General features: G+C 37.0%; 7 protein-coding genes and 1 long non-coding RNA gene across 22 annotated transcripts; 5 read left to right on the forward strand and 3 right to left on the reverse strand.

Annotated features, from left to right (window-relative positions):
• The first annotated feature begins 18,487 nt into the window (after nucleotides 1-18,487).
• On the forward strand, nucleotides 18,488-49,105 carry rapgef1a (Rap guanine nucleotide exchange factor (GEF) 1a). 3 transcript variants are annotated; one of them, XM_084389119.1, is made up of 25 exons: nucleotides 18,512-18,672; nucleotides 23,007-23,152; nucleotides 23,275-23,453; nucleotides 23,574-23,730; nucleotides 23,888-23,976; nucleotides 24,084-24,236; nucleotides 30,599-30,719; nucleotides 31,159-31,339; nucleotides 31,457-31,840; nucleotides 34,102-34,298; nucleotides 35,839-36,003; nucleotides 39,442-39,534; nucleotides 41,476-41,552; nucleotides 41,721-41,826; nucleotides 42,425-42,500; nucleotides 43,996-44,080; nucleotides 44,161-44,253; nucleotides 44,569-44,754; nucleotides 44,842-44,926; nucleotides 45,004-45,098; nucleotides 46,039-46,117; nucleotides 46,239-46,340; nucleotides 46,421-46,518; nucleotides 46,937-47,065; nucleotides 47,282-49,105. In XM_084389119.1, exons 1-25 carry the CDS (start codon nucleotides 18,645-18,647, stop codon nucleotides 47,430-47,432), a joined length of 3,255 nt encoding a protein of 1,084 aa, XP_084245245.1. In that variant the 5' UTR covers nucleotides 18,512-18,644; the 3' UTR covers nucleotides 47,433-49,105. The 3 variants fall into 3 exon arrangements, with proteins under 3 accessions (XP_084245247.1, XP_084245245.1, XP_084245246.1); XM_084389120.1 differs by lacking the exon at nucleotides 35,839-36,003; XM_084389121.1 differs by lacking the exons at nucleotides 35,839-36,003; nucleotides 39,442-39,534 and having other exon boundaries at nucleotides 18,488-18,672.
• A 412-nt stretch (nucleotides 49,106-49,517) lies between these two features.
• Nucleotides 49,518-58,104, forward strand: anapc7 (anaphase promoting complex subunit 7). Its single transcript, XM_084389596.1, has 11 exons — nucleotides 49,518-49,733; nucleotides 50,305-50,494; nucleotides 51,626-51,745; nucleotides 51,886-51,997; nucleotides 52,090-52,243; nucleotides 52,894-53,036; nucleotides 53,114-53,231; nucleotides 53,819-54,015; nucleotides 55,910-56,134; nucleotides 56,616-56,766; nucleotides 56,842-58,104. Exons 1-11 carry the CDS (start codon nucleotides 49,633-49,635, stop codon nucleotides 57,029-57,031), a joined length of 1,701 nt encoding a protein of 566 aa, XP_084245722.1. The 5' UTR covers nucleotides 49,518-49,632; the 3' UTR covers nucleotides 57,032-58,104.
• A 70-nt stretch (nucleotides 58,105-58,174) lies between these two features.
• On the reverse strand, nucleotides 58,175-84,051 carry atp2a2a (ATPase sarcoplasmic/endoplasmic reticulum Ca2+ transporting 2a). 5 transcript variants are annotated; one of them, XM_084389594.1, is made up of 23 exons: nucleotides 83,804-84,051; nucleotides 83,539-83,689; nucleotides 81,640-81,657; nucleotides 81,472-81,554; nucleotides 79,741-79,845; nucleotides 79,471-79,609; nucleotides 70,008-70,088; nucleotides 69,847-69,932; nucleotides 68,903-69,367; nucleotides 67,494-67,582; nucleotides 67,277-67,379; nucleotides 66,238-66,369; nucleotides 66,038-66,157; nucleotides 65,731-65,949; nucleotides 64,126-64,461; nucleotides 63,229-63,449; nucleotides 62,949-63,151; nucleotides 62,706-62,791; nucleotides 62,026-62,159; nucleotides 61,808-61,925; nucleotides 60,309-60,429; nucleotides 58,774-58,820; nucleotides 58,199-58,338 (listed from the first exon to the last, which is right to left on the reverse strand). In XM_084389594.1, the coding sequence occupies exons 2-22, from the start codon at nucleotides 83,654-83,656 to the stop codon at nucleotides 58,807-58,809; spliced, it is 2,991 nt and encodes a 996-aa protein (XP_084245720.1). In that variant the 5' UTR covers nucleotides 83,657-83,689; nucleotides 83,804-84,051; the 3' UTR covers nucleotides 58,199-58,338; nucleotides 58,774-58,806. The 5 variants fall into 5 exon arrangements, with proteins under 5 accessions (XP_084245719.1, XP_084245720.1, XP_084245721.1 ...); XM_084389595.1 differs by having other exon boundaries at nucleotides 83,539-83,693; nucleotides 83,804-83,993; XM_084389593.1 differs by having other exon boundaries at nucleotides 58,175-58,820.
• Nucleotides 84,052-85,370: 1,319 nt separating this feature from the next.
• On the reverse strand, nucleotides 85,371-104,142 carry ift81 (intraflagellar transport 81 homolog). The gene is made up of 18 exons (XM_084389353.1): nucleotides 103,692-104,142; nucleotides 103,378-103,481; nucleotides 102,689-102,869; nucleotides 101,460-101,549; nucleotides 101,312-101,377; nucleotides 100,319-100,429; nucleotides 100,087-100,171; nucleotides 98,776-98,939; nucleotides 98,154-98,249; nucleotides 96,097-96,243; nucleotides 92,554-92,703; nucleotides 89,445-89,573; nucleotides 89,189-89,278; nucleotides 88,954-89,040; nucleotides 88,011-88,082; nucleotides 87,840-87,925; nucleotides 86,658-86,703; nucleotides 85,371-86,093 (listed from the first exon to the last, which is right to left on the reverse strand). Exons 1-18 carry the CDS (start codon nucleotides 103,833-103,835, stop codon nucleotides 85,911-85,913), a joined length of 2,031 nt encoding a protein of 676 aa, XP_084245479.1. The 5' UTR covers nucleotides 103,836-104,142; the 3' UTR covers nucleotides 85,371-85,910.
• An 820-nt stretch (nucleotides 104,143-104,962) lies between these two features.
• On the forward strand, nucleotides 104,963-136,510 carry fnbp1a (formin binding protein 1a). Of its 4 annotated transcripts, XM_084390081.1 has the most exons (18): nucleotides 104,963-105,268; nucleotides 107,180-107,295; nucleotides 110,287-110,343; nucleotides 111,264-111,411; nucleotides 112,969-113,031; nucleotides 113,626-113,730; nucleotides 115,057-115,071; nucleotides 117,735-117,863; nucleotides 118,317-118,463; nucleotides 122,878-123,057; nucleotides 124,097-124,279; nucleotides 124,537-124,551; nucleotides 124,833-124,942; nucleotides 125,557-125,689; nucleotides 126,821-126,948; nucleotides 128,718-128,860; nucleotides 130,279-130,437; nucleotides 131,821-136,510. In XM_084390081.1, exons 1-18 carry the CDS (start codon nucleotides 105,194-105,196, stop codon nucleotides 131,826-131,828), a joined length of 1,914 nt encoding a protein of 637 aa, XP_084246207.1. In that variant the 5' UTR covers nucleotides 104,963-105,193; the 3' UTR covers nucleotides 131,829-136,510. The 4 variants fall into 4 exon arrangements, with proteins under 4 accessions (XP_084246207.1, XP_084246206.1, XP_084246209.1 ...); XM_084390080.1 differs by having other exon boundaries at nucleotides 130,279-136,510; XM_084390083.1 differs by lacking the exon at nucleotides 124,097-124,279 and having other exon boundaries at nucleotides 130,279-136,510.
• A 7,570-nt stretch (nucleotides 136,511-144,080) lies between these two features.
• On the forward strand, nucleotides 144,081-145,190 carry LOC311278480. Its single transcript, XR_014625442.1, has 3 exons — nucleotides 144,081-144,219; nucleotides 144,610-144,683; nucleotides 144,924-145,190. It is a non-coding gene; the product is annotated as an uncharacterized lncRNA (long non-coding RNA).
• Nucleotides 145,191-145,572: 382 nt separating this feature from the next.
• On the forward strand, nucleotides 145,573-146,823 carry pierce1 (piercer of microtubule wall 1). The gene is made up of 3 exons (XM_084389359.1): nucleotides 145,573-145,852; nucleotides 146,094-146,172; nucleotides 146,254-146,823. Exons 1-3 carry the CDS (start codon nucleotides 145,704-145,706, stop codon nucleotides 146,434-146,436), a joined length of 411 nt encoding a protein of 136 aa, XP_084245485.1. The 5' UTR covers nucleotides 145,573-145,703; the 3' UTR covers nucleotides 146,437-146,823.
• A 24-nt stretch (nucleotides 146,824-146,847) lies between these two features.
• Nucleotides 146,848-231,306, reverse strand: tjp2b (tight junction protein 2b (zona occludens 2)). Of its 6 annotated transcripts, none has more exons than XR_014625441.1 (24): nucleotides 231,146-231,306; nucleotides 178,692-178,745; nucleotides 176,244-176,368; nucleotides 175,525-175,627; nucleotides 174,570-175,191; nucleotides 172,631-172,734; nucleotides 171,617-171,770; nucleotides 166,121-166,232; nucleotides 165,393-165,514; nucleotides 164,775-164,838; nucleotides 161,451-161,601; nucleotides 160,814-160,922; nucleotides 158,233-158,452; nucleotides 157,800-157,981; nucleotides 156,810-156,905; nucleotides 156,231-156,310; nucleotides 155,883-156,093; nucleotides 155,309-155,409; nucleotides 153,201-153,422; nucleotides 152,005-152,121; nucleotides 150,126-150,473; nucleotides 149,017-149,102; nucleotides 148,091-148,169; nucleotides 146,848-147,997 (listed from the first exon to the last, which is right to left on the reverse strand). XR_014625441.1 is itself a non-coding variant. In XM_084389356.1 (24 exons), exons 2-24 carry the CDS (start codon nucleotides 210,481-210,483, stop codon nucleotides 147,826-147,828), a joined length of 3,609 nt encoding a protein of 1,202 aa, XP_084245482.1. In that variant the 5' UTR covers nucleotides 210,484-210,518; nucleotides 210,605-210,696; the 3' UTR covers nucleotides 146,848-147,825. The 6 variants fall into 6 exon arrangements, 5 of the variants coding, with proteins under 5 accessions (XP_084245482.1, XP_084245483.1, XP_084245481.1 ...); XM_084389356.1 differs by lacking the exons at nucleotides 148,091-148,169; nucleotides 231,146-231,306 and adding exons at nucleotides 210,430-210,518; nucleotides 210,605-210,696; XM_084389357.1 differs by lacking the exons at nucleotides 148,091-148,169; nucleotides 231,146-231,306 and adding exons at nucleotides 210,430-210,518; nucleotides 210,619-210,661.
• Between the last annotated feature and the right edge of the window lie 15,143 nt (nucleotides 231,307-246,449).

Here is a 246,449-nt window from a genome sequence, read left to right on the forward strand (position 1 = left end):
GTCCCCAAATTGATGCCTACCATCTGGCCAGGTTTCAAGTCTCTAGGCCTTACGGTTTGGCCTGAACGATCAGTTTTACAAATCCTTACAATTACAATAGGGTTTCAGCATTTCATGCTTGAACCCCTAACTAGTTATTTTCTCCGAAATCTGATCTCATGAAGTAATAGACAAGCCTTTAGCAAGTCTCACAGAAGGACGGGCCATTCCTTTGCCTTTCTAAAACAAAAATAGCACCTCAGTTCTCAAGGCTTTGTTAGACTGTCATCTATGTTACAGCACATTTTTCAGCCTGACCTCCTTGGGTGTTGAATCGTATGTTTGTGTACTGTGCCTTATAATTGCGGCGTGTGTGTGAAGTTTCCCGCGGTGCTGGCCGTTCACCCCTCCACAGCCCGTGGCCTCATTAACTGCTCCTCGTCACCTCGTCCCACACACTCCCTCCTGAACGCCTAATTACCGCCCTCGACCCATGCTAATGATTGATTTCCAGACCAGGTGCCTTGCGTACTCCGTGTCCTTGCCCCAGTGTAAATTTGCCAAGGCTGCAAAAGGGGTTGTGCGGATTTAAGGCATGATTGTTATATTTATTTCAACGTCACTGGATTTTCTCTGGTTTAACAGCGAAAACTGTCCCAAAGCGGTTTATACAGCTGGAGAAAGCGATCTGTTAGCATTAGCATTCCCATTCATCTCAATGGCAGTTGTTCGGCTAGCACATTCAGCCACAGAAGTGCAATATGGATGCTTCCAACAACAACAAAAAATAGTCACAACTGAAACACTTACTGTAATATAATCACAATTTTGCTTGCAAAAATTAATTTTGTATGATTAAACAGCTACTTTTAAACAGGCCTTTAGATATATAGCCTACATTTAAGAGATAAAGGACATGTAACTATTTATGCATTCATGTAAAAAAAAAAAAAAAAACTGTATAAAATAAAATCTGTAATATAAATAATTGATATATAGGCTATGAAAAAATATTATGGAACTTTATCAAAAATGAATAAATACTGATAGATCAAATTATAAAACTAATAATTATACTTTTTTTTTTTTTTTTTTTTTGTAATTACATTTATTAATGTTTTGTTACATGAGGCAAAATAAGTTTGAAACTTCAACCACAATATGACAAACTGAAATGGCATGACTTTTAAAACATTGTTTCTGTTTTCAAATTTGGAAGCTTATTCTTACTCTTAAGAGAGCAAACTAATTAAAAACCTGGGCATCCCCATTTATTAATAAATCTGGTACTGAAGGGTTTGAAGCGTTCACACTGACACCGAATTCACTCCTGTTTTGTGTTCTTCATCAATGGCCTCATTTCTGGCTATGCTTTGTGTGTGCATTTAGTAATTCTTCCTGTTGATTCACACAAGTCTGGCAAAGTGCACGTCTCCTGTTAACAATACCGCGCTGTCGTCTGTTTTCGCAGACTTAACAGGTGGTGCAGATGATCCAAACAGAATTGTCTTATGGTTCATATTTGCCCACCCAAGACAAACGGCCGGTGAATTTCATTGACAGGCGACCGTATCTCTGAGCTGATGAGCACAGGGGTGTCGGGAGGCGGGGAAGGTCTATGTTGGGAGGTTGTCCTGGGAGACAGATGGTGACTAGATCCTCTAGATGCCAAGAATGTTCTGGAAGATCTCCATGCTAACAGTCTCAGGCTTATGTAGGAGGTGCGTACATCGGCACCATGTTCAGGCACAAGCCACATCCACGTTCCATCTGTTCCCTGCTCATCTTATCTGCATTGTGCCGGATGCCTATGGGTTTGCGGTTCATACCTGAAAATTGTAGCTGTAATGTTAAGCATTGTGTGAACACTTGATTCTCTGCACTGAATGGAGCTTTAGCCTTAGCTTCAGTGATGTGCAAAATCACAGCGTTACCATTCATGTTCAAAGTAGCAATGGGAAAATCTCACAATGAATCCACTGTTCTTAATGCATATATATATATGCATATAAGAGCACTGTGTGAGACAGCTTAAACATTATTAACAAGAACAGACACACACAAGCATCTATTCGCACGATTCTCTGGCACCAACTTGTCGCTTTGCGCTGATGTGTCACTGATCTGTGCCGGGAACTAAGATTCACGCTTCGCTCTGAAATTATGGAGCTCACCCTCTTGGCATGTTGAATCACCACCCACTAGAACTGTTAACAAGACCTACTATGCATCAGATGCTCGAAAACTCTAGCACTTATACAGACAGAATTTTTAACAGCTTATCGCAGATGGCGAGAACTTTCTCATGCACTAAAGTTGAACACGCAAGACGCAGAGACCAGGCACAAAGTAGTGCCAGCATTACTCATGGTTTTAGTTAAATGTTATACGTGAAAAAAAAACTAATGGATGTTTGCTTTGCATAATTACAGGACCTGTAGACTAATGAGGATAGAGCTGACCCCTATACGAAACCATTAAAGATTTAGGAATAGTTGAGGTTTTGCAGCATGATATTGTGCAATGTAAAATAAAACTCATAAACCTCATAAATTTGTCATTTCAGATCGTACACAAACGTTTATAGTTTGATTACTAGCCCTTTAAACTTTCACTTCACTTTCATTCAATAGCACGATAGAGACGAGACAGCAAATGATCTGCAAATGATGTCATATAAATTATATTTTATATTATATGTCATAATATAAATATCAGCATTAGCAAAAAGCTCAATTTGGGCCGAGGCTATAACACTGAAATTTGATATTTTCATGTTCTTGCTCAGTAATTCATTGAAACTTTCTCCTAAATGAACTTTTAACTGATATAAAATGAGCAATTTTCCATGAAAACGAGAAAAAATTATTGATGACTCATCCTGCACTCAGAGGCAGTGCAAATGTTTGTCTAATCTTATTTCAATCAAAAGTATTATAAATACTATAAATTATTATAGTTTTAGTTTTTATGTATTGCTTAATATAATTTTTCATATTTACATGTTAAATCATATTTTAAAGAAAATGTATTTGTAGTTACGTGAGACAAAAGAAGTTTAAAAAAAATCAACCACAACAAGATAAACTGTTCTGCATCTTCTGCTTAAAAATGTGGAGGCTTCTTATTGGATCAATAAAGGTAAAAGTCATATTATGTGACAACTCTTTACTTTATGGAGAGCTTAGGAGCTACCAGCTACAGTAAGTTCTGCCTTAAAGGTGCAGTAAGCGATTTCTGAGAAATGTAAACACACTTGTAGCCAATCAGCAGTAGGGGGCGTGTCCATCCATGATGGGGGAGGAGAGAGAGTGAGCAAGAGGGAGATTTGAAGAACGACTGTAGAAAGAGAGATGGCTGAGAGACATTACAAAAGAGAAAAGATCAGAGGAATATCAGGAAAGAGCTTTAAGACACACATTAAAGGTCCCGTTTTTCCTATGTTTTGAAGCTTTGACTGTACAGTGTGCAATATAACATGTGTTCATGTTTCGCGTGTTCATGTTAGCGAACCGGCCGTTCGCTGTATGCTTTGAAAGGGGACTTCTGTTAAATAAAATACGCTTGGCATTGAACTTTGAGCTTTATAATTTTACAGGTATTATTTATGCTCTAACAGCAACATTACACACTAACTAAAGTTTGAAAAATGGGATCACGAAGAACAGGACCTTTAATTTTAGAAAAGCTTTCCCGTGCTGGAGAGACCTCAGCAGGAAGGCTTGAAAATGGACGGTGAGGTTGTGTTGTTTCTGCTCCATATGTGAGTAACATTGGTTGTTTCACAGAACCAAGATGTGCTGTTGTTGTAATGTTACATAGTAACAGGACAGTTGTGTATGTTCAATTTTTGTCCTTCCTTGTCGTTGGTTCATCATCTTCACTTTATTTTTTGTAAAGCATTATTTTGGGGGCGGAGCAATGAAGGGAGGGGTGTGTTTGTTTTATTTCAAATATCAACAGTGTTTCTCAGAAATTGCTTACTGCACCCTTAAGAGCAAACTAATTAAAAAACAGAACTTTCCAGCCACTTAAATACCTTTTTAAATAGGAAATACAACATGGGACCGAAAATTGTGCATTTCGAGCCATTTCAAGGTTTTTAAAAGTGTATGATTCTGTTGGGAGGACGAAGATGTTCACAGATAACATTATCAAAATATTCTTTTGAATATTTGTTTTATTAGATATATTCAAATGAAATGTATTACCATCATACATTTTATGATTTTATGTCATTTAAGTTGCTAAATATTGTTAATATAATATATTGTTGTTTGTTGCTATATCGAGCCATTTCATAGGTTTTTAAAAGTGTATGTTTCTGTTGGGAGGACGGAGCTAAGATGTTCACAGACAATAACATTATCAACTGGCGATTGTGTGACCTGTCATCCCTCTGCAAATTAGAGCTTTCATTTCCAAGCGAATGAAAATATCAGCCTTGTCTTGTTGTTCTTTTGAATATTTGTTTTATTAGATATATTCAAATTAAAGTCCCCAGGCCTATCTATTCAAAAGCAATGCAGCATACTCTCTTGTCCTTCTGCTGAAAATAAATGCCACGTTGTTTGTTGATATGAAAGGATTGTATTATCGAAATAGTATCCATGCAGTGTGTTTGGACTGATTCAAGGGCATAGAGGTTGGCCAGCTTATTGTTAATGTAAATAAATGCAAATATTAAAATGGGGCTTTGTGCCCACGATACGGCATTAGAGCGCTGTTTTATGTCCGTCGGGGGTTAATAATGTGAAATCCATTGATTTCTGGCTTTTAGAGAAGTGTTCACAGATTTTCTGTCTGTGGCGGGATTGTTGTGCTTGTTAATCCATTTGAGTCAGAATGCGGTGTGTCTTGCTAGGTATAGGTCATTGCTAATGGGATGCTAATGAGAGCCTGCTAATCAATTTGTGCTTAATCAGCCAATCAATGTTTGCTGTAGCTGGCAAGCACACAGAGTGCCGAACGGCCGTGAGAAACTGCAAGACTTCTTGCCCTAGGTTTAAACTCGGTTTGTTACTTTCCTTCACACTGATCCCGTTGCTTAAAGGAGGGATTTCAAGTGGTGCTCGTCTAATTTTAACAAAGACAAAGAGACATAAATGGAACAAACATAATAGTATCCTGATGTCTGCAGGTGGGTCTCCCTCACGCAGTCCTAATTAATTTGCTATATTGCATTTAAAAAGATGATACGTCCAAAGATGAAATTTCCATCATTATTTACTCACCCTTATGCCATTCTAAACCTGTTTGACTTTCGTTCTTCTGTGGAGCACAAGAGGAGACATTTTGAGACATTTGTGGTTCCCTTTGACTTCCTTAGTATGGACAAAAAATACAATAGAAGTCAATGGGAACTGAAATGTTTGGTTACTAACATTTTTAAGTGTTCAGCATAAGAAATAAATGCATAAAAGTTTGGAACGACATGACAGGTAAATAATGAGATAATTTTTTTCTTTGAGTGGACTAAACCTTTAAAGCACATGTATTACCATCATAAATTTTATGCTTTTATGCCATTTAAGTTGCTAAATATTGTTAAAATAATATATTGTTGCTTGATAGCATATAATTCACATCAGCTACTTGCTATGATGCTCTTTTGAACTACGTTACATCATCAAACATCATGCTAACCAGTCAAGCATTGACCCATTGGTTTAAGACCCATTTTGGTCTGAATAAAATAGTGGTGTGCAATTTAATTTTTCATGAGGAAGACTTGAAGTTTTAATAGTACTAGTGCGATAAAATAAAGGACAAAGGGTGCACAGTTGGTGTGTTACTGAAGCTTTATCTGAATAGTTTTCATTCTCTTATGGCTGCAGAATTGTGGGATATGTAGTTTTGTTGCACAGGTGTTACCTTATTAACCGGCTAAATGAGAATGCTATTTTCTGACAAGCTTTATTGCTATTCTCCATCAACAGTGCACAAAATGCATTCATAAATTGCATATTCACATTACAAGTCTATTATGATCAATATCTCTTTGCATTTCATAAATACAGTCATTCGTGGCATGACTTGAAGGCAGCATTTAACCTTTGTATGTACAAACTTGTAACTGCATTTTGACCCCCAGGCTGTAGTTTACAATTGATATACCTAATTTTACATTCTCAGAGTTCCTCATCATTCATTTTTCTTTTCTTTTCCTTTTTTTAAACATCAATCTGTACCTCTATTCAACCTCATAAGACATGTTGATCGATTCTAGGTGGAACATTCATCCTTGTTTAAAAACTCTCAGAAAAATGATGTAAGCCACTCCATTTTCCACAGCGCTCTTGAAAGCACATTTCCTTGAAAAGGAAAAGAAGACAAATGCAAGAACCCACACGCACACAAAACAAGAACTAATCCCTGACCTGACAGGCGGGAGAGGGAAAGCTATGAATTAATCTAAAAGAAAGATCACAAATAAAATCAGCCTAGTTGTGACCGTTCACTGGCAGGCAACTGCTTCCCATATGTCTCTCTTCCTTTGAAGAAACGGAATGAAATTGCAGAGCGCTATTGAATGTAATCATACATTTGTTTAAGTGTGTAAGAGAGGCAGTCACATCCCATAACAGACTAATCTATATCCCTTAAACGCCGCCTGGGTGTCAAGAAAATGAGTCAACGGGATCGTTTAGGAATTTGTGCTGAGTCAAGTTTTTTTCCTATATAAAAGAGCCACACTGAAGAGCTGACAGCAATGACCTTCCACCTGTCACCTGTTATGACAAACAGAAACAGTTTGGCTGCATTCGAAATCGCATACTTCCCTACTATATGCGAAAAACCCTATATGCATGCAACTATATGCATACTTCCCTACTTAGGCGAAAAACAGTAAAGAATAATGTCTGAATTCACAGTAATCATAAAAGAGTAAGAACCCGGATGACCTATTCTTTCGGCGAGATTCTGAAGTGTGCATACAGTGGACACTTTACTATCCCATGAGGCCACGGGAGAGGATGAATGGCGGTGACGTGACGTAATTGACGCTGGTAGGTCACATGATAATGACAACATGGTGAATGTAGTATGTCCAGATTAAGCTACATTCATACTACACACTAACTATATAGAACGAACTTATTTCTGAATGTTCTGTAAATATTTAAAATGTCTAGTTTTACAAATGTTTAAAAAAAATAAAAATTCTTGGTTATACATAACGTATCGTTATGTAAACGATATTTGATCCCTAAGCAAAACATGGCTTAGTACTTGGTGCAACCTTTGTTGGCAATCACAGAGGTAAGAAGTTTCTTGTAGTTGGTCACCAGGTTTGCACACATCTCAGGAGGGATTTTGGTCCACTCCTCTTTACAGATACTCTCAAAATCCTTAAGGTTTCTTGGCTGTGGCTTGGTAACTCTAAGTTCCAGCTCCCTCCACAGATTTTCTATAGGATTAAAAGGTCTAGGCTAGGCCACTCAAAGACCTTAATGTGCTTATTTTTGAGCCACTCCTTTGTTGCCTTGGTGGTATGTTTTGGGTCATTGTCATGCTGGAAGACCCACCCACGTCCCATCTTCAGTGTTCTGGCTGAGGGAAGGAGGTTCTCGTCCAAGGTTTTACGGTACATGGCCCCGTCCATCCGCCCCTCAATACGGTTAAGTCATCCTGTACTCTTAGCAGAGAAACAACCCCAGAGCATAATGTTTCCAGCTCTGTGCTTGACTGTAGGGATGGTGTTCTTGGGGTCATAGTCAGCATTTCTCTTCCTCCAAACACGGCGGGTTGAGTTAATGCCAAAGAGCTCAATTTCGGTCTCTTCTGACCACAGCACATTCTTTATTGGCAAACTTCAGACGGTCTTCTACATGTGCCTTCTTGAGTTGGAGGACCTTGCGGGTGCTGCAAGATTTCAATCCATTGCGGCGTAGTGTGTTACCAATGGTTTGCTTGGTGACTGTGGTCCCAACTGCCTTGAGATCATTAACAAGCTCCTCCCGTGTAGTTCTGGGCTGATCCCTCACCTTTTTCATGATCATCCTTACCTTATGAGGCGAGATCTTGCATGGAGCTCCAGACCGAGGGCGATTGATTTTTCATTTTGTATTTCTTCCATTTCCGAATAATCACACCAACAGTTGTCTCCTTCTCACCAAGCTTCTTGTGCAGGTCTACAATCTTGTCCCTGACATCCCCCACTGTATTTGAAGGTTGTGCATGCAAGCTCATTGGCTACTGATACAGCAGGAACCAATCAGCTGTACCCTATAGAGAATGATGTGATTTCAAGCAGATTGATTTAAGGTCCTATTAGCCTGCGCCATTTAGAGTTTCATGACAGAACTTTGTTTTTGTGCTAACTTTTTGAAAACATTATTAAAGACCAGGGGTCTCATTTATAAAACTGTGCGTAGGAACCTTACTAAAAGTGTACGTGCGCCCGAAAGCCAAAAATGGCGTACGCAAAATAATATTCGGATTTATAAAACCGTTCGTACGCCAGAACCTGCGCAGAATTCACTTTATAAATCCCAGTCAGCGGAAGATTGTGCGCACGTGCGCCTCCACCCCGAAATAACCATATATGGAGCTTACAACGCCTAGTTTTACTATGCAGATCCTCATCTGCATATCATTTGCATATGATTATTCATCCACGTGATAACGTTTAACGGTACAAGACACATTACATTAATAAAAATCAAGTAGTTGCCTATCCTTGCCTTGTTTTTGAGCAAATAGTGTAAAATACATTTCAGAGAAAGTTTTTCTCAATCTTTTCCACTGGCCGAATTGTATTTTTAATTGATACTTTTAATGGAAACAGATAGGCCTTGGGCATTATTTGCACGAAACTATTTTCTCAGACAATCTGGTATTATCATGATAAGCAGTTATCTCTGTGGTTAAAACATTAAAACAAAGCATGCCAGAGGAAAAGTGTTCAAAAACACCGCATTAACAACAAATATTTCTATTGACTGAATTTGAATATAAAAATGTTGTAACTTCTCAGTAATGATTTCATGTTTAAGTGCTTAACTCCATTAGTTTAAATCATTATTTTATTTATTTAAACTGTTATTTGCGTCAGTTTCACTAAACGGCCCAACGCGCTCGCTGGCGCGGACATTTAAGAAGGGATGGATATTTGCTTCAAGTGGCAGGCTTGGTGAGTGAAATTATATTTGTATTATCTTTCTGTATGTTAAATTTTCTTTAGATTTTCTGTCTAAAAGTGACCAAAAAGACACTTAACTCCAGCTCACCATCGGTGTCACCAATTCCCTTTGTCTCCAGAATGTGCGTACGCACGGCTCAAAGTTTGCTTAAAGGTGCGCACATTCTCCCGTCAAGTTTGTTTTTTATAGATCACAACCTTTGCGTGGGAACTGGCGTACGTACGTTTCCAGCCCCGTTTTGTGCGTACGCACGCTTTATAAATGAGACCCCAGATAACTTTGAATGAGTGCTTTATTTTCGTTACCAGAAGAACTATGTTGGTTTTTTAACAGATTTATAATGTTGGTAGAACCTTGTTAAAATATTAACTAAAGTTCTGGATACGCTCCCTGTTAGCTGCAGTCATGCATTGATTGAACACAAAAAATAACAATGATTCTCTTACTGTTTGCTGGCACATATCTTCTTGGATATGTTCTTCACACAAAGCCATCAAATGATTTCAGAAGATTTCCAGAGGGTTGTGAAATAGTTTGCTATAATGATGGACTTTACATTATACCTGTCCGTACAGGGCTTCAGCCTGCGACTATAAAAGGGCTCCGAATGCAACAAAAAATAGAAGTACACCACAATAATTTGTGCGCGGCGTGGTTTCAGGACAACAAACCACTGTGCAAGCCGTAATGCCAGATTTTCCAAAAAAAATGACATTTATAAACCGGTTCTTTTTAACGAGTCAGACAAAAAGATTCTGAATCATCAGTGAATCATTCAGAGCTGTTGCTGAGTTCACGACTGAAATGTGTATTATTGTTTGGTTATGAACTAGATATCCGACTGTATCTCAGAACTAGAACTGGAAATCAGATTAAATCTGACTATACTTTAAGTTTTTACGATTTCATTTGTTTACTGACTGCTTATTCATATTAAAACATGTCATTAGAAATGCTTATTCACAATATACTGTGAAATGAATATATTAAAACATGAAAATTTGAAAATAAATACAATTTAAAAAATACAAGTTTTAAAATTTAAATTGTCATAGATAGACATATGATGGTGCCATATGACCAAAAGCACTGCACCATAATCATAATTTTTTAAAGGTGAAAGTCTTTGCAGTATTCTTCCGCACTATGATTACAACATACACCATCATATCCATATTGAATAGTGAGGGGGGGGGGAGTGAAACCAGCCCTGCAGAGATGGCATTCCGATGAGGGGGAGTCATTATAAATTCTTTTTGATAGGAAATGTATTTGAATATCTTTCAAGCTGTCCCACTCACACCCCACACCTTTTATTTTTTCTTCCATGATTTAATCTTAAGTTTGTTGTTGCGGGGTTGATTTTGCAGTGTACAAAGAATTCACGTTAAACAAGCATTTTCCAAAAAGAAAAAGAAAAATTACCTCTTGGCCTCATATACATCGGAATGTAATTATGATCTGAAAGCAGCCGCCCACACCGTCTCCGACTGTGATTTTAAACTTCAGGAGATGAAATGTGGGATTGTGGGTGTTTGGATTGAATCCCTGTCCATGTGTCTATTCTTGTAATTTTTAACTTAGTTTTTTTGTAAAATACAATCAGCTAAACCATGCCATCAATTAACATTAGTTAGCATTTAACACTACGAGTAAATACCTAAAAGTAAATTAAGGTACAGTATTAGCAAAGCTAGCACACACATACGTCAGCTATATTTACATCTAGTCAGCCAAGCTGAAGTTTTTGCATTAACCTCAACTTGAATCAAATCAAATCAACACATAGCCGTATTTTTCAGATTGTGTCTTGTTTAAAGTTTAAATTAACAATTGATGAAAGAATTAAGAAAACGTTTTATCAGTAACAAGACATTTAGTAGACATGGGAGTTAAATTTATTGCCTTTTTATGACAAATATAGATGATTTATTGTTTTTTGATGAACCAATTTTTAATTGACACACAAAAATATGAAATTCATTAGGAATATTTTTAAATGAATACTAATATTATGTATTATTCTTATTTATGCCATTATATTTATTCCAATATGCAAAATACACAAAATATTATATTTTACCCCTGAATACCATTGTTGGGTGATCTTATTTAGAGACACAGAAGGATGCCATTTATTGGTAGAGATATATTAAAGAACCAATAATCAATTGTTTACATAACTGATAACTGGAGTAAAAAAGTAAAGATCAAACTAGTTACTGGTCTATCTAAAAAATTACATGATCAATAAGTCATCAGAATAAGTTAGCCATTTAGAATAGCCATTTTCAACTTGTTTTATTTATTTTTTTATGTCAGTTTAATGCAATTTAAGTTGTAATGACTTAAACATCCAAGTTGATTGTACTTGAAAATTGAAGGCAGCAACTTTTTTTTTTTTTACAGCGGTTCTCCATGTTTGTCTAAGGACTTTTGTTATACTTCCTGTCCCGAGTGCCGTGTTTGTAGTCTTTTGTAGTGTTTCATGTTGATTAGTTCCCTGATTTTTCCTGTGTATATGTATATATTAGTTGGGTAACTAGAAGCACTAGTGGTTACTAAGCACAGGTAAGTGTTATATATATAGTATGTCAGCCAAGTAAACATGTTTGCAATGGCGGGAAGAAAAAATTTGGTGACTATAATAACTATATGTTCTTTTTAGGGGGCTCGTCATCATCAGTATCCAAACAGCTGAAGTAGGACCAGCCTGCATTCTTGCCCTGCGTGCTTCTCTTTAAATGAGCTGCCCTGTGGATCTGTTTCCCTGCCGCCCGTCAAATGCTCTCTGTCTTTTCCCAGAGTTACTAAAGGAGCTGTTCTGCTCTGCCTATCAAATCCTGTTTAATCTCTCTTTAAGAACACAGCCTTTCATCTCTCCAGCCCCTCAAGGGAAATGCTCATTTAGGACCATCACCGTAAGGGTCATTCCTTAAGGTCATAGAAGACGTGCTGCTCGATGCATACAACTCTCGCTAAAATGACAGTATAGGATGGTGTGTGTCCTGATATTAACCAAGGACAAAGAGACATCTGAAGTGTCATTGGTCTGTTCTGATGGGAGGTTAGGTCATTGCAGTGCATCGCCGTGAAATCGGAAAACTGTTATATGCATTTAGATGCGTTTGACAAACATATACTGACATGTAACAGATTTTAAGATGTTTAAGACCTGTGTACTTTAAAATACAGTAAAAATATACAGCATCTCTCTCAAAAAAATGACCAAAGAGTTTCGATATTTTTCCTATTTAAAACTTGACTCTTCTGTAGTTACATCGTGTACTAAGACCGACGGAAAATGTAAAGTTGCGATTTTCTAGGCTGATATGGCTAGGAACTATAGGCTACTCTCATTCCTGCGTAATAAAAAGCTGGGGACTATTTTCAGGCGCTGCGTCATATCATTACGTCTGCTGGACTCATAGTACGGCAGCAAACTTTCTTGATTATTACGCAGGAATGAGAGTATAGTTCCTAGCCATATCAGCCTAGAAAATCGCAACTTTACATTTTCCGTCGGTCTTAGTACACGATGTAACTACAGAAGAGTCAAGTTTTAAATAGGAAAAATATCGAAACTCTTTGGTCATTTTTTTTGAGAGAGATGCTAATGGTCTTGTCCAATTCAATGATCTATGCTAAGCTATGCTAAAAGTGGTACCGCCAGACCCGGAGATCGGCTGAATGGATTCAAAAATGGTAAAACTCAACTGTTTAACTCTGGGGGAGTTGTAAAATGAGTCTATTTCCAAAAAAAGTGGAGTATCCCTTTTTTTAAAAAGCGTATTGGTATTTTAAAAAAAAAAGCTTTTTTTGATATTGCAATAAATATGATGGATAGATGTAGGCATACATTGAGATGCTGTTGAAAACTGATTTTAAGATGTTTAGGACCCCCTTCATGGATAGCTACTGTACTGATGATGTGTCAAAAACGGCTTTAATTAAAATCACTCTGGAATCTCTCCAGCCAAAAGCGTGTTTTTACATTCTCTGCAGGATTTGCGAGAAGGTACCCGAGGGACACCGTAGAAAACGGGGGCAGAGGGAACGGGCTCTTCATTCATTTTCATCACCAATCAGCATGCGCCTCTTAAATAATGCATTGATCTCTGGGCTTGCTGTTAATTCCCCCGTTATCAAGATGTGCAAAGTGAACGTGGCAGCGCTTGATGGATGAGAGGTACAGGCCAGCTGTCTATTTGCTTTGACAGACATATTCCCACTGCAGTGGAAGCTCAGGCAACCTTTGAGTATCAACGTCTTATCTGTCTTTCAAAGTAGAGCAGAGGACAGAGTCTCATTAAACCACAGGCAGTGCTTTTCAAAAACAACTTATAAGTTATTATAGCAGTTCACATAAAAACTCTTTCCTGGCAGATGCAAAGCTATTTCATTCTGAGATACAGCTCAAAAAGAAAAGTACCTTTAGGCACAAAAGGTAGTACATCTTCAATGGTCTGTAACACACCTGTAATCTGCCCACAAATGACCATGAGATGGTATCATGAATATCATAAACTATATCACATATCAAATCCTTGACGTATTTTCTATTGAAATAGGAAGCATTCTTCCTATGTAGTGTGCAAAAAATACTCAGATGACTGAGATTCTGAAGTGTGTAGTGAACACTTTTCTGTCCCATGAGACTAGAACTGAGGAGTGTCAGATTCAAAAATAAAATTATAATATACAGTACACTATGCCGTTCAAAAGTTTGGGGTTGGTAAGATTTTATTTGAAAGATGGTTTTTTTTTATGCTGACCAAGGCTGCATTTATTTAATCAAAAATACTGAAAAAAAGTAGCCTAATGCTGTGAAATATTATTACAATTTAAAATAGCTGTTTTCTATTTGAATTTATTTTTAATGTAATTTATTTGTGTGATGGCAAGGCAGAAATTTCAGCACCCTTTAGAAGGGTGCCTCTGAAGGCCGATTGCATCACCGCGGTGCGACAAAGGCTGTCCAAATTTGAAGTCTCCTTCAAATGCAGCCTCCAAATGCGCCCTTCGTTTCGTGGGCAATAAAGGATACAACAGATGGATCCTTCATGGCCTTGCCTAACCCAGAATTCATTGCGCGCCAGTGACTAGGATTTTTTTTTTAGAGGAATTGCTGGATTACACTTTAAAATGTAAGTATTGGGTTCTACTGACTTAAGGGCTGTGTCCCAATTTAAAGGCTGCATCCTTCGAAGGACTCGGACTTCAAAGGCCACGCCTTCGAATGTTGCGAAGGTCCAACTGAGCGTTGTTAAATGGGACGGTATAGCTAGCCTATGGAGTACTGTTCTTGTTGCTTAGCAACTGAGACAGCGGCCGTTGATGAGTGACAGTAACGCTGGAACTGGACTTTCCAGACTTTTCTTTACAAATAATGTATAAATCTCAATTTAAAAAAAATTGACCCACGTGACTGGTTTTGTGGTCCAGGGTCACAAATATGTTCACCATGGTCCATTTCTGTATATAATAAAGAGTAAACAATATATAATCGCATCTTGGTAAGATATAAATCAACATTTGAACCGTTTTATATATATATATAAATATATATAATTTATAATGTCATATCGGCAAATGACATCAAAGTACCGCAAGAGCGATTAGAGATCAGACGATTCCATTTGCTTTTGAAACGCTCTCACGGTACTTTGATGTCATACACAGATCGGTCTGCGCAGCGCCACTTCAAGTCGAACACAACTATTCTAATATGCTGATTGAAAACAGTTGTGCTGCTTAACGTTTTTGTGGAAACCATTATACAAGGGCTGTGTCCAAAATACCATACTGAGTAGGTACTTATTTTGAATAAGTACATCACGACTGCTAAAAAAGTATGTTCTATAAAGTATGAATGTTGCCCTTATCATGTGACCTACCAGCGTCACCACCATTCACAAATCCTCTCCCGTGGCCTCATGGGATAGTAAAGTGTCTATCATGCACACTTCAGAATCTCACCTGAAGTAGTAGGTCATCCGGGTGGGCTACTTTACTCTTTTATGAGTACTGTGAATTCGTACATTCTTCTTTGTTAGTAGGGAAGTAAGCGATTTCGGATGAAGCCATTTTCTTCCAGGATTCTTTGATAAATACAAAGTTCAAATAAACAGCATTTATTTCAAATAGATTTTTTTTTGTAACAATATAAAAGTCTTTACTGTCTTTTTTGATCAATTTAATGCATCCTTGCTGAATCAAAGTATCAGTTTCTTAAAAAAAATGTAGGCTACTGACCACAAACTTTTGAGAGGTATATTTAATAAATAAATTATGATGATCTGTGATCAGTGCAACTTTTTGAAGGGGTTAAAGTGCTTCTTTTGGCTTAAATTGTAGGGTACTTTAAGAACACCAATTATTTTGCGGTTGTTGTTATGTCACACCAAAGGACATTTGGGTCAGTCGTATGCTTAAAGCTGCAGTCCGTAACTTTTGGCGCTCTAGCGGTTAATAAACAGAACTGCATGCGGCTTGCGGAAGAACATTGTTGCCGGAACTACATTATGTCTATGACGAGTCACGCAGGTACTGTGCTACTCCGCAGTGCTACAACCCAAACCAGTCTTAAATAGTCAGAACATTTAACACTTATTATAGGTGTACCGTAGTGATTCAGGATAAGACAAAAACACGGTTTGGAAAACAGATTCTTGATGTAGGCTACTCGCTTATATCAATTTTGAACACAAAAAAGTAACGGACTGCAGCTTTAAGGTTTATTTGGTCAGCTCTTAGCAATATATTTTCAGAAATGTAAGTTTACTAATCATCAGAAGCCCATTTTTATGATTTTGTTGACTGAGGTAAGGCTATATGTAAACAGTATTAGAGACTCTCTAAATAAGAAGGCTGTCAAGACTTTAAAAGCTTGTGAGCTTTACAAAGCATTCATTTGATATCTTTATACCTTTGCTTTCTTTATACCTGCATGTACCTAATGATATTTGCAAATTGATGACCTCAAAGCTAATATATTTGGGGTAAAACCCACAAAACTTCAATTTGGTTTTCACAGGGTTATATGTAAACTTTTTCTCCCTGTTCATTTTTCAGAAAGGCTACGTAAAAGAAGGCAAACTACAAAAAGATGTAAAAGACAGGTTTAGTGCCTCGTCTGGTTACAGACAGTTATGAATCATTACTTGAATTAGTTTTTTTTTATTAACATATGTAAGGTTACAGGACATCAGGAGACATCAGTCTCCTTGTTGCAAAATGTAGAACTGACATCTCAAACCCTTTGATAATTTTGCATTCAATATTACTTCATGTTCTGTGTACACATGATAGATTAATATGATCCTGATGATGTCATTATTTGAGCTGAGTGACAGAGAGTTCAAATGTGGTTAAGGTGCGTCCTCTGCTGGCTACAGACTGAAGTTACAACATATAAAACTATTCTCCATCAATAGGAAATATAAATCACAAATTAGATATCTTTTTTTTTTTTTTTTTTTTTTTTTTTTTTTTGACATGTTTATTCAATATTAGCAGGATGAGTGTACAATGTGCTTTCCAGAAATACAATAGGTTAACAACAATTCTTTAGGCCATTGTGACATGAATTTTTAAACAATAAACAATAATATCAAATAAATAAGCAAATCCAAAATGAGTAAATATACATTTAGAGAGTAAAAGGATGATAAAATAAAAATTAAAAACATAATACCATCTATAAGTATAAATGTTGGTGACTAACTAGCCACTAAATTAAACAGTCACAACTTCTGTAAAAGCACACAAACAAAAGATATTTCCTGTATATATTACCCTAGATATGTTCAGTAATATAACCCTATAATGAAGACATGTCATTTAGAACAACAACAACAACAAAGAAAAAAAAAGAAAAAGAAAAAAAATTGTTAAAACAAAGGAACCAAGACCATTCTTTATTTATTATTGAGCCCACCTCCAGGAGGAGGGATCTGACAACCCAAAAGCCCTAATTAACACACAAAACCATTTTTCTCACATCTGGAGGCAAGTGATCTATACAAATTAGATATCTTAATATATCAGCTGATTTCTTATACAGCAAATAAATTAAGGCTGAAGTCTCCGTGCATCTCAAAACGTTTCCCTAACAAAAAGTCCCCAAGCAATTAATTTCAGGTCTCCTCTTGAGTTTCAAAAGAGAGCTCAACAATTGTTCAGAATCTGCAATCAAAAGTGAGAGATTAACTAGTTAAATTACCAATTTAATTGGTTAAATTACCAATTAACTGAAGATTTAAATTATCTGATTCTGAGTTATGTTCTCATTCATCTATCACCCTGTAGCCCAAGACTGGTTGCCCACTGCAGCTTAGCAGGGTTGAGCCTGGTCAGTACCTGGATGGGAGACTCCTGGGAAAACTAGGTTGCTAAAGAGGTAGTGAGGCCAGCAGGGTGTTCATGGGTTGCAGGGATGCTCTCCCTTTGGTTTGTGTGGGTCCTAACACCCAGTACAGTGATGGGGACACTATTCTGTCTATACACTATACACTATACAGATGAGATGTTAAACCGAGGTCCTGACTCTTTGTGGTTATTAAAATTTCCAGGATGTCCTTCGAAAAAAAAGTAGGGGTGCAACCCCAAACATCCTGGCCAAATTTGGCCATTATCCTCTGTCCTCCTAATCATCCCTATGGTTGAGGAGATTCCCACCTTCTTTGTAAGGAGCTCTGAGTTCCCATGAAAAGCGCTATAAATGTAACTAATTATTATTATCATTATCATTATCATCATCATCATCATCATCATAGCATAGTATGTCAACAATTGACTCATTAGTGTCTATTTTTACTGTAAAGAAATTTATGAGAAACAAAATAGCATCCAATAGCTCTATTAAGTATCTTGAGCTATGAAAGAGCAAGCTCTGAACAATAAAATTTTCTTCTGGAATTTGATCTTAGCTTGGTTATCATTTGAGGCATTATATTATATTATATTATATTATATTATATTATATTATATTATATTATATTATATTATATTATATTATATTATATTATATTATATAAAAGCACAGCATTGTAATACAATGTAAGCAAAGTGGAAAGTTATATTATATTAATTATATTATAGGCTATTATATTCCTCAGAATTGTAATAATATTATATTAATACATTTCCTCAAAATTAATATAATATAATATAATATAATATAATATAATATAATATAATATAATATAATGTAATATAATATAATATAACTTTTCACTTTTGCCTACAATGCTGCAAGCCCTCAATGTTTTATTCTCTCCATATGGCGGCGACATTACTGCAGAAATCACATACTTCCACTCACCATCATCATCATCTACTGCTGGCCTGTCTGTGTGAGTGTTCGAGTGTGTGTGTGTGGATGGAGGAGGCAGAGCCAAACACACACACAGACCAGGACCACACCGACCGGTCTGTCTCCTTAAGATGCTGGAATAACGGCGAGAAACGAACATCTTTAGATTGTTAACCGTGACCAGCTCACTTACTGTCACCAAAATGTCTGGAAAAATAGACAGTAAGCAAGGTGAGTGTTTACATTTGTTTACATTTATTAATAATGTGTAGATGAACTTCAGTTAGCCGCGTTAGCATTAGCGTCAGACGAGGGTTCAAGGCCACTGACAGGATCAGGGCATCTTATCTTTATCTTATTTTTAATAGCCAAATACGTCATATAAATGACCTGTGTTATATATTTAGGTCAATAAATACATTTCTAAAAGGATATGGTATAAATGTCTCTACGAGTTCGTCTCAGACAGCTGTATTTGGGTGTGGACGGAGCTGCTCAGCGCTGTTGTTTATTTTAGCTAGCAACCAGACTTCTCGTTTTCATATTTCATATTTCTCCTATTTGCTGTTTATTTATAAGGTGTAGTTTGTGTTATGTAGCATCGGTTATCTATGTAGAGTTTGTGTTACAGTTGTTTTTGTGTTGTTGTCTGGCATTTTCTGTCAGTTTTTTTGGTGTGTTGTAATGGTCTGTTGTGCACATAATTGACTAGTCTGTATATTTAAGTAATAAAGAAAAATCTGAACTTTTAACAGACGACATTTCTCATTTATGTTGTATAAAATCTCCTGTAGTTTATACGAGCTTGTGGCAAATGACAGTCTGATAGATAGACAGACAGACAGACAGACAGTTTATAGGCTATATATTCACACAGCTAGATAGAAAGCGATATTCCCTCTGGCTATTAGATTTTATCCTGTTAACTTGAGTATTTTTACTCTTTGTGTGTGTGTGTGTGTGCGTGTGTGTGTGTGTGTGTGTGTGTGTGACTGTTTTGATGAATATGTCTAAGTTACGCAGACAGGTAACAACCACTGTCACTTCCTTTCGCAGAAGTTTTAGAGAAGTTTGAGTCATTTACTATGGCAGTTCAATAATATTCAATAGACATTTTTGAATATCTTGTTATATACATGTGATTCACAATATGCACTGAGATATATTGAAATAAACACATAATTCCATTGCATCAACGCTCTCATATTTTATGCATTTATCTGTGGTTTGCATTATATTTAATGTGTTTGTTTTTTTGTGCATGGGGAATAATTGTAATTTACTCTTATGTGCTGTATCAATTGTCACTTCCTTAATAACTTGGTTTGGAAAGATTTTAATCACTTTATTCATGTTAGGCTTGTTAGATTAGATAGTGGCGCATAAATAAACTGTTCTGTTAAACGTTGTGTTCAGTGACTGAATGTTTTTATGAATAAGGCAATATATGTTATCTAGCCTGTGAGGTTGCCAGCATTGTCACTTCCTTTCTGTGAGGGTTCAGAGAAATTTGAATCACTTGTGGGTAAGTGGCGCTCTTCTTGTCAGAAGTTCAGTTGTTCATGTCTAAATGGCCCACTAATGTACACTCTGGTTTGCGTAGGAGGATGTTGGCCAATGTCTTCTGGTTTCAGACATAGGCCTATCTCTTGAACTGTACTTGTTTTAGCTGACGAGATGTTTGCATTAGGCTATTTTGTTTCAGTAAGAATCAGAAACTGAAAGGGGAAGTTTCTTTGCTCCTTTAAAGTTTATCAGGTCACGCTGACAATATTTTCATCTTCATCTTTCTTCGTTTTTTTATCATTTCAATATAGATTTGTTGTGAATTGCAACTTTGCGCAAATCTGTTTGATTTAGAGTGATGAGTAAGATAAGATAAAACCAAAAAGAACATCCAAAATCAATGCAAAAAATTGCAGTACAAATTGAACCTGTCTAAAAACAGGTTTTACTAGAAAATGTTACTGTAATGAAGCTTTGTGCATTGATATTTCGGTAACACTTTACAATAATCATGTTTACTAACATGAACTAACAGTGAGCAATACATTTGTTACAGTATAAATCTTTGTTAATGTTAGTTAATAAAAATACAGCTGTTCATTGTTTGTTCATGTTAGTTCACAGTACATTAACTAATGTTAACTAACACAACCTTTGATTTTAATAACGTATTAGTAAATGTTGAAATTAATAATAACTAAGATTAATAAATGCTGTTCATTCTTCTCAGTTCATGTTAACTAAGGTAGTTAACTAATGAACTATGTTGTAAAGTGTTACGGATATTTCGAACCCAGCCTCTGTGATTATAGTGGAATCTTCAGGTTAAGATGTGGCCAGAGTTTGAGGACGGTTCTTTCTGCGTAAAAGAAAAAAAGGTTGTGGTCGACTACTTTGTCTGTTTCAGAAGAGGATATGCAGAAAAAGAGGATATGAATTAGTAGATGGCCCTTTTCACTACGTGAGGATGAAGAAGCAGATGGAAAGATCACATCCTCTAAAGGCTTAACCTCATTGGTTTGCTGTGTTGTTATTAGCAGAGCACCGCATTTTCTTAGACAGTCATTCCGTAAGTTGGTTCTCATGTTACTGTGAGATGAGACAGATAAGACTAACATCCTTCTGGGTAATTCCAGTCCTGCACAATTTTAAACACATTAATTATCTTTCAGTTTCCGTATCAGATTATTTTCCTGCTGTTATCTATTTTTGTTTTTGGCTGATAGAGGTCAGATTGCCAGTAACAAATTTAATTGTTAATTTACAATCTTTTTATTTAAGGAAAACAGTCTAACCCAGTTCCACATTTTTGATTGTTTAAGGAATGAGAATGTCCTTTTCGCTCAAGCCAGCTGCATTTGACTAGCAATAGACTAGTTATTAGTACATTGTTGAGATGTAGGCTACTAAACTAAAGCCTGTTGGCTAATTGTTAAAGGGTCAGTTCACCCAAAAATGAAAATTCTGTCTTTAATTACTCACCATCATGTCGTTACAAACCCGTAAGACTTTCGTTAGTCTTTGGAACACAAATTAAGATCTTTTCCTCCATTGACAGCTACGCAACTACCAATTTGATGCTTCAAAAAGTTTATGTAGACATCGTAAAACGAATCCATAAGAATTGAGGGGTTTAGTCCTAATTTTCTGAAGAGACTCGATCGCTTTTTATTATGAAAATTTACCAGATTTATTTTAGGCTTTTATTCACATTTAAACATGAGGTTTGTTCTCGCGTGTCAAGCAGGTTCGGTTGAGCTTCTGTTTATGTTCGCTGATCAATGTTTAAATGTGAATAAAAAACTAAAATAAATCTGTTCATCACATGGCGATCTAATCTCTTCAGAAATTTTGGACTAAACCTGCTCAGTACATATGGATTAGTTTTACGATCTCTTTATGAACTTTTTGAAGTGTCAGTTGTATAGCTGTCGATTGAGGGACAGAAAGCTCTCAGATTTCATCAAAAAAGATCTTCATTTGTGTTCCGTAGATGAACAAAAGTCTGATGGGTTTGGAACGACATGAAGGTGAGTAATTGATGACAAGGTTTTTATTTTTGTGTGAACTATCCCTTTAAAAGTGGCAAACTGTTTGATCCTGACTTTTCAATAGAAAGAAAAGCTTCTATTTTTGAAATGTGGTTGTCTTCTTTATGCCTCCTAAATACTTGGGAGCTAATCTACTCCACTTTCAAAGCTAGTCTCCACATGAGTCGAACATCCTGACTAAACTCCATTAAACTCACTTGTCGGACTCTTTCTGGCTTTGATAAAAAAGAATCTGTGTCGTATGGTTTGAAACTTCACAGAGCGCCCTCGCAAACCCCGAGCGCTTTATTCCTCTAATGTGTGTGAGGATGAATTGCCCCTAAATGGCTTTGTGCCCTGCACAATAGTGTCATCACCAGAATTCGTTCCAGAGAGACGCGCTCCAAGAGAGCGGTAAGACCCACTGTGACAAATTCAGTTTGTAGTCAAAGAGGATTTCACTGTACACAAAACCCAAAAGTCAAAAGTCTCCTCTCGCATGAATTCGCAAGGTACAGAATATGGTTAATGTCTCATAGTGTATTGAACCTGAAAGCTACTAAAACTATAAAAAATAGTTTTTGTTAACTGAAATAAAGCTAAAATAAAATATAAATTGGCAACTAAATAAAATAAGACTAGTTGAAGTACCTAAATTACTAAAACTAAACCTGAAATAAAAATAAATTAAAGCTAATTAGATTTTTTTTTTTACTAATAAAAATGACAAAAGCACATAACAGAATGACTAAAACTTAAGTAAAATTAAAAGGTAAAAGCTAAGTCAAAATATTAATATATTATAATGTAATATTATATAATTATATTCTATAATATTATAACATAATACTATAATAACACTGCTTTTGTCTGGGCGACATCGTGAGCGTGAAATGTCACTTTATATTATGATAAAGGTGTGAAACAATATATATTTATTACATTTTTACAAAAAAAATGGTTTATATTTTAATAACCATGAGGAAATACACTAATTTTCCTCATAATAATGGTTTTGTTTTCCTTCAGAATCCCAGCGTTCCCACTTGACATCCTTTACAATGAAACTAAAGGACAAATTCCATTCTCCCAAAATCAAGAGGACGCCATCAAACAAAAAGTCCAAACCACCACCAGAGCAACCGGTGAAGTCCCCAGAAAAGACTGTGACCAAGGTACGAAGTAAAGTTACTATCGTCATAGTGTCTTTCTGGATGTTCACTATATAAACAAAGCTTTTTTTCTGAAAGCAAATAAGCACATTGATGGTTTTGTCGACATTCTTTTCCACATTTAGAGTCTGAGTCGATTAGAGGAGCATGAGAAAGAAGTGGTTAGCGCCTTGCGGTATTTCAAGACTATCATCGACAAGATGGTGGTGGACAAGAAGGTCTTGGAAATGCTTCCTGGTTCTGCTAGCAAAGTTTTGGAGGCCATCATGAGCTTGGTACAATTTGATGGCAAGATACTGAGCAGGTAAAAATGGTTTAAGCATCTTGAGAGGAATAGTTTATTGTTCAGCTTTTAAAAAAACATGCTTTTTCTACAGTCATACATATTAATATTGATTTTACTTCCCCCTCCATCCGTCTGCAGTTCAAGAGTGTCCTCCTGTCTCAGTCGACTCTATCAAAGTCTTGCAAACCTCATTCGCTGGTCGGACCAAGTGATGCTGGAAGGGGTGAATTTGGAAGATAAAGAAGTAGTTGCAACTGTCACCACTGTGATCAAAGCAGTGCTGGATGGTGTGAAGGTATTAATGCTCAATAGAACTCTGTCAGGGCTTGTTTTGCAGTCTGTTGACATGACCATCTATTCTCCACCCATATTCCAGCTGTATTTAGCCATGGGTTTTGTTCTTAGTTGATAGTATTGTGTGTAAAGATGACTTTGCCTGTGGTTTCCTGTAGGAGCTGGTTAAAGTCGCCATTGAGAAGCAGGAGCACCCCTCCCCTACGACACCCGTCAAAACCCTGCCTCCTGTCACTAGTCCAAAGCGGTAAATGAAGAGCTTTTTGTGAAAGAACATGCCTTATGAAATTCTTTAAAAGTGAGGTGGCTGATGTTGAAATATGTCATTCGTTTTTTACCACTTTATTATGGCAGTGTTCCAGAGGCTCCCATCACTGAGTCGAAGGAAACCGTCTTGAATGAGACCCCTACCCCAGCTGAGGCCACAGAGACCCCAAATGATGTCCCTGATGAGGAGATGGCCCCTCCTAAACCCCCTCTACCTGGACTCAAAGTGCCTGAACATTGGTATGAAAGCTTTGCTTAGTCAAACCTTAATCTTCGTGGCCTGAGAAATGCGTTCAGTTATGTGTCCGGCACTTTCCACAAATATGGTTAATTTTTTTAAGCAATAAAGACACAATTCTTGTGTTTTCAGTTGTGCTGTTAAAAGCATTGAATATGTTATTATTAATAATATCATTATTACCACTGAGATTATATATATATACAGTGGGGAGAACAAGTATTTGATACACTGCAGATTTTGCAGGTTTTCCCACTTACAAAGCATGTAGAAGTCTGTAATTTTTATCATAGGTACTCTTCAACTGTGAGTGACGGAATCTAAAACAAAAATCCAGAAAATCACATTGTATGATTTTTAAGTAATTAATTTGCATTTTATTGCATGACATAAGTATTTGATACATCAGAAAAGCAGAACTTAATATTTGGTACAGAAACCTTTTTTTGCAAATTACAGAGATCATACGTTTCCTGTAGTTCTTGACCAGGTTTGCAGACACTGCAGCAGGGATTTTGGCCCACTCCTCCATACAAACCTTTTCCAGATCCTTCAGGTTTCGGGGCTGTCGCTGGGCAATACGGACTTTCAGCTCCCTCCAAAGATTTTCTACTGGGTTCAGGTCTGGAGACTGGCTAGGCCACTCCAGGACCTTGAAATGCTTCTTACGGAGCCACTCCTTAGCTGCCCTGGCTGTGTGTTTCGGGTCGTTGTCATGCTGGAAGACCCAGCCACGACCCATCTTCAATGCTCTTACTGAGGGAAGGAGGTTGTTGGCCAAAGATCTCCCGATACATGGCCCCATCCATCCTCTCCTCAATACGGTGCAGTCGTCCTGTCACCTTTGCAGAAAAGCATCCCCAAAGAATAATGTTTCCACCTCCATGCTTCACGGTTGGGATGGTGTTCTTGGGGTTGTACTCATCCTTCTTCTTCCTCCAAACACGGCAAGTGGACTTTAGACCAAAAAGCTCTATTTTTGTCCACATGACCTTCTCCCATTCCTCCTCTGGATCATCCAGATGGTCATTGGCAAACTTCAGACGGGCCTGGACGGCGTAGTGTGTTACTAATGGTTTTCTTTGAGACTGTGGTCCCAGCTCTCTTCAGGTCATTGACCAGGTCCTGCCGTGTAGTTCTGGGCTGATCCCTCACCTTCCTCATGATCATTGATGCCCCACGAGGTGAGATCTTGCATGGTGCCCCAGACCGAGGGAGATTGACCGTCATCTTGAACTTCTTCCATTTTCTAATAATTGCGGCAACAGTTGTTGCCTTCTCACCAAGCTGCTTGCCTATTGTCCTGTAGCCCATCCCAGCCTTGTGCAGGTCTACAATTTTATCCCTGATGTCCTTACACAGCTCTCTGGTCTTGGCCATTGTGGAGAGGTTGGAGTCTGTTTGATTGAGTGTGTGGACAGGTGTCTTTTATACAAGTAACAAGTTCAAACAGGTGCAGTTAATACAGGTAATGAGTGGAGAACAGGAGGGCTTCTTAAAGAAAAACTAACAGGTTTGTGAGAGCCGGAATTCTTACTGGTTGGTAGGTGATCAAATACTTATGTCAATAAAAATCATACAATGTGATTTTCTGGATTTTTGTTTTAGATTCAGTTGAACACTCTCACAGTTGAAGTGTACCTATGATAAAAATGACAGACCTCTACATGCTATGTAAGTAGCAAAATCGGCAGTGTATCAAATACTTGTTCTCCTCAATGTATATGTATATATATGGGTCAAAACACAATACGGGTCTCGACTTGTTGGTAAAATGAACAATTAACCAGTATCACAGACAGAACACCAGTACTGTCTGCAAGTTAAACTTTTTTTGTCAAGAATTGTCATATAAATTCTTAAATTAAAAAAAGTTGAACTTGCAGATAGTATGGGTGTTCTGTCTGTGATACTGGTTAATTGTATTCAATCATTGGTTTATCACAACCAATGACATCCAACCAACATTCTGCCCTAAACTAGCTGGCTTCTACTAAACTTACTGAGCAAAATATGAAACCTTGTTACACATTTTGTTTTAAATTTATAATAAAATTATTTTATTTTTTTATGTTTAAAATAGAAATAGAAATTAAATTAAAATGTATTTTTTGTTTTTACATTTAACAAAAATGTTATTTAAAATGTATCATTAGAATATCATAACATCACACATCTCGGTTTTGAACGGAGTTCCCAAATTTTAGGATTGAAAAATTGCAAACCCTGTTGAAAATGAATAGAAAATACAACAGAAAAGGTATTTTCTCTATTGTGTGCTCTATGATAGAGCTAAAGTTTCATGGATTGAAACAAACATTGAAATAAGTGTGATTATATGAAAGCTGGTACTGCACAAGGTGAGCAGCTTATAAGAGGAAATGTGAAATGGGCTGTGTTATCATAACGTGCCATCTTATCTGGATTACATGCTGTAAACATCTAGATACCACAGGTGATGTGGTTTGCAACAGCATGTCGTGTATGTTTTAAGCGCTGGGTTTAGCTACAGATGATTGCACAGGCCCATCACGGTTTGCGGGAAGCTTGAAAGAAAAGGTGTGAAAGAGAGATATAAATAGTGCTATTCTTGAGAATTCAGGTCTTTGTAGGGTGCAGCATTAAAGCCTCGGCTTCCTCTAGCAGAGAGTCATTGACATATGGGCTGTTTTCTGAGAAATGTTCTTAACAGTGTCAGCTCTCCTCTGTCGACTGAAAGAGACAAGAAAGAGAGTGTGCTAGAAGGGATATTCTGATACCAAGTCTAGACAGTAGAGGATTAAGTTGTGCTGCTGGCAATAAAGAGAGTTCGCTTTGTACTCTGAATTATTTGCTGGCATTTCCATCTTTATGGCGGGTTTCCAGCTTTCCAACAAGTCTGTGTCTCCGATAGATGAGCTTTTTGTTGGATATGCCAAGTTTAGCCTACCAACTGGTCTGTTCACTGAGCAGCCTGGTGTTTTTTGTCTATAATTTAAAGTCAGCTTGGTATTTAAAAGGGTTAATTCACACATTCTCATGCCAATGTTCCAAACCTTTATTACCTTCTCTCTGCTGTGGTCCAAAAGCAAATGTTTAGCAGAATGTTCATACTTTTTTCCCCCATAAAATTGTAATTGTTAAAGGGTTAAGCTGCTTTCCGACCAAGTAGTTACAGGAACTTAGTTATAGGAACTGTCCACTTCTAAACAGTTCTATGACCTACTCTCCCCCAAACTCGGTTTTGCTGTTTGCGTTCGCACTGGCCAAGTGGCCATAGGAACTGGTAGGAGGGGTAAGGGAGTGACGCAAGCACGGCGACTTTTATTTTGACGGCGCGACGGACCTTTATTTTGACGACGCTGAGAACGCCAGAGCAAACAATGCTCGCATTCTCTGTGTTCATTAGTTAGCGATCTGTCTAACAGTACTGTTTAACATGTTATTAGATAGAATTGTTATAGAAAGTACACAGTATATGAAAAAAAAGTTATTAGCCTATGCCCTGTGGTTGATGTCCAGTGTTGCTAGCTGAGCAGAAATACATAATCATGAAGTAGGAGCTAAATTAGTTCCTCCAAATGGAGTTCCTAGAACTAAAGTCGTTCCTAGTCGGCGTGTTCACACCGGAGGAACATACGGGTACTTTAGCCAAAAGTTCTAGGAACTGTGAAAAGGTTCCTCCGGTCGGAAAGCGGCTTTAGTTACCTCTTTCAAGCCCCAGAAAGGTAGTAAAGACATTAAAGTAGAGCCGCACAATTCTGGCTAAAATGAAAATCACTTAATAAAGATATAAGAATAAAGATCAAGATTCTGAAAAGCTTTATTATTTTAAAGATCTACAAATCCTGAACATTAGTTACCAAACAAGATAGAAACAAAATAAGACATGATACTCTTGCTTCAGTCCAATTTAAATAAATGCAGTAAATAAAAAGAATGTGATATTTAAATAAATAAAAAATGACAATTAAACATTGACAACATTCAAAAGTATTATGCCAGGCTAGACCTATTAAAGATTCTTAGCAAGAAACACTAGCCTATCAACATTTTTGCTTTGAATAGCGTTCCTTTTATAGACGTTTGTTTCGTCTGGCCGCTGGTACTTTGTGATTGAGCAGTTTTGTTTTTAACCATCTCATACTGTAGTTTAAGATACGTTTTTAATTGAGATAAGTTTTATAATAACTTTGCTTTTCATTTATTAGGCCTACTTAAATCTCACTTGAAGTTTTTCGATAGCTACTACATTAAAAACTACTAGCCTAACTGATAAAGTTCACACATTATTTAAAACAAGTGAACAGTCAGTAATAAAATAAGAACAAATACACAAATTACAAGCAGAGATGAATACTAAATAACAAAGTTTACAAAGTCTAACCGTAGTATTCAGGTACAGAAATGAATAATTAAGCCTAAATGTAAAATAACTATTTGTTCACTGTATAAATTAAATATAGTTTAATCTTTGTTAAAGCTGTATTTTATTGTTTTATTTATATCAATGACACAGAAAACAGTATATATATATAATATTAGGTGTGTGCTGTCACTTTAAGACCGACTGCACAGACCGAAAAAACTGACAAACATCCGTTTCTTTCTCAGCTGTTCACATATGACATAAACGAGAGAATACTTGTCGAGACGGTCATTTAGACCGGTGTTTTGACAATTTTGTGTTTATGTGTCCGTTCAAGGGCAAGGAAACGTGAAAGAGGAATCAATTCGGCATTCGAGCGCTGTCTGACGCACGCCTCTCTCTCTCTCTAAATTGGCAAGACAATACACATCCAAATTATAAACTTTCACTCTTTCACTCTTGTTTAACCATTACTGTGATGATTAAATTAAGCAGTTAATCCGCGAATCACATGCGTGCCGAACCGAATCTAGTGCGATCCGTTCCACCCCTAGAGCGTTATCTCGATGAATATCATTGGCAGAATCGTAGAAATGCAGGATTAAGATCGCGTGGGGGGTTGAATCGAGATCACGATCTTTTAACGATTAATCGTGCAGCTCTACATTAAAGTAATCCATGTGACTCTGGATTACTTTTATGATGTCTTTACTACCTTTCTGGGCCTTGAAAGTGGTAGTTGCATAGGCTGCCAATGGAGGAAAGCTCTCAGATTTCATTTAAAATATCTTCATTTGTGTTCAGAAGATAAATGAAATTCTTACTGGTTTGGAACGAAATGAGGGTGAGTAATTAATGACATAATTTTCATTTATGGCTGAACTTACCCTTTAATGTTAATAAGACAGCAAATAAAATGGCTACTCTCTGCTATAGTTTGTTCACTTGAATAATTAATGGGAAATCTAGATGCAATGTTTACTTCATTGAGAAATACCATGTCATTCATTTAATTTGATAATATTTATATTAATGTTTAATAACAACTTTAATAACTTAAAGAAAATTGTGTTCACTAGCATATTAGTAGCTATCGAATACCACTGTGGTATTGAAATTGGTAGAATTGGTATTGACTACTGGAGTTTTGATATTATGTAGACAAATATTAAATGCTGTAGAAGTTTTGTTCATTGTTAGTTGATTATTTACTAATGTAGATAGCTAATATTAACAAATGAAACCTTATTCTTTCATGACTGCAAGCAACGTCTCTGATGAAGTTGTTCATGCATAGTTCAACAACCTGATTAATAATGAAATTCGCTATTGTGTGTTTTCAGTTTTCGTTGCAGCCCTAATATCCCAGAAGCACAGTTAGCTCACTCAAATGGCATGTAGATGCTTTCATGGCCAACAGTCACTCGGCTCCCAGCCGAGGTGTCTCATCCCTTTACCAGCAGCCCTGTGTTAGTTTACATCAGTCAGACTGTTAAAATAAATGACCATGTTAGGACTACGACAGATCTTCAAGGTGTTTTATAGTTTCCTTTCATAGCGAGAACGTTATTTAATCCCCTTTCAAGCCTCTCGTCTGGTGAAACAATTTAATACTTGAATAAAATCTGTCTGACCTGGCATGTTAAGACTGGTTAATCAGCAGATAATCGCTATTTGTAAATGTCAGCCAGACATGCTCTACATTCACTATGAGTCAGTTCTTCTGCTAGTTGCTCTTCTGTATGACATCACTGTTAGCAGCTGTTTTGGGGCGACAGAGCAACTAACCAGACTGACTGAATGGCTGATTTATAAATTTGTGGTTTGTGGTTCCAGAGCTGGATTCCACTGTTGCTTTGCAAAAATGTTCCTGGTTGCTTGGGATTGGTTGCAGACTTTCTTAGCCCAGAATGTGTCTGTAGGTTTCTTGATTGACAGCTTGTTTGAAACTTTTCAATATGACTATAGTTAATCTGTTTGACACTAGCATTGGTTAAACAAACCCTCCCTTTGCAGTCCACCGGCTCTCCCCCCAAAGAAGCGTCAGTCGGCACCGTCTCCCACGAGGATTGCTGTGGTTGCGCCAATGAGTCGTACCACAAGTGGATCAAGTCTTCCTATTGGTATCTTTCGACAGGTGAGATTTTGGTGTTCCCTTGGTGCTCTAACCTACTTATGAACCTTAAATGAAAGTGTCCCAAATTTGTTCTTTAGTAACCAGAATTAATCTGAAGTTTTGTAATAAAATTTAAAAACATTTTAAAAAAAAACAATTATAATGAAAATATATATTTTTTATTTATTTTTTTCTATTTAATTGTAGTTTTTCACTTTAGTTTTTTTTGTTTTTGAAAAATTTCAAATCTAATAGAAAATCAATGCAATGAAATGAAAGGTCACTTGGTTGTCAGTAATTTGGATGACTTCCTACCCAAAAATTTAAATTTGTCATTTACTTGCCCTAATAATCTGTTTAAATGAATAATATAACTCTGATTAAATGAATGAAAATTCAGTCAGGAATATTTAATGTTTGACTATATCTTGAGGTTAACTATTCTTATTTTCACCTAAAGGAACATGAGGCAGATGCCTTACAAAGGCGTTTTTCAGGAGGTAGTCACTCCTATGGAGGGGAATCGCCACGACTGTCCCCATGTGGCAGCATCGGCATATTGAGCAGGTCAGATGAACAGCTGTCCTCTTTGGAGCAGGACAGTGGTCAGTGCTCTCGTAACACCAGCTGTGAGACTCTAGGTGAGTGTTTAAATCATGATTGGGAAAGCTACTTTGAAACAGTAGCCTGTCAGGCTACACACCTCGAGTGGTTTAAATACACTGATGCAGTTTTATCTTGTCCCCTTGCTTACTTAGACACAGCAGAGAGCTACGACCCTGACTATGACTTCTTGCATCAGGACCTGTCTAGCATTGACCAGATCCCTCCTGCACACACAGGGGGTTGCCTGAGCCCGCTCCCCGAGTCTCACCACGAATCATCCTCCTCCCCTGTTCAGTTTCAGTCGATACCACCCGCTCTCCCGAAGAAGGAACGACGACCCCCTCAGCCTCAGGTGGAACGACTGTACTCTCAATATGACAATGTTCCAGATGAGGAAATGCAAACCCCTCCCTTCCCCCTCTTCGCTTCGATGGTACCCTCGAACCCTGGAGAATTCATGGGAAACTTCGGCCCCGCTGAGAACACACAGATCCCTCAGAGCCCTCCACCCCTGCCGGAGAAGAAGAGTCGGCATAGTGAGTATGAGGAATTCAGATGTGCTGTTGGGGAGGGTAGCAAATCACTGGGTTGTGGAACCGCTCTAACATGTAGCGCAGATGCGTCTGGTATTTTGGTCCTTTACCAATCACATCCCCTTCTCTTTGCTTCCTGACAATTCTCTAGATTGTCCGGTCCAAAACAAAGGCAAAAACAGCTAAAAATGTTCTTAATTGTAGCAAAAAGGTTGCATAAATTGTGAACCTCATTTAAAATATGTATAAACTAATCTGGCACATAAAATATTTAATTTGATTGAGGTGGAAAACAAATTTCTGAAGGTGCTGGATAAGACCAAAAGAAATGTTTTAAAGGAAACCTAAAAATGAACCTTAATTCCCCTCAGTGAAAATATTAATAATAATAATAATAATAAAAAACAGAAACATTTGTCAAAGCGCTTTTTCATATGGAAGCTTGTTTCCGCTACTGAATAAAAAGCGAATTGCATCATTTTTTTACTCAATTGCGAGTTTATATCTCACTATTCTGATTATTTTCTCGCAATTGCTAGTTATAAAGTCAGAATTGTGTGATTTTAAAATTCGCAATTATCTTTTGTAGTATTTTATTCCAAGTAGTATGAAAATTTCAAAGTCAAGATAGATCTTTTGTTCAGTGTTGTGATGTACATCCAAGTGAAGCGGATTATTGTAAAAAAACAAAGTCCTATCTATCAGTTGTTGATTGGATGGAGGCGGATATGAATGCAAGCTGGCAGGTAGTTGTAAGAAGGGGGCGGGGTTTATGGACAAATTGATTGGTGAAGTCTGGCATACATCAGCTAAAAAAGAGATTTTTAGGTAAAGAAACTGAAAAGATGAACCATATGCACAGTTGAATCAATCACATTAAGATTAGTTGCATGGATTTAGAAAATAGCGTGATTTTTCTTTTCATGCCGACTTTAAAACAACATTTTCAAGTACTACGACCAAACAAGTAGTTTAAGCCCTGGCTTTTCTGTTTTTCTTCAAACTAAGCCGTTTTCACAGGTCACTAATTCCTTGTGTAATGTGTGCAATGCATGACGCAGTATGGCAAAGCCAGTTTTTCACTCGTTTTTCTCTGTAAAGCCCCTCAGTGTTGGGTTGGGGTTGGGAAACAGTGATGTCACCTTTAGTTTGAGGTCAGATGGAATAATGCCTTTGTTGAAGAAATCTCTGGCTCAATACAACAGTTCAAGGCCTCACCCAAGCCGGCAGGAAATGAGCTCTTGCTAAAAGACTCTTGTTTGGAGGGGAGGGGTTTTTGGATCATGTCATAATCCACGCATGAACCGCGTGGCTTGACACAAGAGTTTATGTGAGTCCACACAAAGGATTGAATTTTTCTCTTTTAAAATTGATTTAAACTACATCAAAGACTGTTTATGTCCAATTTGTGTTTAAGCCTTTTAGTAACTGTCATATTCCACGTAGGACATGCACCTACTATGTATTTAACAATATTTGCCAAGATGCTTTTGTCCATCTGCATTTTATTTAAACATATTAAATAAATAAAAAGTATAAATAAATATATGTAAAAAAATTTAACTAGTATAGCTTTAGTATAGTAATATTACAATTAATCAAATACTTTAAATAAATAATTTATATAGTTTATTACATACACTACCTTTCAAATGTTTGTGGTCAGTAAGATTTATTAATGTTTTACAACAAGTCTCTTATGCTCAACATGGTTGCATTTATTTAATCAAAAATACAGTAAAAACAGTAATGTTGTGAGATATTAATACAATTTTAAAAAACAGTTTTCTATGTGAATGAATGTGTTTAAAATTTTATTTCATCCTGTAATGGCAAAGCTGAAGTTTCAGCATCATTGCTCCAGTCTTTCAGTGTCACATGATCCTTCAGAAATCATTATAATAGGCTGAGTCTTATTTTAAGACTTCATTTCATTTTGATTAATACATGCATATGCCTACCAGGTTTTATCCAGGTTCATTCTAGTTATCAGAATATTGATAATCATCAGTATTCATTTATATAACGCGTACAATATGGCCATATCCGATTAACTTCAGAATAAACAGAGTAGAATGCTGAACGCACACCATGAATGACTCGTGAAGTAAAGTGTGAAGTGTCACACTCTCTCAGCTTCTCACAATCTCAGAGCCTCTTGGCATCCTAACCCTTGCCCTTTTAATTGCATGTGCTTGCGTTAAGCACCTGCCGGGCCTGCGTGTTAATGTAACCCATGTGCTTTTTGCCCCGTCTACCCGCAGTCCTCAAGTACATGCAGTTTATGGAGGACTATTCCGAGCCGCTGCCTTCCGTTTTCTACCAGACGCCTCAGAGCGAAAGCATTTATGAGCAGCGCAATAGGAAGCGCTTTCAGGAAGTGTATGGCCTCAGCGACTCGTTCAGCAGCAGTGACGAGACCCTCCCTCCACCAGCGCTGCCACCCAAACAGAGACAACTGGTGAGAGCTAGATCACTGCCCACACATGCTGTACACACTTTCTGTCTGTCTCATTCTCACCCTCCCTAGATGTTCATGCAATGTTTTCCTTCCTACTGACAGTCACCGTGGTAGCGGTATTATGTTTCCCAAAGCGTCAGAGTGTTACTTGTATTAAGTTGCTTATGGCACAGTATTCAAGTGTATTCATTCTCTGTTGGTCTAAGTGAAGTTCAAGCGTTGCCTAAGGCGATCAGCGTCATCTATTTCCTCATTGTGTGTTGCGTGAACATGTCTGATGTTTATTCAGCCGAAGCCTGAGAGGAACAACTCAAATGTGGTAACTTCCTTCAAATCTTGCACTGTTCCTGGCTGTGTGTAGCACCTGCATGCTCTTTTTTTTTTTTTTTTTTTTTGCGTTCAAACGTTAGAAACAATCGACTGAAGTTTATTTTTAACAAGGTCCCTGGTCATTTTTGTGACCCATTTCAGAACAGAAACTTGTTTTGTTTTTTGATGGTGTAATGCAGTTTTATAAAGAGGCTGTTTTTGAAGGATGGGACGTTTTTATGTCAAAAATTATCAAATGTGTACAGGACCTACCAGAAGATTTGAAAACTTGAAAGAGGCAGCGAGACACTGTATCTACTTTCACATGTAAAGAGGGAATTTACATAGAAGTCTTGAAGGTACAACAGAAAAAGTTGTTAAATTCAAGGGTTACAGAATGGACATGTTTTGTTGCAAAAATATTTTTTTATCAAGTTTATATGATATTATATTGTACTTGTATTATACGTTTATAAGTGCGCTGCAAGGGAGAAAAAAATAGTTACATGGTTATAAATGTGGTCAAATTTTATATATATATATATATATATATTAGTACATGATTTTCATGGCTTCCAAATTGCCTTTTAAAGTAAGGAAAACAACTGTTTTAATGTTTTGTGCTATTCTTGCTTTTGTTCTCATTCTTGTCTTGCTAACCCATCTACCTCATTTCATTTGACTCGGTTTCCACTGTTTTTTCTCTCATTCCACGTGACTGAGCAGAAGGATTCACCAAGGTGTGTTGCTTAGAGCTTTGAGCTCAGGTATAAAGTAACCTTAAGTGCTAGTAGCTATATTATGCACAAGTTTAGCCATTTATTTGTGCTTTTAGTCTTAGTAATTTCCTGTTTTTGTTCCCACACTCTGATTAGCAAGCACAAGCAGTTACCAGGCAGAAAGTAGAAACCTTTGTCTCTCAATATTTTACACATTCACAAGTCAATTATTTCACATAACGCTGCTCTTTCCTGCTGCACAGTAGACTTTTAGTCTGAGTAGATGAAAATAGCTTCCAGATAGGACTTTAAGGTCTTAGGTCACGTCTAATTTTCACAAACCATGTTTTAAAATGTTTCATTTGGTCACATTTAATATTTCTTGCGTCACATTTCTACTCTTTACTAAGGTCTATTTTTCCATTCAGCTCACATCTGCTCAGAAATCTACACTGTGCATGAATCTCTGGCCTTTTTTCTCTTCCTTCCTCCACTCTTCTCTTCCCTCTTAGGCTTCCTCACACTCTGCGTCTCCTTCCTCCTCCTCTTCCTCCTCTCTGTCATGTCAGCTGCAGCAGTGTGCATCCGGGCCTGGCCCTGGTGAGACAGAAACCGCTCTCAGCCTTTCCGCATCTAACTCCTCTCTGAACCGCCAGGGCTCCCTGCCTGTCACTACGGTGAGTCCCGGCTGCCTTTCGCTGGCCTCTAACATGTTTTCCTTGTCTTTTTGTAACTAATAAAGTCTTTCATATCTTCTTAACCCTAAAACAGGCAACGTGACTCACGAGTCACATAGTTTTTATTGTCTTTTTTGGGGCCTAAGAACGATTTTTTCATCAAATCCTTTTATCATTTATCACAGCCTGGTCTGTCTTGAATATGCTGGTCACATGATTTGCTTCAAGTTTTTTGTGATAAATTAGTCAGCCTGACCTAAATCCAACATGGCTACCGGTGGTGCAGGACATTCAGATTTTGAGGAAAGTAAATATATATTAAACTTACTTTTCTTCTGGAAAAATAATAATAATACTGCTAACATTAATTGTGAACATTGTCTTAAAGTGCTGAAGAAGAAAAAAAATTAATATGTTGTTCATGTTGTTATTTAGCACGTTTTGAAATATATGTGACTCCTGAGTCACGTTGCCTGTTTAGGGTATAAAAAAGGGATTAACTCTAATTTTGACTATCTGTGTATTTTGAGTTTTTAATTCACTATATTACAATTAAATCCTAATCTAATCATGACAAACTATATATCGTTGGAAAGGTCTAAGACTCCTAAATAGATATTCTAGCTCTGTTTTTTGTTACAAATTATGTAGGAACAGTAATAGATGAATTTATGACAAGAGGGCACCTCAAAAAATCTACATCGTAACAGGAGTTATGGCGTTTGTCACAAAAAGTCGACGCACACACTTTTAATAATTGAAACTTTGGTTTTCATGCTAAAAGTTCTTAATAAAACATATAATCTAGTATTTGTCAATAAAAATGATAAAATAATATTATCCTCTAAAAAGCATAACATATATATATATATATATTATACTCTAAAATATAATATTATCTTTTTATCACCTTTTTTATTACATCACATATTTGAGTAGTTATCATAAATTAGGTATCATTTGAAAGCTTACAAACTCAGAATTCATCCTGTGAAAACCGCTTTGAAATTGGACAATGCGTTACCATAGAAACGGTAGTCTAAATTCTTTTCTCTGGCTCCAGCCCTTTTGGGCGTAATCATGTTTCATAATTTGTGATCAAAACCTTTTCTAATCTTGACAAAATATTGTCAGAAAGGTCTGAGTCTCAAGGTTTGATATTTTGTGACAGAAGTGATATTTGGACAGAAATGTATTAATTTGTTACAGCAGAATGCATACAATTAAATTCAATGGAATGTATGTCACCCGGTGGCTATTTCTGGTATTACGCCTAAACAGAATCTCATGGGAACTTCAAGTTTTGTGATATCAACTTCAAATTTGGAACAAAACATGGTTAGATATATGGCTTTGATTTTATATTAATTTTAGAGTAAAACATATTTTGTAAAATAGATATTTTATATAAAAGAATATTAAGTACAGTATATTTGATTTACTGTAAATTTAAACTTCCATAACTTTTTCATACTTTCATTTTTTTAAGTGCTTTCACTTCAGCAATAATCTGCAGAGTGTTTTCTTTAAAACAAGACCAAACTTAGGTCTATACCCAAAAGCATTCTTGAATTACAACCATTTAAGTTTGAATAGTGCATTTTAATGTCCATTCTCAAAAAGGGGGTGACAGTTAAGGGGTTAAAGTACCATTTTTATGGCAAGGCAGGGTCCGATTTCAAAACAGTTTTCACAGGCTGAATCTTGAGTTCGTAAGCTTTCGAATGATATATAATTTGTCAACATTAGATCAGGAGAAGTATAGGGTATAATTGTTTTAAACATGCAATGGCAGTTACAGTTATAGATTTGGTCCTTTTTTTATACCCTAAACAGGCAACGTGACCTGGGAGTCACAACTCATAAAATCCAAAATATATAAAATATTTCAAAAATTCTTTTGGATATGTTTTACTTAAGTCCAGATGATATAATAAATTACATGAAATTATTTTTTGCTTATCATTTTCTACTCTTGCCTGTTTAAGGGTTAATATCAAAGAAACAGCAATGCTTGCAATGCAGCAAAAGACTAGTGTTGATGTTTTTGGTAAGTTTAGGTTTTGGGAACCAATTGTAGAGGTTCAATTCTATTCCTTGCAAGCACTGCAGTTGTGATTCTGTCTTTTTTCAATTCATCTTCACATGCTGAGAAGTAGCACAAACATGCAAACACTGCTGATTTTCTAATTATTGACTCTGTGTAGGCGTGTGTGCCTGCGGCTACAAGAGGAAACATGTTCATAATAGCTTACATGAATCACAGGTGCTGTAGCCTGTAGGCAATGAATAGTTCACAGCCTCAATTAATGGTGGCACTGCCTCGTTAGGGTTCAGTGATTTCCCCCACGCCTCTAGTCTTCAGTGGCGGTGATCTAAAGATCGAAAGAGTCAAAGGCATGTACCACACGGGGGTCCTGCAACTGTGACCTGCGGAAAAGCTGAGGTTAAACACGCATCATCCCGCAGGGACCCGTTGGGTTTCCAGCTGTTAGGTGACTGAGTTGCCTGTTATGATGTTGTCTGCTGAGCTGGATCCTCTACTGAATGACAGGGAACTGTTTTCAATACCTCTTATTGGAGAAGTGACTACTAAACATAGGTGATCTGTTTCAAGGTTGATAGCTGGTTCTTTGTGTACCATTTCTTTGTATTATATATATATATATATATATATATATATATATATATATACATATATATATATAAAATACAAATTCACTAGCCTATATCAAAAACATAATAATGAGTAACTACTGCAATAATGGAATTGAATTAAACGGAATCCAATTGAATTAAACAGAATCAAATTGAATTAAACGGAATCAAATTGAATTAAACGAAAACAAACTAAATAAAACTGTAATCTACACCAAATTGTTAGAGAAAATATTTACTCTAGTGGACTCAACACTGGAAGCCTGCAGTTTGTTGTGGCAGAAACTGGATGGCTCACATCATAATTGATGAAGCTGTCGGCTCAAGAGTCTGACGTCAATACACTATGATAATATAATAGTATAGGCAGCAATGCGGATTATAATGGAAGCAATTGAGTTTTATTGCATGATAAATGTAGCTTGCTTCCAGTTTAGACAGTGTTAGGATTATAAACGATATTATTTGGTGGAAGAATTGTTTATTGTGATGGTTATGAATAAATGTGTTCGTATATTGAACATTTGATGTCTTCAACTTCATATGGTAATATCACTTTAATGCACAGCCTCTTGCCAAGTTTCCAGGCACCTGTCATGCAAGTACCTTGCTTCGCTTCTAAGTGTCCTTTGATTTCAGGCCCACCAAAACAATAGTGGCTCCCTCTGAAAGTTTATTTCAGCTGTTCTTCAGCCTCGTGAGCATCAGCTCCAAACCACACCTTTACTCACCTTGACGCCTGCCAATGCTTGTGCTGTCCTCCCTCTTGTTTTCCTGTAGAGCGAAAGTGCTAATGATGAAGGTGGGGAGGGTGAATACGTCAATCTGTATTCATCCAACCAAGCCAATGGAGATGTGACTCTCTCCAATGGAGTAAGTAACAGCATGTCAGCGGTTGCAGCCGACATGCTGGTTCCGACATGCTGGTTCCTTCGTGCTGCGCTTGTGCTGTTTGTGACTGTAATGCTTGGCTTTGCATCATGCAACTGGTTAATTGTAAATTTTGCTTAACTATTGCTGCCAAGACACGTGTCCAAAAGCAACAGACAAGAAATCTCTTGCATGTTAAGCTGGGTTTGTCTTAACCAGCCATGATTGTCAATATCGCACTGTTCTGGGTGGCCCTGCCTACAGTAAAGTTTAATTGGTTCAAAATTCTGCTCTATATTGCTAGATTTTAAATGTAGAGAATGTCTTTTTGTGACTGTGCAGGATTTAGCATGCCGTATGGACAAAAAAGAAGCAAAAAAAAAAAAAAAGGCCAGTAGATTTTAGATGACTTTGTATACAGACATTGTTGGGAAATTGAGTTACTCTGATAGAAATCAAGAACTGAAAAGAGGAATTGTTGATTTGATGATTGTGTGCTTTTCAAAAATAAAACCTGCAATTTAAGCAGACAAATCATCAGATTCATCCCGAAGTAGGACGTCCAATGTTACAGAAAGCGGAGTTTTACATTACATTACATAAGCATTACATTTCTGCGATATGTAATTTTACATTGGCCTTGAATTATGGCATGACTTAAAAAAAAAACAGAGAATATGTAAACATTTTACATTTTTACACCAAAGCTATTAGCACCACATTTTCAACATCATTTGAAAATGGGAATAAATTAAATGAATTGTGTACAAACACCCCCACCCACCCCCCAAAAATGAAAAAAAAATCATTAATTGGTGAAACAAGAGGTAATTGCAGTGCAATATTTTGGTGTTTGCACATGTGGATATTTCTACAGAATATACATATCTAATATGTAAAAATAAAAAATGTGATGTAAAGTCACAAATACTGTAAGTATATTTTCTTCAGTTATCAGTTATGATTTGTGTTTGATTATAAATTAACAGCTTAGCACAAATGATTTATCTAACCTAATTTATCTAACTATGTTTAATAATCACATCATGCATGCTGTGGGTAGTAAGAAACAAAGCAAAAGCTACTTTGAAAAATATTTATTGTGATGTATGTATATATACAAGTATTAATCTTTTTTTTTTACATTACTGACCCAAAACATGTAAAATGTAAATGTCTGTAATTTTATATATATATATATATATATATAAATATAAATAAGACATGTAAAATGTAAATGTTTTGGGTCAGTAATGTAAAAAAATTTTTATTAATACTTGTGTTCAACAAGGATGCATTAAGTTGATCAAAAATGACAGTAAAGTATTTTACATTGTTTCAGAAAATGTCTATTTCAAATAAATGCTGTTCTTTTAAAATGTATATTCATCAAAGAATCCTGAAAAAAGTATCACAGTTTCCACAAAAATATTAAGAAGCACAACTGCTTTCAACAGTAGTAATAATATAAGAAATGTTTCTTGAGCAGCAAATCCGCATATTAGAATGATCTCTGAAGGATCATGTGACACTGAAGACTGGAGTAATAATGCTGAAAATTCAGCTTTACCATCACAGGAATAAATTACATTTTTAAAAATGTCTTTGAATCTTTTCAAATAGACAACAGTTATTTTACATTGTAATAATATTTTAAAATAAGAGTGTGTTTTTAATGTATTTTTGATCAAATAAATGCAGTCTTGGTGAGCATACGACATTAAAAAACATTCAGTAGTGTATACAGTTATTGAGTGATAGTGACTTCACTATATTGTAATGTGTCATCAATATGCCCCAATCTTGTGTTAAATGTTTTGTGAAATTCAGAACTATCACCTTGTGCTCTTCTCTTTATTTTGCATCTTATTAAGATATCTCGTTTTTCACCCCGTTGTCTGGATGCAGTGATAGGCCTTGAATTATTTTTTCCGTCATTCCCAGGACTCTTCTTGTGGTGCTGAGGACTCACTCCAGGACTCCGAGTCAGAAAACAGTAAAGATCCGGCCGACAGAGAGGGGTAACGTTCATTTGCTTTAAAGGAATGCTTCAGCTCGAAACCTTGTATCCTCTCTTTAGTTGTTCATCTTTTTAAACAATTTCAGACGTTTTTGTCTCGCACCATGAAAATGCAATTGCCTTCCATGTTTTGGACTTTTTGATTACCTATCCATCCTCTCATCCACAGCTGGAAGCAGAAGTGTGTAGACTCAGAGTTGACCTCAGAAGAGGTGGACGAGCTCTCCCTGATAGACCATGAAGAGATCGTGTCTCGCTTAACACTAAAGCAAGAGGTAAAACTTTTGTACAAGGTGTTGCATCTACTGCATGTGTACAGAAATGCCAAGTTTTAGAGGTTTATAACTTGATTTACATTGGTTGTAATGATAGTTGAGTATTAGTGTGCTCTCTGCTGCCCTCTGCCTATGACTCAAAGCCTCTGCAGTGCCGCTGTGGTGAACCCCAGCATTGAAGTGCATGTGAAATACTGTTGTTCACACTGTAAGGTCAGACCTACTGCAGAGAGCATCTCCCCTGAAAGAATACATAAGATAATAAGTTAATAAGCGGACTACTCATACTCATAAGACAGGAAATGTATGACTCTAATGAGCTGGCTTGCTTTATCTTGTTCCAGTTTGTCTTTGAACACAAGGACATGCCTTGAAATGAAACATCCAGACATCTCAACATGTTTCTAAATTGGGGTCAGTTGACCCTAATTATATAGGGCTTCCAGTCCAACTGGTCACTGAGCCACTGACTAGTAGATTTTGAAAATATTATTTTGCACATCCCTCCAAGAAGTTACATTTAGGAGATGATTACATGAAAAGCTCTAACTTTGACCTGCTTGTTGAAAACCACATAATCCTAATCTGTATTTCTCAGAACGATGACGGCCCTGATGTCAGAGCTGGATCAGGCGATATTTTATTAGTTCATGCCACCGAAACAGATCGCAAAGGTAAGAGTAATCCCTTTTAATCTGGGGGAGTCAGTTATTTTGTGTTCAATATGTATTTATACATAACAGCAAATATGTTAAACTAGGGGATTCAAAATGTAGCTTTTTAATTGCTGTTCAAAAGTTTGGGGTCAGTCATTTCTTTTTAAAAAGCTAATGCTTTTATTAAGGTTGAACACTTTAAAATGATCAAACGTAACATTAAAGACTTTTATAATGTTACAAAAGATTTCTATTTTAAGGCGAGACACGGCAGGCAAAAACATCAGTTTTGAGATTTTTGGATATTTGTCTTCAATAACATGTCTTCTTTCAGACTTGTGGTGAAAAAAAAGTCCGAAATACACATTTAGGTCTTTATTTTATTACACTTTGTCTGTTTGCGTCTGTAGATTTCTCATAAATTCAACAAACGTTTGCGTTCTTAATCAACGTGCTGCTCCACGATCTCTGCCGGCACCCTGTCATCAGAAGCACCGTTAGGAAGCTCTCTCTCTTCTGTACAATCCTGTCGGATCCAAATATGGTCATTTCCTTTTTATCAGCAACCAATCGTGAAAGTAAAAGGGCTGAATGCGCAATCTCATTGGCTGATGATAAATCTTTAAAGCCCGTTTTCTCAAAATGACTTTTCTCTCATACTCCAAGTCCGAAATCTCCACGTCAGTAGCACCTATATACACCAAACTTTCCAGTCTTGTACCTAGTTATATTATAAAGACATTTACAGAGGGATTTGTAAATATATTATTCCTAGCCTGATTTATATAACATTTTATTCCAAAAAACATGGCGAAAATAATTTTTTTAAGGCTATTGACAGTATTTTCTGATTTACAGGATAACAAAAGTAGATATCCATAAATCCCTCTGTAATTTTTTTCCCATCTAATATGTGAACACAATGAAAAAAAAATTTTTAACCTGGCTTTATCCAATACTCAGATTTCGTTTTTTTAAATATATGCAAATTAGCGCATATTTAATTAGATATAGCCTAATTTTCATATTTAAACATTAAATTACAGAAAACTTGTAATACATTTTTTTCTCATCGTAATGAAGGTAATCAACTGGGAAAGTTTCATGGTGATATCGGCTAGTTAAAAATTTTACCCTATTCACCTGTAGTGTCTCGCCTTAAATGCAAAATTTTCTTTTAAACTTTCTATTCATCAAAGATTCTTGAAAAAAAAGTATCCCAGTTTCCATCATAATTTTGAGCAGCACAAGCGTTTTCAATTCATAATAAGAACTGTTTCTTGAGCACTAAATCATCATATTAGAATGATTTCTGGAGGATCATGTGACACTGAAAACTGAATTCAGCTTTGCCATCACATGAATAAATTACATTTATTACATTAAAAATATATTCACACTATTACTGTTTTTACTGTAGTGTATTTTTCATATTTATTAACTCTAGTTCACATTCCCAAATCTTGACCTATAATTATGATTAAATAAATGTATCTTATGTTCTCTTTTGTAGATCGAGTTTTATACTGTGAAGCTTTCTTGACCACATACCGAACATTTCTAACCCCGGAGGACCTCATTAAAAAGCTCCGCTATAGATATCCTTTCTGACGGTGGTAAATCTTTAAATCTTTGCATTCCTACCCTTTTTATTCTTACTAACCTTAACTCTGAACACATATACCAGATTTTCTCTCAGCTCTGATATCATCAAACAACGATCTAGTAAAAACACCTTCTTCGTGCTGGTGCGCGTTGTGGACGAGCTTTGGTGAGCTGGAACACAATTATGGGACATCAGATACACACTTTACAAACACAATTGAGGGGCCACATTATATAAATATCTGAAGGCACTGATGCAGTTACTCCACACTATTTACTTGTAGGTCAATGTGATTAAGTTATGTAAACATTTGACAAAAATTCAGCAAACATAAACACACAAATGTTTAAAAAATTGCAAATATATTGTGCCCCACAAGCTAGTAGTAAATACTGTTTCATGTTGCAAGTGACTTACGAAAGGGTTGTTGTTGCTTATGAATCATTATTTGCATAAAGACCCTTTTTTGTGTGTCATCAGTTTGGTGGAGCTGACAGAAGACATCTTGAAGCAGCTCATGGAGCTTGTGTTCAGTCTGTTGTGTAACGGAGAGCTCACCCTGGCCCGGGTTCTGCGCAAGAACATCCTAGATAAAGTCCAACAGAAGAAGTTGCTGCAGTACACTAATTCCCTCAAAACACTGGCTGCGCGAGGTGTGGCTGCCAGGTAATGCTCCCCTAAATCATGTTCTTTCAGTGTTTCTTTGAAAAATCGATAGAGTGAATTTAATCGATTTTGACTATTTATTACCAGGCCCGGCACTCTGCATGACTTCCGTAGTCATGAGATCGCAGACCAGCTGACTCTCCTTGATGCGGAGCTGTTTTATAAGATAGAGGTACAGCTTCTCTAATATCATTCATCACACTTCCTACCGAGAGTTTTCCAACACCGTTTTTTTATGTCTGTCTGCAGATCCCAGAGGTGTTACTTTGGGCAAAGGAACAGAATGAGGAAAAAAGCCCCAATCTGACCCAGTTTACAGAGCACTTCAACAACATGTCATACTGGTATGATGCTTTGATTCTCAAGCTAGCATAAAACCATCCAACGTTTTAAGGCCACGTTCACACAGCAGAAGTATACGATTGAGTCCGGTTATGTTCGCACGCAGTTCAGTTATTTACAGGAGTGACAACCGAAGCAGAGACCTGCTCTGCGCTTCACAAACACGTGTCTATCCTGTGTTACGGGTTTTCACGTGTGGTTTTGGTAACTTACAGCGACAGAGATTTTAGCTGCGTCATCTGAAGGTTTTAGATCCAGACACTGTTCTCCACCAGAGCTGCTCCTGTCAATTTTGTGTTCGAAGTGCGACTCAAATGCTCACAGATAAAAAAACTGCTGTCAATTAGTGAATATCTGATGGATGAACCCGGCTCGATTGAACTCGTCGTGTCAAAAGTGATTAGACTTTTCAGTGTTATGGATGTCTCCATCTTTAAAATTACTTTGGTCATTGTCGCTGTGGTTACTGGAACGAGAGTACGGGCTTGACTCCCGTTGTACATTCATACAGACCGTAGACGTTACTGTAAGTTGCTGTGTGAACGGGACATTTCGAGACTCACACCTGTAAGTACATGTGATTGTCAACTAACAGTTTGTAGCCTAAGAGAAAACTAGTCTTTTGGCTTACAGCGTAAAGTTTGGTCCATATTACAGCTTAATCTGCGAGAACTGCCCATTTAGACACTGTTTACATTATATACGTCTATATTTGTTTGTCTAAAAATGTATTGGTCACCGCAGGACCATTTAAAATAAACTAGTGAAGGCGATAAAATTGGTGAAAAATAAATGGTGACCACTTACCTAAATGTACACGATTTCTTGATTGATTAATATAAGTTTCTACCTAAAATCTTATGTTGATGGAGAGAAAAACATGTATGGATGTTTTAATGAGTATACAGTGCATTATATGTATTTTTATCTCTCTTTTTTAAGGGTTCGGTCCTTAATAATACAGCAGGAGAAAGCCCAGGATCGGGAAAAACTTCTTCTAAAGTTCATCAAAATTATGAAGGTACAAACTAATTTAAATTCTTCCTCTAAACTAAACTAAATTCTTCCAAATTGAAATCAATGATTTATTGGCTTGATTTCTATTACAAAATAACTTGAACCCATGTCCCTTTGTATTCTAGCACTTAAGAAAACTCAATAACTTCAACTCCTACTTGGCAATATTATCAGCGTTGGATTCAGCGCCTATCAGAAGACTGGAATGGCAGAAGCAAACGTCAGAGGTAAATCACATCCATGCATCCCTGCCTCTTTTATTATGGTTTTCAGCCGATCGTCATAGTACCTTATGTTATCTTTACAGGGTTTGGAGGAATATTGCACTTTAATTGACAGTTCCTCCTCCTTCCGGGCGTACAGAGCAGCTTTGGCGGATGTGGAGCCTCCATGCATACCGTATCTGTAAGGACATGTTAAGCATTTAAAGTTGCCATGAAATGGAAGTTGCGATAGTCTTTTCTTTGCTTATTTTGATGTATGCCCATGTAAAATGGCTTCTCAAACAAGAAAAAATGTAGGGCGGAACTTGATTTTGTCCATCAGGAATTCATTGGATGGTCGTGGTTTGCTATTGGTCAGTCTCATGAGAGACAGTAAATATGTCGCTGCAAGAGGGAGAGGAAGTTATTTTGATGAAAGATTATGAGACGCGTGAATTTCTTTTTAAATAATGATGTGCACAGATAAATCATTTATAATAAATACTGCAATATTCCATTAAAACAAGAATTGTTGACTTTAAAGAAACGATACACATTTTTATTGTAATTCAAATGTCATATTTTGTGTATAACTTCCCTATTTTTTTCACAAAATGCAGAGGTCTCATCCTCCAGGACTTAACGTTTGTGCATCTTGGGAATCCAGACCTCATTAATGGAAAGATAAACTTTTCCAAACGCTGGCAGCAGTTCAATATCCTGGACACTATGAGGCGCTTCCAGCAAGTGTGAGTACTTGGACAATATGAAGCATCATTCGCAATCCATTTAACTTCCATAATCAGAGTGAAAACAAAGTAAAAAATCTATTGGATCGTGAACAGCTTGGCTATGACATTATTGGTTCTTGACGTTAACCTACAAAAATAGATGTCTCCTAATTAAGAAAAAACTCTTTTTACACTTTAAACAGTTTGTGTGACTTGTACTTCTCTTTCTTCCAGGCACTATGACCTCAAACACAACGACGACATTGTCTCCTTCTTCAACGACTTCAGTGACCATCTAGCTGAGGAGGCATTGTGGGAGCTTTCTTTGAAGATCAAGCCTCGCAACATCACTCGCCGGAAAACAGAACGAGAGGAAAAGACATAGCTCGCTCGACTAGACGAACAAACTGCTTTTAAAAGACCCTCCCTCCTCCGAAGTTGCAAGACACAGCAATCAGAAGTTACTGTAATGGCAGCTACGAGACTGAAAACGATACTGTATTTCTGTTACAGTTTACATAAACCTTTTTTTTAAATGATTAGATTTTATTTTGTAATTGCACTGCGTCTGAACCTGTGTGTAAATTTGAAATGTGGATCAGTGCCGAGCGCAAAGACGGAAAACGTGACTCTTGATACATGAGATTACGGGGTTTGCGGTCGTAACCTGGGATTTACGGTGATGTTCCGGTACGGTCTCCCCATCTGGATGTTTGCAGTGCAGTCTGGACAAACAACTGCGACTCCAACTGCAAACTAATACCATGATGCCTCAACGGGCACTTTGGATGTTGAAGTTCCTTGAAGACTGATATTTTTTATTTATTTATTTTGTATGTATCAAATGCACATAGAGACTCTTTAGATTTAGGGGGATTGCTGTACGTTTAGCTGCTGGATTGAACAGCTTTAAGCATGTATGATAATAGGTCACGATGAGGACACACAGCCAGAGTTATTAATGGCACTATCAGGATTTTGTTGCTTATTCTGCAAGATTAACAGTATCTGCTTTAAAGCTTTTTTGGACTTTAGTTTCTGAGTTCACTGAACTCACTAAAATTCCTCAAACAGGAGCATGCCAGTTTTAACGTGCATCGAGTTCAAATAACTACATCGACACATTATGTTTATATTAAATTCATACATCTCATTACAGTAATTTGAGGCCTATTTCAAATCAGTTGTCTTCCAATTACAATTAATTGCTAATAATCAGGGAAACTCATTGTTTTGTTTAACCTGCCTGTTATTTATTTGTAAATGTATGTGCGTGGATTAACAATATGCTGTGTATTACAAGATCACTTGCACAGGAAGCCATTATTTGCCAGTGTGGTTGTTGCAAGAAAGATTTTAGGAGTTATGTTACAGCTGTATGTCTGGTACATTTAAATATTTTTCACTTTGCACACCAGTACGGTACAAAATAACCATATTTCTGTAGATCTCCGAGAGCCATCGCCGTGATCAAAGACCTACTATCAAGTGCTTGAAGCTGTTCATGAAGTGGTGTCAATGTGATTTTATTTTATATAATGCAGTTTTCCTTTTGTTTTTTAAAAGGATTTTACATTTTACATTACATTTGCAGAGATATTTACTCTGTTGTTGTGAGATGTGATCAAATGTGCACTTTGAAGTTGATTGTGGGAAACAAAGATTAAAAGCTGTTGGGTAACAGTTTTTAAGTGGACATGCATATGAGCCTGAACCCCTTCAACAACGCTTTCGGGGGGAACCTGTTCTTTGGACTGGAATTGGTTTCAAAGTTCCAAAGACCCCAGACCACAATCACACTGTTTGAACATGATGATGATGATGATGAAGATGATGATGATGATTCAGTTGCATATAAAATACAACTGACATGTACCTATGTACACATAACCCTGTGAAACCTGGTAAAAATAATATACATATCATCAATGTCTTTGTTGTGTGTGTGTGTTTGGGATCCAGTCGTTCTGGTTAGGGGACAGCATAGAATAAAACAAAACAAAAAAGCTGTGACAGTCATTAAAATCTGTGCGTGAATAAAGATAAGTTTGCATTTAAGTGAATTTGTCATATGTAAACAAAATTTCATTAAAAAAAACGCATTAGTGATTTTCAATTGGGTCCATAAAAAGATGTAACAAACAAAAGTTCAAACTATTCTCTAACGTGTAAGTAAGGAGAAATCACTCATCTTTTTTTCTTTTCTTTCTTTATGCAGATTTTTTTTGTTTTGTTTCGTAAATGAATCACAATTCATATTATTTCCTATCATTATTTAGAAAGCAAATACTTTTTCCTTATTTTTAAATCCCCCCAAAAAATGTAAATTAACAGTGTTCAACACCAGTATATCCAGTGTTTAAATCTTTCTCTTTCTGAGAGAAGATCATTGTAAACAACAACATTTGTCAAGTTCGGACTTTTAGTTTGGCGAAAAATGTTCCCCTCCGACTTTTATTTTGAAATCGCATCATTTCCTTCCGTTTAAAAAACTCTTCTCTTCAGAACTGCAGCATCTTCCGCTTTGTTGCTGCGTATCTATTAACTAGAATTTTTCTACCAGATCGAAAGATAACCGATTGAAGATGAATGTGATCGATCATGTGCGGGATATGGCAGCGGCCGGACTGCACTCTAATGTCCGGATCATCAGTAGTTTACTCCTGACCATGAGCACCAACAACCCGTGAGTAGCTTCAGCTTTTAGGATGTAAACAGATCTGGAAGCTGTCTGATGTGAAGTGTGTGTCTGCCCAATAATGCCTTTAAAATGTAACGCTTTATTATATTAGATGCGCAGTATGCAGAAACAAGCTCATACGAAGTAAAAAATTATATTTAAAAAAATTGTTAATGCATTGTTTAACACGGTTAATTGTCGTACTAACGTTAAGTTACTATGTAACACGTTTTCCCAAAATACTTTAGTTACTGCTGTCATTTCAGTAGCTACCATAGTTTTGGGGCAGGTACTATAATAATTAAAAATGGGATCTCCTTTTAATTGTGTAAGAAACCTCAAGAATATTTTTGTCATTTTTTAAATATCTTTTTAATAGATACCACGATGTTATTTTGGCAAGAACCATTTTTATTGTCTTGGTACAATAACCCATGTCTTGTTTAGTCATTTAACACCCAATTCCCCACTGATTAAAATCAAGTTGTCAATGTCTCACTGAAATGCATCATGACAGTGTGTGCCAGTTTTACGAGACGAAGCCAAATCCATAGAAGTGTGTGTTTCTCTCTTTCAGGGAGCTGTTCTCACCATCTCAGAAGTACCAGCTGCTGGTGTATCATGCCGATGCCATCTTCCATGATAAAGAGTACAGGAACGCAGCCTGTAAGTACAACATGGCTTTACAGCAGAAGAAAGTGCTCAGCAAAACATCTAAAGTCCGTCCCTCCAGCACAGGCGGCACGACGTCTGCAGTGCAGGCGCAGGTGAGCTCCATCAAATTTAACACCATATGGAAATTTTGGTGTTTTGAATCACTGAATGGCTTTTCTGAGGTAAATGTAACATAACATTGCGTGACATGGCTGATTGGGCAATTACATGGGACATGATATGGACTTCGATAAGTTGTACCAGAGCCCGTCTACGGAGAGCCTGCCCACTCCCTATTAAGTCCTATTGTACCGAATTTTGGTTGTAGTTCCACCAGAGTTCCACTGGGGGCGATCGCCCATGAGTGCAGAATGAATGGGAGTCTATGGGGCTAGACGGCTAAATGTGTCTCTTTCACCCGATTGCAGTTGAGAAATCTCAGATTCGATAGTAGGTTTTGCAAGTTCAGCATGGGTTATAGGTCGAAAGTTGAATGAACGAGTACTTATGTCCTTTCGATTTCTTACAGGTTGAGTTGTTGTTGCCCATAACACGCTAGAATTCTGCTAATGAACGCTGATTGGTCAGTGAAGGACTGATTACGACCAGAGATACCGCTTGATGGCATCGTGGCATCCGAAGCTCTGGTCGTACGATGTGTATGACGTCATTGACACTTTAAAAGACTTTTTAAAGCAAATAAGTGACTCTAAAAAATTAACTTCTCGCCTTATTAGACATTCTCTGGTTGTACTGTATCTGTCAGCATACCTTCTGATGTTCATTCATTTCGTTCTGTAACAAGTAGTAAAGTGTGTATATTACACTTCCGTTCAAATGCTTGGTTTCAGTAAGATTAAATATTTTTGATAGAAGTCTATTATGCTCACCAAGGCTGCTTTAATTAGATTTTTTTTTAAAATACACAGTAAAACATGATATTGTGAAATATTGTTACATTTTATTATTTGAGTGAGATTTTCAGCATCATTACTCCAGTCCTCAGTGTCACATGATCCTTCAGAAAACATTCTAATATGTGGATATTTGCTGCTGAAGAAACATGATAACGGAAATCGTGATATTATTTTCAAGATTTTTCAATGAAAAGAAAGTTGAAAATAAGTGTATTTGCTGTGGCATTTAGGTGGAAATTATGGTTATCATGGTTTTTGTAATAATGTTTATATCTGTTTAAATGAAGTTGCATTCTAGTTAACCAGCTCTGTGTTGATTACCTGCAGAACTTGCCGTCAGAGATTGAAGTGAAATATAAAATCGCTGAGTGTTACACTATTCTGAAGCTGGATAAAGATGCCATATCGGTGCTGGATGGGATCCCTTCACGCCAGAGAACGCCAAAGGTGTGTTTTCACACTCGGTTATTTACTTTACAATTCTGTGTGTGTGAATCTGACAAGCTCACATTATCATTAACATCTAAAAAAAAAAATGAAATAAAATAAAAGAGCACATTGTTCAACTGTATGTGTTTCAATTACAGATCAACATGATGCTGGCGAATCTTTACAGAAAGGCCGGTCAGGAACGTTCAGCCGTTACGAGCTACAAGGAAGTGTTGAGACAGTGTCCTCTGGCTCTTGATGCCATTATTGGTCAGTAAGAATACAGCATTGTGTCCTTTCTTTGTCTTTCAAGTTCACTGTGAGCCCAACATTAAAGCATCCTCCTGTGTGATCCACTGCAGGGCTTCTGTCTCTGTCGGTGAAGGGGGCAGAGGTCGCTTCCATGACGATGGACGTGATTCAGAGCATCCCCAATCTTGATTGGCTGTCTGTCTGGATTAAAGCACACGCTTTCATACATGGAGGGGACAATCAGAGAGCGATCAACACTATCTGGTGAAGATTTGACACTGTGAATGAAAATAGGCTTTTCATGATTAAATCCACAATTTCAGTAAAGCAGATTTCTTCTACATTTTTTGTAGAATCTCTTTACATAAATGTTTTATATATTTATCATTTTTTTTAAGTATAATAAATAGTTTTGTGTGACTTGTTATTAGCCACCACTGTCATCAATCAGTCAATCATTATATTCACTGTTATTATTGTTTAATATATTTGAGTTGACTTTTATTTTTAAAATGTTAGTTTTCTTTTTAATTTTAGTTTGTATGTATATATATATATATATATATATATATATATATATAATTTAAAAATATATATATTTTTTTTATTATATATATATATATATATATAAAATAGTATTATTATTATTATTATTATTATTATTATTATTTTTTTTTTTTTATTTTTTTTTTTTTTGTAGTTTTAGTTTTATTTCAGTTAGTTGCCAGAGTATAATTTTTTATTTTCATTAAAGTTTAAGATTTCATTTTTATTTCAATTAACCAAGATGATTTTTATTAGTTTTAGTTTATACAATTATTACCGGTATATTATATTATATTATATTGTACAATTTGAGGTATCTTTCCTGTCTTCAGCACAGTTTCTATTGACTTGTACGTCTCTCCTCACAGCTCTTTGGAGAAGAAGTCACTCTTGAGGGATAACGTGGATCTTTTAGTGACCCTGGCGGACGTGTACTTCAGGGCTGGAGACACCAAGAACTCCATCTTGAAGTTTGAGCAGGCGCAGATGCTTGACCCATACCTGATCAAAGGTATGCGGCATTAACCAACAGTTGTATTGCCTGATGATTCTTGCTGGTTTGAATGAAAGTATCATGCTGTTTTGTAGGTATGGATGTATACGGCTATCTTATGGCCAGGGAGGGTCATCTAGAAGATGTGGAGGTTCTCGGAGGACGGCTGTTCAACATATCTGACCAGCATGCAGAGCCCTGGGTCATATCTGGGTGAGTTTGACCTTCTCCTAATAGGGCTTTTAACACTTGAAATACTCATTCTAAACCCTAGATAGGAAGAATCCTGGGTTATCTTGCTTCACATTTCACATTGCTCATAATTTGAGCAATTTAATTCACAATTAATCCTGGGTATTCATAAACTGCCGTTTCACACAGTACATTCCTAAACCCTCGCATATTTGCGGTGTTAGTTTCATTCATTGGACGAACGCAGCATGTGACCCGTTTCCATAACGGTTCTAGAATAGCACATCCTCATATTATGTATTGCTGACATTACAGAGGGTTGAGCTGCGAGCTCATTGGCTACTGATACAGCAGGAACCAATCAGCAGTGCCCTATAGAAGATGATGTGATTACAAGCAGATTGAGTTAAGGACCTATTAGGCTGAACAGCTAGAGTTTCATGACAGAACTTTGAATGTGTGAAACGCTCCTTTACCCAGGGTTAGAAGTGGGGTTCAGAACGACGATAACCCGGGGTTAAGCACAGTGTGAAAAGCCCTAATGTGTCTGAAACTTCTTCAGGTTAAGAAGATGCTCAAAACTTTAAAAAAATTGTTGTTTTCCTCAGATGTCACAGTTTCTACAGCAAGCGCTACTCTCGCGCCCTCTATCTGGGAGCTAAAGCCATCCAGCTGAACAGCAACAGTGTGCAGGCGCTCCTCCTGAAGGGCGTTGCTCTGCGAAACATGGGCCGAGTGCAGGAAGCCATCATACACTTCAGAGAAGCCATGAGACTGGCGCCCTGTCGTCTGGACTGCTACGAAGGCAAGAAACATCTCATGATAATAGGGATGCGTCCGCATGCTCCACTAAGCTGTCCATCAACCTACAAGTCGTTTAGTTGGCTAGCTCATTTTCGTTATGTTTTTCGTGGGGATGAATTAAGAGAAGCTAGTTCTCTGAGAGCATTTTATCATGCTTTAAAGTCAAAACGGAAATGACCCTTTCTGTTCTCTAAATGCGTGTTATTGATCTTGTTGTGAACAAGTCATTTATGCAGTTTTTATATATATATATTTTTTTTTCAATCAAAATGTCCCAACTTGATCCTCCAGTGAAATGAATTCTCTCTGGTGACGTATGCTGGACTTTTCCAATCATTTAGTCCACCTAAACCCCGCCCCCTTCTTTAATCCGCAAAAAAACCTGCCCTACACTTTTTCTTTTTTGATAATCAGTTTCACTCGGCTTCCTTTTCATCGTGACTTTAAAGAGATAGTTTATCTAAAAATAAAATTCTGTTATTAAAGGGGGGGTGAAACACTCAGTTTCAGTCAATCTCATGTTAATCTTGAGTACCTATAGAGTAGTATTGCATCCTTCATATCTCCAAAAAGTCTTTAGTTTTATTATATTTATAAAAGAAAGATAGGCTGTACCGAGTCTTTCCGGAAAAAACCGAGCGGCTGGAGGCGTGCCGTGTGGGCGGAGCTAAAGCTGTGCTTACGCGCCGATAGCTAACAACACAGACATTTGAAGCAGTTTTACTCACCGACTGCGGTTCCAACACACGACCGTGAACCTTTATCGTTGGGACTGCTCCATCCTTAAGCATTAGACGATCTGCAAATCCGGCGTCGAACTGAACTTCCCTAAAGCCGAGCACAGCGCTTTGATGGGCGTACTGCTTTCGCTCTCTCGCTCTGGTCTACGGGTGCGCGCGCGCCCTTCCAGGAGAAGTGCCCTTACGACCCGTATAAGGAAATTCCACCCCATCTGACGTCACACACGCCTATACTCGAAAAAAACTTATTTAGTTACTTAGTATTTTTGGCACAGAAATACTCATCAAACGTACAACTTAATTTGTGAAACTTTGTCCATGTTTAGCATGGGAATCCAACTCTTTAACAGTGTAAAAAACTCAGTATGCATGAAATAGCATTTCACCCCCCCTTTAATTACTCACCCTCATGTCGTTCCAAACCCATCAGACTTTTGTTCATCTTTGGAACACAAATGAAGATATTTTTGATTAAAGGTTGTATCAGTGATTTCAGGCCCAAAAAAAAGAGATCACATTCATCTAATCTTTCCTAACGATCCGCTATCTGCCCGCCCCATAAGCATGCCGAAGCTGAAGAAGAAGCTGGCTCAAAAACCTCACAACACCCTCCCCCTGTCTGTGATTGGTCGGAACACTATTTGTTTTGGTTTTGAGTGGTTGGTGAAACCAATTGTTTTTGTGTGCAGATTTCAGAGGCCTGAAATCACTGATACAACCTTTAAATCTGAGAGCTTTCTGTCCCTCCACTGACAGCTACACAACTGACACTTTGACACTTCAAAAAGTTCATAAAGAGTTCATAAAAAGTTCATAAAAAAATAAAACTAATCCATGTGAATTGAGCGGTTTAGTCCAAATTTTCCGAAGAGACACAATCACTATATACGATGGACAGATTTAATTTAGGCTTTTAATCTTCTGCTGGACAATAAAGTCTTTAACTTATTCACATATAAACATTCATCAACTCGCACATCAGTTGTGGTAAACAGAAGCTCAAGCACGCAGACTTTGATAAAAGATTTCAGATACTTAACCTATTTATTTGCTGAATCTCTGTTAGTTACTCCGTTGTGTTTTTTTATTTAGTCTGTCCTATTTCTGAATGTTGTGTAAAGGTTAGTGTTTGAGTTTTTTTGCCCATGTTTTCAGGTCTGATTGACTGCTACCTTGCGTCTAATGGTATCCGGGAGGCTATGGGAATGGCTAACAATATTTACAAGACGCTGGGAGCGAACGCCCAAACTCTCACCATCCTGGCCACAGTGTGTCTGGAAGATCCCATGACCCAGGAGAAGGCCAAGACTCTGCTGGACAAAGCCCTCGCTCAGCGGCCCGACTATATCAAAGCTGTCGTGAAGAAAGCAGAGCTCCTCAGTATGTCAAAACTATGCTCATAAGAACTTCTTTTATTTTGATTTACTTATTATTATCATTTTCTCTTTATTGATTACTTTTAATTTGTTCTATTTTTTTATTTTTTTATTTTTCTATAATTTTTTTTATTATTTAGGTATTTTTCCATTTCTTCTTAAATAGTTTTTATCTATTATTTTTCTAATTATATTATTCATTATTTTATTAGTATATATATATATATATATATATATATATAAAACATATTAATAATAATTAATAATAATATTAGATAAAAAAAAAATATATATAAAAAAAAAAATATGTATATATATATATATATATATATATATATATATATATATATATATATATATATATATGTGTATGTGTGTGATTATTTAATCTAATATTATTAATTATTATTAATATTAATTATAAATTATTGATAGCTGATATATTGGTGTATTGCTATGTAACACCTACTTCGTTTTCTTTACAGGTCGAGAACAGAAGTACGAGGAAGGAATAGCACTTTTACGAAACACTTTAGCCAATCAGAGCGACTGCGTGCTGCACAGAATGCTGGGAGATTTTCTCGTAGCTGTTAATGACTATCAGGAGGCCATGGACCAGTACAGTATAGCGCTAAGGTAGCGTCGTTTCCCCTCTACTGTACTTAACCTGAAACTTTGTACTGTACTGATCGTTCTATTCCTCCTCCGTAGCCTCGATCCAAACGACCAGAAGTCTCTGGAGGGCATGCAGAAGATGGAGAAGGAGGAAAGTCCCACGGACGCCACGGTGGAGCTGGACGGGGACGATATGGAGGGCAGCGGGGAGGAGGGAGACCTGGAGGGCAGCGACAGCGAGGCGGCGCAGTGGGCCGATCAGGAACAGTGGTTCGGCATGCAGTGACCCTCAACTAAGAGACTCTTAAGAGCACTTCAGACTTCTAAGAAAACATCCACACTTTTGCATTTTGATGTGTTTGAACAGAGAGTTCACTGCTGCCCCCTGGTGGTGAGTCACAGACATTAATCCAGTTTTTTTTTGTCCTCAGTTTTGTCATATCAAGAGATTAATTTTCAGAAAAAAACTGTATTGTCAGTGTATAACTGCTCTCAGATGAGAATACAGCACAACTAAACTAATCAACACCAACATTACGACAAAGGAATGGGTGATCATATTTCAACACACAGTGCTGCTGGCATTTGTCTAAATACACAATATTATTTTCTAACAATTTATTAACATTAAATAAACATCATGCTTCTCTTTCATTGTTTGTACAGGACTAGTCAGCTGCTGCTGGCCCCATTGTATTAATAAATGTGTCAAATCTGTAAATATTTTCCATGCTCTTTCAAGCCTTTTTTGGTTCCAGCACCAGTAAAAGTGATGATTGCTTCTGATGGAAATGCCTCTGGGAATGAACCACAAAAAAAAAAAAAAAAAAAAAAATCCTTTCCCAAGGACGTGTAGATAATCCTGTTTTTTTCTTTTTTTTTCTAATCTGGTGAATGTCATGAAATCATGTCCGAGTCATATTTCAAACCAACATACATTTTTTTTTTTTTTAACTGGTAGAAAATTAAGCCTATACATAATTTGAGACAATTTAAAAATGTCACCCCATTTTTCATTTGTGCAATGTCATTTTACATGGTTTACTGCTCATTTTCAATGTTGATTTCCATTACAATAATGCAGTGATATCTTTAATGATCATTTTATCAGTGCAAAAGTAGTTTTTGGTTTATTTTATGCAGTTCTTTTCCTTTTGCTTTTGTGGTTAATTTTAACACGGACATTTCTTGACAGGTTTTGTGAAATTTACCAGAGCATATAAGTGATGCAATCATAAATTCAATTTCTGTAGCCTTATGTGCAATTTTTTTTTTTTTTCAGTGTTTTTTGTCTTAATGTTTCTATATTGTGTAAATAAGACTATTTTTTAAATGTTTTGAAATTAAAATCATGGCATGAAAAAATGTGATGTGTTCAATTTTAGTAAATAGAATATAACTTTTACTAATACAAAATAAATCAACCGTTGACAGTGCAAAGAAACAGCAGCGCAACCATGTAATATCATTTTATTAACCACAAGTCATTGTGATAATTACAACACTGATTCGGCAGCTCCCGCCCTCCAGTTGTCATGGGAACTGCTGTAAAAGACCGCCTGTCTCTCAATGTCACACGCACACACCGAACACCTGAAATGAGCCTCGGCTTTAAAACATATTGCACATCCCTGCGCAAAGCAACAAGAACAATCATTTTTGGTTATTTTACATATCTCACAAAAGATTTAAGGGAAAAAACAATGCCTTTTACCACTAATGGCATCTTTCTCTCTTTTTTTTTTTCTTCAAATTAAATATTGCAGTGCTATACAAAAGTTTATCATAAGGGGACATGCACCATGAAAACTGCTGTAATGTTACATTTTAAGTGTTTTTTTATTAGTTCACTGGCTTCAGATCTGGGCTATCAGGTCTCAAATAAGCTGTTATTTTACCACTCATAATGTTTGAATTTTTTTCCTAAACTAATGCAAATTTTTAAGTTTTAGCATTTGACATGCAGGCCTAGAAAGATGTGTGGAGCTGCTCAAAACAACACATGCACTAAAGTCAAGAAAACCTCACAGGTTCTGCAAGGAATACAGAGAGCGGATTGGCTCAATCATCCCGAGCTGGAGAGAGAGAGAGAGAGAAAGACGTGAAAATAAGACATTTGATCAAAGAACTGAAGTACAAATCAAAAACACAAAAAGACCGTATACACAGAGATGTCGTCATGCAACTGCAATAGTCGTCAAACGTGATTAACTGCCTCTTCAGAGCCGTTATATGGAGTTCCTGTGAATGTTTTCCAGATAATTGTGTGTATTACATCAGTCAGCAGCACAAACAAACACAAGGTTGTGATGGTGTATCATGAGTATTGCAGAATTATGTGAGCAGTACACACTCTCTTATGCACACAGGACAACACGATTAGTTTTAATACGTCGAATTTAATCATGCATGATGTCTGGTGATCACCTGGAGCAAGACACTTTTACAAGAGAACTGCTTTTTTTTAAAAATGGAAGAAAAAAAACACGACCCCTAGTGAATAAGTTGTGCCATTTACAGTTAAAGAGGTCTTTATCCAGCAACACTAGTTTACTAATATCAGGGGTTTTATCCCAGAATTCATCCTAGATATTATAATACAAAAAAAAAAAAAGAGGATGATTTGTGCCCAGTTCATTTTCTCATATACCTAGTATATACACATATACATTACAGTAAAAATAATTGATCTATAATATTATAATCTCTACACTGTCCCTATAAATACATCCAACACGTGATAAAGTAAACAGCTTCAGATAATGTGTTCAAAAACACTCGCTGTTAAAAAAAAAGAAAGAAGTGTTTTAGAACGAGAGAACTGGTGCATTTGGCTAGTCTTCTATCAAGCAAAAATACAAAATGAAAGCAAGCGACGGAACTGAGGTAGCTGCGATCTACTTAACACAGAGAGGAAATCAGTTTGCTTCAAGCGAGGAGAGGAAACAGAAATGACATAGGTGACGTTACTGTAGAAAACATCTAAATATAACTCAAATGCACATTCGTTCTTTTTGGCCCAGCGGATTCAAAAGGCTATAAAGACATCTCGGAGCTGTGGGCCAAAAATATCCAAAGCAATCTGATAAATATTTCATCTCCCTGTTTCGAACATCCAAAAAAGGCCATAAAGGGACCTGAGAAAATATACACCTTTAATAATAATAATAAAAAACATGAAATGTGCTTAAAAATGGAATGTTAAAAAAAAAAAAGAAAAAAAAAAAAAGAACAAGAACATACTATTTTCTGACAGCAATATGCCATATATGAGGGTAAACATTATATAAAAAATTCAAACAAGGCTTGGATGCATGTGCAAATGTGAACAGGTAAATGTTGGTGGTTAATGTTGCTTTTGTGGTTATTTGGAGTCACGTGTTAGCTTGACGGCAGCTCTGGGATCAGTCAGGAGGACCAGAACAGCTGGGTTATGTTAGTGTCTGTGCCGTACAGCCACGCCACTAGAGGGAGTGTCAGAGCTACAAAGGGCCAGGAGATGCCTTCAGTGCATGCAGAGAGGGACCAGCCTCTCCTGTCGGGCTCCTGGTCCAGGTCTTTACCGGGCTCCAGGTAGTTCCTTGCCACGAATTTGAGCAGCTCGTCCAGGAGGATGACGGGCAATGAGATCTTCAGCACCATCATCCACTGGGTCACGTTCAGAGGGGTGATCTGGAAGATGACCTGTGGAGCAAACAAAAAGCATGGAATCAAACTTTTCACAGGCTTTCACAGACAACAGCCAGTAGAACCCGGATGTAGGGCGGCACAAATAGCTCAAATGAATCAAACTTTTGAACTGCAATGTCATAAACATTTAGCATCTCATATTGCTGCTGCTTAAATATTAAAGCTAAAAGGAACCAAACCCAGACACTGAAACCAGACCAAAAACATTTCCATCATTTTCAATAGGGTCTCGCTCCTCTATTAACTCAGTTCCAAAAAAAGTGATGTTTCCATCCACCTATTTATATGCTTATTTTAGGATATCACATAAAAAAATAAACGTTGTATGGTATTGGAAGCTTCTTTCCGCCACTGAATAAAAATAAATAAAAAAAGTCAGAATTGCGCATTTACTCCTCAAAGTGAAAGTGCAAACATCATTTAAATCACCATATCAGTTAGTTTTTGTAGTATATTTTATAAGAATATACTTTGAATATATATATATATATATATATATATATATAGTGCATTAATAGAGAGAGAGGCGGGACATAGTGAGTCATAGTGAGTCATCCAGCGAATGCCTGCATTGAAAGCGCGAGTACTGCGTTTAACTTCTGAGTTTTAGTGACATTAAACTACTATATATAATGTTGAATATAATGTATAATAATTTTAGTGTCATTGTTACACATTACATGCATTAATAAATTATGCATAATTGCATGCAATTGACCCTAAACCAAACCCTCATCCTAAACCTTCAGTAAGTACATATAGTTAGTTATTTTAGGAGTCAGAATTAATTTAATTAATCTAATTTTATTTTAATAATAATCAAGTAAGATAAAAATAGTTAAAAAAGAAAAAAGTGAGAGTGCAAACTGGGTCTACATTCAGAGATTAAGGGGCTGTTTGCACGACACCGTTTTCAACTAAAAATGCAAAACTTAATGCGTTTTGGGTGCCTGAAAACGCAAACTATTGAAAACGGCTTTCAAAGTGGAAGTTTTTCAAAACGGTCTCCACAAATCTCTGAAGACGATGATATCATGCACATGCGCATTACGTGTTCAGTCTATAGTGTTTCATTGCCATCTAATGGCCTGGCAGAAGAATACTGCGTTTTTAGTCGTTTTCGCTGATCCGTATGAATTGAGTTTTCCATGTACAGACATTGTCAAAACAAACTCCAAGGAAAAACTTCTCCATTTTAAGCATATTGTTGTCATGTAAACGTACCCTAAGTTTGTGTGTAGACTGCTGAAACCAACCATTATGGATCTAATCCTGCTCTGGGCCCCAAGATGATTTTTTGACATATACTCTTGTACACTGGGCACTTATAAATTCAGATTTATGTTAAGATAAATCAGGATGGTTGCTGTACCGGCAGAGGCTCCACATGGAGGATGAGGAAATGCAGAGACATGGAGAGGCAGATGGCTCCCAGCAGCCAGACGTTCTCCCAGGGAGGCATGCGCAGCAGAGACTGGTTCTCTGACAGACTGCAGGAGGGAGGAGGAGGAGGAGGAGACGTTTATTTGGGTTCAAATCTCATTTTTAAAATCAATGTAACGAATGAGTCTGGATGTCATGAGGACTGACCTGTTGAGGGCGTTACACATCTCGATGGTGACCAGCACAGACAGGGCCATGGTCATGGGGTAGGGAGACTCAAACACGTGGCAATCCAGGTCCTGGAAGTCAGGATTATCAGGAGAACATTGCAGGAAATGACTCTGAGAAAAAGAGAGAGTGCAAAAGAGAAAGAGTTAGAACAGACAGACAAAGTAGTGGTGACTAACAAAATAAAACAACAATAATGGTGACAGAAAAAATTATTATTTTATGTAATAATTACATTAAATACCAAACAAATAAATGTAATAATGTATATTAAATATTTTAATTAAATTACACAGGATAATGTGACTGAAGAGTGGAGTAAAGGCTGCTGAAAGTTCAGCTTTGGCATGACAAAAATAAAATACATTTTAAAATATTATTTTAGTTATTTTTTATTGTACTAATATTTCACAATATAAGACTTTTTGATCAAAGAAATGCAGTTTTCTTGAGCATGAGTGGCATCTTCTAAAATAAAAATAAGCTTTCTAGGAGTCAAATAAATTCAGTTGAATGTCAATTCATGAAGACATAAAAAAAAAAAAAAAAAAAGTCTGATAATAATTCGACATCAGTCTAGTTCTGAGCATTCATTTGACATGTTATTGTATCAGATTTAGTTACAGACATCACTTTTAGTTCAAAACAGAGATATATACCAGCTGGTAAAGTGAGATCATTGGACCATCATCAGCAACAACGAACCACCAGCCTGCAGCTCCTACAGTCGCAGCACCCACATAACCTGAGAAACACCAGTTAATACAACAGTTAACAGACCAGCAATAATTGATCCTTTAGTAGATGCCAAGCTAGATATATTTACAGAAGCACTATTCTCTTGAATTGTAAATGATCTTATAGTCCGATCAAAGGATGCACTGGTCATGTTTGTGACTCACAGCCAATGGCCAGGTATCTGAAAAAGAGCCATCCGGAGATGAGGGGCTCCTTGGCGCTGCGGGGGGGCTTGTTCATGATGTCCAGGTCAGGTGGGTTGAAGCCCAGAGCGGTGGCGGGCAGACCGTCAGTCACCAGATTCACCCACAGCAGCTGGACGGGGATCAGGGCCTCAGGGAAACCCAGCGCAGCGGTGAGGAAGATACTGAGGAGGAGTCATTCATATCAGCAACAGATTCAACAAACCTAAAACACCCACTGGCAGATGAAAGACGGACTGACCAGACGACCTCGCCCACGTTGGAGGAGATGAGATAACGGATGAACTGCTTCATGTTGTTGTAGATAGCTCTACCTTCCTCAACGGCGGCCACAATGGTGGCAAAGTTGTCATCAGCGAGGACCATCTCCGAGGCTGACTTGGCCACAGCAGTGCCAGAGCCCATGGCGATGCCAATCTCTGCCTTCTTTAGGGCAGGGGCATCGTTCACGCCATCTCCTGTCTGCAAAGACACAACAGTTCAGTCAACAATCACAGTTGAGCTAAATCCAGAGGTGGACAAAGTACACTTCCTTACTTGGGTGAAAGCACAGATACTACTGGTCAAATATTACTCCGTTACAAGTAAAAGTTGTAAAAAACGATTTTTTGTTATAATAAAATTGATAGGGATTGAATGTGAGATTGAATAAGTGCACTCAACGTCCACAATGGTTTTGGATACCCAAATGGCTGTTCCCTCAAATAGTGCCCGATTTAAAGTTTTTTTTGCTTTTAGTATGAATATGTTAGCCTTACTGTTATCTATAAGCTAATGTCGGGTCTGACATAAATCTGACGTCAACCCGACTTTATTTTCCAACTAAAATCCAATGTCTGTACGTCAATCTTATGTTGGGTTCTGACGTCAACGCAACTTTCATTTCCAACCAAAATGCAACCCCTGACTGACATCACTACAATTCTGTCAAGGTCCTTGAGTACAAAGTAGTAGAGTAAAAAGTATGATATTTGTCTTTCAAATGTAATGAAGTCAAATTAAGTTTTTTTTTTTTTGTAAACTTTTTAAAGTACAGATACTCAAAAAGTGTACTTAAGTGCAGTACTCAAGTAAATGTACTTTGTTACTGTCCACCTCTGGCTAAATCACTATCCATTATCATCATATGGCCACCTACCATGGCAGTGATCTCGTCAAAGCCCTGCAGGAACTCCACAATCTTGGACTTGTGTGAAGGCTCGACACGTGCGAAGCAACGGGCATTGATGACCGCCTCGCGTTGGGCGTGGGGTGAAAGGTCGTCGAATTCGCGGCCTGTGAAAGCCATGCGTTCGACGTCATCATCCTCTGAGAAGATGCCGATGCGTCTGCAGATGGCCACGGCCGTGCCCTTGTTGTCCCCGGTGATCATGATGACCCGGATGCCAGCGTGGCGGCAGAGCTTGATGGAAGCGGCCACTTCTGTACGAGGAGGATCCAGCATGCCCACACAGCCCACGAAGGTCAGATCAGACTGGCAGATGGAGAGGACAGGCAAGTTTAGAAAAACTTAGGATAAACTGTTAAAACCTCATCAAATTGGGTCTTTTCTGGTTTCCACTTCATTAGCTAGATGGATAGATGCTTTGAGATAGACAGCTAGACATAAAGATGCTTTATTAGACACTGTGGCTAAATAAGTCATTAGAGAGTTAACTAGCTAGATGAATAAACACCATTACAAAGTTACCTAGTTGGATAAATCATTTATTAGATGGGAAGTACAAATATTTATGTTAGTACTATATAAGTTAGTAGTTACTAGCAAGTTAAATACTTTTAGACAGCTAACTAGGTAGATGGATTTTCACTTTATTAAATAGCAAACTAGCTAAATGGACAAATATTTTCATAAGATAAAATATTTAATAAGCAAGCAAGCATGACAATGATATTTCATTAGATAGCTAGATATATTATGAGATAGCTAAATTATGTTATTAATAAACCATTTTGCATCCTAGTTACAGTAGCTTTCTAGACAGCTCAATAGCTAGATGGATTATCACTATTAGATGGCAAACTAGTTAGATGGATAAATATTAGAAAATGTATAACAGCTAGATATGTTACTAGATAGCGAGATGCAAATATACTTTTATTAGATAACTATAGGGTGATTGGAACACGGTTTGCCATTTTTGTCTTTTTTTTGCCATGAAAAAGTGTCCCTATCAACCTGAATTCCCCCCACACATTACTAGATAGCTAGAAAGGTAAATACTTCATTAGATAAATAATGGAAAATGTTTTATTAGACAGTTAACTTGATGGATTAAAACTTAACTAGTTAACTGGCTAGACTGACAAATATTTAATATGATACATAGGAAGCAAGTGAGATGCAGAGATACTTCATAAGAGAGCTAGATGTTACTAGATAGCTAGACAGGTAAATACTTAAATAGCTAACTAGCTAGATGGAAAATGGTTGATTAGAAACCAGCTAGATGAATGATTTATGATGTAGCAAGCTGCCAAGAAGCAAAGATTAGATTTATTAAATAGCTACAGTAGATCCATTTATTAGGTAGCTAGCAAGGTTCAAAGACATTTATATTAGAGAGCTAGATGGTACTAAATAGCTATCTAATAAACTATCAAGCTAATTAGCTAGATGGATAAATGGTTTATAAGATAGTAAACAAGCTAGTGGTACAAAGATACTAGAGAGCCATCTAGATGGATACACACTATGTCAGTATGACACACAGACTAGTAAAGTACACTGTAACTCAGTCACCTCATAATCTCCAAAGCTGGCGGTCTCTGACAGGATCATCTCCTCTTTCTTCAGAGGGGTATCACGGGTGGCCAGCGCCAGGCACCGCAGGGTATCCCGGCCAGTGCCGTACTCTCTGATCACAGACATGATCTTATCCTTGATGCCTTGAGTCATGGGAACCCTGGATCCACCCACACGCACATACGTGCACCTATCGATCACTCCCTCTGGGGCTCCCTGAGGAAGACACTCTAGTTTAACAACGTGATCAAAACATCAGCAGTACAATGACTCAGTATATAACAAACCAGTATCCGGTTTGCACCTTGACAAACATCTTAGAAGAAGAGGATTTGGCCTTGCTAGGGGAACAGTACACAGACATGGACTTCCTGTCTCTGGAGAACTCCAGGGTGAACTCCTTCTTCATCAGCTGCTTGATCACCTACACAGACACACAGCGTTAGCAAATCACAATTAAACAAGTACAGGCATAATTATTTACTCGTAATCAGAAATAGTTACTGAGTTGCAGGCATTGGCTCTGTCGATCTTAGACAGGCTCCTGACGTCAGTGTCAAAAACGTTCATCTTTTCCACTAGGCAGGTCAGAGCTGTCTCCGTGGCCTCTCCAACCTTCTCGAAAACGCCTTTAGCCTGCAAGAATTGCATTTATCAAGGTACATCCTCCATGTGTGGAACTGACCTTCTCCCAAAGCTTTTCATAGTGCCTGTTCTACTGCTGGCAAACATGGTTTGATATACAATCCAATTATCCAAGGAATTATTATATATTATATAAAACGCACACACTGCCATTCAAACGGTTGGGATCGGCAATATATTTTAATGTGTTTAATGTTGAAAACAGCTGTGTACTGTTTTTTTACAGTATGCGTTGATGAATAGAAAGTTTAAAAGATCAGCATTTATTTGAAATAGTAAAGACATTTATAACGTTACAAAATATTCTGTCACTTTTGGTCAATTTAATGTATCCTTGCTGAATAAAACTATTAATTAAAAAAAAAAAAAAAATTCTTACTGACCCCAAACTTTTGAACAGTAGTGTATAATGTGTATAGTGTATAATATAAACGGTCTATTTCAGATAATAATAATAAAAATAAAAAAACTCAACTATTTGAAACATTGATAATAACAAATGTTTCTTAAGCAGCAAATCAGCATATGAGACTGATTTCTGAAGGATCGTGTGACACTGGAGACTGGAGTAATGATGCTGAAAATTCAGCTTTGCATCACAGGAAAAAATTACATTATATAATATATTCAAAAAGAGAACAGTCATTTTGAATTGTAATGTAATGTAAAAATGCTGTATATCAATGATTCTTTCATATATCATACATTTAATTTAATCAGTAATGTACACTTATTTTCCTGGAGTTTTGGAATCAGTTTTTCATAAAATTGTGTATATTGTGATATTTCTGAGAATATCAGTTTCATAAATACTAATTTTCATATTCATTATAAATGTATAATGATATCAGTTTTGCTTATATCTTCCACCTTAAGAAAGGACAATTAGTAAGCCTACCTCATTGAAATCCAGGGAGGAATCATTGCACAAGGCACAGATGGTCGCCAGCTCCACCAACCCATCATACTGGGAGCTCTTCACTATTCGGTTATCAAGGCATCTGAGTAACCAAACAGAATGATGAATAAAATACCTACTAAACAGAAGCTGACAAAAATGTGAAATCATGAGCATCAGTTTGATGTGCATATCAGAGCAGAGACAGAAAACTCACACGTCTCCTTCAGGAGCGTATGTGGAGCCAGAGATGGTGAATTCATTCAGTGAGCACTTCTCCCCCTCTGCCTTGTCCATGATGAACATCTGAAACACAGATACATGTTAGGAACAGTTTTATCATTTATATACCACCTCATGTTATTCCAAACCTGTATATTAACATAGCAATTCACATTTTTGGGTGAACCTTTATGATACTATTTTCAACTGTTAGCTGAATGCATCAGCATGCTGTCCATCCAGAAGGAATTTGTTGAAAAGTAAACATCTGATGAAGAAAACAATTCGGACACTACAGCCATCCATCATCGAGCTCATTCTTGTATTTCTGCAGAGCGAGCAGCTCAGTCCTTTGACAAATCTCTATCGCTGATGTTCTTGAAGTTGCACCAAACACTTCATTTCCAGAGAACGACTGAGGATTTTTAAAAGTCCAAATATACAAAATCAGAATAAAAAGATATCCTGAACGAGTACTGTGGGAGAAATGCAGGAGGACTAAGATGGAGTGCAATTACCATGGGTTTTCAACGATTTGTAATGTGAAGCATTTATAAACCTGTTGCCAACCAAGGAGAAGATTTAAGCGCTTTAGAATGAAACGGCATTATTTCAATGGCAATGTTTTTTGTTGTTTAATATTTTTAGTTAATAATTATTATTATTTATCTTGATATATAAATCACCATTATTTTTGCCCAAATTGAACAGCCCCAAATAAAAGCACAGTAATGGAGCTCTTTAAAAAAAATTAAAAAAATTAAAGCACAAAAAAATGAGCTATTAAGATTGTTTTACATCTCTAAGATCTAACTGCAAAAACAATCTTATCACCTATTATACTTATTTAAAGGCCCCATTTAAACCTTGACTTTTAGTCCATGTTTATGTCTAGTAATTTTTTGCAGATATATGCAACAAATTTACAATCTTTTTTTTTTTCCAGGACAACAGACATAAGGCTGGTTCACACAACACGTTTTTGCTGTTAAAAACACGAGAACGCAGGTCAGTGTCATGAAAAAAAGCAAAATCTAGAGATGCGTTTTTTAAAAGTTGAACTTCTTTTAACTTGAGTGCCGCATTTTTAGAAAGCCGTGTCATGCACGAGACGTGAGCGCAACGGTTAAAGATGTTCGTCTAGCAGCGTTTACATTGCGCTACTCTTCCATTGTTTTTCAGTGGAATGGAAAACGCGTTCTGTGTGAACGGCCCCTTAGGGTTGTATACACATTAAACAAGTAGCCAATCATGTAAACTGAAGGCTACTGGCCATCTGCCACAACTTCCTGTTTTAAATATGTCACCAGCACTCCTCAAGCTCAAAACTAGTCAAGCCATTTCATGGAGTTATTACTTTTGTACAAAGCCTAGGATGACTAAACTGCTAAAGGATGAGCTCACCCTGCAGACAGACATCTGGTTGGTGGTGAGGGTGCCAGTCTTGTCAGAGCAGATGACGGAGGTGCAACCCAGCGTCTCCACGGAGGGCAGAGAGCGGACGATGGCGTTCTTCTTGGCCATCCGGCGGGTGCCGAGAGCCAGGCAGGTGGTGATGACAGCAGGAAGACCTTCAGGGATGGCAGCCACAGCCAGAGCGACAGCGATCTTGAAGTAGTAAACGGCGCCACGGATCCAGGAGCCGCCATGGACGGGGTCGTTGAAGTGGCCAATGTTGATGATCCACACGGCGATGCAGATCAGGGTGATGACCTTGGAGAGCTGCTCGCCAAACTCATCCAGCTTCTGCTGCAAGGGGGTCCTCTCCTGCTCGGTGGCGGCCATTTCATCACGGATTTTACCGATCTCGGTGTTTACGCCTGTGGCCACCACCACACCCACGGCTCTGCCGGCAGCAATGTTGGTCCCCTGGAATGCACACATTTAAAATGAACAGGAAGATATATTTCGTTTGGAACAAAAAGAATGAAGAACGTACTAAAGCTGAGTCTGGTTTCTCTATTTCTGCTGATGGAGTTTGGTTCCTTGCCGCTGACGCCTTTGAGCTTGCTTAGTTTGGGACACTTAATATTCTGCAATATTATTGACTTGAATGCACTGACACTATTGGACGACATCACATTTTTCTCCAGAGCTGCTTTATAGATGAATTGAACACATTCCAAAATTGATTAACTTTATTGAACCAAACTGAATCCACAAAGAACTGATTTCAAATGAATAATGACTGTTTACTATTGTCTTTTTAGAGCTGCTTTACAGCAGAATTGAATTCTGTCTTTCCTGTTTATCACTGTAAAGCTTGGAAACAAGCTGTATTGTATAAAGCACTTTAAATAAAGGTGACTTGACTAGACTAAAGATCAGCTGAAGTCCAATTTTCTTACCGAGAACAACATGTTCTTCTTGTCCTGATTGACGGCACGGGGATCCGGCACAGGGTCGGTGTGCTTAATGACAGAGACAGACTCACCTGTGAGAGAAATAAGAGTAAAACCCACAGCCAAAATAGATGATACACCAACAAATGATCAAAACACTTGGTTACCTGTCAGGATAGACTGGTCCACTCTGAGTGTGGTGGACTTAATACCAGAGAGACGGATATCGGCAGGTACCTTGTCACCCACTAGATCAAAAAAAAAAAAAAAAAAAAATTAAATCATCAGAAAAAAGACAAATTCACAGTTAAAATTGCTATTAAATGGATAGGTGATAAAATAAAAACACTTTCTCTCTCTTCCTTACATAAAAATATAGAACTATTTTTAACCACATGACTGTCATTTTAAGGACAAAAACAGTTGAAACGTTTTTCAAAATACTGTATCTTGTTTTGTCTTTTACAGAGGACAACGTCTTACAGGTTTGGAACAACATGAAGGTGAGTAAATGACGACAATTTTCATTTTTGGGTGAAAACTAAATAAGAACATACATTATAGGTTAGCAATCATAAACCTCTTTGCAACTAATTTAACGGTCCTTAAGAGTAAAATATGTAAAGTTTTGCATTATGAAGGTACTGCAGACAGTTCCAACTTCCACTATAAAAATAGTTTACAAATCAACAGTGTTTCTTCTATGGTCAAACTAAGCATCTAAGCTTTGTGCATTGTATTTTTTTCAGATGTAGTATCCTAACTGCATGTTTTATCCACACATTGCATCATTGCAAGTGTCAGAACACAGTGTTCAGAAAGCATAACATTAAATGTTTTCGGAAATATCCTGACTAATTAAAAAAATCTTGGCAAGATGAACAAATCAGATCATGATCTTTAATCAAATCCACTAGTCCCTTGTGCACAATCATGAAATAACTTAAAAGGACTTAAAAAGGGAACCAAAGAAAGAGCGAGAGCGTGCTCAGCCATCGAGAACAAAACAGACATGCAAGCTCATCTGCGCCCTTGAGGGTGAGAGAAGAAAATAGCATGGCGAGGAACAATGCTCCACGCCAAAAATGGGAAAACTATTCAGATACGTTCGCCGATGCGCTGATCAGGTTTAAACATGACAGCAGCTGCCCCTGCGCTCAATAGGAAGAGTAAAGAGGGTTAATAACCCCCAAGCTGTCAATCAACTGTAACAACCTCAATGTATTCATAACTTATAACGATGGTGTTGAAGAGCAGCTTTGAGGAGCATGTTTGTGATATGCTTCCTTAGGCCACACTTGGAAGAATAAATACTTCAAATGTTTCTTTACTGATCTGCTCATGTTAAACATTAACATGTCTATCAGAGAAAGCCTGGGGAATTTACCCAGCCATTATGCGCAGCGTGGCAGCATTAAAAAAAATGACAGGGCATGACAACAATGGATGCTGCGTGGCCTTGGCACTGATCAGCACACATGTGCGTGCAATAGGATCTCGTCGCTGTGGATTAACGGACTGTCCTTTTGCCACGATCTGTGAGGCGCTACACCGGCAAGGTCGTACACACGGGGCAGTGACGGCTTTTCTCAGAAAGACTTAATGGAGCTCAATTGCAACTTCAGCCACCTAAATCGAGAACGAATGTACACAATGAAGTCCAGTTCCCAGAAGGTCACCCAGCATTGTTCACTAGTAACAAGAGAACAAACTCAGCCAACATTTCTAGTAAGAATGAGGTTTTGATCATTGAAGAATTGATCATGAGGCTGTCTGATGGACAAACCATGATTTGGAGGTGAAGTGCAGATGATGTTACAGATAACTGTTCAAATGTTGGTGTAATGCAACCAGGGTTGGGTAAAAGTCCAAATTTAATAATTGGCTGCTTTACAACTCACAAGTGTGAATTTGAATTGGCCATACAGCATAAATTGAATTAGAATTGCAATGAAAGAAAGAGGAATATACTGAATTGCAATTCAAAGAAATTATGAATCATGAAAAGCACATTTTGACCTCCAAAATTGACAAACATGGACAGACAGAGCAGAGGATCTGTATACACTGTGATCAACAACAAATAGAGGACGAGAAACACTTTCTACTCATCTGTACTAAATATATCAATGTAAGAGAAACTTTTCTGCCCAGATTTGAAACATTGATTCCATCATTCATTGAACTTAGTGATACTGTGAAAACGCCCTTCATACTTGAAGATGATAGCATAAGCTGCACTAGCTGCAAAATATGTGATAGCCATTCTCAATGTCAGAGACGGTTAACTCCCTAGAGACCCACTAAGATGGATTGTATTTATTTACTATGCTACATATGACATGATTTATACATGTGTTTCGTTTGTTTGTTTTATTATTTATATATAATATGTTAATGCTTTGGCAACATTGTGGTACACAGTCAAGGCTAATAAAGCTCATTTGAAATTGAAAAATTTTAATTTCAACAGTTAATGCATTCTAAGAAATAAAGTTAATTTATTGAATATAAATAAAATAAATTACATAAAAGCATTTGTATTCACTGCAGAATTAATAGCATTGCTGCGAGATCTAGTGAGCATAATTCAGCGCATAATTCTGTTATAAACCATATCAGATCAAACAGTGCTGATGTGGAAACCAGGAGAAACATTATACCATGAACAAGTTATAGAAGGCTTTTCCATCCACAAATCACAAACATTCACCATGGATGTAATGTAGTAACGCTAACCGTAACCATGATGGTATTGTGGCAGGAATAGTAAAAAAAATAAAAATAATAATGATTAATTTCAGGTTTCGTACAACCTTTTGAGAATGAAATTTAAGCACTTTAAGGACTTTGAAATGCTTCACACACCTTTTTCCAGCACTTCAAAGCTCTAAATGTTTTTTTAATGTGATGACCAAAAACATTATTTGTTCATCCTTCAAAGACGTTCCCATTTGTAAAACTAAAAGTTTCAAGATGAAGGAAGACTAACACTTGGTGGCAAACAAACACCTAAAAACAAAATAAAAGACATGACATTATCACTATAACCAGTAGATGGCAGCAGAGGAGCACTTATTGGCTTATTAGCTATTTCCACTCCCTAATATTTTTTCACGGTTTGTTTTTGAATGTATATTTAGACATTATGAAATCAACTCAACCTTTATTTATAAAGCACTTTCAACCACAATGTGGAGCCAAAGTGTTGTCAAAGTGTTGTACAAAAAACAAAAAAATGCACCATATAAACACAAGCAACAGATAAGAAGACATTTTTCAAATGCTAAAGGAAACAAATGAGGTGTTAGCACACTGTGAAATACACTAAGTGTAGGGGATGCAGAGAAAACGTATTCCAGTGCCTTGGAGCGGCTACAGAAAAGGCAAAGAGGAACAGAGGAACCATAAGATGTAGCTGATAATTTGATCTTAGAGACCTATTAAGATTGATGCCGAATGATTCAATTAGAAACATACTCTGGTTATAGGCCATGCAAATCTTTGAAAACATATAGGGAGCACTTTGTAATGAATTCTGAATCATATTGGAAATTTTTCAACAAGAAATCAATGTCAAAGTTTGGCACTTTTTGTACTGAACTATGAAGTAGGAAGTGTCACAAAATCTCATGAAAAACAAACAAAACAAAAAATTTCAAATTGCAACTGAATTACACAGAAAGCAAGTAAAGAGCGCTCCTTTTATAATCACTGAAGCTGTAGGTCAGTTCAGTATGATCCTATAAAAGTGCTACCAAATCAGGTGCTGGTGCCACCATTAGTAGAACTTAGGCAACGTTCACACTCTCAAATAGATTACGTGTATCTAATTGGAATCTGATTTTAAATTATTGACATCCAGAATGCAACTGTTCAGATCCAGAGTGTGCCCATGGCACGCCGCCCTTTCGTTTTCTGGAACATCTGCATTGGTTTCTCTGGCAATGTTGTTGTGTTGGTAGGTAGGCACATGCCAAAACAACAACCACCACTGCAACATGGAGGGGGTTGCAATACAGATGTTGTCTTATTTACAACATGATAATATGTAGCCGCTGCGCTGCACTACTGCGTCTTCTGAGGCAGCAGCAGAAACTGAGGCTGGAATGAGTGGCTTTATTTCACGCTGTCGTCTCCGCTTGTTTCAAAACATGTCTGTTATATTGTCATTTTCTGCTCATCTGGCACTTTGCTACCCTGGTAATCCAGAGTTCTCACGAGAGAAGTTGAAATTGCTCAGTGAGTTACTCTGGTGTCGAGTAATGATGCTCATTAAATATGCCCCTCTATCTGAGCCGCACCAATCACATCGGGTTATCTGGTTGCTACGATGAAAGATTTAGACTATCTAAAAGAGGAACAGAAGACAGCGCTCGAATCGTTCCTTTGCAAGAAGGGCGTTTTTGCTGTTTTGCCGACCGGATACGGCAAGAGTGTCTAATCTACCAGTTAGCTCCGCTGGTAGCTAAGTGATAACTTGTTGTGATTGGTCGTAGTGTTATCCAATCGTGTGCAGTGAGATTTTCAAATGCATGCTTGGTGCCGCCCCTCGAGCTGGCTGATTTTCATTAGTCGACACCAGACCATTAATCTTTTAGATTTAGGTCTGGATTTCCAGGCTAGCACTTTGCAACAACACAACCTTGTTTCTACAGCAACTGTCAGCATGTTTTCTATAACAACCTGTGACGTTTACATTTTACGTGGTGTGGGAAAGTCACAAAAACCACACGAAATCTGATCAGAGCAGTCCAACTGAAACAGATTTCCAGAAATCCAACCGAATTTCATGAATTTCTTTGCATTTCACACTTCAATCGGATATGCACAAAAACTGGATTTGGACTGGCAGTCTGAACGTGGCCTTTTGGCACTGGTGCTGCTGCTCAAATGTTATCTGGACATACATCATTTATTACGTAATTTAAATTCATAAGACAATTACATAAACAAATAAATAAAATCTATAGGTGGCAATCTATCCAAGGTCCATACATTTTCAAAAACTAAAAACAACAACTTTCAAACAAGCATTTGTAAAATCAAGTTGACAAAAGCATTAAACAAATCTAATTTATTTTAATTCAAATCACAATTCTCCATCTTGTTTGCAACTTCAAATGACATTGTTCAAATTTAAACCGAATATAAAAGGCACTCAATTCATGCTTCACAATGAATGAAGTGGATTCGATAGAGATGCACATAATGGAGCTTCAGAATTTCTTTCTTAAAAGGTCCATACTTCAAATTACATGGGAACTTTTCAAAGATGCTTAATTGTGCTGTGACTAATGCAGACTCGCACCACAAGGTGAGAATGAAGTGTCTATTCAATTGCGCTGTAGCTGAGAGCTGACTCATGACTTAAGAGAGGCCCGATGGCGCTATTCACAAGTGTGTCAACACTGTCCAGAACATAGCAGCATTTATCAGTATGCATATACAAAAAGCCCCTGCGATGAGCTATTTCAGGCGTATCTGCCTGGCCTCCAGGTAGAAGCGTGACCTCCGAACCCCTGAGCTGTTGGAGTTATCTATCCGCCCACTGTACGCACACAGCCTCCTCATCGGCCCTCGAGGAGCACGGATTGCCCAGAACAAACCCAGCAAAAGGGCCCTACACAACACCCACACAAGGACTCATATTCAGCTCAATATTGAACTAGTAATGGAGCATTCAAGATCAAGAAATAACACAACGCAAAGGAAGATGGAGTATATGCGTGCAATCCAGCTGCCATATCATAAAGCACTTTAGTATCTTAAAATACCTTCAGCATGCATCAATCAGCAGGGTAAAATAGCTCACACCTAACCCTCCGCGGGAGGAGGTCGGGGGACGGAAAGCAGTACAGTTTTGTTTAAAGGTTTTTGCTTCCATCGGTCCCCCAGCAACACAGCGCCGTCTCTGCTTTCATTCCTCCGCTCGTTGTAGCAACGCAGGACACAGGGGTCAAACAAATATGCCTGCATTTTATTTGCCATGTCATCACAGAATAGCGCGAGCCGTGGGGGGTCTTGAGGTTGTCGAGTCAAGCTCAAAAACAAATTACTTGTGTTAGAAAAGCTGAATTCTGCGAAAAAGAAGTCAATCATACATGCACTTTTTTTTTTTTGTGGGATAATCAGTTAATCCATTTTTTTTTTATAATACTCACTTTTCAGAAAAAAAAGAAAAAAAAAGGTTAATTTTCTATAGGTAGATTTTGTTTTCTGAAATGGACACCCCACAGTATGTTCTTGTATGATGACAGCTCCCAATCACATTCACAACAATAGTATTGACGGGTAAATTAACTTAGTTTTATAATAACAAAACTTGCTTAACACAGACAGCACAAAACAAAGATAATACATTTCCAAAAATGTAAATAAATATCGGACACTTAACCATGTATCGGTCATAAAAAGGCATTATCTTCCCATCTCTAATCTACAAATCACTGGTTTTGATTGGCCACTCAGTGAAGTGTGATGTGAATTATTGGACACCTGTTCCAACCCCAACATTGATAAATGGCTAGTATCTCCTTTACTCTCATTCATATTAACTCAGCCATTTGTGGATTCTTGCTGACAGCCTGGGGGCATCAAACACCTGCCGGGCCCCTGCCGCGGTGATGGCCGATGGTTACCAGGTCCGGCAGAATGTTGCATGCCACCCCGCCTGGGTGCTTGAATTCCCAGAGCACAGACTATGCTGATGGGTAAGGGTAAGGCCAATGTGAAAGCATTTGCATTAAGGGGAAAAGGGGTGGTACATCATGGGCACTTCCCTACAAGGTCATCTCTCTGAGTGAACAATAGGAACAGCTGTTAGACCTGGACACCTTCCACTTGACAATTGACGGTTGCAACATACAGACTTCGAAAAGGTTCACTGGTTTTTAAGTATTGTTTATGCCTCAGACAATGACAATCAACAAATGCATAAAAGGTCTTTCGGGACAAGTGGACCAATCTAAAACATAGTTGGCTAGACAAGATCTTTCTGTTTGATGTTGTTGCCGCCTGACTAGTCCATTTTTTCCAGCGTTAATGCATTTCCAACTAAAGTTTAGACAGGATAGAGATAGATATAGAGTATATAATTATATATATAAAGCCTCTAAGTGCCATCTGAAGTTTTCTTCTAGAATGATCATTTTTATCAAGCACTTAAATGGCATTGAAAATGACCTATTAATTGTCATTTAAGTGAAATTACTGAATTTAAATATATGAGCTTGATAAAAATGATCATTCTAGAAGAAAACTTCAGATGGCACTTAGAGGCTTTTGCATCTGAACTCTTCATATGAGCACACACACACGCGCAAATTCATGCATTCCCTGGGAACTGAACCCATGAGCTTGGCGTTGTTAGTACCATGCTCTATTGGTAAAGCTACAAGCTGCATGGATAGGTAAATGAGTAAACAAACAGTTAAATAATAATAAATAAATAAAAAATGTAAAAAAATAAATAAAAAAGTCCTGCCCATGAGGACAGTGCATGAACATGGACAGTAGTGGAATATTGAAAATGTATAAATATATAACAAAGCCAAAAATAGCCAACTTAAGACCAGTAGCATATAGATGGCCCCAAAGTAAAAAAAACAAAAAAACATTGCATTTAAACTGCTCATATACTGTACAAAGAATTATCCTTACATAAGGCTTTACTCAAGATTACACCTGCAGTTGTCTTATATACCAAAGCACCTTGGCTTAGAATATCAAAGAGCATTGAGAGGTAGCCTATGCTAATTAAAGCATCAGATGTGCACAGAGGACTGCGAGGTGGCCCACATGCTGAGCTCGGCCCTGCACAGAACTGATAGGCTGTCAGGGTGCCGCTGGCTTCATTTGTAATTCTGTTCACGCCTAAACTGGTTACAGTCCCAGAGTCCTCTGCAGCGGGTGTACTGAGCCGAGGCACGGACTGCGATATGCTCACAACCCACAGCAGGAGCAGAGACAGAGATTCAGAGAGAGAGAGAGACCACAGGAAAACATTTTAAACGATCAGCGCAGATGCCATCACAGAGCAGATTCAGCCAAAAAGCTCCAGGTGACCCTCTCTTTCTAAATTAATCACATCGAAACAGTTGGTCGGTCAAATCTGTTATCACGTCCCTATCTGCAAAATGTTCAGACAGTGAAATTGTGGATTTTGAGTAATTACGAAATAAATGCATTCGTGGAAAATGTACCCACGTTTGGGCCTAATCACTGACCCCTAAAACAGCACCATTCCAAAATGACCTCTCTCCAAGGTGACTTTGCAGTCTGTCTGAATCATATCTGACGTCACAGGCTGCAATTCTGTGAGACGCTGCAGAAGGGGTGGGCGCAGGGCTCAGGGCCGGCACCTGTCATCTGCACCATTGTCGCTGTGAGTTATAATTAAACCATTCCATAATCTGAACAGCCTATCAGTGCTAAATATAACATCTACCACTTTACACACACCAAAAAAAAAAAAAAAAAAAAAAACAGCACCAGTTCTACTGCAAAGGAGTTAAAGGTTAAAACATTACCACAATCCACTTTCATTTTGGTTGCTTTTTCATCTCTAAAGTCTTCAAGAAATAGTAATTATGCAAGAAACCAGGGGCTTCGTCTACAAAACACAATACTAACTGATCCTACATTAGATTTATAAAAGCAGAAACTGAGGCTGCATAATCAAATGAAACAAAACCAGAACACGATATGATGCAAAGTGTGATGATCACACAGCAAAGGCAGTGATTTAATTAAACCTGAAATGAGAAGCGATTCTAAACCATCTGTTGTCAACAAAAGAGTAGATTTAAAGTCGCCCTGCAGTCTTCCACCAAAACAAATTTAACAGCCATAAATATCAGTACAACTGTAAAATTATTATACATTTTTTTTACAGTGAAATATTACAATAGTCATTTCTGTAGTAATTTTGATATTTTAATGTAATATTGATATATAAAATCACAAAATGTATATAAATCACAAATGCTGCAGCGGCTGCAGCCCTACAAACAAGCAAAAATGTACAAAGTATGCTAAATAAAAAGCTGATTATTTTGTAATATGTCACATTTTGTGAGCAATGAGGAGCGAGAATTATGATCAGATACGTTTTCAATGAATAGACCTATAATTTACTGATTTAAAATGATTTGCGTTTTATAAAGCAGGATCATTCTCTACATATATTTATTTATTAATTATTAATGAGTTATTAAAGAAAATAAATTTTACATTATTTGTTTGCAAGAGCTAAAATTTGAGAAACATTATCAGGCATCTCCAAAAAGAAGGCGCAAAAATATGAAAAGCAAACCAAAAGAGCCAACGCTGGCTGTGTCCAACAGATATAGATGTGCTTCTGGGCAGAGCATGAGCGCTGACGAACATGTGATGAGGACTGACGCACACAGTCCATTGAGAATCAACAGGTGCAACCAAAAATACCTATACTCATACAATGGAGCTGTACGGGGTCCATTCAGGGACAGAAGAGTTGAAAGGCTGTTCCTTACTATCTCACATAACAACCCACAAATGCAGTGACCTTGCTATTAACTGGATTCAGAGAAATAACTGAGGCTGGACTGATCACATCGTATTTATCATGATATAAAATGCAATGCTTACCAGCGATCTCCACAATGTCTCCAGGCACAATTTCTTTGGCTTTGATCCTCTGTACACTCTTCCTGTCCTGACGGTACACCTTGCCCATCTCTGGCTCATACTCCTTAAGGGCTTCAATGGCATTTTCTGCATTACGCTCCTGAGATGGACAGAATCAAATGTATAAAAAAAAGTCACTTTTATTCACTGGGAAATTTTGCAGTAGAGTTTGGGATGGGACTTTCAGACATTATTGTTGCAATTGTTCAAAATTCATGATACTTTACTGACCTGCCAAACACCCACGATGGCGTTAGCTATAAGAATCAGTAAGATTACAAAAGGCTCCACAAAGGCAGTGATAGTTTCCTCTCCCTCCTCAAACCAGGCTAATACCTGCAGGAAAAAAAAAAAACACAAAGTCATGTCACAACACATCCCGTTCGATCTAATCAAGTATTTCACATTCAAAACACCCTCTGGACATTTCAAGACCAGTAGATCAAGATTCTAGACGAGACATGCCAGTGACATTTGCCTTCTCATAATGGATTCAACACAACCCGTTTACAAATGAGATTGTGTTTGGATTGCATTAACTGCATGATTTTAAACGAGTTTAAACGAGAGAAAGAAAAAACTAAATGTGCCGATGAAGCCAATCACAGCTGTATGTTTTAATGACTAGAAATTAAACTCCCACAGCTCACTCCAGCAACGACATCTTGTATTTCCCTCATTTAGATACATTATAACATATGAACTCCTAAAATAAGAAGCTGCACCATCTATTTACTTTCACGTCATTAAGCACAAGCACTTTTATAACAACTTAAGAGTTTAACAGTTTTGTTTTGCACGGAAGCACTGACGTTTTGCACCTTTAAAAATAGATTTGCATGATCTGCTGCTTCATATAAAAAGTCCTTAGATGCACAGCATGGAGGTCAAATGCAGAGATTGAAGCCTTCCAATCAACATCTTGGTGGTTTTCTCAAGAGACAGTGGAGTTACTGGTCTGTCTGTGGTAATGAGAGGCCTGCAACTGAAGGTCAGAGGCCTAATTTGGCCTGCAGAGATGCCCTCTTACACAGCCAACTACGAGACAGCTGTCAAACCACAGACTCCAACACCTCAGTATCACTCCGCTGGGCAGTGCTGGCATACCTCTCTACTTCCAGCCGACCAGCCAGCTTCATCTCATCCGCTATGTGAAAGCATTCTAACTAATGCTTTTGGGCAGTCAAACTGATCTAATGATCAACCCTATCCTTACTTTCCTGGTTTATATTATTAATCAAAATACAGTATATTAAAAGTAGTAGTAATTTATAGGAGATGCATATTTACTGTATACAGAAACAAGTCAATTTAAATAGTAATATTTCATAGTATTACAGTTTTTACTGTATTTTTGATTAAATAAATGCAGCCATGGTGAGATTAAGAGACTACTTTCAGAAAAAGTATCTTTAATAATATGTATAGTAAATTTGCAGGAATTAATTTAAATCTTTAATTTAATAACCCTTTTAAGTCTCCAAGCAAACAGCCACATGTCTTTTCATTTGGTTGTAAACCCTTGGCTAATTCAAGAGGTCCTTACACCTCAGCTGTAAAACTGCAGTGCACTAAGATGTCTTGTTTGGCAGCTAGTGACAGACACTCAATCTCATTGAATGCTGTTGTCACCATTCCTAAGGAGTTCCGCTTCCTCAGCTGTTAGCTCTTCTGATCTGCGAGTAACCCAAGACAAGGCGTGCAAGACTCAGGGAGCTAACAAGACATCTTTACTTTCACAGCACTTCCGGATACCAGTCGGTGTTTATCTCAGCGCATGTACAGTAACGCTGTGGTTTGTTTCTAATGTAAAACAATCAACACCTGACGTGAAACTGTGTGCTGAATCACATTGAGAAATGGCTGTAATTACACTACTGAAACTCAAAGATTGTTTCGCTCAAAGAATAGTGTACAATAATAATCACCGCAGGCAGAACTCTGCCAGAACATGTTACTTACAAAAGATATACAAGCTGCCAGTAGAAGAATCCGCACAAGTAAATCTTCAAACTGCTCGATGACAAGCTCCCATATAGATTTTCCTGTCAAACATCAAAATCAAATGTATCAGAATAACATGAGTAAAACAATGATAACATCATGTTACAGTTGAAAAATGAATATTACCTTCCTCAGCAGGTAACTCTGTGGGGTTAATTGAAGGATATGAAAAAAAACAAAGTATAATGTTACATAAACACACAGTGAATAGTACATTCCCAAACAGAAATTGATTTGACATTGACTATAACACACTTGTCCTGTGACCTTATAAGAACCTATTAAAACTCAAAGATTACATTTATCTTCTTTACTTTAAAATGTTGATCAATGTTACACCCAAGTTTAATATTTGAGAGGTGAGATTTTTATATATATATATATATATATATATATATATATATATATATATATATATATATATATATATATATATATATATATATATATATAAATATATAAGTAAATATCTTCATATCACAAACACCTTGCACTCTAAGAAGAGAATGAGTGAATATCTGGCTCATCTTTGAGCACAAGCTGTGATACACACACACACACACACATACATACATACATACATACATACACACAAGCTGTTCTGAGCCGGCTGCTAACAGAAATATTTTCATCTATGTTTTCATAAAAACGTGATTCTGTTAAATTGATGAAAGAGGAAGAATGGAGAGCGGTCGCTTTGATTTTACAGAAACATAATAAAGCCGGATAGATTTAAACATCTTTCAGCTTATTTCTGCTGGAAGGGCCTGTGTGTGCCTGTCTTCCAACCTTGTCAAAGTCTAGGGGAAATGTGCATGGCAAGCTGTTTTAACATTTTTTCCCTTAAAACTTAGGGTACGTCGTTTACACCACAACGATGTACTGAAGCAAAGAAGTTTTTCCATGCACAGATGACAACATTGCCAAAACGACCCCCGTTCACATGCATTACATCACTGTTTTCACAAATGTGCATTTTTGTAGTTTCCACAGACAATAATAGTACTGTTTTTAAAAACTTGCACTTTGAAACCTGTTTTCAAAAGTTTGTATTGTCAGACCCCCCAAAACACCGTTGTCATGTAAATGAATGGTTAAAACACATAAAAAGTTTTCCGTTTTTTAGTTGTCTACTTGTAAACAACAAAAACATGAATTTGTGAAAACGGTGACATCATGCACATGCATTTTACATGTTCAGTCTATAGGCCTGTAGTGTTTCTCTACAAAGTGATATCACCAACTACTGGCCTGGCATGCGTTATACAGCATTAGTCTGTATGCGAAACCTTTCAAGAACACGAAAGAAAAACGTTTCCATTTTTAGTACTCCGTTGTCACATAAAAGTACCCCAAGTAGTATCCATTTATTGCCATAAGCACTTATTAATCACTTGTTAAATAATTCCATAATGACTAGTATTTTTCAGTTTCACTAATAGCTATTCCAATAGTGACTAATATCCATTCAATTAGTCACTATTATTTCTTCATGTCCTATTTATCATTATGGCAGTTAAGACAAGTAACTATTCCATTGCTTCTTTGTAATTATTTAAGAAAAAAAAACATTTTTCTTAGATTGTAGTACCTATTCTATTACTTGTATAATTTCTATTGTTATATTCAATTGCTATTTCTTTTTCTTTTTTGTAATAAGTAATGAATAGTCAGAATGACTACTAATAAATATCTTACAAGTAAAATAAAAAATGCTGCACTGTGATACATTAATTTAGTTCTAGGAAAACAAAGTAAAATAGCGAAAGTCACTAAACAATAAGTACTAGTACCTAGTTGATAGTGAAATGTAAAAATATACTAGTCACTACAGACGTAGCATAAAACAGATTCTTTTTTTTTTAAATGAATGTTACACCAGCTTGCCATAAAGCGTGTTTGATGACGTCAGTTGTTTCGAACGCTCCTGCCGGCTGATTGCAACAAATGTAACAATTTCATGTCAACTTCAAAGCGTCTGTGTGGCGTAGCTGGCTGTGAAGGACACAAAAGTATCAGACGTACCGTTGAGACCCCATTTTTCTTTCTGCTTTTTCACCTGGTCTAAAGTCAGTCCCGTGCTCTCGTTGACGCTGAAATAACTATAAACTTCTTCCACACTCTTCGTGTGAGCGTTCTCCATCGTTAGACTGGAATAGAATCCCGCTCAAGAAATCTGCCTTGGTCAAAAAAAAAATAGATACGAATATGCCTATGAGTGACACATACACTGACATCCAATGGGACACAATGAAGAACATATGTGGAAAGTTGAGACGGGCAAATGCACCTTCCAATAGTCTTATCCAACAGAGTTCTTCTATCTTCTTCTTGTTGTTTCCCAAATAACTGGGAGTCAGTGGAAGCCAAAAGGAAAGATCCTTGCTTAGTACATCACATTCATCCCCCGTCCAAGCCTCTGCCTGCCTGGAAATATGACGGACGACCCCTTTTCACGTCCTTCTCTCCCGTTGAGTGGTGATGGAAGCGGCGTTTACTCGTTTTATCGCAGGAGACTCACTACTGCCTCTCTGCCGCATGTGGAGGACGCTGATTGGACAGCAAGTGTCCAAAGGAGCCCATCAACATCCAATCAATCGACTTTGGCTGGGGCGGCACTGACGTAAATTGAGCAGACGTTTGTTTATTGGTATAACAGACTGTCACTCAACGCAGCTGATATAACTTTTGCCCAGCCCCTCCAATGCAGGTGAATCCACCACAGGTAAACGGTGTTCTTGGAAAGCTGTCTGCACGTGTATATATTTTTGTACCCAATAGTATTTTATTATTTTTTTCGTATGTTGAGTGCGTATATGTAATTCAATTTCTTTGTCTGTATAAAGTACATAACATTTTTTTTTTTTTTTAACATTCATACAAAAAATAAATCTCTGTGATGTTTTCAATGTCTGAATCTCGGAAAGTCATTGAAAGTTATTTATTGGTGAAAAATAATTTTTATCATAAATTTAATCTAAGTTTTATTATAATCTTTTAGTATTATTTATTTTAAATAAACATGAAAACAATATGTGTGTGTGTATATATATATATATATATATATATATATATATTATATATAAATATATATAGCCTATATATATATATATATTTGAAACATTAATACTTTGATTTTAAGCCACGTTTGTTCAGTTCAGTAAATGTATTCAACTAAAATAATTTTAATAATTTAATAAATAAGTATAAAAATTAAATCTGTACAAGTATTACAGATTACTTTTTATCAACTTATATACCCATTTGGAATGTAAAACTAATAGTACTTTTCTATTTTACTCTAATTGCTGGTAAAAGAAAATCAAACTGTGATTATGATGTGGGCCTTTTGAATGAGACTGACTCAGTATTAAATCATTTCAAGCTGCCAGATGTTCATTATACTGTGCAGACACACGGATATGCAACAGTACGTGAGGATGCAAAGCTTACACCTACTCAGGGTGACCTATGCATATTATTAATATAAGAATAAATGAATGAATTACCACTCTGGAGATCTGTATATATGTATAGAAATATATATGTATATATGTATATTTGTATAGAAATGATCAGTTCATATATGCTTATGGTTATGTGTTCTTTGGGGATAATAATTATTGTCCAAACAATGACATAACAGATGGATGAATGCACCAGACAGAAAAAGAAAGAGAGAAAGAAAGTTTTACTAGAGGTTCTAAAAAGAATCAGCAGAATGGCATCTGCAGAATACAGGATCTGATTCTGAACTGCTGAAGATTCTAAATTAGAATGCTTAAAAATATAAATACAACAACTGCATAACTGTATAAATTGTTAATTTACAATATGTTCTATGATACAATATGTTTAGATAATTGTTTTATTTCAAATTTTCAAACAAAGATAGAAGTGAACTAGCCTTTTCCATACAGGGATTTTCCATTCCACTTTTTTTTTTTTTTTACTAAGTGTATGATGATGGGACAAATGAGTGTTTACTACTTTAGCACTACCATGACAGAGCAACATTCGGAGATCTAACTGAATTCCTAAATTGGACAGCTCTTCTGGCCAAGGTCATGGCTGTTGTTTCCCAAAATAGCTTGGAGCACAGGCGCATCCAAAGTGTAGCACTTTGTTAGGCGTTATCTGCGGACACATAGACTGGAGCTCTGTTCTTAAAGACGTGTCAAAACCGAGACTAGGGACTTGTTGGAAGTTAGTGTGTCAGCTTTGAACACTCTTATTCAGACAACTCTCGGAGATTTCTTTTACTTTAGAATGCACATATGCGTATTAATATACAGTTTTATCATAAATAATATACACACAATTGTATATATATTGTTATTATTATTATTATTCATATATTAATGACCAGAAAGACAACTTTTACATGGGAAATGGCATCACAGAACTAGCATATCCTTGCCAACATCCTGGATGACGTGCCCAATAGGCGCCTGGCTCTGAGCCTTGAGGTAGCACTGCTTCTTGCACTCCAACAGCGTCTCCAGGTCCTTCCACATCTTCATCTGTCTCATATTGGGCTCCTGGTTCTCTCGCACCTGCTTCACCTGCTGACGCAGAACCTGAGAGAACCACAGAGACACAATGTTCAGCGGCTTTGAAAAACACGTCTAGTGCTGCATGTTCTGATGCTAATTGGAGATAAAAACAATCATTTACATATGTTCAAAGCACGGTTGACCCCACGATACCTTATCCGAATTTCAAATTCTTGCTGAGCCATTCAATTTATTGTACCCATGTGCCGGAAGTCAAATCTGGTGTAATTCATGGATTCAGAAAGCTTGTAAAGTAGCAGCAGTAAACAGTTAAAGGGCAGGACGGGCAGTTATGGGAGAGTTTGGCATACCGTCGTCTCTCCTTCCACCGTGCTGAGAGGGTGGTCCACTGGTTAGACATGAGGGCAATGATTACACAAGCTTTGTTCTAACACTGGCATGATGTGGCGTGACACTGATCGCATGCTCCACGCGGTTTAGCCGAAATATGTCAGAGGCCAGGCCCCCCCACTCTTCGCTAACACCAAGTTGAGCCCGACAGATGAGATAAAGACAAGTGAACGACCTGGCGGAACCAAGTTATGAGTCAGAGAGGTTCGACAGATGGTCAAAGACGGTCTTCCTCACCTTGCCCAAGGACTCCTGCTCAGCTGTGTTCGAGATGTACTTCTCTCTGCAAGGGAAGGATAGACAATGATTCCTTAAAGGAATAGTTGTTTTAGTTCAGTTAACAAACTCCGTCTTCATGTTCTCACATGTTCTCTTATAGTGTTCAAGATATACTTGCTGTATTTTCCAGAATACACATTTGGATTTGTGCCGAATGAGAGAAGTATGTGAGGTTTATTTGTATAGTGCATTTCCCACACCCCAGTAGTTTCAGTTTTGCTTTAACTGAAATTAGTTTAGGCATTTACAATAAATGATGTTTATAATAAATGCCACTAGAATTTATGTTTGTTTTATACTTATTTTTTCATTCCTGTTCTGCTCTGAATTAAATTGAAAGGATTTGTTGTAGAGTATAATGGTTGTAAACGTTTCGTTTTATTTACCAGACACAACTGTTTTTTGTTTTTCTCTCAACAATGCAATTTTGACCCAGTGCGATTTATTGTCAGGTGCTACTTATTTTCTGTAAAATACAGTAAGTCTTCCAAAACCTTAAGTCATTTTGACCACTTTTACAATATTTTTGGGGGTCTTTTTATGTTTTGGGGCTTGACTGATCCTGCTCTCAAATAAATTCTACACAATTTATTATTATTGTTCTACACAAAAAAAGAAAATCATACAGGTTTGAAACGACATGAGGGTGAGGAAATTATGAACAACCCTTTTAAATGTCACATTTAGTTACTTTCTATTGAGCAGGTATCCAAATACACTTTCATTGCGCTAATCTTATCTAACAATAAGCAAAATAACATGATTTATGATTACAGCAATTCTCCAATTCCTGAGTCACTCCTGCTTAGGATTGAACCTGCAACCTTTGTGTTGACAGCTGAAATCCTTAACCAAAAGGCTACCGCCCACTTCCACATGTAACAGAAATTGTGCTAAACTTTTCAAATGTGTAGGCTGTATGGATCAAAAATGGGTGAATAGATACTTGAAGCATAGCTGAAACAAAAGCCATTCTGAGCAGTAGGCAGGCAGGCATGCTGAGAGCTGCGAGCTCAAAAGAGTCTCTCAGGGATCATTTGTTTATCAGTTATGAAGCACGAATTCATGTGTTTGTGCATGTCTGTCTTTTCACTGGAGCTTTGAGGTTTCTCTATAGCAGATATATCTTCAGTTTCGTACCTGAGAGCCGTCCTCCGCACCTGTAAGTCCATTGACTGATTGATCTTACTCTGCTCGGCAGCTCTCTGCATTTGACTCTCAATAATCTGTGAAGGAGAGGGCCGAGGGAAGAGTGAGAGAAAACAACAGGGCTGGAAATCTCTGATGTCTAAGAGGAAAATGGGTGTTTACCTCTCTCATGCAGTTAATGTGATGATAACGGCTTTCTTCCTGTGCAGTCTCTTCCCTGAGTGTCCTCACTTCCTGTATAACATCAGGACATTAAATCACTGTCTGCTCTGCTCATCTAATTATATTCCAAAATATTATTTCATAAGACGCTAAAAAACAGACAAGATGAGACCAAGGTTAGGCAAGAATTATATAATAGCTATTTTTGGAATTTGAACCGCATTGGCCACACAGGATGCTGAATATGAATTGGACTGAGAGGAATACTTGCACTTCAAATAAATATAAGATATAAACCTGCTTTGTTGTTTAGCTATCCAAATACAAATACATTAAAAACGATACATTTAAATAAAGTTTAAATATATTTGAAAATATTTTAATATATTTGAAAATATTTTAATATATTTTATAGTTTATAGTGAAATAATATAGTTTATTAATTAAATATACTTTTATCCATCATGCATTTTGGCTCCATTTTGAATATTTTCAATATTAACTGAAAAACAGAATTTTCCACCATGGCCTATTAAATGAAAGTTATTAGTTCTATATAATGAAATATATATATATATATATAATTTCACTGTATTTAATAAAAATAAGTACAATTTTATAGATAATGTATATCAATCTAAAATACACTATAAATAAATGTACATTTAATTATTACTATCACCATAAAATATATATATTTAATTTTTAAAATAATCGAATGTTTCTGGAAAAACTTCAGATCTTGTGTGTATAAAAAAATGTTTATGGGTTATTCATAATGAAAAGTTAAATGCAGAATTAAACATTTAATTCTACTTTCTTGATTTCAAATTATAATTATAATTCTGCAAGTCTCAATTCAGTCTTAGGAGTTTCATTTAAAATATGCTCTCAATTCAGTGTGAATGTTACACAACCCTGGTTGAGCCCCATAATAGAGTACCTGTTCCAGTTTGGATCTGTTGCTCTCCAGTCCTGCAGCACAGGTGTCATACTGACCCTTTTTTTGCTCAAAATCTGGAGCGAGCTCCTGTTTTAACAAGCAAAACAAAAGAGAATATAATTCTGACAGAGCTGATATGCTGATTGGCTCTTTGTAGTTGATAGTGATTCTCAGTATGGGGTGAGAAACAAATGGCTTTGTATCTCCAGTATCTTGCTTGACGCTAAACACTCACCGCATGCTCCTGTCTCAGAGCTCTCAGATCCTTTATCAGTGGAGATAGAGCAGACTTCTTCTGTGCTATCACTGAATTCAGCTTTTTTACCTAAATTAACACAAATCTTCATGAGAGATGATGATCCGAGAGAGAAACTACCAAATGCATTCACATGAAAAAGTCAGTTAAAGAAACATAGTTTTAATGTTTTGTTATGGTATTTAGTGAATTCAGAATGGGGGCGGTTTGATTTCATGTACTTGGCCCGGCTCACCATTTCAGACATGTCGTCCAGCGTTCGCCCCTTCATCTCGTCCAGCTCGCTCTTGATAGCGGAGACTCTCTCCAGCTCTTCCTGAGTATCACTGTAGCCTGAGATCCCCCGCTGAGCCTCCAGTGATTGCTGAGCACGACAACACAAACAAAGCATAAATAGAACAAATGTTTATTCACCTTGTCAGTTTGATTAGATTACTCACTGAAATGTTTCTCAGTTTGAGTATACTATTTGCATAAGGTAACCAATCAGTGGTACTTCATAACATTTTAGCTGCGAGCTGCACAAATCAAGCAAGATCTGAACCATGTTAGCCAACCTTTGTAGCAACAAACTTATAATGAATTCAAAATTGGCCCCATTTACTTACATAATAAATGTCCCAGGGGGTTATGGCTTTGCCTCTTGCTTCAGACTTGACAGACTGGCATTCTGACACTGCAAGCTTGTTATAACCAGTTTTCACTCTTTTATATGCAAATATATGAATGTTTTTAAAAATCTTATAGCCATGAATAAATAAAGGCTTTTTATTTTTTCTAAAGTCTCGAGCGCCCTGGCCTCATTTGATTTTTACAAGGAGTTTATGTCAGTGGTTGCAAATTCATAACTGTGACCACACAGTCTAGTTTACAAAAGCAATCGAGAACCACGGGCCATGGCTCTCTTAGTGATCGCTAGTATGTCTATTCAATTAAAAATTTACATATTACATAATTCAGCCATGTCCATTTGTCATGTATAATACACAAACCAATCCTGATGTAGCACAAGCAGCTCAAATTTCATTGGACAATGTGGAATGTGGAATGGTAATTTCACGGTCTTATTCATAAATCCGTTGAATACTATATAGCCGCTCTCTGTTTTCAGTTTCTTAATAAAGTGAAATAGCTAAAAGAATTGGCTATTGGCTACCTATGATGATATCATTGGTGATTTTATGAAATCTGAAATAACTGTCAATGCCGTTTCATGTTATTCTTGCATCTCTTTCTTTCTTTGTGATAACAAAAGTTGGATGTAATGCAAATTTCGAAGGCTGGTGTGTTTGTGCACGGCTAGTGTCATGGATAAGCACTTTCTGACGGGTTGTGTCTGTACAGACAGTCAGGACTCAAAGCCACAAATTGCAGTGCAAAGCACTTTATTCTCTGGGTACAGAGGGAACTTCACAGGTCAAGTTGAAACTAACGGCCATGGGTTTTATAGGACAGAAATGTGCTGAGCATTACATCCTGGGAAGATTACATGACTAATCAGATTTTGACACTTCAGTCCGACTCAACTCAACTTGCCTTCATCTCCTAAACATGTTACGACTAGTCAGGGAAATTGAAATATGCAAATGTTAGTAGTGGTAAAAAAACAAAACAAAAAGATTAGTGCTGTGATTACAGTTCCAGTTTGGTTCTGTAAATAGTTATAGTGACATAATGCTTTAACAAAATGCACCAATTCAACAATTTATATTTTGTAAAATGTCCATATTATATAACATATCGGACAACAGACATAAACAGATCTCTTGTTACTGTGAAAAATCAATGTGGTAACCAATAAATGTATGTTTATTATGTAAGTTTCAGTATCAAAATATTAAAATTCAAAACGGTGCCAGTGAAAATGCATTTTACGCAGTACCTCTTCGTACTTCCTACTTCAGTTGCTAGGTGCTCACTAGGGTATTGCTAGGATGTTCTGGTTGCAAGGGTCTCGCTAAGGTTTCTGGATGGTTGCAAGGGTGTCGCTAAGGTTTCTGGATGGTTGCTAAGGTGTTGCTAGGTAGCTGTGGATGCTATGGCATTGCTATGCAGTTGTTAGGAGATTCTAACTGGGTGGTTGCCGGGTCGTTGCTAGGGTATTCTGTCTGGTTGCTATGCAATGCAACACAGTTAACGCAACCAAATACAGAAACACGCTGTAAATACTCACAACACAACCAAATTCAGAAACGCCTGCAAATACTCACAACACAACCAAATACAGAAACGCGCTGTAAATACTCACAACTCAAACAAATATAGACACACTTCAAGTGGACCCCAACAAGTGACGAACCTGGCTGTCGATGACCTGAAACATGGGGTTTTTAGTTTATTTTAACATCCTGATCGTAAGATTCCTTAGCCTTTTGGATATTATTAGCCTGCATGATTTGACAGAATACACAATTAACTGTGAAATGTTGCAGCGCATTTCTGTATTTAGTTGCGTTGTGAGTATTTGTAGTGTGTTTCTGTATTTAGTTGCGTTGTGAGTATTTACAGCACATGTGTTGTCCAACTGATGAAGATGCTTTCTTAATTTGCTGGGGAGGGTTCTATTTGTTTTTTCTATTTTTCTATTTGTCTATGTGTTTGCTTCAGCTGTAGCGCATTGGGCTCTCTCAGCCACCATACCGTATTGTTTAAACTTGGCTCATGGTATTTTGATCTTATTTTCAGCATAAAGCTTTCGGATTTATTTCGGTTTATTGTGTGTGAAAGGCCCAGGCCCAGGCTCATGGAACCAACTGCAAAACTGAGGGGGAAAATTCCCCTACTCAAAAAATAACAGCATAGGACGCAGACAGGGAGCAAATGCCGTGATCACAAATAGCCCAAGCTCAGCCTTTCTGAGTCAAATGGGCAAGTCAGAGGCAGGGAGGATTCAGAGGTGTGAAGTCATTTCCAGGAAGGTGCTGTAACTCCAGCATTAATGCAATTTGTATAGACAGGGATGGGTACAGGGAAGGTAGATTATGTACCAGTGCGTATAAAATGCTGAAATGATACACTGATAGACACGAGCTAAAACATTATTGATGAAAGCAGAACAAAGGTGGCCGTTTAGCAGGATTTATCAACATTTAGAGGAATTTCAATCCCTGAATTTGAATTTAATTTGAATTAATGTACCAAAGAGGATGCAGATTCGAATTTTAATGCAAGGAAGTGGATTTAAAAAAAATTGAAATTCAAATAAATACAAATGACAGTAATTTGTAATAAGAAAAGCAAGGTTGGCCTGGCTTGCTTTTTTGTCTGTGTTCAAAAAAGTTTGAACAAAGTATGAGCGTTTATAGGCCTTAAGGAGAGAGAGCAATAGAATGATGTGCACCTACCAGCTGCTGTTGTCCAGCTGTGTGTCGTTCTCTCAGGATCTCTTCTGTCCTCTGTAGAACACCGTACTCTGCCTTCAGCTCAGCAATCTCCTGACGTTTTTTCTTATACGTGCTGCTCTTGCCACGCATCTTGGCCACATATCGCTTAAACTGAAACACAGGCAGAAAAATCAAAACCTTAATCAAGACATGGGAAAAGGACAATAAAAAAGCAAAGAAAAACAACAGTTAAAAAGACTATAATAAAAATAAAAGACAATAAGGAAAAGGGGCAATAAAAAGAGAAAAACAAGAATAAAAAAAAAGGCTGGTAAATAAACAGAAAATATCCAAGAAAAACTACTCAAATAAATAGTCAAATAATATTTTTTCTTTATCAAGATGTGAAGTAAATAAATTTATGATTATAAAATTTATGTGGATATACTTCATGTAAGTTTTCCACAATTTTTAATTTCCCTTTTTCCATCACTAGTTAATTTTAAATGGTCCTGTCGTGTGACGTTTTTAAAAACATAAGCACTCATATGGTTTCTCAATTAATCATAGTTTAATTTTAGGTCACTTAATCTGCATTCATAATTATTATTTAAAAAAACTAAGCCAAATGCAATTTGAAGTAGTTTTACATGAAGTATAGCATGTGTCACAGCAGATAATCCCAAAAAGTAGGTGTATTTCATGTCAACTAGGCCTACGTGTCAACTATTATAAAAAAAACGAAATAAAAAAAAAACAGTAAATGCTTATGAATTATACATTTTGGACATTGAATACTTGTATGTATACAATAACATGGACAGTCAATAAGTAAAAAAAAGGGAAATCCAAATTCACACAAAAGAATCTGCTGTGCAAAGAGAAAATGTGACATTGGATATTTCAGACAGGATCAACACAGATCACAAACACAATGAGCCCTGGTTGAGTGACCATGTCTCACTAATGACTGCAAACAGAGCAAATCTGTCATCTAACATGGGAAAATGGTATTCACACACACACCACCCGAGGTGCATGTGCATGTGTGGGCTAAGGGATGCAATGAGACAAAGTCAGGGGAACATTGTGGCCTTGGCTCAGTCTCTGGTAAGGTGAGAATCTCTAAGAGAAAACAGCTCTGAGGAATGAGGGGGTGTGAAGAAGGGGCAAACCAGGGTGGCACTGGGACATCTCAGTGGATCGCAACAAAAGAAACCTGAGTCCGCAGGCATGCAGCCAGAGGGGATAAAAAACATCTTCATCTGGCAGCTCACTCGCTCAGGCTATTCTTCTGTCTGTACTGCCAATGGCTATAAATGTTGAGAGGCACCAGAGAGCAAACTCAGAAATCACACAATGTGCCGTATGTCACTTGGGGCATGCAGAGATTGTGTGTGAGAGTTTATGCTTTGTGTATTTTGAGACAGCAAGGGCAGACAAGGTTGGGGCAATTTGGGAGGGGAGCAGGAATAATCCTGTGCTGTGTTCTCAAGTTCCATCATCACAAACGATCAAAGCAGTAACACGTGAGCATTTAAATGCATTATTGCAGGTTCAATACAAGTTTACAGTTAACATACTAGCTCAAATGACAGCATTTGTTGTGTAACTGCATGAGAGGGAGTGGAACACGGAAAATGAAGTATATCCAGGCCTTTACAATGGAAGTACATAGGATTTAAAATAAGAAATGTGAAGCTTATTATAATTTCATAAAAGCACTTATATTAATTATTCTGTTTAAACTTGTGTATTATTCGGTTTTTTATTTTAAGGGTCATTTTAGGGTTTAAGGCTGTGGTCACACTAGACTTTGAGCATGCAAAATTTATTTGGACACTGCAAGGTTTGTGATATGATGTCACGTTCTGTTCTGTCTTTTTAATAGCATTCTGTAAATTCAACATAAAACATACTGCATATATATCACATTCATCTATCTGGTTAATTTGGGTCATAGATGGGTCTCCCACTGGTCCAAAAGCCATTATCTTCCATTCTTTTTCCTTGTATTTTGTGCCACAAGTTGACCATACTTGGATTATGTCTATTTCAGCAGCTCAGACTTGCACATCTACAGACACACACTCCCTCTATAGTTTCAGCTATCCATCACTTGGCTGCTACTGTTCACAGTTGGATGAACCATGGACAGAAGTAAGCGTTATCGTGGGGAGGCTGATAAAATCGCAGGAAGTTTAGAATTGGGGGAGGGATGGTGGCTATTTTAGCCAGGGTGCCGCTCTATCTGCTCACCCTGCCAATATATCTCTGCCGAAGGGCAGACAGGGAATGGAACGTCTGCTTGTTAAAAAAAAAAAATCCAGACAGACAGCAAAAAGTGAGGACAGGATAGTTCACAGGTCTCAGAAACAGACACAGGCCTGTTCATCACTGACAGTTGCTATAGGAAATATCCTGGGAAAAACTATTACAGCCCTGGCTCTGAGAGCAGTGTGAGAAAGTTCAGGCCAACTGACGTAACTGTCACCTGCCCTATCAGAGCTGTGCTGCTTAAAGGGGTAATTCACTGTTGGGAAGATGGCTTTTTTTTTTTAAAGAGGCCATATTATGTGAAGGCCAAGTATGGTAACCAATACTCGGAATTTGTCCTCTGCATTTAACCCATCCAAGTTAGTGCACACACATTAGGAGGAGTGAGTAGTGAACACACAAACACACTGCAAACCATGGGACACGCACATCCAGAGCAGTGGGCAGCCATTTTGCTGTGGCACCCAGGGAGCAATTGGGGGTTAGGTGCCTTACTCAAGGGCACCTCAGTTATTTCCTGATGGTATATTGAGAATCGAACCCATTACCTTCGGGTTACCAGTCTGAGTCTCTAACCATTAAGCCACGACTGCCCTTTTACAAAATCTTGATTTTGTTTTTGGGGTCTACTAGAATGTTTTCATGCTTGAATGATCAAAAAACACATTCTTTTTCCCATACTGTACATTGCTGCAGCACCTCTCTTCCCAGTCTGTCATCAATGCTCTAATTAGTTCTTGTCTCTATGAAGCCCCTCCCTCTGAAAAGCACAAGTGTAGTCTGATTGGTCGGCTGGACCAGTGTGTTGTAAATGGTCAGCCACTTTGAGCGTGTTTCGGAAATGTCATACCCCTTACCATAACCATGAGTTTCAACACACTACTAACGCAACTCAACAAGGCCTCGCCCACTTTTTTTGCATATGCCTTAGGCAGGAATTATTAAGAATATTGTGTTTTGTTGTGCAGGAAGAAAACCTGCTTACAGATATAGAGAATAACTCTCTTTGGAGTGACTTTGCACTTTGTAACTCTGCAGAAATATTTCAAGCTCAAACAGCAACATTACACACTAAGTTGAAAATGTAAAAATGCATAATAGGTCCTCTTTAAATCAGTGCTACATGACTAGAGAGAATAAATAAGAGGGCTGTGGCATTCCCCTCTGCCAAAAACCTGGTTAATACAGAAGTTTTAATAGAATAAATACTGTAATATTTCTATATAGAAGCAGATAAACCCTGAAGCACGTGCAGCGGCGTTTCTTTGTGCTGTGTGTGTTCAGTACCTCATCTCCACGGATCAGCTCCGCTCCGCCCCGTTCTCGTGCCTGACTGCTCTTCATGTTCAGTTCTCTTTCCACAGCTGCCAGCTCCTCACGGGCCTCCTGCAACTCCTCCACCTTGGTTTCCTTCTTATGGACTATTATAGCAGCCTAAAAGAACAAATTCATTGCATTTTACAAAAGTTTTTGCTGGTTTATTGTCTCCCACATGAGAATTTTTTTAAATGAAAATTTCAACCTGAATATATATTAAGTTATAATATATTTTAAAAAGTTTATAATGTAAATATATTCATAAAAAGGTTGCAACAAAGAAAGAAAAAAAAAAGTAAGATTCTGCAATATTTCCAGGTCATTAACAAAATAAGCAAATTTGCAATATTGATGCTGATAAACAAATGTAATTTGTGAAAAAAATTATTCAAAAACATAATGCAAATTAGAAGAATTCTCACTAGTAGCATTAGGGGACGTTCACACAGAATGCATTTTTTGCATTCCATTGTGCTGCTTTTACATCGTTTTTAATGTAAACACATGCAAGATAGATAGATAGATGTGTTTGACTGTTGTGCTTGCATTTGTAATGCCGTTCTAAAAATGCAGCGCTCAAATTAAAAAGTTCAACTTTAAAAAAAACATGTCTCTATCCCTTGTTTTTTTTTTATCCACTGCCCTGTTTCATTATGTGTGAATGGCCCCATAGACCTTCAGAAACCATTGTGTGTAGGAAGATCAGTTGCGTCAATTATACAGTCTAGTTGTCATACAAAGGTATTTGACTGACCAATCAGAATCAAGTATTCTGGAGAGCCATGTAATAGGCTATGATAATAGACATCTGGCAATTACATATGAAACAAATGCACACTGTTGTATTAGCAAATCAGAGAACATCAAACATTCTTTCATGTTCAAAGACTCGCAGGACAAAGTGCATCATCTCTCCATTACGGTTATGAAGGCCAGAGCAGAGTCCTGCACGGGTCCTGTTAGGTAAACCTGCACCTGCCCCGCACCAGCAGTACTTAACCGTGGCACACGACCCGTTATTTGACAACAGCACTAATTTAATTTCGTACCCGACCAGACCAGTTTGACATAAAGACCACGATCTGAACCGTACCTGCATTAAATCTACTACATCAGGTAGACAAAAAAGTAACACAAGCTATCAAACCAACATTAAGCATTCTGAGTAGATGCATTTAAGAAAAAATAAACACACTGGTAATAATTAAAAGAAAAAAAAAGATGAGAAAGTCGTGTAAACAATACAAAACTTTTGCTTACATCATGTGAACAATCTGCCTATACATGCTATTTTGAACAAATGTGCATATTTAAATGTTCTCTCCATAAGGATATAGCCAAATATGAGCCTATACGGTCACACAATATCAGGACTATTTTAGAAAATTCACTCTGAAATGAAATGGGGTTGTCTCTCTGCAGTGTATATGTGGCTGTTGATACTCTTAGCAGCATGAAAGATTAAACTTTTATTCAAATTGCGAATAGATTATAAACAGAATGCCAGCAAAGACCCCTCCCTTAATGACTGAAGCTGTCCGAACGCTGACCTCAATGCTGCAAATCACATTGTGATTAGAAACCTTTAGACTGCACAGCGTGAACACAAATAAGCACGGGACCATTTGAAAGCAGCTGCCTATCAGTGGGTAACGAATTGAGTCGAAATAGTCTTGGCTGTTGGACCCGCAGTTCACCCATGCCTATTGATTCCCACACCTCAAATGACCACGTAAATATTATTCCACCCGTTACATCAAACATTAGCAGTTCACCCGCATACGTGCAGGACTCTGGGCCAGAGGTCACATGGTCACCCATACACTGTGTTTCCATTCTGGGCACGTTGGGCTTAAAAGGCTTAAGGGGCAAACACTTAATCACACATTACTCAACCCTGCATGAATAAAGATAGTTTGCAAAACAAAATAAACATGACCCATCAGGTAAATTGTGAAGAACAACACCTGTTTAAACTTTCAAAGTCACATAGGGGAGAAAAGGGAAAAAGAGAGATAACATCTAACCTGCTGTCTGAACAGAGAGAGTTTATCATCCATTGGGTCATTACGCATCATCTTCTTTTCGATCAGATGGTTGATCTCTGCGTTGATTTCTCTGATCTAATGAACAAAAGACTCATTTCATTACTACATACACCACCATTCAAAGGTTTGGAGTTTTCTTTTTTTAAAGAAAAATACTTTTATTCAACAAGGACACAATAAAATTATCAAAAATTGCAGAGACATTTACTACAAAATATTTCTATTGCAAAAAAGTGTTATTTTGAACTTTCTATTCATCAAAGGTGCTGAAAATATTGATGATAATAATAAGAAATGTTTGATTTCTGAAGGATCATGTGACATTGATGACTGGAGTAATGATGCTGAAAATTCATATTTGCCACCACAGCAATAAATTGTATTTTTAAATATATTAAAATAGAACATGATATTAAATTGTAATTATATTTCACAATGTTACTGTTTTTAATGAACATAAGAGAGTTCTTCCAGAAACATTTGAAAAAAATGCCTTAAAAAAAACTAAACTTTGAACATAACGATACTCAACAGTACAGAGCAGTGTTTGTTAAAGTTTGAACTTTAACATTAATATTCACATCCATGCGCACAGGCTGACCTTGTCCTCCAGCTCCCTCAGCTCTGCTTGTCCCATAGCAGGCTCAGACGCCACCTTCTGTAGGTACTGCACCACCTTTCTCATGTTCTCCAACTCTCTGGGCAGCTTCTCAGACACCATGTAGGAGTTGAACTTGATGTCCTCCTCAAGTCTCTTCATGAGGCCTGTGGTTTAGGCAGAGGTGGACAGAGTACACAGCTTCATTACTTGAGTAAAAGTACAGATACCCCTTGCTAAATTTGACTCAAGTACAAGTAAAAGTACTACAGTCAGATGTCTACTTAAGTAAAAGTACTGAAGTACTTGTTTTTAAAAGTACTTGAGTATCAAGAGTACAAGAGTACATTTTCTAAATATTGCATTACTACTGCCACAGTGCTTACATTGGTAAACACAGCAAACACTTGAAGCGAAAACTATCATTAAATTGAAAATAGTCTGGCGAGGTGGGGCCACGGGTTGGCACATTCCCGGGATGGACCTGCTGCGTCTTCATCCATTGTTTCGTCCATGGTTTCGTCTCTTATCTAAATCTGACCATGGAGTTGACTTTGGCGGAAAGCTGAAGGTGATTGCTGATAGGCTGTCCCAATCAGTGGCGCCTGCACAATCCAATCACGTTTGAGAGGGAAACAACAAATTGAGGGTTTCCGAGATGTTTCTTTTTTCCTTTTTTTAAATATTTTTTTAGAAGTAACGGGTACTCACGGTTATGGATAGAAATGTAGTGGAGTAAAGAGTACAATATTTGCCTCTCAAATGTACTTGAGTAAAGTCATGAGTACTCCCCAAAAATGATACTCGAGTAAAGTACAGATCCCTCAAAATTGTACTTAAGTACTGTACTCAAGTAAATGTACTCCGTTACTGTCCGGCTCTGGGTTTAGGATCACATGTGTGTTCTAAAGGGATCTCACTCTGTGTCGCAACGCTTGTCTATTGCAGTGAGAGTGTAATAAGATTCAGTGAATGTCAAAGAAACTGTTGTGGAGTTCTGAAACTTGCAATGTGCGATCACAAGAAATAATCACGAAGTAAAAAACAAATACACTGGGAATAAACGATTGAAAAAGGGTCACAAAACTAGGTACAAATGACACAAGGTTAAAAAAAGTCGGCAAATCGCCATCATTTATGCATAGTATATACTTTATAAATAGGAAGTCAGCTTTGTTTAAAATAATCCTATTTATATGTGTGTGCGCGCTGGGGATCGAACCCATGACCATTGCATTTTGTCAGCACTAGCTCTAACAACAAGAACACTCTTGAGTTATTCTGGGACAGGTGTCCTCAAGTATAACAACTTACTCTCTGGCTTTTCGTCTGCGGCTGCCTGCTGCAAGTCTTTGAGCTGGATATGAGATCTCTGCAGTCTCTGCTCTGCCTGGAAGAGCTACACCAGAGACAAAACACAGCCTATGCTATCAGAATGTCCAGTAGACAGTGATTGCTTGAAAACAGGTCATGGAGCTCCAATGTGTTTATTCAGACATAAACACACAAACTGACGTATTCCTGCAAGTATTCAGACTGTCTCTACCTGGTTTTTCTGCTCCTGTTTCTGATGAGCAAGAGACTCTTCTCTTTCTTTTTCCACTCTCAACTGTCTGGCCAGTTCCAGCATGCGCTTGTGGTTTGACACTGCTTCCACCTAGTGGAGTAGAACAACACAAAAACCAGAATCAGCACTGATATTTCACATTTTCTGTGCAAATATGTGAATGAAATGGATTTAAATATGTTTTTGTATTACAGTACTTTTTTTTTTTATTACATACTTTGATTACCAGCTGAATGCAATACCAAATTAGCTAAACTATTAATCAATAATCATGCAAACAAAAATAGCTTTTGTCCAAATTCTGTGGGTGCAACCTGCTAACAGGCATTATATGGGGTTTCCTGTTATGCCATCTTTTCACTATCATCCTGTCATCTCCGACGAATGAAAGACTGTCATTCATTTTCAATTTGGGGGCTGTGAGGAGTTACAATCATATGCGTATGTGGAATTTTCGGATGTGTTGAAATATCAGAACTTTTTTGGCTAGACTGTATGCGACTGCCAGACCGGATGTGATGTATTCAGAATGATGAACATAATATTTTTCCTCTAAAATGTCATTCTTTAAACACTATTTCAGTAAAATGGCTGGTTATGAATAATTATGTTCTTATTCATTACATTTTTTGTTCTTAAATTCTATAATTAAACTCTTAAATAATTACTTACATTGATTAGCCCTAAAACCTATACTTTGTTTTTCTATCAGAAGCTTACATTCGCTATTCCTTCATTTTACCATGGTGAATAAGCGAAAGGCTGCTTCAGGACCAACTTGAAAGTTCTGTGCAACTGCCACTAGGGGGCATAATGCAACAATCATACACAAATGTTTGAAGGCAGCTTTAGCCTTTTAAACAGTGACATCAGCAGCTCTCTTTGATAGTTCTCTGTAAATGTATTTGCAGATGCGATTACATTATTTTATTTAGTTTCACATACAGATTCTATAGGATTTTAGCTCCTTACCCTCTTTCTAAGACGCTCCACCCTTTTGATAAGTTGGTCCTTCTCCTCCTCCATTGCAACAATGTCCTGCAGCGACACATTATTATTGTATATATAATGCAAAACACTACATGACCAGATGGGACTTTGGCAATGTAGGCTTTCTTACCCGCCGGATGTCAGCCGTGGAGAAACCTGAGCTCTTCAGCTGTTCACACTCTTTATGGATGTTCTTGAATCCCTCCACCAGCTCCTCATACTGTGAAAACAATAGAATGAAAACAACTGAAAAACGCACAAAAAATAGAGTCACCATGAGAATCAAAATGGACAATTATTATTTTATTTTTTTTAATGGAATATTGCACTTTTTAAAATAACTTTTTAAGACCAAGTAAAGAAATGTTAATTACTAAACTGAAGGAAAAACAATAAGTCAACATTTTTTAAATGTAAATGCCTAGGGAGAACCACAATGACTTGTATTAGCAACACTTCTGATCACACTGTAAAAAAAAAAGTAAAAAAAAAGCCATGTTCTTCCTCAGTATTTTTGCCTTGTTTCCAGATTCTCGATTCTTAAATCAAGATGCATTTACTTGCGATGCAAAATGAAATAAAATATGAACTAAAGTCTTGTTTTCTGTTTAATTGTTCAAAATGAAGTGAGTTTAAACAAGAACTAATATCCTGCCAATGGACTCAGAAAATTCAACTTAATTCAAAGGGAAGATATTTGACATATTTGTTCTTGTTTTAAGTATAAACCCACTTCAGTTCTCGAAGACTTCATTTACATCTACATCTCAAGTAAATGTATCTTGATTTAAAGATGTTTATATAATTGTCTTGGAAAACAGGATAAAAATACTGAGGAAGATATTCATTTTTTGCAATGCATATAAGACTTTCTGCTCTGATTCAAGACCTTTTCAAGGCCTTCATTTGTAAAAGGGCAAATTAAGACTTTTTAAGACCTGAAACCCATTTATCTGTGCCCTCATAATCTTGAATCAAAATTACTTCCCCTCCCTCTTGCAGCAACATCTCTTCTCTTCTTTGATGACGCGTTTACTGGCGTGAGGGCGGGACAACCTGTCACTCACATGAGATCGACCAATAGAAAACCACAACCATCCAATCAATTCCTCATGGACAAAATCAAGTCCCGCCCTACATTTTGTTCAAAAAGCTGTTTCACTCAGATCAATAGAGTCACAATAGAGAAGAAATGACTATCACAACTTCCGTTTCATGCGACTTTAATATAAAATCATGCACAAACACAAATAGAATCTATAGGAGATACACAAGCAGGGTACAATCATGAAAATAGAATAGAATAGAATCTAAAAACAAATCTTTTTTAAGGCCAAGCCATATGTTCAGTAGGCATACCTGGTGGTAGGTCTCAGCAATGATATCATCTTGGAGAAACTCAGCAGGAACCTCTAGTTTGAAGAGGAACCTGGCCAGATACGCTCTCTTCTTCAGCTCTGGAATCCTCTGTAACAGCCAGTGCAAGATGGGGTGCACCACAGGCTTACTGCCTGCCACCAAACCCTGACGAAAACTGCTTCTGTTGAGGAATGCACATTTCAAAGCTGACTGGATATCTGAAGTACTTAAATCAATTTCATCTTTTTTATTTGAATAGCAGAAAACGATCTTGGCACCAACTATGGTGCCCATTTATCCTGATCTAACCCAGCTAACAAAAATATGTTCTTGAACACTTTGCTAACATTCCCATTAAGTTATGAAAATGTTATTTCTGAATGTTCTCAGAACTGAAGAAGACTAGTAATAATGCTGAAAATTCAGCTTTGCATCACATAAATAAATTATATTTTAAAGTATATTAAAATAGAAAACCATTACTTTTAAATTATAATAATATTTCACAATATTACTGTGTTTTCTGTATTTTTGATCAAATAAATGCAGCCTTGATGAGCATGAGAGACTTCTGTCAAAAACATTAAGAATAGTAATGTTTCCAAACTTATGACTGGTTCTGTATATACAATGTACCTATACATTTTTGTGCACTGTTACATACTCGTTTATCACTATTTCTGTCTTACACTTCAGATATTCCTCCAGGTGGTTTGTATTTCAGCATCCCCAAAAGAGTAAACATTCTCTTGGCTGTCTGTTCGGGGATTTCCTCACGTATATCGAGGGCTTGCTGAAACAAAGTATACATGGATCAAGATAAAGTGTTACAAACAGATGATTAGTGGGAAGACATGACAGATATGCAAAGCACTCCAGTCTCTGAAATAGAAATGTACTGTAATACATAAAGAATACTGTTATGTACTGCTATGTAATATATTTTATTATATTATTTTTATATATTGTGCACCAGTAATAATAAAGATAATTTTTGACTCACCTTTGGATCAACTTCCGCCAGCACATCATTTAAAGTCTGCAGTAACTGCATAGGCTCAAGAGAATCGAAAGTAATGAGATTTAAGTTTTTCTTAAAAGGCTCCCTGTTCAGCTGTTCTACGATGAATTTGAGCTGTTCGCTCATCTTGAAGGGTTTGTGACTTTTAAACCCAACAAAAAAAAAAAACCTGACTAGCTAGCAATGCGTTGAAAAGATGACTTCAGAACTAACGTTAGCTGACGTTAAGTGCCGAACGATTTATTGCATTATGGTTCTCACAGCGCTGTCACAGAATGTCGATTTTTATTTGACTTTAGCTAAATAAAAATGATCACAAATACTTGTATGAACTGTATAACTGCGTATACCGGTAACACCAACACATCCTGCCAAGGAACCGTTGTCACACAAGGCCTGGTTGCTAACAGGAAGTTGGTCATCTGAAGAGAACGCTTATTTTTTTACAGTAAAAGTCCGCATAAAAGACTTTTGAGGGTCTCTGCATTTTTTTTTTTTTTTATGTACTTGTTTTGAAAAAAACAACAACATAATAATGGATAATAAAATATAAGTAAAAATATATGTAAGGAAAAAAGGTGATATGTACTATTAATCTCTGTGAATGAATTTTGGATAATTAAGTATTTTTATATTATTTTATTTAGTGTGTTATTTTATTTCGACGCCAAATAGCAACTGATTACTAAATTAACTTGTTTTTCAAAGACCTAACTTATAACCAGCCAGGTATCTGGAATGACACACTAAATATTATATGAAATATTTCCTTTAGAACCAAGGTTTTTAACTAAGGGTCCATAAAATTACTTTAAGCGGTCTGTTATTATATAAAAAAAAATTCATTACAATTATTAAACCTATTTTAATGAAGTACTGTTCTAGTATTAACCCAAGTAACTTACAGTTAAAAAATATTTTCCTGAATTTTTTCTTGAAACTTCTTTGTCCATTTATTTGACTATTTTTCTTTATTTTATAAGAGCAAAATTGCACACTATATGGGCACTAGATAAACTAGAACTAACTAGTAAAAACGAAATCATTAAAACTATTTTTCACACCTGGAACAAGACAAAAGAAGGAAGAAATGAAAGAAAATCTATTCAGAGAAAAGATTTCAAAATGTCCTTCTCCATTCATTTTCCTCTTTATCCGTAGTCGCACGAATCCACATATTTGAGAGCACACGTCTTGTTATCAGTTTATCTGTGAGTAACTGGTGTTGTGAGGTGGATTCTGGCGCTGCTGCGTGCCGCTCTGCGCGTGGCCGTCCAGTTCTCTCTGAGGCGCGTGAATGCACGAGTACACAAGGCATTATCTTCATTTCCATTTTCCAGTTTCATCGGCAATTTACAGAATGCGGAGGTGAAAACGGACGGTCTCGCCGATCGAGGTACAAATCCTTGACGGTATACACTGGTATTAGACCAGTTAGTATTCTTTTTTAATATCTGAAAGCTGTTCCTGGGCGAAAATCACGCATGCATTCAAACAGAGGATTATCGCGGAGGAACTGCCTTGAAACCATGAGCTGCAGTTGGGGGACGGAGCTGTGGGTGAGTACCGACGTGAGGCATGGAGGTGAATGCATCTGCAAGATATTGAGCAATATAGCGCACAATTTCTTTACGATTTGCATTAGTAACATGAATATGCCCATTAGTGATGGATTAATAACCCACCGCACCGCCCATTTTACAGTGTAGCAGACCGCAAATTCTAGCTACTGTTACAGGAATCTTTCATTTCACGAATTAAGCCCTGAATTTTATGCATGCACGTCCAGATATTTGAATGCAAGCAAATGCATGCTCCCTGAAGCTCGTTTAATGCAGTTATTAGTCATCAGCGTTGACTAAATACCCTAGATGGCAATAATCCTGTGCTAATGCTGTCCCTAACCACAAGTGAATGAGGCTGGAGCAGGTGCACAGGTTATTCCCAGGCATGTCTTTTCTCAGCTTTAATGTTGCAATGTGTCTAGGTAACAAAGTAACAGTGTTGTATTGTTGCACCACATGTTACAGCTTCTATTATGGTATTACATTGTCTTAATATTTGAACGTTTTCTAATAATATCTGGTCCTTGCTAGGCTAGCTGTAACATCATGGGACCTTTACCTAGTAACAACACCATAATGCAGGATAAAATATTCAGGGGTTGTATAGCCTAGTGGTTAAAAATCAGGGTGCTAACCAAAAAGGTTCAGAATTTCAGTCCAGGACCCACTTAATCTAAAGTTGTTGTAATATGTGTAGGAGAGACCAGGGAATTTGGGTGGGTTGGAACATCATCAGTTTAACCATTTAGAAATAAGTTATGGGGTGAAATCATCTTGCGTGGCCACCACCCTCCTCAGGTGACAGTAGAAGCTGTAAGTCTTCATAAAATATTACAAGGGTGATATTTTAAAAGGATTTACAGGACTAAATCCAAGCTAATGGATGTTAAATGTCAGAAGTCGTACAGTATAATCTGAATCAGCAGATTCTTGTTTAATTTAATTAAAAGCTACAACAATAAATGAATGCATTCATCCAATAGTATGACAACAGTGCTCCTTGTACTTGACAATCATTTAAGTTTAGGGATAAGTTATTGATTTCTAAAAACTGCTTTAATTTGTGTCAGACAACTATAAAAATATTGGTCACACTTTAGATTAGGGTCCAATTCTCAGTATTACCTATGACTTTTGCCTCAATAAACTCCTAATTACGGCTTATTACTGGTTAGTAAGGTAGTTGTTAAGTTTAGGTATTGGGCAGGATTAAGGGATGTTGAATATGCTCATGCGGAATAAGGTACATGGCCAAAATCCTAAGCAACTAGTTCATAGTGAGAATTGGACCCTAAACTAAAGTGTTACTGAAATATTTGGTCAAAGTTTAAGTCATTGGTCATAAAAACACAGTTACAGACAATAAAAGATGTTGAAAATGTTACTGTGGATAAAAACATCAGTTGAATTGCTAATAAGTAATAAACTGAGCATTATTCAGAATTGTCTATTAAAACTGACAAATGCTTTAAAAGCTATAGTACTCGCAGGAGAGTCAGATCAATATGTTTTGTAACAGTAACCTAGTGGTTAATAGGTTTCAAAACAAGTTAAATGCTCTGTGATGGATGAAGTTTGTACTGTGTGTATAGTGATAAGCATTACGGCTGGAGGGCTAGCACTGCTGAATAATGGATCTGACTCATTGCCAATGTCAGACAATACTGCAAACTCATGAAATTATATGGGATGACTTGATATCTCTCCTTTGGGTCCTCTTTCATAGTTATATATATAATCCATCAAAGCAAAATCTATACTTTTTTTATCTCCTAAAGTGTTCCTTTTGGCACTATACCTTAATTGCTATTTCATTTTTTGTAATTGATATGAACGTGAGACACTCTAAATGTTCAGTCGTTCATATGTTAACTTTCAGTCTGTTGTTTTGGATGTCCTTTGCAGGATCAGTTTGATAATCTAGAGAAACACACTCAGTGGGGCATTGAGTTTTTGGAGCGCTACACTAAGTTTGTGAAGGAACGGTCTGAAATCGAGCTGAGCTATGCCAAACAGATCAGGTAAGATGTGTAACTCATATATTTGTAGATCTTATAATGATAGGGTCATGTTATCATCCTTTAGTTGCTCAAATTGTATGTCACATTTATTTATTAAGTGCTTTATGCAAAAAAACATTACGTGTTAATGTTACAAAATTCATCAGTTTTGAAACAACTTTTAGCAGTAAAGCTCAGCAGAAGATTATTTTTTTTTATTTGGCTCAATTCAGATTCAATGCTGATTCAGTTCAGTTCAATAACACTGTTAATGTTGCTAAGTTCATTAATTATAAAATGACTTCAAAAGCAAAAGACAATAGGATCATTATCTAGCTCAATTCAAGTTGTGTTATCATCTGATACTGTCAGTACAGTCACATCGATAATATTTTCTGAATACGATTATATATATAATTATTATAATTCACTAAATTATAATAATATTAAGTCATATATTCAATAACCATGTTGCATTCTCTATTTTTGCATAATCCAGTGATTAAATACTATTTTTGATCCTCACAGATTGATATTTCACTGCATCAGCAAAGTACTGAACTGTTAGTCAGAATTGATTAGTTAAGTCTGAATATGCCAGATATCTGGATAACATAGGATTCACTTTAAATGGCAAATGTATTATGCAAATGTTCATAAAGATGCTGTTATATGTATTATGTCAGTGAGAACAAACATTAAACAGGTCACATGTCCAATGTGTATTGCCATGGATACTAGGTTTCCACAGCTCTCTGACCTACATTTTTATTATCCACCACTGATACTGTAATATTTCTTCCTGACTGCATTTTGGAAGTTTATTAAGCAGCAGTTTTGACCCCGAGGATACTGGATGACTTACCAGCATCATCTGCGCTCCTGCTCAAAGACATACGCAGAGAAACCTCAGCGTTTATAACGAACCCCACAGCTGGAGCTCGCCGATTCGACCAGGCGCGCGCCGAACAGGCCCTTTCTGTTTGCATGTTCTGATCTCATAAGAGTAAATCCTCTTTTTATGTGGCCGTTTGCTCAATCCATGCTTTGTTGTTATTTTTAAGAAGTGTGCCAGACTGTATTTTGTTTCTGAAGAAAGAGTCTTTAATTCACAACATTTCCCAGAGGCTTTTTTTTTTTTGTTCAGATCGCAGCCATGGGTGAAAGATTTATTAAGCGCTAAGCACATGTTAGCAGATAAACCGCATCGACATGGATCTGTCTGGCCGAGGAATAATAGTCCTTTGAAAACCGCTGGGTTGGGTTATTCTAATGAGGATTTATTTATGGCTTTGTTAACCTTTTTCCTATTTGCCGTCGCGTATTGACACATAGGGCGGCCCATTAGGCAGATCGTAGGGAAACTAGCAGACAATAAAGCAACTGCATCGGTGTGGTCTTGTCAAGAAACTGCAAGATGGTGATCTGCCTAGCAACACGTCAGACTCCTGGGAGTTACCGTTGGGTGTGTGCAGAGAGAGGGAGAGATAGAGTGAAGGAAAGCTGCAGGAAAAAGCATAGAGGGGGCGGCACCGTCAGCATGCGCTCTCACCATCATAATCGATTTTAAGCCATTTATAGGCCCTCTTGAAATTAATCACATAATATTCATGTATAAAGCACAGTTTTTACTGTGTCATTTGACGTCGTCCTGTACTCAATTTTCCACTCTGATTGACAAAGGTCTGCCTCGTGAATCGGACGCCTTGTTCGGTGGGATGATACGATTATTCTGATGGTGACAATATTAGCTTTTGTTTGCTCCGCAGCCTCGCGTTGCACCACAAGCACCATTAGATGTTATTTGTCATTGACATGCACAATTTCATTCATTCAGATTACCGGGAGACAAAGGCACATTTGAAACAGTAAAATGTCTTAGTTTGCCATGCTTTCTGCAAAACCAATCATTTATATTTTTTTTTGGTGGAAGAAATGTTTGCTAAATTTGCTGGTTTTTATAACTGAGGGGATGTAAATTAATTAACAATTTTTTTTTTTTTTTAATGACTATTTAGAGGTACACTAAGTATCTTTTGGCCCTCTAATGGTTAAACAACAAAACTGCATGCATTTTGCAGAAGAACATTGGTTTGGTTGTGCTTCGACTCATCAAATGAATATGGGTATCCTACTGCTCATAAAACATTCACTACTAGGCTTAAAAGATATGACCAGTTTAGATGGAAAGGATTTCAAGCTGACTAGACATGGTACGTCCTTGAAAATAAATTCCAGCACAGCGCTACAACAACCATAATGAAATGACTCTTCACACAATAGATAATGCTTTACAGTGACCTCTGTTAGAGAGCTACATAAGGCAATTTATCTGTTCAATAAAATACCTCACTCACCAGTTGAGGATTAAAAACGCCATCGCTTTTACAACATTTTTGTAATTCCTCGATTCCTCAGTTCTCGCCATCTTTGAAAAGCCAAGCTTATGTTGATCCTTGTTTTATTACGAGCTCTGTCACGTTATCTTTTTGCCTGCAGACTCTCCTCTTTTCTGCATTTTTTTTAAAACGGGTGATTCCCCAGAGGTTTGAGATTCAGCGTGTCCGTCATGTCCGCAACTAACCTATACCACTACACCATACATGCATCAAAGTGGCCTGTGACCAACTTTTCTCTATTTACGGATATGACGAGAAACGCACAGGCGATATAACACAAAAACACGGTTTGGAACAAGGATTGATGAGGAATTGACTTATTCAATTTTTTTTATTATTCTGACGAAAAAAAGTTACAGTGTACCTTTAAAATGTGTAATTTATGTACCACCAGCTTCACCAAAAATGACGACTAAACACTTCCTCCATCTACCATTGGTTGGACAAACAGATAGTCCCGCCCTAAACTCACACCATTGGTTGAGCCAGTATTGGGCTTGTTCAAACAAACAAAATTAATTTACAAACGACTTGCTTATAGTTGTTTAATAGGAGAAAATATTTTAACATAAAATATTGACACCATTAAAATACTGTTTTGTATGTCTTATAGGAATCTGTCCAAGAAGTATCAGCTGAAGAAGAACTCTAAAGATGAGGAGGAGTACAAGTGAGTGAGAACAGTTTGGCACACATAAATCATACACATGCATTGATATCTTAACTATAGCCATTTACTAATGATGTATCAGCTTTACTTACACTAAACAGTTCATTTCCGGTATACTAGGGTTCAAAAGTTTGGAGTGAAAGATTTTATTAATATTTATTATAGTCTCTTATGCTCAAAAATACAGAAAAAAGTAATAGTGTGAAATATTATTATAATTTAAAATAACTGTTTTCTATGTGAATATATTTTAAAATGTAATTTTTATTCCTGTGATCAAAGCTGAATTTTCAGCATCATTACTCTACTCTTTAGTGTCACATGATCCTTCAGAAATCATTCTAATTAGATGATTTGCTGCTTAAGAAACATTTCTTATTCAACCCAAACTTATTTGACTGGTAGTGCACACATAAATGAGTGTTAATTTAATTTGAGCAATTTTGCATAGGTCTCATTTGCTGTAATTACATTGCATTGTTTGGTTGCCCCAAAATTATTTGTACACTTCAGCCAGACTTGCTTGAATGCTTTTGCATTGTAGAACAAAATATCAAATTTTACAAGTATTATTTAAAAGGAACAATAACATGCTTTTCAATCCAAATCTTTAACAAAAAAGAAGTTTATTAGGTTATAAGTTGACACCAATTAGTTAAAAGGGGCTCATACAACTGACATGCAGACATTTTTAATGTGACTTAAGGGTCCATACATTTTTGGGGCCACTATGTATTTTGGCATTACATTGGCCAGCATTAATATCAGCCATTGAAAAACAAATTAAGTTGACTACTATTGTAGTATTAATCATGAGTGGGCCATTTTTAATTAAGGATTATAACTAATTATTGTCACATCTATAATGTCTCATCTTGCTTTTTGTTGATGTATTATAACGTTTTCGCATTTGCTGTTAGGTACACGTCATGTAGAGCCTTTCTGATTACCTTAAATGAGCTGAACGACTACGCGGGTCAACACGAGGTCATCGCCGAAAACCTGTCCTCTCAGATCACCGCCGAATTGTCCCGCTACACTCAAGAACTGAAGGCTGAACGGAAATCGGTACGAACATGTCTTTTCCGTGCTTTTCTTATCTGGACGATGCCAAAAAATCCTGCTTTCTAGAGATCATCTTCCAAAAAAAGAATCAAATCCCTCAATAACATAAATCACCCGTTCAATAAATGTATGAAACTACAGTAATTCTTTCTCTGCGCTCCAGCACAGGCTCACCTCTTACAAATCCAGGGTTAATCGCGTAGGAATATGGTATTATTTTGTTTATGATTTCTCCCAGCTCCGTGGAATGAAGCCAGACCCAATGTGGGTCATGTATTCAGGTCAATGGAGTTTGAGAAGGTCGCCCTCCCCCCGCTCTTGGCCTCTCTTGTCTAAAGGTTCTCGCACGGGTTCAGGAGGCCTCTGTCTGAGGCTGGTGGCTGGAAGTAATAGGACAGCAGAGTAAAACACCACCGCGCACGAGCTGAGGGAAGCTTCGTTCCCTCTGTTGATGCATTTTGTCTGGCTTTTGTGTTCAAATGTCACGCTGAGAGAAAGTGGTCTTTATGTATTTTTCATAAAGAGAGTAGTGGAATGCCATGAGTGGGAAGACACAAGTGATCGCCTATGCCGGCTTGTCAGTGAAGTTTTCGCTAATGAGAACCCCTAAATAAATGATTTGTGTTCCAGGGAGGAATTCTGCAGTTAATTAACATTTATTGTACAAGAGTATGTCTTTGCTGCCGTAATTGAATTCTTTATGGAATGACGAGGGGTTTGGATTCAGCGATAGCTCTGGAATATAATCTTTCTAACAGCTGCTGTCTGGCTTGATTGTCTCATATTTCATTTAATCAGCTTAGTTTCCAATTAAATGTCTTTTCAGCATAATATTTTAAAAGGACGTGTTGGACTGGGATAGTTGTCATGACTGTGCAAGAGCTGAAATATAATTTCCTAATCCTCAAACCCCCTTAATTATGGTAAAAAGTTACTGTATAATACAGGTTTGCATAGATTGTTTCTGGTATAAACAGCCAAATTTGAAATTTTGTTAAATAATTGGGTGAATTATGATCAAATGAGCTACTAATGTAATTAATGCGTAAAAATGTAATTCCTTTTCTATAAAAAATGTATCTATCCTATGGTTCTGTACCCTTTTTTATTTACCTCCACCTGTACAGACTCCATTTCAACTTGTCTATTTTTAGTGTGTTTGTTTTTAGGTTTGCACATTTTCTTTGCATTTTCTTCAGAGAATGTAGAAAATCTAGTTTTCACTATTTGTAACTACCGTTCAAAAGTTTGGGGTCAGTACGTTTTTTTTTTAAAGAAATCGTAATAGTTTTATTCATCAAGAATGCATTAAATTGATCAAAAGTGACAGTAAAGATATTTATAATGTTTAAAAAAAATTCTATACATTTTATTCATCAAAGAATCCTGAAAAAAAATTAAGCATGTGGATCATGTGATACTGAAGAGCTTTACTGCATTTTTGATGGAATGAATGCAGCCTTGGTGAGCATAAGAGGGAAAGAAATCTTAACGACCCTGCACTTTTGAATGGTAGCGTATTAAATTGTAATTATATTTCTTGTCTTCTCTTTCCGATAGCATTTCCACGATGGCCGCAGAGCGCAACAGCACATTGAGAATTCCTGGAAGCAGCTGGAATCGGTGAGTCAGTTTAACTGAACAGAACATAGTGTGACTACCGGTATTCAAATTTTTCCTGATACTGCCTTCTCTTTCATCACCTGTCTGAGATATGAGCTAGAACTGGGACACTTTGTACAGTAAACGCTTGTGTGAAATGAGCCACAGGTGTCTGTAAAAGGTGTCTCTTTTAAAATGAGCAACAATTTACTGCTACAGGTTTTAAGACAAAAAGAAAGTAACTATTGTGGTTTCACAGACAGGGCTTAGATTAAGCCAGGATTAGGCCTTAGTTCAATTAGGAAATTTAAGTAGCTTTTATAAACGTGCCTCAGAGAAAGAAATTAGAAAAGAAAGTGCCCTTGAGACAAAACAATGGCACTGACATATTTTAAGATTTGTCAGTGCAAGTTGCTTTTAATTAAAACAGCTCAAACATGCATTTTAGCCTGAGACTAGGCTTACGCCTTGTCTGTGAAACTGGGGGATAGAGTAACTAACTAAAAGTAGCGCCACTGCAAGCTGAACTACATTTTTTAGTCACTTGACCGTTGCACACTTTCTTTCAGCAATTAAAAAATAATAATTTAATGTAAGTTTCTTTGCTCTTTTCAGAGTAAGAGAAGATTTGAAAGAGACTGTAAGGAAGCGGATCGCGCCCAGCATTACTTCGACAAGGTGGATGCCGACATTAACGTGACTAAAGCAGACGTGGAAAAGGTATGGATCACTTTTGTGTGTGATGGAGAAGAGACCGATCCCATCATAAACCCCTCATTCTCCATGACTGCTTTCATCCTTTTCTGTGAGTCTGTGTGGATGATCCTTCTTTGGAACGAGGCGGTGGTGACGGACGCTGATATAACCGATGTCAAGTTCCCACCTTACACCTTATACTGTACCTCACCTGCTCCTACCTTCTCTGTACTGCAGAAAATACCCATTTTGTTCAAAGAGAAGTTGGACAGTATGCACGATAAATCTGTCATCAAATTGGTACCTGCTAAATTCTCGTTGTCGTATTTGGCATCGGGCAGATATTTAAAAAAGATAATATTATATATTATTTTCCAATTCAAACAAACCAAATAATTTCATATTCAATGCCAGGTTTCAAAAACGTAAATAGTTTGCTTTTCTACTGTACACAGAAATATGTAGGCAAAATTATAAACTGGAGCTTTAGTATGAACACTAGGGCTGGACAATATATATTGTAAATATAGTATTCACCATGATTATAATTGGGAATTTAATTAATAAAATGAAGCAGCATTGTGAGTACTAATGGTGGTGATATTAATGTACTTTTTTAAGGACATTGATTTAGTTTCGCAATCTCTCGCAATTATGAGATGAACACAGAGATGTTTAATAGTGTTTCAAATTTAAATTAGTAAGTTTGATTCATTTTTGTGAATATTTCAAAAACTGTCTGTTTCAATCATTTAATTCAAACCCAGTTAAGTGACTTTTGCATAAACAAATAATGTGAAAAATAATTAAATAGCTATATGTTGCTCAGGTCTAAAATTCACTTGCAAATAAATAAATTAATTAAATGATGAAATATAAAATGCATATTTCTGAATCACAAGCTTAATCAACATTTACTATTACATTATTAAAATCAAAAGTTGCATCTGTTATTTAATGGACCTCAGATAACATGAACTAACCCTTTTCAGTGAATATTTGTATTAATTAACTTTAACAAAGATTTATACATACTGTAACAAATGTATTGCTCATTGTTAATTAATGTTAGATAATGCATTAACTAATGTTTACTAATGAGACCTTATAGTAAAGTGTTACCGGAATTTTTTTATTATTTAAATGTTCAATAATAAGCTCAAAGGTAGTTTCAATAAGAAAGAAAAAACAACTAATATGGCAGCGGCCTGTTTGTTATTATTAGAAGGCTAAATGAACAGATTTGGATTTTGTTTAGCCCATGTATAGATGTCTTCTTAAGTAACTTTTGTTATTAGTGTGTCTGTGACACTAATCGACTCTGTCTTTGTTTTTTAACATGTCTTAAAGCGGTGTTCTCTCAAGGTAGGTTTGAACCAAGAGTCGTCTTTGTCGGTGAGGAGTTTGTCAACTTGTTCGGTGTATTACCCATATCAGCAAAGAGTGTTTGTCGTAATTTTCGTTGTTTTTTCGTTTTTAGCTTTTGTTACGTTCACGTCTATGCTTGCAGCGAATCTTTCCTGTATTCACCTTCTACAAATGTACAGAATAAGACTTGTCATGGAAGACTGATGTTAAAAAGCATTTCGATTGCGAAAATGGGCTACGTTTACGTTTAGGGTTACACAAAATCAATAGCTATTACTGTCACCCACAAAAAGTCCTGAGTTTGAGAGTCTGTGCACACTGTCTGGTTCATGTACATGATGTTGTATACAGTATGTACAGAGGCCACTTAAAGCATTTAGACTCTTTAAAATGAATGAGTTTCATTGCATTATGTGCTGTATTAAATCAAGTGGCACAAACACACAGTTTGATGTGTTTTAGGTATAGATATGTTGTTCAAAATTAATAAAAGAAATATTGTGACACTTTGGGGTTGCAAAATTTGAGTGGAACATAGTTAATGTGATGAACTATTTCTGTTAGGATACCTGTAAGAATCCACGAAAAAGTCATTGAGCAAAAATGTCGTTTAGTGAAGTTATTTCTGAGAAAAGCTTGACCTTTTTCGCATATGCAACTTGGATTTATATTTTGTGTTTAATGCAATTAACATTCACAAATTTGTGTGTGACTTAAGTGTCCAAATGCTTTTCGGTCTGCTGTATGTGTTTAGTTAGTATGCATGATGAATGGATGTCTGGTGCGAATAATTTGGATCACTTTCACATTTTGTTTTTGGAACATTCATTGTCATTTTAGTGTGTGTGTGTGTGTGTGCGTGTATGTATTTGTGTATTTATTTTCTCACACACTGTCGATACTCCATCGTGTTATTCTTGTCAGAGTCTTCTTCATCGTTATACTATACTATCTCTGGAGTGTGCAGTATACAACCAGAGCACACTGAGTGATATATCCCACAATGCAATACAGTTAAATTGACCTTCCATTTCCAGGTTCAAATGATCCTGAAGGAATATCAACAGCATCTTTTTTTGACTCATTATTTAATCAAGACTGCCATGATTTAAGACATTTATACACAAAATGAGTGCGGAGAACCTAAAGGGACATGGTGGTGGGAGAACGCAAAACGTTTGCGAGAGAATGCAAAAGCATTGACTTATTTTTGTCCATATTTTTTTCCATCACCATGTCCCTTTAGGGGCTCCATAAAATGGGATTAAAATTCAGAGTAACTGTTTAATTTCAAATGATACTGTAACTATTTCAACACCACTAGATGAATGAAACATGCTAATTGATTAGGTCATGTAGCAAACTAAGGAAAAAATTACCAAAATTGACTTTTTTTTTTTTTTTTACTAACATTTTAAGGTTAGTCATAGACAGTATATCACCTTTTTTAGATTAAAGGAGTAGTTCACTTTAAAATGAAAATTAGCCCATGATTTACTCACCCTCAAGTCATCTTAGGTGTATATGACTTTCTCCTTTCAGACGAATACAATCAGAGTCATAATACTAAATGTCCTGGCTCTTCCAAGCTGTATAATGGCAGTGGATTGCAACCATCAGTATGAAGCTCAAAAAGTGCATCCATCCATCATAAACGAACTCCACACGGCTTCGGGGGGTTAATAAAGGCCTTCTGAAGCAAAGCGATGAGTTTGTGTAAAATTTTTTTTAATATTTAACACGTTACAAAGTAAAATTCTAGCTCTGAGCTATTCCATTAAAGCATAATTTGACAACTTCATCTGCTTAAAGTCACCATGAAATCAAAATTGACACTTCTTTTATTGTGTGTGGAATATTGCAGTATTAGTATAAATTATTTACCTGTGCACATCAAAGTTTTTCGAAAATTCATATAATTAAAATAAGTTTCCCTTCCTTTTTCAGCGACTTCTCTTTTGCCGTGAGGGCGGGACAACCTGTCACTCACATGAGATCGACCAATAGCAAAGCACAGCCATCAAATCAATTCCCCATGGACAAAATCAAGTCCTGCCCTAAATTTGTTCTTGTTTCTGAAGCCATTTCAATAGGTCAAAATAGGTCACAACTTCTGTTTCATGCTGAATTTAACTATTTAAATGTACTAATGCAGCGATAAATCAACCGACGGCCTTGTTATCGGATAATGCACATTTTTGGTTTTCGTTTATTTTTTAGTGGACTCTCAGTGAATGTGTAAAGTAAATCATTCCATTCCAGTAATCTACTGAAAATCATTCTCCTATCAGTTAAACTCTACATAAAAAAACAATGACCCACAAATCTGCTGAATGAATTACTGATAAACATAGCTAGCTTTTGCGTTATTTTTCCTGAGTACATCATTTGATTATATTTCTGTGTTTGAGCTGTTTGGTTAAGGGCTTGGTTAAGTGTGTAGATCACTGACTCTATTGATCTGAAGTTGACTTCAGACTACATGTTTATATTATATTCTGCAATCTGCTAATAGACTCTCACTGTTTGTTTATTTGTCATGTCAAAAGGTGATCGTTTTATTTGTCAGTCCTTGGCCTTTACGTTCTGATGTCATTCGTTGTAGAAAGGATCTTAATTAATTTTTTTCTCTCTGTCTTTTGTGCTATCTGTCTTTCTAGGCGAAGCAGCAAGCTCAGTTGAGGCATCAGGTAGCTGAAGACAGTAAAAACGAGTACCTGACATACCTGCAGAAGTTCAACAAGGACCAACACGAGCACTACTACACCCTCATACCACATATCTTTCAAGTAATTGTCTCTCTTGATCATAAATTAAACATATTAAAATATTAAGTCACACTTTAGATTAGGGTCCAATTCTCACTATTAACTAACTATTAACTAGGACTTTTGCCTCAGTAAACTCCTAATTACTGCTTATTAATAGTTATAATGTAGCTGTTAAGTTTAGGTATTGGGTAGGATTAGGGATGTAGAATCTGGTCATGCAGAATAAGGCATTAATATGTGCTTTATAAGTACTAATAAACAGCCAATATACTAGTAATTTGCATGCTAATAAGCAACTAGTTCATAGTGAGAATTGGACCCTAAACTAAAGTGTTACCAAATATTCTAATGTTGATGAAAGAAAAATATGCTTTTAAGCTTAACTTTTATGTCTGATATGCCATTGGTTGGACCATGAACTTCTTTCTCAGTGAAGTATTGCATGGTTTAATGGTGTTTTCTCTTTTGCAGAGGATACAGGAGATGGAGGAGAGGCGAGTGGGCAGGGTGAGGGAGAGCATGCGGGTGTACACTGAGGTCGAGCGGAAAGTATTACCCATCGTCAGCAAGTGTCTGGACGGCATGACCAAGGCAGCTGAATCCATCGAGCCTAAAATGGTACGTTGGGTGCTATGGCTCCTTTATGCTGAAAATGCACTGTGGTTCCTGATTCCATAGCCATTTGTTGATCTGCCTAGTGCCGGAAAATCCTATTCAATGAAGATCTTTTAGGCCATAAAAATACCTTTTTAGTAGTGTGGTTGAGAATCGAGAACTGGTTCTTGTTCAGAATTAGTAACATTAAAACAAAATAGCACATACACAATGCCCAATCAGTGTCTAATGACTCTTTTAGATCGGTTCTTTTAATAAATCAGTCCAAAAGATTTGCAAATCACTTTTAGACTCAGATTACTACTTAATTATGAAGTGTAATATCTGCACTACTAATTTAGTTTCTAAGAATCTATAATCAATAATAATGGCAAGACTTGACAATAAAGGTCCCTTTAGTTATATTATATATTAAGATACAATGCTTGATTTTAGTAATGCATTAGTAAATGTTAAAATTAACATGAACTTAGATTAATATATGCTTTAGAAGTATTTTTTATTGTTAGTTCATGCTAACAAATGGAAACTTATTGTTAAGTGTTAGCATAATCATTAGCATAAGCATCAAGACATTTTTATTCACTACTGTTCAATGTGGGGTCAGTATGATTTTTCTTGAAAAAAATCTCAGCAAGGCTTCCTTTATTTGATCAAAATATAGTAAAAACAGTAATATTCTGAAATATTATTACAATTTAAAATAACGTTTTTCCATTTGAATGTTAAAATGTAATTTATTCCTGTGATCAAAGCGGAATTTTCAGCATCATTACATTACATCATTCTGATATACTGATTTGCTGCTGAATAAAAGTATTGCTTTCAAAAATCAAAGAAGAAAAAATCTCCAAACTTTTAAATAGGATGCATAAACAGGCTATAAAAATGAAATGAAACCAGAAAATGAAAAATTAAAGAAGGAGGAAGAAATAAGGGGGAAAATAATAATTAAGACGATGACTTATTGAAGCACCACGTCACAGGTAGGACTGTGATTTGTAGAAGCAGCACATAGGAGTTTTCCTGGCTGCGAGGTGATTCAACTTTTCCAAATGAAGCCAGCAGATGAATAATATAGCAGTTCAAAATGCTGACTAGATTTCTGTGATTATCGCTGGCCCACTTACAAGCTAACGAGTGGTGATCGTAATAGAGTGTCGTCGCCCAGGTTACCATCAATAATTTACAGCTGCGGGGGAATCGCTGGCAGCTAACGGCTGATGTGCCTGTTGTCTGTCTCATCTGCTAACTCATGTCCCAGTGCTCACGTGGCCATTGCCGTCCTGTCCAAATATGGCAGATGGGAAGTCTAATTTCCAGCGCAGCACTAATTGACTCTTACGAGCTGGGTTTTGCAGCAGATTTGAAGTGGCTTAGCAACAAAGACTTAAGCCTCTCTGTGGCTTTTGGGCTGTGTGTGTGTGTCAAGGTTATTATAGTTTTGCTTTTTTAAATTAGTTTTTATTTTAATATCGTTTTCAATTTTGCTTTAAATTTAAGTTTAGTTTTAGTTAGTTTCATTAATGGTTTTGTTCGTTTTAGTTTAGTTTTTATTTTGCAAACACATTTCTATTTAGTTTTTATTTTATTTAGTTTCAGTTATAGTTTTAGTAATTATAGTTTAGCAGAGCAAACAGAACACTTCCAGGGTAGACCAAAGCAAGACGCATCATTTCAGCAAAGTTTAATGTTTGCCGAGATTACAGTTAACTCTTGTGCAGACATCTTAATAATAAAAATAAAAATAATGGTTTGAGATTGAACAAAGCACCAAATAAATGGAACTTAAAAGTATACAATAAAAAAAAAACGATGAAAAATACAGACAAACTAATTCATATTAAAGATGAAATCTTGTTAAACATAGTTTACTTTTTTCAGAGTGACACTGGTACATACAACAAAAAAACAGCTGAATTAATCTGACAACCTGCTGTGAAGCCAGTGTGATTAAATAATGAAGTATCTATGCAGTGTGTGAGTGTGTACATGTTTTTCTATTGTGGTGGGGACTTAAACCTGAATGCACACACACTCAAGGGGACTTGTGTCACTGTGGGCCTAAATTAAATCACACAGAATGAGTTTTTTTGAAAATGTGTGTGATGGGTCGGTTTAGGGGTCGGTTTAGTGTGTGATGGGTCGGTTTAGTGTGTGTGATGGGTCGGTTTAGTGGTCGGGTTAGTGTGTGTGATGGGTCGGGTTAGTGTGTGTGTGTGTGTGTGTGTGTGTGTGTGATGGGTCGGGTTAGTGTGTGTGTGTGTGGACATGTTTTTCTACACCGGTGGGGACTTAAACCTGAATGCACACAGACTCATGGGGACTCGTGTCACAGTGGGGACCTAAATTGAGGTCCCCATGGGTACAAAAGCTTATAAATCATACAGAATTAGTTTTTTTGAAAATGTAAAAATGCAGAATGTCTCCTGTGATGGGTAGGTTTAGGGATAGGGGCAGTGTAAGGGGATAGAATAGTTTGTACAGTATAAAAACCATTACGTCTATGGAGAGTCCTCATAAAGATAGTGCACCAGACATGTGTGTGTGTGTGTGTGTGTGTGTGTGTGTGTGTGTGTGGTGTCCCGGGACATGTCTCCACATGGATAACAATATTATTAGCAGAAAATCTTTTGTAAAAACAAACATAACAACAGCACCTTTCAGCCTGTCAACCTTCATGAAAGCATGACATCACCACATTAAAGGTATGTTTGTGCTTGACGGACTTGTTTTGCTGTTGCACCCGCGTCTTGCACGCAAATGAAAGGACATTCTAAAAACACTGCGCTCAACTTAAAAGAAGTTCAACTTACGTCTCATTACCTTGAGTTATTATTTCCCATTCCACTGCCACGGACGCATCCTTTATGAACAGCCGCTTAGGACTAGCGATGTGTTCGCTGGTCCTTCATTGAGCGCGTCACAGGACAGCGGTTAATCGCCTCAGCAACTTCACGCGTGTGAAGCGCCATTTACAGGCATTTCCCTAAACAGCCACAGGTCAGATTTTCCACCAAAGTAAAGAGCTTATTAGATACGAAAACGATTATTTATTTTTGCTAATTATTATTTTATTTCAGTTAGTTTTTCAGTAACTGTTGTTAGTTTCGTTTCGTTTGAGTTTTTCATTTATTATGAATTTCTAATTTTATTTCAGTTTACGAAAATGTTTTTTGACCAATAGTTTTAGTCTTAGTTTTAGTTTTCGTTTACGAAAATAACCTTGGTGTGTGTGCACGTACAGTATGTGTGTGTGTGTCTTTTCAGAGATAGTGTGCTGGCCATATGAAGCAGCCCTCCATAAAATCAACCTCCTATAGAAGTCATTGGTTCATTTGGTAGGGTTATGGATGCCATCTATATGCTAAAAATAGTCTCTTGGTCTGACCTGTACTGCAATAGAGGGATTAGATCGAGGGGATTTACAGCAGTCTTATTTCTGTGGTGGATGTGCATTTCATTGTCTGTAGTACATAATTGTACTGTGATTATGATGTGAGTTGGAAGGTTATCTTTGGTTAACCTGTAGTTTACAGTGAAGTCTGTATTGCCATAGTAAATCATCCATGACAGTGTTTCCTACAGGATTTAGCTTCTTTAGCAAGATTAATAACTTGATAGACAATGATACTTTTTGTATTTATATATATTTTTTAAAAATAGTTAAAATATAATATTATTAATATTTATTAATATTTTATGTATTTACATCAATTCTATGTATGTATCTTTAAATACAAGATAAATGATATTCTAATATATTTTAAATGATATTCTAAATATAATCTAATAATATTTTCTAATTATATATATATGTATATGCTGTAGTTAAATATTTTATTTAACTATATATATATATATATATATATATACACGTGTGTTTTTTTTTATGTAAATAACTTTATATATTTTATTTAACTAAATTTGTAACTTTTTCTTCTGTTGAATTATATTTAAAGTATAAGAACGTCCACTGTTTAAAATTCATTCATTTCGTGATGTTTACAAAGTCATGATTATTAGTGTTAAATAATCATGATCACAATAGTGATTAATCAGATTCAGTAAAGAAGTGAATAATTCAGTTTGATTCGTCAGTTGGTTTTAACTAATTTATTCAAAAGAACCTCACCAGTTGAACTCATTGGGTGTATTTGAAGTTATTGAGAAAAATGCAATAGAAAGTTATGTTGCCGTTTCCAACCATATGCTATATTTTATAGCATATAAAAAAAAAAGTAATCTTGTAAATGATATACATTACAGTGAACAGACTGTGCTAAATGAAATATCTATGGCTTGTGTTAGTAAATGTTGTGATTTTAAACCCACTTAACTTGAAGAGTCATCCTAATCTCTCTTTTTGTTATAGCACAAAGCCTTACTGACATTTTTACCCCTTTTTTAATCTCAGGACAGTAAGCAAGTTGTAGAATCATACAAGTCGGGCTTTGAGCCGCCGGGTGACGTGGAGTTTGAGGACTACAGTGTGTCAATGAAGAGGGCCGTGTCAGAATCAAGCTTCCTCAATGCTCGCGGAGAGAGCAGACGCCGGAGCAGGAGCAAACTGTGGCCTTTACTCAAGAGAAATAAGGTACGGCGTCAGACGGATCTGTGGCTCATAAACACAGATAAGCAAATAAAAGAACTGGAAACTACGCTGCACATTTATGGCACATTGAGATGCAACTATATTCAAGAAGTTTTATTGTTATTAAGGAGTGTTTGCAGTGGCTATTTCATGCAACTAGATCATGCAGTTCGTTATAATAGAATCTTATTCTGATGATTAAAGTCAGCGTAAAATGGAAGTTGCGATAGTCCAGTGGAAGTCCGATAGTGACGTATATCCGAGTAAAATGAAAAAATGTAGGGCCGGGTGGGACTTGATTTTGTTCATTGGGAATTAATTGGATGGTTGTGGTTTGCTATTGGTCGATCTCATTTGAGTGACAGGTTGTCCTGCCCTCACTCCAAAAAACACTTCATCAGAGAAGAAATGTCACTGCAAGAGGGAAGGAAAGTTAATTTGATTAAAGATTACGAGGGCACATCAAAATAATAAATTATTTATAATAAATACTGCAATAGTCCATAACATTTTACATGGTAACTAAAGTCGAGTTGACACTGTACAATTTTGTCCAAATTGTGGCCATCTGAGACAAATTTGGAGAATTCTAAAAGATTCCTCTGATCCTGTGGCAAAATCTGAAGTCTTTGATCGCTAGTTTGACATGTTGACCAATTGCAATCAAATTTTACCTCTAACTGAATTCTGGCAGTGTCAGAAGTTTTGAGGCACAGTCCTGTAGTGCGACCTCTACGACAACCGTCAAATCTAAAACCAATAGGAGCGCAGAACCTGATGACGCAATTAGTGAGACAACAACAAACCACCACTTGATCCACACACGTCTTTGGTTGTTTTGATAGCGCCACAGTTTGTAAACTTGAAAATATACTGGATTACATGCAACACCTTTAATAAAGCTTGCAATGAGTTTTTTGTCACTGCATGAGAAGCATTGAACATTGGCTTTGGCCTTGAATATTTCTCTCTCTTCATCTTCTCTCTTCCTGTCTTTCTCCATTCCATTTCTCAATGTGCTCCATCACACCCTCATCTGTAGCTTATGTCTTTGTTAGCGTCGCCCCGCCAGCCCCCTCCCCCTCCCCCCACGTCCCCGTCTCCGGACGGGCTCCTCAACGGCCCCCAGTCCCCGCAGCAGCCCAAGGAGCCCCTGAGCCAGCGCCTCAACGACTTCATGAGCACCAAACACAAAATGCACTGCCTGCGGAGCCTGAAACGTGGGGTAAGTTCACGAGTCGCCACGTCACGCGTGTGTGTTTCCCGTGGATCTGATTGGACGACTCCAGACACTAAAGCACCATCAGCTCAGTTTGGTTCTAAAGTAATGTGTGGATGTGTAATCTGTGTCTCGTTCTCATGCTTTTTATCAACGCCATCCTTAACATATCTGTCTTAACAGCAACATGAAACTCCATGTTTTCTCTGTGTGTGTAATAACAGTTTCCCCTAACACGTTTTTTCTTGTCTTAACATTCACAGCTTTCTCTAAAGCTGGTAAGTCTGACTTGATATTAAAAAGTGCTATAAAATCCTCAAGACTTTTCATATTAAGTGTTTATTTTATATATTATGTATTTTCATTTTGACTACACGCTGAATTTTTAATGCTTGAAGTAAAATAAGTTATAAAAATTAAGGTTTAACAGTCAAACTTTTGGCATGAAGGCTGATCCACATTATAGCTTATTCTGTCCAAGATCTGCCCGCTTAACTGGCAAGCTGTTTGTGTTTGGTTTGTTGTTTTTCAACTCATAACTTTCTGTATCTTTTCACAGGGAACAGGCCAGGAGGACTACAGTCATCTGCCCCCCGAGCAGAGGAGGAAGAAACTACAGGCCAAGCTCAATGACATCAACAAGGACATCCAGAAAGAGATGGATCAGAGGTAAATCATCCAGTAGCTGCCATGTTGGGAATAGTAGCCTTTATGCAAAACACCTCATCATTGTTTAAAACATACACTGCCGTTCAAAAGTAGGATTTTCTTTTACGGGAAAAGAAGTGACAGGAAAGACATTACAATAATGTTACAAAATATTTCTATATCAAATAAGTGCTGTTCTTTTGAACTTTCTGTTTGTCAATGAATCCTGGAAAAAAGTATCCCTGTTTTAATGTTTCTTATTATCAACATTGATAATAAGAAATGTTTCTTAAGCATCAAATCAGCAAATTAGAAGGATCATGTGACACTGAAGACTGGAGTAATGATGCTGAAACCGACCCCAAACTTCAAATCTGCTCTAAATACTTATTTATTCTCTTTGGCTTTTAATACTCCTTGAACAGTTTCGATTATTGTTTTACTATTGTTGTTTGTTCCTTAATGTTGGTAGTTTTATGTATTTTATTTTATTTTGTGTACAGCACTTTGGTCAGCCTTGGTTGTTTTTAAATGTGCTTTTTAAATAAATATTGTATTGCATGATGTAACAAAATGTCAAGTGAGTTCACATGCTTATAGTTTCTACTAACTCTTGTTCTTATAACTGTTTTCAGGGACGCCCTGACTAAAATGAAAGATGTCTACATTAAAAATCCTCACTTGGGGGATCCAGACAGTATAGATCCACGGTTAGAAGAAATCACACAAAGCTTGGAAAAATTGCAGCTTGAGGCACAAAAATTTGAGGTGAGTCCCAAATGAATTTGGTCAGGTACTAGGGCTGTCAAAATTGCTCAAAAATGATGTTCGAATATTCCCTCTAAAAAAAACACATATATTCGAACTATTCGAACATCTGGTTGCGCATTTTGTCTATGATGCGCATTACGTCAATAACAGGACAAATTAATACAAAGAGACATAACTACTTATATAGGTAGTTTATTTAAGTTTAAACATATTTGACAACGTATTACCTACACAAAAACAAGTAAATCAACTAATGGCCAAGACCGCAGACCTCACTCTCGCTCACTCGCACTCGCAGGCACTCTTTCTCTCTCTCGCCCTCACGCTCACGCTCTCTGCGCATAACAGTTTAAATGAACAACAACAATAAACAAATGTTGAGTGCTGATCAAGAGTTTTGTGCAAGCAATTTAAGGTCGCGACTCTTGTCCCAAATATAGCAGGCTTCATTCAGTGATTGAAACAAATATTATTAACATTAATTGAAGTTTTACAGTATATAGAACCGACATTGAAGGCTCCGAGCGAGCTGTGCTGTGGTAAACATGGAACTTTCCTTGACATGAAACTGCTGTATCTAACCTACCTTATTCATGCAATATCTATTCAGTCAGTACAGTAGCCTACACTTTAGTAATGTTTCTGTTTAACGTTAAATAAAATGACCTGTCCGTGACCCCTCAGGTAGCGCGCCCACTCGCAAAGCAGACAGCCGCGCCTCTGCTACCGCGGGCGTGTTTTTCCACATTCGAATATTAATTTTCACCTTCGAAATTCTGTTTTTTAAAACTATTCGAATATATATTCGAATTTAGAATATTCATTGACAGCCCTATCAGGTACCTTAAAATGTCAATCGTGATACTCAGTGTATAGTATAATATTGTATTTTATGTTTACTACCTGTATTTGAGCCTCTTATGTATACTGTATATATTGTAAATATTTTTAATACTGTACATGTTTGTGTATATATTTTACACTCCATACTGTCAAGCTGCAGAGACTGCACCAAAGTATTTCACCACCTGTACACTTGTGTTCATGGTGTTGTGACAAAGTGATTTGATTAGATTAGAATGAACTATTACAAATAAATAGAAAGATCTGTTGCTTGTGTGTTCTCAGGGCTGGCTGACGGAGGTGGAGAGGAAGTTACTTGAAAAGGGATCTGAGTCTCAGAGAAGACAGAGCAATCATTTTGACTCGCAGGGCAACACGCCTCTTACAAACAACTACGGTCAAAACCGAGAGAGGTACTTCAGTCCCTAGACAGCAGGGCTGCCAAACATGATCCACAGAATGAAATGTCACGTTTATTTAAAGGGCGCATGTAATGAGAGTTCGTTTTACTATGAAAACATACTCTTAAAGGGATAGTTCACCCAACAATGAATATTCTGTCATCATTTACTCACCCTCAATGTTGTTCCAACCCTGTATGAATTTATTTCTTCTGCTGAACACAAAAGATGATATTTTGAAGAATGTTGGTAACCATTTTTCCTAGAGATGCACCGATTGATCGGCTGGTGACCGGATTTGGCCGATTTTCACGTGATCGGTCATGACCGGCGACCGGCCGGTCAGTCTGACATATGCCGATTTTATGCCGGTCAAATGCACTCGGGTGCCGCATGATTAACCTTTTGAGAGGTACGGTCTCATATATGGAATTTTTATTTCTGTGCCCCTGAGAGTAACTTACGGTGCCACATTTATAATGTTAAGTGACGTCGCATAACTGCCAGATTCAAACTGTGCTTTCGCGCGTTGGCTGGCGCTGAGCCAGAGTCGGACGCGTTCAGCGCTGTCATAGATCACAACTACCATTAAGCAGTTTAAGCAGTGTTTTCAACCTCATAATGTTTATTTTAGGTTTCAGATATTTAAATACACATAAGCACGAGTAAAACAATACATTTGGAGTTTGTAAAATACACACTGATGTCTGTGGAAGCAGCAATAACAATCTATTCAAATATAATTTGCCGACATGTTTTATTCATATCAGACAAACATAGTGGAAGTAACTATAAAGTTTACTCTATTCTTCTCAGTTCACCGGCCACTTTCTTGCATTTATTTCGGGAGAAACTGATGAATTCACGTGCTGTAAATCCGACTGACAGGACAACATTGCGGCGCCCATCTCATATTATAGATCAAGATTATTTATAAAGGTTTTTAAACGACCAAACACACTCACTTACACGTATTTGAGAATCGGAATATCAGATAGGCTAGTTGAAGACATGGTAAGCAAGTTTGTGAATATTTTGAATAAAAAAAGAAAAGCGAAATAAAAGCGACACATCTGTCATACAGTATTATTGTGGCTGCGGTGTATCGCGTGACGCGTCGCCATGGAAACATTAAAGGGAACGTTCGCCTTGAAAAAACTCACTCCGGGGGAGGGGGGTGGGGGTGTCAGTTAGAATATTTTAAACTTACGCGTGAAAGGGTTAAAGAAAATATCGAAAATAAATATTTGTGTGTGCTGTAAAGTGGTTAGAAAAAATTTTAATCGGAATCGGCTAAAATCGGTATCGGCAGGTCAAACTCAATGAAAAATCGGAAATCGGAATCGGCCTAGAAAATTGTAATCGGTGCATCTCTAATTTTCCCCCCCATACTATAGAAGTCAATGGGGCCCATTAACTGTTTGGTTACCCATATTCTTCAAAATATCTTCTTTTGTGTTCAGCAGAAGAAATAAATTCATAAAGGTGAATAAATAATGACAGAGTTAAAAAATGTGGGTTCAAATATCCCTTCAACTCAAAACTTCCTCAAAAAGACTGTGGATACATCACTGAACTTTATATAAAACATTATATAATGTGGTTTAATGCTATTAAAACTTGATCTTATTTGATGACACTACAGTACTCTTATAGGCACATTGTGAATTCAGTACAGCCTCACGCGAGGCATGCGACGGTGTAACATTAACTGTATAATCTGACTATAACGTCAAAGTTAATTTTGTCTGTTTTACGCATTGCATGTCTTCTGCACATAGTCCGGATGGCAGCTACACGGAAGACCCCAGCACAGAGACGACGATGCAGTTCAAATCACGCAGTACTGAGTTCGATGACGAATTTGATGACGAGGAACCTCTACCCACTATTGGAACATGCAAAGCACTTTATCCATTTGAAGGTAACAGAAAAGAAAAATGTGTTAAAAGTTCAAATGTGCCATGAATTCACGTCTGCTCAGTGGTTACGAAGCCCTTTGTCAGTTTCTGGGATTACAAGTTTAAAGTAGTTTCAACCAAAATGGGTTGAAATTTTCATTTATATTTGTTCACAAAACTAATTTAGTGCATTTAAGCATAAACTTTTCGATCAAAACGTTTTTAATATTATGAGAAATATGTTGAAGTTTAAGTGTATCTAAACTTCTAAATTTATAGCATTTTATGGCAGAAATACATACAAATTTGGATTGAGAAATTGCAGAATGGAAAAAAATAACACATGCAAACCTTTTAAATAAACATTAAAATGTAATTAATTTTAAGATTTTAAAACAAATTTTTTTTTTAAACAATTTATTCAATTAACTAAAAGAAATAAACACAATCAAATTAGTATAAATTTCAAAAATGAGTGAAACACTTTTATTACACATTTATTTACCAACATTTTTAATTAAAACATTTTGAACATAATGAGAAAGTGTAAGTGTGTCTAAACTTTTGACTGGTTCTAAATTTATATAACAATTTTATGGCAGAAATATACAAATTTAGTAATGTAAAAAAACAATGTAAGCAAACAAACAATACATTTACAATTAAATTTAAGAAATAAAAAAACTTTTTAAACATTTTACTCAAAAAGAAATATATTAAAATGTTAAATGTCTTAACTTTTTACAATTTTATGATCGATAAATATACTAAGATATATATATATATAAATTTGACTGATAATTAGCAGAATGGAAAAAATAACAAATACAAAATTAACAATATTTTAAACAAACAACAATAAAAATACAATTAAATTTAAGAATTAAAAATAAAACGTAAAAAAATTACTCAACTAAACGACATTGTAATAAAAACAAAATAAACAAGTATAAAATGTCCAAAAATTTGTAAAAATCAGAAACCGAAAATTCTGGATATACATGGCAGAAAACCGAAACCGAAAATGACATTTAAAAAAAATTATTATTCATTTAGGATCGCGTCATTTTACCAGCGTTGCCCAGCACGGCTACACACACCATGTTACAGCACAGTAGGGCTATTGCAAACAGAAACAAGTTCAGAGAAATTTCATGTCGGCACGTTTTTTAGCGGACTTTGCCTTTCCGGTGAGCGTGAACGGTACATGCAATTTTTTTTTTTTTTTTTTACATTTAATTTGAGAGTCGCTTTGGGTAAAAGTGTCTGCTAAATGAATAAATGTACTCAAAATGAACAAATAAATAAGTAAAACAGAAACTGAACAGTGAAACTGGTTATTGAATGATGCTGATATAGTAATAATAAAAAAAGAGTGTTATGGGTGAAGGTATTTTTTCATTAAATTGACATGATTGTTTGTTTTTTTTTGCGTCTGTAGGTCAGAACGAAGGTACCATATCCATGGCCGAGGGTGAAATGCTGTATGTAATCGAGGAGGATAAGGGTGATGGATGGACCCGTGTCCGCAGAAACGAGGACGAGGAGGGATACGTGCCCACATCCTACATCAAACTCTTTTTGGACACGAATGCCAAAGGTGCTATGACATACATATAATCCCACGCCACAGAACACCCGGAAAGGGTCATTAGTGAACGCCGTTTGTACATTACCGTTTGTACACTGTACATACAGTAGAAGATCGTGAAAATGTCCTCATTGAACAGAGGAAGCAGAGCAATTTCTGTTTGTATATGTTCAAGATGCCATGTGTTATTTCTCAGTTTTTTTTATTATTTGTCTCTCAGACTTTATTTCTGCATCCATAAGGGTAAATTAGGCAATAAAGACACAGCTGCTGTGAAATTTTGATACATCTGATGGAATGGCATTATATATAGCATTACAGCTTGGCATTATGGTGGTTTTCTGCTATAACCAAGATATTTAGGTACTCATCATGTTCATATTTTTTAACGATCTACATGCAATCAAATACTTTTAGATTAGCAGCCAAATGATTATGAAATGTCATGAGCGGGAAAACTAACATTCTGAAACCTTCTGGCAATAAAAATAATTTACTAATATTTTGACCTTAAATCTACAAAATAAGTAGCAATCCTGCATTTTAACTATAGTGTTTTTAATTGTAATAATTTTTTTAAGACGTCGAAATATCTGACTTGAGAGAATCTTTTGCATGAGAGATGGAATAGAATATTTTCTCAGGTATGTTTACGTTGGTCTACATCCTTGTACCTCAAATCCTGAATATACAGGATTTTTTTCTTTCCCCTGCGGCAAATCACATTCAATTTACATGCATATCGTTAAATGTGAAGAGCTCAAGTAATTAATGCATGTATCTTTGAGACTTTAGCCAGCTTTGCATTTACTGCTGTACAAAAAAGATCAGCTTTAGAAGTAAAGAATATACTCATGAACCCATAGTTAACACAATGCCTTTCAGTGTAGTGAGCGTTGAAGCAATAATTGAAAAGATGCATGTTATTTGTACATTGACCAGCATGGAAAACGAACAGAACGTGAAGTTTCCAGAAGGTCAACGCAGTGTGTATTAGGAATATTTACAGCAGGAATACCGCTCTATATGCATGCTATGAACCAGGCAGGCTACTTTTGCTGCTTAACGGATTCATAATTTGTCCATAGCTTTATCAGCAGCTGTTAAATATGCTTGATAGTGTCGCAAGCTAAATATATGAACAGTTTTGTATCGTTTTATACCGTCCCTGTCTTTAATTCACATGACATAGTGGAGCTGCACTCTGAAGTTGAGCTTCCGTGGTTGACTGAACGTTTTTAACCCATCATTTCATTGCTGTCTGTGAATCAACGATTGTACAGGAATATCATAGTTCAATTCTTATGCAACATCTCTAACATGTCTTGTGTGGTGTTTTTTTTTTTCTTTTTTTTTTCTTTTTGCTTTTTGTTTCTGTTCCTTTCTTTGCAGATCCCTAAAAGTGTTTGGCTGGCACAGGAGTGGCAGGGCAAGCGTCCTTGCGTGAAACGTCCTCCTCTTGTAACTGTAGTCAGAGATGTGGGACAATGTGGAACTAACTGAAAGGATATTCCATTTTTAACGCAACCTCTTTCACTGAACTCCTCTCGTCTGCCATAATAATGCAAACCGATCTTTTTCATGACTAGCGTGCTGGTTATTTGCTAAAGCTTGCTTCTCGTATGGACCTACAGTAGAATATTTAGCCGTAGCTGCTTGCCGTCAGAGCAGAGCCTTTAGGTTTGTTTGCAGAGGCACAGAGTAAGTGCCGTGTACATGTCTTGTTATTGCCTGGCTTGCTTCAGAGCCGAGAGGAGTTTTCTCATGAAGACTTAATTAGACTTAATGAATATTTGTCAGTGCAGACTGTTCAGTTGTGTGAAAACTATAAAAAATGTGGGGGATAAATGGGACTCATTTTATACATTAGAAGCTTGCTTTGTTTTGTTGTACAGTGTTTGCAAGGCGGCACTGTATTTAAATCTTCTGCTACAATTTTGTGCAATTAAATCCAGTTAAGACTATAATAAATGTAAGATTAAGATTAAAGATCCATTAAAATGGCAATTTTCTTTCCTATGATGTTGATGACTGAATCAATGGACATATCAAAAGGTTTGGGGTCAGTAAGATATATATATATATAAACATTTTGGAAAGAAATTAATACTTTTATTCAGCAAGCATGCTTTAAATTGGCCAAATGTCACAGTAAAAACTTTCATAATGTTACAGAAGATTTTTCATTGATCATTAGAAATGTTTCTTGAGCAGCAAATCATCTTATCAGAATCATTTCTGAAGGATCATGTAAGACTGGAGTAATGATGCTAAAAATATTTGTATCCTTGCATCACAGGAATGAATAACGAATTAGATTTTTAAATAGTAAGATAGAATTTGTAATATTTGACTATAGTTTTTTTTTTTTTGCAAATAATGCAGCCTTGGTGAGGATAAGAGTTTTATTTCAAAAACATCTTACTGACCCTAAACATTAGGGGTCTTTAAACCGACTTATGATCGAATGTTTTTTAAAATGTAAAGGGGTCATGACATGGAATTTTTTTTTTTTTTGCACCTATTTTCAACCTTCATTCTGACCCCCCCGTCTGAAATGATCCGTTTTTAAGAGGCAGCTACTTTAAGGCTTGTTATGATTGGCTAACGTCATTGCATAGGAAACAGTATCAACGCCCACTCGCTATTTCACGCCAGTAAGTGTTTTGAAAACATCCATATAAAACCATCATTTACAGACGAAGCATTATGAAATCGTTTGCTTACGGTGTGTGATGCAGCTGCTGTCAGATCCAATACAGTTGGGTGCTTCATCTTTCAAACAAAAGTCTCTTTGTGATCTCCATTACACTGTGCCTTGCTGACAAAATGCTCCATACAAACACATAATCCTCTGACGCGATCCGGGACGCCGGATAGATGTGTAGACCGCGTCAATGATTATAATGGGTTCTATTTGCTTTTGACGCGATCCAGTGTAGGCAAACGTCAGCCGTTAAGCGACTGAATGCCAGTGGGCGGGGCCTATGGTGCGATGATGTATAGCTATTCGTCGATGTCTTGCTCTGGAGGCAGTCATATCAAAACGTATTTGCCTGTGTGTAGTCACAGATCCCGCAATATCAAAACAAGCTGTTTTTGGAGCTTGATCAAATAAACGCTTTGTTTATAATGAGGAGGACGTTTTAAGCTGTAAAACTTGCAGGATGTTTTAAAGACCTCCTATATGTCAAAACATCAAGGCAAATTTGATTTCGCATGTCATGACCCCTTTAACAGACAGTGAATGTCATTGTAATATATGCATACTGAATTGTTTCTTTTCCAGCTGTATTACTATCAATCTCTCTGTTTGTAAATTTAAGCTATCATTTTACTTTAACACTGTTCTTTTGCTGCCTTGCAAGCACTGGTATTTCCATCAGGAAATGCAAATCTGGTTATTATTATTACTATTATTATTATTATGAATGCATAATCATCCCCTACATTTTGTGTGAGGTGCTGTTGTAGATGAATAGCTCTCTATGGCAGGTGAAGTGGTAAGCATCTTTTCTGGTTCTTTACTCTTTCCTCCCAGAGAAGAAAGAAGTGTCACCTCACTCACTCATTTACACTTTCTTCCTGCGATGTGTGCACACACACACCACAGCTGCTCCCTTCTTTCTCTCGCTCTCTCTCTCTCTCACCTCCTCTTCTGTATCTCTCACTGTTGCTGTTTCGCCTCCTCTTTATCTTTCTTCTTTTCATATTTTTCTGCATCTGTAGCCCTGTTTTGATGGGATAGTTTTACCAGAGGATGTCTGGTCAGGTAAATTAGTGTTTTACAGATAAAAAAAAAATAAAAAATCAATCTAAATCAAACACTATCATAATAAAGAGCAAATTACTTATGTTTATCGGGTAACTTGGAAAGTCTAATCTCATCTGGATAAGCTTGTCTGCAATTACTACAACTAAAGGGCCGTTCACACCAAGAATGAATACTATAAAGATAACTATAACAATAAGTACATTAGCGTTCACACCAACACACAATATCTTTTTGTTTAATCTAAGAGTGCTGCAGTATTGTCATCTGCCACTTTAAATGCTCGAGCTCTGAAAGTGAATCCAACGAGATCGTTTCTCTGTGCCGTTATACTGTAGTTGTGGTGTGAACTGCTATTCTTTTATTTTTAAATGATTTTTAGAACTATATCGTTATAGTTATCATCCTTGGTGTACATGGCCCTTAAAGCTAAATATTATAAATGCAAGGTCTGGTAGACCTTGGTTATAAATTTAGACTTTTTGCCAAGTTTCTAGGCAAATGGTTAGTTAGCTGATTCAAGATAGTAATAGTTGATACTAATCCTGAAGTAAGAAATCAAAAATGAGGTAGTATTTACTGTGAAATTTCACTAATAATTTCAACTAAAAAAAAAAATAATGCATTTTGGCCGTTCATTTACACGACAACGGCGTTTTGGGGGCCTGAAAACGCAATCTTTTGAAAATTAGTTTCAAAGTGCACGGTTTTGAAAACTAAACTTTTATTGTCTCCGTGTAAACTACAAAAATGCAAATTTGTGGAAGCGGTGACGTCACGCGCATGTATATTGCATAATTGCATAATTCAGCGTTTTTAGTCGTTTTTACTGATCTGTGTGAACAGGGATCGGTTTGACGACATTGTCGTCTTTACACGAAACTTTTCCAAAACGCAAAGGTTAAGACTTTTCCGGTTTTAGTACATCGTTGTGGTGTAAACGAAAAAGTATTTTCTTGTCAATAATCTTTATTTCGAAAAATCTTTTTTACAGTGTGCTCTAGTCTGAGATGCTGACAACACAGGCAAAGATATATATATATATGTATAAAGTCTCACTGCTCTATTTTGGAATGTCACTTGGCCAATCAAATAATTGGATTCCGTCTGAATCAGTACATGAAATCCCAGATGTCCTCTATAAATAATTGTAACTTTAATTGGCATTTAGAAAAGTGATCAGCCTCTTTTTCTCTCTTCTTCTGCTCTTTTTCTTTCACTCTCTCTCTCTCTCTCTCTCTCTCTCTGTCAGCGCAGTGGATGTGGCTGTGTATGGTGTAGCTGTAGTGGTGCAGTCCAGTAGATGTTGATGGTGGTCCTCAGCTGGTGCTGTGTTTCGACGCATGCATGCTTGCCCTGTCTCTGTGTGTGTGCCAGTCTTAGGGGGTCCAAGTCTCCATAAAGTTCAAGCCTTCGACTTCTGATGGTTGAACTTAAACTTTTTGAATTGTGTTTGTGCCTGTTTATTTCCTTCTCTACTTTATCTTGAGTGTTTTATTTCTTTTGGAAAAGATATGCATGGTCTTGTCTCTACACATCCCCCTAAGTTATTCTTTTAAATTGTTTACACCGTTTTAGATTATTTCTCTTTTTTTTTGAGTCTCTCTGAATGATTGATATCCAGGTCCAAGATTAACAGTCACCAAGCGGCAAGTAAATATATAATTACTTGCTAATTAACTACTAAGAATAAAGTCGATAAAACCTGCTGGTTTTATCTGATATAAGTGAATCAAATGTGATTCAAATACACATAAAATATGTAACACTATTAATAAAATCACTACGTGTCTTTGTTCTTTTACACAACGACCTGCAATGAACCAAACTGTGTTTTGAATAAAAATATTGAAAAATAAGAGTTTCTCAGACCATGAGAAATATTTTTGCTACTGTTAATTTTGGACCCATTCAATATCATTCTGATTTCATTTTTGATGTTAAACGCAAGTATTTACCTCATTCAGGATAGATTTGGACTGCTCTTCAATAATAGGTTCTGAACGTGACGAATACTGTCATATCCATTCATGAAGAAACACTACTGCAGAGCTGAAATGTCTGTTTTTCTGTATATTGTGCTTTTGAACTTGCTGGATCCCTTCCTTCAAAGACCTCATAAACATAAAACTGCCAAATAAAGTGTGAAAGGCTTGTGACTTTTATTTGCAAATGCTAACCAGTATAGTAGACAATGATTTGAGTTTTATTTCAGTTATCAAATCATTCATATTGTAAAAGTCAAAATTGTATGTCTGTCGAACTGAGCAGTTTTTATGTAGAAGTTTAACAAATTAAAGGTCATTTTAAAATGGTTCTATTTGTCCTGTTTCTCATTTAACTAAATGATTGTGTAACGTTGTGTAGATCAGCTGGATTTAGTTCTGGGCCTTGATTTTACATCCATTATTGTTTATCGTAACAAAGTGAACCTGGTATTTAACGTGGTCTTGCATAAATTACTGCATGTCATTCAACCCATTTATGTTCCTAATTTAGCTCAATTATACTGCTACCGTATGTGAGCGAAGTTTGATTCAACGTCATTTTTAGATTTTATTTATTTAGCTATCTTAAGGATGTTATATGCATTTTATTATTTGTCTTAAGTGTTGTTATTGTTAACTAACTCTAAAACAATTTAAAATAATCATTAAAATAAAGCTAAAACATTAGATGGAAAAAATTGTACTTTGAAATGTTGACTAACTAGCATAACTTGATGTACTAAATTAAAGCTAAATAGAAATAAAAAAAATGCCAAAGGCACATCAAATGACTAAACAAGTAAAAAACCAAAGCCCATTTGAATATTAATAAATAATAATTAAATAACACTATTCAAATTATTTATAGCCTGCATTTTCAGGTCACGACCCCTCCAGAACGTAAATGTGACCACAAGGGGGCATCAGATCCCGAATCAACAACAAGTCAAGTGTGGTGAAATTCCCAAATGTGTTTTATAATCACTACTAAAGTACTCAGGAGCGTCCTTAGGGCGGTGCAACTGTTGCGGCCCCACCGTGTCCCACGGCGAAATCCTCCCACGCCCAAACATGAACGGACCGAGGGGGATCACCACCACCACCACCACCACCACACCACAACCCCAAACCAAGGGAGCCCCCGCTCCAGCCTGACAAGACAGTACTACACTGTACGTGCTCGAAGTCCAAGAACAGGAAAAATGTTACAACAAAAGCATGACAAATGGGTGCCACAATTCGTCCCAGAGTTACTCAAGTATGAGCAAGAACAGAGATGTTCTGACACAACAAAGAGAATGTAAAGAGTTGTTTTAAGATCTGTTCTGATGGAGTTCAAAAGTAGCACACATGTATGTCTTCATCTAGTATTGTGAATTTGCTGGGAGTAAAAACAAAGATGGCCCTAAGTTGAGTAATAGAAGTTTAAAAGTCTACATGTCGAGTCGGTTATGTAACATAACGGGAATCGCCACCACATAAAATCTCAGGAGCAGCCTCTTCTCATAACTCTAAAGAAACCCTCATTCACGTGTAACAGGTCATATCCTCGATGGTCCGGTGCAGGAACGTGGAGCGCTGAGCCGTGTTTTGCCTGTCTGCTCTAACAGGAACCCAGCGCTTCAGATGAATGGCTTCCTCCTCCTAAAATCGTACCCTGCGGTCTAGAGCTCAAAGTTGAAGAGGCTTTAGAAGGGAAAAGGGGGTGCGATTGGTTTAGCAGGTGAGGGCTGGGAATGCCAGATAAAGAACAGAATTTCTTGCATCACTTCCGCTGTTTGTTCTTCTTTCTATTTCCAAGCAATGGAATGCTTTGCCATTCAGGAGGCGAGGAATTCAAAACAAGTTCATTAAGTTTGAATAGCGTCTTCTTTTTAAAGCTGTGTTTGACCACCCCACCCTAACATCACAAAGGCCTTTCCACAATACACATCCGTCAGCCTCCAAGAACTGATTTCCTGCCTCAAAACACATTTTATCTGTAGCAGTCTGTTTTTGAATGAAGTAATAACAAATGTTGGTAGCATACTGATGGAACAAACTAATGTTTGCTTTTGTGTCGGTTGCGGGATATGTTCATATCTACTGTAAATAGAAAAGTGGCATTGGCATAGACTTATTAAGGATAAATATACACCTACTCGGCGCCCCCTACTGTTATGGAGGAAGAATAACCTTGGAAATTACTCAAACAGATTAAAATAAAGCTAAAATTTTAAATATTTAAATTAAACTAAAATTAAAACTTAAAATATAAAAAAATAAAAGCAATTTATAATACTATATAATATACTATATACTAAATACTATATAATACTAAAATAACACTGATGTGAAACAGTGTGCATTATGGGACAAAACATTCAGCAATAAAGTGCTGCAGGTATGTCAAACCCGGAAAAATGATTTGCCAGTGGTTGCCTGTAGATTTTCCTATGGGTTTTTATAATGAGTGTGCATGTGTGTTTTCAATAAGATCTGTGGTAAACATAACTTGACAATACTTGGACATTTCGCTCTACAAACGTAAATTACATACACACAGATTTTTTAATTTTGTAATGTTTATTATAAAAAGCATTTGGTTTGTAAGTAATAAACGTTATAAGTAACATTTGGGGGTGTGAGTGTGTGCAGTTTATGCTGCAGAACAAAACGTCCAGGTATCGATTCAAGTTGTTTACCACAGAACTTATTTTATTCATTAAATTGAAAAACCCATAGGATAATCTTGAGGGAACCAAAGGTTTTTTTTCTCATTTTGGAGAACATTTTAAAAATGTATAAAGCCTTTTTCTAAGAACCTTTTGTGCGATGGAAAGTTTCCATGGATGTTAAAGGTTCTTCATGGAACCATCAATGCCAATAAAGAACCTTTACTTCATGGCGTCTGCAAACAAATGCTTCAGGAGCTTTTCTATGAACTAACTTCACTTTTCTGTGTCATTTTGGATGTTTGATCATTTGGTGGATGCATGCAAGTCATTTCTCCTCAGGTTCACTGACCTGAACATTTTCTACTATTTTTTGACAACTACAAATTTAAGTGTTCAAATTGGCTACTTTTTGTCATCATTTTTAACAGTACGTCTGTTTTATATATATATATTTAAAAACTACAAAACTTTTGTGAAATATTTTGCTTTAAAAATGGTTTGATATTTTGTTATTTAATGACATCTATTTTAAGCCTAGTTTAAGTGTCCACATACTTTGGGCGCCTCAGTATTGTGTTAATGTTAAACGTTTTAAGGATATGGTTCTGAAATGTTTGACCATGCCCACGGAAGTGTTTCATAACAGCAATTCTCGAACGACGTGGAATTTACTTTCGATTAAGTATAAGGAACGTGGCATTGTGCTTTGAGGTCTTTAAGTGAAAACACTGATTTTCTCCCGACACTTCAGATTTGGCACCATTTTGTCTTTCTAAAATCTGTCACTCACTGCTGACGCAGATCCTTTTCCTGAGCGGGTGAGATTTTTATTGTTCAGATGCAGCAGGCCCTGCTATCTCCATCCACCAGTGGCTTCCTGTTTCCTCCAACACTGGAAATGCTGCATTTCTGTCTCCCTCCTCATGCTAACCTTCAAACATAAATTAAAACCCGTTGGCCTCTTGTTTCCCCTTTATTTTCAATGCTTTTCTGTGTTAATAGCCTACTCTGATATTTGATTAAACAGGCAGTTATGGTCCTGGATTCTAATTTAGTCTTTTTGTTATTCTGTCAGGGACTAATTAAAAATCAGTTTATTTATGCAAGGTAAAGGCGTTTCCATCACGCAAAACGACCGTTGTTGACTTACGTGTTTCGCTGGAATTGCTTTTCGTTGCATAAAAGTACTACTGTGATAGTACTGTGTTGCATAAAAGTACTTCCAGCACAATAAAGAATGTAGATTAAATACAATGTATACAGACCTTTATTTTAAAGAAGCAATGCGCCATTTCGGTGGCGTTGAGAACTGCTCTCTTCTGACGAGGATGCAAAAAGCCCGCGATACTCAACAACAGCTCGTTGCTTCAGTTAAGATAGTATTGTTTCAACTGTAATTGACCTTGCTACTAACCCAAGGGCTGGGTAACACAAAAACTACTCAAACATATAAAAACAATTACCTAAAAATTACCCAACAGGCTTAACCAAGCATTTGGTTTCAAATAACACAGAGTGTAGGGTGGGGTCCTGACATTAAAACTATTGAATATTGAAAAGTGCAGATGTGCATTTGGGGTTACCGTGATTTTGCCAAGGAAGACATCCTGGAACAACATTCTGTCATAATTTTGTATTCCTCCCTAAATCTAGCCCTATCTGGCCATAACTTATCCTTAAAATCAGAGGGAAATAACAGAAGGGCTGCAAACTTTAGAGTTTAGCGTGGAGTGAGAATTATGGATGGGGGTGGAGGTGAATCGATTCATAAGCTTTGATTCGACTCTGATCTTGATTCAATATTGATTAATTTGGCAAAATCAGTAGGTATACAGTAGGGCCAAGGCCTACATGTTAATTTTTCTTAAGGAAACAAATCCCTCTCAACTATGCTGTAAACATACAGGGAAACCTGTCAGCTGCTATTGTTATTAAAGATTAAAATTAACAACTCATTCTTATTTAATTAATGGGGTTTTATAATAACGTTATAATATTTTTAAAGATGTTAGAGTAAAAATATAATAAATATGCTATATAGTGCATGTATTTAGCAAAATAATCCTCTCTCATGAGTTAATTTTTCTAGCTAACTAACATGCTATATTATATGGTCATTGATTGGATTTACGTGATGTTCACAAGCTGTTTTATTCACGTCTTTCCGTGGTTGAAACACTCATTGAATGATTACATGAGACATGATATATTTCAGTAAGCTGTACTGTATCTTTCAACGTAACTTCTGATGTTCATTCATGTTATTTGGTGCTATAGTAGTAATAACAAGGATCGGTTCACGTGCCACTTAAACTGAGGTGCTAAAGCGATCTGTCACACCACATTAAAGAGTGCCAAAACAATATTTCTGTCATGACAACTCTCGGAGAGATTGCCATGGTAATGTATTTGGACTTGGCGGAATAGATCTGCTACGCTGCTGCTGCTGCAGAGTAAGTACAGAGACTTGCTACTGCCAATACATTCACAGACATGCTGCTGCTGCACGTGTAACATAAATGAAATAACCCCCGTAGCAGATCTATACAGGTGGAGCTGGGGAAGATGGAGGGTTTCTGAAGTGCACTGCAGACTGCTAATAGCAAACTACTTGAATTTGAATGTTGAGCTGCAGCTCATTAGCCGCTGATGCAACAACAACCAATCAGCTGCACTGTGTAGAAAATGATGTGATCACTACTAAATGAGTTAAAGGGATACTCCACTTTTTTTGGAAATAGGCTCATTTACATGACGCAGCGCCTGAAAATAGTCAGTAAGCTCAGTAACTTCCAACGTGACCGGGACTAAGTTTGTCTAACCTATTAGACCTATTTTCAGGCGCTGCGTCATATCATTACGCCTGCTGGACTCATGGTATGGCAGCAAAGTTTCTTGATTATTACGCGGGAATGAGAGTATAGTTCCTAGCCACATCAGCCTAGAAAATCGCAACTTTACATTTTCCGTCGGTCTTAGTACACGATGTAACTACAGAAGAGTCAAGTTTTAAATAGGAAAAATATCGAAACTCTTTGGTCATTTTTTTGAGAGAGATGCTAATGGTCTTGTCCGATTCAATGATCTATGCTAAGCTATGCTAAAAGTGGTACTGCCAGACCCGGAGATCGGCTGAATGGATCCGAAAACGGTAAAACTCAACTGTTTAACTCTGGGGGAGTTGTAAAATGAGCCTATTTCCAAAAAAAGTGGAGTATCCCTTTAAAGACCTATCAGCCTGCACCATCTGTTTCATGCCAGAACCAGGTAGGCTATCTATGAGACTATCTATCTAGCATGAGACTTTGTTTCATATCAAAAGTAACCTGCTGTGTCTTGTCTGTCGGTGCGTTGTCAGTGTCCTCTTTGCTCTGCGATGTTTTTTCACTGAATGAGAAAATGGATGTGTGGCGTGAGAGGGTGAAAACATTTGTCAATTGTGTGAGTCTCACGCTGAATGCGTGAGAGTTGGCAGCCCTGACGTTGAATTACACTGATGCAGAAGCACCTAACCCAGTTGTAATCTTAAAGTTGACATAAACTGTAAACTTGTCCCTCAAATCTGATTGGTTGATTGGAATGTTGTTTCAGGATCAGCAGAAATGTTGATCCAGGAACGTGTTGAACTTGGTGAATCATGTTTTCGAAGCACAGTTTCTCAGCACAGTTTTCAACAGCCCCAAGCAGAACTAAATGAAACCTAGTTATGTAAAACATATCATTAGAAGATGCAGCAATTCTAAAAGCAGTTATTTTTGCTTAAGTGGGCATAACTTCCCACTTCAAAAGAATGATAAATTCTTCTCAGAGTTCACTGACAGACTCCAGCAGTTCTAGGAGGATGGAGCTTGTTCTTTACAGCAGTTTTTATCAGTTCCAAACACACACAGGAATTCCGGTTTGGGGAATGACCATCCTGATTCCTCACTTCCACAGGAAGGTCAAATAAAAGAACCTCTTTCACGAAGAAAGGCATTTCATTTCTCACATGTCTGGACAGAGGTATCAGCTACAATGACTGCATTAGTAAAGTCCTGCTTCTGGAGCACAATCCTTCGTCTATGGACCTCCTCATGTCTCAGATTCACCAGCTGGACCGAATTCGGAAACAGATCCATAAATTTCAGGTAGAGTTTAGAACAAACAATTTCCCAAGGATTTTTGGTCACACTTTACATAACATGCTACTTTGTGACTCTAATGAACAATATGTCGTTGCTTTTTGGAAATGCTTTAATTATGTTATTGTTGCTATTTTAGTCCAAAACAATAATATACAAAATGGACACTATAATGTAAAGTTTACAGTATGTTTCAGTTAAAAAATTCTTAAATTAATAAGGCCATTGGCTTTTCTCTTAAATTAGTGCTAATGCATACATTTATGTGATGCATTACCTGATTTTACTTCATATTTGTTAGAACATTTTTGAAAAAGTAGTATACAAGAATTATAGAATAATACAAGAATTATAGAATATTTTAAAATGCTTTATTTTATATGTTATATATTGTTATATTAACATTTTAGAAACAGATTTATAATTTATTTTTAATCAAACTACGTCAGCTGATCACAGCTGATCATTTGCCAACAGAGGGCGCAATTTTAAATAAAGTAGGGCGTGGAAGTGTTTTTTGTTTTTGTTCTGTGCATGTATTTATATTCATATTAGAGTGGAACAATGTTCTAAACAGTTATTTCAGATTAGTCTAACAATATCGCTTTGTTTAAAGTATTACATCATGTTTTTCTACTCCATTACTGCAGCCCTGGATGGATTTAAAGGGATAGTTCACCCAAAAATTAATTACTCACTGTTCCAAACCTGTATAACGGGGTGGTGTGGCGCAATGGATAAGACACATGCCTTTGGTGTGAGAGACCCGGGTTCAAATCCACTGTGAGACACCAATGTGTCCCTGAGCAAGACACTTAACCCCTAGTTGCTCCAGAGGCGTGCGACCTCTGACATATATAGCAATTGTAAGTCGCTTTGGATAAAAGCGTCAGCTAAATGAATAAATGTAAATGTAAATGTAAATGTATAAATTACTCTCTTCTGCTGAACAAGATATTTTGAAGAATGTTGGCAACCAGACAGTTGACAGTAGCCAATGACTTCCATAGTAGGAAAAAGAATATTATGGAAGTCAATGGCTATCGTCAACTGTTTGGTTACCAACATTCTTCAAAATATCTGAAGTTCAGCTGAAGACAGAAATTCATACAGGTTTAGGTGAGTAGGCTACAACTTGAGGGTGAGTAAATGATGAACTATCCCTTTAACCTCTCAGAATGTATCAGGCACCTCTGAGGGCCACTAAAGAGGACTAATGAAGATTAAGATGGTACTTCTGAAGTCTGCAAAAGGTAAAGTCTGCATAATTGTGTCAAAATTGTACGCGTTTGAAACAATATATATGGTTTAATTTTACAATGTCATGCCTTGATGAGAAGAAAGAAGCCCTTTTAACTGCTTCACAGTCCATTATTACTTTTGGTACGCGCTAGGCCAGACTCAAACTCGTACCGTGAGTAATAATGCACCGTGGCAGTGTGTTTATCAGCGTGGAGAAACTCAAGCCAGGTTTGGAAGCAAATAAATAAAGAGGAAACATTTTAATGTGAATGTTTGCATAAATTAACACTTTGCACTGAACCATGCCCACACCTACTTTCCTTTGGCATTATTCAATTCACTTTTTTTATTTTTATGAAACTGCACTTGCTGATGGACACACTATATTGTTTTAATTTTAGGTTTGAGGTGAAGTAAATTGCATTCGATGACAGAAGTGGAAACTCTGGATAACAACTCAAAATGTTTATCTCGGGTATGCAGCATTACACTTCTGTATGCAGTCTGAACATCTGAGCATCACCTCCAGCAGAAATCAAGAGTTTACCTGGCTATAAATCTAGTTTTACTATTATTTTCTATGTATAAAAACTACTAAATGTTAATGATTTAGAAGTGGTTGTATGATGTCCAAATAACTAAATGTAAAAAATAATAAATTTTGTAAAAAAGCAATGATGGTTGAATCTGTTGTTCTTTTGCCTTTTTTTCCTAGGTTGAGAGGTCCGTGGACGTCTGACAGCCTTCTGCAAACTTCACTGTTCATTATAATCTTTTTGCTTTTGTAACAAAACAGATTCCGTAATCACAGTGTAACATGCAATTGATGCAAATAAGAGAATAGTAATGTGAAACCATGTTTAAATATGTTTTATTAAATAAAAATCATACAAAAATGGTTTATGTTTTTATCCATATTTAGAGCATTTAATGTTCGGTTAAATTTAAATGCAATAAAATATATTTCAATTTTTTTGAGAAAGAGGTTGTCTTGGAGTATTTTTTATGAAAATTTTAGTTTTCACCCAGTAGAAAGGCCTGTTTTTGTTTATACTATATATCGTACTTAAATAAACCCCCGGTTTCACAGACAACGTTTAAGCCTGGTCCCAGACTAAAATGCATATTTGAGCGGTTTTAATTGAAAGCAACTTGCACTGACACAGGCCTATATTAAAATATGTTAGTGCCATTGTTTTGTCTCAAGATGCACACCAGTAATGTTTTTTCTAAGGCACGTTAAAAAGCTACTTAGCCTTAAAAGGCCTATTCCTAGCTAACCCCTGTCTGTGAAACCAGGCCATAGAGGTTTACTTTATAACATGCTGACATCTTTTTCTATCTTTGAAAAACTATTTTGTGAAGAAATGACCAACTAAAGACGGAGCGGAGGCACATGACGTCACCTAGTTACAGTGTTGATAGCAACCGATCGATCACTCGCACTTCTCGCAGGGAATGTCTCTAGAGTGAGCATTGACCCACAACCGGAAACATGGACGATCATTCCGCAGATGAAGGGACAAGGACGGAGCCTGGAGTGTTAGCTAATGATACATTTGAAATAAAGACAAGCGATGTGTACAATATGGATAAAAACGTACCAACTCGCTTTAATAATCCGGAGTGTTTCAGAGGATACAGGTGAGAAGAGTCATGCAGCCGCAGTGCATCATGTGATCTAAATCTGAAATAAATGTATTTATTCTTTCGATCATTCATATGAATATACGAATATATGCTCTTCAGAGGCATAGATGAGGCTAATTAGTATCTATCTATCTAGATAAAATACGTACACTATCATTGGTCCATCTTCATAGAAATAAGTAAATCAAATTATACCAATAACAATGATCCTAATAAGCCTCATTATACTTTTTAGCCAAAAAATGATCAACCATCGGTTCCTAACAACAAATCAAACATACGGAAGCAAAAAACCAACAGTTCATGAAATGCCGGTAAGTATACCTAACGTTACACAGCAATAATTAATAAGATTATTCACACATTAGTATTTACACCCACCGTTTATTTTCCAGACAATCTTTAAAGGAAGTCGTCGGAAGTTTTCTGAGCATCTTCTGAAAACTGGCATGTACAGAGAAAACGGCTTCAACACCGTGCTGGACAAGAGCCGACTCAATGGACCCAACACAACCAATGCGTTTCATGACAGAATCAATTTCCATTATTTATATCATACAGATGGGAAATCTCAGTAAAATACAGTCCATTTATTTTGTATATAACAAAGCAGTCATGCTAATTTGATGCTAGTAGGGGTTGGATTGTCATTTTTCTGTGCAGACATGAATAACTCACCCAAAAATCTTCAATTACTCTCCCTCATGTTTCTTCAAACCTGTATGACTTTCTTTTCTTTTCGGTGAAAACCGAAACCTAAATGTATTTTTTTGTCTGTACAATGGAAGTCAATAGGCTCACATGTTAATTGGTTTTCAACGTTCTTCAAAATGACCTGAGGTGAGTGAATGCTCACAGAATTTTCATTTTGGGTGAACTATACTTTTAATTGAATAAAAATCGATCCATTTCATTTATAGCCTACTGTGTGTGATGGATTCCAAAACACTTCCTGTTTGAATATTAAAAAAAACACACAACTAAGTCAAGAAAGTCAATATAGTTTATTTTATTTGGTGTAGTAGAGTGAAATTCCACAGTAGACCTGAACGTAAAAGTCCAGGGAAAAATTCTCTCGGCGTGTGACCCTCACACACAGTGGAAGCCATCAAAATATAATCCAGAAGCACTTTGAACCAATGCGTGGAGGTAAAGCGGACTAACCTACAATCAAGCATGTTAAAAACGTAATGCAGTGGGGTTGAAATAAGACAAACCGTGACATCGGCAATTCCAATGGCTCGACCCAACCAGCATCCACCTGAATTGTGAAGTGTCCCTTTGGAAACAGAACTCGTTTGTCGTTGCTGTCGCTACACTGAGGATACGGGCGGACGGTATTAAGGGTTTTGGTGTTGACTTTTTCCCTGTTTTTCCTTGGAGCTGTAAGCAGCAAAAATATTGTCCAGAGGGCTGGATTGTCAAGTCCACAAACCTCCAACATTATTCGTAAAGTAAAAGGCACTTCAAAATGTTGTAACAAAATCCAGTGTATTGTCTTACATCATATAACACACATGATCAGAAATGAAGGAATGCAAAGATACTGTAGTATAAACCTTAAAGAGAGTGACGTTTTAAAACAGTTTTGCTTCAGGCTTATAAAAAGAAAGTAACAAAAAGCTGGTTTGTAGCACACGACAGGTTTAAGGTTTTCATGGAGCGAAGACGGGGAGAGAGAGAGTGACTCGTGGCGAGACGTTTCTGTAGCGTTGCAGAAACTGAAAAAATTGCATAGGCAAGAAAACATGGCTCTGGAATCACACAGAAGGAAACAAAACGAATGCAAATGTAAGATTCTATCCACACGGACAGAGAGCTGAACTTCTTTGAAGTGAAAAAGACAAATGTACGCGTGGGAAACTTAAAAGCGAACGGGACTTCCAAAGTCAGCAGCAGCAGTTTTGGTGCAGGGCGGCGCCCCGGTGGAATGGTGAAGCTGTGCGGTGAGCCGAAGCAGAGGAACTCTACAGCTCAGTGTCCTGATACTTTTGTGCTGTGTTGTAATAGCCGCGCTTGGTCTGCTCCGCCAGCTGCTGTCGGATCTCCTCCCCGGGCTCCTCTCCAAGGCCGAGCGGGCGGCTCTCCGTGTATGGCAGCTTGGAAGGAGGCGTCTGGGGCTCTGGTCGCGCGCTGGAGCTGGACATAAAGCAAACGGGGCAAGATCAGTGAAAAATTTAGCGCACTTTTTCACACTGAGAGGGATAAATGAAATGAAATGTACTCACTCACCCTCAAGTTGTTCCAACTTAACACAGAAGATATTTTGAAGAGTGTCGGTAACCAAACAGTTGAGGGGCCTCATTGACTTCTATAGTATGGAAAACAAATACTATGAACATCCATCAACTGTTTGGTTACCGACATTCTTCAAAATATCTTCTTTTGTGTTCAGCAGAAGAAAGAAATTCATACAGGTTTTGAACAACTTGAGGGTGAGTCAATGATGACAGAATTTTCATTTTTGGGTGAACTGCCCCAAATCTGTCCATCTTAAAAAGTGATCATGTCTCTTCAGACTCGGATTAAACCGCTCGATTCATTTGGATTTATTTTACGATGAACCAAAGTGGTGAAAATATATGTCTATGGGGGTGTTTTTAATAAGTCGACAGCATTGCTGAGTATTTTCTCCTTAAAACTGCAGTGAACCAAAGACAGTCTCAAAACACGGTTTGAAATCGCTGGTGTTTCTGACGTCACAAACTACCTTGTAACCAATCAGATCAACGTGTGATCGTCAGTGAGTGGATCTCTGAGCTGGTGTGAGTGAGTGGAGGCGGGGCTAATTTGCATATTCATAGAACCGCATATACTAAATGAGTTTTAGGGGATACAATGATTGACTACAGGGGGACTTTAAGGGTTTGAAATGACACGAGGGTGAGCAATAAATGACAAGATTTTTCATTTTTGGGTGAACTGTCCCTTTAAGGAGCGGTCACATATACTGTTGTTCAGGGTTTCCCCATGCAGATTTCCCAATGAGTTTGAGTTCAAATTTGCTATGTTGAACAACAAAAATCTACTTGGTTTGAAAGTATCTGAACTGTACTTCATACATCGCTACACTATGAACAAATAAATACCATAGACCTTTACCACCCGCAAAATTTCGCTTATGTGAACACACTTTCAGAACAAAACCAAACTCTTACCCGATAGGCTGTGGCCTGCTGTGGTCCAGTTTCTGAGACTTCTTGGGGACGGCATAGATGTCTGGATGTTTCTGAGCAATCTCCACCTGAAAAATGACAATACAGTATGAACGCATCAGAATTGCTTGTATATTTTGGCAGAAAATTAGTCAATCAGATCTGTGGTTTGCTACATGCAATTGGTATTTATAATTTTCTTTTTTAATAAAGAACATTTTTACTATCAAGGTGAATCATCAATACTTCTGGATTGTTTTTCCAGAAGAGTGTAAATTTTGATTTATAATTTTATATTTAATATATAATGTTTTAAATAATAAATATAGAATTTTATTATGAATTTTCATTTATTTTTTTAACTGCTTTAATTAGTTTTTGTCAACCTACCCAGCATATAGATGACTGCACAGCAGTGCTCTTTTAATTTATTTTGTTCTTTTATTTAATTTTTTGTTTTATTATAGCTTTATTAATATTTTGAATTAGCTTTAATTTGTATATTTTTAGTTTTCATGTGAATTTTTGTGTCATTTTTAGTCGTTTCGTTGTACTTTTGTCTTTTTAATTTTTTTTATATTGCTATTTAGGTTTAAATTTATTTTTATTTCAGTTTTAGTTGTAGTTTATTTTAGTTTTTATTTATTTCCAGTTAATAATTTTAGTGCTTTAACTTAAAACTTATTTCAGTTTATTGCAAGGGCAACATTTCAGCTTTATTTCAATTAACATAAATGTTTTTAATAGCTTTAGTTAACCGCAATAACCCTCCAATTAAACAATTTTAAATGTTAATATATTTGTATAGCGTTCAATTTAATGTTGTATATTCTACAATATTTTGTTCCAAAGCAGGTTTACAGACAACAGAAAAAACACAGATCAAAGGAAAACACCAATTTTAAATTAAACAATGAATTAAAAATTCCTACTTAGTAAAACATAGTGATGCACTTTTATTAGCTACTGGATGATGAGTGTAAGGGACACATAAAAGCCATAGCAAATTGTCTTTAATAAATATGCTACTATGCCAACCTAGCATCAGAGGAGACTGACGAGAAGTCGTTGTACTGTTCTTCATGCAAAGCCTAAAGATGCTGAAAACTCACCCTGGCGTTCTGGGCCTCTTGGATCTCCAGAACTCTCTGGTTCCGGGCGAAGTGATCCATCTGCTCGAAGGCCTTCACTTTGCCCCGGAAAGACCTCTGGGAAGGATCGTCGGGACTGTCCCCCAGGGGTTCATTGTCCCGTATCGGGGGGCTGTTTACGAGGCCTCTGGAGCTGCGGGACCCGAAGGTGGGTTTGAGCGCTGGTGGGGGAGGAAGGGGCTTGTTTTTTGCCGGAGAGTCCTGGCTGCGCGGGTGCTCGCTGCTTGCGGGACTGCTTGAACGAGAGTCGTAGTTTCGAGAGGGGTCGTACTGCCCCCGCGACACCTCCACTTGTGACAGCACTTTTACCTGAAAGACATTTGAATATGTGTTTTAGAAAAAAAAAAAAAAAAAAGAGTTTAACTTTTAAAAAAAGTTTTTCAAAGCGTAAGACCCCTTAAAGCCAATTCACACCGCACCGATAAGACAGCATCAGACACTTCGTCAGGTTCTGTCGGATCCCTGTTGGCATCGGTCAGAGCTTGTTTTCGCTGATTGAACATGCTATCAGAATGTCCGAGTGACGTGCTGTAATCTGGTGACGGTGCGGTATGAATTGGCCTTAAAACCACAGTTTAATCCAGTGCTAAAACTGGCTTTTACCTGAGATTTAATGCATCTACTCAGGGTCACCACCGCTGTATTTTCACATTGAGATCCATGATTCCAAACACAAAACCTACAACAGCAACACTACCAGTACAATCTCCAACACTAACTACTAATTGTGCCAGTTGTTCTATAAACACTGCCAAAACACTAAAACGACTATTAACACTTTACAAAAAGTTTGAATTCTTTAACATGAAGTACCATGAACCCGTTATTGTTCATTAATACTATTAAAAATTACTTTCGTTAACTGAAATAAAGCTGAAGTAAAATAAAATAAATATCAGATGAAGTTCTTGGAAATGTTGCCTTTGCAAGTAACTGAAATAAAAAACAGAAAGTACTATAACTGAAATAAAAAAATAAATTAATGTTAAATAGAAATATTAAAAAAATGACAAAAGCACATACAATTGTTACAACTCTAACTAAAATGAAAACCGAAAATATAAAAATAAAAGCTAATTCAAAATATTTATAAATATAGTATTAGACTGGTATATAAATAATCCTAAATAACCCTGTCATGAATTAACAATAAATAATTTCTACATATATCAATACATTTTTAACACATTTAAAGATAAATCAATAGTTAATGTGTTATGAAAAAATATGAATTACAAATAGCTTAATATATAATATATATATATATATATATATATACAAAAAATATATAACATATTATGATAAAAAATAATAACAGATAAAAAAATGCTGTAAAAATTACATTTTAAATTAACTAATGTTAACGAGTTGAACCTTATTGTAAATGGTTACTAACTACTATACATGTATACATGTCTGACACAAATTATCCAAAACAGTTGCTTTCAAGTAATCTACACTAGTTATTACCACAATGTGCCATTGAGCTGCTGCAAGAGGATTCTGAACTGCTGGAAAAATGGTTGCGCCATATCAGGCCGTTCTTCTGCATGAATGCGGGTTCAGTCAGGGGAAGAGTTGTGTTAGTCTGAGAGAGTTTATCATCTTTACTGCAAAGTTCTGAGTCTCTACAAAGTATTAGGAAATGGATGCATGCCACTGCATTACATAATAAAATATCAATGCAACGACATTCCTCTATTTAAAGTGTGGCATAAGTGTCCAAAAATGACTTGTATGCAATTTTAGTTTCCTCTTTTGCCACTAGTCTAATATCTGGTCGATGATGAATGGTGTTTTTAAGAAAGGAAAGCCACTGGGGAGCATGACATGAGCTCACCTTCGCGGGGTCAGGCAGGAAGGTGGACATGAAGGGGGGACTAGCCTCGGTCAGCATCTCTCTGCTGCCCACCCTGCGGATACGACCTCGAATCTCTGGGCTGGACTTCCTGAGGATCTGGAAGGGGGACAATTCAGATAATATAGAAAGACGTCTAGGCAGGGGAATGCATTCATTCATGCATACACACAGAAATGTCTTTGTCTTGGGTTAACAATCTAGCGTGCTTCTGATTTAATATTAACATTCATTCATCCATCCATCCATAAGGTTCCCACACCTTTGTTTTGACCAATTAATATCCATGACTTTTCCAGTCCTTCATGAGGACTAAAGATAAACAGAAAATTCATGTTCATGTCTTGTACAGGCCTTTTAAAACACAATTTTCTTAATGTTATTTTAGTATTATTATATACTGTTACAGTATTTGCTTTTATTTTATATTTTCAGTTTTCATTGTAATTTTAGTTTTTGTACTTTAGTCAATTTTTTTTGTTGTTGGTTTGAGTAATTTATCTATAATCTAACTTTATCTAATATATTTTATTTTATTTCAGCTTCATTTCAATTAACGAAAAGTAAAAAAAATAAAAAATAAAAATAGTTTTTGACTTTTAATAGTTTTAGTGTTAGTTAATGACACTGACATTAATTAACAATCACAACACTTTTCATAACCTTAATAATGACATTTGCAGAATAATCATAATCTGTTACCCTGGCTGTTACGTAAATATTTAGTGATCAGTAATGTTGTAGTTCCAACATCTAACAGAAGGGGGCAGAAGAGTCTGCGTTTTGCATTTACATATACTCTGAATGTTTTTTTCTTTGAAAGCATGAATTCCACATGATTTGCCATGTAAACTCATTGTCATGCACTTCTTGCACTTGCAGCAGGTAATGCATGCATGACAAGTGTGTGCTGGCGTCTTATGCTCAATATGAAAATGTATTTCCTTGCTGGCTTGACCTCTGCTGTCTTTCTTTTAGCACACAGCTGACTTTGTGCTGATCTAGGCAACTGTGAGGGATGCCGTCGCAGCAAGCGTGTTTAAGTGTGTAGATGTCATGCAGTTCACCATCACTGTGAGGGATGCATGTGTCCATATGTCTTCGGCCATGATAAACAGCCATCAATGTTTTGGAATTAGTATGCATGCGTGAGTGTGAAAGTGTGCGCATATGCTAACCTCCTCTGGCATGACTGGCTCAGAGGAACGGCTAATGGCCGACACCCGCTGGCGGTCGAGTGGTTCGTCCGCTTCGTTATCTGTGTAAGTCCCGCCCTCATCCGCCGTGTCTTCGTAGTCGCTGGCCAGCCGGCTGTCCATGCTGAGATAGTCAGCGCTCATCGCCGAGAGATACGACATGCGGTCGTCGTGAACGTCAAGGTCCCCCTCCGTCCCGTCCAGCTAAAAGAGACACATGATGGATCTTGTGTACAGAGAGGAGTGAAAACAAACGAAAACACAAAAACAAAACAGAACGAAAGCTGTAGAGCACCACTGAAGAATGATGAACAGTAAAAGCACAGAAAAACAGGAGGAACGTCTACCATGATTTTCAGAAAAGGAAGACATGCATTAGCAGGTAAACTATGGGTTTACTGTAGCTATAAGGGAAACATTGAGGAATACTGGGAAAGATAAAGTGGGAAAATGTGAAAGTAAAGAGATGCTGTAAAATGTTGCATTAAAGTTAACATGAAACCATAATGGATTTTTTAATGCACAATCCTGGTTATAATGTACTGCACATGATTCATCTTGAGTTAACATTTTAGATAAAAATATATTACTATTTTTTTTAAAGGGGTCATGAATTGAGAAATCAAACTTCCCTTGATCTGTTGACATATAAGAGGGCCAAAACAGTCCAAAAACAGCTTTTACTTGTTTCAGATTTTGACACATTATTACGTCATAGTGCGACGAAGAAGATCAACACCTACTTCTACATCATTGCCTCTTAAGCCCCGCCCACCGATTCGCACGTGTCATGTAGTAGTGAATATGAGACAGATGCGAACACAGGTTTACTCCAGCAACAATGTCGTAACACAGAACTATGATATGTACTGAGTATTTATACTGTAGCACCGCAGTCAAACTGAATAGTTGTGATTTGCTGTTTTTTCTTTTGCTTCGGCATTATATACGGGATAAAGAAAAAGGCACGTAGAGAACGCTGCTTTTATTATCGTTTTGATCCCATTCGCTGTAATCCTGAATAAAAGCTTCAGGAAAGCGACATCATCTGTTTTGTCATCAGTACAACATGTTTCATTTTATTTAAAACACGAGACCGCAAACGATAATGTATACGTTTTTCACTTCATCGAAAAGGATGAACTATGAATAGCGTATAAGAACGACAGTGTGACAAACAATGGTACATTCATTCATAATTCAGTTCACACAAAATTGTCAATTATAACTCCAAGTACTTACTGATTGTAATATGCACAACTGTTACCCGATTATAGCAGTGGGCGTAAACTTCCGAGTCTTGAATACGGCACGCCCATCAAAACGAAGTGTTTGAAAGAGAGGGTCAAAAACAGGATGGAAAATATCTTATCACTTCTAAACTAGGATGTTTTTTTACTGTAAAAATCTTGATAACAATGTGAGTGGACCTCAGAGAACATTATAAAAAAAAAAAATGCAGTTCATGACCCCTTAAATACCTTCAATTGAAATCATTGGTTTTATTTAGTCTCAATATCACAATTAAGTAAATGTGGTGAGTTTATTGTAAAAATTTAACTACTTTTGTTTTGAAGGGATGTTGGCAGGTGTGAAATATTTTAGATGTTTGCTTATTTAGTCTGTTTCTAACTTTAGCTCTTCATTTTCCTTTGCATTCTTCTTTTACATAATAGCAAGAAAATTGTATTATTATTATAAGTTATAATTTTTATACTATTTTTATATTTTGTATACTATATAACATTATAATGTATTTATTATTACAAGCTATAATTTGTATTTGCATTACATTATTGTATTACATAATTGTATTATTTAGTTATTGTTATTAGAATAAACGTTTTTACAAGTTATAGACTAGTGATACTGCATAACAGAACTGACCACTGCAAAAAAAAAGTTCTCTGATTTGAATGATTTCAGTGATGTCCTGCTTTTATTCTTTTTGTATATACAGTTTCACAGATATACATCAGATGGCAGAAGTCAAATGGGTTGTAAACAGTGTTTCATGTTGACTTTAAGAGAAGGTTTTGTTTCAGAGTGGATAGAAGGTGATGGAGAACTATAACGTCCATTGTTTTTACCTTCCCCTCCGAGACCCACACAGCGTGGGTCTGCTGGTCTCGTATGGTCTCCTTCAAACTGCCGTACCAGGCATCATTAGCCGAGTTCAGATCGATAACAGCTAACAGTCCGATGGGGGAGGGAGCGAGAGAGAGAGAGAGAGAGAGATAGGAAATCAAAACATTTCGATTTGGGTCAACTGTCTCTAGGTTCAACTTGATCTATTTATCTCACTGTGTTTCCGTCAGCTGCTTTCAATCATTTGGTGATTTTCGAACTGGAATCTGTGTCAAAGTCAGTTTTCATTGATACGTGGCAATCACAATATTTGATATCTACTCTTTACTGCACTTCCCCTGAATTCAGTATTTAAGCATTTACAATAAACAGAATCATATTATAATCTGCTTGCTCATGCTAAACTCGCCTCCACAATGCTACAATGCAAAATAATGCTAAAGAAAATCTTTAATTAAATAAAATAAATGTACATTTTCACAAAATAACCTTTCAGAGAGAAAGTCAGCAAAAAGTGAGCAAGCGAGCAAATACTGACAGCTTTTTATACGAGGTGTCTGGACCCCCAGGACTGACCGGTAAACAGGTGTGAGCAGGTTTTCCTGAGCTTCAGAGCCTGATCGTAGAGTTTGCGGGCACTGCGGTTAGAGCTGGGGATGACTCTCTGTCTCATCGCCTTGACCCCAGGTTTGCTGTCCGGGCTGAAGAGGATGACTATGGGGTACCACTGCGTGTAGTTCAGGGTGTCCACAGCTTTAGGAGTGACGTCCAGGAGAGCGTGCTTGTCCTGCATCAATGACAAAATGGGTCAATGTAGGTTAAATGTACAGTACAAGGCATAAAAGTACATTCATATAAATGACTCTGACTGAAACAAAATAATGCAAGTTTTGGTTATTAATTTGTGCGTGATTACACAATTACCTGTTCGATGATCTGTCGAATAGTGTTGAGACGAACCACCCCAGAGGATTTTTCCGACCCCGCATCTTTGGGTTCTGTTTCTGATGTGCCATTGGACAAAAACAACAAGCATAATCAACAACGGTAGCTAAAGCGCTAACATTTTAGCTTAAAGTCTAAAGCTGATGTCACACCAAACTTTATAATATATCCATATGCATACAAAGTTTATATTCATGAAGAATGGCTAGACATTTGATCAACACAATCTAAATTAAACTTAGACTTAAAAATAAATCAAACATGTTTCACATGTGTGCAAGTTTAAAAACTTCAATTGAATTATTAATACAACTTTGTATTATTTTATAATGAAATGTATGTATTTATATAATATTTCATTAACATATTTTATATTTAACATAAAAAATGTGTTGTCATTTAAATTAATAATTTTGTATTATTCCAAACAGAAATTCAAAGCATGACATATCAGGTTGTTAGTGTTCATTATGGTGTCTGAAATAATTTTGCATGCTTAAAATCTAGTGTGACAATCCCGTTATTGATGGTATCACAGAGACAGTCTCATGAACTCACTGGCAATTACAAACTGGTCTGGAAGCTCAGAGGCCAGTTTTTCACTGGCAGCATCAGCGATTGGTCCAAACAGCACAACCGGCCTTCGGAACCCCGCTATGGGAGGAACACAAGGTTTACAACAAGGATTTCACAGTCGAGGTAATCTGTTTTAGCCTGACTAAAGTACAGAATGGCTTCTGTTAATGGTAATACACACTCCTTTAGCTATGTAAATAGGGTTCAGAGAGGATTAAGGAAGAGCCTTGACTGATGATCCAAAACAGCCTTTTTCAAATTCTTGACTGTGGGCTTCTGCCAAATAAATCATGATGATTTTATTAGGTAATTTTTTTTTGAACAGCGTGTAGGGAGCAATCTCTCTCAGTGATGAGCCCATTTTTCAAACATATTAAAATTTTCTCAGCTGCACAGACTTTCATTAGGCCGGTCAGCTCAGAGATTTGACTAATGTTGTGTGTAAGAAGTCATCTTATTGAGAAAGTGTATGACCCTGGATCACAAAACCAGTCACATGTCGCACGGGTATATTTGTGGCAATAGCCAACAATGCATTGTATGGGTCAAAATTATCGCAAAATTTATTTTATGGCAAAAATCATTAGGATATGAAGTAAAGATCATGTTCCATGAAGATATTTTGTACATTTCCTACCATAAATATATAAAACATTTAGTTTTGTGAGTGGATGCAGCACAATCTTTATCATAAATAGACAACTTTAAAGGCGATTTTCTCAATGTTTGGATTTTTTTGCACCTTCAGATTCCAGATGTTCAAATAGTTGCATCTCAGCCAAATATTGTCCTATCCTAACAAACCATACATCAATGGAAATCTTATTTTGTTTAAGAAATCGTATCAGCTTGCAGATTATGTATGAATCTCAATTTAAAAAAAATTAACCCATGTGACTGGTTTTGTGGTCCAGGGTCACATATACATACACATATATTTATATATATACACATATATACATACACACACACCTTCTCTCAGCACCACCCTCTCATAGGCAGGGAATCGTGTGGCGACAGCAGCAGAATTTTCCTCTCGGCTCTTCCGCAGGTCTTTCTTCTTGGCCGCCCTCTGACCACGTAGTCTCCAGAAGTCGGCTCGGTCACTTCCTGAGCCCTTATGTGTGTTCTGGACATTTGCCATCTGCTCCGCTCTGATCGGCACAGGAGCAAGGGTTATGAGTAGAAAAAGAGAGAGATAGATCATTATAGACTAATGATTTGTGCATATGTGCAAAGTCTGCTATCGGGTTTTGTCCTAGATACAATTTTTTTTTAAATAATTCAATTCAATGTTTGATCTATTTTCGGGTTAAAGGCTTAAACACAGTTTAGCTTCAGCATAGTTTGACATATATAGCTTTTAATCTCAGGCAAAGATTTGTCCATCCTTTTCCATTCTCACCTGCTCTTGTTGGGAATGATGCCCTTCTCCAGCAGCTGGTTGAATTTGCCCAAGCGGATGGCCAGCCAATTTCCCAGTTTGCCGTCGTATAAGGTGTCCACCACCTTGAGGATCTCTCCCCGGGAGAAGGCGAGACACTGAGGCAGCTCCTTCTCATACTCAAAATGAGTCCGGATGAAAAACGAGTCCCCTCGACCGGATACCAAGATGTCTTCATAAACTAGGACACAACACAGAGACATAAGCTCCCAATCATGCCTCAGACTCAATGTTTTGGGATTAATTTAAAGTGCATGTAATTGCAATATGCATCAGAAGAATAAGACTAATTCAAATAAATAAAAATGGAAAAATAGAATAAATAAATAGATTAATAAGTGAATCTATCTAAAATAAGTAAAAATCAAAAGGACAAATAATATATATAAATAAAGAGATGCACAAAATATAAATAGATAAAAATGAAGGTTTAGGAACCACTGGCATTATTGGAGATTGACTGAGTTGTTGTACTGGACATGTTGGTGCTCAGCAACCCAAATCTGCGAACTGGAAGGTCATGACGTGCCTAACTTCAGGGTCTGACTGTCAGCTGCATAATCGATGGAGATATGCTTCAGTCTATCTGTATATGTGTGGAAAATTACTATGTTTATCTATTTTTAGCCAATGAGAATCATTCAACCTGAAGCAAGGACGTAGCTTAGACCGTGATGAAGGGTATAACGGCTGTGATCTTTGTAACTGTAACGGGGCGGCCTACGAACTCCAGTGTGAGTCTTGAAGCTGACTTCTGCTGATGAAACTGCAAACTATCTTCAGTAAATCTTTTCTTTAATTTATTATAATTCTGACTCCGGGGCTTCATTCATCACATCTGGTTCTGGGTCTTTGAATGTAAAAACCCTTACAAAACAAACAAATAAAATATATAATAAGACAATAAAATATAAATAAATACAAAATTAATTAATAGATAAATTATAAACAGATATAATAAATAAATAAATAGATAAAAATGAAAATCATAAATAAATACATTAATTAATGTGATTTTCAGTCTACCAATCTCTCACTCTCTCCAAAAGTAATGCTGTAAATGAATTCTGTAGGTGAATCAATTTCCTTCGTGAATTTTAAATGGGTGATTCAGTGTCATTTAAGGATAAAATGAACAGCGGTCAGAGTTCCTCTAGTGGTGCCGTCACCCTCTTGATTAAATCTCTGACACCACATCTGACTCGGCTCAGACCAAATGAGCTTCAACCCCTGACAGTGCCAGTCCTCGCTTTCCCATGAGACATCCACACCGAGGAGAGACGGAATGAGAGAAATAGACATGAAGACAGGGAGTGAATGCGCTGGAAGGATGGCATGACAGCAGAAAAGGAGAGATAGAGCAGAGAGAGTAGTGTCAGTTCCAACAGTAGGGGTCACTGCTGACGTCCCGCTGTCTTGCGACGGGATTAGGAACTTGTTTTTGGTTGGACTTTTTTCTGAAGGTTTCTCTGCTGGGGTTGAACCAATAAACATTCAGCACAGGGGTTCATTTACTTCCTCACATAACAGGCAAGAGAAAGCACAGCTCACAAACATGAAAAGCAAGATTCTTGCATGTTTGTACACGTGCGCGCATGACCACACTTGACACGGCGGTCCCTGGAAAAGCCAAAACTGGCTACAACTGGTTTTGTACTGATGAGCAACAAGCCGAGGCCTCTCAACAGACTTTGTGTGTATAGGGGGAAGGGAAGAATGAAGAAAGAGCACTTCGGGGCCTGTTCACACATACAGAAATGTATTAATAGTTGCTAGTCCTACTGTGGGATGCTCTAATGTAGGGCCCAAAAAAGTACTAAAATATAATTAAAAAAATATTATTATTATTATTATTATTATTTAAAATGTGTAGTAAGTAAATGAATGAATGAATGAATGAATGAATAAATTAATTAATAAAAGGTACATAGAATTGTACTGTATTTTTGTACTGTAATATGTACCAAGTGTTTTAGCCTAACTCCAGTAATGACTGTGGACCACGGCTATTATCGTTAACTAAAGCTAAAACTAAAACTACTGAAAACATTTCTGTTCATTGAAATAAAGCTGAAATAAATAAAAATATTAGTTAATAACTGAAATAGATTCAGTTGAAACACTAACCCACGGTTTCACAGACAAGGTTTAAGCCTAGTCCCAGACTAAAAATGCATGTTTCAACTGAAAGCAATTTGCACTGGCATATCTTGAAATATGCGCATGCCTTTGCTTTAATCTAAACCCTGTCTGTGAAACCAGGCCTATAATTAATAATAATAATAATAATAATAATAATATTGAAAAAGCAAATTAAAATAAATTAAACCTAAACAGCAATATTAAATAAAAAAAAACAAATAAAATGATAAATACACATAAAAATTTAACTAAAATAAATATGAAAAATAAAAATATAAAAATAAAAGCTAATTCAAAATATTCATAAAACTAAAAACTATAATACAACTAAAATAACACTGCTGTGGTTTTGTGTTTAATGTGTGTAGTGTGAGCAAGGCTCATGTTCTCTTGCTCTCACCCTCAGTTTTATTCTGTGCCAAAATGGTCACGACCTCACCCCGCGGGATCTCCAGCAGGAACAGCACGGCCTCCTCTCGCACAATGCCCCGAAAATCAACATTATTCACCTTTAGGGAGAGACAGATAACACGCACACACACATACAGTTGAAAAGGAAATGTGGCATATGCAAATCAAATTCAAAGCACATTCTCTTCGCCTAAAAGGATCTTGGAAAACTGTACATGCATATACATATAATGTTAACTTAAGGACCTCTCCCCAAACCACATAGGCTTTTTCTGAAAAATACCATATAATAAGCATAATAAGGTTAGCTAATCATAAGAGATGTAATTTACAATCATTACATTTAAAGATACAGTAAAAAACCCACAGCTTGTTTTATTCTAAGGGTCGAAGAGAACATGGAAAAGGGTCATAAATAATTCAATTACAATTGTTTATGATGCAGAAAACCTCAACTAATATTATGAGTGAACCTCAGGAAAAAACGATATATCAGTGTTCAATGGCTGGCACTTTCTTACAACTCCATGAATAAGACCCTGTTATTATTAATTATGATGTTATATTCTGATTCGTACATTAGTAAGCCATTTCAGCTGATGTCAATAGAAATGTTGATTTTGTACCTTCATGATCTGATCCCCCACGCGGAGACCCTCCTCTTCAGCCGGACTGCCCTCCTGCACTCCTGCTATGAATATTCCCACATCATTTCCTCCAGCCAACCTCAGTCCAACACTCTCTCCTTTCTGAAAGCTCACCATCACTGTGTTGGGCCTAAAAAAAAGAGAGCGAGGGTTAGGTATTTGCTAACATCTTAATGCATATGATTCATTTTAATAATTAATATATATTGTACACTCTCAGAAAAAAATGGTACAAAAGCTGACACTGTGGTGGTACCTTTTCAAAAGGTACACCTTTGTACCTAAAGAGTGCATTTTAGTCCCTCAAAGGTACATATTGGTACCAAAAGTGTACATATTAGTACCTAAATGGTACATATTAGAACCCTTTTGAAGGGTACTGTCCCAGTGACAGCTTTTGTACCTTTTTTTCTGAGAGTGTATCTATACAGTATATATATATATATATATATATATATATATATATATATATATATATATATATATATATATATATAAATAAAAATAAATAATATAATATAATATAATATAAATTAAAATAGTAAAATAGTAATTTAATGAATTTATAGAAATTATAGGTAAGTTATAATGTTGACTCGGCAGCCATTGTGTTACCATACATTTTCTTACTATTTTTATTATTTGAAATAATTTCATTCTGAACTGCAAGCTGACAGACTCCAAATGTATGTTAATCACACACACCTGCCAATTCACTACTGTTCAAAGTTTTATTTTTTGAAAGAAATGTATACTTTTATTCCGGAGGATGCATTACACTGACCAAAAGTGACAGTAAAAACATTTATAATGTTACAAAGTTTACAAAGGGAAAGTTCCCTTCTGACCCAAAATATTCATTTTAATTAGATTAGTTTAAGATGGTACAATCTTACTTTGTCTGATAGAAATGTTAACACAAGAAATGCAACAGGAACCCGTTTAATAGAAAGACCCCCAAATAAGATGTTTGGAAAAAAACATACTGAGGCTTATAAATGATCCCATTTCCATTCATCCTTTCCAAACACACCAAAAACCAAATGCACTGTCATGTCTTGGTCTCCAGCTGAAAGCACCTCTCTCATCCTGTGCTCAGGTAAAAACAAACTCTGGTCTCTAGTCTTAAAGCAAAGCGTCTCTGTAAGCAAGTGCAGAACACGAAAATAACCTCTCCCAGTGGATACGAGCAGCAGCAGACTGCCTCTTCCTCATGAATATGGAGGAGCTGACGGAGAGGATGATTAAAAGAGAGAGAGAGAGAGATTGCAGCAGGATCCATCTCGTCTGAGGCTGTGATGCAGATGACCCCCCATCTCGGTTTCATTTTCTGTGCTTTTTCTTCCTGTCCGCTCTTCCACCAGTGTGACAGTTTAAACATATAGTTCACCTCAATATTAAAGAGTCAATACTATGCCATTGCAAAGTCTTGATTTTGTTTTTGGGGACTACTAAATAACACATTATTTTACATTGCTGCAGCATCTCTCTTCACAGTCTGTCAGTAACACTCTGTTTAGATCCTGTCTCTTTTTCTGCTGCGTTCATACTGTCAGTCCAAATCCGATTATTTACGCATCGACTGGAATCTGATCAAAAAGTATTGACGTCCACATTGTGTATCTCAACTGTTCAGATCAATGCCGCTCTTTTGTTTTTCGGAATATCTGCATTGGTTTCTATGGCAATGATGTTACGTTGGTAGGTAGGCATACACCAAAAACAACAACCACCACTGCAACATGGAGGGGTTTGCAATTCAGATGTTGTCTTATTTACAACATGACAAGAATATGTAGCCGCTGCGCTGCACTACTGCGTCTTCTGAAGCAGCGGCAGAAACTGAGGCTGGAATGAGTGGCTTTATTTCACGCTGCCGTCTCCGCTTGTTTCAAAACACGTCTCCGTTATATTGTCATTTTCTGCTCATCCGGCACTTTGCAACAACACAACCTTGTTTCTACAGCAACTGTCAGCATGTTTTCTATAACAACGTCTGACGCTTACATTTTTCGTGGCTTGAGAAAGTCACATAAAAACCACACGAAATCCGATCAGAGCAGTCCGGCTGAAACAGATTTCCAGAAATTCAATCTGAATAGGATTTCAACCAACATATGAATGTAGTTAAAAAAAAAAAGGCATTTCACGTGATTTTTGGCCTTTCACACTTGTCTGATAGGATTTCAATAGGATATGCAAAAAACTGGACTTGGACTGACAGTCCAGACGTAGCCTATGAAACCCCTTCTTCCGAAAAGTGCAATGTGCTCTGATTGGTCGGCTGGATCAATGTATTGCGATTGGTCAACCGCTTCCAACTTGTTTCTGAAATGTCACCTTAGTTTCAGCACACTACTAATGCAACTCAACCAGGCGTCGGCCCCTTTTTTGCTTATGCCTTGGGCGGGAATTATTTAAATGAGGAATATTGTGGCATGTACGTTTCCAGAAGAAAACTCATGACTGCAATCAAGGTGTTTCAAGGAGTTCAGAAACAGTGCTTAGTGATATAGAGAATAGCTCCCTTTGGAGTGACTTTATGATTTGTAACTTTGCAGACCTTTTTCATGTTCAAACAGCAACATTACACACTAGAGAAAGTTGAAAAAGCATAATAGGTCCTAATAGGTAACAATAATAATAACAAATAGGATAAGAATGTTTTTTTTTGGGTGAGGTGAACTGTTACTTTAAAAACACAGATATACAGACAAACAGCTACAGACTAACAAGTGCGCTGGTGCTTTTGGAGCGTTGGTCTGTATAATGCGTAGGGTTGTGCGATTAATCGAAATTGAGTTTAGATTTCGGCTTCCAGCGATTATGAAAATGAGATAATTGAAATAAACAATTATTATGCCTCATTCCGTTCCTAAATGGCTAAATGGTCAAATACATGCAAAAATATGTCAATGCTGGGCAAAACCCAGTCGGTAATGTCTTAAGTAAATATAAACTGTTGGGAGAAAATAGAATGTGTAGAGAAAAATTAGTATCAAGAATTGTGAAATTGCACTGGTTTTTAAAATTTAGACATCACAGCAACCTTATTTCCAGTAAATAGATAAATTATGACCAAAATAATTGTGATTATGATTTTTGCCGTAATCGAGCATCCCTACTAATGTGTGTGTATGTAAGATGAGTGTGTGGTGATTGAACTCCAGCCCTATCTACAGATCTAAACACAGCCCTCAGTGAGTCCTCAGGTTTATAGCTAGTGAATAAGATCTTAGTTCAGTGAATAAGATCATGCGTGAGGAGGGTTGAACCTGCGGGTTATTCACAGCATCCACTCACCCATAAATGGCTTCGTCCTCTGGGCTCGGTCTCAGCAGGATCTTGGGTGTTGTCTTTAATGCTGCTGCACATTGAATACAAAATTATTTAGCATCAGTTTAATTCTGAAACAACTGCAAGCAGACAGACCTGAGAATTTAAATCATAAATACACTACGGTGCAATAAATGCAGTCTTGGTGAGGATAAGAGACTTCTCCCAAAAACATTTAAAAAAATCTTACTGACCCCAAACTTTTGACCGAACCATGCATTTATGAAATAAATAAATAATGTTCTTATGACAATGCAATTGTGTAGCAGTTTTCTTTGCATACTAGTGACAATTTTGGTGACAAATTTAGTTACTCTAAATAAACTAGAAAGTTTCACAGAGGTAAAAGTCAGAAGTAATGACAGATGTTTTCTTTTGTAAGAGTTTTGGTGATTTTTGAATCACTAACATCCGTGAACCTACTGTATGTAATGCTGCAGTTTCTTTCTAACAACGTTTCTGACGACCATTAGTCTGGTTTTATTTGGTCAGCAAAGCCAATTATACTCTCATTTGACAATTGACAAGTATTGCTAATCCTCTGCTAGAGGGATATGAGGGATATACAGAGAATCATGTTCCTACGTGGTGGTGGCTCTTCTTCTTGAGGTTCTGCTCTCTCCTCCTGGACTGGAAGCGGCTCCTCTGGAGTTTTGTAAGGAGAGGATGTTACAGCGGGCTTTGCGAGTCTGCTCTGAGGGTCCTCCCTAAAAATAAACACAACAACAGATAAATTGCAGTTTTGATCTGACAGTTTCTGACTGAAAATATGCATTCCACTAACATTAGACAATTGCTGCTGAATGTCTTGAGCTAACAAATCACTCTTTGTGAAATATTCTGACTGAAAGGTGCATTTGCACTGTCAAAAAAAAAAAAAAAAAAGGCACTTAGTTTGATACCCTATAGTTATAACTGTTTATATATATTTACCTGCAGTAAATGCAATTATTCATTTTGAAAAACGCTGGTTTCCAAACAACATTGGACCGCTTAATGACACTAATGACGCTATTGCCTTTTTTTTAATTGAAATTTATCTCATACTGTATGAAGTTTGCATCATTATCGTCCAGTTTATTATTTTGAAACTCTGTATTGTATGAAGTGCTATATGAATAAAGGTGACTTGACTTTCATTGCAAGGATAAAAAGCGCACAGGAGATATTTGACTAAATATCTTTGTGTTAGCCAATTTTCTAGTTTTGGTGAACTATCCCTTTAAATGTCCAAATACCTTTTAGAGCTACTGTATTATCCATCCCTAATGTGTGTTGAAAATATCTAGAGCTGATCTTAAAGCGGTGCGCACCTGGCATTCTCTCGCGCTGCGTCATTAGAAGAGTGTGAGGAAAGGTCAGATTGACGTGACCTTTGGTCATCTTGAGGTGAGTAGGAATGGTAAGACTCCATCTCAGAAATATCTGAAAGAAACAAAAGTCTACAATGAGAAGCGAAGGACTTTCCTTCCATTAGTTCTGGACAGAAAAGAGACGAGGCCCAGAAGAGACAGAATTAAATGGACCCACAACCACAGAGAACGAACCACCATGTTACTGTCGACTTGGTGTTAATTTGCCAAGATCTGCCCCGTTATAACAATCATTTCTGTTTATATTCTGTGATTTTGACCACAGGATATCCAAGCCTTTTTGACCCAAATCATGGTGATTTACAATGCCAACATGACTCAAATGTCCAGAATTTTATGAAGCTTTCATGAAGAGACTAATAGCAGTGTTATACAGAGGCAGAAAGTGTGTTGGACAGGTGTGATTAATCTTTAGGAACTGAACACCCTGAGAAAGGTAGAGAAAAAGGACAGACAGGAAGTGACATCTACAGCAACTGCCTTGGAGAGCAGAGATGTGTGCAGAAGCAGCTAGTGCTTGCATTCATTAAAGATACTTTGAAAGTTAGAAGAAACAGTTCACCCCCCCAAAACAAGAAAATAAATAACATAATTTACTCAACCTCATGTCATTCTAAAGCTGTATGACTGACTTTCTTCAGTTAAAAGAGATTTTGAAGACTTTGAAGAAGTCTTTACCGATTCATTTTTGAGTAGTTAACTAATCGTTGTTGCAACCAAATCACAGAGTCAGTAAAACAACCTTGATCAGTCCGATTCGTGAATGAATCATGCAGTATAATACTAGTTCAATCAGTCAATTAACAGATTATCATTAAATAATCATTTAAGTATTGGTCTGACTCATTATTGTATCATTGTCACAGTTGTTGTATAGAAAATATCTGACCAAATATTCTTCTAAATATAAAAAATATATTTATATTGACATGAGGGTGAACTATTCCTATAATGTCTCCTTTTAGAGCTCTACATTGTCCAGGGAAGTTAAGAATTATTTGAGAACAAGTAAAACCACCAAGACGCAGAGCAAGGAAAGTGAAGCAACGCCCTGAAAGAGAAAGCAGGACAGAAGTAGTGACGGCCGGGGAAAAAGAAAAGAGTTACTGTGTGGTCTGCTGGTGATCTAAGTGCATGTCCAGTGCATTAACAGAACTCCTCTCGCTCTTCTGAGCGCCGCTGGTGGGCGTACGGTACGCCATGCCTGTCCTGCAAATCTACAACACACTCCATCCATAACAGAGCAAAAGGACACTGCCGCCCACCTGCTTCAGAGCTCAGCGGGATAATGCTTAGAGCTAGCAGAGTAAACGGACACAAATATGATCCCAGCACTGGCTGTAGATACAGTATTCAAAAAAATTGCTAACATTTTTTACTCAGGAAGGGCAGAAATCTGCAAGTGATACAGATGTTTGATACTACAGTGGGGTCAAAAAGTCTGAAACAACAATGAAATCTGGGAATCAAAATTTGATTTAAACATGAAAATAAACAGAATGTTTAAGGGTTTTTATATATTTAAAACCACCAAAACACAAAAAAGGGAGGAAAAGTGATCTATATTTTTGTTTTAGTTTATATACACACACACACACACACTCACTCTGGACAACTAACAATTGACAACTAGAAAGTGTTCAAATACTTTTTGTTACTTTTTTTTGTGAAATTAAACGAGTGGCTTTTATCCTCTATGTTTACATGCACAAATTGTCCTCGATCCAAATTAAATTCAATCCGACGACAGATTCCAAATGTGCTGTTCACATGTTCCCTAAAATCTGCAGCACAATTAAAACGTTTACATGCATGTTACATTTGTTCTGAATTCAATTTCTGAGCATGCCGTTCAAGAGCGGCATTAAGTGTCACGTTATCTTAAGAACAAGAAGCTTTCGAGTTCTGTCAGCTGATTAAAGAAGAAAGTCGATTCGGCATATCACCTCAGTGTGTATCTAGCTTTTTTGCTTTTATAACATATCTAAAATGATCCCCCCCCAAAAAAAGCTTTCTTCTCATGTTGCTAAATTTATTTAAACGGAAAATCAGAAGCAGGATCCCAACATCTTAATTTATTCAGATCAAGCTGAAATTGCTTTTTTTTCCCCCTAACTGTTCTGTACTTGAGGGATTTTCATTCCGATGGGCTATCGGTCAGATTATTTGCGGATTATTAGTCTGCATGTAAACACAGATTCAGGAGAACATCAGGGCGGATCAGGGAGCTGGTGTTTTCCAGGCGTGTTTCCATCTGTTGGGTGGGGATGAAATTACAGTCTGTCTCTTACGAGGGGGAGGACAAACCACAGAGTAGAGACAGCTGCGGTACACTCCCCCTGACTACAACCCAAAACAGCACGGCCAGGACTGGATTTAGTCCGCAGCGCTACTGTGACAACACATGCAGAGCAACAGAGAGAATGAAAGAGAGCAAACACACATACATACATGCAAAGACTAGCTAGACCCTAGGGCTGGGCGATATTGCATTGACCATATTTGATATTGCAATATTCTGGGGGAAAAACTATACATATATATTATAAAAATAACAACAACAACAAAAAAATACCTCTAAAGCATTTTTTAATCTTAGTTAATTTTAATATTTACTAATACATTATTGAAATCACTAGTTGTATCTGTTAATATAATATAATGGACCTGAGCTAACATGAACTAACAATGAATTTGTTTTTATTAATTAAAAATCAACAAAGATTAATTTTAACTAACATTAAGAACTAACATTTCTAGATATAATTATATTTCATATACATAATACTAACATTTAGTAGTATCTATAATATGTATACTATATTTAATAGTATAAAATAATATAAAAATATATTGATTATATATATTTTTTAAATAAATGATAATAAAACATTATACAAATATTTCTAACATGACAATCGTATTTCACCTGTAAAATAGTAGTGATATATATTATGGATATTCTCTATATCGCCCAGACCTACTTGTGACTGAGAATAAACAAATTACACTTCCACTGTTCATAGTGTGTTAAAAGACAACATATTAAAATCGTAAATATTTACTTTTGTAACACATGTCCCTGGTCTTATTTTATTTCCTTAAAAGGGAAAAAATATTGTCATAACCAAACTTTTTTTTTTTTTTTTAAATGTAATACCTTCCTCCCCCTTCATAACAATTAATTCAAATCCCACAGCACACAGTCAAGTCCCACCCAACATTAATTTCCCATTGAATAGACTGTTTTACATAGAAATATGCTGCATTATGGAAATCAAACGCATTGTGAATTCAATTGCCATCATGTTGTCTTTAAACACAAATATCTGAATTTACATAGAACAATGAAACACATGCAGGTGTGACATCCAATTGCATACAAAACTAATTGAAGATAAAGACACAGGGGACAGTGCTGATTTACGACAGTAAGCTTTGAGCGTCACGGTTCAACGTGTTCAAGCATGCTACACTACAAAGTCGCAGCTTCTTGAATACAATGAACAATAAAAATGAGGAAATAGCTGAAAGCCGGCTGTCACATCATCTAGTCAAAATGAAAAGTAGTGCACGATGGCGCGTAAGAGGCTATGAACAGTACATGCTGCATTTTTATGGCAGGGTGTAAATCACATCTCAATTTAACTTCTCCAACCGGCACGAAGCAGCATATACAATGCATACAGTGACTCATGAATGCCGATGAATGCAAACATGATATGGAAATGCATTTAGCTGTTCTGCCCTGCCCCACTCGACAAGCGGACGCTTTTTCTGTACTGAAATTTACTTCCACCTGCATTTAATACCTTGAGGATGGTAAAAAGCCATACGATATCCAGCTGTCCCACCCTAACAACAGCTGAAGAGTATGAAATAGCATCCTTCCAGACACGGCTTCTCCTTTATGATAAATAAGTCACCACCACACAGACATAACATTGAGCAGACTTATTTATTGTTAAAGAAGGTATTAAAAAAAAAGGAGGTTAGCATTAAACATAAGAGCACAGTGTGAAAGTTTTACAGGTTTGTTGAGGCACAGTCATGATTAAAGATTAAAGGCAACCAGACTTTATGTTGTGTCTCAGCGGTCCATCAGCTAAAAGTATGACATATCTGTATTATCTGTAAAAAGAGAACACAAAAATAGCATTTCTGTTGTAAGCTGTTTGCTTTTTCTCAGGTAAGCGCATCTTTCTGGTGTTAAAATATTCATTGTGTTTAAGTGCAAACAATGATGCCTATGCATCTGATAGAAAGGTTAAGATACCTGCTATTAACATCCATTTATGTCCATAAAAAAAAAAAAAAAAAAAAGTATATGTGTGTAATGTATATTGTATAAGTAGTGTAAAGTATATATGTGTGTGTGTGTGTGTGTGTGTGTGTGTGTGTGTGTGTGTGTATGTGTATATATATATACATATACACACACACACACACACACATATATATATATATATATATATTACATTACAAAATAATGCAATATAAAAAAATATAATAAACAATATAATTATAAAATAAACATACTTTCTTGAATTTTTAATTTATTTTAATCAATTTATACAGTATGTGAATTATAATAAATTATATGTTATGGCTTCTACTTTTCGATCTGATGTAAATTTTCTTTAAAAGCTGTATCTACCACTCAATGTTTTAAAAGTCAAAATAATAATAATAATAATAATTTAAATTCAAAAATCATGCAAAAAACAACAACAACAAAACTATTTGTATGTGCTTTCTGGAATAAAAAAAAAAAAGTGTTGCCTTTGTATCTTTTAACTTCCTTTAACACAGCTGCCATATTGAGTGTTGCGATTCCTCCCATTAATTTTTCTACAAATGGGTTGTCTCCTTATACTGTCTCTGATGTGCTCCACTAGTGGTCAGATAATCCGAGACGGATGTTAATAGCAGGTATAAATGGAGTCAGTAAATCTCAGCTCTTTGCTAAAAACAATACAGTCTTGTCATTTCTAAATGACTATGTTTTCCTGTTAAATGTACTGTACTAATCAATCTATAACCATACAGCCAGAGGAAGTTTTATAACCCATGTCCGACTGCATTAACGGTATCACCTCTGTAGAGGACCATACATGGCATATAGATGAAATATTGTGCCAGCGGATGATAACCATGCTCCGACACAGACGGTGACAAATTGGTTTTGTGCTTCGACACTCATTTCAAGTCTATTAATAGTGATTTGCATAATTAACTGTAATTTATTACAGCCTCAGCGCCTGGCGAATGTGTACATGATATTACTAATCTGATTTATCAGAGCCAATTCATGCTATCTGCTTTTAATTAAAGTGTGTTAGAGAGCAAACAGCCAGAGGGTGAGCACCACGGCTCAGGAAGCGCTGTAATGGAGACTAGTCTACGGACAAACGCTGCATGATAGAAGAAACTAACCGTCAGGCTCCGAGTCGCTGTCTGCCAGGGCAGGGATGCGCACCAGGACCTGACGCTGATCTCTTTGGACCACCAGTTGCAGCTTGCCCCGTGATTTCTCAATCAGCTTGCCGGCGTCACTCAGAGAGAGGTTCTCGGTCACCGTTCCGTTGATCTGGAAAAAACAAAAGATGTAACATTAATGGTTCAAGCTTTTATAACGCTAGGGTGCAAAAGGCTTGAGTTTTGAATGGGATTTTGGTGGAGGTGTGCGAACAGTCACCCCAACTATATATTCATATATTGACAAGGTTGATAAATCGGCAGATGTTTTCCATGATAAAAACATAAATCATAATTATTGATACTGTCACTGCATTTACTAATAATATTAATGTCAAATACTAGATTAAAATTAAAATATATTATTTTATATCATATTATTATTTTACAGTTAATTTGATATGTAAATATTAAGTAAAATGAAGTTAAATATGTACTGTAAAATAATAAAAAAGGTTAATTTCATAAACTGTATGTCTTTAAATCATGTGAAATCATGAATTTCAACATTATATTAGGCATCAGCAACCATGTGCAGTGTTTTTTAGTATTATTTATTTACTGTATATACTATTATAGTATTTAAATAATATTTTAAATTAGCTTTTATTTTTACATTGCCAGTTTTTTGTTATATGCTTTCGTCATTTCAATTTCATTTCAATATAGCTTTAATTTATTTCAGTTTTAGTTTTACTAATTTAGTACTTCAACTAAAACATTTTATCTCAGTTAGTTGTCACGACAACATTTCTAATTTTCATTTAAGTTTTTTTTCTAATATTTCTAATATTCGATATTTTAAAATCTAATATTTATATTTTAATAACTTGATTTTTAATATATTTCGTTCTAGTTAACAATATCAACAATGACATATTAAACACAGAAAGCTATTTAAAGCAATTTTATATCCAATGTTATAGATTTCATGTGTGAATATGGCTGCTGTGTGAAGAGTCTTATAGGAACCTTGAGAATGATGTCACCCTCCTGGAGATTTCCATCTCTGGCAGCCAATCCAGTGCCGGTCATCTCTTTGATGAAGATCTGGCTGCCCAGCCGGAGGCCGTACTCTACAACGAAACACAATGAAACATTGATTCTATTCAGCAACGCTAACATGAACCTAACAACCATGATGACCTTGACCCTTTTAAGTACTCAGCAATCCCTCCAGCTGTCAATCAAATTGAAACTATGGAAAATATGGAATATTGATCTGACAAGGCAGACTCAGAGCTCTGAACGCTCAAGAACATTTTTCGGTTCAAATATTGTTGTAAAGAAAAACGTTTCCTGTTTCCCAACCCAAGGCATAGTCTGGTAATAAACAGTGCTCCCCGCTTTGCCCTTCTGAGCTGAGGGTTATGAGCAGCTGGTGAGGAAATCGGAAGAGACGGACCGCTTTATGTGAAGTCACAAGAATGTATCTCCTCTGAAATCTCCTGACTGGGACATTATAAATAAATCAGATTAAGATATCATCAAAATCTACTGAGGACAAACGGTTTTAGGATGGATATATGGAGGTCTAAAGAAAACAGAATGAGAGGGAAATAAAGAAATGAGAGAATTACAATAGGACAGAGAGAGAGCCAGCTGCCCTGTTCATATGTGTGATGCTCAGATGGTCTTTTTATGTCGTGTGTTATTTCCGCAGCATCTGACCTGATCTCTACTGCAGGAATAAAGGCTCCGCACCTGTAAAGGGGTCATATGACATATTTTACACTGTTGAGATAAAAATGATTGATGAACTATGAAAATATGCTGTTACGGTTGTGCGGCACATTAAGTGTTTATTATTTAGTGAACATGTCACAATATAATGCAGCTTTGGAAAGAGGCTGTTATTGAAGGATGGGGTCTCACAAATTACACTGGACCTTACAGAGCAACATGAAGACTGTATACACTACCGTTTGATTGGGGTTGGTACGATTTTTTATGCTCACTAAGGCTGTGATATAAAATCAGTGATATAAAATGTGATATAAAATCAGAATTTTCAGCATCATTCCTCCAGTCTTAAGTGTCACATGATCCTTCAGAAATCATTCTAATATGCTGATTTGCTGCTCAGGAAACATTTCTAATTATTATACAGTATATGTTGAAAAAAGCTGTGTTGTTTCACATTTTTGTGGAAACCATGATTGTTTTATTCAGGACTCTTTGGTAAATAAATAGAAAGTTCAAAAGAACAGCATTTATTTGAAATAGAAATCTTTTGTAACATTACAAATTTCTTTACTGTCACTTTTGATCATTTGAACGTGTCGTTGCTGAATTAAGTTTTTATTTTCTGTTGTTGTTTAAATTGTGCTGACTAAACTTTTTTGTAGTTTAATAATGCAGCTAAAAAAAAGGCCATATTATTAATTTAATTTAATTAATTATGCATCCTTACATTTAAAAAAAATATATAGATTGCACTCTTGAACTGCTTTCCAGAAAGTTGCCACAAACAGTTGTCACAAAGGTCATTTGCATGAGAAAATATGAACTTGCAGCAAATTTATTGCAATGTTTACTGTAAACATTGATTCACATTGAGTATTTCCTTTAATAATGCCCATGAAGAAGCAATGAATAAGGGGTGTGTATGTTTGGGTTGATTTCAAATATCAACATTGGCCAACAGCATATTTCAAAAACAGCTTACCCCACCTTTAATAAACTACTACTACAAAAAAAGCTACATTTTAAAGTTTGCTGTCAGTAAGATGAAATTTAGAAATGAATACTTTTATTCAGCAAGGATGCATTAAATTGTTCAAAAATGACAGTAAAGACATTTGTAATGTTACAAAAGATTTCAATTTCAAAATAAACCGTTTTTAATAATTTCAGTCACTATTATATTCAAAATATGCGATGAGTGACAAGCTAAACCCGAGGTTCTCACCTTCATTGGGCCTGTTTTTCACCAGCATCACATTGATGGGCGGCTCCAGGGGCTCGTAGTTATAAAGGTCTTTTCCTCTGTCCCGCTCTTTGCTGGGTGAAGGTGAGTGATCCTGCAGCCGGTCCCTGCTGTGACTCCTAACCATCTTGTCATCCGAACGGGTGTCATACCTCCGCGTGTCATAGCCCTGGTCCCTCCCGTAGCTTCCGGCAGGGCTTCCTCCTCCACCGCGGCCTCTACTTTGCTGCTTATGATAGCGAGGCTCCGGGCTGGATCCACGCTCCAGCGTCCGGCCCCGACTGCCGTCCCTGCGGTAGCCGCTGTCAGAGCTGGGCGATCTCTCTGTGCTCCTGCCTCTACTTCGTTCCCGCCGAGAGTCGTAGTCCTGGCTGCGGTAATCCGGATCCAGGTAGTCTATCCGGCTCTTGTCGAGGCTGCGGTCATGCTCTCTGTCGCGGGGGTAGCCCAGGCCGCCATTTCCCCGAGGGTAATCAGAGTCTGGGTCACTGTTAACACTGCGGTTGTCCTCGGGATAATAGCTGGATATGTTGTAATCACGGCTATCTACGCTCGGGGACGGGGGGCGCTTGAGGACAGACACCTTGCGAGGCCTCTTTACAGTCTGTGGGGAGCCAATGAATAAAATTAGTCTTTATACAATCAGCCCACTGTTATCAAAAGGACATAAGAGATTTATCTTACTATATGATAATTACTTTAAGCAGGGATCGATTGCAGTACATTCATTTGAATGCTGCATGTGTATTAGTTTTAAAACAGAACTTAACTAGCGCCTATGGGGTAAACTGCAAAATTGAAATCTAAAATTGTCAAAAATGACAAACATTTAAAAAATGTGGGGGGTGAAAAAAAAGATTTTGTAACCAGAGTAATAATAACCAAAGTAACTTGTTTTAGTAGGCCTCTCATAAAGGTCAACTTGACAAATACTCACTATTTTGGCCACTTTCCCACATTTCCGAAGTGACTGCACAGCAAAAGAATGAGGCACATTATCCATGGTGATGGTGTTGACCAGTATCACACGGTCGTTCTCACTGTCCACAAGCAAAACAAAAGTCAAGTCTAAAACATTATACAGACATTCTATTTAACAATATTATTGGGTTTTATGTTTATTATCATGTTTAAACCATTTCTATTTCAATAACATGTTAAAGAAAGTCATATGGGAATACTTAACACTCATTTAAGACAAAATATGGTATAGGCAATGAATTTAACTTCTATAATGTGGTACATGATGTATTTCCAAGTGAATATTCTGTGAAATAATGTAGGCCATAATTGTATGCATCAGTATTTGACTGGAATGTGACAGGTAGGTTATGATATTATTGGTTAATATCATTTTACTCTTGAGTACATCAACAGAAAATAAGCTATTTGCTGAAATGCATAAAGTTATTACATTGATAAACGATTATGAAAAACAACACTTTTTCCTCTTTGGATTAGCATGCACTAATATAACACGCACAATAACACCAAGGACATTTATTAGGGCAGTAAGCAGAGTCAATTTGAATTTCATGTCATTTAAAAAAGCTCTATGTGAAAACTCGATACTTATTAACCGGCCTATGCTGGTGTAAAATAATGGTTTACCAATACGCTCAACACGTATGCATTAGTAAGGCGAGTGAAGCGTACAAGAGCAGTCCATCGGCTGGTCCTCCTGGCAGCACGTCCGACACGATGATGGACGTCTCTCCGCTCTCCACGTTTGGATTGTCCCGGCCGCCGGACACAGCAATTCCAAAGCCCATTTTAGAGTCCTGCAAAAGAAAGAGAGAGAAATCACTTTCAGTGTGAAAGCAGCACTAACGCATTTCCATAGTCATACATCATAGCTAGCCTGCCCAAGGCAGTACTGTTTAATATTGCTTCTAAGAAGCATGCAAACGGCCAGCGGTGTTACACAATCACGTCCGTGCGCTCTTAAAATAAATCTCTCATAAACGTTGACTGCGTGCCACCACAGTGCGGTTTTGCAGAAAGCCATTGTACGCTAAAACTAATGGAGACATGGTTCCACCTCATTGCTTAGCCAAATAACAACCTGCTGTACCTGCCTCAGAGGAGCGCTGAATAAATAGAGTCTAATGAGTGGGTATCGCTGGCTTGATCTGGCAATCTGCTCCAAATATATTCAGGCCCAATTAAAGCTGGAGATAAAACCTGACAGCAACGAGTGAAACCGAGATTTTAGAGTTCACAGACTGACACTGACTCTAGCGGTAGGCGGTAACCAAAAGCTTATATAATATTACCGCTGGCATGAGTAAATATATAACAAAATAATGAAATAGACAGGGCACATTAAACATTAGGAGCACATTAAAAACACTTTAGGGGCACAATTGAACAAATAACACATTATTCCTTAAAGGGATACAAGGAGACATTTATAAGGAAAATTATTTATTTTATTAGAATAATAATAAGATTAATATTCTATATTAATTCTATTAATATTTTTTTTATATTTCTGCTTCAAACTGTATTTAATAATTATGTAATCATTTATAGGCCTACGTCAAACTCTGCGTATATGTATATATATATATACACACACACACACACACACACACACATACATATATATACACACACACACACACACTTCAAACTGTGTGTATATATATATATATATATATATATATATATATATATATATATAGATAGATAGATAGATAGATAGATAGATAGATAGATAAATGGATATATATAATAATACTTATTATAAGTAAACAGATTATTGTGCCACAAAAAATTGCTAAATTTAAGTTGAATTAATCGCAGGATACAGTTTATAATAAATAACCAGGAAATTATCAATAATAACCAGGGAAAAAACATATGCAAAATGTGGCAGTTTTAATTGTAAAATAAAATGCAATGGGACTTATTTTGAAATGTCTATGCTTTAATTCACACATGTGCTCCTAAATACATTTTACACACATCACTTTTTAGTCGCAAATGCGGGTAAATCGCTCGCACTGTCAAGCCCTTATAGATCGTGATACGCCATATAAACTTGTCCTCATTCTAAGTATCCTGTTGTTTTTTTTACTTTCAAAAGCTTATATCTTCCCTTTTATGTTGCAGCGATAAGACGAGATAATTCTTATCTGAACCAGGGATCTGACATGTCAAAGAACCAAGATGTTTTCCCAGGATGAGTCTGATATGTGATGGTGGTGATAGTGTCAGTGTGTGTTTGGATAGCGTGTGAACCCTTGCGATCTGTCACGCGGGAGATAAAAGATGCGCATCCTGTTGTGCATATGATGTTGGAGGAAAGAGGAATGGGAGGAAGGAAAGACAAGATGTTAAGAGAGAGGGGGAGGGGTAACTTCATCTGACAGGCTGAAGCACTTCTAAAAGGAGAACACAAGCAACGTTTTGATGCTAATAAGTTGTTAGTGACAATGTCCATGTTTACATGTATATGACAATTATGTCTCGTGCAAACACCTTATTTGGGATATCTACTGTTCATTTATACATGCACGTGTCCATAATTATGAAGGTAACAAGAAACTGATCACACTGTTAATTTACTAAAATTAATTGCAATAAATAACAAGAGTGAGCCTCCAGTATTTCCATAACAGAATAGAGGGAAAAGAATGTGCAATGTCATATTCAATAGTTTTTTCGTTTAGTTCGTTCGTTTTTTTTGTTGTTGTTTTGAATAATGACTATACATACACTTTTTGTGCAAAAGTTTGGGGTCAGTATGAATTTTTACAAAAAGAAAAAGTGGCACTGAGACATTTATAATGTTACAAAATAGTCAGAAATAATTATAATCCTAAAGCTAATATTGTCCTGGATCCAGCACATTGAGTTTGGTGAGTTTGGATCTTGAGCTTGAGGGCATCTCAGGTATTGTTATATGTTAGAGGGGCTGGCGGAGCAGTTAGTCTCGCTCTGGTCTGTTTGTTAAGAGGGCCATCATCTATCTGTGCAGCATGTGGCCTCTTTGGTTACAAACATGAAATGTGTTCACTGCCGAGCCGCTCTTCTACAACATGGGGTGAGCTAGGGTGTGGGTTAGTTTGAGGAGGTTCATGTCAAAGAGTTTCATACCCGCTGTAGAGTCACAGTGTACTGCTCCCAAACCGTCTCCTCCATTCCTGAGCTCTGCATGGAAAAGAGAAAGAAACCACCATTAAATCACCAGTCAGGCGTCACTAATTTCAGTATGCTGTGCAGCGTGACATGTAGGGTTGAGTGTCCTATACACAAATTGGTCCTAAATGAACTAATTATTTCATAATTACATGGATGCACACATAATAGTAAAGGAATATTCCTGGTCAAGTACAACTTACTGTAAGCATGACAGTATCTGTGGCAATTACTTTGGACACACATAATTAGCAGTTCCTCCTCCCCATCTCAAAAATGTTTTTTTCTTTCACTGATTTGTAAAAACTGAGGGAGAAGTCAATTACTGTACTCTATGTAATTTTCTTTAATCAACAGCATGCCACAGATTCTATCTGTACAGTTTAAAGGTGAAGTGTGCCGTTTTTTAATGTTCTTTCCCAGTTTCATGTAACTATATGTGGCACCACAAAATACTGATATTTATTTAAGCATCCCTTGCCAGTCCAGTTTGGGCCAATAACAGCGAACAGAAAATATATAATAATAATAATTTTTTCTTGAGGACCAAATCAGCATATTAAAATGATTTCTGAAGGATCATGTAACACTGAAGACTGGAGTAATGATGCTGACAATTCAGTTTTACCATTACAGGGATAGAGTACATTTTATTAAAACAGAAAACAATTATTTTAAATTGTGGTAATAATATTTCAGAATATTACTGTTTTTAATGTCTTCTTTAAAAAACTTTAAACAAAAATCGAACCGACCCCAAACAGATAAAAAATAAAATGTATCTGCGCCACATAACACACTTCACTGTTACATTGTAAATAACCCAGAATATTCCTTAAAATGACATTATGAAAATGAAAATTAGTTAAAAATTAACAAATGAAGACCCCCTCCCCAGCTATATAGTATCTACACAGAAATACCTGTGAACACCCAGTGAACCCCATTATTTGGTACGACCCGATACGTCACTGCGTCAAAATGAGGGTCTACCACATACGGCAGGAGAGTGAGTATGAAGGATGGGCCTGTCATTTCCACAGCTCACGTGGGCGAAAGCATCATTTCTTTGTTTTTAAGAATTATTACACATGAGGACTGAATCCATGTTAACTCACAGATCTATGTAAGCCGATGTCCATAAACACACTGTGAATGACACCAGGGTCTGTATATCTTTCTTTTTGACACATATAAAAAACCAGCCTGACAAACTCACACACACACACAGCTCAAGGGTGTGTTTGTTCCAATGAACAGACAGACATGCTCATCAATATTGATGATTAACTGGAAACGGCCACAGTACAACCCAACCTCAACTAAACCATGACGACACAAGGTTAAACCACGCCGACTTTGACAGTAGGTCCGGTTAAAGCTTCTTTAAATAGTCGGCTTTAATTAAATAAGAAATCTGTTTGGACTAAACAATATCCTTATCTACACCTGATTCTATAGCGATTTTTACAATAACACACAGTTTCAACGCAGCTTCACAGAAATGAATGCGATGTGACAATGTAAAAAATCACGCAGCAGACATTTGCTATATAATATATTGCATTATGCGAGTATACTGTACGCAGGTAAAGTATATATCCAATTTTTCGACAATATAACAAATCGAGCATTTGAGGTTTGCTATTTAAACTGCTTAACGTTGAGTTTACTGTATGTGTCAACGGTAAGGTTTGATAAATTGATATACTTATAGTAGTTGTATAATTTGTTATTAATTCAAGTTATCAATGCTTTATCTGGTGATCATGTTCCTTTAAAAGAACCAGAACTGGCCAATCACAGCACAGATCATGTATGACATCACTCTGATGCCAGAACTAAGTCTAGTCAAGTCACCTTTATTTATATAGAGCTGGTAAGTCCCGCCCCTTCCGTAAAACCCCGCTGGACCTCAAAGTTGAAAAACCGTCAATGCAAGTGAATGGGAGAAAATAATTATTTTCTGGTCCCGTTTGAATTGTGCCATGAATGTGAACATATGTTGTCTGTGAATTTTTTATATAATCTTTCATGTTACGAGTTTGACAGTATATGGTATGATTCTTCGGCTAGCAGTTGTGGAAAAGACATAATGAGAAAGACTACATGTCGCCTATGTGACGTCACCCCATAAAGTTGACTTACCCGTGGTTTTCACCAACCTCAACGATTTTGTCCTCTCCCTGAAAGAAGGCGGTGAAGTACACCAAAGACACAGTCATGTTTAGCGGGATCCGTGAGCTAGAGCCGTGTGCTAGTGGTGGTGACGTTTCAAACGCGTCGAAAGCAGCGAAGAGTTGTAGTCCACAAAGTGCTTTCACACAAAGTCTAACCGTATCAAACTTCTACCCGCTAAATTGTAGCATTCTTTACACGAAAAGTTCTATAAAAAATTCAAAGACAACATATGTTCACATTCATGGCAAAATTCAAACGGGACCAGAAAATAATTATTTTCTCCCATTCACTTGCATTGACGGTTTTTCAACTTTGAGGTCCAGGGTTATTAGCGGAAGGGGCGGGACTTACCAGCTCTATAGTGCTTTATACAATACATATTTCAAAGCAGCTTTACAGTGATAACAGGAAAAGAGTTAATTTTGGCTGTACAGCAGCTCTAAGAAGAAAATAGTGTCATTATTCAGCTAAAGTCAGTTCAGTGTTGATTCAGTTCCGTTGTAAAGATCATCAATAATTAAATTAGTTCATTTCATCTATAAAGCAGCTCTGCAGAAAACAGTGATGTCATCGTCCAGCTCAGTTCAGTTCTCCTCCAATAGTGTCAGTTCAGTCAAATCGATAATATTGTTGAATATTAAGTGTCCTCCTGAGGACAAAATGGTTGATGTGCAAATACTCACATACATTTTAGTTTTCATTTTCTGCACTTCCCTTTAGCTTTTCCTAACAAACACACACTTCCCCTTGTTCTAAGCCGTCCCCGTTAGCGTGCGGATCTAATTGGAGGATTCTGCCTGCGGATATCTGCCCTCAGACTACTACAGAAGCGTACAATTAGTGTGGACATGTGCATTTGTCGGGCTCTCCACAAGCACTCGGATAGTGCGCTATGCAGCAAATAAAACTAATCCACAGAGATAAAGTAAATAAAGGGCCTGATGCTGATAAGCTAAGACAGCTCTTCTCCTCTCCTCTTGCACTGAGCTGCTTTCTGTGGGTGGCTAGTGGAGATATTGTTCATAAGACGGTGATGAGAAAGACAGATAGCGAGGGAGCTAAAGATGCTGCATCATTTGAAGGCAGTTCAAGCTGCTTTTACCTAGCACTCACCTTCTTGTTCTGGAAAATGATGGACAGTTTCATAGCGAAAAGGAAGATTACAAAGCTGCTCGCTTCATAAATAAATAAATGAAAATAAACAACAATTATGAGCATTTTCTCTTAATCTAGTTTGTCCGACCAAGTTAATGAACAAAAACGCATTTGTGAACACGTTAACATTATTAAAATAGCAGTTCGCCACAAATATGAAAATGAAGATGTCTTTCTTCTGCACCAGTTATGATGTCAACGACAAGAAATTGGCATTAGGATGATCTTCACCGATGTCAAAGCATATCTGAACTCACACGAATACGATTTGAGAGCTGCGGAGGTGCGGAAGGTTTTCAGCCGATAAAAATGTACATTTCAATTTGGTCATATTCGGCTATTGTTTGGCTTCAGAGGAGTTATTTTGAGGAATTTATTCACATAGGCCACTATTTTGACATTTATAAAGTCATTGCTGGACAGGACCCATCCTTACAGAGTGCTGCAAGTATGATGTATTTTTGCGGGCCAATCATGAAAATTAGCACTATAGCACTTCCAAGTCTGTAGGTCTTTTGAATGGGTTTTTGGTTCAATGCCTGAAATACGGTCTGTAGCGCAAGCACCAGATATTTTAACGTAAAAAACATCAGTAATACCACCTAGTTATAGCTAAATAAAGTGGCTATAAAGTGGCTAAATGGGTCTACAGAGGTTGTTGGGGACATTAAACGTCATCACACAAACAGGAAACTCTTCTAATAACTCGCTAGTTCGCTTTTACAGCCTTCTTGTGTATATACCTGCACTCTTGCAAAGTATTCTAACTCAAACTTTCAGGAAAAAATGTTTTAAATAAAGGCTGAAAGAGTGGTTTAGCTTAATGGTCACGTTTAAGGCATGCGACCACGCCACAGTGCAGTTCATTTATAGCCTATGTTAAGCTTTTCCTTCAGATGATTGTATTTAGGCTTCAAAATTCATAAAGTTGTGCTGATTTGTCAAGATTACCCTGATGTAAAAAAATTTATCACAGAGCTTATTTTCAGTAATAATCCCAAAAGCCAATGGAAAAATACAATTGGGTTTTTGTCGAGGGAACCAGGGTGAAGCGAACTTAAAGGTTGGCCTACAAAATTACATCACTGCAGTACTGCACTGCGTTGAAAAGAGCGATTAGGATATTATGCAAAACAATACATTTCTACAAAAGAAAATAACAGGTTTAGAATGACATGAGGGTCATTTAAAGATTCATATACCTGAGTTTCTGCCTAAATACATTGAAAAGCTCCTAAAACACATGTTCCAGATATGTTAAGCCTTGGTTCTCATGCTGCTGACACAGGTTCAAGTCTGATCCCCCTCTTCAAATTAATAAAAGAACATACCATCATCTCCATCTGTCCAATAAAACAAATCCAAGCCCAAAAATCTAAAAATTTAAATCCTGACGGATATTCTTGAGACGTCTCCACAGGAAGCTGTCACCCATCTCTCCTGAGAACTAACCTAAAAAAAACCTCTAGTCTTTTAGTAAACTCACAACAAGGTCAAGACTCTCCTCTCTCTCTGGCTCAGCTCAATCTCAGAGGGACAGGACCCCATAAGGAGCCTGTGAGGAGGACCCTGCTGTTCCCAATAAGCTGAAATGCGTCCTGTCGACAGGACCATCAGCGTGAAGCCGTCCACACCACACAGACCCGGGTGAGCAGGGGCGCATGTAAACCCAACCTGCAGATTGCAGCCAGTAATGCTAACATGTCTGAACAGCCTGTCCACAACAAGCAGATACAACAGGTTAGATGTTGACAAAGAGGACACACACACACACACACACACACACACACACACACACACACACACACACACACACACTCACTCACTCTGACACACACACACTCTGACACACACACACACACACACACACACACACACACACACAAGAGCAGTAAATCAACCGCCACACTTGTCAACAGAACAACTGAGCAAAAGCAAAGGCACCATTGTATATATTTATTAGTGGTCAACCAATATAGGGTTTTTTAATGGCTGATGCTGGTATCTAGAAAGCAGGGTGTTCAATTACGATTACAATTATTAAAACTGTAAAATCAAACAGAGTTATTTCACACAATATTCACTGAAAATGATTACTACCTATTTACGAGGCTATTGGTAGGTTTTTGATACGAGAATGAACAAACACATCTGTATATCAGCCAAAGCGACATCAGGCCGGTAATATTAAATTGGCTCATTATTTGGTCAAAACAATATATCTGTCTATAATAATAATTCTTTGGGCTGCCCCCTAAAAGTCGACAAGAAGAGGACTGGTCGACTAAATTGGTGAAGTCACGCATGCGGTAATATGTCGGGCAGAAGAGGGTTGACGAAGTTGACAAGCGACCCTCAAAATATGACTAATTTTAAAAATGCAAGTAGTAGCTAAAGTAATACCACTTTACATGGCCAGTGGCCACTCGCTCTACATTAACGTGAACCTAGATAAATGTGTTCAACTTAACATGTTTAACGCCACCGGAGTGCATCTTCTCAAAAACCGGATTCGTTGTGAGCAAAACACGGAGCTCACTTCTCCCCGACAACGTGGACAAACTCTTGTGTCTTTCTCATAATATGACTGAGATCGGAGTGATGGTGAGTCAGGTTACGCCTAATTGTCCATATTGTAGTGTTTCATTCATTTATTCATTTTTATAACGTATATTTATTTTCTTTGTGTTCTGACCTCTGAATACCTGATTTTTCTTAAATGTTAAGACTACTAGTCCATCAGCCTGATTAATAGGCCTATTTCTCTATTAAGTGTTTCAGTTTGCTGTATATTTATTTATTTGTTTGTTTAAAATGTATATTTTATGTCCTACACTTAAAATATATTTTCATTATAAGGCTGTTATTTATATGATATGCTATCTATTTTGTTTGCGTTCTGATCTCAGAAAAGTTCATGCGATGTTGGCAAGCTTTATGGGTGCGCTTGAGACCTTAATTAATACTTTAAATGATCATTATTATGGTTCAGTATTTCTCTCCCGACTAATCGACTAATGGCTTAAATGAACAACTAATAGTCGACTGGGAAAATCTTTAGTTGGGGGCAGCCCTACTAATTTTGATTAGTTCAAAAGTTCACAAAACATCAGAATGCCAATGCACAAAGAATAATATTCCCAGTAATTGCATAGCAATTTTACACACTAAGGCTGTGTGGTATAGATAAAATAAAATAAAATAAAATAAAATAAAATAAAATAAAATAAAATAAAATAAAATAAAATAAAATAAAATAAAATAAAATAAAATAAAATAAAATAAAATAAAATAAAATAAAATAAAATAAAATAAAATAAAATAAAATAAAATAAATATCCACCAGGTCTGAAGGATGCCTTTTAAGCCATTTCAGAGAAAAAGCATGCTCACACACACACACACACACACACACACACACACACACACACACACACTATATATATACATTTTCTCTGAAATGGCTTAAAAGGTTCTTCAGAGTAGATTAAGTAGATTAAAATTGCTTAATGTACCAACTAAAACATCTATTTAAAAATAATCAAGGCATGTTTTCTAAACCAAATGAACACAAGAAACCAATATAACAATATACACATAGTAATAAACATATATTTTATATATATTTATATATTTCATATATTTATATTAAAACATTTAAATATATGTAAAAAATGCCACAAGAAGGCTTAATTAATAATTGAAGTTAAGTTTTGGACAGATTCACAAATATTAACATCTTAAAAACTATACTTGCCAATTTTGCTCATTTATTTTAAGAGATTAAAACATCTCTGTCTTAACACTCTCATATTTGCGAGTTTTGAGACAAGAGGGATTGTGAAACTAGTCTAATGACATTAGTAAACTTGATAAAAAAGCACATTTCAATTATTGCAATATTCATAATCTTGCTTAACACTTCACTGCTAAACCACTGTGAATATTCAATACATCACCCAGCCCAAATGCACGCACACATGCACATCAATTCGCACACGCTAATTTGCCAGTCACTCTAAAAATACGCCTCACACCTGAGGGATACAGAGACCCAAACACCTGCTCCCCTCTGCATCTCACGGTAATGACCGAAGCACAAATCCCAGACAATGAAAGAGTTTAAACAGCACGGCAGATAGATCAGAGGCAGTACAGCCGCTGCCAGCAAAAGCTACGCTATGCGACAGGAGCCAGTGAAGACCACTCCATACACACACACACACACACACACACACACACACACACCTACACCTGCACCTGCATTACCGGCTCATTATTGCACACGCACATCAAGTAAGGATGCTTCGTTACGTTGCAATTAAACACTGAATCTGCGGTTTACGTTCCACTCGCTTTGCAATCATTATCATTCATTCGCAAAGTTTTATTTCAAAAGTACATCAGATTAATGCACAACACCAGAACTTTCCCCAAGCACAAACAAAGCCACAAACCCAAACGCTACGCTAACACACAACACAAAACATCATGATATATACGACAAAAACTTTGCACACAATCACAAAACACGCCCACCGACGCGATACAAACCAACTCTGTACAAATCAAGCCCCGAGATCTCTACTGCGGGATCTAGGAAAGGGGGGTAGAAACACGACAATCCTCTCTCTAAGGTGGCAGCTGATGGAAGGGTTTATCCCTGGAGGATCAAGCCACCGCAAGCGCCTTTTTTCCCATCCCCACCAGCAGTTTGAGCAGGCATGACGCATGCCTGGGTGAGAAGAGGATGATGAAGCTGTTCCTTAGCTCCTTGGACTCCCCCCGCACCTCGATTCGCGCCCCTCCGCGCCGCCTCCATCTCTGGGCTCTCTGCAGGCGCACGCAGCAACCAAAGGGGAGCCAGTTCACACTCATCTCTCCCCATGGCCACCCGACCTCCAATCTAATTAAGCTCTGAGGCGGAGAAGATTAGGCACCCGGAGAGAGAGGGAGAGGGAGAGAGAGAGAGAGGGACTATAAATAAGACTCACAGAGCCACGGCGAGTCCTGAACGACTGCACAGCGCGTGCCCACTTTCGGCACAGCACCGTTTTCATGTCTGCGCTCTCTCTCTTTCTCTCGCTCGCTACAATTTTGCCGGCTCCTCTTCTTATGTAATCCTAATACACAACCGGCCTACATTTACACACACACACACGGATCAATACCAACATGTATATGTGTGTACAGATGGAGTGTATACAATATTAGCGTATGCACACACACACACACACACACTCCTAAGAATTCCTAAGAGACTGCAGCGATCCGCAGGATAACGGTGTTCACTTTAATATTTCAACATTGCGCACTGCTGAGGAAACTTTGCAACATTTGTTATGCTTTAGTAGAGTATCTTCTACTTGCATTTGCATTCTTAGCATATGTAAGGCTTTATGCTATTTATTTATTAGTGATGACAATTATTATGTAAGTATTAAGTATTATTATATTATATTAATGATATAATTATTATTATAAGAGTTTCTTCTACTCCAATTCCTTGTTAAAATATAAACATTTCAACTGTGGCTGTAATAGAAACTTACATATATTTAACATGCATTAAATAATGAAGACAACAGGTTAAGTAAAAATATAATGAATATTTATGTAATATAGTGCATACATTTAGCAAAATGCTCCTCCTCTTCAGATTTGAAAGTCCAGACTACATTTAATATCAAATGTAACAAAGCACAAAGCTTATTGCAATTATTGCGATATCAATAATGTTTAGTGAAGTTTTGTCTACGCATCTCCTGAGAACAGTATAGACTAAAAGTGAAATGAAAAGTGAAAACATGAAATAGACACTGTTTCATTTTTGGACAAACATTTTGGGTTGCCGAAATGTCAGTGCATCACTGCTATTTATGTCTTAAAACAATTAATGGCTTATTTGCATTTAGATCAGGATAAAATGGGATACAAACCCGAAACCCCTCACAAATTTATGTAAAACTATTGATTATTCCTTCTTACGCCCACGATACATTTCAGGAAGAACGTTCAGCAGTGAGATCGAGCACTTCCTCGGTTACTGATTTAAGCGTCTATGGAGACCAAACCAAGAGAGTCTAAATGAGGAAATGGTGGAAACGCCATCTGCTCTGACCTCATCCATTTCCCAGCATTAACTTGATGATCTAAGCTTGATGTCACTCAAAAATCCAACGGAAATGAACTTCAACAGCTGGGTTTGTAAACGTAATCTGTCATGTGAGTAACACATCATTCTGGGAATTCCAGGTAAGACAAGAAGAGATCAGGGGTCATGAACCAGGCACTCATGACATGGTCTCTTGTTAGCGGTGAAAAGAAGATTAGAGGGTTTTACAGCCACTGACAATCTCCTGTCGTCTCTGTTCATACTAGCACAACACCTAAGGACGATAATGACCCGCTGACGCGACTAGCAGCTAATACACACACTCTAACATGCTTGACCTGGACATGAAGATGTTAAATCAGAAGAGCGCACACATATTTGCAGTACTGCTGTATGCTGTGTTGTGTTATTGAGGCCAGTAGGGGGCGCACACCCTGTGGTCTGTGTGGGTCCTAATGCCCCAGTATAGTGACGGGGACACTATACTGTCAAAAAGCACCGTCCTCCGGATGAAACTTTAAAACGAGGTCATTCAAAATTCCAGAATGTCCTTTGGAAAAAGAGTAGGGGTGCAACCCCGTTATCCTGGCCAAATTTGCCCAAATCTGTCCATCATGGCCTCCTAATCATCCTCATAGTATATACTGATTGGCTTCATCACTCAGTCTCCTCTCCACCAGTTCTGGTGCACTATGGCTGCCGTCGCATCATCCAGATGGATCCTGCACATTGCTGGTGGTTGAGGAGATTCCTCCTTCTATATGTAAAGCGCTTTGAGTGCAGAGAAAAGCGCTATATAAATGTAACGAATTACTATTATTATTACTACTACTACTATTTAAATATTCAGGCCAAAACATTTTCACATTAGACATGTTACTTTTACTACTTTTCTATTTGAAGATTTTTTTAAATGTAATTTATTCCTGTGACGCAAAGCTGAATTTTCCGTATCATTACTCCAGTCTTCAGTGTCACATGATCGTTCAGAAATCATTCTGATATGCTGATTTGCTGCTCAAGAAACATGTATTATTATTATCAATGTTGAAAACAGTTGATCTGCTTATGTTTTGTGTGTAAACCGTGATAATTGTTTTTTAGGATACTTTGATGAATATAAAGTCTAAAAGAACAGTATTTATTTTAAATGGAAATCTCCTGTAACATTATAAATGTATTTACTGATACTTTTGATCAATTTAATGCATCCTTGCAAAATTAAAGTATTTCTTTTAAAAAAAAGTCACTGCCCCCATCTGATCACATATATAATTCAATTGAATGACTTTGAAGAAAAAAATGTTTATACAGCAACATTTATTTTTTATCAATTACAATACTGTAACCTTTATATGTATGCAACTTGCACATTGTTTTTATAAGAACACTGGGCCAGATGTGAAATATCTGATTAATTTAAGGAATAATCAACAGATTAATCAATGATGATCAAATTAGTTGTTAGCGGACGCCTTACATATCACATTTACATTTGTGCATCTAGCAGACACTTTGATTTTAAAGCAACTAACACTAAACACTATGCGTTCATTTATTCTCTAAGAATCAAACCCATAACCTTGATGTTGCTAGCACCACAGAAATGTGGTCATTTATTACAATAACAGCAACAGTATGTCAAGCTGCTCTATGACAACATGATACAAGTGGTTCTTTTGTATTATCAGTCCTGACACTAACACAGACACTAATTTAACATGTGACCAAAAAGCAAAAAGGCCTTGACATCATTCCTATGACAAAACAATGAATCTCCAACACGGGAGACTTACTGGAGCACAGTCACTCTTTTCTCAGAAGACTGGGGTGTAAAAATAGAGCGAGCGAGGCGCTCACACTTCCAGAGAAAGCAGCACAGGCACAGACATCCACAAACTGATGCTCTTTGTTTGCTCCACTGGACAGGCAGTCCTCCAAAATAAAGCACTAACTGTCCCAGAGAACAACTCCAACAATGGATGGAAAAAGAAAGTCTTTGTAATCTAGTTTCTTGGAAAACCTACTCTGGGGAGAGACACTGAAAGATGCAATACAGAAATCATACAGTTTGACTTTGGGAAGAATTCATATTTATGTGAAAAGAAATACTAACAGCAGACACACCACATGTTAAATATGGTCACCATGAAATCAAAATGGACAATTCTTATTTTTTATGGAATATTAAAGTATTTACTATATATGATTTCTTCGTGCAATTTTTAAATTCATGTGCCCACATAATCTTCCATCAAAATAACTTCCTCTTGCAGTGACTTCTCTTCTCTTCTCTTTCTTCCGCATGAGGGCAGGACTACCTGTCACTCGTGAGATCAAAGCAATAGCAAATATCATTTTGTCTTGTTGGAGAAGTGGTTTCACTCAGATATGTAAGAAAAGGGAAGAAAAGGCTAACACAGCTTCCATTTCATGCTGACTTTAAGTACTATAAAAAACACTTCCTCTTATTGATGTAGCCTTATCTTATTTTATGTACAGATACCAGCCCGTTTTACTTCCATAATGTGGCGTATTTCTGTGAAACAGAAATGATGGGCTTGATTTTATTGATTTTAATTGATTGGATCATCTCAGTCTTAAAATAATTTAAGAGTTGACACAAAATAATAATATTAAAGTCCTATTTCGGTGTTGTTAAGTTGTGGATATTTTTAGCAAAGTTTACTACTTTGTACATTCAGTTTACCAGTATTAAAGATGGCAAACGTTATCATAAAACTGAACGCTTTCCCCGTCAGCATTTACGAAAAAAAAGTTGCCAGCCAGTGGCAGTATTTTTGATCATTTTCACAAAAGTTTCGTGGCCCCCATAATATTTTGTATTATATTAAAATTATTCTAGCTTCATGCATTCTTTTTTTTTAAATCTACACTTTAATGTGGATAGTTTCATAAAAAAGCAACATTTTGAGCAAAAAGCCATACGTTAATTGTGTTTTTGTCAGACTAAATCCAGATCAGATTCAGAATGATGATCAAAACAGAGATGGAGCAGATCGAGACATCGAGTCCATCAACAGCCCTAAAGCTTCACAGTCCTAAAGCTCATCCTGGGCCGACATTTCATTCAGTAACATTAGTTTTGTTGAGTTAAAGTGATCACTTTATTTTACATATGCATCTGCTTACATAAGCTAAGAAGGTTTGTCATTGCGTGTTAATATGGTAGGGAGCGCACTAAGCATTAATTTGGGTTACGGCTAACATTTAAAAATTTTCAGAGCTAGAAATGTATCTTATTTATAGGTAAAGCTTCATATTACGAGTTGACTTCTTTCTTTGACCCCCCACAACATCTTGTTTTGGTGTCCTTCAGAACCCCCGAACCCCCCTTAATTCGGGAAAAACCAATGTACAGTACACTATGTTAGTTGTCTAGCAGTTAGCAAGAAATCTACAGACACACTGAGCTTTGGTGCACATGTAGATGATGCAGGGTCGAAACCCAAGTGTCTTGAATCAATTTAATCAGGTGTCTATTAAAAATTTCTATTTAAAAAAGTATCAAAGACACAAAACTGAATGTGCCGTTCGAAATTTCTCCTGTTTGGCAAACTTTCTTCCCATCCTTCAACCACACACCATCTCAAAACAAAACTCTGCACTCGAAAGACATTTCAGACAACCTTGTGTCAGCAAGACTAAATGAGCAAAGGATTGACAGGCAGAGGGTGCCTATAGAGTCCAAAGGCCCCGATATACCTCAAGCGAAATTGATGTGAAGTCATAATTTCAATTTTTGGGTGAACTATTCCTTTAAGACAGCTATTTCAGTGATATTATGGTAAAAAACCAGCACCTTTAAATGCAGATAATCATTGTGTGATGTAAATGGTTAATGGTGTAAATGAAGACCTTCCAATTTCTACAGTGCAATTCAGCTTAAACAAATTTGACACCACACACACACACTCTGCATGTACCACGACTTCTAACAAGCTCAGAGAAATAACCTGCGTTCCTCAGTGAATTCAGAGCGCTTCGGCTAGAGCGGTGAGCGGACTATTAGCACATGATTAAGAGTCTCCTTGAAATTCACTGTCACTTTCCATATGGTTCCTCTTGTAATAAAACATTCCCCCCTTCCTGCACATGTTTCCTTAAATAAAAGACAATTTCTATTTTAGAACCTAACAGCCCATAATGAATTAACTTTACAATTAATGCTTAAAACAGTTATGGCACAGTGTGATAAATGTAACAGCATTAATCTAGAGAAAAAATACCAGCTAGTTTAAAAATTATACACTATCATTTAAAAGTTTGGAATCTGTAAGAAGAAAATTATTTAGCAAGGATGCATTAAATTGATCAAAAGTGACAGTAAAGACATTTATAATGTAGCAAAAGATTTATTTATTCAAATAAATGCAGTTATTTTTAACTTTCAATTCTATTAAAAAGATCCTGGGGGGGGGGGGGGAATCACTGTTTTTCGCAAAAATATTAAGCAGCACAACTTAGAAATAATTAGAAATAAAGCAAAATCATCATATTAGACTGATTTCTGAAGGATCGTGTGACACTGAAGACTGGAGTAATGATGCTTTGATCACAGGAATACATTTTAAAATATACTGAAATAGAAAACCCTTATTTTAAATCAACATAACATAATTATTTACTTTTAATGCATGTTCATGATCTTAGTGTGAATGATTTATATATGCACATTACTGAAAATGTTTTTACTTGCTCTGCCTCTGAAACAACTTTGTCAGCTGATATCATATGATCCAACTTTACATGCACTATATGTCCTTTCTTTATTTCTTCACATTAACTGTTTATAAAATGCCAAAAGCCTTCCAAAAAACTGTTTTTAAGCGCATTAAATATATTGCAAGTGAGCAATATAATCCATACAAAAACTGAACTCAACATGCAACTCCAAACACGATTAAAGATCGGATCAGTTGACATAAGGTGAATCAGCACTGTTGTCAGAAACTAACATTAAATCTATGCGCCTCTCCGCCATGTTCATGTCTTATTAAAAGTTGTCTCTAACCACTCTAAAATATTCAACAGTTCTGTTCTGCTCAAGCGCAAAAGTCAGAAAGTATGGAAAAGTGTCAGCGTTTTACTAACATCATCAGAGTAAAGCTTAAAAAATTGATAGAAAAACAGGCCTAATACTTCGGCATGTTCTTAAGAGGCACTTCAGAAAGTCCAGATCCACAGTGACACTTCTATTAGACAATACATCGAGATCAAAGCACAGAAAAACAAGCACATTACCCAAGTCCACATCCACTTCCCGCGTCCTAAATCAGATGACCCTGTTCTGTTCCGACTCGTTTAAAGCGCTTTTTCATCTTCAAAGAAAAAAACTAATCGAGCCGTTTCACTGAGCAGCCGACACAGTTTCCTCCATCACCAAACTAGTGAGCAGAGCTAAACCATGCCCAACGTTTACCATCCGGTTATGAGGCTTTAACAGCAACTGCGTCCACTACATCTAACTGATGACCGTAAAGAGGGTCGGCGCATCTCAGACGGGGATCCGGTGTTTTCCGTAGTAGGGCAGGAGACGGCTGGCACATTTAATCCAAAGCTTTATTTGGATGTGTGGATGAACCAGGCTCATCTGTACATCACACTGAATTTCTTCAAGCAGCAGGAAGGGCTGAAGTTGAGGGGTGTCAGTCATATAAACACGTCCAAACGGCTACAGGAGACGAGGCAAATTCTTCTAGCGCCACTCCTTCCTCTAATAATACAACAGCTACCGATGCCATCCCAGCTTTCCTGTCATTACCGAAGGGATGACACCTCACTTAGCCGAGTCCACTCCTGCTATGTGAAGTAAACGATACCATGAACAGGATTCTGGCATTGGATGTTGAAACGTTATACACACACACACACTTAGCATCTCAGAATAGCAACTCCACTATACCCGATAATTGCCTACTATGCAGTCGGAAGCATGTTAAATGGTGAGATAGATGGTCAAAAGAGCATGCAAATTGGATAAATCTGGATAAAACATTTTTAGGGCCCTATTTTTTTTAGGGCCAATATGTCATCTGTTTTAATTTTTCTGGATTTATGATTTAATACAACAAATCTATTATCAATAACAGTGGTAATCAAATGAAATCCTAAAACATTAACAATTTTATTAGTCTTTTAACAATACCTATTATTATTATTACTTTGAGAAGTACATTCTACTGTATGATAGTAATATATTTCTGTTAGCCTGGGAAAACCCAGACAACTTCCGGCAAATTTAGATTTGCTCTGCAAGTAGTCAGGCAAAGAGCTCATTTAAGCCCATTTCTAATCCGTCGAAATCGAGGCACCAATCAGAAACGTTGGGGCGGGCTTTACACGATGACGATCGCTCTGATTGGTTTTAGGTCTGTCCAATTGCGCCCAGAGGCATTTGAGCGACGTCCGTTGGTGAAGCGCACCAACTTTTAAATGCATTATTATATTCAAATTGCAAACAGTCTCCATGAAAGACCCACTGGCAGATGAACGTGCTACTGCATTTCTCTCCGAAACGGTAGGGAATTAAATTAGATTTAATAGAGGATTTTAACTCTGACAAGATGATTGACAGGGCAGTTTACGTGACAGGACGCACGCGACAGATCCGTCCGATAAAGATGACGAAGAAGTACGTCCCAAAGCTTGCCTACTTTTTTGCTACACATTCAAAAGTAAATACCTTTTCTTCACAAAAAGAGTACATACTTTTATGGCGTAGTGTAACTTAGGCGAATTGGGACGCAGCATATGGCTTTACACGATGACGATCGCTCTGATTGGTTTTCGGTCTATCCAATTGCGCCCAGAGGTATTTGAGCGACGTCCGTTGGTGACGCCCCTTTGGAAATGAGTTATTAATGAAGGTTTGCCAGACCATAACTCAGTTACTACTGAGAATGGTCTGGTTTTAACCAGGCTATATTTCTGTCACAGTTTCTACAAATTCAACCAACTTTTATTTTGACGGGTTGTCATGAGGACCTTTGGGTTTCCGTGTATATGATTTGACGATATTTTTTACCACAATAAACGGTGAAATGGTCGTGAAGATAAAGTATAATTAGATAAAAGATTTTTAGATAAAAATCTTAATGTCCTCATATAGCGAAATGGCAGATGCTGAAAACACCAAGAGAGTCGCGAGTGCTTGAATATGTTGTAAATGAAACTATTCGCAGAACATGCAGACTTCATATTCTTTTTGCACTTCTCACACACCCGTCCATATCCCGGTTTAAATAAGTGCACGGCACTGCTTTTGATTTATTCACTTTTGATGATATTCCGCATTATACAGTAAATTCCATTTTTATGACTGGATTCCGCAATTCTGTCCACTTTTTACGCACTGCGGAAATCATAATGCCCTAGTAAAATGTAAGTCAGAGCTCTTCCTGGCTGTTTTTCAGTCATGTCCTCATGTAGCTCATCTGCATCCAGGCTAAAGCTTTTAAGCAGAAGTGTTACAGTGAAGACTGGAAACTGGGCCGAACGCCTATCACGAGTGTGTTTGTTATCTCTGGTTGCTATCCTCATGCTGTGTCCTGCAGGCTGGATGTATGAATGTGAAAAGCCAAAACTGAAATTTAGAAGTTTCAAAAGTGTCTCATGTAATACATTAGAAGGGTACAGATGTGCTTGTACTGTACATCCAATAATCAGTCTGAGGTTCATTTTGAGGTCAACGGGTTCTGCTTCCTGCGCATCATAACAGTGTGTGTCAATCGCTGTTTGGTGAGTTTGACAATGTTACACTAATAAACAATGACATTCACAACTGCAGAGTTTGTTCTATGTGGCTGCCGATTTATTTAGACCAGTGTTTCTCAACTGGTGGGCGACAAAGAAACAACAAAAAACATAATTCTAAATCTTTAAACAAGAGGCATCAGCACATGAGTGATGAACTTGATGGAAACAGAGATGGACAGAAGGCATGAAGCTGATAGAGTGCTTTAAGGGGTTACGGTGAACACTACTGGTGACAAAAACGCAGCACCCTTGCATGCCAAATATCCAAAACCCACAAACATCACAACCATTCTGATACTGAAGAACACGCCGTAAGGAGATCTGAGGGTCACAGTGTCGTCTTCTGCCTTATATAGAGCATTCCTGCTGTGCAATCTGACGCTACTCAGTAAAATTTTCCAAAGAAAATGTCTGGACAAGTGCGGAGCGCGGCGCCAGTTATTCTGCCACAGTGATTTTGGAGTGAGGCGGCGTCTAGTCCAGGATAGCGGCATGTTTCCCAGCGTGAGATTGGAGGGTTCATTAATGTGAACCGTAACCTTATTATGGTGGGTTTTACATTGATGCATCATTCATGGAGCCTTAGGGTTGGGCGGTATTACGGTAATATCGGATACCGCGGGATCTTAAAATAGCACCGGTATCAGTTTCAATACCGTCATTACCGGCACTTATATAGCCTATAATATATATAATTTATTTATTGCCTAAAAAATGCTTATGTGTGGTTGCAGTTTGGCAATATTTCTGGTTCCAACCGAATGAGAAGGGAGAGGCGGTAAATACTGACGAGGCAATTTGTAAATTGTGCAATAAAAAGGTGACCGCGAGAGATGTAAACACCTCTAACGTCGCATCTCGGAAAAAAACCGCCCACTCACTGCTGCCAGGATACAAAAGCGCATTAAGTTTCGTATTTGTTAAAATATTATAATGTTATTTTTTCCATCTTTGTTGATTATGAAAAGTGAACAGCACAAATAAGATGGGATGCATCGGGAGTCAGACGATTTGACCACTTCAATAAATTTAGTTTTGTAAAAGGCCTCTTTAAAACGAATTTCGTTTTGTATAAATTGTATCTAAATTTTTATAAAATTTTCATCAACCAATATTGCCTGGATTTAATATAATCATGACATGATGGGCATGCCGCTGTCACTTGCATTGAAATCTCATAAAAAAGGCTATGCCTCACTGACATGACAAATAAATAAAGCTTGAAATTTCTTTAAACGAAACAATTAAAAACGAAAGAAATAGGCAACTCACTGATTAGGCTAAGTAATCCATGATGTGAATTTCTCTCGTTCATACAGAGATGCGATCATCAATTTCATTAAACGAAACAATTCAAAACGAAAAGAAATATAGTCTGATTAATCAATGGTGTGCATTTCTCTCTATAGCGTTCACTACAGAGATGGCGATCGTCAATTTCTTTAAACGAAACAATTCAAAACGAAAGAAATAGGCTACTCACTAGGCTAAGTAATCCACGATGTGCATTTCTCTCTAGGCGCGTTCATACAGAGATGCGATCGTCAATTTCAGTAAACGAAACCATTCAAAACGAAAAGAAATATAGTCTGATTAATCAATGGTGTGCATTTCTCTCGAGGCGCGTTCATACGGAGATGGCGATCGTCAATTTCTTTAAATGTAACAATTCAAAACGAAAGAAATAGGCTACTCACTGATTAGGCTAAGTAATCCACGATGTGCATTTCTCTCTAGGCGCGTTCATACGGAGATGCGATCGTCAATTTCAGTAAACGAAACCATTCAAAACGAAAATAAATAGACTAACCTACTCTCTGTAATCCATGATGTGCATTTCTCTCTATAGCGTTCACTACGGAGATGCCGATCGTCAATTTCTTTAAACGAAACAATTCAAAACGAAAAGAAAAAGGCCACTCTCTGATTGTGTAATGATGTGCATTTCTCTCAACAGAGATGGCGATCGTCAACTTCCATCTTTGCAGAAAAGTTTTATTAATAAAAATCAATGGACACGCGTCCCGGATTACAAAGGCACTTCTTGCTTGTTGCACGCACACAGATATTATGTTGAATAATGGTGGGCTCCAGCTCATAATAACAGTTATTGCCGTCGGGGGTTGGGCTTGATTTTTTTGTTGTTGTTTTTTTGCCCGTCTGGCATTCAGTTTCTGAATGGTGTAGGCACAAGCCAACAGTTTGGTGACCCCGTCTGAGCCCATTATGTCATAATTTTTAATTAGTCACGGTAATACCTTATACCCCGGTAAAATAGGGAGGCGGTTTGACGGTTTCAAAATTCGAATACCGCCCAAGCCTATGGAGCCTTTTCAAAAATAACTCACAGCACTGAGAAAGAGGTCATGCTTAAGCTGTAAAAAATGATGGTAAAACAATAGTTGTCTAACAATGACGTGCAGATAAAGACAGAGTTAGTCAAAAGAGGATGTGCAATGCAGGTCATTAGGAGGCCACGCTTGACGCACACCCAAACATCTATTCAAAGAGACAAACTCCCAGGCATGTGTACCGCACAGACTAATTTTACCCACTTCCCTTTTGACCCGACTCTACATTCCACAACCATGTGCATGTCAAACTCTTCTTTATCGTAAATGAAAGGCCTCGACTACAGAAAAGTAGTTCTTCAGATGTTTTCATGTATATCCTGTTTGGTTGCAATTAAATTCCTCAAGCACATTCATCAGATTGTATCACGGGCTGTGTTATTACTGTGCATAAGCGAATCAAAACACTTACTCGTTTTTAATGGCAACATGATAATGGAACAATGCACCGGGACTTTATCTTTGTATTCGCAAAGTTTTCCGCACATTCCAACGTGCCAACACATTCACTAATGCCAAAAGCTTCTGTTCAAAATATAAAAAAAACTAAAAACCAATAAAAACAGAAAATGCAAATAAACGAAGGCTGTGCTGAGTGAGAAAGAGATCAGATTCTCTGTGTTTGCTAAACAGATGCATGCAATCTTGTTATACATATCAGCTAAAAGTAAAGCAAGCAAAGAAACCACAAACAAACCATCAAAAAATGAACATTAAGCACAAACATCAATGCGTTATCACAACAAAATAAAGTTCTAAATGAACAATGGCACCTGTTATTAATTATATTAATATTTAAAAGAAACTAATAATTATATTAAACATTCAACTAAAATAAAGGAGTAAAGAGCAGGATATACAACTTTTTCTAGAGACAGACAGACAGATAGACAGATAGATAGATAGATAGATAGATAGATAGACAGACATTTAGACAGATAGATAGATAGACAGACAGACAGATAGACATTTAGACAGATAGATAGACAGACAGATAGACAGATAGATAGACAGATAGATAGACAGATAGATAGACAGATAGATAGACAGATAGATAGACAGATAGATAGACAGATAGATAGATAGATAGATAGATAGATAGATAGATAGATAGATAGATAGATAGATAGATAGATAGATAGATAGATAGATAGATAGATAGATAGATAGGATAGGATAGGATAGGAAAAACAATTTCCCATTTTCCTCATTTCCCAGAATGCATTACCCGTGTTGTTCTTCCTATGGGGTGTGGCAAATTTAGGGGCTGTTTACACGACAAAGTGCAAGTTTTTGAAAACGACACCCTTATCATAATGTCGTAAACTACAAAAACGCAAATCGGTGAAAACGTGACGTCATGCACATGCGTAGGCTATTGCATGTTTAGGCTATAGGCTTCTATTAAAAATGTAATTATGTAATTTGTGTCTATAGGCATGTGCGTTCGTCTCGAGTGCTCTGTAGTAAAAGCATATGCATATTTCTTTACAAAGTGACATCACCAACTACTTGTCTGGCATGACATAATACAGCGTTATTAGTCGTTGTAACGGATCAGTGTGAACGGGGATCGTTTTGATAACGTTGTCATCTGTACAAAGAATAAGCTTTTCCGTTTTTAGCACATTGTTGTCGTGCAAACATACCCTTAATTTAAATTCACACACACGAATTGAAAGGGAGACAATTCCTCAATTCTAAATTTTGATGCCACTTAAGTATTTACATAATCCAAGCATACAATGTAATAGAAATGTTGTTATCAATGTAAAACCTTACAAATTCACAATAAAAGGCTGTATATAAACTCCCGGATACGTTTAGTCATCTAGATTCAGTTTTTTGCTCTAGTTCTTCTTTGTTTAAACTAGTTTTGCTTCACTTGATTCAGTAACTGAAGTCACACACCATCCCCTCAGTTTGAATGCCTGCACCTAATGCAGCTTAGCACATGCTTACTTTCAGGTCAAAAGTCCAGCTATGAAAAAGCTAACACAGCAGGACAAGCCTGAGCTCCGATCAGCCGGCGTATGGTTTTCCCTTAGGTATCAGGTGCACACCTATAGCCATTACAGGCCCTGCAGAGGTTACCTGATGCAGAAACCTAACAGCCATCCTGCGCTGCGATTCTCAGGTCGAGCGGTTCAACTATCAACTATCCACATTCCTTTGCTTTGCTGAGAAATCCCATTAAAACAAAACAAACAAATGATGAAAGATAAGAAGGTAGCAGATTTCACCTGTATACTTCCCACAATGCTTTGCATAGCAAAAAAAACCCCGAGATCTGCCCTCAGGAACATATAAGGGCACAAGGCTCTGCCCACACAGCAGGGTTTCAGCCAATCAGGACAGAGCTCTGTGACGACGTGCTGAAAGGTAATTTGATGAACACAGGAGACTCTCTTACTAGCAGCAGACAACACAAACCTGCCGCTTACGAAATGAGCACTCCCTGTTTTCCATGAGGGATACCAAGATGTTTCAGAATGATTGAGTAGTGCTACACTGGGAATTCGAGAGCAGTGACTAAATAAAAGAAACCTCAAAACCAAAGTGTGGAATGTCGACAGACCGCTGGCCGGTGGGTAAGAAGGTGTGGTAGGGGACAGTAGTGTCTTTTTTTTTTTTAAGGACAATGGATTCTGATTGACATTTCAAGCCTTTTAGTGTTATTCTGGTAAAAGAAGAGGTTGTTTCCTCACAGCTAATGTGCTGACTGATCACAACACTGAGAAAGGGCAGTATTTGAGCTCAGGGTGTAGGAATATATGAGCACCAAAGCAATTTCCAGATAATGTGAGTTCAGGGGCAATAGGGATGTCACAAAGTACCAGCATTTTAATAAAAAAAAAAAAAAAAGTATTTCTTAATACTAAGAAAAACTGTTTATCTGAAATAAAAGATCATTCTGAATGTCTAAGATGCAAGAATGTCAAAAGAAGAAAAAGGCTTTAGTCCGGATTTATTTGAATCCAATGCAAACTTTAAAGAGGACACATTATGGACATAATATATAGTATTCAAAGATGAATTTTTTTTTTAAAAAGATAAAACATAATAGTATTTATATTTAACTTTTTAAATAAATAAAAAAAGTTTTCAAAAGCATTTGACTTTTTCTGTGATATTGACAGTGGCATCAAGAATTGTGAAATATCACTACGAAACAAACAAAATGTTGAGGAAAAAAAACAAATCGCACTCTTATGAAAAAAAAGTACAGTAGCACATACTGTACTATAGTATTTTAATGGACTGAAACCAATTCTAATAAATTCAAAAGTAATTCTACTGGTCCGCGTAGAATCGACGCGTTGTTAGATTTTTGGAGAGGTGCACGTCAGGGTACGCGCGATACACACAGCCTACGACGTAGCTACGGCGTGAGTTCGACGCAGAAGTATAAAATTGGGCTTAACTAAGGCACTGTACATTGTAGTTTATAACTTTTAGAAGGTAGTGCTTAGAAATGGAGACAAAGCTCCTGGGTGACGACCTTAAACAAAACATGCAAATGAAGTATCCAGGTATAGGAACCCACCCCAGACTCTAGAGTGTTACCACTCCTAATCCAATCAGCATAACTAGCTCTTCAAAGAATGGGACAGGGGTTCCAAGAACCATTAAAGACAAAAGGTGAAAGTATCAGTAATCTGGCTCATTTGATTTACAATAAAGAGAAAAGGACTGGTAGGAACCAATGAGGTTCATTCTCGTGTTACGCAGCACGTTTGGGCTTCCACAAAAACCTTTGAGGTTTGTTCTCATGCGTCAAGTAGGTTCAGTTGAGCTTCTGTATATGTTCGCAGATTGATGTTTATATGTGAATAAAAGCCTAAATTAAATCTGTTCATCATTTAAAGCGATTGAGTCTCTTCAGACAATTTGGACTAAACTGCTCAATTCATATGGATATCTCTTTATGACCTTTTTGAAGCATCAAAGTGTCTGTTGTAAATTTCCAGTTAAACGTTTATGAAATTTGTAGGTGAGCACATCCCTACTTCTCACTGGATCTTACAGCGCTGTTTATTGGTCGCGTGATTGAGACAGTAAGCGAGTCGTGCATTCGCTCTAAGCTCACGGCACACGGCGGTGTCTTCTGAGCCGAGCTGATATGGTTCCTGTGCCGCAGTTCAAATGAGTAGCTCTGTTGTTTCTCCTTTAGGTGTGTTTGCCTTTAATGTTTCTCATATGCATCAGAAATGGCAGCCCTTATCAGTTAGGCAAATAGGAATTGGCACCAGTGCGATGGTCTGCAAAACACATGCGCAGCATTATTTGCATAGTGCATAAACATTATCAAACATTTTTCAAACTCTTGTTATAATTGTACCAAGTAAACCCAATGTTTGAAGTAACACCCTGTACACACATAGTGTAAGAGCACCAGGAAGTAGATCAACTAAATGTTTCTTCCCACACAAGTGGAAAAATAGATCTTGAATCATCTTTATATTATTTCCATCACATATAAGCAGGCTTAATAGATTTCCAGTACTCAGCACCCCCCCTCCTCCTCCTCTTCCTCTGAGGGTCTCTCAAGCATGAGGGCTTCATTGTTTCAGAGAACATTTATGAAGAAACAATGATCGGCTTTCACTGCCGGTGTCTCAGTGCACTAGCGTAAACAACTCTTTCATTCGTCCATCATCCCACGTTCTCCACCTCCTCGCTCCAGTCCTCCCCTCTTCTGCTGTCTGTCTGAGGTCACATCTCTGACACTCTAATTGCTCAATAATTGGATTTGTGCAAGTGTTTGTAATTCCTAAAGCATTAGCATTTTTTCAAAGATAATTACAGGGGATCTAGTAGGTTTAATTGAGGATGAAAATACTTTTAAAGGGATAGTTCACCCAAAAGTAAAAAAAATACATATATATTGTCATTACTGTCTCACCCTCCAAACATGTATGAGTTTCTTTCTTCTGTTGAACACAAAAGAAGATATTCTGAATAATGTTGGTAACCAGACAGTTGATGGTAGCCATTGACTTCCATAGTAGAAAAAAAAAATGTTTGTATGGTTATGTTTCTCAAGCCACTTCTGGACTTCCATAGTAGAAAAAAAAAAAAAAATAGTATGGTTATGGTTCTCAAGCCACTTCTGTGTTGTCTTTGCAATTTGGGCAGGAGCACTGTCTTGTAAAAAAAAAAAAAAAAAACCTGATCATTCCTCTTTAGATAACTTTTTAATTGTGGGAAGCAAGCCATTCTCCAAACTTCTGTACTACAAACAAAGCATTAAATGACTTTTCACAGGGAACTTCATTCTGTCTTTGATGTTTTGCGACATTTTGCTTATTTCCTGTCCAACTATTTGTGGCTAAGGCAATTAAAAGCGTTTAGTTTTTATGGGACTGGCTAGATGCAGCGCAGGTGATGCAGATAACTTAGTAAAAAAATGCTGTTTGCTGTGCTGTCAAGCTTTAATTAACACTGTCACATAACAAATAGGCTTCACATGTAAAATTAAATAAATTCCTAATTACAACACTAGCTGCGTTTACATGGACACTTATAATCGGATTGACGGCTCAATCGGACTAAAAAACCTTCATGTAAACACCTTAATCGATCCGATTGAGCTCGATCCGAATGAAATTTCGATCGGATTGAAAGGGGTGGTTTATTCCTTTTGTAATCCGATCGAGAGAACATGTAAACACTTGATCGGATTGAAAACCGAAACTGAAAGGACTGCGCATGTGCAATGACGTTAACTAGCGTAATGACGTATGACGCGCGGAACGAGCTGTTCTTCCTGTTGAATAAAGTGTCATATTAATAAGTTTCCCGTCATTCTAAAATTCTCATTTCACACGCGCGTCTGTGTAGTGAAGCAGGACAACGTCCCACCAGTCCTTGTTTTGGATTCTCATCCACAGACGTCTGGTTTTGGCCGCGGGAGGGGCATTTTTACTGCATGATCAATAAGCGGCACGGCAAAACGGTTAATATGCTCTAAATTATGACCAGAGACGAATTAATATTACGTCTGCTGTTTAAAACAATTAAAGAACCAATAGAGGAGAATATTTATGTGCAAAATGCGGGAAACTCTGTATATGTGTGCAGTGTGCACATGTCAAAACATCAGATCCAATTTGAAACTTGTGACATATAAACGCGCACATCAACCCGATTACTTTATTTATCATTCATGTAAACACCTTGTTCGGATTCATCAATCGGATTGATTTCATTCCGATTGTGTCCATGTAAACGTAGCTACTGAAATAAAAATGTAAAGCCTGTACATTGCTGATCATGATTTCAAATATCCATATATCTGCCCTTTCCAACAAACACAAGAACAAACAATAATCTCAGACAACTTAATCCAGATATTTTATTTCATCAAACCAAATTAGCCAGAGATCAGTTATCACAATGAGAAGATCCGGCATCTGTCAAATCATCTCCGATGTATATATAGCGAGGTACAAAGAATGCTGCTCAAAGCGTGTGAGAAGTGAGAACTGAACTGAGTTCTTTTTGCCACCTATACGTCGTAAAAGGGCATAATAGGACCACTTTAAAGGGCACCTATTATGCAAAATTCACTTTTACATGGTGTTTGAACATAAATGTGTGTTGGCAGTGGGTGTACACAACCACCCTATAATGATAAAAATCCACCCAGTGCTTTTTTTATAAACCCCATAAATCATAAGCACTGTCTCAGAACAAGCTGTTCTCAGATTCGGGGCAATGTGACATCACTTTGCACAGGCTCCTCCCACGACTGTTGAGTGACACTGCAGTTTGAGCCTAGACCCGCCCTGAGTGAGCTGGACACAGAGTCTGACATTGTTTCGACGCTTGAGCAGCTGTAGACAAGAATGTCTCCTAAGCGATTGAGGTGTTTTGTTGTTGGATGTAAGAATGAACATAGCATCTCGTTGTTACTCGAGGATGGATCAGTACTGTTTGTGATCCAGCTTACGGTCTCCGGAGCGACGGGACTAACGTTACTGACCACGGCAGAAATTAAAGTGAGAGCGCGCACTTTATGACAGCTCATCGAGTCATTTTACGGATATAAGGTTTACCAGTTTATTAAGCACCCACTGAAAAGGTGTGTATATATTTGTTTACTGTTAGTTGTAACGAGTGTTTTGTGTACTTCGCTGTGTATGTTGATGATAATGAAAGGGAGAGAGAGAGAGAGAGAGAGTTTATGGATAAGACTTTAATGCGCACTTCTTTTACTGTGTTTATTCAGCTCTTACAGTGATTCTCTGGAGTAAAACTAACGCTCATCTTTTGTGTGATGTACAATAAACTTCACTGAACTCGTCAGTATATTTTGGTCATCATTCGGACGGGGTTTGCTACAGCAGGCTTGTATTAATAGTGGATAAAAGCAGATGACAAATAAGTTATAACCATAATTAAACTAAACTATACCTGTTCTATCTCCATACAGCATATATTCTCTGGCTCTGTGGGCATTATTGTCCGACTCCGAGTCGAAATGAACACCGCAACTGAGAGTTTCTGTTCTGATATTATCAGATCAGATTGTCCTGGCTCTGAGTGCGAGCTTGTGATGCTCCGCCCCCTGGGCAGGCAGCAGCAGTTAATTTGCATTTAAAGGGATACACACTAAAACAGCATGTTTTTCTGAGCTCCAAAAAATGACAATTTAAACATGCTGTAAAAAATTATCTGTTGGGTATTTTGAGCTAAAACTTCACATACATACTCTGGGGACATCAGAGACTTATTTTACATCTTGTGATAAGAGTCATAATAGGTGCCCTTTAAGTGAACGTAAACAGTTGAGAAAGAAAACGCACAAGTATTTTGGATCAGTGGATTCGGTCTTTAAGTGAAAGCAGCCTAATAAACCTTGGAAACCTGCTGCCAAAACTTGTAACTTTAATAAGAATAATATGTTAAATTTACACAGTGAAGACTTTTTTATACATAAATAGGATTACTTTATACTATGTAGTATTTCTTATTTCTAGTGCTTGAAGTTTTTCAGGTAGGTCTATTTAATTTGTGCCTTTGTTCTATTGTAGTTTGTCTTCCTATATGCTTGCAATCAGTTCTTTTTTTGTCTTTTTCTGTTTACTTGTTTTCAGTAAGCTTGAGAGATATGTTTTATACTTAGGCTAGTAGTTTTTGTGGTATTGAAAATGGTATCAAACATTTAGATTTAGTCACAAAAACCTTATTTAAAGCAAAAATAACTATATTGTGATACATCGTTACTGTGAATTAAAATAACTCATATCGTGATGCAAGATTTTGATCATATGATATCGCCCACCCCTAACTATAACATTGTGTTAAAAAACAACTAGGCTACATGCCGGCGTCCCTCTGTTGAGTAATCTCCACGAGCATCCGCTAATGAAACATATTCTCAGGGGAAATCAAAATAAGTGTTCTAAACAACAAATTTGCCCTCCAGCTAAAAGAAGCATCTTTTTATGACTAAGTAATTGCAGAAAGCTGAAACAAACTGATGCATATCTGCTTCAAATCAACACTATCGTAAATTCAATTAAACCATAAATTAAAATAACACCCGAAACTGATGAAACCCTTAAGGGGAGGGAAAACTTTCAACCACAAGGTTATGAAACTTAAATTAGAGGCAGCAGGACCTGGAATTACAAAATGTTCATTGCATCCACAACACATGACTCATGTCAAATATGATAGAGCAGGACAGAGATGCACTTCCCAGAAATCTCTGTCATCAACTGGCGATTAGGCCAACGTCTGGAGAGCCTTAGGGATCTAATGAGTTTTCTCTGTGCACAGGGTCAGCAATCTTTAGGGTGTGGTACCATACTGTTCAAAAAGAAAAGCAATGCACCAGAGGAAGCAAACTGCAAACTGCCCTCATCCTGTACATTCCCAGATCAGCTCAATCTTATTCCTTAAGGCCAGGGAGGAAATAACAAATTCTGGAAGATCTGAAGATTCCATCTAACAAAGTCAATCTGAAACAAAACAAGTAGGTATTTTTCTTTTAAACTAAATTGATGAGAATACAGGAAACCACAATACATGAGAACTGATCTTGACATCACTTTGTGTGTCCTACTGAGATCAACCGATCACACAGCTTGCATGAACTGATAAATGTGCATGTATACAGGATGTGCACCCTGGCGAGGTGGAGCAAAGGCCCAAAATATCCAGCACAGGGGTTCAAACTCGTCCATGTAATTAAGAGACATTTTCCAGCCACAAACTACAAAGAAAAAAATTAACTATTTTAAGCTAAAATCTAAAAAAAAAAATAGGGTAGGGCCTCGCCTAGCAGCTCTTATCTGCATAAACCAAACAAGGTTTATTTTATTACAGAGAAACAATTGTTACAATTGCTGTTTGCCACACACTCCTTTTAAAGTAAGGTGGCAATTTGGGTGTCAAAACAGATTATTAACACATGCTAGCAGTTTAATTAGTTCAAACCTTTTAAGTGAATGTGAGAGACAGGTGGAAGCATTGTTGAGTCCAACCACTATGGCAGCGCAGCCTGTGCAGGAGGAATGTAAACCGAGCGCCCTTGTGCCTGGCACAAAGCGTTTGCAATAAACCAGCTGTGATAAGACACGCAATGGCGTGCAGAGACGCAACATACCCTGAAAACCTCTTTCCGAACATTGCAACTACTTTCCGTGTTGTTTTTGTCCTCGTTATATACGTGCACATCTATTATCAGAGGAAATGATGTCCTAATATGAATACACAAACAGAGAGTCCTAATTAAAAGGTATGATTGGAGCGGAAAACCGAAGCCAAGCGACCTCGTGGGAGATTAAAGGCAACTGGCCATAATTAAAAGCCTTCCCGTGGATTAGGCCGGATTCGAATATGGCGATCCACGTGTTTGGTCAGGGGGGCTCCATAGTGTGAACCACCACTAGATTGTGTCTGATTAGACTTGACAGTAAAATGCGAAAAACAATACAATAGGGAATTCTATTAATAGTAAAAACCATATCTAAACTGTTAGTTCACCCAACAGTGGAGATTCAGTTATCATTCACTCAACCTCATGTTATTCCAAACCTGTATGACTTTCTCTTTTTTCAGGAACAACAGTGTTCATAGTGACCATGGCTGTTTAGCTCCAAAAACAGACCAAAAACGCCATAAAAAAATTATGAAAGTGGTTCATATTAGTCATGCACTATATTCTGAGTATTAAGAAGTCATGATTTAGTAACAAACAGGCAGAAATTTAAAGTGGTATTTTACAGCTGGCAAAATGGGCTTTCAATAAAACTTGGCTGCTTAAACAGTAGGAAGGCACAAAAAAAAAAAAAAAAAAAAAATTTTAGTCATAATGGTGTCGACTTGTATTGTTCTCTGGTGCAAGAATTCAAAGAGTAAATGTTCAGCGGGAGTGTTCCCTTCAGTTTCCAGTGAAGGATCCAACACATTGTCGGCTGTGGCTAAAGGCTGCAAAGAAACGTAAATACTGAGAGAACGCCCCGACGGAAATTCTGAAAAACTCCTTGTTTGTAGTTAACACTTCAAAGTGGATGACTTAGAACACTTTGTTTTAGGCCAAACGGAGGGGAAAAACTGAAAGAAATTGTCGTTCAGTCTTTTGTATTCCACTGAAAAAAAACCCAAAAAAACAGCATACACATTTGGAGCAACATGAGGGTGAGTGAATAATGACAGAATTTTTAGAATAATTCACATGCATAAGAATATTAATATTGCATCTGTACAGATATTGCAAACAAATGAGTCTTCAAACTTTAATTAAGTGAACTGAACTTGAATGCACTGAATGTTACTCACAGAAGTAGTGAATACTTTAAATAAGTTCTGTGAGTGTGAGTATAAGAAGATTGGCTCTTGAGAAGCCATAAGTCTGGGTGTGATTATAACAGCTCTTCTCATCCTAACATCAGAATCAGGCCTCTTCAATCCTGAATAATGAGGTCTGATAATCTGCAGCCCAAGCTGCTCTCCCGCTGGGCCAAACCAGACAGAAAACACCGAGCCAAATGAGGAGGCCACGGCGGGGTGAACGCAACACCTCCACACTGAGGCGACAACATCAGCAGTCCGTTTGGATGAGGCAACAAGAGGCAACATAGGTTGAGTTGTAAAATATAGTGAGCTACTAGACTGCATTTTTGTGCATCATCACCTTGGCTGATTCAGAACTTGCCTATGGGTGCCCCAAAATGTATTCTATGCAGGCAGCTCACTGTAGGTAAATGAGACACAGCCATAGTTTCACTCAAATCGAGTCAAGGTCACCTGGTCCCAGCAGCTCCAGGAATAGTTTCTGCATCACTAACAGTTTAATGAAGTTATATTCTGAGGTAATAGTAGTTGATCTAATATGAAATCCTAAATACTAGAGCTGATGCAAAGAGTGAGATACTGGACAGAGTTCACTGCCAGTCAAAAGTTTGGACAGACTTGATGGAATGACAAAGTTAGATATTAAAAACTTTTTGATGCAAATGTTTGAAAGAAATGAGTTTTGTAAATATAAACATTTAAACATTTTTTTAAAATCAAATGGGTATTTATTTTTTGGCTGGGCGATACATGTGACTGAGATAACTCTGCGTGTAATGTTTTTATGCTTATGTCAACAATCTATCCGAAGTCCTCACAAGAGACCAAGCGACAAAGTGTCAAACTTCAGTCTTGACTTTTCAGGCCAAACACGTCAACACTTTCCGAAGCTCGAATCCAAAACGAAAGCACTACAACAATTCCCTGTTTTGTTTTTATGAAATGGTATTTAGACGTGGGCGTATGTAAACGACAAGCAAACAGCTAAATATAATTTCTGACCATTAGAATGATATATAGACGGCTGTAAAAGGACATTCTTTTGGGATAAAGTTGCCAGGAGCGTGCCGATACTGTAGCGTCCACCCTGAGGAAAACTCAACAGGTGAAGTTCGCAGTACAGCATTCCATTGGCTGAAACCAATCTCCGTGAAACCACCTTATTATCAAAAACAAAATTAAAATACACTATCTCAGATCAAAACTTCTTATATTTTAAACGCTTGTGTTTTTTCCCCCGAGTAAACATAAAACTATTTCTGAAAAACCATACATGACATTCCTCCAGCAGCGATTGGCTACTTACAACATTCTCGCTTTTATTCGGAAAAGCAACTCTTCCTCCACCTTTCACGGGCATCCTGATTTCTCTGCGTTCAAAAAAGTACTTCGGCGCTGGAAAAAAAAAAGGTGATTATTTCAAATTTGTTGTTGTCGTCAGCCTCTTGGATTCAGCATGGCTTTGAGCATGAGATCCTTACGAAATCGTCCTTACGAGCGATCAGCGTCTGAGTACGCGAAGGCAGACCCTGGGAAACATTTTTGCTCCGAGCGACTTTCAACCCAAGCCAACCTACTTCACGATTGTACCAACTACGGAAAAGGGGTGTGATGTGCTGGTGCGCAGCTAGTGTATAAGACCCGCGTTGTAATATTAAATACGTATATAATATAAACTAAAGGCTTACAATTTATTTAAAAAAAATAATTATTTTTATTCTGTTATCTTCATTTAATCCTTCCTTTTTGCGTTTCTTAATTAAGCACCGTTCCCCGTTAATCAAATGGTCGCGCCCAGCGGGCAAACATTGATTTAACTGTTCCCTGAGAGAGTTCCATGATAACACACTACTAAACCCTGTTTACTGTCAAGGGGAGCTAACAACTTCTGATGTCACTAAAGGGAAGCTTTGCTTTGTGTTATTATAGTATATATAAAAAAAGTATTTAATGTTAAACATAAACATGATTTATTACAGAAAATAAACACTTTATGGGAGGGGAGTTCAGTTTTTTCTGGTCCTTATATGATAGGTAACCTATGTATTTTGAATCTAGACAGATATTGATGATGATAATTCAAATCCTGAAAAAAAAAATCTGGATAGAGGTGTAGGTCCACATAAACCTGAAACAAAATATGCCTGGGAAAAAAAATAGCTTTTTTAAAAAAGATTATAAATCAAACCATTCCATAACTTGATTCTATATATAAAAAATACTGTTACTATTTAAGAATCTTGTAGAAGTGTACACATAAGTATATAAGACGCTGTAATCTGAAGTGACTTTAATTGCATTTTAGACTTTGGATGGATGGATGGAAATATTAAATACGTATATAATATAAACTATAGGCTTAAACTAGGAATAAGTGCCCCTGGATGGATGTATAGATAAAAATGAGATTGTAAACACTATGTTGAAAGTATATACTATTGACTTTCTTATATTCAACACCAACCTGTTCTCTAAAAAACAACAACAACAACAACAAAAACAGACCAGAGGAGAAAACTAATATTTCCAAAATGATGGTGTGATGTTTTTGGCCTATACTGTATGTCAACAGTCTCCTCAAAATATTCACTGGAGCTCAAGGGACCAAATGACAAAGTGTCAAAACTCTAGTCCTCGATTTTAAGACCAAACATGTCAACTCTCAAAGCCAGACTCCAAAGCAAAAGCACTGCAACAATTCTCTTAAGTCTTTTCATGAGATATTTTCATGAGGCATTTTGATCTAAATTTATCAGTTCAGATCTAAATTTAAAAATTACATTAGGACACTGACACATGCCGAAGCTGCTGGAATAACTAAAAACTAGTATAATGAATTCTCAAGTGCTTAAAGCAACAGGACATAAAACAATAGAAACATTATTCACATTGTGTATTATCCTTTCCGAGGTACAATGACCTCACTGGTCAAACTCAGAACTGCTTATTGTCAACAGAAACACCCAGCGAGCGTGTTTACTCATACATGAGCTCTGTCACAGACTTCTTTTGTCATCTCCCAGCATCCTCTCTTATGGATGATGTCACCACAAGGGGTGGAGCCCCAGCGTGGCTGAGTATCTGCATGAGTGATGTCATGAAGTGTGTTCAGTGAAGTAGATCACATTTCACATGCATTAGCATGAATCTTTCATGCCATAGTGTGTGGTCAAACATGCGCTTCTCCCATCTGATCAGCAGTATTTGTTGTGGGTGTGTGCACATGTGATGGAGTGTGTTGTTGTGTTAAGTCATATGCTGGTGACTGACCTTGCTGTAATCATGACAGAGAGTTGCTGAACCAGTCTGGTTCGGTGACTGGCCTCTTTATCACAAGTGGCTTTACAGATTGCAGCTGTCTTGAGAAGTATTGGCTGCCAGGGTTGTGTGCCATTCAGAATTGAAAAGCTTTTCATTCACTTTCAAATGCTGAATTTGAACTGAGGTAGCAAACAGGAAACAGAATTGTAATTCAAATTTGAATTCGAGAACATAGAATGTAAGGCTAATTTTTAAAGTGAACATTAAATCAATCTATTTATTTTAATAATGCATGCCATTCCAAAGGGAAAAAAGGTTTGCCATTACCATTTTACATCAAAGTCTAAATTGCGCTTTTTCTGAAATGACTTTCCTTGACTGCTGATTTCACATTGGCCACATGGAGCATTTGATAATGTTCACTAATAGCTCTCTTATGGTATATAATGCCCACTTTTAATAATAAAAAAAATTATTTGTAATGGATAAAATCCAGTCCCATCCTACAATTTTCCTGTTGAATATCCTGGAACAGGCTAAGGGCCCTATTTTAACGATCTGAAACGCAAGTATCAAGCGCAAAGCGCAAGTAACTTTGTGGGCGGGTCTTGGCGCTGTTGCTATTTTCCCGGTGGGATAAATGACTCTTGCGCCCGGCGCAAATCTAAAAGGGGTTGGTCTGAAGTAGCTTCATTATTCATAGGTGTGGTTTGGGCGTAACGTGAAATAAACCAATCAGAGCGACATCTCACATTCCCTTTAAGAGCAGGCGCGCTTGTTCTAAAGCGGATTCCTATTATAACGGCGGATTTGCCAGGCGCACGTGAGGAGCGGTTCACAGCCGAGGAGACCGACGTTCTCGTCAGGGACGTTGGGGATGGAGAAACACACCCAAATTTACTTCGGTTAAACAGGCGTATCATAATTTGGGTAAATGTGTAAGCTAGATGTATGCTTTTATAATAAAATGTCTATCTATCTATCTATCTATCTATCTATCTATCTATCTATCTATCTATCTATCTATCGTAATAATGTATGATTTGCAAAAATGATAACTGCTGCGTCTGTGCGTAGATGAGAGAATCAAAGTGTATGCATGTTGTGCACACGCTACATTGATTATGGCCAAGCATGCGCCCTTAAAATAGCATATGAATAACATGTGCAACGCGCCACTGACTTTAAACTGTTTTTTTTTTCGGTCAGTGGCGCAATTGTTTTCTAAACCTGTAAAATAGCATGAGGGAACGTTTGCGCCGGAACACGCCTCCTCTTTGCGCTGAACCGCCCCGGGGAGCGCAAGTGTATTTCTTAGTTAACCGACGTGCGTCTGTAGAGGGAAAAGTCCGCTGTGCGCGGGTGCAAAATAGGAATGATACATGCGTCGGTGTACAAAGTCAATTGCGCTGGGTGCAAGATAGGGCCCTAAATGTGCAAAATAGCAATTTACGCTCACATTAATTTCATTATGAATTACCCATAAATATATTACACACAACATGTGAGGTACTTCCAGAAACATTAGATAATAAACTATTTTTGAAATGCATACCACATAATAAAATGTAAAATATTTCATTATTTGTAATAAATTAAATCCCAGAATGCTTTAATTTACCTCAAAGTTTTATTTATATTGATTATATATTGAAACATGATTATATATATTTGAAGTACTTTTCCAAATGGACATAGAAGAACCATTTTGGGTTCCCTATAAAGAACCATTCAGTGAACAGTTCTTAAAAGAACCAATTTAGTCTTAGTATGAAGAACATTTTATTAATCTAAAGAACCATTTTCTACTATAAAGAACCTTTTGAGCAATGGAAAGGTTCTACGGAGGTTAAAGGTTCTTCACGGGACCATCAATGCCAATTATGAACCTTTATTTTTAAGAGTGAAATGGCAACGTGTACAAATTTTTGATTGTTTTGTTAGCTATTTATATCATTAAAAAATAAATGATATTATGTCTGATCAGTGAAGGAAAAAAAGGTATTCCACACATCAGGGAATAATTACAATTTTAATACAGTTCCAACTTGTAAATGAAAAGGCCACACAGACCTTAAACAGAGAGTTTAAGGAACTCTCTCTCTATACCAGACTGCCTTGAAATATATTTTAAAACCCTGAGATGTGTGGAATAGAGGCAAGAATGCAAATGTGCACAGGGACCTTTTGTGCCGCACAGGTGCTTCAAGTGTGAACTCAGCAGAGCATAAAAAGCCTGTTTCCATGGCCTGGATCGGGTCTGTCTGCTCTATCCCTCAGCACATCCACGTTAGGTGTGAGGAAAGGTGAGAGAAAAAACAAGGACCTGAATAAAATCCAGCATATGGACCTAATTAACACCTTCAGAAAAGGCATGGAAGAAGAGCCACATAAAATTACATAAAAGCACTCTGGAGTGAAGAAGCAGCTCAGAATGAAGTCTAAAAAAAACACTGGGATCTAGTGAAACAGTGAAGCGTGGCCTAGAGGGCATGTTTTGATTCAGCTGTCTTGCACATACTAATCAGAAAAGATTAACAGGCTGTTGAGTTCATGAGGTGGAGATGAAGTACAGTGTGGTGGCTTTGCAGTTATCGCTGGTTTCCTAAAGCCCTTAAAGGGGTCATGAACTGGCTTTAAAAAAAAAATTATATTGTTGTCTGAGGTCAACTTATGCCGTTCGCTTGGTTTTTACATTCAAAAACATCAAAATGAATAAGTAATAGGCTATTTTCCGGTTTTTGTGGGCGTGCCGCATTGAAGACTTGGAAGTAAACGCCCACTGCTATGATTGGATAACAGTTTTGCATATTATAATGAGTTTCATGTAATGCACGAATCTGTGGGCAGGGCTAAACAGGCAGTGTTGAAGTAGGCGTTGATCTTCTTCTGCGGAGGCGGTGTTTGATACCCTTTGACTTCATAGATCCACACTTTGAAAAACCTGTCGTTCACTGTGCCTGGTGTCAATAAAAGCTTTTATTGGACTAACAAGGAAGTTTTCAGTTCTGAAACTTACAGGATATTCTTAGAGTATGATGACCTATTATATGTCAAAAGCTCAAGGAAAATTTGATTTCTCAGTTCATCACCCCTTCAATTCATTTTAATCAGAAAGTGGGCAGTTTTTTTTTAAAACAATCAGTAAATTTGACCATGGAAGAAAGTATCAAAGGGAAGGAGAAGCTGCTCACAGAAGTGCCAGTGGGTGGAGCTTGATGTCTAGCTCCTCCTCTCTGGGTGTAATGGGTGGAACTTGGAGGTCCAGTCACACCCTAACTCTAACCCTAACTAGGTTATAAGCTTTATCATCTCCACAGAGGGGGAGCTGGATGTCATTTGGCTCTGCAATGAGCACCACTTGAAAAGAAGTCAGAGCCAACTCAAAAAATGCATTCAAAATAAACTTAAGAGACAAAATTCGAATCAGTCTACATAGTAATGTTCATAACCCAGATTGATATAATGCAAAAACATTTTTGTGGTAGCCCTGGATTGATACCACACGAATGGCAGAGCCGGCTGACTGCATAAATGCCCCTATGATTAGTAAATTGTCCAATCAGAATGCATATGCAAATGAGGCAACATCATTGCTCCTTAAAGTCACCATGAAATCAATTCTTGTTTTGTTTTTTAAATAACATTGCAGTATTTATTATAAATGATTTATCTGTGCACATCATCGTTTTTTTTTTTGTGTGTTTTTTTTTTTTCAATTCATGTGCCCTCGTAATCTCAAAATCTTAAAATCCAAATAACTTCCCCTTCCTCTTGCAGAGACATCTCTTCTATTCTCTGATGATGGGAGGGCGGGACAACCTGTCACTCACATGAGATCTATCAATAGCAAACCATCCAATCAATTCTTGGACAAAATCAATTCCCGCCCTACATTTCTTCTTGTTGCAGAAGCAACAATAGGGAAAAAAGACTATCACAGCTTCCGTTTTATGCCGATTTTGAAAAGGCATTATACATTTTAAAATAGCTTATCCTCTGAATATCACACATCATTACAGGTCAAAGGTCAGTGATAATATTTAATCTGGCACAACACTGGCTGGACTCTTAAACTCAAAGCTTAAGACTGGTATTGCTGCTGAAATATGCATTGACAAAGTATGAAGTGTGTGCCCTCTAGATTACGGCGCCTGAAGCTACGCTTGAATGAATAATACATTTCAAAAGTGTGGGGCCAGCTCGACAGGGACAGAAATAACCAAGATGAATGAATGAATAAATAAATAAGTCTGCATAAAGTACATCAATTTAAGTCAATGTCCAGTTCCTGCCAGAGAACATATCAGCTAAAACACAACAAATCTGACATGGTCTAAACATCATCGTTTTAAGCACACTTTAGATTTATGTACAGTATGTGAAACTGTCTTAACTTAAGGTTACCATAATTTTGAATGGAAGTAAAGCTGAATGTTCCCGAGTTGTTGGTGTAATACCATTTTCAAACACAAGAGGGACACTTTTCACATGACTGACTAGATTTCATGCAGTTGATTAGAAGGTGGTGTGTAACCGCACACAACATTTAGGTTTTCTCAGACTGACATGGAAAGGGATTTACAGAGTTTAGATGAGATTTAAAAACATTTACACAGAGAAAAAAAATCAATCAAAATCATATTATACCGTATATGGGCTATTCCTGTTATATGTAGTATCTCCATAACCTAAAAAATATATACTTGTGCTGTAATTGAAGAAATTACAGTATTTCTAAAGAAGTTATTTGGAATTCACATAAAATAAAATAAAACTAATAAGATTTCTATCTTTAAAACTGAGTTATATACTGTATATATATATATATACAGTACCAGTCAAATGTTTGGAAACATTACTATTTTTAATGTTTTTGAAAGAAGTCTCTTATGCTCATCAAGCCTGCAGTTAAAAAAAACAAACAAAAAAAAAAACCCGGTAATATTATGAAATATTATTACAATTTAAAATAATGGTTCTCTTTTTTAATATACTTTAAAATGTAATTTATTTTTGTGATGCAAAGCTGAATTTTCATCAGCAAGTACTCCAGTCTTTGGTGTCTTATGATCCTTCAGAAATCATTCTAATATGCTGATTTATGATCAATGTTGGCAACAGTTGTGCTGCTTAATATTTTTTTTATAACCTGAGATACTTTTTTCAGGATTATTTGATGAATAAAAAGAAATTAGTACTTTAATTCAACAAGGGTGCGTTAAATTGATAAAAGGTGATGGTAACGATTTATATTGTTAGAAATGTTTTTATTTTGAATAAATGCTGTTTTTATGAATAAATGCTGTTAACGTTTTACTCATCAATGAATCCTGAAAAAGTATTCCAAAAAAATATATTAAACAGCACAACTGTTTCCATCATTGATGATAACTGAGTATCAAATCAGCATATTAGAATGATTTCTGAAGGATCATAAGACACCAAAGACTGGAGTACTTGCTGATGAAAATTCAGCTTTGCATCACAAAAATAAATTACATTTTAAAATATATTAAAAAAGAGAACCATTATTTTAAATTGTAATAATATTTCATAATATTACAGTTTTTTTTTTTTTTTTTTTTTTTTTAACTGCAGGCTTGATGAGCATAAGAGACTTCTTTCAAAAACATTAAAATAGTAATGTTTCCAAACTTTTGACTGGTACTGTACATATATATATATATATATATATATATATATATATACTGTATATACTGTATACACACTGTATATATAGTTTTATATATCTTAAATCAGAGCACTCTCTGAAAAGGAGTGATCTTATTAGCAAACTGCGTAACGACACTTCTTTTTATGTATGGGATAATAAACAGCTTTCTGAAGTTCAGACCCCCTGTGCACCTGCCTATGATGACAACACTTGGTAGTTCACACACAGCAAGACTAAGGCATAGCCTCCGTGGCTGGACAGGAAGCAATGGACAGACGAAGGTTAACCTGACCATCTCCTTTATGTTTCTCCCTCTGGGTCAGGGCAGCTCCCAAATGCCAGCTTCAGTGAAAAGTCTAAATCAGCAGACGTATTAAAAGGCCAAACCAGCTATTGTGTCCAGGCTGAGATAAGACAGGTCACATCTGTACTATTATGTCAGCTTCAGTGGTTCAAGTTGTTCTAACATTCATGATGAATGACCTTTTTAGATGCATTATGTATGAAAATAAATGTTGTTGCGGCCTACTGATGTAACGGGAGGAATAAGAGATAAAATATGAACAGGCTGAGGCCTGTAGTGACCTAATTTACAATGTATAATCATTTACAGTCTGAAGTGTGTAATTTTTTTTATATTTAAATATTTTGACCTGTTCTACCATTCTTAAAGGGTTAGTTCATCCAAAAATGAAAATTCTGTCAGTAATTACTCACCCTCATGTTGTTCCGACCCCGTAAGACCTTCGTTCATGTTCGGAACACAAATTAAGATATTTTTGATGAAATCTGAGAGCTGGATCACTCCTCCATAGGCTGCTAGGTGGCCGTAACTTGCTGGCCCAGAAAAGTTATTAAAGAGATCGTTAATATAGTCCAAGTGACTACAGTGGCTCAATCTTAAGTATATCAAGCGACGAAAATACTTTTTGTGCGCAAAAACAAACAAAAATAACGACTTTATTCCACTATTCATTTCCTTCTCTCTGGGCCTCGAGTTGGTTCACGTAGTGTTTTAGCGCAGCGCGTCTGTGTTGTACGTCACCACGCATCACACACATGACAAGCGTCGGCCAATAGTGAGCCTACGTGGTGACGTGCAACACAGACGCGCTGCGCAAAAACACTACGTGAACTAACTCAAGGCCCAGATAGAAGGAAATGAATAGTGGAATAAAGTCGTTATTTTTGTTGTTTTTGCGCACAAAAAGTATTCTCGTCGCTTTATATACTTAAGATTGAGCCACTGTAGTCACTTGGACTATATTAACGATCTCTTTAATAACTTTTCTGGGCCAGCAAGTTTCGGTCACCTAGAAGTCTATGGAGAAGTGAGCCAGCTCTCAGATTTAATCAAAAATATCTTAATTTGTGTTCCGAAGATGAACGAAGGTCTTACGGGGTTGGAACAACATGAGGGTGAGTAATTACTGACAGAATTTTCATTTTTGGGTGAACTAACCCTTTAATATTCCCCACAAAACAATGTATGAGACTCGCAGCATTATTTGAGCCTTAAATTGACATTCTCAAATGACAATTTAATTTGAAAAAAATTACGTTTTATCATCACATTAAATTGCAGAAAGATGCTAATTGAAAAAAAATACTTTAACACCTAAGAAATATTCACCTTTAATATATAAATCAATTAGAATATAATAGCCATCAACCTTATCAGCATAAATAAAAAAATTACCCAAATGTCCTTTCATGCCTTTTTAATCTGTGCAAAGGAATTAAGCAGAATTATGCTAATATCTATAGAGCAGTAAAATAATAAAGACACCCAAGAAAGATGTACAACACAAACAACTACATTACACCTATGTCTGGACATGTAAATGAACCTAAAGGGTCTATTATTTAAAGCTACACATTCTAAGTCAATTTGCCAGATGTATTAAACCATCAAACCCTTCCTGACTCCGCTTTCTGAATAGAGATTGAGTAAAATGTCACATGAAGGACACAAAGGTAGATTGTGTTGAATGCTTATTGAAGGCTTACACGCAAGTCAGCAGGACTTCAGATGACCTATATATAGCATTCTATGGATAAAAACGAAGATGATATATCTACAAAATACACAGAGAAAACTTGCTGTGCAATAATGTGGTTTTAAAAAATTATTCTGTGACCCAAATGTGGACCCTGCGGCCCTGGTGTAAGGCCTGTGACGCAACAAACTGAAATGCTTTTGGGTGAAAAACAATTGATCTGAAACAATAGCATGATGAATATGTCTAAGATGGAAGATTGTCAAAAGAATAAAAAAGCTTTTGGGTCTGATTTATTTTTCGATCCTTCAAGTTCCTTGCATTTTTGCAATAAAAATGTGATACAATGTGCAGTGTATAAACAAAATCCATAACTACTAACATAATTTACATACAGAAGTCTTCAGGTACAGTAACCTAACAGCATGTTTAAAGGGATAGTTCACTTTGAAATTAATTTTTGATATGTTTTAGCTTACCTCAAGGGCATCCAAGATGTAGGTGTCTTTGTTTCCGCAGTAGTTTCAATTTTGATATTTTTAGGTCAAACCGTTCTTGTCTGTCAGTCATATAATGCAGGTCTGTGGTCACTGTCTCAAAACACAAGCACAGAGTCCAAATTAAAACAATTCCCCATCGTCCAAATGAAACAATTCCCCATCATAAGTACACATTGATGGCCTAAGACACGACACGAGCGGTTTGTGTGAGAAAACGAACAGTATTTATATCGTTGTTATCTCTTGAAAACAGCACACGTCCAAATGGTCTGACGGCGCGGGCGAGTATAGATGTATACATAGATGTCGCCTTGGCTACGGTTTCGTTCCAATGAACTGCAGTAGCGAAGGCGACATAGTGTATACATCTATACCCGCATAGATATATACACTAGATGTCGCTTTGCTACGGTTTCGTTCCAATGAACTGCAGTAGCCAAGGCGACATCTATGTATATATCTATACCCGCCCGCGCCGTCAGATCATTTGGACGTGTGCTGTTTTCAAGAGCTAAAAACTATATAAATACTGTTCGTTTTCTCACACAAACCGCTCGTTTCGTGTCTTAGGCCATCAATGTGTACTTATGATGGGGAATTGTTTCATTTGGACAATGGGGAATTGTTTTAATTTGGACTCTGTGCTTGTGTTTTGAGACAGTGACCACAGACCTGCATTATATGACTGACAGACAAGAACGGTTTGACCTAAAAATATCAAAATTGAAACTACTGCGGAAACAAAGACACCTACATCTTGGATGCCCTTGAGGTAAGCTAAAACATATCAAAAATTAATTTCAAAGTGAACTATCCCTTTAATTCCGAGAGAAGGGCACAGAACCAGAGTGGAGGTGGATATGGTTATGAAATTCAATTTTGGCGCAAGAAACATTGACTGATATTATAAGTAGAGTCCAGGGAAACATAATGGGTAGAATGTAGTCTTAAATGAAAAGATATCAGGTGACATGATTAGATGAAAAGAAAGAAGAAAGAAAATGAATAGAAACATGAAATACCTGCCACAGCTGTGTTAAACTGCGTACAGAGGCGCGGCGTAACTCTGCGAGGTACATGAATTGTGGTTCGCTGGTCCAGTAATTGTTCTCTCTGGAGTAGCTGGAGGGGAACAACTCTGAGGCGTACTGGTCCCTATAATAGAACATGCAGATTAGCACATGCTAGCTAAAGCCTAACCTGGAGGATAACTATCAATTCAGTTTACTTCCATTTATAAAGAACATTGATTGACTGGAGATTGTTTAAGCAATTAAAGCCGTCATGCAAAAAAAAAACAAAAAAAACAGTGATGTTAAAAGAATAGCCGGGAAATAATCGATAGACAGACAGATAGTTTTTTTGAAGGACAGTGTCTCTTTCCAAAGCTCATTTGATCTCCCACACACAGCGTGGTGGCGGTCCAGGATGTGATGTATGTGGGCATCGCTGTCCTCATTAGTAAAACCACAGAAGTCAGTCCATCAATCTAGAGGCAAACGAGCCGCTGATTCCAGACAGACTCATTTGACACCGGACCCCCACAGCTAACCTGGGTGGTCAGGCATACATAAACACACACATACACAAGTACTGCGCGCTGCCACACACGTACACAATCAAAGACTTCGGACTGACACCCCTGATGTCAAAAGTCACAGATATACCCTAAACAGCGTGTAAAGAGAGGTTCGATGAAGTCCAGCAGCAGTCACACTCTGGGCTTCAGGCAGCCGGTCTGAGACGCAGGCGACCGTCGCCACAAGCTGTGCAGACGCACACAGAGCCTGGTCTACTGTAATAGGAGGTGACAGCAAGAGCGGAGATACGGGCTGGAGCTGCCCCACTGCGAGGGGTGTAGGGGGCTGGTTAGCGGTCCTAGCAGTCACACAGTCTGTCTCTTATAAAGGAAGAAAGGCAGGAGGACACAACAGCCCACAACACAAAACTGTCATCCCAAAAGAGACAGAAGGAGTGGCGACGAAAACACAAGGTTAGGAAGAGTGGCCTCTTCACACCATGTGCGTCTTGCTTTTTTATTAGTGGCAAATGCTAATGCTGATATTTACAGAGCAGCGATGTGCGTAGATAATAAAATGGTCAATTGATATCTTTGTGATGGTCTGTGACATTAAGCGAGAACATGACGCACTAACACTCGAGTGCCACAAAGTGTCATAATCCTTTTGGTCATCATTTTGAATAGTGCTTTTTACAATATTGTTTCAAAGCCGCTTTACAGAAAATGTGTGTATCATTGTAATGTTTTATCATTTAAAACAAAAATGTTATTTGCATGAATAGAGTCACTTGGTTTGATATTTTGTTATATAATGCAATGAAATTCATGTTGCTTTTTGAGTCAACACACACATACTGTACACATGTTGGTTTTACGTGTTTAAGATTTTTAAACTGTACAAACTGTATATTCTCTCCCCTAACCCTAAACCTCCTAAACATAACCCTCACAGATGTATTATGTTACAGATTAAAATACGGAAATGCGTACCGGCCCACTTCTAGCACTAGGTATACCTGAACAGATCTCGTTGGGCCACAAATTAACATTTTTAGGGCACAAAGATGAGGTGAGAGGTGAGTACATACTCATACACAGAGATCATGCAATCATAAATCATCAGATAATCTCAGCGCTGAGCAGATACGCAGATACACTCATACATTTTCATAAGAGGATTTACCAAGGACAAAACTTAACCCTTATTTGACCTCTTGTCAGAGATGGAAGACAGTAAAAGACAGTTAAAGTGTGTGTGTGTGTGTGTGACATAAATAGAAACACAGACGGTGGCAGATCCTTCAACCTCAGTGTGTACAAAAATCCATCCCAGAACTCTTGAATTCAGAGAGTGATGTGTGTATTTTTGTATTCCCGGATGCCAGCAGAGCTGTGTGTGAGAGGGGATTTTGAGTTGGCAATGTCACGGCCAGACATCAATCTCGAACTGACAGCGGAGATCAGACTCTGATGTGACACCCCCCTATTCAACTGACCCGCAGGGCTCACCCGAGCCTCATCTGCTCTGACTCATGAAAACAGCCGCAAACACACACACACACACACAAGCAAGACTACATTCTCAAACAGACGGTGGGGCAGACAGCCATAGTATGATAGAAAAACACCTCCAAGGTCCTGATTCAATAATCCTAGCACTGAAGCGCAGTGCTGATGATAGTGTTGTGGCACTGTGCCACTATGATGAAAAACATAATGTCAGTGATGCTTCAAGCTTCATAGAACATAACATGACTAAATGCTAATATTCTGTCGAGCGATACACACGTTTACAAGTGCATATGATAACAGCAAAACCACAGTTTCTAACAAGAACATCTGAATGACTGCTATTGGCAATTGAATCCATGACTTGCAGCTATTTTATTTCTCATAACTGCAACTTTAAATCTCAAATGTGACTTTTTTTCTTATTTTGAACTTATTTTGATGTTTTATTTGTTACTTAGGCAGAAACAGGCTTCCATAGATTACACAGTTGATCTGATGTATACTACACACAAAAATGGCAAAATAGTCTCAAAAAAGTTTGCAAGGTATATTTAAATAATAGAAAGACACTACACACACTCATGCTGATAAGGTCAATATTTTCTTTACAGCGCATCATAACCCGACTCTGTGCTGCAATTATTTTAGTTTTTATCCTTGTTAATCTTTTATTGTATTAGATAGTCTATAAACAACACTTAAAAACAGTAAACTGTGCTTGTACAAAATAAGCGGCAAACTGTACTAGAAAAGTCCAATAAGTACACTAGCATTCAAAAGTTTCGGCTTGGTAATATTTTTAATGTTTTTGAAAGAATATTTATAGAAGTATAATAAAAGAATTCTTATTTGATCAAAAATACAGTAATATTGTGAAATATTATTACTATTCAAAAGAACTGTTTTATGTTTTAATATATTTTAAAATGTAATTTAATCCTGTGATCAAAGCTGAATTTTCAGCATCATTACTCCAGTCTCCAGTGTCACATGATCCTTCAGAAATCATTCTCATATGTTAATCTGGCAATCAAGAAACATATTATTATCAGTATTGTACTGTTTCATATTTTTGTGGAAACAATTTTTTCAGGATTCTTTCTACTAAAGGTTCAAAAGAACAGCAAAATCTTTTTTAACATAATAAATGTCTTTACTGTCACTGATCAATTTAATGCATCCTTGCTGAATAAAAGTATTAATGCAATTTTTAACAAACCATACTGACCCCAAACATTGAATGGCAGTGCATGCTTTCAAAAGACTTCTCCTAAACTCTCTATAGACATGAAGATGCTTCAGATAATACACAGTGGGGTGCAGAAATCAATGTAAGAGGACAGATGTCAGCATAACTTTGCTGTCTATTTGAATTTTAAACCCTGTTTGTTAACGCATGAGCAGACCCACGGACTAAAGGGATTTAAATGCCAGGCCTGTCAAAATAATACAAGCTTCCCACTTTTTTCCCCTTGAAGCCCAGCGCAGTAATTGACAAGAAAGCCTCCGCATGCTTTTCAGGGATGGTTAGAGTCGTACTGTCATGCAGATCTTTGCACGAATGTTAAGTTTGGGGTAAGATAAAAAAAAAAATCATAAAAAAAAAAAAACATATTTTACTCAACAGGGATGCATTAAATGTTAGAGCAACAACATTTATAATGTTATAAAATATTTCAATTTCAAATAAATGGTCTTTTAAAATGTCTATTTATCAAAGAATCCTCAAAAAGTATCACATTTTCCACAAAAATATTATCAACATTGATGCTAATAATTAATAACGGAGCACCAATAATAACTGATGATAAATGAACACTAAATCAGCATATTAGAATGACTGGAGTAATGATGCTGAAAGCTCAGCTTTGCCATCACAGGGATAAATTACAAACCGGAATTAAATTGAAAACAGTTATTTTAAAATGTAATAATATGTCACACTATTAATGTTTTTACTAAATTTTTTGAACAAATAAATTCAGCTTTGTTGAGCAGAAGAGACTTCTTTCAAAAACTTTTGACCGCCAGTGTACGTGTGACGTTAAGAAAGTGCCAGCCCAAGCAAAACAAGAGGGAAAACGAATTTCTCAGGTGATGCCATAAGGGCACGTATTTGTCCTTGAAATACACATCCAATGTGCAAAGTACAGTGACCTGCTGAGAAAGCCAATCGTCTTCCGCCGGCACCGCAGTGCACCTGGGCATTGGTTCACAGCCAAATGCCAGTCATGAATATCGGTGCCAACTCCAGCCAGACTCCCCTGTGTCATTCCTCAATGAAACTTGCCAACGTTTCCAGCAATGTTTGCACAGAGAGAGCCATTTGATTGACAGGGGGGAGGACTCAAGTACTGCAAATAGTCTGCACAAATCACTCATTTCATTTGCGAGACAGTGAAAATGATATATCACTCCTCGTTCGTGCCTTCTGACGTGAGAAAGTGTTGTGTCATCTCCACGTGTTTCCGCCAAGGTCTGACCCATACAGTTATTATGTAATGATGGCCTGCAGTGTTCTCAGTACAGCGGTTCAGAAAAGAGTAATTATGGGCATTGTGTCCATGCTGCCTGCTTGTCCCGTTCCCTCCACCATCTGTCTGTGGTTAATTACCTCTCCTTTTCTCTGTGATCAGGACGAGAGCAGTGGGGGTGTTGAGAGAGCTGGAAAACAAGAGGAAAGATGCCAAGGGAGAATCCGATTTACTAAACTGATGTTGTCCCGGATAAACAAACTATTGAGTATTAGTTGTGGTGCGAATCCAGCTTGTAGCTTGCAGCATCTCTTTACTTACAATGTAGTATAAAGTGTCTAATAAATGCTTGATTCTTTAACAAAATGATCTTTTGAGTCAATTTTTTTAATTGTAATTTTCAATTCGTGAATTTCATGAATTTTCCGAATCATTGAATCAAGAATCTTTTTCGACATGTCTGTCTCACTGTGATTTTGGTTAACCGCACATCATCTCATTCAACCAACTCTTTCAGAGTCTGTGGGGCGAGCTGATGGGAAGAGCATTTGAATTAAAGTGACTGATGGGGCAAAAAAGAAAAATAATTTATAGGTAGAACTTTCAAAATTTTAAGAGATAAAATGTGCTGAAAATATGATTGATAATTGATTGCTGTTCTTTTTCACATGTGTGTTTATGGTTTGTGGAAAAGACCATATTTTAATAATGATTATTATTTAATAATTAATAATAACATATTGATACACTGGATTAATCATATTCAGCATGGTCATTTTCATATATATATATATATATATATATTTACATATAAATATAAAAAATAATAATATATGTATTATATTAAATATTATTTAAGTATTAGATATTATTTAAGTATTAAATAGAAATTTTATTATTATTATTATTTAATTTTTATATATATATATATATATATATATATATATATATAGAGAGAGAGAGAGAGAGAGAGAGAGAGAGAGAGAGAGCATGCCGATTATGATTAATATAATAATAAGTATATCAGTGTGGAAAACCCCAAGAGAACACAAATGTCAATTATGTTTTTATTAGATTTATATGTATTTTCTATTTATTTAATTTTATTATTAAAACATGCAAAAATGTAAAAATGCTGGATTAAAATCGTTTGAAAAAAGATGAGTTGGCTTACTAATAAAGTCCAGACTAACTGATTATCATTACATTAGCAAACCTGTAGAACATTTGATTTTAAAATTACACAAGGATTCCTTCTCCTGACAGACCAGAAGAGGGAAGGACGGAGGAAAGACAGAAGGCTCGGGAAGGATTAAAGGAAAGAAGAAGTTGAAGAGAGGGAGCAGAGGAGGTCATGGGAAAAGAGATAATGACCCTCTCATGTTAACCCTTATCTGTGTTTCATGGGTCACATGTTGGCCCCTTTTTACCAGCTAGTCTTTAAAAACAGTAGAACAGTAAAACAGGGTTTAGCTGGTTAGCTTCAGCCATTAGCCCCTGCTGGTAGATTTCATTATTACACTCTCAAGAGCATCTTTCTCCTAGAGTAGTGCATTCAGACAAAACACATAGAGTAAAATAATAATCATTTTCATGATAATACATTGCAAATATGCAATTAAAAAATATTTCATTCGATTATAGACTATGTTGTCCTCACAAAATGCCAATCAAAAGGATTATAGAAAATGTAAAATTCTGGAGAGCTGGTAAAATGGTATTTTCCCTAATATGCAGGTTGCATACAGAACTGTAATAATAATAATAATAATAATAGATCGATTTCTCGGGTTGTTATTATAACAGCTGGAAGGATGAGTCTGCAGTCAGCAGGGTTCATAGGTCAGACGCTGTTCGCTGCATCACAGAGCTGCTCGGCGGGAAGACACTGACGCACTTAAATCTCTTTAATCTTTCCATTAAATACAGCAGAATGTCACATCCCCACATGAATCTATTAAACATGACCACCCTGCACAAGTAATGTGACATAATTCTGGAAACGGCAAATTACTTCCCAGCAATAAGATTAATCGAATATATCAATATGAAAAACACGTTATTAAATAATATTCAGCAGAGCACAGGAGAACACATGTGACTCATCATGTGACTCAGTATGTGTTCATTCTTATGAAAGTGTGCAACCTTTACATGTGCCCTTTATATACAAAGGTTAAAGGGCATTGAGTGAACGTCACAGTACAGGCTGTTAATGAGAAAAACAAAACAAATTAAATATGTGAGTAGGCCTATATATAATTAATCTAGGTTATAAAAAATAAGTTCATTTACAATGATTTTTACATGACAGTAATTTTTTTTTGCTATCAGCAATTTATTTCAAGGTGAAAATGGCAAATGATTTCCAAAATCTTGCTTGAAACGAATCGCGACCTCATTGTGCACTTCACTCTATTTAACATTCATTATAATGACATCCATTATTTACGAGCTCATCAAAATTTAAGTAAGGAAAACATGTTTAAGCTTGTCTGTTCCAAATGGGTTCGCTTTACTGAACACTGACTGCTCGCGGAACCACAGTGACCTGACACATACTGACGCCCGCGGACAAGCTCTGCATCCTAAAAACGGGACACATGATTGCCGTCCTGCAGGCTTCAAACATTTCAGCCTTGAGAAAAACGTCAGCGAATATCAGCCATCCCGTTCAACACGGACATGCTATTGCAAATTATTTTCAGTTCTTATAGAGATTTAAAGCAGATTAGCTAACGTAAAAATCAACATTAATGTCATTTCACAGGGTCATTCGGGATCGATGCAAAGTCTTTTCGGCTCTGGGTTCATTTGCATTTTGCAGATGTTGCAATCTTTTCCAAAGAACAGTCTATTTTGGTGAACCAATACACCTGTGGGACTCTAAATGTCCTTGAACAAACATTTTCAATAAGCTTTAAGGCATTTTGACACATCTCAAACAGGACAACCCAAAATTGCCCAGTTCTTGTCATCTGATTTTACCCAGATTTGACAACAATAAGAAAACAGCAAGAACAGTCTACCACCATTTCATTTGATCACTATATGGCATTTCATAAAGGTCATTTACACACACACAAAAAAAAAAAACACACAAAAAAACAAGTATTTTCTTTCAAAATATGCCACTTTCAATCATATATCCTTGAATATGTTGGGCAGAGATGGGTAGGAATGGGCTTGGTGCTCCATTATGCAGAATAGCAGCTTTCTCATGACAGAACAATCTATTGGACCTCTGGGAATAAACAGTGTTGGATGAGTTAAGCTGGCCTGCTGCATCACGGTCATAGATCTACACATCCAAATTGATCAATCAATATGGAAGCATTAATCTGGCGAAGTGATGTCGTAAAACACGTCCAGGACAGACTGATTAGAAAAAGACATACGTCCTCCCTCTCACCTTAAGCTGGGAGATTCACAGCGTTTGGGATGGGAGGGAAAATGCCTCCACTTAAACCCACACACACAAACATGTATTGGACGTAATAGAAGCAACATTGTTTAAACAGAATTACTGGTGACACAGTTATGCTGTGCTATTAAATTATTGACTCTAATTACAGCCTATTAAAGCAGAGTGAAAGTGCCAGGAAAGTAGGCTAGCAGTGTGATGTGAAAACATCAATTTTGCTCTGTATTTAATTTTGAATGACAGATTTGCAGATCTAGGATCTCGTACGTAGGACTCCAAAGCAAATAAAAGTACATGAATGTCTGACACTGGGTGGTCAGCGTGGATTTATCGCTTGTCAACACTTGCTGTTTTCTCCTTCAAGGTCACAAAGACACACTGACTTGTGAAAGAGGCACCAAACATATTATTCCCATGATCCTCAGCACTTCTGAGCCGACACCACACACCAGATATAGCAGCTGTCAATTATGAACAGACATGCAATGTCCCCAAGGCCACTGAAAATTTAAAAGAACAGAAATGAAAACATTACAATACACACACAATCAGGTTTGGCGTCAATGATGAAACATGCAGGATCAATTGATGTATCTAATGTCAAACCTATACGTATTGACGCAAGATATTTGAATGTGAATGTGAACGAGATACAAAAAAATGTTTTTTAGAAGAGAAAGATGGTAAATGATAAATATGCACATCTAAGTTAGTTTTGCCAACTTTCTAGAGTACACTAGCATATAGAAAACCTCTAAGCTAATAGACTTGAACTAAAAGCCATGCAACTCTAACTGATTTTATGGGGTCTTTAAATGTCGAGAAAATTCACAATGAAAAAAAACGTAATGGTCCTAAAAATGGCAAGACATATCAGAAAATATAGTATATAGTATATATAATAATACAATATAAATAATAACATTTTATGTTACAAAATATGTATTTTATAGGCATATTTCTCCCAAAAAAATATGCAATTATCTGGTTATCTAGTGTAAGCTATTTATTTCTAAGGGCAAAGCACCAAATGATTTGACAAAACTAGACAAACCTATATCCAGAAGACTTGAACTACAGCATTAAGTCACATGGACTACTTTCATCATACTTTTTTGATACTTTTTCAGATCTCGGAAGCCCCAGTCCCAATTCACTTTCGTTATATGGACATGAGCAGCGTCAGCATTTAGCTAAACTTCTCATACAGGTTTGAAACAACATGAGGATGAGTATATGATGACAGAATTGTCATATTGTGGGCGAATATGCCTTTATGCACCTTGGCGAGCATAACACGTCCTACTGAATAAACTCCATCTAAAGCTGTCAGTCTGGTTTCTGACATGACAGAAGTGTCATCAAGACGTCCGCCTCTGAGTTATTTGTCATAAGTCTAGAGGTTTCTCTCTCTGTCTCTTTATCTTCCCACTCTCGGTGGCCACATGTTGTGACAGCGAGCTGCCGCCGCTCAACACATCAAAACACCCCTGCTTGCCAAGAAAACACTCATACAAAAATGATTCCAAAACAACCAGGTTCCTTCGAGTCAACAGAAAACTAAAGCAGCGCATTACAAAGAGAAAGACAAAGTGTTAAAGAAGTTAAGTTCCTCTGCTGCTCTCCTGAGGAGAGCAGAGGGATCCTTCTACCTTTCCCTCCGTCCAACAGAAGCAGATGTTGCTGGAGGTGCTGAGGATATCCGTAATGAAGCCTGAAATTCCCACACGCATGGTGACGGCTCAAGAGGGACAGATAGATGGACAGAATTAAAGAGTTGAAGCTGAGAGAAGAAGGGAGTAGAGGTTTGGGTCCCTGGATGTTGTCAGTGCGAAGAGTGAGGCAAGAGTGGGAGAGATGAGGAGAAAGAGAAAGAGAGAGAGATAGTGTTTCCTCCACTCCCTAGCGCAGGACTTGTGCGCTCCGTACACTCACACACACACACACACACAACAGGTGCAGCCCCGAACCGGCCAGCCAATGGCAATTGTCCTCCTCGTACACACACACACACACACACACACACACGAGCAGGGTCCTGAGCCTTGATTCTAGCTGACATGCCCCTCTCACACACATAAACATGCATCCAATAACACAGTCAGTCCTCTGCGCGCTGTAGGGAGTCTCTGTGTAAATCTTCCTCAGCATGTGGATGTGACATAAGAGGATTTAGAACACACGCAACATTTCTTTTTACAAACACACTCTTACAAACAAAGTTGTAAAAAACATGCAAGGCAACCGAGTGCCGATAATTCAAATTTTTTTTTTTTTTATATATATGTTTTTTGTATCGATTACATTAAAAAAATTTAATAAAAAATAAAGTCAATGGGGTCGTTCAAATTATCTTATTTTGTATTCTAAATTAAGAAAGAAAGTCATTCAGGTTTGGAACAACATAATGGTGGTTAAATGATTTTCATTTTACGGTGAACTATTCATTAATAAGTATTTTATGCTCACCAAGACTCAGATCAAAGATTAAAAAAAAACAAAAAAACAGTAAAAACAGTAAAGGCCTGTTCACACAGAACGCATTTTTTCATTCCACTGCGCTACTTTTCCATTGTTTTCCAATGTAAATGCGCTAGACGGACGTCATTAACCGTTGTGGTCGCGTTTCGCAAATGACACAGCATCCTAAAACCGCAACACTTAAGTTAAAATAAGTCTAACTTTCAAAAAAAACGTGATTCTAGACCCCAATACTCTGAAATTGTATTATTATTTAAAATTTTATATGTAATGCAAAGTTGAATTTTCAGCATCATTACTCTTCAGTGTCACATGATTCTTCAGAAATCATTCTAATATGCTGATTTGCTGCTCAAGAAACATTTCTTATTATTAACAATCAGGAAAAAGATTTCTTTCACTTTTGTTTAATTTAATAAATCTTTGCTGACTAAAAGTATCTAAAATTTTACTGACCCCAAACTTTGAATAGTGATCTGCAGTGACAAAGAAACTAAAAGTAATTAATTTGTCATGAGAGCTAGCAAAATCAGTAAACACAAGCGTTAGTGATGTAAAAAAAAAAGAAAAAAAAAAGAAGAGTTTAACTTTAAGCAATTGCCGAGTGATGTGATGCGATGACCAATATAAATGAGGACAGCGGAGGTCACATGATCCATATCCTGTCAGATTGTTATATATATATATATGTTTATGTATCTGGTCACATACAGCGATGGTGATGCTGGATAAACCAGAAAATTCGAAAAGAGTTTGATTCAAGCATTCAAAATGCTTTCCAATTTTAGTGTCAACAAAATTGATTCCTTGTCAAATTAGAATGATATCTTGTTTTTAGGTTCACAACCTTTTACGTTTTACCTTGATTTTAGCATTTTATTTTAAATTAGAGAAATTATTTTAATATATTAATTATAATGTATTAATTTAAATGCGTTCAAATCATCCTGTCGCCCACTTGAAAGTTTGCTATGGCCCCCAGTGGACCCCGACCCCTGGTTGAGAACCACTGGTTTCGACTTCAGGAGTGACCGAGTCATATCTAGACTAGATTATTATAGAGACTTGGTGGACTATTGAGACAATAAACAACCGCACAGAAGGATACTACAAAAAAATTGCCTTAACAACCACATTGCAACACAATGGCTCCAAGTCACAATATTTTAACGTTAAGAATCACTCCGATTTTCTGAACCGCTCTGAGAGCGCTTTCCATTTTCACTCCCGGGACGCAGCTTGGGTAAACTTTCAAAGCTTTGAAGCAAAAAATTAATAACAAAAATAAAATCAGCCCATACACTCTTAAAACTAAAGGTTCTTTATTGGCGCCGATAGTTAAATGAAGAACCTTTGACGCCCACTGAACCTTTCCAATGCACAAAATATTCTTTATAGTGGAAAAGGGATTTTAGATCATTAAAATGTCCTTCACACAAAAGCCAAAAATGGTTTTCTAAGGCATGTATATGGTCTTATACTTCATTACTACATTGTTCATTCCAAATGAAATACAGAAGCCCATTAGGTCACAGAATTCCATCTCATATTAAACCAACAGCGCTCTGGTGGGCAAACAGAATTTGTCTTTCTTCTCCATGGAGACTGGTTCATTATCATGATCAATGCTATAAATAGAAACCAAAAATAACAACATCAGCACTTCTGTGAGGCGTGACTCTCGGCATCAAGCCATCTTTTATTTTCCTTAGCGCTCACCTGCCCACTAAACACACAAACAGACTAACACAAACATACACACTTACTCGCAAGATTTCCAGAGTCTTCGAGGGGGAGGAAGGAATTCTCGTTTGTTGAGCGGCACGATGCCAACAGCCGCCTGCATGACTGTAAAAAACTTCTTGTACTTCATCTCGGAGATGTGGCTCAGTCACCAATGCCAAAACACTCAACCTGGATGGATGTTCGTGTGGTCACGGGAATAAAAACCCCACCATGACACGCTCCTCTACATTTGTGGCTCTGCACCGACCTTGTCCGTACACGTCTTTTGTCTTTAAAAAAGGAAAAAGACATTAATTTGGAGATTTGTGTGGCTGTTATCCTTACATAATTCAGAGAAGACCTTTATAACATTAGACAAATGAAAACGGACTAGAGGGATAATTGTGTTACTAAGCCCAGGGAGATAATACAGATTTTCCATTCTCTTTAATCCGTAACTGCGGCTCAAAAAGCCCTTACGTGAGTTTAACAGTGACCCCGCAAGACAACACACCCCCTCTCTCCCTGTTCCCTCTCTTCTCCCATTCAAATGAACAGCTATGGACAGGGCGAACAGGGATGGACATGGTTACAAGCGTGGTTATGAGCTCAACCAGGCCTAGTTAAACCCAAATGAGTGTACGCGCATGCACGCACAGCCTCGGCCACGTGTAACACAAAGTAAAAAAACGTAGGATGAGTAATCACTTGTCAGGGTTGTAGGCACTGAGCCAGCGTGAGCTTTGGAAATGAAATTACTCGATGGCAGTCTGTGTGGACGGATTATGTACGCGTTGGTTACAAGCACAAAGTGGGATTTCGCTGTCAAAGAGCTCGAGGTGAGACGGGGGGGAAAATTCCATGAATTAATTCTATGAATAGGTCTGTTTTTGGCCGCACAGATGTATCACAATGAGCCGTTGGCAATGAAAGGATTTGAAAGCATTTTCTCACGCACATAAAAATCCATAAAAGCTTATAATGTTACGGAAGTAATAGGCTATGATTTAATAAGCATAATCCTTAATGCATGGATGACTGCATTAGGTGCTAGAGAATATGCCGCGCAGCTCTGACCAGACAACGTATTTGTTCAGAATTATTAGTGATACATGCTAAGGCCGAGCATTATTCATGCTTAGGATTAGTAGGTTCTCAAAAACTCTAAACCTAAGAATGAATAATAGAATTATAGGTGCACAACTTGTTCTGGACTTATTTAAAGGGACAGTTCATCCAAAATAAATTCTGTCATATTTACTCACCCTTATGTCATTCCAAACCTGTATGACTTACTTTCTTCCGGGAAACATAAAAAGTAGATATTTTGAGAATTTGATTTCTTTTTTTGTCCATACACTGGAAGCCAATGTTCCAACGTTCTTCGAAATATCGTTTTGTGTTCCACAAAAAAAAGAAACTCACAGAGGTTTGGAACGACACGAGGATGAGTAAGTGATGACAGAAATTTCATTTTTGTGTCCCATTAAGAACAGATGTGGTATTGTTTTTAAAGAAATTAATACTTTTATTGAGCAAGGATGCACTAAATTGATCAGGCAGCAAAAACATTAAAATTGTGAACTTCCTTTACATCAAAGAATCATGGAAAAAAAAGTTTCAGTTTCCACAAAAATATGAAGAAGCACAACTGTTTTGAACATTGATGATAATAATAACAAAATGCTTCTTGAGCAGCAAACCAGCATATTAGAATTATTTCTGAAGAGTAATGGAGTAATAAAAGATGAAAATTTCAGCTTTTTTGGGTGAACTATGGCTTTAATTTGACGGTTGATTTATGAGCAACAGTAATAGCAAGCACCATACTGACACAAAAAATGCAATAATACCAACGATTCTACTAAAAAGATGATCGGATGCATCCAATAGCCCGAAAAGTGTTTCCAGCTTCATTCAGATCAATAACATGCATAGCATTGTATGGATATTGACAAGGTCAAGCTCATATACAACACAAACAACATTAAGGAGAGAAAGACAGAGATGGAAAAGGGTTAGGAAGGGACAGAAAGAGAGAGAGAGAGAGAGAGAGAGAGAGAGAGAGTGAGAATGTGTGTGTGTGTGTGTGTGTGTGTGTGTTGGCGCGGGGATCATCCTCATTTGATTACAAGTCATGATCCTCTTGCTAGGAGTCAGCTGGTCTGGTGTCAGCAGTATTATGAGAGCATGGCTGTGCATTTGGCTCGGGTCTGCTCGCACATGTGCAACTCTGATTTTGCTAAATCAATCAATGCTGAGACACTTGGAAATATTAAGCACTTACATTGGCATGCAAATATGAAGCTTAAGCATTGACCAACGAGCTCCCGCTGTGACATTGCAGACGTCCCGCTGAGGAACATTGGAGACCTTCATGCATCAGAGTCATTTCTCCACATGCACTAACTTTGATTTAAGTAAACTGAAATATACAGCATGAACTCGCATTAAGATTGAGAATTTGCAGTGACAGTAGGCAATTGAAGTGTTTCATCTTGGTAATAAAATCTGCCCTTTAAACACCCAACACACAGGCGTTGACATACATTATGCATAACATTTCATCACAAGCTGTAAAAAAAAAAAAAAAGGCTTTTTTTTCATTCCTGTCAAAAATTGTCTAATTGTCTAAGGTCAATAATTATGATTAAAGAGCAGTAGCTATTAACAAAGTGGTTTGGTGCACTGTTATTATGAGTTAGTGCTGTTTAATGGCAACCAAAATTTGTATTCAATGTTTAATTCTTTTTGAGATATATATATTTATTAAGATTGATTCCAAACCACATCAATCTTAATAACTATACTATTCTTAATAACTTACTTAATAAATATACTTAATAACTACTATATTTTGTATATAAACATTTATAATATCATTGTTAACGAGGGCTGGAAGTTAAAAAAGGCCTTATATTTAGATGTGCTTGATTATTAAGCAGGTTTTCTTGGTAAAATGGGCCAAAAAGAAATTTAACTCACATTCAAAAGTCCAAAATTATTTAAATGCCCATGCGAAGGATGCAATGTTATAGAAATTAAATTTTTGGGTGAACTAAGAATACAACTCAATCAAAGAGCAATTAAAGCAATACAGAAACGCTGTACAGTAGATGATGACAGAGCTACTGTGTGTATCATGAAAGCAGTCACAGGACTGAACTCTATCTGTGTTGGTTCAATGCCACTGACAGAGGTGACCCTGTCACAACACTCTGCCTCTTTAATTAGTGTGAGCACCCTGAGGATGTGCTGATTACTCCTTTCATTACAACCGCTAAAAGCTGAAAAGCAAATGGGTGACAATTATCTGCTTGTGTTGATGTCAGGCTGTGAACTAATCACAGCTAAAATCAATTGATACAGCACCGATAGGCCAAAAATATGCAAAATATGCAAATATCTGACTGCAAAATGCATAAAGTGATTCATTCAAGTAGTATGTGTTCTGAATCAACATCCCAGCTGGTCCTGTAATTACATTATTTAATTATTTAGCTGATTATTTATCAGCTAATCAGATTTTAAGGTTAGGTTTAATGTAAGTGTTAAGTCCAGGGGGTCAATTTTGGCTGGTTAGCATGGACTAGTTAGTCTACTGGTAAATGTTGGAAAGTTAACATAATATGTGGCTAAAACAAGCATCTTTCTCCATTTTCTGACCCCAAACTTGCCAACTGCAAATATTTCATGATATTATATTATAGCAGATGTTTTGCTAGTGACTGATATTTGAAAGCTCTTGTATCATTGGAGCTCTTGCATTATGAAAACTTGCATGAAACCCAACAAACAATAAGTTATATACTTCACAACAACAGTCTATACTGCAAAAGATGATATTCCAGGTACATTAGCTACATAGCTAAATCATGCAGTGCGCTTACCGATAATGGAGTTATTGTGCAAACTCTAAACTACAGGAATGAGGCACAAGTGTTCAGGTGGTGTGTGTAGCACTAAACAAAAGGCACAACCTTCAGATATGTTCTCCTATAAAGAGCGAATGAGACTAACACATCAGCTGGCTACTCAGCGAGGGGGAGGAGTGTCAAGGACAAAATAAAAATCCATCGCTGCAACCTTGAGCTGCTGTTTTTGGCCAATTAAAGCAGCCCTTTGGCTCTATTCCGACATGGCTTACTGTACACTGCTGCTGTGAGACTGAGGGTGTAAAAAGTGTTACCGCATCATTCTGATGATGAAATATGGAATTCTGGGATTGAAGGGAACAAATGAACTCTTATAAGTGTTCTTCTGGCCGAATGAACACCACCTCACTAGGATGGGTACCGATGAGATCAGCGTAATACAAGCTGTTTCACGTGCACTTTCAGCAGAACACGTATGTAAGCACTGTCATGACTTTATACAAGGGGTATTTGCTTTCTACCTAGCTATAGGGAAGACCGGGGCTAGTTGTCACAAGGGCAAAAGTCCTTTTGAGAATTAATTTCTTCTAGCAGTGGTTTTGTATTTTAGATTCAGACACATCATGAGTTAAAAACTCTTTTAAACCAACACATTTAAATGTGAAATGTAAAATTTTTACTAGAAAGGTATTAACAGCCTATTGATGAAGATATTATGTGAAAGTTTATTTTATTTTTACTTGAGACAATATTTTATAGCTATTCTTCTCAAATCAGTGTTTCTATTGTGACAACATGCCCCACAATCATTGGACTTGAAACATGAGTAGAATGAATCCTTGTGTGTATTGTTTGCAAAACTGTTCTTACATTGTCACTTTCAATTACATGCAACAATTTATGCAAGAATGGATTAATGAATTATTTACACAAATTTGTTCTGCATGTGTTTTATGAATGAGGTCCAATGTGTGTTAAATGAAAAGTAGCTCTTTTTTTTTTTCTCATCAAGAATGGTGAAATATTCCATACCAAGACTGTTTTATGTGTGTTTATACTAAAACTGACTTTCAAAAATAAACTTAGCCTGAGAAATATACACTTGTTTAAAAAAGTGACAACTTGCCCAAATCTCCCTTACAGTATAATATAAAGTCAATACACATTGCATATAAATTTGTTTTTATATATGAAATGCACAGTAAATCTATGTTTAAAGTGTCTTTGAGTAAAACAAATGCTTTTACACCTTCACCTTTAATAATTCGCTCTACAATTTGTGATAACTCCATGATTAAATCAAGGAAGGGTTGAGGGCAGAGGTTGAGCTTCATGATAGATGACTTCAACTAGTCAATACTCACCACCACAGAGGATCTTTATCAGCTGTGCTACCAAATTACTTCTCATGTCTAAACATAATTTAATATCCCTATGTCAGAGTCACAAACACGTGATATCCAAATATGTGCATAGTGTGTCTCCTCACACTTTCATATTAGCACACTGTTACATTCATTTTGAGCGGAGAGCCAATTCCGCTGGGTAACTTCTAAATGATGTATTAAACCACAGAGCTGCTATAGTCTCATGCGTCTCCATTAAATATCAAAGTGCGCAAGGCACCTGTCATACCACCAACAGCGCTCCAAATGACGTAAATGATGCCTACGCCGAGGACTTCGAATGGAGAACAATCATGGCGGCCACAAGCGCTCGAAAATAACTACTTCAAAAGGGCCTTGGGTAATGAACGTTTTCATAGGGTTCATTTGATGGACACCTCAGTTTGGACTAATCACCATAAATCTGCTCAAGGTTTGCCAGATTTCAAATCATATATTTCCAGGGGGCCCAGAACCAGCTGAGCAGCTGCCATTAAGATGAATGGGAATGCTATTGCTAACGGATCGTTTTCTCCAGGTATAGACCTCCCCGATCAAGACCTTCACTAGCGACTATCCTGATTCCAAAGGCAACAGACAATATGTACTGTATCTGACAAAAAAATTATATAAATAGGAACAAACTAATATTAAAATTGTGGCCAACACGAAAAATGTATAATTTCAATGTCATTAACATTTTCATCAAATTACTGGTTTTATAATTCTACCCAATTTTGTCTAAATAAATTTAAAATAAGACTACAAAATAAAATCAATAATTTTAAGTGAATTTCGGCATTGCAACATTATAATGTACAGTAAGAAAAATGGATATTAATTTTGAGACTTGCTAGAGATTTAATGAATATATATTAGAGATGCACTAATATTAAGACAATTATTATTTAATTAATTATTAAGTTAATTATTTGTGGCTGATTTTAATGTTAACAACATTTTCTACAAATTGCCGAATTCTAAACTATAATGTCTAAATAAATATAAAACACACAAAAACATTTGAACAAGTGAATAAACGCAAAAAAATATATTTTTTTACGTTTTTTAATGTAGGTATGTAAACTGGATATTAATTTTGATATTTAGCCTACTAAACACTTAATTTTTAATGTTATTAAAATAGTAGCATTTTAAAAGATTGTCTTCTTTAAAACAAGACCAATCTTACGTCTATATTCCAAAGCATTCTTGAATTACAACCATTTAAATTCGGAATGTGCATAAAGGGAGCCCCCCTTTATTGATCTATTCAATAATCAATTCAATTCTTTATTATAATTCATAATTCATAATTTCTTCAATTCTTAATTAATGAAGATGATGGCTAAGGTAATCTAAATGTAAAAATTGAGCTTGGACAATTAGCCTACATATCCAATATTGATTCTTATAAACTGATAGGGTATAGGCTATTGTGCATCTCTAAATATAATGAAGCTCATGTTGTTCATAGGAAAGCACCCTTCATAAAGGAAAGCACCCTAGATAGTGTGTCTTGTCCAGCATATGTATTAAGAAAACTCAACTCTTGTAGAGTGTTTTGGCCTTGTAAGATGTGACATCTCATTCTCACCTGACTTCAGTGGGGTCTTTGTTCCTTTATCAACATTGTCTCGCCTCTGACATGGTGCTGATAATGTCCCTCTTTGACTCGCTCCACACTCATATATCAGAGAAACACTAAATTGAAGGTCATCTAAGCACACGATAATATAGCCTACTCAAAAGTTTGGAGGACATGAAAATACAAGGTAGGCCTACAACATGATAAGTAAGGGATAATCCACGGCTAGATTATAGACGATTTTAATGTTGCCTCCGCGGAGTGCATTCAAATCGTTTAAAGCACAGCTAGCCGTGGATTATCCCGCTTATAGCACGGTCATCATTTGCCAGCACTGACAAGCTGTTATTGAAATTAGCAGGCTGCTCAATATTTAACCGGAAGGGTAAAAATGACGGTTATTTTCGTCAGTTAGGGCTTGTTAGAGCTAGATTATGCCCGCTTTGACTCAGACAGAGAGATAAAGTAGTGTGTAAGATGATATTTATTTCAATGAACGAATTAAAGCATTTATTTGAATTCATTATCAATCGAGAGATAGACCGAGAGAGCGAGATTTGAGAAGTATGTGTGAATTACCTGTCTGTTGGTCTCTCTCAACGAGTTTAATAACTTTAAAACCAGCGATGGTATCGCCTCGTTGCTGAGAAATAGGCCTATAATGTAGCAATTCAGTAGCGAAACTAATTTATAAACAAAAGTAGTGGGGCAGCGTTGATAAGTTTCTATATGCGCACTGCGCGTGAGAGTGCGTCAATAAAAACAGCGCGAATTACGTTGCGTTTGTGTGCGTCATTGAAAACAGCGCATTGATATAGATTGGTGATTAATCTGACTGTTGATATCAGAATCATCAAAGTCTAGGAAATCATGCCAGACCACCACATCCTCTTGGTCATGTCTCATGTGTCATATTAACAGCTTCAGGACAGGGGAGCTCATCCTTATCCCACGGTTCCATATTGACTTGCGGCCTTGAGAATCGTGTGAAGCTAATAGAGTGTTTATTGAGAGCTGCTCCTTTAGCTTTTATAAACCAAGGTAACTGCAATGTCACCTTTGCTACTTTATGTCTAGGGTAAGAGAGGCAGAATCTAGAGAGGCAGTTAACATGACTTGAGCAATCTCTTGGGATCCTAGAAAATGGGAATCAAACCATTTTTAGACATGCAAGTTAAAAAGAGGAAATCTTTTACCTCCAATATTTGTGTATATAACTACTTCCATGCTCACACTTACATGCTGTCTGATCAGGTCCAAAATTAACAATTGCCTAAGGCCAAATGTGAATAATGTGGGTGTTTTGGTAAGTAAATAAAAAAAGCTATAGTGACAACAAGTGTAAAAGTAGCTCATGCCACAGAACCATTGAAATTAACTAGTGCAATTCAGAAGTTAATTAAAATGGTGAAGAACAGGAAATCGTGATCAGTTACAGAACAACATCATTACCCTTCTTTTCCCAGTGATATTCCACTGACCTTTTCTCTTTTGTAATGTCTCTCAGCCATCTCTCTTTCTACAGTCATTCTTGCTCTTGCTCACTCTCATGAGTGGACACGCCCCCTACTGCTGATTGGCTACAAGTGTGTTGTGGTGCTTGCTTTCAACAGCATTTCTACCCCGAGAGTCATCCTTGTCTTCCCTCTGTACTTGAAAATGTGGTCGATCTAGTGAAAGACTATAACATGATTCATTTTACTTGAGTTATTATATTATGCTACTTAGACCCAATCATTTCTCAACATTCCTAGGAACCAGGTTTAATTGCAATAAAGAAAATAGTATTTGGGTGTAATAAAACTTTAAAAAACCTCTAAAACTCTAATGTAGTTAAAAGTGGGTGGAAATACTGCCTTGGTGGCACTTTTTTCGGTCCTCCAAAACTAGGGTCCTGGAAATGCATTCCTGGGACTGCGGTTCTCCGACTCTGTAGGTGGCGCTGTCACAAAAAACTAGGGTCCTAGAAATGCGGTCCTCCAACTGCGGTCCTGAAAGTGCGGCCTCCCGGACGCGATATTTTTTGTCCCAGGATGGTAGGGTAAGACTCATGAATATTCATTAGGGAAGTCATCCTTGATTGGTCTGATGACCTACCCCTAACCCCACCCCTAAACCTACCTGCCACTGGGGGTCTGATGACCTACTCCTAACCCCGCCCTAAACCTACCCGTCACTGGGGTTAAGACCAATCAGGGATGACTACCCTAATGAATATTCATGAGTCTTCCCCTACCATCCTGGGGAAAAAAAAAATCGCCTCCCGGACTGCAGACGGATAATATTGGCATTTCTCAGAAATCGCTTACTGCAGCTTTGAAGTCTGTCTGTAAGACTATATATATATATTTTATCCTCCAGGTTAAAATTGCAGTTTTAGAAAAAAGTCATAACACAACTCTCCTCGACAAGTCAGACAGTGTTGAGCAATAGTAATAGTGTTGCAGTAATTATGACATAATAGATTGTTAAGCTGAATGCTATAGAAAGCAATGTTTTGGTTCGGTCAAAAGCACTTAGTAAGACACTGTGTCAGTGTCTCATGTCAGGGTCTCATTGCACCTTGTTTGCTTATAATATATTGAATGCGCTCTAGAGTAGACAGACAGATAAAGTAGCGAGAGCCGCTTTATATAGAAAGATAAGGTCCTTCTCAGATTATCCTTCAGATGCTATCTCAAGGAGGATTCACAATAGAAGCAAAAACTGTTCGCCCTGCTTTGTAGATACGAGTGCTCCAGAGTCTGTCAAAGATGAGAAATTAATCTCTCCAATTTCCGGTGAATGCAGCAATTTGTCTCAATTTTCTTCAGGTCTGTGACAGCACTAGACTCTGCTGTCTCACACGAAAGATGAGATTCCTCATGAAACAGGTACCATTTGTCATTTGGGAGACTTTAGCCTATAAACTTAAAACAGACATTAAACATAAATGTAGGTGTAATGTGACCAAATGAGTTAAGATGATCAATAATCCAATTGTGAAAGTTTAATTTAAAAAAAGTTTTTTTAATTTATTTTTAAATCAATGGTGGCTGACTAATTGAATTTAGGATAATGTACAAATGTCTGTATGTATGCTATTTTTTTGTTCTTCTTTGTCATTTGTTCGAAATTCATTTTAACGATAACTTATAAACCTTAAAGGGGTCATATAATGGTACATGCACTTTTACAAGTTGATTGTACTGAAATGTGTGTTGGCAGTGCCTGTACACAACCATCATATAATGATAAAAATCCATCCAGTGTTTTTTTTAAATCTCCTTATGTTTTCCCGTCTCAAATTGAGCCGTCTGACCGTGTGACGTCACACGGTCAGATGCCCCTCCCACAATTGGTAATTGACAGCAGCGTTTCAACACAGACCCGCCCTCGCTCGTGAGTGAGCTGTCATCATAGTCCGCATTGTTGATACGCTGGAGCAGAATGGCGTCTAAGCGATTGTGGTGTTCTGTTCTTGGGTGTAATAACGAACACAGCAGTCATTTTGATGTTCCTAAATCCGAACCGCTGAAGACGCAGTGGCTGAGTTTTGTTTTTCGAAGGGAATATTCCCCATGATCAACGTCAATGCTTTCAAGTTTCCGCAAATCATTTCTGACCAGACTGCTTTATAAACGAGGGTCAGTATAAAGCTGGTTTTGCTAAGAAGCTGTTCGTGTTCCTGCGCACCTCCAGAAGAAGTGAGTGTAACGTTTTATTAACCTTTATATTAATCTTTGCAAATCGCTTGCACGCTTCACGATGAATGCGGCTAAGGTTTACACTCAGGGTACATTACGGCATGTATTCTATGTACAACATTCTCAATATAATTCATAATCCCAAGGTTATAATGAACAACGCGTTATGGTTATTTTGTTATTACAAACTGTGTACGCACAGAACAGAGGGGCGGGGTGAGCAAAGCTCATTATCATTTAAAGACACATGCACTTAAACGGCGTGCTGAAAACAGAGCTGTTTTTGACCAGGTAAAATTAGTGTTTTCTTACAAAACTAATGAGAATTTTTGATAAAATTGTATTACAAACTTTTCATTTAGACCCTAAAGAATCATAATAACTTGTACAAAAATGGCATTATATGACCCCTTTAAAAAAGACAGCATACTGTGAACTACGATGTTGTTAATCGCTGGTAAGCCGACAGACCAAGTTATTTAAACTGAAATTAATTCTGTTTTACAGCGGAATTGGTGGAGAAAATTCCACCAATCAGAGTCGAAAAAGCAAAACGCACCAAAAGAGCTCTTTAGTCCGATTTTCAAATACTTTTTTGGTTCAAATCAAAGTTTGTAGTGTTGTAACTCATCTCGTAGACTTCATGGTTCATGGCTTATACCAGTAACTCTTTAACAAGAAAATGAATGCAAAAAAATAATAAAAAAAACACTTCTGGATCCAGCGCTGCTGAGAAAGGGGACAGGAGCTAATGCACAATTTCTTATAATTTTTACTGTCATAATTGACTATATCTTACAATGTGATATATCATGATATGAAGTCACAATTGTGAGAAATAACATTTGCATTTGCAATATATAACAACTTACATTTTTACTTTGAGAACAGGCTTTTACAAAGCAGACTAAAATTGCTATTTGAATATTATAGAAATCCCTTTGATAACTATGCAAAACCATGGATTGCAACAACAAAGGAATGACATGTACAGATTCTGTGCTTATTAACATCCAACAAATTCTAATTAACCAGTTTCTTTTGATGTGGAATTAATTCCAAGCATCCCACATGATCTCTACGCAGTGCAGTTGAGTCATCTGAAGTGCATCAGGCCTTTTGTCTGATTCATGGCATTGATGTTGACTGAGTAAAATAGCAAGAAAATAAAATAAAAGACTCACCTGAATTGAAGAATAGTTCCTTTTTCTTCTTCTTTAGAAAAACGAATCCTCAATTAGCAAATGCACACACACACACAAACAAAATGCATGATTGCGTCATCAGATAAGTGTTTAAGGGTGTCTAAATGTTGCTTGACATAGGTTAATTTTTCCAGGTCACATTGTATTTTTAGCCCCACGCTTTCATGTTAGTCCAGAATGTTTACATTAGATGATGTCCTTCTGAGAAACGCTCTACCGAGGGCGATGTTTGATGTCCAGCAACGAGGCTGAAATGACAGTAAAACGTGCGCGAGCTCGGGGAATCTTTTAGACTTCCTTCGCTTGTTTGGAGCAAAACCACTCAATTGACATCAGAGTTCAGTGATAAATCCATGTTCCCATGGAAACTTCATGCTATTTTTGGGCCTGTGATTCGAGCTCTATAATAGACATTTGCATATTCATGTCTGGACAAAGAGAGAAAAGATGCTCAAAGTGTTTATCATCAGCCGTGAGCTCTGATTCAATGGCTGCTCGTATCATAATTAGGTGCCATTAATACTGGGAATAATCTGGCATCTTAAAGGACACTTTAGCTCAAAGACAGAGAGTGTTACAGCTTTCAAAAAGATTTAAAAGCAGCTGGTGCAATTTATACGAGAGGCTTATCTCAAAGTAATTGATCTCGAATCTTCATATCAAAGTGTAGCTAACGCTGAAATCAGTTGCAGATATCAAGGCAGACTCAGATTCTCAAACACCTACCGAAATTAAACTTATGACTGAAAACCGGTCTAAACCATTGTCTTGCACACATTTTTTTTTAAAAATAAAAACATAAAAAATATTATTATTTTAAACTGTTAATAAATCATAATCACTTAAAATAATAATTATTTCTAATAATAATAATAATAATATTTTAATGCCATACAGAAATTAAACTTATGACTGAAAACCGGTCTAAAGATATTGATCTAAAACATTGTCTTGCACAAATAAATAATAAAATAAAAAACACCCAAATATTATTTTAACATGTATTAATAA

The sequence above is a fragment of the Rutilus rutilus genome (genome assembly GCF_951802725.1).
Source record: "Rutilus rutilus genome assembly, chromosome: 19".
NCBI lineage: Eukaryota > Metazoa > Chordata > Actinopteri > Cypriniformes > Leuciscidae > Rutilus > Rutilus rutilus.

Excerpts from the sequence above, each read along its gene's own strand:
- rapgef1a (XM_084389119.1), top strand. The coding sequence starts at position 18,645 with ATGTCTGGAAAAATAGACAGTAAGCAAG. Across the intron at positions 23,454-23,573 it reads GATGGCAAGATACTGAGCAG|TTCAAGAGTGTCCTCCTGTC; the intron begins GTAAAAATGGTT and ends ATCCGTCTGCAG. Across the intron at positions 46,519-46,936 it reads CCTCCATGCATACCGTATCT|AGGTCTCATCCTCCAGGACT; the intron begins GTAAGGACATGT and ends CACAAAATGCAG.
- anapc7 (XM_084389596.1), top strand. The coding sequence starts at position 49,633 with ATGAATGTGATCGATCATGTGCGGGATATGGCAGCGGCCGGACTGCAC. Across the intron at positions 50,495-51,625 it reads CGTCTGCAGTGCAGGCGCAG|AACTTGCCGTCAGAGATTGA; the intron begins GTGAGCTCCATC and ends GATTACCTGCAG. Across the intron at positions 51,746-51,885 it reads CACGCCAGAGAACGCCAAAG|ATCAACATGATGCTGGCGAA; the intron begins GTGTGTTTTCAC and ends TTTCAATTACAG.
- atp2a2a (XM_084389591.1), bottom strand. The coding sequence starts at position 83,656 with ATGGAGAACGCTCACACGAAGAGTGTGGAAGAAGTTTATAGTTATTTC. Across the intron at positions 67,583-68,902 it reads ACCAGATGTCTGTCTGCAGG|ATGTTCATCATGGACAAGGC; the intron begins GTGAGCTCATCC and ends TCTGTGTTTCAG. Across the intron at positions 63,450-64,125 it reads TTGACGAGATCACTGCCATG|ACAGGAGATGGCGTGAACGA; the intron begins GTAGGTGGCCAT and ends GTGTCTTTGCAG.
- ift81 (XM_084389353.1), bottom strand. The coding sequence starts at position 103,835 with ATGAGCGAACAGCTCAAATTCATCGTAGAACAGCTGAACAGGGAGCCT. Across the intron at positions 101,378-101,459 it reads CCACGGCTGACATCCGGCGG|GACATTGTTGCAATGGAGGA; the intron begins GTAAGAAAGCCT and ends GTGTCGCTGCAG. Across the intron at positions 100,172-100,318 it reads AACAGGAGCAGAAAAACCAG|CTCTTCCAGGCAGAGCAGAG; the intron begins GTAGAGACAGTC and ends TCTCTGGTGTAG.
- fnbp1a (XM_084390080.1), top strand. The coding sequence starts at position 105,194 with ATGCATTCAAACAGAGGATTATCGCGGAGGAACTGCCTTGAAACCATG. Across the intron at positions 111,412-112,968 it reads TGAAGGCTGAACGGAAATCG|CATTTCCACGATGGCCGCAG; the intron begins GTACGAACATGT and ends TCTTTCCGATAG. Across the intron at positions 126,949-128,717 it reads TACGGTCAAAACCGAGAGAG|TCCGGATGGCAGCTACACGG; the intron begins GTACTTCAGTCC and ends TTCTGCACATAG.
- pierce1 (XM_084389359.1), top strand. The coding sequence starts at position 145,704 with ATGGACGATCATTCCGCAGATGAAGGGACAAGGACGGAGCCTGGAGTG. Across the intron at positions 145,853-146,093 it reads GAGTGTTTCAGAGGATACAG|CCAAAAAATGATCAACCATC; the intron begins GTGAGAAGAGTC and ends TATACTTTTTAG. Across the intron at positions 146,173-146,253 it reads CAACAGTTCATGAAATGCCG|ACAATCTTTAAAGGAAGTCG; the intron begins GTAAGTATACCT and ends TTTATTTTCCAG.
- tjp2b (XM_084389354.1), bottom strand. The coding sequence starts at position 231,226 with ATGCGTGTGGGAATTTCAGGCTTCATTACGGATATCCTCAGCACCTCC. Across the intron at positions 176,369-178,691 it reads ACACTGTGACTCTACAGCGG|GACTCTAAAATGGGCTTTGG; the intron begins GTATGAAACTCT and ends TTTCTTTTGCAG. Across the intron at positions 160,923-161,450 it reads TGGGGGATCAGATCATGAAG|GTGAATAATGTTGATTTTCG; the intron begins GTACAAAATCAA and ends CTCTCCCTAAAG.